The sequence below is a fragment of the Danaus plexippus genome, chromosome 14, assembly GCF_018135715.1.
Source record: "Danaus plexippus chromosome 14, MEX_DaPlex, whole genome shotgun sequence".
In the NCBI taxonomy this organism is placed as follows: Eukaryota; Metazoa; Arthropoda; class Insecta; order Lepidoptera; family Nymphalidae; genus Danaus; species Danaus plexippus.
The window spans coordinates 2,355,564-2,587,071 of NC_083546.1; the positions used below are offsets into that span (position 1 = coordinate 2,355,564).

At 32.1% G+C, this 231,508-nt stretch overlaps 15 protein-coding genes and 1 long non-coding RNA gene across 23 annotated transcripts; 6 read left to right on the plus strand and 10 right to left on the minus strand.

Moving 5' to 3' along the window:
- Window positions 1-450: 450 nt before the first annotated feature.
- On the minus strand, window positions 451-29,509 carry LOC116769387 (monocarboxylate transporter 3). 4 transcript variants are annotated; one of them, XM_061522668.1, is made up of 14 exons: window positions 29,354-29,509; window positions 18,862-19,141; window positions 14,645-14,788; window positions 8,879-9,126; window positions 8,063-8,191; window positions 7,795-7,953; window positions 7,302-7,474; window positions 6,757-6,823; window positions 6,445-6,661; window positions 5,740-5,918; window positions 5,193-5,336; window positions 4,827-4,905; window positions 4,078-4,309; window positions 451-3,856 (listed from the first exon to the last, which is right to left on the minus strand). In XM_061522668.1, the coding sequence occupies exons 1-14, from the start codon at window positions 29,435-29,437 to the stop codon at window positions 3,640-3,642; spliced, it is 2,352 nt and encodes a 783-aa protein (XP_061378652.1). In that variant the 5' UTR covers window positions 29,438-29,509; the 3' UTR covers window positions 451-3,639. The 4 variants fall into 4 exon arrangements, with proteins under 4 accessions (XP_061378652.1, XP_061378653.1, XP_061378654.1 ...); XM_061522669.1 differs by having other exon boundaries at window positions 7,317-7,474; window positions 29,354-29,508; XM_061522670.1 differs by lacking the exon at window positions 29,354-29,509 and adding an exon at window positions 28,043-28,520.
- Window positions 29,510-31,190: 1,681 nt separating this feature from the next.
- Window positions 31,191-32,715, plus strand: LOC116769811 (uncharacterized). The gene has a single exon (XM_061522581.1). It carries the CDS (start codon window positions 31,232-31,234, stop codon window positions 32,435-32,437), a length of 1,206 nt encoding a protein of 401 aa, XP_061378565.1. The 5' UTR covers window positions 31,191-31,231; the 3' UTR covers window positions 32,438-32,715.
- A 2,679-nt stretch (window positions 32,716-35,394) lies between these two features.
- On the plus strand, window positions 35,395-36,600 carry LOC116769675 (uncharacterized). The gene is made up of 2 exons (XM_061522645.1): window positions 35,395-35,725; window positions 35,933-36,600. The coding sequence occupies exons 1-2, from the start codon at window positions 35,395-35,397 to the stop codon at window positions 36,598-36,600; spliced, it is 999 nt and encodes a 332-aa protein (XP_061378629.1).
- A 1,724-nt stretch (window positions 36,601-38,324) lies between these two features.
- Window positions 38,325-39,839, minus strand: LOC116769752 (protein takeout-like). The gene is made up of 5 exons (XM_032660945.2): window positions 39,705-39,839; window positions 39,399-39,621; window positions 39,177-39,301; window positions 38,818-38,970; window positions 38,325-38,605 (listed from the first exon to the last, which is right to left on the minus strand). Exons 1-5 carry the CDS (start codon window positions 39,775-39,777, stop codon window positions 38,454-38,456), a joined length of 726 nt encoding a protein of 241 aa, XP_032516836.2. The 5' UTR covers window positions 39,778-39,839; the 3' UTR covers window positions 38,325-38,453.
- A 77-nt stretch (window positions 39,840-39,916) lies between these two features.
- Window positions 39,917-47,154, minus strand: LOC116769751 (serine protease inhibitor dipetalogastin-like). The gene is made up of 6 exons (XM_032660944.2): window positions 47,006-47,154; window positions 46,416-46,647; window positions 45,922-46,076; window positions 42,935-43,135; window positions 40,737-40,961; window positions 39,917-40,201 (listed from the first exon to the last, which is right to left on the minus strand). The coding sequence occupies exons 1-6, from the start codon at window positions 47,028-47,030 to the stop codon at window positions 40,023-40,025; spliced, it is 1,017 nt and encodes a 338-aa protein (XP_032516835.2). The 5' UTR covers window positions 47,031-47,154; the 3' UTR covers window positions 39,917-40,022.
- A 3,912-nt stretch (window positions 47,155-51,066) lies between these two features.
- LOC116769650 (circumsporozoite protein-like) lies at window positions 51,067-52,623 on the minus strand. The gene is made up of 4 exons (XM_032660797.2): window positions 52,468-52,623; window positions 51,755-52,037; window positions 51,360-51,499; window positions 51,067-51,190 (listed from the first exon to the last, which is right to left on the minus strand). Exons 1-4 carry the CDS (start codon window positions 52,496-52,498, stop codon window positions 51,132-51,134), a joined length of 513 nt encoding a protein of 170 aa, XP_032516688.2. The 5' UTR covers window positions 52,499-52,623; the 3' UTR covers window positions 51,067-51,131.
- Window positions 52,624-54,199: 1,576 nt separating this feature from the next.
- Window positions 54,200-56,134, minus strand: LOC116769651 (uncharacterized). Of its 2 annotated transcripts, XR_009752869.1 has the most exons (4): window positions 55,907-56,134; window positions 54,987-55,089; window positions 54,695-54,755; window positions 54,200-54,406 (listed from the first exon to the last, which is right to left on the minus strand). It is a non-coding gene; the product is annotated as an uncharacterized LOC116769651 (long non-coding RNA). The 2 variants fall into 2 exon arrangements; XR_004353482.2 differs by lacking the exons at window positions 54,695-54,755; window positions 54,987-55,089; window positions 55,907-56,134 and adding an exon at window positions 54,491-54,673.
- A 3,161-nt stretch (window positions 56,135-59,295) lies between these two features.
- LOC116769496 (uncharacterized) lies at window positions 59,296-60,786 on the minus strand. Of its 2 annotated transcripts, none has more exons than XM_061522533.1 (4): window positions 60,650-60,786; window positions 60,457-60,583; window positions 60,146-60,273; window positions 59,296-59,376 (listed from the first exon to the last, which is right to left on the minus strand). In XM_061522533.1, the coding sequence occupies exons 1-4, from the start codon at window positions 60,750-60,752 to the stop codon at window positions 59,321-59,323; spliced, it is 414 nt and encodes a 137-aa protein (XP_061378517.1). In that variant the 5' UTR covers window positions 60,753-60,786; the 3' UTR covers window positions 59,296-59,320. The 2 variants fall into 2 exon arrangements, with proteins under 2 accessions (XP_061378517.1, XP_032516499.2); XM_032660608.2 differs by having other exon boundaries at window positions 60,457-60,505; window positions 60,650-60,766.
- A 1,666-nt stretch (window positions 60,787-62,452) lies between these two features.
- LOC116769668 (uncharacterized) lies at window positions 62,453-67,873 on the plus strand. Its single transcript, XM_032660825.2, has 3 exons — window positions 62,453-62,640; window positions 66,147-66,398; window positions 67,043-67,873. Exons 1-3 carry the CDS (start codon window positions 62,598-62,600, stop codon window positions 67,072-67,074), a joined length of 327 nt encoding a protein of 108 aa, XP_032516716.1. The 5' UTR covers window positions 62,453-62,597; the 3' UTR covers window positions 67,075-67,873.
- Window positions 67,529-70,389, minus strand: LOC116769671 (vasotab-like). The gene is made up of 3 exons (XM_032660829.2): window positions 70,233-70,389; window positions 68,804-69,007; window positions 67,529-67,802 (listed from the first exon to the last, which is right to left on the minus strand). The coding sequence occupies exons 1-3, from the start codon at window positions 70,258-70,260 to the stop codon at window positions 67,744-67,746; spliced, it is 291 nt and encodes a 96-aa protein (XP_032516720.1). The 5' UTR covers window positions 70,261-70,389; the 3' UTR covers window positions 67,529-67,743.
- Window positions 70,390-71,387: 998 nt separating this feature from the next.
- Window positions 71,388-170,569, minus strand: LOC116769810 (lysine-specific demethylase 3A). Its single transcript, XM_032660999.2, is given in 18 exon segments — window positions 71,388-73,057; window positions 73,162-73,686; window positions 73,924-74,134; window positions 74,383-74,474; window positions 74,772-74,902; window positions 75,130-75,277; window positions 75,370-77,538; window positions 77,646-77,725; window positions 77,728-77,828; window positions 82,240-82,696; window positions 101,797-101,838; window positions 125,462-125,573; window positions 136,528-136,595; window positions 137,282-137,366; window positions 139,231-139,452; window positions 144,277-144,387; window positions 146,194-146,343; window positions 170,302-170,569. Coding segments are annotated over 18 exon segments (5,898 nt in total). The 5' UTR covers window positions 170,458-170,569; the 3' UTR covers window positions 71,388-72,019.
- A 610-nt stretch (window positions 170,570-171,179) lies between these two features.
- LOC116769826 (receptor expression-enhancing protein 1) lies at window positions 171,180-186,374 on the plus strand. Of its 3 annotated transcripts, XM_061522629.1 has the most exons (10): window positions 171,181-171,337; window positions 177,085-177,157; window positions 177,551-177,748; window positions 178,575-178,688; window positions 180,255-180,397; window positions 180,772-180,885; window positions 181,773-181,920; window positions 183,135-184,467; window positions 184,797-184,880; window positions 186,144-186,374. In XM_061522629.1, the coding sequence occupies exons 1-8, from the start codon at window positions 171,306-171,308 to the stop codon at window positions 184,422-184,424; spliced, it is 2,112 nt and encodes a 703-aa protein (XP_061378613.1). In that variant the 5' UTR covers window positions 171,181-171,305; the 3' UTR covers window positions 184,425-184,467; window positions 184,797-184,880; window positions 186,144-186,374. The 3 variants fall into 3 exon arrangements, with proteins under 3 accessions (XP_032516912.1, XP_032516910.2, XP_061378613.1); XM_032661021.2 differs by lacking the exon at window positions 183,135-184,467 and having other exon boundaries at window positions 171,180-171,337; XM_032661019.2 differs by lacking the exons at window positions 184,797-184,880; window positions 186,144-186,374 and having other exon boundaries at window positions 171,180-171,337; window positions 183,135-183,263; window positions 183,334-183,496.
- Window positions 186,371-188,596, minus strand: LOC116769827 (testis-expressed protein 10). Its single transcript, XM_032661022.2, has 2 exons — window positions 188,035-188,596; window positions 186,371-187,956 (listed from the first exon to the last, which is right to left on the minus strand). Exons 1-2 carry the CDS (start codon window positions 188,398-188,400, stop codon window positions 186,397-186,399), a joined length of 1,926 nt encoding a protein of 641 aa, XP_032516913.2. The 5' UTR covers window positions 188,401-188,596; the 3' UTR covers window positions 186,371-186,396.
- A 241-nt stretch (window positions 188,597-188,837) lies between these two features.
- LOC116769626 (nucleolar protein 16) lies at window positions 188,838-190,076 on the plus strand. The gene is made up of 3 exons (XM_032660766.2): window positions 188,838-189,060; window positions 189,132-189,386; window positions 189,824-190,076. Exons 1-3 carry the CDS (start codon window positions 188,963-188,965, stop codon window positions 190,074-190,076), a joined length of 606 nt encoding a protein of 201 aa, XP_032516657.2. The 5' UTR covers window positions 188,838-188,962.
- Window positions 190,077-190,086: 10 nt separating this feature from the next.
- On the minus strand, window positions 190,087-191,428 carry LOC116769625 (protein DPCD). Its single transcript, XM_032660765.2, has 3 exons — window positions 191,000-191,428; window positions 190,566-190,802; window positions 190,087-190,476 (listed from the first exon to the last, which is right to left on the minus strand). The coding sequence occupies exons 1-3, from the start codon at window positions 191,270-191,272 to the stop codon at window positions 190,372-190,374; spliced, it is 615 nt and encodes a 204-aa protein (XP_032516656.1). The 5' UTR covers window positions 191,273-191,428; the 3' UTR covers window positions 190,087-190,371.
- A 302-nt stretch (window positions 191,429-191,730) lies between these two features.
- On the plus strand, window positions 191,731-222,746 carry LOC116769518 (RNA/RNP complex-1-interacting phosphatase). The gene is made up of 8 exons (XM_032660640.2): window positions 191,731-191,864; window positions 191,936-192,011; window positions 211,140-211,168; window positions 211,257-211,344; window positions 211,604-211,683; window positions 218,555-218,595; window positions 221,998-222,105; window positions 222,175-222,746. The coding sequence occupies exons 1-8, from the start codon at window positions 191,842-191,844 to the stop codon at window positions 222,456-222,458; spliced, it is 729 nt and encodes a 242-aa protein (XP_032516531.2). The 5' UTR covers window positions 191,731-191,841; the 3' UTR covers window positions 222,459-222,746.
- Window positions 222,747-231,508: the final 8,762 nt, after the last annotated feature.

A 231,508-nucleotide genomic window follows, 5' to 3' on the forward strand; every position in this document is an offset into this window, starting at 1 on the left:
AATGGAAAATCCGTTGGCGTAAGCAGTGCGTCAGGTGGGGATTACTTTGAAGGGGATGAAAATAATTTCAAAGAATAAATTAAGAATTTTCAAAATATATAAAATGTGAATTTATTTTTTGGACACGGCATTACAAGAACAAGATTTAAACCTGCCATCTCCAGTTGTTTTATAGAATGTTCCAGAAGTTGCAGATTCGAATTCAGCTCGTGACGATGATTCTTTTCAATATTCAATATTTTCATTAAATAATAATTAAAATATAAACACAACACTATTTTACTATAATTAACATAAATATAAACAAATAAAAAAATCTTTCTACCTTACGAAATTGTCAATAATTTAAAAAATTCACAATATTGCTTCGAAACAATTCATCTCTTATTTGAATTATTGCTCTATGTTCGGTTATACATAGGGTGTTGAGATAAATGAAACAACAAGGGCTCGTCATTATAATTTAATCAATCCGTTATTTACAACTGCGGTGGTTATAACAACGGCTTCCTCTCGAAAACCGGTTGTTACGTTAATAAATAAAAGCTGCGAGAATATTTGAATGAAACACAAAAAAATATAACAAAAAAATTTTACATTCATCATTGATTCTAATCTTAATTATTTTTCCTTCCGGTAGCTTCTGTATCTAAAAGTCGATCGCCTTAGTCCTAATAGAAAATTTACAGCGTGATATATCCCTGCCCCGCGGTTCTGCCTATTATTATTATTTTTTTAAACACGTCACAAAATAAAACTTCCGAACTCCCAAAACAAACAATACTTTGAGCCAATACTGAGTCTAACAGTGAACTGTCCAATAACCAGCTTCTGCTATTACAAAACCTTTCATTTCTAACAATATCAATAGAACCTATCTAATTCTCCGGCTAATAGCTTCTTACTTAAAACATAATAACACGTTTGGTTCACATAAAGCTATAACAACAGTTAACTTTAAGAATATTTAATTCTTTACTTAGTTAAATTTACACGAATATAAGTTTTTTTTTTTTCGTTTAAAATAAGCATTTTATCACATAATTTGTCTTCTAGAGCCTAATTTTCGTTTAACAAGCTAGTACTTAATATTAAATTATGCAATTTATTAACGAAAGTATTTTTTAAATCGTTAAAACTATCTATTGAAATCTCTATCACCCTTACCACTAGTCTGTCCGGACTTAACACGTGACGTATTCAGTTTGACAAGACAAACTCAATAGTTATTGTATTTTGTAAATAATAATAAAAATGTCACTTACATATGACGTTTGTTTTGGTTTTGATTAAATACTTGTGTTTTTAAGTATTTTTATTCAACAAAAAATATTTCTCAAAGTATGTAGACGCTTTAAAGATTTTAAATTAATAAAAATGTACGAATAAAAGTTCTAAACTGATGAGTGATGATTCAACTGAAAGAAATATATTGTTAATTTTATATGAATTAAAAAAACGCTCATGTCATTAAATTATTTAAAGGCAAAATTAATTTTGCTTTACAGAATCCCAAACTGAAGAATAATTTGACGGAAAAAAATAAATTATTTTTTTTCTAAGGACAACACTGCCATAGACACATTGTAATTTTTTCTTCTTCTATTTTCTTGCTTGTTTAAATTAAAAAAAAACAGAGGTGTTTTTGCAACATTCTGTATGCATGATACTCAGATGTTCTTAAAACATACTTATGATATGAAATGTATGTCCATATGTTCCAGCATATACGCTGAATCCGTATTTTAATCTATGTAACAAAAGTATCCAAAATTGAAAATATCAATTGACCGAATATCTATAGCTATTTATTTACATTGTACATATAAATGGCACGTGTATTAAGAATTGAGTTAGGACGAATTCTTAGAATAAACTACTCTATGGCGTTACAATAAGAGCTAGTTTAGTTATTGGCCAAGCTCGACAAGTCAGCGTTGAGAAGCAAGAAAAGTTAGAAGCTTCAGTGTGTATATAAGAGACTCTATTTATTCACAAAAGTGCGATTGAATATTTGTTCATAATATATATATAGATACACATACATACATACATACATACATGTATATATATATACATATTTAATTAAAAAATATATTTTATTGTCCATTTAACAAAATGGGGGTGTAATATCATTTCTCTAAGTACATTCTATATACGATAGATATTCGTATATGTATATATTTTTTTATTATTTTAATATTTTTTTTATACAAATTCCGAGTTGATCTTAACACTAGTATATTACAGGTCTGTATTTACATTTCTTTTGGTACTATTAACATTTTGAACTTCATAATAACATGGCACACTTAACATATAAGCAATGTCCACATAGGCAATACATTACTGATCACAAACTTATATATAACATTGTAATATATACCAAAATATATAATAAATTATAACCAGTACATAACAGTCATTATTATAGATACTGTTTTGATTATCCCATTTAATATATTTGTATGACTTTATCAATGTAAATGTGATTTTCTATACAGCCTATATATTACCACACAAACATATCTATCACATCTCACTATTTATAAATATTACTTGAATTTTATTGGTAAAATATAAAAGACGTACAAACATACAACGAACCGGCCTGTTTTAATATATAATTAATTTAAAATCTAACTTACAAATGTTCAAAACATTACTTTCATATATAATATTTACAAAATATAAGAATATTTTTTTTTTGTTAATTTCATTCATAAATAGCTTGTAATTAATAATTATTTTTTTTTTAACAAAATTTTGTTGTTATCATTAAAAAAAAATTGCATGGAATTTAATTTATAATGTCAGCTTGAGATCTGATTACATTTAGAACAGAATACTTGTTTGTTATAAATTATATATATATATATTTTTAAACATAATTCTCGGCTTTTTTCTTTTTTTTTTCTTCCTAATATTAATTATTATTTTATTTAAAAACAATTAAATAATGGATATTTCGATAAACCGCGATACAAATTCCCTGTTAATGGATTATCAACCTTCAATGGTAACAATAAAGCACATTATTAATTGAGAGATGTTCTGCACCATTGGATCTTTGTTAGAGCGTGCGTATAGACGCGTGTTTGTAAAGAAATTAACTAAATCCACAATAAATTAGTATTTCATAGATATTCCAAGTCAACCAAAATACTTAATCGCAAAACGGAGATGACATCAAGAAATCTAGAACAGATTATGCAAACTGAATATAAATAAAAAAAATGATTTTTTTTAAATTTAAATATGATGTAAAGGATAGTTATATAAATAAACAAGATTTTATCAAAATCATCAAGTGAAATTATTCAAGAGTTAACATACAGAAAAATCCTCACTAACAAACTATGTGATTCAGTATATAGAGGTTATGAGCATGTACATAAGAACTTTGGTAGTTTCTATGTATCCGTCCCAAAAATAGTCCCTCATATGGTACATAAGTATTTTCAGCTAAATATGCTGAGTACGGATTGAGCGGTAATGATATATTTCACACGACTGTTGGAAATACTTTGAATATGACTTGAGGATTCTGAACGACGGGTCTCGTTCTAAATTTAAAATGTTGGAGTGGGGAGCGTTGAGGGGTGTATAATCCCTCACATCAGAAAGGACGTGTCAGTCTCACAGGACGCTCTCCCTCTGAGGGCGCTCCTCTGGCGGACTAGGGGAGGGAGGGTCGGAAGGCGAGGCGGCTGTTCTCGTGATGGCAGGAGGCCTCGACGCTAAATGAGCGCCCATAGTTATGGGGGTGTCTTCAGGATCGTCTTCCTCACCTTCTTCCAAATCCTCATCTATTGGAGTCAGCACGTCCATCGGTTGTTGGACCTCCTCTTGTTTTCTGTAATAGTATGGATCATATTAATCTTAAGAGAATATTTTGCAATACACCTAAGAAAGATTAAGTGCTTATGAATTGTAAAACCGTTATTAGTCCAAGTATTTAATGATTAAATATGTTCTGAAAAATAATGAGATAATTGCGGCAGAACCTAATTAATGACCATTTACCTTTTTAGATAAACGGGTCGGATAAATAGAAAAACCATAATCAATACATGCCTTCGGAACATGGGTGCGGCGAATGACGTCAGCGTAGCGGCCAGGAAGAAAGCTGCGGCCATGTAGAAGGAGGCGTCGTAGTTCCTCGTAGCGTCGTAGACGGCACCGGCCAGGGGCGAGCCTATGATGGCAGCGGCTCCACGGAACAGGATCAGGAGACCGAAGGCGTTCGTCAGCTTGTCAAGACCCAGCAGGTCGACCAGGATGATGGACGTCAGAGATATATAGCCAGCTGGTGATTAGAGATCATGTTATAATGGCGATCTAAATCGACGAATAATGTTTCCGTTTATATTCGATAGATGGCACTTTTACCAAATTATAAACCGAATAGTATTTCAAATTTCTGTAAAAACTCGTATTGAGTGACGTGTGAATTAAAGTAAGTATATAATATTATATATTTCGCTGTTGTATGGGTTATGTACGCAATGCTTATTTGAGTCTAGGGAGTGCGCGGACTGTGCCACGTTGACTGAAGCTTCTATAAATATCTTATTATAGTACTTTTGTGTTAATTACTTTTGATATAAAGTGAAATCTGAATAAAGTAAATATTTGACTGTATATAATTAGTTTGGTTCATAATTTTCCTTCCACCACACAACTAACAAAATGGCAACATTATTATATGTAATATTATAGTACTTACTACCACCATTTTATTATAACAAATGCATGTATTTCAGTGAAAATTGACCTTCATTGTTTGCGGTACAATTTTTTTTGTCATTTTTAATTATACTTACAAATAGCAATTCCAAAAGCGATCGCAACAGCTACGTACGCCGCGTAGGTGGTGCAGAACGGAGTAACGCCGACAGAGATCTGTGGTTATAATAATTTTAACTATTCAGAGGTCAAGTATAAAAATGTTTTTTTAAGTAATTTCAAACAACTGTTTATAGCTAAACAAAATTTTTTCAAGTATTCTAAAAAAGTACTAAATATATCATTGAGTTAGTAAGATATATACAGTAGATTTTTCAAATGTCCAGTACGTACAATGTTAAAAACCCGATCAAATTTTTTAATTAATATAAAGAAAATCTCGTTCATTGGTCTCTCTTATTATATATGTTTGTTACTGAGTATTGTTTATTCAAATAACTCACAGTAGCAATAACAAGACATATGTTGTTCAGTAACAGTGAGTCCATCCAAGGAAAGTCAGCGACCCAGCCGCAAGCGATACGACCGATAGTGTTCGTTATACCGATGATTGATAACAGGAACGAAGCTTGGGACTGCTCTACACCCTGTATATAACAACAAGATATTAATTGTCACCCTGTAAAGGATTAGCTATTATTAAGTTTGGGCTTATTGGATATTAAATTCGCTTGAACTGTTGAAAGAGGATTTTTAAATTTCTACCTCTATATGAATTCATGTTACATCCTGTATATGGCTTCACATAATTTATTGTAATTTCGTTGCATTTCCATAATGTGACCAGCCCAATCCGTCCAACAAATATTTTTTTTCTACTTAATTAAAATTTCAATTGATTAACAATTTTATTTGCCTCAAACATTTAATTCAAATCTCTTGTAGTTTCATTAGATGTTACAAAAATTTATATTACTAGATTACCAACATGTGTATATGATTTGTTTCTACACGCTGAGTACATTTGTTCAGAATAGTATAAATACTCACAGTCATCTGAGCGGCGTCCACTATGTACACGAAGGGTACATACAGCCCGGCCATACCGAACACGTTGGACACTCCTATCAACATGAAGGCGGGGTCTCGCAGCAGGCTCACGTCGAGCATTGAGGATAAGGCCGCTTTGAAGGATTCGGGCAGCGACAGGCATGGGCATAAATCGTATTCTGTCAAAGAAACATGTGTAAGTCTTACCAGAGCTAACTTAAATTTGCCAGAATTTTTTTTTAGAAATTAGATTGAGAAAAAAGTATATTATGCCAGCGACATCTATCGCCTGTGTCACGGACTTCATACAAATACAATTTCCAGATTTCTATTACCGTATAGATATATTTATTTTATAATATTCATTAAAATCCCTTCAGCGGCGTTTGCTAGAAAAGATTATCGAATACTCACAAACATTGCCTTTTACTATTATTAATAGTAGGACTACTAAGTGTCTTGTGTCCCTAATACGTGTTGCAATTATTTACTAAAACATAAACACTGTTCGTTGCTTATGTCAAGTTGATAATGGAAACTATTACTTAAGATATTTCTAACGCAATTAAAGCTCTTATTATGTAACATAGCACTCGTGTTATCTCAACGTGCCTATAACAAGAACTACTTCCATCATCTTCCTAAAGAGGTATCCTGATACTTCATTTATGAACCGATTCCCCTACCAATGGTTCTCGTACTCACGTTCTTGTCGTTCGAGATCCCCAGCCTGCCTGCTCTGCGGTAGACTCAGCACCGAGTTTCTGTAGCCCTGGAGCGACTTCTGGCTCTGATACTGCGGCAGGTTGATGACGGACCCGGAGTAGAAGATGTCCTTACGGGACAGCGGACGAACCATGCGGGACGGCTCCTTGGCGGATACTGATAATTTTGATGTATACATGTTGCTCTCCGCATCACCCTGTGTATACCAATATTATAATATGAAAAATGACACGTTCCAGCAAATTAAGCTATATGACAATCATTGTGTTATATGTATATGTATGTGCTCACGTCGCCGCGGTGGCTGCTCATTGAAGTTTTGGACGTGGCTTTTATAGCAGCTAGGGACGGTTTAAATCTGTAATAAAAATAAAAGGTCTATAAGTAAAAAAGTATTCCCATACTATTAAAAATTATACACACATGAAATTATTAGAATTATGTAAGAAAGATAAATGTGTGAAGAGTTACAAAGCTGAGCAAGTACGATCTACATACAAGTACCACGAGTGAAGTTACTTCAATCCCGTAAAGTGTAACTGTTGTCAAGCTATAAAGCCGGTTTGATAGACTTATATATTACTTGACTAGATAATGAACAGCGAGTGGCATGCTATGTAAAAAAGCAGGAGGCATAAAATTCAAGTAGCAAATATGCAATAACAAATCGCCAGAACGATTTTGAACCTGCCGGGTGGGATATCATAGCATCACAATACACATCTTCTATTCACAATTGTAAAGTCTAGTATAAGATTCCCCTCATCCCCCCACTTCCATTCTCCAATCGCCCCGCCCTCTCCCCTCCATCACCGTACTATATAAATGCTGGCTACCTATCATTTGCTGACCTGTCGGCGGAGCTGTGTTTCCGCTGACGGTCGAAGAACGGCACGGAACCGTTTTTAGGTATTCCCGGAGCCGTGGCGCTGAAGGCTGGAGACGAAACATTCCTGGACATAGCTTGCTGCTCCTGCTGGCTAGGACTTAGTGCGCTGCCGTTTTCGTTCTGAAATATTTACGATTTTTATAGAATGTAACACATATTTATTTGAATTGTTTTCTATGCTTAATATGTTATATTAGTGACAATGTCAAATTCTGATAGTTTGAAAATTGAGCTCTATGTTAATGGAGTACATCCTAGAATATGTCCAAGGGTCAAAATATAAGAAATCAAAGTGATTTGATATTTCATATACCTGTTTAATATATAGTCTTAAAAATAGTTGCAAATTTTAAGCAGATCAGCGATTCTAATGGGAATTATTGGTGGAATAGCAATTAAATTTCTTATTAGTAAAATATACTTATTATAACGTGTTGTACCTTTTTCTTGTCAACGTTTTCATCGACCACTCTTGCCTCGGTGATAGTTGGAAGTGTTGGCACTGTGGGTACACCCGGCATGTTTGGGATGGTGGGTACACGAGCTAATGCTTCCAGATTCAGGGAAGAATGTACACCTGGATCAATATTCAGTGGCGCCTAAAATATAAAATATTGCTTTTAATAATGTTTTTGAGTAAACCTCAACCTTTTTAGTCAAATTTTACCTCACGTATATAATTTGGATGAAAAAACATATATAACCTACTTTTAATCTTTTCTCCATTGTACCATCCGGTAATTGCACAACGAAGTACGAGCCGCCTATAGAGCCTCTTTCCATTTGCAACCTCTTTTCTTCCGCCATTCTTTGGAGGAGAGGCTTTTCGCCTGATGTCTAAAAGTATACGAAATTGTAACAGATGTATTTTTATAAAAAAAAAGTTATATCCGGGTGTTAACATTAGTACAGTCAACGTTTTGAAATGCATTAAATTATAAGTTAAACTATATTTATTGCTGGTAATAAGAAATAGAAGAATCATTAATTAAAACCGAATGATGCTTTGTCTCGAATCATTAAGTTATCTCTAACGAGTGTGTTTATTGCTAAACAGAGGTGTTATTAAGCGAAATGAGACTGACATATATTTTTTTAAATATTGCTTACATAAAATTACTGTAGACGACGTTGGACTAAAAACATAATATACGGAATAATTTTAGATAATCAACACGAAATGAGAATAGCATTGTTTACGTAAACATTTAGGTTCGAAATAGCAATTCTATATATTTTCACCGTCCGGCCTCGAACGAAGGAATCGTTCAATTTCAGGTAATTAAAACGGAACAGCCAATTAGTACGTATGAAACACACGATCACACTGACATCGAATTGTTAATAAGGACAACTATTTTTAGGTGCTGCTAATCATTCCTGACATTGCATCACTGTTGTTCAGTGGAAACTGAATAAATATCAGTTGAGGGTAGTCTATAAACTGATCACATTAGTTATTACGTAATCGCTGATTTATTTATTAAAATGTATTATTTATTTTTTTGTCATTCCAATACTTACTTTGGGATAAACAAGCGGTCTCATCAGGGCCCCGAATACAGCGCAGTTTAATATCAAACCGGCCAGTAGTAAATTAGCATTCTGCCAGGATCCGAAGTAGTTGAGCAAGATTGCAGCTAGAGGGGCGAAGCTGAAGGTACCCACGCCTGAACCACACACAGCTATACCGGTGGCTAGTGACCTTCGGGTTTCGAAATAATAACCCACAGCAACCACAGACGGCAGGTAGATCATACCGAAACCCATGCCTGGAATGATATTCCATTTTGAGAAAAAAAATATATGTAAGGGGATCTTCTTAATTCTTTGTTCTTATTTATTAATACGTTGCTATTGCATTTCTTTAAGAATCCTGGTAGCAACCTATATACGACCAAGCTAATTGCGTAAAACATCAAAATTTCTTATTTAAACTTTTTCCATAAATAAAAATATTATCAGTGATTATAATTTATCAACAAGACATTTAATACATATATCATGTATTTAATAGATATCTTTATCTACTATTACCGAACCGATGTATGGCTGTGGAATCGATGTTGGCAGGCCGTGCAATACGTCAAGGTGATAATTGATTGAACAAATATCATCCAAATAACAGTCTATCGAATGTTCGGTACATTTTTATAATATTCTTCACGTTTGACTTGTGGCGGTTATAGTAATAAGTATTTCAGTTACACGACCTTGACATCAATCATATATGGACGATATAGTAAATTGGGTTCAAACATTCCTCGTGAGTTAAATGATAGCTATGGAACAGCAATTAAGGGCCAGCTTTTTGTTTGGGAGCCGTTTTAGGAGCGTAAACAAATTCCTTTCAGATAACACGAATCTGATGGATATGAAAACGTAATAAATACAAACATTCGCCGCTGATAGTAAATGTTATGTCGTACAGAATGTATAACGTAATCTTAAACAAATTTATCTCAAAAAAAAAACTTTAATTAATTTGAGATTTCCTACTGAATCGCGTAAACATTAAGGCGTATGACATATAAATTTAGTTAGCTTTAGTGCTTAAGAAAAGGTAGACCTTTCCATTGAAGACAGTCGTGGAATTTGGAATTAAAAGCAGAATAAATCATATTTATTTAAAAAATCTACTTGTTTAATACGCCCACAATATACAAGTATAAAAAAATCCATACAAATTTTGACTGTCGAAACAATATTTACATGAAACCAATCGATATAACATGAATTTCAGTGAGTTCTGATACAAAGAGATGTAATTGTACCGTACTGTATCTGGGTTACGATAACGAGTGAATCAGACTCGCAACACCAAACAAAAGTGAGAGGTCATCAGCACGTGCGTCATTTTCCGGGAAACCATTCGAACATACATACCCGGCTTGCTTTGTTTGAAGCGATCGTGACTTTGAATTTTTCGTACCCTTAAAGAATTTTTAAATTTAGATAAAAGAAAAATCTCTTGAGAATAATACTCATTACATGTGTAATCGGTTTCTATATGGGGAAGCAAATTGTTATTGGGCACTTATGTGTATATGGTAAGTAAGTAAAACACATAGAAAAAATATAATGTTATTTTTAAAATTTAAGCAATGTACAGTATATTATATAGAAGGAGGGGTGCTATGGAAATATACTGATTACGTATAGACTGAGAGTATGTATTCTATTGTGTTATCGAACACGACAGTAGGTCTTTTTATACTTCCTGAGTAGACAGATCTATTGAAATTAAATTAATATAATGTGAATTAATAACTAACAATTATGAATATAATATCAAAAAATATTTTGTACAAAAGCAGACAATGCACTATTGGAAGTAACATTGTAAACAATGAAACGCTTTGTTTGAAACGCAACGAATTTACCAAAAGTTAAATAAAACTTGGTACATACAAAAGTTTTTTGTATCAAACAGAATAAATAGGAATGAAGAGTATATGAATAATAGCAATAATTTTAAAGAGAATTGTGTACATTTTAAAATACCCATTTGATCGCAATGACCATCGCAAATAACTCCGATTTCTAGTAAAGATAATAATTAGTAGTTCTGGTGAATATAAATTTTATAATTCCGAAGAAAATCTTTATTGATTTTTATTTCATAATATAAATACATATCTCTATGTATGTATGTACTATGTATGTGTATGAATTGAACTAATACAGATTTTCAGGTGGTAATCAAACAAGGTGAAGTTGTTTTCCCTTTGTCCTTCATTTCGGGTTTCAGGGGACTAAATCCACAAACAGGAATTGGGTCAAATCAGACGTTTGTTAATACTTTCGTAGGGGCTTAGATTGGACTGGATAAAACGTTCGTTTTATTATGCCAGAGATACCAACAATTTTCAATTTTATATAAAAATCTTACTTTATATAAGACCTTATTATTTTAAACCTTTGTCAAACGAAAGCGATTTGTCATTTATTGACACAATAAATCCTGGTGTATCAAGTTCAAAGCTGTCAATATAATCAAGTGTTAAGCGATAAGACAAGTGATACATTTTTCAATATTATTATTCGGTTGTTAAGTGATAAATGCTAAAATCTATTGCAACCCAACTAAAGAACTATTAATTACAAAAAATACTCTTACGTTTTTTAGTTTTCCATTCATAAATCTTTGTATGTGATACGGTCAATGTAGGTTTATAAGTAAAAATTTGTGGCAACATTATGGCGAGATTATTTACATTATCATATAGTTTATATTCTTTAGAATTTCTCTCGATGAATTGTTATCATGACAAAATTTTAAGGATTATCAAATGATAAGATTTTTTATCTAAAACTGTAACCCCATAGCCGGTGGGCGCCGTGTTGTCTACGACATCTGGCACTTTGCCCAACTTGATACGACCTTCAAAATGTTGAGATAAAACTAATAAGGGTGGTATTAAGTTTTTCTATGAGGAACTTGAATTTAATTGTGAGACGATAAATTTCAGATGTTAAATAAAAATAGCTACGGCATAAGCTTTTCTTCGTAACGTCTGGAAGCTTTTCCTCGAACTGCACTCCGCCACCGAAATAATGTGTAAAATGAGTTAAATATTTCGGAAACTTACATATTCATTTTGGGTTCCATTTAAGACAATTTTTATAAATAAACTTTACCTGTATTCGATACATTAATTTATATGTTTTATTCCTTAAGTTTACAAGATATATGTATAACAATGCTGTATTCCTTTAAAGGCTTGGTTTTGCTCGAGGCTTTATTCGCTTAGACTTTGTGTTTTTAGATCTATATTGTGTTTATTAAAATATTTCTTTTATTGGTTGTACATTGATGTTATTGCGCTGCATAGAATTTAAAAAAAGCTACGTCTCGTATCTCATGTCATAAGTGCTAAGATTAAACAATAAGATTTATAACACGGGCATTAATATTTAAATAATATATGGATGTTATTGTACTTCATAATTTATTTGCTTCTTTTAAAAATTTTCGCGTATTTTTTAAAAATAAATGGGAAGTTATACCTACCTGCGAACTAATGAGTTATTCGTACGCTGCAGCGCAATTTAATAGCGGAAAACCCTAAATACAAGATCGCATGCCATCGTTTATATTAAAAATTCAAACGGCTGAGTTGTTTGAGGAAATTCCGTTTATTTCCAATATTCAAAGGGTTTAACATTCACGAGCAGTGTTCATGATATTCACCCGGTTAGTTGGCATGTGGCCAATTTCACACACGGTCCGTTGCCACCCAACAAAACAAAGAACTCTAAAACGTTTTAATCAACGAGCCACTTCTTATTCATCATTGGAAAAGCAAAATATTTCTCTGCCAGTCGTGGGTCTTGGTTAACTGGTTTTTCATACTCACATTGTTTGTGAAAACTTAACGTTACTCATTGTCTATGATTTCTTGGCAATACACCAGTTTTAAAAGTTCGATTGTGAAGCACATTAGCAGGATGTGACCAACGAAGCGACTCAAAGCACATTCATGCCAATGTGCCAAGGTCACCTGACATTCACACAAGACATCACGTTCGCTCTTAACGAGCCCTCCGTCTATTCCTGGCTTAGATTTAAATCTCTTTTGGTTTCATTTCTTTTAATAAAATTATATCCGAATTCTATTTTCTCTTTTCAAAATAAATATCGAGCTGTAAAATGGTTTTAAATTGATTTTATTTGAATACGTCACAGAGAGTTTTAAATTATACGGTTCATGTATTATAGGTATAGCGATAATTTATTTAACAAAACAATACCACGTAAACTATTTATGTGACACATAATATGAATAAAAGTATGGTACTTTGGTTTATTTGACTAAATACTTATTGAACTACATTATAGTGGCTTCATTTGGGGATATTCATTTGGTTGGTACATCGCATTTGTTTATACGGTAGAACTATCATTACCCCCCGGCTTTGCTCGCTAAAGAGATTCGTTTATTATAATCCTTAATATAACAACGTACATTATTTTTTTCTAAATAATAGTATAAATTCAAAATTTATCAGCACGCTGGTATTTGTAACTTAAATTTTTAGCTTAATTTTAATAAACATATGTTTTTTAAGTAAACACAAAACTGCTGCTACATTTTAAAGATAATGCCACAAAAAAGGTGAAGATCTTATTTACAAACCTTACCACTTGTTTGTAACACTACATACAGAGAGTTTCTATTCTAACATTCGTAAACCTACGTCGATACTATCTTTTACTGTTACTGAATCCAAGTCACGCACTGACACACGAAAGGATTCTCATAATGAAATGTTTCTCGTATAATGTTAACAACATTTCTCATAAACATCTTTACAATCTTTTCAATTTTTCTATCAAACGAAAGACAATAAAATCAAAATAGCTATACCAATAAATAGAAAATTTTGCGAGAGTTATTTTGAAATCCCAAACACTTGCGGAAATATAATTCATATAGATATATAGTTCATTATATATTATGTGAAGATAATCCAGCGACGGAAAATAATTATAAAGCTGACGTCTTATTTTAGATTTCGAAGACAAAATATTTATTATTTACCAAAGAAAATAAACGGTTACAGTTAATTTATATGCGATTAAGAAAATATATTTTGTTATTAATTTTACTGCTATTTAGGTTCGTTTTGCTATTCTTCGTTATTATGTTTTGTTATATATACACACACATATAATACAGTTTTTGTTATGTTTATTTATTACCTAGATAGACACGTGCAAGACGCGGAGCTAATACACATGACGCGATTGCAGTTCGTATTTAGTTATGCATAGCAACTGCATCTTATCGTAAGGCATTCGAGATTAACATATGAGCATATATATGCAATAACCTACAAAATATATTATATTTGGTCTTGTATTATAATGAAGGAAATTGCAAAAGAAATAAATAACTAAAAACGACGCTTTTGAGACAGATGAAATATATAAAAAGTTATTTTTATTGCTTCAATAAAATGCATAAATATTAAAGTCATTTAAAATCAATTTGTTTATTTCATATACTGCATTGCGGTCACTCGTGAATCGTGATGTTCACCGGCAGTGGATTGATGAATAGAATTTAAATTACATATGTAGAAACCATTTGCTAATAGTACGCATTACGGATCAACATCTCAGTGGTTTATTCATCGTTTTTGTTGATTACATTTTAATATATAATATATTATAGAATTACAAACAAGGATTTTATTCACACGTAACCAATTAGTCAGTCGACCGATTGACCGACCGATCGGTCGACTAGTTGGGGCTATCAAGTTGTTTCTGATATCACCTACCTCCAATAAGTCCATATGTGATCATCATCATAGTGACGCTCTTGCTGAAGGTTGACAGAACGAAGGCAACAGAGCCGACCAAACTGCCAGCAACACACACCGCTCGACAGCCATATTTGTTACATAACGCAGATACAATAGGACCTGGACAAAAAATATATGATGATTGTAACATTCTGATAATAAAATTTTATTATCTTCTTGATCTTGCACCACATATATAATTTCCTATTAAGAAAATTGTTATTGTAGCATATTGAATCAAGGATATTTTTGTGCTAAGCCATTAAACATATGTCTCATGATCTTTAAAATGCAAGTCAGTGATTGACATATTTTAAGGTATTGGCTGGTAATAAGGTATAAGTACTTTAAGGTATTTAAAAAGCCATCTCAATGTCAGTTTGCAACCAGGGACACTTTTTTATCTAAACCAATTTGTAGTTCACATTGCAAATATAAAAAAGCAAAACACGCAAGTCTCATATAAACTCACTTAAATAAAAGAAACGCCGATGATTTTAATTAAAAACCTTGGAACTGTCGGGTTAAATTTGTGTCAAACATACGGTATGGTAAACTGTCTGGAGGGGAAATTACAAAACGTTCCCACCGTAATACTTACATGAAATAAAATATAAAATCATATAATATTAATAAAAATCGATAAAAAAAATAATTAAAACAATAATACATATAAAAAATCTACAAATAAAATAATAACATCGTACGCATTTAAGTTTTATTTTAACTCAAAGGCCACGTGAAAACGATTAAGGGATGACAGGCGTTGACCAATAAATTTATCGATATTCGATATTTTTATCTCGACTCTTACTCAATAAGAGGTCATGTAAGTATATGAATAAAGTAATTTAGGTTTTATCGATGTTTCAGACATAACACAAGGCTCGATCGACTTAAATGGTGTGTCGTATTACGTTACGTAATAACCTAATCCTTTATTATTACTGTAAACATGTTTGTTTGGTAAACGTGATGTACCGTAGTGACGTCACGCCCAAACGGTCCATAAACGGATAGGATATTGTATATAAACATACATACCTACACACATACATGTACACGCGTACAAGAAATTATTACTATATATAATACAGGATGTTTGTTTCATTTATAACATTTTCTGTCTTTGATATTAAAAAGGTCCCTAGTTATAGTTTTATATAGGTAATCTTTTTCCGTTCCAACTATTCATATATTTATTATTTTGACACTATTTGAGTTTCCAAATTAAAAACAAAAAAAAAACAAACAGAACCCTCACTCTAGTGTAAAGTATTTAATAATAGAACACAGATACCTGTACGAGATATTTTTGATTGCGTATCAAGTCATATTATAATTGAAAAGTAATTTTTTGAAAATACAAATATAATGGTATGAGTCCGTGACAAAATAATATAAAAACTATTAAATGAGTTCTTATATATGATCATATGATTAGCACAGATATCGAAGGGCTGAATCTAACAGCCAACCTTGTACTCAAACCTAAATATCGTCTAACATCGCATAACATTTGAATACCCGCTATCCAGTTCAAGGAATTGTTTATGTAATTAATTATACGTAGTTGTGCCAAATGTGATTTTAAACACGTCTTTTCGTACATAATATTTTTATTTTTGGTTATATTGAAATAGTTATTGACTATATAGTGTTAAGTTTTTTCTGCGTTTTAAATTCGTTTTTTTTTATTTGCTTGATATGTATTCGAAAATGTTAATGATTGTTACCAAACATAACACAGCGCGGCGTTGTAAACAATATGATGATTAAATAAATGGGTAATTTTAGGTATATTTTTCGATACCTGGCTACCTCGTGTATAGGAAAGGCACGTCTCTATCTAATAATATTCTTCTTCTATGCAAAAATTAATGGATTTTATAACTGCAAAATATTACAATTTACATGTCATAATAACACACAGGCTATAATTTATCAGGGAAATAGGTGCGGTTCCTACGGGATAAAGGCTTATATAGTACATATATAAGGATTGTATAATGTATGATGTCACGTGATAAAGACTATAGGTGTCACTGATTGCTGCCGACGATATCTGTGGCCTGGTATATTTCATCAGACATACATACATACATACATATATACATATATACATACATACATACTTATATACATCTGTCTTGGAGCGCAACTTCGATGGACACTATCTTACGCTAGTAAACATATTAACAATTTTATTATAAATTAAGATAAATAATTTCTTCAAACAAATTTCAGTATAACTTAATGTTCACGAATGAACGAATGAATGATAATATGATGATAGTTTTAAAATTTAATAGATATGTTTTGTAATACTCATTATACGGTTGTTACTGGACATGTCAATAAAATCAAATGCATGTATAAATTACGATGTAATTCGATCCCGCTGACACTATCAAAACAGTCATGCACCTCAATTTAGGTTACACAAGATAGACACATTGCATTCGTATAGGACGGTTATGATATATTATTGTATCATCATTATAATGTACGTACATATGTTTCTTTATTTGTTTGAAATATTACAAGTTATTTTAAAGCGGACATCTTCAAGTGATTGAGTAGAAATTTTATATACGGAATGAGTTCGAAGACTTTTGTGAGTGTTCATTTACATAAAACTAATACGTCTTGCGGATTTGCTACTTAAGTCGTGCTCAACGAATCATCTCGTCCGTTGAAAAGTAACCGAAACGTCGGGAGTATGTAGTTCAAAATAATACGAAATGCGTTGAAAATCCGAGATATTAGTTTAATTTTTTGTTTACAGGTTCAGTTTGTATGATAAATGGGTTCTTAGTTAATTATGACGTCAATACGAATCTAAAGTAGCGGGATATCCAACATGGTATAATAGTTATTGTATACATATATTATATCTTATTATACATTAAAATTCAAATATTTTAACGTTTGTATATCGTATGTGTGCCGAAGATTAAATTGTCACTCAATCGTGTTACTTCTTCATACAATTTATTTAAGACCTAAAGTCTAAACACGATTTGCAGTCGGTTATATAATTAATTATATTAGTTAGCATACCATACAACAAAAAAACATTTAATCTAAATGAAATATACTCTATTTTTAAAGTCGGTAGAAAAATTACCAACATATAAATCGTAATCAGAAGCTTTAAGATATATATTCAGATAACATTGCTATCGACGATAACTTTAAAACCAGGTCAATAACAATTTAAACAGATAATGCTGTAGAGACATCCAGATAAAACACAATACTTTATACAATGGGGTTGATATATAAAAATATTATGCAATGTTATAATCAGGAGACAGGAAATAAAGTAAAGGCCAAGTCACAGAAGACGAGATGGCGATTTAAATATTAATAATCTATTATAGGTTTTGTATTGATGCAAAATAACACTCAATAAAGAGAGAAAATTCTTAGATTAAATACAGGCATGTATTGGTATAGAAATTAAATATAGATTTAATATGTAAGGCTTATAGGATACCATGGTATCAATTCATATAAGATAAGAAAGTGTGAATCAGTTCGAATAAAATAAATTATTAATTATTTTTTGGTTAAAAAAAATATTTCCTACATAAATAAAATCCTAAATGGGTTTGTTTGTGTACGTTTTGAATAACCATAATGTAGCCATGTATATATTTTTTGCATATATATATATATATTAGTAAACAAACAAAGGACAAGCGTAAAGGCAACGTGACCAGAATTAAAAGGAAATAGATTGCCGGAATCAATTGACAGAACATTGGAAGACTTGCACATAGTATTAAATATAGTTATAGTGATGTCAGTTATAAATCGATTTTATACGATAATTATAATTGATCTATATGCCTACTACGAGTTGGCATCGTCTTACTACAAACGGAGCGTTCGCAGTTTTTCATTCATCCCACATTATAGTATTAATGGAAGTAATGCAACTTTTCTTGCATACCGTTTATTTAGAATTGAAGACATTAAGATTCATTTTGAATGTTGTGGGTAAGATATCCATGAAACGTCACTAATTTTAAAACGATGGCTACAAATAATGTATAACTATTACGTCTCAATGAAATTGCAGAATAGTTTAAAGTGGTTAAAACGCTGTTTACAACTAATGAGGTGGTGATTTAGGAGTAGCATCTGATGTAGATAATTTAGTAACAATACAAACAATAACTCACCAGCCGCAAGATACACTCCAGATAGCAGACTTCCAACCCACGCTACGGTTCCTTTACCCTCGCCGTAGTACGTGACCAGTTCGGGGAGGAATATTCCGAAGGTGTATGCGATACCGTCAACCACCAGGTTGCACATGAAGGAGGCGAACACCACCACCCAGCCGTAGCCGCCGTCTGGTGGTGGTGGCAGCTCCCCGTAGTCGTAGGCTTCATCATCATCATCAGCTGCACCTTCCGCTGTCAAACGCGCCGCCTCTTCGCATGATGTCTCGCTTTCAGTCTAAAGAAATAAAAAAACGTAAAATCAGTACATTTTCGTAGTTTTTTTAGAGATTCCTTCAGAGTTCTTTAAGGCCATAACATAATAATAGCGAGCTAATTAATCAAGACGTGTCGGATGAAGGCGATTTCCTCACCTACATCAAACAACATTATCATTGAAGGCTATCCTGACAAATTTTCCTTGATTATTTTACATTCTAAATCTATTTTCCCAAATTCCTTGTTATATAAATGATATTGCTTTTATTGCAAGCCTTCAAATCCAGTTATGTCCATTGCCCGGCTGTAATTTTCCAGTAGTTTATGTTTGTCCATTAAATTAATGCCTCATGAAAAAGCATTAAGGACGTCGAGATATTTCGGCGACTGAATATATCACCAACGAATTAATATGAACCATAAAATTGTTTTATTGAAAATTCGTCTAGATTTTTTGATGGTATTGTCTTGCTTAATATGTTTAATATGATTTTCCATAGAAAATCTTCATGTAAACTTAGTATGTTTTTTTTAGCCTCGTAATCAATCACGGTCACTGTCAAAGGCAGTAGAGATCGCCTGAAGGTCGCATCGAGCACGTGGTGTGTTTGATAATAATTCATTGTGCTTATAAAACACGTATCATAACAAGTTACAAATCATCAAATATTTCACTATAAAAAACTATGCTTGTAAACATAATAATAGATTAATAAAATCTATGGATAGTTCGGTTAACTGGCATTATAGTACTGTACAAAATATACAACTTCAAATGTGTTTGCATATGAATACTATTCAAATTATCATTAAATGCTGGGATTATTTTAGTTACTATACGATATCACGAGCGAATACAAGTACATAACCTTACTATAAGTTTGAAACATCAAACTAATCAGTTTTTAGTATTTCATTAGTAGCCAAACTCAAACTCGTAGTAGAGGTACTGCATATCAATAAAAACCTTTAGTTAAGATAAGTATTATATACGATACGACAAACGTATAATTTCTTTGTCTCCATTCCATGTAAGCGCAAGAATTAACCATACTAGTAGCTATAATGAGATAGCATACTCTCGTAAAACATAATAACTTCATATTATTTATATTAGAAATTTCAATAATATAAAAAATATATAATAAAGAAACATATTTTTTTATATAATTGAAATTTCTATCTATTAAAAAGAAATGTTAATGTAGGCACGTTAAGAACGTGACTAGTTAAATGAGATTACGTCTATGAGTAATACTGAGAGGATTAAATATCGGTACGTGTTGGGTAAACATCATTAAAGCTATAAAAATAAATTAAACTTTGAAAATAATTTTAACAAAGAAAAAGTAACAACAATGTGTTATTTAAGAAAACAGTAATTTTATACATTTTATGATACATAATTATATTGTTTTGTTTGAGATTTAAATACATATGTTGAAAATTTAAACGTACGACATTAATAAAATAAAAATAAAAAAAGATTAAGATTACTAAAATAAAGTTTCCTCTAAATAAAGATTCAGACTTTTGTTTTGTTTTAATTTTTTGTTCATTTTTCTTTTTTTTTAATAATTTTTATCTTTTGAAGATAAAAAGTTTTTGCGTGTATAGGTTTTAATATCACGCAAAAACAATTGCAACTGCAATTTGTATGAATTTTTTTATTTGGAATAATTTTAAACAATGTTTAATTCAGTACAACTGAGGGCAAAATTATGTATATTCAGTCTACACATATGTAAATACACTATACATAAACAAAACTTTGTTTAATGTTTCATTAAAGAAAACTAAACGAAATTTTTCTTAAGCTACTTATTACTACAAATATATACATGTATGTAATCTCTATATAATATATATATTATTAACATTCCTTCATAAATATGTATAAGAGATAATGTAAACAAAAAGATTACAAAATTCTATTCATCGTAAGGAAAACCCAAAAATATGTTATTTAAGAGCTTCTTTAAATGAAAAGTAGATTTCAGATTATCATATGAATTGCAATTGTCTAATTACTGTGCGATAATGATTCATCATCATCATCATCCTATTGGAGCCCACTGCTGAGCCTCTTCTGAGGCCTCTTCTCACATGGAGAAGGTTAGAGCATTAATCACCACGCTTTTAATGATTATCGAGTACAAAAGTCTATTTGCTAGGTATGGACTCTAATTGTTTGAATCTAATGACGGAACTATACTAGTGTGATGTCTTTGCGTCAATTTTAAGGGAAATAGGAAGTGTTTTTCCTGACAGGGAACTATTAATTCATTAATCATAATGCATCCACCATTACATACTAAGCGTTTCCCGTTCCTCATTCAATCACCTTCGTTAATACCATGATGTGTTTACGTTAACGTAAAACTTTTAACGCTCCGTGTCGTGTGACAACTCATAATTGGGGTAAGCGAACCTATTGTGGAAAATTTAAACTGTATAAACAGATACAAGACAATTGTTTTTCTGAACATATTCATTAATATATAGTAACCGTAATTTTTTAATAAAATGTAGGTAAATATCAATCTATAATTGAATTCTTATCGTTGCCTAGTGATGGATTACATAGATTTATATCGTTATAAAATCATCGTAGCAATCATTATAAAATTAGGATAGTGAATTTTTACCCCAAATACGATATATCTTTATTTTTAAATAGAAAAACGATAGAAAAATACATTTATTTTTATACAATACGTTTATTCTAGAATTTTTGTAGACAATTTTTACTATAACACCAATTTCTATAATGAACACAAGCTTATATTTGTATAGTGGGATTATTATTAAGTCTTTGTCTTCGCATTGTTTGCGTCTCAATTCCGACCTTGCAAATGTTTACACTTGCCATACTGATTTATTTTCTTAACATCGTTGGATTATGATATAAATTATACACAAGTATTAAAGCAAACCAAAGCTTTCGTTTACTTATATTGAAACCTAATTTAAAGACAAATTAAATTAATGTAAAATTATTTATACACACTTTCATAGTAAAGTGAATTACCGTGAATTTTATTAAAACAAAATCTTTAAAGAGTACCTTATAAAATTTCCTCTAAAGTTATTAATGTGTACTACACCTTCCTAACATTGATGACATTAATCTATAACGATCAGTTAAACGATACTCGATCGATCGTTTCGAAATCTGATATAGTTATCAGTATTACTAAAGATGCATTCCAGAGACATTAAAAAAACCACAATATAATAGTTTCATATAAAATTATAATCGATAAAACTCTTCCTTCATTCTTTAATACACGGAAAATACACCTTGATAGTTGATACATCAATTATCTAAGTCATAAATCACTTAAACAGAAAGGAATTTCTCAGTGACGTCATTCGTCAGCAGAATTTTCAGTAAATGCAGTCGATAATAATGTTTGTTTTATTAATTATTTAATATGGAATCAGTTCATCGTACTTTATTTTTATAACCAACAAACGCGGTCCACATGACGGAGCAAATCTAAATAAAAGACAAAGGAACGAGTTAAATGAACCTTTGATTTCAACGTACAAATATGAACAGTACACTTGTGTTTTATTGCTTCATATATATAGATAATTTATGATAACACTAGTTTGTGCCAGCGACTTCGTTTCGATATGTACTTCGGAATTGTGCGTATAAAGAATATATAAAATGTATTAAAACAATGACAGCGACACAGGCCTAACTGCATTACTGTAATGGTTCATCAAAATCTGGTAAATATTTTTTGTATGACAGAACAACAAACATTCACAAATCTCTACCTCCTCACAAACTTTCGTATTTATAATATTGATATGTGATCTATTTATATGAGTATTTTATAAGGATATTTGTCTTTTAAATTAACATTAGGTATTGATAAAAGTTACACTACAATACGGGTACGTGAAGCGAAACCTTTGTATCCCTTTTTAAGAGAATTCTGCTTACGAATGGAAATCAAAAACATATTTGGACAGAGTTTATATTGAGTAGAATTGCACAAAAGTATTTTTATACAAAATCCATAAGAACGACACGAAATAATTTTAAATATTACGCACACTACCAAGAGTTTAACACACACACACACACACACACACAGACATACTTAATAGGTCAAACCGTGAAGATATCTCAATGTGTGCATTGTCAGTAAATGTTAAACATAATGACATTTCCATTCTACCATCGAACTTGTAATAATCAATTAATTATGTTCGAGTATCCACTGTTCGGCGATACTTATAAGTAGTAGTGGTTCAAAAAACTATATAAATTAATTAAAATTTTATTCCGTCATATGAAAAGGACCTCATGATTAAACCAATTAATCCCAGCATCCGTTTCTCGTCATCGTCATCTCGGAACGCGCACGCAAATGAATAATGCAAGGAAATCATTCCAATCCACGTGATATATTTCTCTATGAAACCGACTACAGTCATATAGACTACAGAAAAAAAGCTAATAGAATGAAAGAGATGGAGATACGTTACATAATTGATTATGTAATTAATAATTACATGAAGTTTAATAAATAACAAAAAAATATATATAAACATCGGTTTTTGTTTTCAACAGAAAAAATTATTAATTTTTTCAACTCAAAAATTCCTTCACTATTACAGCTTAATTTATATATGACCTCGAAACCTGAGTACATTAAAATAAAAACCTAATTTTTTTGTGAAAACATTTTTGTAAGCATTTCTAGAACGGCTTCAATTCACGCGCTTATCGACACAAAATTTAAGTAATTAATACTTCTTACTTTATACATACCATGGTAGATTGTAACGTTCGCAATGCACTTTGAATTGTCACACTCCACTCACTAGAGCAAATCGACGTGCAATGATAAATTTATCATCTATAAAATAATTTGATAAATTATATCCTAATCTTGATAACGTAACGAGAAATTATCTATATATTATAAATTATAATATGATACATATATAATATTCGTCTTATTCACTGACCGTTGGCGAGGCAAGATCGGTAATGAATAAGTCCGAATAAAGTTGTGTTACAAGCTTGTTGATAATTATAATCAAGTAACCACTCAAAGTAATTTCAAACATTTACACAGCTGTTATTAAATGTCATTAGCTAATAAACGATATAATATCTTTCCTAAAATTATTGACAGAAAATCAAATAATATTAAGTTATATGTAGGTACTAATATAAATTTATATTAAGGTAAATATGTAATATTAAATCGTTTAATATACCCATTCATAGTAGGTAATACCTAGTCAGTTCCTATACCTATCGTGAACAATATAAGACTGACACAATATTTATCACCTCATCCATACACGGATTTAACAGTAAGAAACCTTTTTCATTATAATTCAACCTCTTTCATAAAAAATGCATTAAAAAAATATAATTCAAAAATGGAACTTGCCGTTTTTCGTTCGACAATAAATAACATAATATATGATCGATTGTTTATTTGGAGTGCACAATAAATTTTAATCGCGGCAGATTCATCAGTACAAAATACGCTACAACAATGATCCCTCTATTTATATTAAAACATCTACACTATAGTCCACGTTATATTATATAATAGCCAAATTATAATGCTGTCATAGCGCTTGTTTCATAAATTACATCTTCATGTAATTTTAATAGAATGATGTAAAAGTAATATCTAAATAAAAAAAAAAATAACAGCTGTAATTTTATATATATTTTTTTAAAACGAGTAAGATATATATTTAAGTCGAATCTCATGAGGATTGCATTTGCAATAGTTTTGGCTCTCATCCCAGAATTACACAATTGACTTACGTTACTGTCCGCTATAAAATGTATACGGTTTATTTTGAGAGATTTGACAATTATGCTTGACAATCTGTCAGGTAAAACCAATACAGATGTACAAGATATAATAAGTATAAAATTAGTTATCATATATGCAAATAGATCTAACAAATATTTGCATAATAAAAATCGCATAAACAAAATTTATAAGAAATTTTATATTCAGTCGTAAAACCCGGTTGGTTTAAAACACCGAAATAATAAATAACATGACAAACATAATTATCTCAAAAACAATTGATGCTGATGTTATAAATTGGGAGAACTATGCTTGTTATTGTCATTATACGAAAAATTTACGAAGAAAATTCATAATTACTATTAAACTAGGTAAGAGCTTTTATTTGACAAGGACTTGCCAAAGCAAATATGATAATGTATTAAAATGTTAACGAAAATACTTCTGTATGCTTAGCCCAAGTCTGCATCGTCACGCAAACGGACTGTTCGAAGTTTTTCATTCATAAACATTATAGTATTAACGTGGATTATAAAATTAGAAACGGTAACACTTAATATATAGTTTGACTATGCAAACTTGTACTAAGCAGACATTAACATCTAAGCAATATCATACAATAAACCAAGGTAATACAAAACTGTACCTCTGAAAGATAAAATTTCTTCCTTTCTCTGCAGCAATTCTCGAAATAATACCAGATTGTTGCTAACAGTGAAAATTTCATTTCCTGATATATAAATTCGTATTACTACAAGTCGACTTACAGAGAATATGATAATATTTAGAATTAATATAAATATACCCACATATAGGAACTCACTGCATGCATTTTATAAATGTTAATTATAACCTAAGAATACATTGAGTTTACCCACAAATACTTTGTTTTTTTTTTTTGTTTTAAAGATATTTTCTAAAACATATAATATATTATGCTCAATGTTACAAAAAGGACAAATAGGATGTCATCATTACCATTTATATGTACTTGAATTTCATAATTGCTGTTTGTGTGTTGGATAAAAAAGTATTTATGCATTAATAATACTATATATAAATTCTCTATGTAACTATAACTTTTTAAAAAAAGAACAATTGGTTAATAGAAAAAAAATTCTATAAAGACATTGTACATTCAAATATGAAACTGTTATTAAACTATATTTACTGTTATAATTGGTTAAATATAGTTATCTGTGTCCTGTTTATATTAGTGCAGTTCTGTTTGATTAGGATACAAAACATTTATAATGAATCACTAACATACAAAGCAAAATTGATAATTTTTAGTATTAGCACTACTAATAAAACATTACTATAGTTTCATTGGATAAAAGGCTTGACTTACAAACAAAATGTCTTAAGACATATTCTTAAAATTTAGCTTCTGATTTAAATGTAGTAAGTCATATAATATATGATACTAGTATGAGTAATATGTTTATTTATTAATATTTTAATACTTAGTTTAATATGCATTTTAATTAATTTGTATGACACCACCTCTAAAACAGTTGAGATCACACTACCGAGAAACATTAATTTATGTAATTGTTATCATTATTTTACAAATGTTTCCATTGTACTATCTATTAATGTTTTATTGGTACATTACAGACCAACAAAGAGTCTATAATAAAGATGAACAATTAATACTGGCCGTATTAATTGTTCATCTTTAAAAAAGCTTTCTGACAAAAGCGTGAATATTATTTTATTTTAAAAAAAGGTCAAGGACAAACAAATAAAAAATTTATAAAGTGATCTTGTGCTGTCATTCATAATAATGGTAATTAACAAGCAAACGAACTTAAGAGCAACAATAAAGCAACAGCAACCAATAGAATTAGTTTTAAGTTTAAAAAGTAATTCTAGAGTTTGTGTAGTGTTGTTTTTTTTTTTTGAGATATTTTGTATTTTAATTTCATTTTGGCTTTCAACCTAATAAATGTTAAGAAATTTTATTATTTTAATATTTTACATTTAATTTATTGACATTTTGTTATGCTTTTGTAATTTTTTATTTAACTTGCAGTGTATATAAATATTACTGAAGTAAGTTTATATTATATTGAATAAAAGACAATAATTCCTTTAAAAAATTCATTTGTTCATAGGAGATATTAATGTGTACTTTAATGTAAGATAGATACAGCTGGTCTTAACATTTTGCTCTTAATGTTTGGAAAAAATAATATCAAAAATTGGTATTTTTAAATTTTACAACATGTATTTCCTTTATGTTGTTTCAATATAATTTCTCAAGCAGAAAGGTTGCCTTTAATCAAGATATAATTTATCTTATCAAGTAATTTTATTGATTTCTTTATACAGCAAGTATTGATTGATGTAATCTAAAACAATGGTAAATGTTGTGCTTAACTCTGCATTACAACTATTGAATAATTTTTCTAGTATATTATATTTTACGGAGACAGAAACTGAGCTGTTACTTTTAAGAACAATTCACTGTTAAAAATTAATTAATATTTGTGGCTAATAATATTATTCCTCGTTTAGACTTTGTATCAGCATTTAGAATCAATTTTGTAAAGTTTGTATTTAGAGGTATCGGTTTGTTTCAATTAATATATTTGGGAATATCAAAACTTTAATTTATTTGTAATAATTATGGTATGTTATATGCTTATTCCAAAAAAAAAAAAACAACAGTGTAATTTTATTTATAACTACATATATAAATTTATTTCATATTACAATATTTCATAATGAATATTTCTAATATTTCTTCTCAAAATTTGCCATCATAGAATGTTTTGGTATTTTAAAATGACAGGCTATAAAGGAGTATTCCTAACATCTTTTTTATAGAAGTTTTATATTTAGAAAACAAGGTTAATTAAAAATCAAACACATAGTATTATTTTTTTATACGATCCTGAATGTTACAGACATGCTCAAGAAAAATATTTCTATTAAAATCTTTATAAAATTTCTCAAATAAAAATATAATATATTTTTTATGTTAAAAAAGACACCTGATATTTAAAACATAACCTCAACTGCTACTACTAACGTATTATGGAAAATTCCAATTACTACAATATGTAAACATTAATAAGGAAAACTTATAATGTATGACTTACCCTTGAAAAGGTTCTCAAACGATTTATACGGGGGTTCGATGGTATATTACTAAGAGAAACCTTTGACATCTTCACTTCTCTTTAATTTCTGTCTTAATGCTCCAAGTCAAATACTGCACTGCAGTAAATGGAACAAATCACACAGATTTGAATTCAACACGGCGTTCGATTAAAAACATTTGAATATAAGCACTTGAGTGTTTTAGTATTAATCTGACAGGACAACTCAATTGCACCACCCCATAACGTCAGTCTTATATTGGATAGAACTTGGGGATACGATAAGGAATAATGGTCTTTTTAGAATTATAACTAAACAGTACAATAGTTCATTAAATTAAAATAATAATATTGGGTTTGTTTTACACAAATGACAGATAGATTATAAACAGAGTTAACGTTTCGTTTCACACACGGATGGCACGCATTACGCACACCGGCACACCATTCGTTGCGCCGTCTTACCGACAACTGTCAAATTTGGTGTACAAACGGACGATAATAAAACCCGCGCCAAATGCGTATGAATGAATCAGAATAGAGCAAATATTTAAATAAGTATTTTTTAGCAACATTTATCATTGTATATGTATAGTAATATACATATGTAATTTTTAATAAGAGATATATGAACAAGCTCTTTGTAACATTTAAAATTTTAATTTTTTATTTGATTGTTCCAGCTAAATTACTGTACCTATGTTTAACAAGTATGTTAAATATATATTTTTAGAATGTTGCTTACTTAAAATGTTTTTACTTTTATTTACTTACATTTTGCTTTTTTTTTTTGTTAGGACTAGTTCTTGTTTTAAATGGCATGAATTAAGACGACGTTTATACTTTATAATTGATCTTCTTAAAGCTGTGAATTTTTAAAAGAACAAATCTTAAATATGTCATTACTTATATAAAAAGATTTTTTTAAATATTAAGACACAAGTTTCGTCAATGATAACCAAAGTAAAGAGACAATTGAACTTAAACTTGCCCATACGCTTTACGTAATCACCAGTTTTAGATAAAAGTATTCAATTAATAATTAATCTATATTTTTATATTTTTGAGAAACAATATTTTCAAAAAGTGGGCAAAATCATGAATCTCCGCAACTGCTCTGTTATTTTACCAGGCATTTTTAAGAACATCACACAAATTAATTCAAGGAAATGTTTATTATTAATATTTAAGAAACATGTCTTTTTTAAATATTTGCCTAATAATATAATATTAAAATCTTTTCTAGAAGCCCACGTTATGCGAGTCACATAAAAGCAAAAACATTGTATAGTTTTATAATCAAGAACTTACAAGCGATCTCTCCGTCGGATTCACGTGTATGCGCGGCTCCTCGTCATCATCAGGCGAACATTCGGCGCCAGCAATCTGACCCATGTTTGGTCTGCAGCTGTTAGTTTGTAACTAGGCGATAAAGCGGCGCGTGGCCGCTAGCCGCGCGTCCGTCGCGCGACCCGTGTCGCGCCGTTGTGCTTACACATTCACGAATAGGGATTAACCCTTAACATCGATATAGAGCTTTCTACCCATAATTCCAGTAGGTATTATTATAATTTGGTGTGTTCGTTTTACAAGAAGTATAGAACTTTAAGTAGCATCTATCTCAAATGTCCTTTGTAAATATAAAGTAGTACTTTAATCCTACAAATTATAGAAAAATATGTATTTTTTTTTCTCTCAAATTTGCTTAGGGTGTACATACATAAAAATAATTAAATTAGTATGTCATATCGAAATAATATTCCAATGACAATTCAACTACACTTCACTATCATTCTGCATGCGTAAATGAAATTTTACACCTCATGTTGCAACTTATGATAAATCTCTATGCAAGTAGTTCAAAATTTGAATTGACATCATGTTCATATTTAATTTGATTCAACTTTTAAATTATTTATTAAGTTTACAATGTACATCGATACGTCAAGAGAGCCATGACTAGGACCGGGCGGTCGATACAGCGAGCGCAAGCCCAAAAGGTTCAGTGGGAGCTCTTTGACAGAAGAACTTGAAACATCTACACTTGAACGAAAACAGCTCGTTTAGATATCTTAATTTGGAAAATATTCTCTTACAATGGAAAATATTCTCTTACAATGTGATAATAGGAATGTATTTCGGAAGTTATATTATTGATGAAAAATAAACTCAAGATTTTTCCTAAAACGAGCGAGTTTTATCCATCCTCAAACCCTTGCAGGGTCGAAAATAAAAATGTAGTTTTGTGATGTTAAAAGCGATTGAACCGCCAAATGGCTTAGTTCATGAACTCCTCCTAACTAGTTACTGTTAATTAACGCTGTTTTTACACCTTTTCCCCAACTAGCACAGCATTCAAAAGCCCTTGTGCTGTGTCACGCTTATTTCCCTCTGAAACAATGAAGCACTCTTTCTCAACATTGGTGCAACCTTAGTATTAAGTGGACTATTATTCGTTACTAGTTTTTGGGTATTGAAGAACTATATTTAAAAAATGACGTCAAGGCGCTTTTAAGAAAGAAGATTTTTTATATTAATGCAACAACGTTAGAATTTCCTAAGTACTTAAACTGCATCAAGATGACCACTTATTATCAGCCACAGTGTTTACTCGATAATGTACTGACCTAATTTCCTTCTCGAAATAACAGCAATGGATTTGAAGAGGACCTCTGAGTGTGTGTTTTGTTGTACTTAGAATTTGATTGTACTCAACGCAAAAATGATTAAGTTTTTATGGATGGCTGCCATCTTCGTCTTCGTCTCCATATTCTTTCAAGTGTGGTAATAGTCAAACACTATCACGTAAGTATTTAAAATATTATGTATATATTGTTTCTAGGATATACTTTAAATTATGTCCTGTTTATATATACTCAATTTCCATTCCAATATTCGTTATAAATATTAAATAATAATTTTTTAATATTGATATATATTCTAGAATGAAATTATTTATTGATTTCAAACATGAAATCATTAATCAACAAGTAAAACCATAGTAGCTTTAGCAAATAAACTAATTCTATGCCATAAAAATGTAAACATTCCTTTGTGACACTTTAATTTACTAAAGTGTCCTTTTACTAAGTGATTAAATAAATAATTTATTTGTACATTATGTTAAAAAGTTGGTGTATTGGGAAATTCCCAGTTAAATGTGTGGTATTGCCATCAAAACAATTTAAAATGAGGAATAAAGACCATGAAAAGGCGGTTTCTAATATTGTGCAATGTTTGGGCCTACCTCGAAAAGTTGAAAGTTTCTTTGGAATAATTAAATATCGAATGATCGATGGTCAGTTAGTTGAACCTAATATAGCGATGAAGAGCTATGGGATCTTGATACCAGTTTTCATAGTTTTTGGATGGACTATTATCATTTTGGACACATGGTTTGATATACAACTGAACATTTTTTTTAATTCTCATTTGGACTCTACCGACTACTTAGACAGACTGCCGATGGTAGTTACAGTGGTGCAGAGTTGTTTGTCTCTAGTAGTGTTCCTTCGCAACAGTAAAAATAATATAAAAATAATCAATTCTTTCGCTTACACTGATTGTCTGTTAAAACTTCACAACAACAGGGGCTTTCATGAGAAAATTCAGAAAACAAACCGATTTGCAATTTGTATATTTCTTTTAATATTGATATCATCTATAGTTCAGAATAATATTGAAAACCAATCGGCTATAATATATAACACAATAGAAGCGTTGATAGATTTTAAATTTCACTTCGAAACCCTGTCTTTTTATTTTTATTTAAAAATGGTATCCAGAAGAATTGACGTTCTCAACAAACATTTGGACCATTTTGTAAAGAAGAGAGATAATATCAGACCTATAGTAATCTCCAAAGAAAATCTGGAGGTGAATAAAGTGGGTGATTACATAGGACGTATTAATCATCAAAACACGAAAATTACATCTTTAGCCTTTGCTTATGAAACTTTAGGGGAATCCTTATTATTACTGAATAATATGTGTTCAACCAACATTTTTTTGTACCTCGCCTCGAACTTCATTAATATAATCATATCATTGTGGTCTTTTGTACATTTTATTCGAACTAAAAACCACTTAAGTTCCTTGCCGGGTATAATATTCGAGAGTACAGTTGAAATAAGTGTTGTCATAATTATGTGCTACGTGTGTGAAGAATTGACTATGAAACGACGGTCCACAAGGATTCTAGTCAACGAGATCGTTATGGACTATAAGCTGCCAAATGAGATGAGAATTCAAGCAAAATCATTTTTTGATTTGATAGAAGTTTGGCCATTGCAGGTGTATGCCAGCAGAATGTTTTGTATGAATATACAACTACTGCTTGGCTTTGTTAGCGTGTCGTCAACGTACCTAATTTTTATTATTCAAGCCACCAAGTAGTTATTGCTATGATTCATTAATGTACTTGGCTTGTAAAGAACTAATTTGCATATTAAGCTAAATAGGATTGCTTGATATTTTTTTAATAGAAATGTCCTAAGAAAAAATCAAAGTGAACCTTTTTAATTTGATTTTAAATACACAGGTATATAGGCAGTATGATTCCATATCGTAAATTATTTTCATCAGTTCTTGCCGAAAGCTCTTTGGAGTTTGGAGAAAGATTATGGATTATCAGAAAATGAAAGCTGAAGGCACAGAGTACAGCGGTGTAGGAGATTTCACCGGATCGTTTATCGTTGTTAAAAAGAAAATGTTTTTTTCTCTTCACAATATATTATTGTTCTCGAAATTGCTAACATTTTTGACACCAGCCTGCTGTACCAAATTATTTCAATACGTCTTATAATAATCGGACTTATAATCATTTTCCTATATACATGACAGAATTTTTGAGTGTCCGAAGAACAATAGCCTCCCTTTGGTAGATTTATTTACTTAAAACATATTTGATATAGGCAGAAGGTAGGAGGCAGAAGGCAGAAGGCTAGAGTCCCGTAGTTTTAATATGGCTCATATGACACTAACTACGCTCCTGTCTGGTGCAAAATGTAAGGCGTATATCATTGCACTACTGGCTAGACGTTAGGAGGTCGTTCACATCAACTTGATGAATTTATTGTTAATAGTATAAAGTCACAATCAGTATGGAATGTTTTATGATTACAATTTTCCTTGAAAATTACTATTTATAGTGTTTTAGAAGTTAAGTTTATGGACATTTGCAGTAACTTTTACTATAAGTTGCGGATCCCAGATTAAAAATTAAATTAACATATACGTTGTTTTTTTTTCACCTTTAAAAAAATGTATTAAGTATAATGCATAGTTTTAAGCACGTACTGTATTTAATTTTGATTACTATTAACCTAAAATTTTTGAAATTATTAAGTTGACATAAATCATAATCCTTGGTTAACAAAAAAATATTTCTTTTTTATCTCAAAAATAATTTATTCAGCAATATAATTCACACTAATATTTTAAATGCAAAAGTTTTTCAGGATCTATTTAATGTTTAAAAGGTTGGATTCTTGTTGATTCTTTATGAGAAAACGACTGAACAGATTTTAATAAAACTGTCTATATTTACTGTTTATATTTTTGGTGTCAGAAAATCATCTTTAATTTTTTCGGAAACTGTGGATAGTTCTTCCGAGAAGCCGTAATATAAAATGTTTTTGTATGTAGTGCTATAAGTCAGACTTTATATGGAAGTCCGTCCGTCTGTCTGTCTGTTACGTTTGCACGCCTAAACTGGAGAACCGATTTTAATGAATTTTAATATAGTGATAGATGTAACCCTGAAGAAGGGTATAGACTAACATTTACCACGATCCTGAATCCCGATCAAGAAATTACACCGGTTAAATTTCACCCCACATTATTTTATAGTGATACCTACCCATAATTCAGATTATAATCAGCTTATAAAATATTTCATCCCGTCCACGATCCCTATCCCGATCACGATAGCAAACCGATCCCAAAATTACAAAAGTGGAACCATGAAGTGGCGTTTCGGTTCAGTGGCCGTAGTGTTATTTTGTAAACTTTTGTCCCGATCCCAATCCCGATCCCGAGACCGATCTAGAAACTACACGGGCGCAACCATGAAGTGCAGTGAAGTGCAGTTCGGATTCAGTGGCCGTAGTATTTTTCTTTTTTAACTTTCATCCCGGTCCGGACCCCGATTCCGAAATTGCACTGATGGAACAATGAGGTGCAGTACGGGTTCAGTTGCGCTAGTGGTATAGAACAACTCTGATGTTCACGCGGGCGGAGTCGCGAGCAAAAGCTAGTACGTATATATTTTATTTCATCGGAACCCAGTTCAGAACTCCACTCTAAAGAAATTGTTGGCAGAGCTTAAGATGTAAACGAAATGGGTAAGTGTGTGTGAACTGTGAACGTTAATCTTTATTCTTATTTAAATTCCTCAAATTAAAGTCCATCCTATACTAGAATTTTTTTTTTTCTATACCAAATTAATTGATTAAACCCTTAAATACTTAGCCATGAAACTATTATACCAATAGAATGCCGAATGGTATTTGAATTTTTAGATTTCCGTATTTGAATGAAAATTAGAGTAATTGCTATTACGTTAACAAACTATGCTATTTAAACAAGCGAGGGAAAAAAGCAAGGAAGATTTAAATACATATATATTCTTGGATGTATGTATGCTTTATTATTCGTCGGATATATTGGTCAACCGCCACGACCATAAAATATGTTTAACTTTAATACTACAAGCAAACGTTTATGCTTTAAACAACCGTTAAAACAGTTGTGGGGAAAGAGTATTTAAAATATTTAAAAATTTTCGTATAAGCTACAACGTATTCTTAAGTGGTGAGGAACCTACTTTATACTCAATATAAGCACCTCCACGTCATACGCCCGGCGTTTCAATCGACCACGAGTGACGGTGAAAACTCACCATTAGGCTTACCATAATATTTAAATATTACCAAAATCCCTTTTAATTTACCTTACCGACGGTGACCATGGCTACAGTAAAATTATTATCTAAACATATATAGCTACTTTTAAATAAATATTTTGAAAACTTTTTTTTTAATAAAGAAATTTTATATACGCTCATAAAAATCCCAACCAAATTTTTAATTAAAATTTTTCGGATATCTAAAATAAACAATAGAAAAAGAAAAATATAGTACTCGTAGCAAATAACCTAACTCGAGTCCTTAAGAATATACAATTTCTTTGAAAAGGTTTTAATTTACCTAATTGTCTCCTTAATACACTGAAATAAGTGATTAAATTAATTTTTTATAAGGTCATTATGTTCGAGTTGAAAGACATGAATTTTTATACGGAGAAAATAACAGTTGCCGTTGTATATCCTTGATATCAGTACTATTTCAAGAATGAGTGACAAAGACCATGAAGTGGCGGTTACTAATATTGTGGACTCCTTGGGCCTGTTACGGAAAGTTGAAAGTTTCTATGGAATAATAAAATATCGAATGATAGATGGTCAGTTAGTTGAACCTAATATAGCGATGAAGAGCTATGGGATCTTTATACCAGTTTGCATAGTATTTGTATGGACTATTATCATTTTGGACACATGGTTTGATATACAAGTGAACATTTTTTTTAATTCTCATTTGGACTCTACTGACTACATAGACAGACTGCCGATGGTAGTTACAGTGGTGCAGAGTTCTTTTGCTCTTGTAGTATTCCTTTGCAACGGTAAAAATAATATAAAAATTATCAATTCTTTCGCTTACACTGATTGTCTGTTAAAACTTCACAACAACAGGGGCTTTCATGAGAAAGTTCGAAAAACAAACCGATTTGCAATTTGTATATTTTTTTTAATATTGATATCATCTATAGTTCAGAATTATGTTGAAAGCCCTTCTGCGATAATATATAATGTTATAGAAGCATTGATTGATTTTAAATTTCACTTGGAAACATTGTTCTTGTACCTTTATGTAAAGATGATATCTAAAAGAATTGAGGTTCTAAACAAATATTTAAATCATTTTGTAGAGAAGAAAGCAAAGATCAGACCTATAGTAATCTTCAAAGAAAATCTGGAGGTGAATAAACTGGGTGATTACATAGGACATATTAATCATGAAAATACGAAAATTACATCTTTAGCCTTTGCTTATGAAACTTTAGGGGAATCTTTGTCATTACTGAATAATATGTGTTCAATCAACATTTTCTTGTACCTCGCCTCGAACTTCATTTACATAATCATATCATTATGGTCTTTTGTACATTTTATACGAACTAAAGATCACTTAAGTTCCTTACCGGGAATAATATTCGAGAGTTCAGTTGAAATAAGTGTTGTCATAATTATGTGCTACGTTTGTGAAGAGTTGACTATGAAACGACGGTCCACAAGGATTCTAGTCAACGAGATCGTTATGGACTATAAGCTGCCAAATGAGATGAGAATTCAAGCAAAGTCATTTTTTGATTTGATAGAAGTTTGGCCATTGCAGGTGTATGCCAGCAGAATGTTTTGTATGAATATACAACTACTGCTTGGCTTTGTTAGCGTGTCGTCAACGTACTTGATTTTTATTATTCAAGCAACGAATTAGATAATTACTAAAATGTTTCTGTGGTATTAACACTCGGCTTCCATAAAGTTTTTATGTTTTGCTAATTAATGAAATGTAATGATGGTCTAGTTTGCTTGTAGAAATATCTTTGAAATGTGTTAAAATAGCACGTTTTTTAATAATAATTTTAATGTACCGTCAATAAATTTATTGAAATTGTTTTTTATGGAAATATCCTTTAAATAATCCAATATATATATAAGATTTTTTATCTTGTTTTAAATGCATACCGCTTCGAATCCTTACTATAATGACTTAAAACTGCGCTGTCTGAACAAACGAATATTTAATTTAGATATATTATAAAATTTTACTGCCTTAGTACATGTGATCAAGAATTTGTTTGAATAAATATCAACATCCAAACAGAAGCATAATGATATAACAAAACACTAGGCGAATCATATGTATATGCCTAAAAAAGATTACAAATTCGGGTGGCTTACCAAGAATTATGTACGTACCATAAAAATATCCACTAAATGTGTCATTTCAAATCGGAACAGCTCTAAATTGATTATAAGGGAACATTCAATAGCACTATTTAAGTTTTGTTCTGGGACATTATAATTTTATTTATTTTCTTTGGAAGTTGCAAGGGAAACGTTTTGCTATATATTTTTTCTAAGACTAATTAGAAGTTCTTCTGAATTATTTTTTTCTAATTTATTGTAAAGATAAAATTATTATTTTTCATCAAAAGTCTGACTGGGGAGTATTCGAAAGTACTAGCTCTTAATTTTTCAGTGCTTAAACCTAGGAACTATCTTGAAAGGAAGATACAACTTGAAAAATTCTGACCCTGCGGGTCCGACAAATAAGATTTATTGCATTTGGAGTATTTGAAGATTATGGCTAAGGTCTTTTAGCAAACTTTAAATTAGTATATGTGATCTGTCTCTTGAACAACATTTGTGATTTTTTTGCCACTTTTAAATATATATTCAATATGCTGCTATGTAACAGACGACCACTACACTCCGCGTTGTTAACAATATTTAGCTAAGGCTTAACTTTATATAACACCAATAGGATGTTGTTAGGTTAAAATTTTCACTGATTCATTATAAATTAATAAATACATCAGGTATAGTTTTGGAAATTTCCAATGTACCGCTGTCATTATAAGCAATAACCAATTTATTTTAATATTTTTTAAATTAATGTAGGATTTTAAGGATTTTTAATCATGGGCAAATGTAACTTTTTTTCAAATAAAAATTTTAAATAACCTCTAAACTAATATAATATCCTATTCCAATTTCGACAACTGGACAAGCTGATAATTATTATGCGAAACATTAAAGATTATGAGAAACATTTCAGTCTGGTTTGATAATTGATTATATCAGCATTAGCTCTTCCTGGCTATAAATTTTGGTGCTAACTGTTTAACTCCTAAGGTAGCATAACCTTAGCGGTAAGTCAGATTTACATAAGAAGACGGCACGTTTTATGACAGGGAACGACTGAATCTTGTTCCTTTCTTCCTCTCGAAGACAACATTTTGGCTCTAAAAGCCCCTTGCTCCAACAATCCACTTCAACTACAAGAGAAAAGAGATACCTATATCTTGGTCAATGTTTAGAGACTGAAATATTTTCTTTATATAGCAAGAGTTGTCATATTGTTTGGTATAGAATACTTTTATCTACTACTGCAACACATTTATCTCATGCGGATATGATGAATGGTAAACAAAACTTTTGTAATTTTTTATTATCTTGTAACGATGCATAAGCAGCGGATCAGGATTAATCAAAATATTTTTCTATTTGCTTTAAACTAGATATATTTTCTCACGTAGGGAGTTAAACAAAAAAAAAAAACAACTATTTTTCTAGTAGTTGATTAACTGGAACCTCGTCCAATACTTTCTTGACGTTATTCAGTATAGCGGTCGTTCCATAGTCGATGATAGGACCACCAAACTCCTTGGCAACAAGCTTCCAATTTTGATTCATGAAATCCAACACCATTTTACCTAAAATTCATAAGTTAATGTTTATATCAACCTTTAACGATAGCCGCCTAATTGAAATTGATTATAAACTGAAATTTTTTGTTGGGGTTGCAATTATTAAAAAAAATAATTATTACAATAAAAATAAGATACCAATCGGTTTTCTGAGTTATTGCAGTACAAAATTCCATAATTGCAATTGTTTTAAATCATAATCAACCCTGTTTACGTACTTATTTCAGCATTGCCTTTGAAAAGATCGGTCATGTGGTAAACGATCCGGCCCTCGTAAGTGTGTTGGACATCAATATCTTTCATTTGAACGTATTCCTCATTTCCTTTCTTTATAGTCGTCAGTCTAAACGTGAACCTGGTTTTCAGATTTTCTGTAAAAAAAATACATTTCCACCCTCTGTTTAAGGCTAAATAATAATAAATTGAATATTATGATTGTTAGGGCAGCTTAGTGCTATCAAATTTTGTTATAATCAATATAATTAAAACGTTTGTCTTGTATTTTACATTAGAATTTATGCGAAAGTTCTTATTAAAAAAATTAATCCAAAAACAGACATGTAAAATGTAAACTTACTGCAAATAATTGTCGAATTGCCCTGGCCATCAATAGGAAACATCATTAATTTACCGGAAGAACGGTATTTGCCTTTGACGACTAAATTGCAATGAAATACGACTTCGTATTTGTCCCCAATCGGTCTACAAGAAAAGGAAATTCATAATAAGTTTAAGAAAAACACGTCCTACGAAGACATGGCACTATCTTCTGTGATAATTTTTTGATTTGCATTGTTACCTAACAAAATCAACTGTGCATTTCCGAAGACCTTTGCTGTAACCTTCTTTGAAATCAATTTTTATTCCTCCCGGTAATTCCAATTTAACATCGTCTATTTTATAAGGATCCAGACTACCGATACCCAACTCCGGGACACCATTAACAAATTCAGGAATTAAAGCTTGGAGAGAACTTTTCAAACACTCGGGAGACGTCTCTTTACAGGGGGTTTTAAAACCATCTGTAGAAATTTTTTTTTTATTGGGTTAATAATAAGAAAAATTAAAGGTTTTAATAAATTTACAATATATAAAATATACTTACGAAATTTTGAACACTTTGCAATAGCACAATAGGAAATCAAGAATATAGTTACTGTACTTTTAAACCAATACATGTTTGAAACGAATATAAAATTTATCAATAATATAAAAAGTAACTTTGTTCTGACGACGCTTAAAAAATTGTACTGAAACCTCAAGAATTCTCAAACGATTTATAACTAATGTAAAAACATTAATAAATGAAAATAATAATTTACTAATTAAACATTTAATGACATTCGACCTAATAATAACTTAAGTATAAAAAAATATCACAATTGTTTAATGGTAAGTGAATTTGACATTTATCATTGAAGCATTAGGCGCTCCGGACATCTATAAGTGCATCACTAGGACCTTCCTTAGAGAATATCTGTTCTAATAAGTCCTTATCAATATAGGCTGTACTCGAAATATCCGGAGATGTTGTTGTTGCACTGGGAATCTTATCAGGAACTGACAATTGGTGACAAGCTCCTATGCTTCTAACTGAAATATCTGAAAAAAATACGATTAATCATCAATTATTATATTAATCCCTACTAGTCCCTACTAGCATTATAAATGCAAAAGTAACTTTTTCTGTCTGCCACCTTTTCATGACGAAAGTACTGAACTGATTTTGATGAATTATGGTACGTATAGAAATAGATGTAATTCTGAAAAAGAACATAGGCTACCGTGTATCCCAACCCCGACCCCTAAACTATAAGGGTGGAACCATGAAGTGCAGTTCGAGTTCAGTGGCCTGTGGCCATAATAGCAGAGAACCACTTTGCTGTCCACACGGACAGAGTCGGGGGCAAAAGCTAGTTAGTAATATTATTATAATTATTATCTATTAATTATTAACGGGTTCATTTGAGTTAAAAACATTCTAGACATTTTTTTTTCTTTTGTTTAGATATATTAGATATACCTATTGATACTGGTGTGACATTAAAAAGACTGCAAAGCTGGATTAATATGACAAAATTGTTGTTCGTTTATCTACTGATTTAATTATATTATTATAATGTTTAAGATAACGTACCCAAACCGCAACCTTTAGCGCATTGGTACTTCCCCCTATTGTAATAAGTTTTCCCATTAGAAGCACATATAGGGTTATACTCCGATGTGGTTATGCATGAGTCCAAACACGATCGGAAATAACGACTATCCAATGTCGTGGTTGTGATGGGTGAATCGCTGGTAGAATATCTATCTTCAAGAGGATCTTTCTTTGGACATGGCATATGACGCTGTAACTGGACCTCTGAAATATAATTTAGGGTTAACTGTTTTGTGATTAAGTCGAAGTTCAATTAACTATGCTTTTTATTATAACAATGTTATCAAAAAATGATTAAAAAGAGAATATATGTTTAACAAAGATATTTTTTTTTTATGTAAAAGGCCATATATGTGTGCCAATAAGTATGGAAGACGACATCATTCAAATGATCGCCTCGGTTTCTCACAGTGACACGGATTCGTGTGGCCTAATTTTCAATTACTCGACCAGCTGAATTTGAGTGACGTTTTGTGTTATGTTCGCCTTTAGGGCATCGGTGGATTGTGGTTTATTTGCATAAAAATGCGAGTTCAAGAAACCTCACAAAAAGTCTAGCGTGGTTAGATCGCATGACCTTGGCGGCCAAGTCACATCACCCCTGCGAGAGATATCCTTAGTTTCAAATCCGTCATACAGTTGTCAATCGTGGCGTCAGCTGTGTGGCGCCGTCCTGCTGGAACCACATGTCGTTCAGGTTCATATGGTTTAATTTGGGCCATAAGAAATTCGTTATCATAATTCTGTAGCGCTCATCATGGACGGTGACCGCTTCGCCAACGTCGTTTTTGAAAAAATACGAATCAATGACGCTGGCGGCCCAAAATCCGCATCAAACGGTAAATTTTGAGGATGTATTATCACCTGGTGAACCTCGGGTGTGATTGTTTTGTCCCATAACTAACTTTGTTTGTTAACAATGCGATTCATCCAAAAATGCGCCTCGTCGCTAAAGATTTTTCAGCCAAAATCTGGATCCTCTTCCAAACGTTTTGAAGCCTAGTCAGCGAACAAACGGCCTTATCCGTGGTCTTGAACTTTCAGCTCTTGGGTCGGCTGAATCTTATACGGGTGTAATCCTAAGTCTCGCTGCAAAATTCGCCAAGCTGAAGTTTGCGAAAGACCAAGTTCTTGTGCATGTCGAGGAATCGACTGTCTCGGGTTCTACTGTATACTTTGACGGGCCTCGGCAATGTTCTCAGCTGTTCTTGCGTTTCTTGAACGTACGGGTGTGGGCGGATCGAATAGAGAACCGGGCGTTTGAAATTTGGCCATAAGAAGTTTGAAGAGTCGACTGTGAAGGGCCACCACGTCTACCGTAAAAAGGACGCAATGCACGCAACGTTTTCACTAACAAACACTCAATTGATAATAAAGTTTTATCATGTATACGCGCTATTCAATAGTGTAACCTGCCATGGTGATTTGGTATAAGTAACTGAATAATAAACAGAAGATTTGACAAAATGGCCGCAACGGGCCGCCAAAATCTACCCGCCCTTAATGGAAAACCCTTTACATAGCAGTGTACTGTATAACGACGTTGTAATATACATCCAGACTATTCTAAAGCTTCTAACTTTTTTATTAAACCTTAGTTAACATCGTCACACGATACATAAGAAGTTTACAGTTTTTCAGGTCATAAATCTCCGCACTTTAAAGCATTAATCGTAGGCTATTGAATTAGAAATGGGAAACGATTTGTATATAGAATGACAAATGCAAGCTTGTACTAAGCATACTATGTAGTTAATATATTGAACACAAATTTTATTCAGCTCACGTTAAAAGAATCTAATAAACTAGGGAATGACCTCAATAGCACACTACTTCACACACATTGGCCAAGTCCTTGTAAAGCTTTTATGTAAATTCATTCCGATGCTTTATAGTTAATTGGTGTAAAAGCACCTTCGACGAGCAGATATGGTACTCGCTATCAGAAATTCCACTTGTGGCGAGTTTAATGTTATTCGACTTTAAGGTACCAATGAAAAAGAACTACATTTATAAACCAAGATAAAGATTATCTTTGAATTCATACGGCAGCCTGCTTCGATATGATCAGATAGAAATTGTTTGAGATACTAATACGTGTAAAACTTTAAAGGACATAATAGCTTATCTTAAACATTGTTTAAATATAAATAATAAATGGTATTATATTGACTCACCTACACCACATGCCTGGGCGCAATACAGTTTTCCAATATTATTATATGTGATATTATCTGTTCCACACACTGGGTTATACTCTGATGTAGTGGGACAAAGAGACATACATGTATGCGTGTTGCTCGAAGCAGTGGTAGAAGGTAGCGTGCTACTTGTAGTTCCTTGTTCATTACAGGCAGACAAATATTTTAATGCGACATCTGAAATTAATAAAAAATATCATCAAGCTATGAACTATTGTAATGTACAAACAGATATATCATAAGTTTTAATGTTATTTTAATATCCACAAGTAAGTCTTCAAGAACTTCACAATGTACTTTCTATTTAATATTTATACATTGTCTTGTTTATTCCATTGTAATAGAAATGTTTGTAATAATATAACTTCATCACGACATATTACTAAAGCAGTTCCTATCCAAGAATAATCTCCGACAAAAGAAAGATGTTGTTTAGTGTGTATATACAGGGTGTGACTAATTAAATATTTATTTTTTGAAGACAATTTTATAGTATATAGTATACGGAATATGATTTGTATAAAATTATTCCTGTATGGTATTGTACACTTTTGGTTGCTTTTTCATCGGTTGATTAGAATTTGTTGATAGGAGTATTAAAACGACCTTAAAGTTTTTTTTTTGTAGTGTAAAAATCAACACTGACATAACTCTCGGATTCATAATATTTGTATCTTGCATTAAAAAAACGTTCGTCGCAAAATATTGAATTAGTATATTATAATACGTGTGATACCGAATAGAAAATGCTAGATGAAGATATGTCTTAGTACTTATTTAGAATTAAAAAAAAAATCTGTTTAGAAATGTTTTTTTTTCGAACAGTTTAAAAATTAAATAAAATGTATAAAAACTTTTTCAGTTCACATTTGATAAAGATTTTGATGTCATTCATCCACTATTTGTTTTTTTATAGTGGTATCACGTCAGTTGGTTTAATATAACGTATTTTATGGTTCAGAATATTAGTTTCATGACTTTTAATTCAATGGAAGTTTTTTGCTAGCAAAACTAACAACAAAGAGCACATTGCACAGACCCGCCGCATACGAAATAAGGAAATGGGTTTTGTGTCCTATTGACTTAGTCCCTTAGAAGGATGAAAGACTATCTTCGTGATGATCTGACTACCTCAATTTTAATACAAGAAAATCTTTACTTTAACGTTATATCATGTGAAAATTAATAAGTTTTTCATCTAATATAAAATAAAGTAAAAGAAGACATGACATTTTGCCCTTTTCCTAATTTCCTACTACGTTACTTCGACCTAGAAAACTAGTTTCCTCTTTAATTTTGTTTTTATTATTTCTAAGGACATTTTCATGACGCTTAAAGATATTTTTAATGCTTATTAAATATGTATGTGGTAAAAATATATAAAACCAAAATGTCCTCCTTTTCAATGCATTTACATAAAGAAGGTTTAATAAAATAAATTGTCCAAAAAACAAATAAATTATATCAAAGTCCATTATTAGTTTAAAAAAAAACACGTACATTAATTTTTTTACAATATTATGAATTTAAATAAGAACTAAATAAATTATTTTTCGACGTTTCATTTTGACCTCATTTAAAACGGTGTTTAAGTTAATTATTTTATAATGAATTTGATAAGTACTAGTTATTTCTTACAATCAATCAAATTCAATCAGTCTATCGATGGTTGAACTTTTTTTGTGCATGTTCTTTGTCAAAACCACAAATTAATGCAGTCACAATTATATCCGGCTGTGTGAGTAAGCCGGATTCGACTATAAATATTTAATGTTAATTCATGTTCCAATAGTCCCAACAGTAATAGCCTCCACTTATTGTTATAAATACGGTAATATTTATCGGCGTTCAGTACTCATGAAATTCCAAGTTTTAATCGTTCGCTTCCGCCTCTGTGTCCGCTCTAGATCATTGACGGAAATATAATGTCACATTGACACATGAAATATATAAGTACGTTAATCAATCAATCAATCAATAATGAAGAATAACTAGTAGACGTATAAATATTTCACTGAATTAATCATAAAAAATTATGTCATAGTATCTCTATCTTTATTTCAAAAATAAATTATTTTGTTTTAAAATCTTTACGACATATTTGCATTATCAAGCTAATTACGATGGGTTTCTAGTTATTAATTCATAAACCCATGTTGATACTGCAATGTACGAAGATTTATGAACGAAAAAACTCAAAACTTTCTGTTTATAGTTTAAGATGCAAATTTGTAGTGACTGTTGACGTGTGTGATGTAACAATGGCTGAATGTGATGGACATGACTGCATGCGAATATATTTTTAAAAAATGTATTTAAAACTCCAACCATTTATAAATATTTGAATTCGGGCTTTTCAATGTTGATATGTGACATTTTATTTTTCTAGGTCACTGGACCTTATTATAAAAAGGTTAATTTTAATTGTATCGTTATTCTTATTTTTATACGTACATATATACATGTTTGATATAATAATGAAATCACTTTGAGGTTATATCGCGTTGTAACAATTATAAAATGATTTAAAAATATACACATTTTATATAATTATTGTACAATAGTTTGATTAAGTATCAGAAAAAAATCATAGACGTGAAATGCATATGAAGTAAAATTCAAAAGTTTATTTTTTTTTTAAATCCACCTTTTAGACGAAAATAATACTTTGAGGGTAAATTTTGATATCCACTATCCATTAATTACTTATATTACCTTTCATTGTTTAAATAACTCTCTCAAATATTACCTCCAAAAAAAAAGTTCTCAATTTTTTTTAATTAATCCTTCGTGTGACATATAATTTAAAATCACTCAATATCGCACCTTAACGCATGCACACACATAAATGATACGTATTTGTTTTTACACAAACACTATTGTGTTTATGCAAAACATTCACAAAAAACAAAGAATGTTTTTTTAAATAATATTTAGACTATAGATAAGTTTAACAGACTTACTTTCTCCGCAATCTCTGACACATTTCAGATAATCTAGATTATAATATGTAACATCGTCAGTGCCACAGACAGGGTTATAATTGTTCTTTAAGAGACACAAACGCCTACATTTCCGTATAAAACGCTCAAGCTCTGGATTCCCTTGTTTTCGTTTGCTGAAAAAATTATTTAATTGAAATACATACAATATTATCTCAGAAACATCAAATTACTAACTTACTCAAGGTATAAAGAGTATACAATATAGAAACTCAAAATTGATATTACTAGAGTTATAAGGAAAAATGTTTTTGTGAACTACCATTTAATATATGTTTAAGTGGCAACTAATGGTTTTACGACAGACTCGTTTAATTAAAAACTAATTTAGAGCATTATCTGTTATGTCAAATAATATATATATATATATACATATATATTTATAATACTATACCATAATAATACTTTTTGTTATTAATTTTTTTTTTATATATTAAACTTAAACATGAACTCACTCGAAGTGTTCGTTATCATCGGGAAAAATTATTCTATCATTATAATCGTTCTGCGTGTCGTAGTTAAAATTTGTCTTCTCGTGATTTTTGTATATCCAACTTGGTTGTTCTAGGTTTCTGTCGTTATTGTTTTGCGGCTCATCATATGAATATAATTCTCTGCTAATACTGTTCGGCAATCCACTCGTGTATTTGTTGAAGCAGAATACCGTTTGAGTGTAAACCAAAAGTACTGCAAAAATATTATATGACAAATAAAACTAATATTTTCGGATTACTGCGCTTTTTTATTTTTTCTTTTAACCACATAGTCCCGACTTTTCAGTTACTTGGCAGCAACCGTGATCACGGGCAGACGAGATTTTCCTCATTTCTCGTAAATATTAGTTTTATTTAAATGATTGAACGCGAAAGTCTTGTATCTCATTATTATACGATACTTACGAACTACATTAACTTATAACAAAAAATTTTAGTTATATATATAAAGTTTAAACACATAGCTTTCACTAGGGATTCCATTTGAATACCTGTATTAAATAACATCACTGTAATTGAAAACTGAATTTGTGAGACGACGTAATACTTACATAACACTTGTTTATATTTATACATTATTATTTATTAGCACTATACGGACAAAAAAAATACGAATTTTCCGCTTTTATAAACAGATACCTTATCACAACCACTTTGAAGTTCAAAATGAGTGCTCGTACCGTGTGCAGACTTAATAAAGACCGACTTAAAGAACAAACGTCTTAAAGAAAAACCCGTCATAAGTCACGTATTTTGCTTTCAATGTCTATTGAAGCTCATATAAATATATTAAATAAATTTCAAATAGCATATGCATTGTTTTTGAAAACCTTAATATCATTATAGTCGTATACTAACAGCTAGTTAGTGTTTTAAATTCTGTATTAATCTTAAACGTGCAATTTATAAACAAGGAATAGACAGTTCAAATATGTCCTTTTTAAGTAATTCGTTAGGACGTGTTTACGATTAGGACAGCGAAAATTATTCCGTTAGTAATAATACCTAATAATATATACCTAGTTATAAAAATATATATTTGATTCATAACATAAAGATTCAATGTTAATTTTGTTATATTGTTGTTTGTATATCGCATGAATTCATTCAATACGAGCTTATTGATATTTAACTCAACATTTGTCCTCCACAATCTTTTATCTCAAACAATTTTTTTACCGATTTTTTTTTTTATCCAAAACTCGAAGTTTTCAAATTTAAATGACGTAAAATGAAAAAAACAGTCACACTTGTAGATGCTATATATTCTGTCATGGTGTTTTCGATTAAGATAATAAAATTGTGAACTCAGTTTTATCAATATTCAATGTCTTCATAGATGTTTTAATAACTTATAATTTTGGACGTATCTCATTTCTCAATCTTAGTAAGTTAAGCTTCAAATTCTTGATCTTAGAAAATTCAGTTATATATTTTCTTTGAATACCAATGTACATAAGGACGATTGAAAAAAAATAAAATAAAAAATAGGTGAAACAAAACGTGATCCTATCGCTTAGTGATGAAAAAATTCTAGAGAACAGATTTATAACACATCTTTCAACAAAAATACAATAATATGAGATAATTTTATACAATTAATAAAACGAAACAGTACTACTAATGATTATACAAAGATTTCTTATACTATTTCTTTTTCGTTTACTTACCTATGTTGACGGAGCATCACTAACTAACTAGTTTGTGTTGAAACATCTCGGATATAAGTTCCGTGCACTTACTTCACAAGAGTAAACCTACAGACATTAATGTCTGACACTTGTGTCGCTATTTAAATTGTATCTTAAACTTACTATGGATATTCAAGACTATATACTCTAAACATATCAGATGAAGCCATAAATAAATAAAAAAATGTAAATTAAAAAAAATATTATCAATTAATTATTTATATTTCATAATGTAAGTTTAGAGTGAATTAAAAATTCGTTTTAATAAAATTTACTGCTTAGTTCATTAAAGCGAAATCCATTGCCATATATGAAGATGCCGTTGTTTTACAAACCTATAAAATACTCCGTCATGTTATTTGCTATTAGAAGTGTTTACTTATTAGTTATATGTAAGTGTTAAGACATAGTTATGTTATTCGCACAATTTGTTAAAAGTTTGTTGCTAAAAGCGTAAATAGTTATTTTTACAATCTGGAAATAAAGATAAAACGGTTATTTTAATAATATTTGTAAAAGAAATTTCTACGTTATTAGTTAAAATAATTATGCAGTAGGTATATCTGTTGCGTAACATGCTATTTAAATATCAAAAACCTTGGAATTATGTTCAACTTAGTAGTTAGATCATCAATTGCGTAGAATTCCCCTAACAATTACCATAGCTGCTGATATCGGATGTTTAAAAATTAAAAGACTATTTCCCAGTACTGTTTTATATTAAATTGATATAAGAAAATTACGATTCATTATATTTAACAAGATAGAGTGAGTCTGTTGAATAAAATTGCGTGAATAACATGGTTAGAAATATTTAGCATAAATTTGTAAGTTCAAGCTAAACATTAGGTATGCTATGAGAGCAAGACCTTGAGGTCGTCCGTTACTTATCAGTGCTAATTCAAATCAAGGGCTATTGTTAGTTATAGTGTTTTATAAAAGACCCGCTTGGCAGTATTACGTCATCTTATTTAAACGGATTAGAAAAGCATCCAAGGTCCTGCCCCTTGCGTATTGACTCATATCATTTTATGCAGTTTCATTGAAATATCTCGTTGGAAATGTAACTGGGCCACTTTTTCTCATGATTAATCACAAACAAAGAGTATGGTTGTAAATAAGGTAAATGAACAATACTGAATACATACCGGAAATATCCTATAAATATAATAATACATTAATCATAGGGTAAAGTTACCACAGAAATATCATTTGACTTAATCTTTAATATAGTTGTATAACAAATACAATACTATATAAATACAAACAATATCATTAAATTATTATTTAAGTGTTATTTATTAAATGTGACCATCAATCACCTGGGAGGGAAAAAATACACTGCTTTAATAGCAAAACATTTGTGTATGAAGCGTACTATAGCGAATGTATGAAACACTTGGAAGAATACAAATATTGACATTATTCTTAACTTGTCATTAAATTTTGTTTTAGGATAACGACATCAAATCGTTATTTAAAAGACATAGTGTCAGTATGTTATGTATTAGCATACAGAACAATATAAATTTGTTTTTCTATCAATCAATCTCTGTCGTAATACCATATTTTTAAGTAATTTTGATAAGGTTTAATAAGTTTATTATAACACATAACAGGCAATTTTTGAGAAAATTCCTTCAATTAATATAATCATTCACAATATTTAATAGCAATAACGTAAATTAACATTCTAACTATCAATTTACGACAGGCGTAAATCAAAATTAAACTGTTTAAATCAACCATTTTACAGATAAAGTTCTTCCTTGGCCTCTTGTATCCTTGCATTTATTCAAATATTTAGTTATTGTAAACAATAAAAAGGACATTGACTAGTTCTGTTTACATATTTGACATTGACGCTCCGAAGTGATCGTTAATTTCGGGTAAAAGATTCTAGAATGCAAATAATACGAAGCCATCACAGATTAACATTTTTAATCATTACTCTTAACACTAGTTAAACTAAACGTAAAATATTACGAGTTTATTACTGTTTGATGTATATATGTATCTATGATGTTGTTTGAACTTTTCGTGAATGAAAAACCGGTTTGACGCTTCAAGGCTCAATAGTTTAACTCAAGAACAAAGTTTAAACTAAGTCAAATATGTTTATTTATATTTGCTTAGTAAATAATGTGTGTCATTTAAAATTACTAAGCTAACCATACATAGGTTTTTCCATCATGTACGTCTAAACCAAGCTTTTAGTTAACTCGTCGTATTTAAATTGTGATGCGATCGAAATATTTAGATATGGTAATTACTTGCTGTGCAGAAATAAAAGACATCTGTTTTTTGTGAAGCCGCAAAACTAGTTTTGAAAATATTCACAATGCATTTTGTTTAATAATAATATAAAAATCTCCTATTGTAGCGACAAAGGCTGCAGATTCCAATTTTGTAAAGTTTCAGATTTACCATGTCCATAGTTTATTCAGTTGACTTCTGGCAAATAGGGATAACATTATCGCAAGACTCGTATATTTTAAATTCATTCTATGTATATATATTTGTTGCCTCCTTATTACTGGAACCGATCTAACGTGAGCGAAGATGGTCAAGTTGAATAGTTTTTAAATGTAACATTTATTTGTTGATTAAATATAGCACGGTGCGAAGCTCAATATGAAACCAGCATGGTTTTAAAATTGTTAATCATCTTTATATAGGTACAAATAATTGTATAGAAAATTATTCTCTAGAGTATTTTTTTTTTTGCAATGTCATGTTAATATAACCTAATTAGATTAGCTTACCTACCTAATCAAGATTCGAGCATTTTGATAAAATTTTTGACGGAAGGAATATGTTATTACTTATGACCATTATATAATATTCCCGATAGAAATATGTTAATTTTAGCACATGTTTAGGTAATGTTATCATATAAGGTAATAATAGCTCACACATACTTTAGTTTTAACTAATGTATTATTTATAAAGAGTTTTGTACTACAAAATCTTATGAAACTAATATTTATGAGGTAGGTGCTGGTGTCGGGGCCGGACAACGAGACGACCTAAGCAGGTTTACATCTGAAAAGAAAAAAAACATTCTTATGACATAGAACAATAAATATTAAATTATGTTACGATAAATAAAAGTATCAATACAAAAATGATAGTAACTGTTATTAAATTTAATGAATTTTAGAGCAAAAATCTAAAAACTAGTGTTGAATCTTTTTATATAAAGTATACTCACTGACGCCGCAGGCCTGAGCACACGACAGTCTACTAGGGTTTTCGTATGTGACATTGTCTGAACCACAGACAGGATTATACTCAGCAGTCACAGGACAAGATTGGATGCACTGACGAACGTCACTGGATTGAGTGGATGCTCTACAAAAATATGGAACAAAGAAATGCACAGGTGTATAATAGAAGACAGAGACGAAAGTTCTTAGCATTAAATGGATTCACCGTGCGGGTGCCGGGTCCATCGCGTTGCAGGGAGAGGAGCTTCGACAGTGCCGGGTACTTGCGACCCAGGTGTAGGTTTAAGGGGCCCCTATCTAACGAGCGTTAAACGCTCACTGCCACTGTCTTAGCTCCTCTCCCTACCTAACCAACCAATTATATCTGGTTAAAACTAACGTATTTGGGGGAACCGCTGTTGTTGGTTGTGGCTGTGGTTGTGGTTGCGGTTGTGGTTGTGGTTGCGGTTGTGGTTGTGGTCGTGGCCTTGGTTGTGGTTGTGGTTGAGGATATTGGTCAGGAAATCCGGGAAAAAAGTCTGGAAATCCAGGAAAACGTCCGTTGTCTGGTCTATTCGGCCTAAACCAACCATACCTATCTTCCAAATTGTCATTATTGTCATTATTTTCAGCTTGACGTCTGTTCCTGAAGGCTAAGCCGAGAGCTTCACTGCTCAATAAGGCTGAAATTAAAAGAAATAAATTAAACATCTTTAAACTTAAAAGCATTTTCTAAATTCATTGTCGTAGGAAATTTCACTACTGTTTAAAGGAGTACTTATTCCTATTATTTTTTTTTATTCTAGAATTTTTTACTCATATCCTATAATACTACAGACGATTAATTGTAAATGAACTGAGGAATATAAAAAAGGTATACGAAATGTGAATATTTTGTTGCAAAAATATAATGAACTCTATACATAATTAACGGCCTCAAACCACCATTTCTGAGAATACTTTTTTTGGTCATCCCAAACACAATAAAAATACCTCTTAATAATAGTAATCAAACATGTATCGGAAGGTAGGCGTCTTTTATAAAACAATATTAACAATTGGTCAGATGTATGAACAAAGTAACAGCTTTTATACCGAACGATCTTTACTCACCCAATACAAAGAAAAAACACAACTTCTCCATTTTAAAAACTATATTTTCTTAATATTTGCTCTCGACACGTGCTACTCTTTGCGAGTCTGTCGTAAACACTGCTGATATATTGACATTATCATGTTTTTATAAGCGTCTCAGATTCCTGTTCTGCGGCTTCCTAGTGTTGTCCGACGCTTTTATCGATAGTTTTTTTTTTTTAATTATTATAACCCTAAGTACTTAAGTGTTCTGTGTATAATTTTATTTATATGTTATAAACACATAAAACAATTAAGTTTATATTAAAGTCAATATATATATATTTAGTTGCAACAATTTTTATAGATAAAATCTTTTTGATTAAAAAAAAAAAATAAGTAAAATAAAATGTAATATATTTAATAAATATTATTTATAATATTTAGGTTTTAAGCTGTAGCTTATTATATATTCTTTTATTTAAATAACTTTTATTTATCAAATTATTACTTAACTCTATTTCTTTGTGAAAACTTTCGTATTAATAAATCAAAGACTAATTTATGAACTAAACGTTCTTCTTCATTTCACAAGTTAAATTCGGAAATATAATTTAGGAGATCAAAGTGTAGTTGTTGTCCGCAAAATTTCTTTATATATTTTCCTTAGACCCCTTACAACGTAGAAATCGTAATGAAATTCACAGCTGAAACAAAGTAATTGCAGTAACCATATAAAATAAAAATAAAAATAAATAGTGCAACGGGACTAATTTTTTACTTTGAATTAGGTATTAAGGGACTTTTACTGAATATAATCTTTAAAACATTCAAAGTAAAATCTAAGATGAAAGATCGTTTTAAAATTTACAGTGTTCATTTCCATAAAAAAATATCCAGATCCATAGCGCGGATTAGTCAAGAGGTGTCAATAAGATTCAAACCAACTGAAAAGAAGCATATAAGCGAAGGGTTATATACGCTATTGCGAACAAAGCGGTAAAGAATTCTTCAATGTACCTACAGACTATAAGCCTCATGAAAAGAACTGGAGAGCACAATTATTTTAAATTTAAATTTATCGATACTACTTGCGAGAAGTTAATAAGGAAATGTTTTGGGCTAGATACAGGGAATACTTCATACATGAAGTAAACTGCTTTGTCGACATATTGATGAAAAGGTGTCAGTGCAAAGGGTTACTCGCTCCCTTAAGACTTTGTTATATATCAGTCTCAAAATAAGGTTATATATATATATATAGGTTAAAATAAATTCAGCAAATTCTATAGATATTTCCATTATTTCTTAACATTAAATGTTGTCCAGATTTATTTCCAATAATTCAATCAGCTTAGAAATATTCTTAAGTTTTAAAAACTATTTTCCACTCTTTAGACTGATCGCTTTATAGGGTTATATTATATTTATACTTTAATACTCATTCATAAGAATAACTTTTGAAATTGTTATAAGCTCTTGGTTATCTCTCTTAATGGCTGTACATGTACAAACATGTACACGTAACATAAAGAATTAAACTCTATTATACATTGAAGTGTAAATTTTGTACAAAATTAAAAAATAACACCTTTAAATTAAAATATTTAAATCATTCGAAATACTTTCTCTCTAAACTTATCCCTTTATAAGCTGTTTATTTTATAAAACTTTTGTATTTTTAAGCGATCTTAAAATATTTATAACCTTTTAGATCAAACTATAAAAGGCAGTTTGTTGTAACTTGGGAAAATATTGGATATTTTGAATGCACAAAACAGGAACATTCATTTTATTTATATTGAAATAGAATATCTAACATTTTGTTAAGCCGAGGACCGAAAGAGAAAAGACATGATCAATTCTAATGAAAATATACCTTTATGTAAAGTGTCGACAAATAATTGTACATTGTCGTCATATTAAGAATCACTTGCCAGTGGTATCTAACAGCGACCACGTCTTATAAGGGTTACGTCTGAAAACATAAAGAAGAGACAGTTTAATAATGAATAATCATATGATGAAGATGAAGACACGATCTTCACAAGTGGATATTCACCGACACCACATTCCTGAGCACACAAAAACCTTCCAGGGTTGTCATAAGTAACCCCATTGGAGCCACAGACTGGATTATATTCGGGTGTCACGGGACAGTTTCGGATGCACTCCTCAGTTTTATTGTTGGAATTCCTAAAATAACACGCTGTAATCTAAACTGTACTCTTAAATAGTGATTCAAAAGGTTTTTTATAGAAATTACCCGTTAGGAGTAATCACTGTCATCTCATCCTGACTGACGACGGTTGTTATTGTCGACACTACTGTAAACATGCAGAGGAAATATTGTTTGATACTTTTTCTTTATATAATTACATATATATTATATGGAAACAATATACACGAATTCTCCAACAAGTATTCGTAATAGAAATTTAATTAAAATCATAAAATACTTAGTTTTATAAATGGTACAAAATTTATTAAAAAAAAAACATGAATTAAATATGTACATTTACTTATAAGTGGGAAATTTATCATACAAATGTACTTACCGAATACAAGTATTAAAAAAGAGTTCATTTTAAAAACTGTGTTCAGTAAATTAATTTAAATGTATCTCGTTACTTGTCTCACGTTTCATAGAGAACTGTGTAACTGAAAAAATAACAACACGCTTTTATATACTGCTAAGAACATAACTAATATGGGTGTTACATGTTTAGAACGTCAGCATCAGTTTTCAATTAAATACCAAAAAATTATGGACTTATAATATCGATATATTACATAGGTACATCACTATTTTTATTATCGGCCCGCGTAAATTCCCGAAGCCCGTTTTCTTAGGGTTTGGAATTACCTGGTAATAAAATGACAAATGAAATAAATCCAGAAATCCAGAGGATTAAAATTACTTACAATTTAATTTCCTGTAAAAAGCTTGATATGTTGTTCTGTCTTATAAGTAAAAGACAATTAGTAACATATTATTTGTACGTCATTTATCAATTTGATAAGGCAAACTTTTTTATAACAGCAATAAAACGACAGATATACCTTCAAACTTCTTTATATTTATGTATACAAAAAAAAAAAAAAAAAACAAATGCGTAAATCGTAAATCTTGCCGTAAATAATTTCATATTAAATCAAATTATGTCTCACTGTTACGTTAACTAAATACTTTGATTGATATCAAGAGCTATTTATGAATGTGAGAAGTATTACGTATAAAAATTTTCTTAACTATGATTTATTTGAAAATAATTCTAGGTAAGATAGCCGCAAACAATCATATGTATTCGTTAATTAGATCATGTAAGGTTAAATAATTCTAAAATATCTGTTCTAGAAGAAGAATTTGACAAATTAATTACGTATACACCAAATATCATTTTACTATTTATTTTATTTATAAAGAAAATGTATATGTTAATGAGATTGAACAAAACAACCATAAAATATATTTTACCTCACAGTTACAGTCATCGAAACAATTGGAAAATGACTTCGAATATACATATTCCTTTATGTATTTAACATTTTATACGTATTTCTTTATTAAGGGAATTTAATCAGCTGTAACTCAGTGGATCCTTGAAGCACGCTCCGCTGTCACACTCAATGTACTCCACTATAATACTGGCAATGCTGAAAAGAAGCAAATTGGGTAAAAGAAAAGAATAAAATATTCTCAAGTCATACGTTGAAGTAATTTTGGACATCCTATTCGTACGTATATCACGTTATCACAGTAGCTAAAGACCAAGCATAATTATAATGAGAATTAAAGGATGTTCTTGTGTCAATTTGATATATTCAAATTTCCTATAAACCTGAAGAGATAAAAAACCCACAAAAAAAATATGCTTCATACAATAGATTTTCTGTAATTTCCCTTGATTTATAGCGAAACATTTAACAAAGAATGGAACATTAAAATGTGACTTGTGTATGTGGCATTGTTTATGTTTTAAATAGGAATATAAAAACTTTACTATTATTTTAAATCGTTTTTTTTTTCTTAATAAAAAGGTTAAATTTCTTTGAAAAAATACCATAAAATCTTAAGTTATTTAAACAACATTTATTGATATTGTAATTATGTTAGTTTATTTAATAATTTAAAATCATAGTAATGATGGTTTATTTTATAAAGACCAAGTCACCATACCGTGACCTCTATGAGGGTAACCTCTAAAAGTTAACAACTAATTAAAGGTAATAACCCTGTATTTATTTCATAAATATATATCAATCAGTCAGATTGTGACCGCGGCCAGTGTGATGTGTCCGAAAGGTAAGGGACGGTGTGCATAATATCGTTAATCCAATTTTTTTAAATAATATAATTATAATAAAATTATCCTTTAAAAATTATGTAACACTCAAACTTTGCTGAAAAACTTCCTTAATAAATATTACTTTGTTTTAAGAACAATCGAAAATGATTTTAAATTTACAGACATTTTAAATTCTTGAATAAAAATATATTAAGATCATAAATGAAACAACGACATTTGACAGGTGAATATAATATATAAATATATATATATATATGCAATATGAAAATAACTTGAGGCTGTCATCAGTTATTATAAAAACTTATTGGTATTCATAATTATTGTTAAAAGTAAAACAAAAACAAAGACTGTTTAAAAGGAGAATAGAACTATGTTTGAATTTTGGTATAAATATGACGTCTGGACGTACGACAGCAGAGTTCAGTGAGTGCGGACCGTTGCAGAATACTATAAAGAATCTTCGAGAAATACAAGAAGTTTTAGAAGAACTGAAGTTTCATTTTAATATATCATGGAACGTACTGGAAGAAGTGACATTAGTGACTTCTGGTGTTTGTATAAAATCCGATATATATATATTAGAGTGGATCATAAAAACTTGTACTAAAACCAGATAGAAACTGTATCCATAATCTAAGTTTGCATCGCCACCCCACACACGAAGAGTTTCTCGTCTCCCGTCCAATATTTATGAATGACAAACTGGTAACTATTGTGTAACATGTCGATGCCAACTTAGACTAAGCACATATTTTTCATTATATACAAATACTAAATGTTTTTCAACAGTCGTAACAAAACTATACAAGAGCATAGCTCTCGCATGTTGTGATGTGTTTTCCACATCACTGTAAAATTCTATAAACTTGCCCTAATTATTTTCTTATATTCTGTTTTGAAAAAGTTGTATTTTATAGTTTGATATTTAAATCTAGTTGGAATCGCTGCGTGATGCGAAGAGATTGGATTACACAACAAGGCAAAACCGTACTGCGTATATTGGAAAATTCAGCAAATAATCTGCCTAAGCCTTAATCTACTTAAAATTCCACTACAAGCAAACACCCACTATTAAAACAAAGGAGATGTCTGTAACACCTACTGAGTAAGAGACGAATAAACCCTAAGGCATTTAATATACCAATTAAGGAATAAAGTTACTCAAGATGACATTTTCGCATAACTTTTTAAGCTGTTTTGTTAAAAAATACTTTTATTTCCTTCGATAAAATAACATACAAGTGAAATATTAAGTAAGTAGTAGTGACATCTCAGGAGTCGAACCATTTTTGATATATTTCGTTTAAACGAGTTGCAATTATAAAACAAACTCACCTATAATGTTAGTTTCTAATAATATACGTATTCGATTTTGTTCGCAACTGCATATTAACAATAACAATCCAGCTATAATAAAACGATGCTTTTATAAAAATAGCTTGACCTACATTTTCAGTTATATATGAATAATATTAACATTTTAACCAATCTTTTTTACATTAAAATAACACAAATTCTATAAAGATTTAATTATGCCTTAACTTTAATTTTGAGCTGTATTCGATGAATTTAATTTTACATTTTAAATATTTATGAAAGTGTTTATTGGGGACTTCCCCTATTTGTAGAGTTAGTCTACCAGTAATAAAAGATAGCACTTCCGCAGTAACTTACAAAGTAATGATATGGGAGAAAAACTATAAAGTATATTTTCTTGTATAAAGTAATAACCTTTTTATTGAAGGTTAATCCCCTGTGAGATGTAAAAAAAATCAAAGTAAACTAAAGAGTTTTAAGAATAAATAAACTAATTTTATTTATATTGGTTCGTTTTTTGCAAACTTACCACAAACGTGCAACTCCACACTACTTACGGTACGTGAAAACTAAAAACGCTATGTACGTAGTGTAACGATAAAATGTCGTGAGAATGCTACTGTTTTTAATAAGAAAGAGGATTAAAAAGTATTATTTCAATTTAGATATAACAAGTTATAATATACATACATACATACACACACACACACACACATATATGTATATATATATATATATATATCTCATATTAATATAATTCTGACAGTCTTGTAGTCCAAAAATAGGTCATTGGCATTTTGACAGCATTTATAGTTGAAGATTAGGTGAAAATTGTTTTTTTAAATTTGATATCCATCCTACACAAAAATTATCCACTTTATATCACTTAGGGATGTATGGGATTTAATAATAAATGCCTAAGGTCTATAGAGAATATGTATATTTCTAATTACGTTCAATTTTATTATCGATATCGATAAAATGCCATTGGTCACTCCCTAATACATTAAATGCATACAGATTTAAGATCAGATTTATCTACGGTACAAAAATATATTAGCTATCCTTTTCTTAAACTGACGAATCTTAAAGAGTAAGCAGCGTAAACGGCTGAATTATCTATTTATTTTTATGATTTTAATTTTATTTATAAGGAATGCTGTGTTAAACTATGACGCATGTGTTAACATTTATAAAAAATATTGTTTTATTTGACCATCTTAAATAAAACTCTATAGAATTAAGTTCTTCATAACTTTATTCATTTAATTGGGAGCTGGTGTTGTAACCGTACAGCGATTCGGCCTCGCTAAGGTTACATCTGTGGAAGAAAGAAAATCGATAAAAATAACTAACATAATATTGTCCGTATGTTACCGTTGGCAATGAGATATTTTCAGACATTGAATAGTTGCGTAAAATATTTTTTAAGTAATTAAACATATCTATTTTAAAACAAAATAATGTTTAAAACAAACAAGCGTTAAATGATAATTTAATTCTATGTTATAACTTTTTCTCTTTCTATAGTTGGGATATTCCTTTAAGATTTAAACCGGTAAGCAAACAGGTTCGCAATCACATGACATCTGTATTTAAAGATGTCATTTTCCTCGTTTATAATTAACTTCATATTGTATTATACACGCCAACTCTGATCTGTTGTTTGTGTGCTTGTTAATTAAAACTTAAAGTACCCAATTCATTTTTAATATCCATTGTTAACGTTGAAATTATACGTTAAATTTGGATACAATACTTACAAACGGAATTGTGACTTTAAGCAGTACCTAACTCATGGAAATGTTTGGTTCGACTTTGTAAGAGACAAAACAAGGAGCTGCATAACAATCAACATTTTGTAGTACACAGACGAGAAAGCACATAGTGATTGTAATTTTATTTATTGAAGTTTCTTGTCACAATTTTTTCTACATATTTATATTACGAAATAAATGAATTTTATAATATATTATATAAAAATCCATCTACACAGACAGAAAATTGAACTTGAGACTTCTTCAACGCGATATTGCAGAAGTCACAGGTCAAAGTCAATTCGCAGGGTCTTTATTTATTTATATACTCACTGACTCCACAGGCCTGGGCGCAACTTAGTATGCTAGGATTCGGATAAGTGACGTTGTTAGAACCACAGACAGGATTGTACTCCGCGGTCACGGGACACGAGCGACGACAGTCATTATCACTTCGGCCGCTATAAACAGAAAATAATGAAATAAAAAAGTTACAAATAAAACCGGTTATTAATTGCAATTAAGTGTAGGTTCATTTTCTGTTGCTAAAACTGGTTAGGATTCTGGTTCTGACTTTTTTTATTACTTCAGAGATGTTCATATAAAACAAAGAATTTGAACTTTTAAGTAGAGTTAATACTTACGTATTTTCACCAGGTGTTTCGGTTTGACCTGGCGTTGGACCGATTCCGCCTTCATCAAATAAGATTAAGATATCATTTTGTCTTTTAAATCTCAGGTTTGTACAAAAAACTTCAACGCTTATTGTAGCTAAAATATAAAAGTACAATAAATCCTTTTCCGTATTGATGTATAACAAATTAATAACATACATACCGAAACACATTAAACATAGTATTTTTTTCATCTCAGCTTTTGTAATAATATGTCGACGGAAGGTGATACTGTAATCTGTATAAGAGACGATAATAAAATGCATCTTATTCTAATCTTAATAGTTCTTATATACGTATTGAAGTGATTGCAAAATTTATCGCTATATTTACCGCGCGAATTTAAAATAATATAATACTATAAATTTAAAATAATATAACTATAAAGAACGGAATACATTTGCAGTTATAAAAATAGGGTTTTTTAACGAATTTAACAAAAAAAGGGGTTAGGAATGATTTTTACTAGAAACTTAATAGTATAATAGGAATGAAAATTAAATCCCATTGATCACAGAGCCAGTTATTGACATGAACTGATCGAATATGTGTGAATGTTGGAGTCCAGTAGAACGCCGCGTCTACCAACTGAATTACAATGCTATTAGTCTGGAGAGAAACCGTGTAGTCTGAAAAAAATCTTTGTTCTGTTGTTTAGCTTTAGTTAAATATTAAATTATCTGGCCCAATAACAGCAGCAGCAAAGTACGATATCCTCATAACTATTTACAGTTTAAGAAGTCGGATTGGCCTCCCTGTCTTGGGTCCGTCTTTAATTAGATTTTAGACAGCAAAAATGTACGTATTCCTGCAATGACGGGATCGGAAGTGGGCCTGAGAACTTCAGTAATTAGAGCGCTTTTGTGGTGGGTGAAGGTTTCTCTCTCTCTCTCTTTACCTCTTTCTAGTTCCGAGATGTTACTACTAATTAACCACCAATGGGAATCCCTCAAGAAATTTTGTCAACTAGAAGAAGAAGAAGATGAGCCGTTTATTAGTATTTACGTTGATTTTAAGTCAAAATTATAAAATATACTTCTAAACTTTTACTTGGAATATGAAACCTATATAAAATTTAAAAAGTTATATAAATCTTTGAAAATAAACATTGGTGATATTCGATAGAATTCGATACTGATAAAGGTCATCTCTAAAAGGTCGATATGTTTGTTATTTGTATTTTCCTACAAATTTTCCTTAACATATTGTAAATACATAACCTATTAGTACATTTGTAAGGAAAAAAACATTGCTTATACCTCTTTTTAATTGTGGACTGCTTGAGATAAAGATGATTTTACTAAATTATTTGAAATTTAAATCTCTCTTATACTTTTGTCAGTATGAGATTGCCCTTTTACAAAATTCTTTGGGAGATAAGTTACGAGGCTTTTTGTATTTGTTAGTTCTGCTTTGTGAATACTTTATTTAGGCAGAATTCTTAAAATGGAATGATATTCAATTTACTTTGAACCTTCCGAAGCTTTTAGTAGAATAAGACGAAAATTTAATAACGGATATAAGTTAGCCTTCCAAATAAATTTGAGTTAAATTCTAAAGAATTAAGGATTCTTATGACAAGCTAAAAGTATTATATATAGAGTTGTCCTTATTTCTTTTTCATAAATTATGGCAATGCTTTTTTCCAGTGACGATTACATCTAAACGTTAAAATGTAGATATTTTTTAATAAATGTTCATTTATATGCATACGCTTTGGCAATTAATTTAATATGACAAATATAAAAAATACGGTCTAATATTATTGCTAAAAATTAAAAAAATTGTATGTTAACCCCGACCTCAGTATTAAACATTAATATAACTAATCAGCGCATTGAAAAAGTAAACAACCGCTATACATATATTATCTGTGCGAAAGAATGCTCGTTCTCATTTGAAAGGCGCTGCGTTATCACTCGTCCCCCGGCTGTGTCAGAGGTTATCATAGCCACGCATCCCCCCTTTATTCCATCCTGCATCGATGCAGTGGTCCGATAACTTCGCAGCACGCTAATTGTATACGAATAACACGGTTTTTTTATTTATTAATTGCGAGATACTATCTAGTGAGTGCAAAGTGTACTTCCATCTGATTATTATTGGTGGAAATGTTAAACTGGAGGGTTTCTTTGTGTGTAATTATTATAACAGGTATGTTGCGTCCTGCTTTTTTTTTGTAATTAATGACGTACTTAAACAAAATATTTTTTTGTTATCGATAAGATGTCTGTATCGATATTAAATTTAAGGAAACTATTTATCTTATGTTTTTATATAAATACTAAATTATTGCTTTTGATTATTATGATTATTTTTATAACACGAATTCTGTTATAGATTGTAGCTAATTAATGAATATAATAAAAACAATATATATATATATATATATATATGTATATATTATAATATATTTACTATATTTACGCAGTTTGACCCGTGTCGCATGACGTTATAGCTGATGCGGTATCATTAGCTATTGATAAACAATAACAAAGACGAATAACAGATGCACTGCCTCGGTGGCTTAGACCGGCTGGCGTCTTGATCTTAAGGTTATATAGAAATGATACGCAGCGCTTTGAAGAACGAACAATTTACATAGACAGTACCAAAAAAATATATAACATTTGCTTCACTTGTATGTTGTTTGCATGGAACCAAAGTCTTTAGCTCAGCCTCGCACTACTTCCAGCGAACCTATTTTTTTTTTAATTTTCCACATCTAACATTGACTGGTGACAGTGTAATGATTCGATTGAGTTATTCCGAATGCTCTCTCTTTGTCTTCTATATGGAAATTTAAATTCTTACTTTCTTAGAAATTAATTTCAAGCACTTAAAGTCTTTTGGGTACATTCAGATGATATTAATATTACAATGAAATTTTTATTATTCATTAAAATATACAAGTACATTCATGTTAAAAAGTGCTTATAAATTGATAAACTCCTTTTGAAATCTGTTAAAAATAGACCATAGAGACCTTCATTCACTCTTCATTTAGGAAAGCCATTTGAAATACCTTTATAGGTCATTAACGGTTGCTATCTGGGCCAATCTTTGTTGATACAGTTTGCAAACCTATTGAGACAGCATTCGTTATTACCTATAATTTATTTTAACTTGATAGGTTAAAAGAAGTTTGGAAATCTTTTAGGTAAGAATGAAATATAACATAGATATATTTTTAATATCATTATTAATAATATATGTGGATGTCAGCCATAAACCGTGGGAATCTAACGATACCGATTTCCCGAATTGAGTCAGCGAGGAAGCGATGCTGTTATTCATCATGAATGATTTTATATATTTATCGTAAGTCCATTAAAAAATCTATACAAATAACACAAAACATGCAAATTGATTTAAGGAGATTGTTTTGTATTTTTCCATCTTCTAGACGAGCATAAATATGGACTTGTACATACAATCATAATAACTTTACAATTGTTAATTAAACATTAATGCTATTAACTTGTTTTGTGACTGGAAGAGAGTATTGCAGTATTGCTGATTTCTAAACAATTCTAAGGGTCTAAGGACCCCGATGATAATATATTGATTGACAATACAGACACGCATTTCCTATACAACACACCATACTTTCATACAGTCTTCTCAAGCAAAGGCAAGGTTTCCTTTTTTACACGTAGCTCCAATCTTCAGCTACTGAAGGCTCGTCTATTTGAACCTCTAATCTAATACAATTTTAAGTCTTTCTTAAGCGCCCTTTAATTAAAATGATTCTTGGACGTAACTGAGCCCAATTTTAACGGTAGTTTTATAATGCACAGCAGGACTACCAGCATTAAATAACTTCACATTATAATTTCCTTCTTATTTAATTACACCATTATTTTTGTCTGATCTGTAAGTATAATTTGCCCACAGAGGAATACCTCCGGTCCTACCGTTATAACGTTTAATGAATACAAATTAAGAAGAATAAACAATTAATTAACTTTGTTTGTGAGTTAACAAATTTAGATAGTAATTCGGTGGGTAGTGAACCACAAACGTTATGTTTGCGAGCACTCAAGATTCATTCCATGTTGTTTGGTTAATTCTAAAAGACTTAACGAGTCTCACGAGACAGAGGTAAACCCAAAATGCGACATTAGGCTTGCAGCACTAGAAGAAAAAGTCTATGTTATCTTCATTTTAAACCATCTGCATTTGATCATTTCCTCTTCATTTGTTCCATACCATTCTCCATCCTACAGAGTTATATATATAAGTTTTGCCCATTTTGTTTGTTTTTAAAAACAACTGGATCATGTTCGATAAAGATTACGATTTTGGACGTAACTATGTATGTAATGGTGCCTTTTAGTTGTTGACTGTCAGCCCTTTATAACTCTGACAGCGTCTCCGTATTGTGAACAAGTGTTCAAACTGAGCCTAAAACAAAATGATACGAGATGATAATGACAATAAAAGAGGACATAATTTTTGCGAACGAGTTTCATTCGCATTGGCATCTCGTCTGCCCGTTATCACGGTTGCTGAAAAGTCACCGAAACGTCGTGGGTATGTAGTTTTTTACGAAAATAAAGCACGCATAGTATATCCGAAATGTACTAGTTTCATTTAAATGAATAAAACTCGCGAAAGTCTTCTATCTCATTGAATAAGTTTTATTTTATTGTATGATGTCTTACAGCCTGACCCTATCTTTATTGTTAAATTAAGTTTTCGATGGTCTGTCACTGATAAGGAAATAAAAATTTCATTTCTCTATGTAATATATAAGTTGGAAGTTCGGGACACATATTTTGTGCTAAAATTACATATATATATCTTATGTACGTCCATAGGTTAAAAATATAAATCAATATTAATAGGAAAATTACTTTAATATTATCATAGGCAACGAAAATCACATATAAATGTAGGTATATTCAACTAAAACAACGTTCTTATTTAATGATTGTTACAATTCACTGTCCATTCTTTGATATCCTTAGATAAGAATCCATTGTGATTATGTTCACAAATATTACGAATTGCGTTACAATTAAAAGTCGACCACAATCCACAATGTGTTAATAAGGAGGCGTGGTGTTATCACACTGTTTACAACAATAATTTTACGTTTTAATGAAGTGATGAGATCACAGGAAAACTATGAGAGAACAAACAATACTTGATAAAGCTATTGCGGGCGGATAAAGACGGAATACAGCTATGATTTAATATATTTATATGGAATAAATAAAATGAAGACGATTTTTAAAAGCTTCTAAATTAAATGATCAAATACTTTGGCAATAAGGATTTCTTGTAGGAAGTTACGGTATATAGTTTTTTATCTTTTTTATTTGAACCTGGCTGTAGCTGTTACCCCTCTTGGCTTTGTCATCGTCACCAGGAAGGTATTGTTTTTTTTTACCTCTCTAAAAACACTGACATGTAACACGCTATGAAATCTAAAACCCTTATATTTATACATTTGATATTTATGATTAATAAGCAATCATTGAACTAATAACGAAGATACCAACATCTCTTATATACCTTTAATTAGCAACACAATAGCTTGCATTCAGAAAAATATAAATGCTAAAGCTAAAGGTACAGATTCATAAAAAAAATATTTAGATTGTTTTAAGATTAATTCGATTCAATGATTTGATTGAATTTAATGTCGATAGCATTACACGAATCCCAAACCGCGAAGCTGCCGTTCCTGCGTCCGACACAGCTAGGGTCTGATGATGAGGGGCGAGGGTCGGGAGGTCCGCTGGGGCTGGTGCGAGTACCGGAGGGTCTGCCTCCACCACTGTGCGCTGGCCGCTGTGCCTCTCCACCAGCCGGGCCCGTCTGTGCCTTCGATGCCGCGGGCACAGCTCGAACATTCGCCACACTATGCGAGCTTGAGGCAGTCTCGTGTCACGAAAGTACTTGTATGTATTATAGTAAATTACACATCACCAAAATTCTATAGCACGTAACAAAAAAAAGTCATAACTGAGAAAATACGGGAATATTCTTAGTAATATATGTTTACAACACTTTATTTTACAAAAGATTGAGTTATCATTCTTAAACAACAACATGAACATGTTCACGTGTTCAATTAAAAGTAATACATAGCTTGTTTAATATTATTCTCTAGCACCCAATAAGTCTGAGAGGGACGTGATATTATTAAAGTTTGTCCTCATAAATTGAGAATTCAACTCAATATTACAGAAGCCAAGAAAAATATTGTTTTTAATCCCGCATCAGCTGGTTTATATTTTGGTATATTATTACGTCATTATGTAAAATATTTACATACGCTGAAACGGAATAATTGTAATGAAATTTATTGCTATACAAAACTTATCGATTTTATAAATAGAAATATTCTTGAAATAGCATGTGGCTGTAAATTATAAACAGTAATATATCAACGGTTTTATCAACCTTCCTTAAATCACTACGTATATATGGTAATGTATAATGAGATGTCTATTATTAGTACATGTGCTTAGTTTATTTTAAACTCAAGATAACAGTTAAATGTTAAGAAATTTAATTAATTAAATAATAATTTTTTTTACAGATTACGCGATCACCAGCCTCGGGGAGTGTTGAGAGAATATTATATTATAAAGTATAGTTTTAAAACTTAGCTTCTAATATCGATTTTGAATATGAAGATATTTGAATTTAATCAACCATTAATGTTACCGTTTAGTTAACTAATAAAGTCCGTTAATTAATTCAAAACTAAAGTTTTCTTACGATATTCATACTTTTAACAGAAATGATTCGAGTAATTTTATACGTGTGAAGGAGTTTTAATGGGGTTAAAGAAAATAAAAATGTTTAAAATCTCTTAATTGGTCGGTTCGATGTTTAGCTTTAAGAAAAACGTAGAATAAAATTAAATTAATACCTTTATTTATTGTACAAAGTACAAATTGTCTTTCTATTACACACAGATGTTGGCTTCTTAATAAAACCGAAGTATTTCTTTTTCCAATTATTTTGTTCCCTTCGAACACATAAAGAGGATGTTGTATTGTATACAAGGAAATAACAGTCAGTTCGTTAAAGTATTTATTATATTAGACAATGGAATATTTTGATTTATAATATGTATGAATTAAAATTTATTTAAATCAGTTTAAATTTGTTAAAAACAATTTTTTTATTTGTACAAAAAAATCCACAGTAATTTTAACGTATAAATGTTATAATTAATTATACAATATAATAATGTATGTTAGTATTTTGTGGAATATTTTTTTAAAATACCTATTAAGAGAGACGGATCGAGTCCGATCCGGCACACTGGCCTTTACTCAATTTGTGGAGAGCTGAAAAAGTAAAAATTCGTTGTTAGTATTGGAATAAAAAAACTTAAAAATAAACAAATATGTTAACAAAATTTTCATTTCCTGATATTTCCTAAGTTTCTGTCATTTTAGAAGAGAATCATTTGTTTTTCATTAAGCAAATTTTATCAAAAAAACTATGAGGTACAATGGCAGAGTATTTGTTTGCGTTGGAGGTTGTCTTGTAAAAACTCTTAAACAGAAAGAAACCATAAGAAATATTTGAATATCCAAATTAATGCTAATTAAATGACATTGATGACACTACGAGTGGCAAACTATGAAAAATGTATTCCCCCTCAGTTATTTGACGCGATGTGATCTCATTACTTATTTATTACAATGTAAACTAAATATATAATCCATGTCGGAATAATTAGTGAACTTCCGTTGAGTCACAGCGCTTTATACCTGGTTTTGCAACATGCACCAGTAATAATAAATAATAGTAGAGTAACGAGTGACTCATGCTTCGATCAAACAAAGCAATGTTCTTTTCACGATATTACGTCACGTCACACTCTGGCGGCCTTAAATACATAAACTATTATCCATAGCCCATAGTTACGTAAAAAAATATTGGTGTGCATTTATAAGTTACTTAACATGAAATCATTCAAAATTTGTTTAAATGGAACAAAATAAATGACTTCAATAATATGAGTGTTAACAAATATATCATTGAAATCATTTGTAAATAACGTAAAAATAAGAAATTAGCTTCCATATCAATGGAAGCAAAGAATTGAAATGAAATATTACAGTGAAAAATGTCTCTTAGTTGGTATTTCACAGAAAAGATCTTTCTTTATTGTTATATGTTTATCGAAATTTGTTTTTAGTTATATTTGCAAGTAACCAAAAAAAAAAATGGGATAAATAAATTTTGTGTAGACGAATGTAGTGGAATAATTAATTTAAATAACTATTTTTAAGTCACAAGCGACATTTTGTTGAGTGAACATAACGCGTAGAACACTTACTGTCATTATTCTCGCAGTTGTGATTGTTCATAACACATTCGTTGCCGAATGATTTGGATTTTTCGCCGGGTTTGCCGGCGCACACGGGATCGTACTTGACCGAGGAGCAATCTTGCAAACAGGCCTTCTTTCTAGCCGCTTCCGCCTTCAATTGCTTCAAGTCGGGCTTATCAGGCCGACAAGATACCGCTACCAACATCACAGCTGACAAAATATACAATTCAAAATTATATACACAGTAATCTAATAGCAATAATCAAAATATATTCTGATAGTGTAATACATAAATGTTAAGTTATCATTGAAGGATGTTAATCTATTTTACCCTGAACCTAGAACGTCTTGATTAAGACGTGGCGTAGGCGCGTACTCGTTACGTGCTTGCCTTTGACCTCCATTAAACTATTAGAATCATAAAACGTAAATCAGATAAACGCAGGAAGAAATAGCGTTTGGGTCTGTTGACTACCTTGTTATAGTTGCCTAACTTGTAGTACAGAGTAACTCCATTCTGACATTGAAACTACATACTTACAACATAAAATGTTTTATAATGGAAATGTTTTTTTAATATTGGTAACTAGCTCCTACCGAATGGGTTACTTCCGTACTGAGTCTCCTTTGAGATAATCCGTCATCCTTATAAGATTTTATTCAATTTCTCCGAGTTCCCAGCATCAGATTTTTGGTTGGTGACGATGGGTTTATCTCAGGGCAATGCCCTTTCAAAAAAAAATCTATTATCGTAGAAGTTATAGCGTAACCAACATGGAGTTGAATTGAAAATTTTGTCCTTTTTTTTAAAGTAGAATAAATTAATTCTAATGAGATTAACAACTTGCGAGTGAAGTTACGTCAAAATAGCTCCAGCCGTTCAGATTCAGACTTTAGCCAGAACAAACACACGTACGTGTCGTGTATACTTTCATATGCAATGGTGAAAAGCTGTTAATTTGAAATAACAGAAAGACATTTCAAACTTATTTATAATAATACCTAAGTAGACATGAAAGTGTTTGTACATCGGAAGAAATAAGAATAGTTTTAAAAGTAATTTTCTAAAAAAATCAATATGATTGTATAAAAAAATAAAAATTTCAAACATAAATATATACATTTTTTTCCGAGTTGTCGTTGAAAATTTTATTCAACTAATAGCCTTCTGATCGGAGATATTTATAAATAAAACATTTTATCAATTAGACAATTATTTCCAATACACGCTTCTAAAGCAACATCTTCAACTACCTTCAATACCATCATCAACTGAAACCGCCAAGCAACAACCACACAATTTATAATTCAGTAAAGACTAATATAATTCAGAAAACAACGCGTTTAAAAAAATAAAGTGTATTTTAATTTTCTGTCTTATATTTTTTTTAATTCAAAATCAAACTGCAAAATTTTCGTAAAATAATAAACTTACCAAAAACAATCAAAGTGGCAGCTTTCATCTTGATAACAAACAGGTTTACTTCTCTCGTTGATTGTCCACTCACTACTGGCTATAACCCAAAGGGGACCTGTTACTTTTTATACCTTGAGACTGAGCCACACACACAACCTGCACGAAGTGTGATGAATATACAAGAACGATGTACATTACTGATTTTTTATTTATATTAAAAAAAATGTATCACATCTATCGTAAAAACAGAGCAGTGGTCAGTCAACATATTTCTGTTTCCCGCCCATACCTTGCATTATGTTTCTTTATCTAGAGGTCAGATACCGGGTTGAGCTAGAATATTCTGCGCAGAAGAGCACAGTGATGAGATTAATTTATTTATTGAAGCTAATGACAGAGTGATAATTTGATTTATTTGTTTTGTCTGTTCACTCCCACTTTGAGTTTTTTATTATTTATTTGATGCGATTTCTCAATAAAGGATAAGTCAAGAAAGTCTAGCTGTTTTTGTATTATTAATCCCATTTTTAAGAATTTTCTATGAAAATTTACTTTTAAGTTAAATCAGTTTTTAATAGTTTACATTGGATAGTGCAAAATGTTATACGCTTGCTAAGGATTAATAAAAATACAAAATTGTTAGAATGAGTAAATAATCGTAAAGGACGTGTAATAAGGAAAACATAATATTATTCTAATTTAAAAGGCTTTATATAAAGAAGCTTCCACTCTTGAAACCTGAACTTTTCCCTAGCCAGGGAAGAGCCCGATATTTATTGGATGAATAGATGGCGCTGTCCAAAAATAATGTCAATCTGCGTGTTGCCATCTGTCGCGAAGTAGCAGAATAAAAAGGAGAAACAAACTGAATCAACCAATAGGTGGCGTTATATACAATACAAGAATCTCCCCGAAACACTGTCATATGTAATCAGGTATGGTGACACTTTAATTTTTTATCTAATATAAAAACATATTTTCCAATCGTTAAAACTAAACATACATATTAATCTCAATACATATTTTTTCATCTAATTCTTACCCCTTTAACTATGAATGTTATCTTGGACAAACTTTTTAAGTTTCTTTTCGGTAAAAGATTTAATATTTTATATAAAGTCACTCAAATAAAAAACCTTTAAAATCATGTAAGTTATGAAAAAAAAACAGCGATAATATAAACATCTTTTTTTATTCCAACTTATAACCATACATAATATACACAGTACAAAAAAAAATTTGTTTTCGCCTAGTACAGCAAACGGACAAATTAAAATTGTCACATCTCGTTTAACTATTCACTTTATAACATACCAACTAAATAGAGAAATCTAATATAGGAGAAACTTATCTACACGCCGTGTTTAATGTACAATGCTTCGAGCGAATACGTTTTTAATTCGATACAATAACTTAAAAATACAGACTCCTTAATATGTACTCGATGGAATTCGAATTAAAAAATTTACACGTTACATACACATATCACTATAACTACAAATAAGCTTGTTTATGAAGAGTGAACGTTTATTTGTATTTCGAATAAGGAACATAAAACATATCCACACCTCGACGATATCACCATATTCAGACTAATTTACATTGCACACGGCCCGACGCGACTCGCGCCGGACAAGATCACATAGCGAGTACATTTACACACACAACCGGCCGATCCAATTCACGCGACAACATCTTAAACACGAACAGCGCACAGCGCGTGTCACACTCCGTCCCAAGCTTACGTTAAATGCGAAACTTAGCGATTAATTACGTTCGAAGTTGAGATCAATGCGAGGAGCGTCTCAGTCGGCGTCCGCGAGGGCGTCCTCCAAGCAGCAGAGCGAGTCCTTGACCGCGTGGTACACGATGTTCTTGATCTGCAGCTTGTCTTCCTTGTTGGCGTGCTGGCGGGACAGGCGCCGGAACTGCTGCGCCAGCTCGAAGCAGCGCGACACGTTCTCCGGGGACACGAAGTCCTCGGCCACCTTGATACAGTCCAGCAGGTTGCGGACCTGGTGAGGAGCTCCGGCGGGGACGAACACCGCGTCCCCCGGGCATTGCAGTATCGCGTATCCCTCCACGCCGTACTCGCGGTACAGTCGCTCGCGCAGCGCCGCGTCCAAGTACCACGTCTGGTCGTGTACGGGATCGTGCTGCGCTCGCGGCCGTGCACCTCGTTCCAGCTCCGCCCTCACCAGCAAGTCGCGGATCTTGTCAGCGTCGCGTGCTGCGTATATATGCCACAAGGCGGCCGGCGGTCGCACTCGCGCCCGTCTCCGCGCCAGTACATCGACCCCGGCGTCTTCGGCCGCCCGCGCCGCTTCCCGCGCTCGCTCGGGAGCGTCGGCCGGCGCACTCGCGTGCACCATCACGTTCACCGCGTCACTCACATCCAGATGGAGGTTGGTGGTCCCGCCCGCGCCGCCGTAGGCCGTGTACATCTTAGGTCCGAGGTCTGGTCGAACGAAACACTCGGGCAGTCGGGCCGCCAAGTTCAGTCTTCCGTTGCGCGAGGTGTACTCCGCCAAGGGGAGCGCACGCATGAGATCGTCGAACCTCGCCGGCATCAACTCTGCGAAGTCCTCGCCCGGCGGCCAGTCTTTGAGTTTCAGCACCATGGGCGCGCCTCTCTCGTCTCTTAACCTCTTAGCCGCCAGTTCGAATCCGTCCCAAAACTTCCTCGCCGGTTGGTTGGGCACGACGAGACCGGACGCGCAGTTCACGAGGTCGACCCTGGTGTCGCCGAAGTCCCGCGAGAAACTTTCCGGACTCCAGAGATCTTTATCCAGGATGCTCGATACGTCCGACACTAGAACCGGTTGGCCACGCTTCCACTGATCCTGGAACAAATCAACATGGCCTTTAGTAAAACTATCCAACTAGACTTACATTAATGATTATAATCAAACTTATGGTGTGCTTCTAAATCAAACCTATCATTTACCTGGAAAGGTTTATAGTTCCCGGGATGCATGGGGTCCGTTAAATGCAACAGTTTTCCGTCGCAGAGCCACGCGTGGGGTACATCAGGGTACAGTATTTTCGATTCGGTCAACGTCATAATTCGTATCGGTACTTCTTCTCTCCCGCGGGCGCTTCTGTCGTATCTCTTCACCACGTTGGACAGAGCGAACGGTTTCCCGTCACCTCCGTCATCCTTCTTCTCGTCGACAACACTGGATATCACATCATCTAGCAAGTCGCTCTTGTTTTTCTTCTGTTTCTTCTTTGGTTGGACCTCTCCTTCTGGGGCTGGTCGTATCAGGAGCTCCCGTAGTGTGGAGAAGTTCCCGCCTTCCTCGGAGTCCGAGGAGCTGGTGTCGGACTTCTCGTCTTTAGTTTCATTCTTCATCGGTATGTCTGTGAACCAGCTGACCCCCGAGGAGCTCGTCTTCCCGTTCTCCGACTTCACCGGTGACGAACCGTTCGTTGAAGCGTTTTCTTCCTTGACGTCTTCCTTTTTGACGTTCTGTCGATAGAAGAGAAATGTTAGCAATGTAACATGCTATGAAATTTCTATGAAATAAGTCTAAAATTTTAAAGGGACGTGGAAGTAAAAAGTAGCGTAACATTAAGATTTTTTGGCATAAATACACCAAGTCTCGAAAATCTATCGTATATTAGGTATTGAGATCTCTTAAATAAATTTATTTATGTTCCGTAGCACGTTAACCAGCAGTCTAGTACCTTATATTATATGCCTCACCTTATTCAAAGCGGCTTGTAGCAGCGCGCGGGCTGTGTTTTTGACGGCGGGGTCCACATCGCTGTGGTCCCCACAGGCGCATGGCATCGCGAAGGCTGCTCGAGCACGGTGCGCTCTAGACGCCGCCGCCGCTAACGCCCCGCCCGCGGCGATCTGGGTCAACAGTAACCGCCGCGCTGGGTGAGCTCCACCCGACGTACACGTCAACCATCTGCGGGAAATCATACACGTGATACGTTTGCGATACGCCCTATTCATAAGTCCGACCACCAGCCAGTACACAGAGATCTCGTGTTCATAAAAGCGCTTGATATAAAAATTAAAAAGTATGTGTAATGTAATATTTATGTAAAATCTATTAAGTCTACTTTAGAGTGAGACCAAAAAACCAAACATTGGAAAAGTCTGAGACTTGAGTCCCAATGACATTATACAGATCATCCACAGGCGTCCACTCACCCGAAAGAATCTCTTTCTCCATTGGCGGTGGTGTTTGAGGAACTGTTCGCTGTTTCCGAAGGTGAACTGCCCGCCTCGCCCGATGTCCGCGACTGTGATATAATTAAACAACTATTACTATTAATTCTATTAACGCGGATAAAAACATCTAATAAAAATTTTTTCTTCCTCAACTTCAAGCTATCATTAGAAAACAACGAAAATAAATTCGTACTGAACATTTAAAGCAGACATTATGTTCCTATTATTAACGACGTAACGCTTTACTGATTGACTTCATACACACAGCTGCTACTAATCTTTCCTATGAGTTTGTACACAGAGGAATTAGTATAGTGACTTACAGAGTATATAGGATGAAGATTGTACTTTAATTCGCTAGCCCTCACCTTGTAACAGTCGAGGCAGACGACGAAGCCGCACTTGCCGCAGGTCCAATGGAAATTGAATAGAGTCGTCTCACAAACATCGCACATCTCCCTGACGCCCTGTACTACGCGTTTCCACGCTATCGTCTTGTCTGTAACAAACACGTAATATGTTAACATTATTTGTACATGTTATTTTATTTGATTGTATTCTATGTTCGCGTTATTGCTTCGTTCAGTGCGCTGTCTCCGGGGTGAATGCGTTTGTTCGTATCTTGACTCGAGAACCACTTAGTTACGTTTTGCGATATCCTTATAATAATTGCCTCGTTTAACAAATATTGATTTTTTTTTATTAACCTGTTCATACAAGTCTCACCTTCATTCAAATGATGTGACTCAGCCTCCTTCTCCTGTTGTAATAGTTCACAGAACTGATCACCGATCTCTCGTAACAAGAAGCAGCTCATTTCGATGTCCAAGTGAGCTGCTCCGGCCGACGATGACAACCAGAGCTTTTTGTCCTCCTGTTGACGAATATTGCGGTTAGAACTCGTAATTTTATTTTTACTTTTATTTTAACGTACAAAAAATTTTAGAAAGTATAGTATATATTGACCTCTTCAGCGTCCTTATAAGGATCGGAGAAGCCAGCGATGGCCAGCTGTCTGTTTTTAGCGAACTTGAGTCTCCTGAAAGCGTAGAACCTGCAGAATATATTCGGCATGTCTTTATCCCTCTGCGCCGGGGACCAGCGACATTCGCGACACTTGGCCAGTCGCGGGGCTACCTCGAAGCATGGTCCGTTCTGTAGGAACGAGTCCGGTGACAGCTTGGCCCTGGCGGCGGATGGCGTGCGGCGGGGATGCTCGTCTCTCCTCCTGCCCCCGCCACCCCGCCCGCCCCCGCCACCCCTCGCCCGTCTCCCTCTCGCCCGCCCTCCTCCGCGTTTGCTGGACGTACTGCCGCTGCCACTGCCGCTTCCTCCAGAGTCGGAGTCTTTATCGTCACTCTCCTTATCGCTCTCACTTCCACTCTCCGAGGCCTTCTTCTTCTTGGGTTCGTCGCTGGCTTTCTTCACGGTTCCCTTTTTTCTCTTGGCCTTTGGTGGTTTTCGTTTGGGCGGGGAGGTGGATTCCCTCTCGGAGCTCGAGCTGTCTTCCTCGGCGTCGTCGAGGCGTCCGTTCACTTCCTTGGGTTTCCTCGGCTTCGAAGTTTTCCTCGCTCCCCGTTGGATCGACTTGGCAGCGACCGGTACTACGATGTTCGACCCGGAGTCATCTGGTTCTGACACTCGTGTGATCGTCATGGGTAAGGTAATGCAGGTCCCTCCGCCGCCGGAACAGTCTCCTTCGCCGATGGGCGCCGTCTCGTGCCTCTGAAGCCAGGCCTTCTTACCGAGATGTCTGACGGGCGCAGACCCGTCTCTGGGACTAGGAGAAGCGACCTTAGCGGGCGTGTCTCCGTCAGTGACCGTCGTGGTGGGTGGCGTGGTGGGCGGCGCGGGCAGTGCTGGCGGTGTGGACGTGGTCGGCGGCGGACACCTGGCGGGCGATGACACTAATGGCGGTGATGACGCGGCAGGTACAGGAGTAGCGGGCGCCGGACTCGTCACCGGCGTTATCTGAGGAGCTGGAGACGCGCCGGCGGCTTTCTCGGGCGTCTCCACACTTCCGTCCGCAGACGGCACTCTGACGTCACAAGGTGGCCCCGGTGCCTGTGGGGCTGGTTCAGAGCCTAGAGGCGTTCGTCCCACACTCGCCGCCGCCGCTATCAAAGGTTCCGGCGCTGGGCTATCTAACCGCCGTCTCTTAGCCTCCGTCGCATGTGCCGGATCGAACGGACTTCGTCTTCTCGGAGATAGTCGATCGGGATCCTCTCGCGCTACTCCCAGGTCAAGTGGTTGTGTCTGACATGGAGAGGTCGAGTTCGCATGGTCCCCGGCCGGCCTCAGTGGCGGTCGTGGCTCGGGCGTACGTGAATGAGCAACAGGAGGAGGTCGCGTCCGCAGCGACGGTGAGTACGCTGACGGTGGAGGGTACGGTATTGGGGGAGGATCTACTTTTGATAGCTGCATAGGAGGTTCCACCGCGACCGTGTAATGAGCAGCGGGTCCGGGGGAATTGCTGCTCGGTTTGCCGTAAATGTGAGGTGGAGCGGGACTCGATACTTTCGGTTTGACTGGTGGCGCTTGGTAATACGCGGCGGGTGAACGTTGCGGCGCAGGCTGGTACAGTCTTCTGCTCTTGTCCTGTGCCGGAAGTGCCGCGTGTGGCGTCGTCTGTAACGCGGGATGTGGGTGAGGCGGCGCGTGTGGTGATAGGCCGGTCCTGTACGGCCGCGAGGGCAGGTAGTGCGTCGTCGGCTCGCTTCTCGGCTTGCTCGGATACGGATGCTTCTGTTCCAAATGTATTTGTTTGGCATCGTGTTTGACTATCACAGAATTTTTTTCGGGAACTAAAGGTGGTGGTGCAGGCAGATGCTGTTCTTTGATCTTATCGTATCTATACGGGGGATAGTTGTACGGAGCGAAGTTCGGTTCGCCCTTGGGTAGTACGGGATGGGATGATTTATCGGATTTGGCGAGAGAATGGCGCGGCGCGTGCTGCGAATGCGGCGCGTGCTGTGAGTGCTGCTGGTGCTGGTAGTCCGGCTGCGGCAGTCGGTCAGACGGATGCGTGGGCGGCGAGTAGTACGCGCGCTCGTTCCTTAATCGATCGTGTTCTGCCGCGGCCGCTCGGTTCGGTGCTAAGCTATTCAGTAACGACCAAGACATACTGCGTTCCCGCTGCAATAAAATAACTCATTTAGAAATTTCACTAAAACATTATATACATTGTTAAAAAAAAATAGTTTGTGTCATTGCATCTATAACATTAAGAAATGGTCACATACCTTTTGATTGGCTAGTCTGAGAGATTCTTCAAAATGCCTTGATACCAGTTTTGAAGCAGCATTTTCTTGATCCCTCCTTCCTTCTCTTCCCTCTCTTGCTTTTCTCTCTCTCGCTCTCGTTCCCTTTCTTTTTCTTTCTGTTGCTTTTCCAGCATCTCCCGTTGCTCCTGTTCCCTCCGATCTCTAAAGAGAATATGATCATTTTATGAAAAAGAAAGCAAAAATACAATTACATCATGAGTGAAGCTATAATAAAAGATTTTTTCATAATAGCAGCGAACCACTAATGTAATTTGGATCAAAGGTTTTTCTTTTTTCATTGTTGTAGTAATGACAAATGACGAAAGGACTTAATAGAGAAAACCTTTTTCCTACTTCCCAAAACGACTGTTGTTATTGTAAAGAAAGTGGGTCAAGACGCTTTATATTTAAATACTGATTAAATAAAAGAAATGAACTATGAAACAAATTGAGACAAAATATTTTCCTCTATGAAGTATAAAAGATAATTTACATATAATCCTTTCTTTTAGGTAATAATCTCGATATAAATACCGTTTCTGTAACGAAAGTAAATAAATTTAATGGAAATAGTAATTTTTTTAATCTTGACACTTTCAAACCAAATTGACGTTTACGTCAATTCTGAGTTTGAATTATGGCCTTTTAAGCCGAACGGTATTTCGTATTTATCAAACTTCAAACCGAAACAAATAAAAACTCCATACATTCCTGTCCGCTAATACTTTGTGAAAATGAATGAAAGTAATTAAACAATCTGAAACTACTTTTATATTTTAACATTTAACTTCTACGAAACACACACTTCATTGAAACATATTCTTATAATATAAAATATATAAAATAATATGTTTTCTCCGTCTTAACTGCTTACTTTATTAAAAAAAAAAACTTAATTATTCATGTCGAAGCAATTTGTTGTTAATAATTATGAAAGTAAACTCGTTAGGTATAAACTTATTTGTGGTAAGTGAAAGCACAATAGTCAGTATAGTCAACTGTTTAAATTATTTTTTAGTCGTAGTTTTATGTAAAATTTGTTAATTATAAACTTTTCCTTTTTTATATAATTTAATATCTCGATGAAAAAATATTTTAATAACTAGCCTTTATTACTGTGACACACGCGAACGGAAATAACAAAGAAGGTATTACGACAAACCTCCATGGTTTTATAACCAAAATGATCCCATCCACAATAAATGTCGCTTGTGATTATTGTAGCCATATTTGATATTTTTTTAATGCGAGAATTATAGAACCGGTTTAGTCAAGAGTTAAAAATATACATCATAATATATTTTAATAACCGGTTCTTGTTTGCTATCAACTTTAATATTTCCTTAATGTAATCGGTCTCAATTACAATGCCAGTTCTTTAAGTTCAAATTCTATGATAATATATCCGTTTACGAATATAAATTATTATGGTAATGATGAATTCATTTGCATTTTATTATAACCAGCATTCCACAAGTTTTGATTTGACATCTGATGCAACCTCGACCTGTGCTCGAGTGACAAATTGTTACACAGCGTAATAAATATTTATTTTAATGTAACCATAATTCAACCGTATAAGAATTATAATAAATATCATATTCGTTTATAAATAAATTGCTTATAGGTACGGTACGTTCGGAATCTTAAAGGACCTATGCATTTTAGGTCTTTTTGTATCCTTTATTTGGTATGTATACAGTATTTTAGTTATTATTTGAAGCTAGTTAGTACGGGACGCGTCGACCTTGAACTACAACTTTCTCTGACGTCATCAACCTTGATGAAATTTAACCAACACTATGTTGTCTGAAACCTTCACCTTAAAATTATATTTATGTCCAACGGGACCTTGAAAAAGTTTTGTTTTGAATTTATTTGTAATGGTAATAAATCGATTTATTATTTATTGGGATGACGTCATTCTGCTAAAGAATCTAAAAGCAAACTCAGGGAATTCTATAAAGGTTCAATTCATACATTCCTAAGAATTAGCCGCGGTCGATGGCTATTGTTCATTTAAAAGCTGTTTATTCAAGTAAACATCGTATCTGATACAACGGTAATAAAATGTATTTAGCCTTTTAAGCGTAATCGAGTCGCACACACAAGGTCGACACGAGGTCAAAGGATATATTGTCCTTATATGAAATTTGTATTAATATAAAAATATATCTGTATAATACATTAACACATACCGTTATTATGATAGTAAAGAGGTTTCGTCATAGACTTATTGTATATCAACATGTTATCAATGAGTTTTTTATTACATGGCTAATGACTTCTTATACAAGTTGAAAAAAAATATGTGAATGTTTTCAATATTTAGCATTCACGTCCGTTATAATGTGACCCAAATGTCAATGCTTTTACTCTTATTGAGATAATTTATTTTTTATACACACAGATCTTATTTGAGTATTGAATGTATAAATATTTAATTTCGTTATTGAATACGCTATATAAGTTTTTGAGATTATTTATCTTCTCAGTGAGTTGATAGCAAAGTTATTTATTTTTTAATGTTTGATATGTAAAGACTTCGAAAAGTGGAGCAATTTCTTAGTATTCAGCGATTTTAAACTTTTCCTCTAAAAGGTTATCTCAAAGCGAAAAATATTTTTATCCGAACTTTGACTATTTAGATCGTACAGTAAAAATAGAAAGACCATCAAGTAAATGAAAGTTTATCGTTAATTTTCTGTTAACATTATTTTCTTCGTTGTGGTTCGCCTTCAAGAGACAACGCTTGTACAAACGCTTTCTGATTTAAATTACAGAATTCAATTAGCTTTAACCAAGAGAAGTATTTTACTTAATGTTTAAAGTGAACGGTTCAAATATTTATAATTCTAATACTGTACTCAGTAAAAGAACATGGCTATTTTGCACTTTTTTAGGACACTAGACCCGAGACAAGATTGCAAGAAAAATTTAGCAAAGATCAATTCCTGTATAGTATATTACATTTTTTTTGCGTAATATAAAGTTTTTTGCGTAATATAAAGTATTAAAAGTGACCTACATTTAAATTGATATGTTGGTTTTAATAATTTCTAGTTGATCAAAATTAAGTCACGAAAGAAAAGTACGTTCGAGAGTTATGCCGACAAATAAAGTCTGATAAAAAAAAATGCACGAAAATTATTAAAAATATGCAAAAAAAAGAAATACCGTTAACGAATGTCATTTGTTCAACAATGTTTATGTAAAAGGTAAGTTTACAAATTCCAGTCTAACCTTTAAGAAAGACATTTCAGTATTTCAATAAACCAGTTCTATTTGCAGCTTTATGGAACAACTTTCACCGCGGGCACTGCAATAGCCCGCTGTCAACTGTAATTGGATGTTTCGGGTCGACTATACTAAGTGTTATCTCATTTTGTAACAAAATATGTATAACAAAAATAGCAGCGCATACCAACCAGGTCTCGGGGCTAACGGTGATTTCAGATTGATCAAAAAGTTTTAATAATTGAACAATGTTAAGGCATTATTTTTGTTTGTATTCTCGTCTGTACCATTTTCATATTTGATTACAGCTTTTTAATAATAACAATTGCCTGAGATTTATTTACTTAAGTAAACATTATTTTCGTAGTTATTTTAATATAGTCGAGTAAGTTGAAAGTATAATACAAATAACAATGTTAAGAAAATGAAATAGAAATATCGATAGATTTGGTCACCGTTTGTTATCTGTTTAGAATGGTTTATTGGAATCGTCAGTAATTGAAAAAATCTAATAAATTCGGACTATTAACTATTAATTTACTCTTTATTTTCAAAGAGTGAGAGTGAGGTGATATGTAGGACACATATACGTAAAACTTATGAAAGCGAAAGTGACAAATAAAGAAAGCAGTATAAAAAAGTCTGTCAAAGCTGTTAAAAACACGTGAAAGGTTAGAGCTGGCTGAATCGATTGTAAGTTGGTACGGTCAAGGTCATTGATAAAATGAAATATCTAGGATTTGCCTAAGATAATTGTTTTAAAAATAATTTTAATCATATCACCTTAATTCTTATCCTTATTCTTATCCTAGGTTATTTCATGAACGTATTATAAATGTTGCATTTAAACATAAATAAAATAGTTCACGTAAACTACAACAGCTGTTCGGTTAATATTTTAACCAATTCTATCGATCCTTAGACTTACTTAATGTAACTATTACTGTAGCTTATATCAAACTGATCAACGTTGAAAATTATTTACTCAAGAAATTTAAAAGAAAACAAAATCATTACTATCTAGTAATTATATACGCAAAGAAGTTAAAAATATTTACTCGTAAAAATTGTATATGGCGTACATGAGTTTCATAGAAAATATTGCAGTATAAGAGGAAAAGGCATCTGAACACGGAAAATAAGCCAACAATTCATTTTCATACTCATCATTAGCATGAGCCTTGATCATAAGAATTTGTTTCTGACTACGGCTGAAATACATGTATAATATGCCGCACATTAACTCGACGCATGTCTTTGTATGAACGTCGAACTAAAAAATTAAACTATTACTACTAATGACCTAAACGACTAACGAACTAACTAATGAACTAACCGTAGCAGTCTTTCATGTCTCTCTCTGTCGTAGGTAGCGGCCAGGTAGTCGTCGGCGATGGCGTGGTGCAGCGGCGGATGTATCGGCGGTTGATAACGCTGCTTCCACAACAGCTCGCTGGCGTACAGCGTGGGCGGCGGCGGCGGCAGATGCATCAACGGCGGGGGCGGACCGCCTCCGTACCCGTGAGCCATACCTCGCCAGTCCTCTACCGAGCTGGCAGAGCCGCCAGACCGCACACCGCTCACACCCGAGTCGCTCCGCTCGTCCGCATCGCGAGCACACACTATCACACAGTCGTCCTCCTCGGAGGCCACGGCGATGGCAACACCATCCGCCCCCGCACTCACTTCACTCTTCACTTCACCTACACTCTTTACACTCTTAGCGCACTCTTTTATGCACTTGTTTTCCTCATTGATCTCCACATCACTTGCACTTACACTTTCGATGGCACCTGCAACGAAAGACAAATATATATTAGATAATGTCAACTTAAAGCGATGTAATAATAAAAATTGTTCTAAGATTCGACATCAAAGCTATCTAAAGGTTGACGTAAGCAGTGCTTTATAATGTGGATCAAATCCAAACACGTTTGGAGTGAAGCCAGAATTAGCTCATTCACACTCCGCCTACACATTCGCGAAAATATGTCGCATGCCGACATCAGCGTCCATAACATGTCATAATTCAGAATTATAATCAAGCGGAAAAAACAGCTGATGGATATTTGGAGGCGATTTATTAAAACAATGAAATCAAAACGTCCGTATATTCGTATTAATATCTTTATATTTATCCGCCACATACTGCAGTACACAGGCAGTTTATCTAATTCCCAGAACATTGTGATGAAAAGAGAGAAACATTATGTGAATATGTTGTCAACTGCATATACGCGTGTCACACGTGAACGATTGGACGTGCGCCAGAATATACATAGACATGCTTCTATACAGATCATATTGCCAACATTATACGATTAATGTAACATTTGGCGAAAAACCAGAACTATATACCTAGTACTATTATTTACAAAAGTTATACAGATGTGAAATTTCCTACGTATTTCATTTATTACAATGTTAGGTAACAATCTCGTTATGTATCACACACAACTTATACGTCTCAAATGAATTCTTTCCAACCTTGAGTCTCAAAGAAATATTCAACAATGCTTACATTTTGTTAAAAATTTTATTAATAAAATCAGATTACATCATTAGTGAACCCGAAGTAGTATTCGAAGTTTCTAAAGTATTCTGGGTTACATTTGCATATAAAACGACTAAAATTAACATTTTAAGTATCCCGCATTAAAACAGATATTCGTATCATTACAAGGATTATGAAGCTAACGCGTTGACTGCAGTGATAGTGTTATAATAACAACAGAATAAATTATACGGCCGTCGGTAAAACAAAATGGACACGAAACTTAAAACAGAAAAGGAAGTTCGCGTGTCGAGCGACTAGTGGAATGTTAATTAAGAACAGTTAACGGCTATTATTATTTACATAACAATAATTACTTATCCGTTATGAATAAAAACGGAAAAAAAACACGATAAAACCGGGTGAAGGGTGAAACAATGTCATTCGTCCCGTAAATGGTTTGCGGTGAGAATGCTTCTCTTCAGTTTAATGCCTGCCTTGATTGGCTGCCGAGGAACCGGTTTTACTAACGTCATTGCACCGCATGACATGGCACTGTTTTCCTTCCACACGTGAACAATTACTTATTATATAAATACGCCTTTTCAAGAATTTTCCACTATCCAACTATGTATGTTAAATATATAATTATTATTATTACAAAGATAACAGAAAATTCATCGTGTTTCAGATATATAAAGATAAAGTTATCTAAAAGATAAGATCTCGTGATAATCTCGAGTGTTTTTAACTCAATATTAATATATATCAATATATATGAACAAATTTAAATTATTTAAAAGATTTAATAGCAAGAACAGGCATAAGAGTGTGATTTAACAGAACCACAGAAATTTTGAGATGTTAGGGCAATTGGATAACAATAAGTGATCGATATTAGGAAAAAATAATACAAGATTCGAGATACAAACTGTTTAGCTTCAAAACAAATCACTATTGAGTGGCTGTAAACAAAAGCGTGGAGACAATGGCTCAGTGATCAGAGACAGAGGACAATGGGGTAACAAATAACTCTTGTGGGAAGTGCGACAACGCGCATCGACAACGTCTGATTGACAAGACAAACGCCCAAGCGGAGCGCGCCTTTCATTAGGTAGAAAGGAAACAAAAAGTAGACACTGCAAGCCTCTAGACTGAACATGCGTTCAGGACAGACGGCAACGGATTTAAATCGCCATGAATAATTCATTAGGTAGACATCGTGTAAACGCAACTATTGCACTAATGCACGACAGCTTCGCTAAAATGGCGATGTTAATAAAACACGCTGACTCATTATTTAGGTTACGTTCACTAGAATGGAAGTCTCTAATGGAATAAATAGTTCTAACGTCACATTCCTAGCTAGAAATACTTCCTATGACACGATAAATATTTATCATTGCTTTAAATAAACGTTATTACAGGATACGAGAATAAGACTAACATGTTACCATTTAACTCACTAATAAACTGTTACACTAAATAAACTACTTCTTATGAGAGCGGAAATATCAATGTCAAAAGGTTAAAATCATCAGTCGAATTTATTCAGACAACTATTATTACTCATTGTTAATTTTAATAATTATAATTTGAAGTAGTAAATACCAAATTAATCTTTATTCGTGCCGTGACAGACGCTATAAATAAGCCGCACCTTAACAAACATTAAATACGCAACAAATTTTTTTTTTATAGTGGCAACATTGAAACTTAAAAGGATATGTATAATAAAGTTTGAATTTGTCAAATATTTGTTATAAAACAGTTGGTGCACTGTACTGTATATAAAAGTTTAAATTGTGTTCGTACGACATCGAAACATGTTTGTTGACCAAGCAGATATTTGTTGAGAGCGCTGAAGCGTACAATTTCTCGGAGCGTGTAATGAACACTTCCACTCGAGCAATAACCGCTAGTTAATAGGGGTATTAAATGTGACAAAGCTTTCTATATATGTAATATAACGTGACTATAATAAAACGCTAATAGACCAGGATTTCGAATAATTACGTAATTGGTTAAGTTTATTATCATATAGCAAAGGATACTGTACCTAACCTTGAAATATAAGCGGTCAACATTGCGAATGGGAACAATGTTAAATTAAACAACATATCCAAATGTTCATAGTTAAAGTTACTTACAAAATTTTCGTTTTCGGCCAAAGTTAAAGTGTCGTCTTATTTGTAATGCACTACCTTCAAAGTACTGTCGTTTTTTTTCCGTTGCATCATAAGTAGCGACTTGTCGCGGCTATTGCGTAACTTTTTTTAACTTTATGATACTTTCAAGTATGCAGATAAGTCGTGTGCTACTTATAATAGACACTTTATTAGTAAATTCTTTGTTAATACCCTCTCTAACACTGTAAGTAGTTAAACGATAAGATATTATAATACCATATTCAATAGCTGTAAGTAAATGATTTCTGTTTATTGAGAGCCTTATTAAGATTTTAAGTCTCCTGTATTTCAAGAACTACATGGATTTAGCATGTATGTAGCAATTAGAAAGACATAGAAGTTCTTGATTCATAGAAAGCTCTTTAAAACATTAATATTAAGTCAATAACTTTAATTTTTTGTATAAGACATGACGGTCATGAGTACATAGACTTGGCATCAATACACTCATTGTACAACACTATCAAAAGATGTAACTTACTATATATTAACGGTCTGTATGATATCTACGATCAATTGAAAGAGGTGAGTAAGTCATATTGATTCGTTTAATTATGACAATATTTCAGTTTAAATTCTTTTTTTATAATTAAAAATACTCACTGGTCGGAAGCGATACTCAAAAACAGCTAATTCGTTTGTTATAAAAAAAATTGAGAGCTGCACTAAATCACTTCAATTATCTCTCACAACTTCTTTCAATCAATTGGAAACAAAACACCAAAGTTCAAAGTCACAGCACAAAAATATCCAAACAGCAAAGGTATCCTCGACGGTTTAAATTTAAAGGCAATCCACTGACAGGCGTCCTTGAAAGCGGTCAGAAAATCGAAGCAACCAGGCGTTCACCTGCACACACACTACTCTAGTCGGCCACGCTCAATTATATTGTACGTGTAATACAAAGATCACGACTGCTAAAATGGATCGAAAACGTTCAATAGCACAGCACGGACGTGTTCAAACTTCGATGGCGCACAAAGAACTGAGCTGCGGGGAAGTGGTAGTCGGAGGGGCGCGGGGTGAGGGAGGGGGGAGGGGTTACGCGCTAGTCTCACGACATAGCACAACGTAGCAACAAGTGAACGGCAATGCGGGTGTGAGACGGTGGATTGAGGGTGAGGGGGAGGGCGCCGGGGGTGAGGGGGGACGCTCCCCCGTACTGAACGCGCACCTGACTATACCATGGGTCTTATCCACTATCAAACTACTTGACTACTAACAGGAAGGGCAGATGTCTATAATCATACATCGTGTACACCGCTCCAAACATAAATGTTCAATAATATTACCTATGCTAATATTTTATAGTTAAATTATTGTATTAATATATAATGCTTTTAAGTTAATAGAAGAATGTATTTTTAAATAAAGAATAAAATTACTTCATTGAAATATATGAAACCTTTGTTATGAAAATGAATATATTTTTTCTGTTTGCAATGAAAATATAACTATTAAGTATGCAGTGTTTTTAGGAAAAATTAATGTTTATCCGCTAATATTTTATCGTCCTTATAAATTACTGTGGGAAATGCCGTTGGTATTAGCAATAATTTAATATATAAACAACACATCGATCGTTGACCACGCGCGGTCCGGGGAGCATTTCACATATTTAACGATCAAACCTGGCACACATCCAAATATTCGTTATACGACACTCGTAAATACTTTCAGTTTTGACTAAAAGCTTCATATCCGCCTTTATTTTTGTTACTTTTATATTTATACTTCAATATTCAATATCACGAAGTTCCAATGTATATGAACAAAGTTTTTATTGCGATAAATGAATAAAAATAATCACGATAGTAAACAGTGTTTTTTTTTTAATTCTCAGTTCGGTATGCGGGCGAGTGTTTGTAATGACACGTCCATATTTTTGTAGAAACATCCAAAGAGGTCGTGTATCCGTTTTGGCCTTGTGCTAATCGTGTTAGCGTTAACGTGAGAATAACAAGTGCCAGGTAATTTGCACATACTGCAACTGAAACCAGTTTAGAGTAAATTGACAATTTAATTAATATTGAAATTAACTGAACGATAATTAGGTTTTAAAAGATAGTAATTTTATAGTGATTAACACTAAAAATTGTCATAATGACAATTTATTTGTGTTTAGATGGAATTTAGATAACTCACATAGAGATAGTATAGATTGGTAACACAAACACGACAGCCGATAACCTGGTTGTAGCTGATAAAAGACCCTCTACAGTATACACCACGTTACAAGGTATATAAATAGTGCTAATGTATTGAATCACAAGTGTCAAATACATTAAATATTTAAGTAAATTCCAAGTAACGTGTAAAAATTTTGTGTACAATTTGTTAAATCAAATTAATTTTGACGTTAAACATCGAAACTATATAAACTATATACGTAGAAATTCCTCATTAGGTACTAAAATGCAAACAAAACACAAAACAAAGAACGCGTGTAAAGCTTTAAGCAGACTAGGAACGTGGGATGATATGAAACACAAGTCTAGTACGCAGCTACGGTCTCCAGTACTAACAATGAGTTATTTAATGTTATCTATAGTTTACACAGCTGCGTGTTGAGACAGTGTGATACGATTGAATTAATTCGACGATCCACCGCGTGACGCAATATCAATAAAACATTATATTTATAGACGTTTTGACTTCTATGTGATCATTGTCACTATAGAAAAATCAGTTTTGAAGCTCGCATCATCGAATTGATATAACCATTTGTTTGATGAGTTCTAAAGTGAGATTTGTTAATGTGTAATTTAAAATCTATATGTATAATGTTAGTGTTGATAGCATTTAAAAATGCGTAACAGTTTCTTAAATGAGTCTAACAGTTATCACAAGACGGGGGCGGATGACGATCGAATGTCATAAGCCCCACGACGCAATAAATTGTTGTCTCATGTAGAGTAAACATTGGCGTTCAGCCGCATTCATGCATAATTGATGAGGGTATGAGCAGACTCGTGGATTCCAGGCGGTCACGACTCGGACCGGCCGCCATTTTGTGGCGCCCTCATCGAGTTCGTGAATATTAATACGAAGCATTGCAGTCGATAACTGCAAAAAAGAGGTTATATCTGCATCCGAGTGTTGCCATTCGGACGTGACACGCTCTACGTAATTATTGGAAGCAAAATACTATGCATGACCGCGTGTAAAACCGAATAGTTAACTATTATTACCGGACAAGGAATCAGAGCGTGTAATACTGGGTTATGTTATAATTTAATTAACAATCCAATAGAAGGCTCACACGCATCAACGATTTATGTCATAATAGTAATTCATTATTTTCTTTTGGAATCGATGTTCATTATGTTGGACCACACAATCATTAAAAACCAATGCGAGCTAGAATAATAACACGCGTTTTACAATTATTTCTGGTTCTTTACTACAAGACGTATGAAAGCGTGTAATAAGCTGTGGTAATTTCAGAAAACGAAAAGGGAGAAAAAGTAACAAAGCAATCACGGTTGTGATAACAACAGCGTATCATAGAGGTGTCTGGCTCCGCCATTTTGCTCTGATACGTTGCGGTGAAGGCCTCCGGCGAGGCTCTCATTATGGATGAAAGTCTACCGCCTAGCGTGCCTTCCAGTAATAATATGAAATGAAATACCTCATACCGGCGCTCGTCTGCCAGCGACCGCAAACTAAACGCACACGCTGCGTAACCTACAACTATTATGCTCTTAGGATTTCATATAAAACTTCATAATGAGCACGTTAAAAGAATGCGTTCATCGGTCTTCATTCATTCATTGCAGTTTTTCGTCCGCCAGACAGCTGAGCGATGCAGCCGTGTTTCCTGACGCTCTATTGTTATACTTTGCACTTTTTGTTCTGTTATCAAGAATAGATGCGTTCGCATTTCATAAATACAATCGCGCATTTAGTTTTTTTTTTTGTGTGACAGCGTTATTTACTTACGTGTGGGAATCGAAAGTCAATTGGCAGTCAGCAAACGGCATTATGCTTCTCATTTTACTGTATGTCATCAGTTTTTGTGCGAAACTAGTTGTTTTCTAATTTGAATAACAACTTTTTTTAGTGTTATATTTACAAGCGTGTTCCGGACGTTTTAATCAAAATTTTGTAGCCATGGAAATTTTTGAATTAAAATTTAACTATATTTACAAGAACGAAATTTAAATATCTTTTTGTGTCAGTTATTTATTTGTATAATTTTTACCTATCATATTTATGGTTGTAGCTGCATGTTTCATGTCCGAATGTTCGTTATAATAAATAATTCACGGTGTTGTTTTTTTTAATAATATTTACTAATCAAAATAAATAATAATAGTGAATGAATCAATGTCTTTTAATACATAACATTATTTATGGAAGTCAGTTCAATGACTAAACAATGGCATTTATCCTCATAAAATACATTGTTTCGCGGTCGTAAAAATCCCTTTCCGAGAACAATACGTCAATGCGATCGTACGTACTAGTTATATATAATACAGCCAGTGCCCCCTCCGTGGAGGCACCCCACATCAAGCCTCACCATTAACAGCTAACTGTAGGTTATCGTGGATTTTCTCTAGAAAATGCAGCCATTGCTATAATTTGGACCAACGCCAGGCAATATTTCGACACTTTACCATACCCTTATCGGATATCTAGTTGTAGTCGTTTTAAAATACTGCTACTACCTAAAGTTTTGGCTACCAGAACTGAACAATGGTAATATTTATTGCTGGCGTGGAAGATCTTTTTGCGAACTAGGAACCCATTTGCGAGATATACTTTCGCTTGTCGATGTATAAATGTATTAAGACATTAAGGTCAAACACATCCATGGTATGTAATGTACATATAAAAAAATATTTTGTTACCGCGATCGATTCATTTTATATACTGTCATTACGTCCCAATATTAATGGCCACATAAATCGTGTAGTGTTAAAAAAGCCCCAAAAACAGTAATCCAAAGGACAACAAATATATATATACAATTAAAAACATAATAAAGGACCATAAACTATACAGAAAATACAGCTACAATTAAGTTTTACTGTTATTTATCACGTGTTGTTATAAAAAACATTAACGAAAAGGGGTATTTATTTGCGAATCAATATCTTTAAATGTCAATTGAACTGCGAAAGAAGGGGAAATGTTACAATTTACGTCGTTTTACTGATGGTTTGGGGCGAGAGGGAGGCAGGTAACAAATAGCCCCAGTCTGTTTACATTGTCACCTATGAATCGAGGTAGATCCAAGAACAAACTTTGATTAGTTATTCTTTTATTTATGACGACAGAATCCCATATATTACGTGAGCACGCTGCTGTAATCACGAACGATTTGTTATCGCTTTTAACACTTTATTTATTTTCTCGTTTCTCTTTTTATCTCGGTAAGGAAATATTTGCCGTGGTTTGTCCTACATATAAAAGTGTTAGTGCGATAAGGGAATTGAATTAGATATGTTATCAATATGATACTGCGTGTGATAAATGGGGATTCTTATCTTTGATTAAATAGCTGGGTTTTTGATCTTCGTCTTTCTAATCTTATAACGGTGCTTCCGCTCCAAAGCGTTTCCATGGCAACGGTAACATCCCGGGCCCAAGCTCGACATCCCTTATTTGCTCCTTCAAAGCTGACGACCCTTCAAGCAGCTGATTCCTTTCATAATATTACAAAGAAATAGAAACTCGTATATCCCACTTAGAAAGCAACTATCTATATTTCATGAATATTTATTAGTAATAATAACGTTTCTCATACTTAGAAATAGGAATATTAAATTAATTTTATATAATTAATTAAAATAGAGCAAACATTTTGTCGTTATTCAGATATGAACAAAAAAAAATTATTGCTGAGCGATACTTTGTAGGTTACATGTGACACGAGGCGATGACTAACGTCAAGTAAATTTTATTCATCACGCTATATTGTTCCTTATGTGAAGGTCGATAAGGCATTTTATAGAGTGGTGTTAACAAACAGGTGATAGTACGATTGTATAGAAATGCCACGTCAAGCTTCCTTGCGGCGAGGGGTTCACAAAGCCTGTTCGCCAACCCTTTTCCAGAACCCCGCCATTTTACAAGCACAGAAGAAAACCGTACATTGTTGTGTGTGAGTGATGTGTGAGTTATTGAAATCAATGAAACAAAAGATATATAAATATTCATTTTAAACAACATTCTTGTTAGGATTAAGATAATAGAGTTCTCTTGGAATTTTTGCTACATCGCAAAAACAACACTGGAAGAGGAAATACGAGCGTATATTATTTACTAAACAGAAAATCACGCAATGAATAATATATAAGTTCCAGCGAAATGTTTAATGTAGGAACTTGATTACGTACGTATTAATTGGTATTCAGGACAATATTACTATGACATCACCGAAGGTACAATTAAAACATCTGACACCCATCAACTGACATGAGAAATTGAAAACGATGCGTTGATAAAACACTGGTAATGAGTCATTAAACGTCTCGTCTAGCGACTGTTGGATTAATATGAACCGGTTTCGTAAATTGGACCAGTTAAAATCGAGCGATACATTCGATTTAAATGCCAGTTCTGTTAAAACGGCAAGGCCAACGATATCATGCGAAAATCGACATGTTTAATGTAGGCCAGAGTTGTAGTAGGGTAACATTCCTTTACATTAACAGTAGCGCGATTTACGATCGTGATAGTTTCGTTTTCACGTCCCAATGACTGTGGCAGCATTTCGACCATTTCAGTACTGTAATGGTCATCGGCGACCACTTCAAATAGATCCGGGGCGGTTCGATAGATCATTGCATTATTCCGTTTGCCGCTCCGTGTTAGAAGGGTCATCGATCGTTTGTCGCTTGTTTTTTTTATTCGCCTCGGGTATCAGCGCGTGACGGGCATTCTGTCCGCAATCCACTTATCAATAGATGAGTTGCGCAACTAACGGACACCATCTTCATATTATTCACGAAACGTGACACGCCTTCACTTTCTCAATGCATTACGGCTTATCTGCACATTAAATAAACCGAACTGCCCAATTGGAGAACACACACTGTTTTAATTTACATAAACAGGAGATAGATTTGTGACGGTTATTGTTGGGATATATGTGAGCAAATAAAATGTTTAACAATTAAGTCGAATTAAAATACAATAAAAAATGCTGAAGGTCAACTTATTATGTATATCGAGAACCTTGACACAATGCAAATCGAAGAACCGGTGAATTCAATACACGAATTGTTTAGTCAATAAAACTATAAATGTTTTATAATCATTTTAAATCGACTCTTACATATTTAATTGCATACAAAGTTTAAATCGAAAGAAACTTTACAGTTTACAGTTAGGTTAGGTTAAGGCAATAAAAAAACAAGTATAGCGAATCAAAGAAAGTTTTTGAAAACAATGTCGTTAGATAAATATAATAGTTTAAGGAAAATAATATTTAAATTACGCGGTTACATCTGAATGTAAATAACATAATGCTTGCAAATAAATACGTTTAACGACTGACTCGCTGAATTGAAACGAGATTTAAAATAACTCGTCATTATAATATAAATTTATTTATTGATATGTAAATAAGATGACGAAGTGTATTGGGACTGTTATTAATATTATTACATCATATATTATTAAGTATTATATTAAGTTTAATATTTTTTAAGTCTTATATTTAATCATAAATATAATAAATTTAAAATGAAAACGTCTCACAAAATTTATTTTCCCGTATCATAACAACAAGAACAACATTTATTGTGCTATAATAAAAAAAAATATTCCCATACTAATTGTAAAACAGCCGTTATTTCTCATAAATATATAAAATTAATTATCAAACAGGAAAGCGATCGTAATACATTACGAACCGGAATAAATATTGTGAGAATTGGTAAAATTATTCAGAGGATATCTTCAAGCGTCGACTTTGAGGCGGACTGAATATGAAAATGAACTGTCAATAAACCAAACACATAATGTTCTATATAATTCAGCAAACGACGTCCGACGACCGGTTACACATTTCAATTCGTTTCTACTTATGATGAAACAGATCGTTATTTAAATCAGCGAACTTTTCTATTGATAACTTGTTATAGTTTCTAAAACCGGATGTTTATAGCGAGACTGAATATGTATGATCTTATTATTCAGACTTAACGCCTCTGAGCAAAGTTTAAGTGAGACTCTAGCTAATTAATCAAAAGGCAGAAGTCGTTGCCTTAAGCTGGTGGGCGTTCATAACTCATATTTAATTAAATGCCGAGGTTCTTGACTTGGACGTTGCGCTGAGAACAGATTTTGTGAAGTGTTTTGTATAGGCATTAAGGCATCCCACGTCAATAACTACATACACCGTTCTTTGTCACCGATTCTAGATAAAGCAAAAGTGATTGTTATTTTGTCTATATAATAATTAAATAGCTTTAAATTTATGTTTATGATAGAAAATTATTCATGAAGTCGTATCGAAAGAAAAAATCTTTGGGATTAACATAAAAAATTTAATATCATTATTGAATATTAATCATTGCATCGGCTGTAAAAACTTGGATGATATGCATATTTAAGGCGATTAAAAATACAGTAGAACAAATTTATTTCCGGGATACGTAAACACAACACTGATCTTAACTCTAACATTTATTTGCCAAAAGCTATTAATTACGAGAAGAGAATAGAATATCTCATCTAATCCCCCGGAGACCGTCACGGTTACTGACAACGTTGATTAATGCAAGTGGGAGACCAAACCATTGAACTAATGACCATATATACAGTTATAAAACCATTGTTTTAAGGCTATATAGCTAACGAAAGTGATTGTGTTATACTTCATATAGTGATGGACAGCCAATTAAAATGTTATTTCGTTAACGGTGGTCGATAGTGACTGCGTGTAGCACGCACCCACCATCGTTAGGATGGTATTGAAAGTCCGCGTGATGAGACTGACGATCAAATCAACTGTTCGTTTCCAGGAACGGTCGTGACTGACCGCAGACCGGTTGCTAGCAGAGACAGACACATAAACGACACGATGTTACAAGTTACAACTATAACTATGGTATTGTAGATTTAAATGATAGTTACAACACGTAAGAGATCAAAACAGCTGTGTTTATACAATTGTTATAGATTAAAAATATTCTATTTCCAACGTATGTGGTGCTGAAATGCGGAAATGGTGTTTTATTGATTCTGGTTGCCATGCATCATTAATAGGAGGAGGTGCAACGCAACGTATCAGATTGTCGGATCGAAATAGGTCACCCGGGAGGGCGATAAATAAAGACAATGTGCGAGCGGCGGACGGTTGGATCGCCAGACAAAACGCGAATAACTGAACATTTCAACAGTAAATACGATACTTTTATTATTTATACGTGTATATAACCTTTATAACATATGCAAAAATTTATTTATTTTTTTAAATATATATTCCGAGGACATTTCTATACATCTGAGACGAATATGCTTAAATTTTAAATGAATGTATACAGCGTTTATTGTATATGTAATTTATTTTTTATTGACTTACGTTTTGTTTATATAAAATATTATACAATTAAAGCCAACCTGTTGTATATTCGACGAGTAATAAAATATTTCTGAATAGAATTTTATTTTATGTTATCAACAAACTATTTTCTTACACAATTGTTCAAATAGCGTTGCGTAATTATTATCATAAAATAACGAAAGAAGACTAGTTGAATGCTGAACATTGAATATATTTCCATCTTAATTAAACGTAAAACCCAATTGTAATTCATAAAAAAGTGAAATGGTTACAAAAACATAATTACAAAAGTCGCATTATAAAATATACATTCAATTAATATACGAGAAATGTACGAGAATAAAACGATATAATGTCGTATAGTGAAAAGTTTACGATGGAGCGCGAGCCGCTGTCTACGCAAACCAGTTGGCGTGGGTTCAATTCCTGTTTGATGTATTTTAGGCACCGCACACACTCCCGGCAAGCCTGTTTACAAATACTGGCGCGTTCTCATTGCACAGAATTTTGTAAACACATCGCAAAAACAGCGATAGGTATAAAGCTGCACTATTTTTAATCTTGTTACAATTATTTTTTGTGTGGTTTTGTCTAATTAATTAATAACATGGTTTGATTTTCTACTCCGCTTTTAGAATATAAATGAACAAATTTTTATATATTTTACGATACAATAGTAAAAAATTAAATTATTCCAAAATCACAATTGTTATAAAACTCTTTTACAATTCGTGTGCCTAAAGATAGTAGCTAAATATTGACATTTTCCTGTTATTGGAGGGCCTTTAATCTTTAATTCTTTATCAGAATGTCCCGTCTCGCAATAAAATTCTTTATTCAAACATTTATCTAAGAGATACTTAATAGTATTTAAAATTAACATTTCCAAAACGGACACTTTCAATAAAACTGCAATAATTTATTTCACTTTTTATATCTACAGCGAAATAATTTAACATTTAGCAATACAATAAATTTCATCGATTCCGTATTAATATCGATCAAAGGCGGTTAATTTAAGCAAAAAAGGAAATAAAATCCATAAAACAACTTTTACTAGTTTCTTTATTGCTTTGGCAAACGCGTTGGCTAAGAAACGCACGATTTCATTCGACGAATCTTAACTTCTGCGGACGGAGATTGGGAATAACGACCTATTGAGTGTTAAGACATTCTAAAACGAATTATGTATGTAGGACATAGAGACTAGTTTACATTGACAATGCTCATTCATTGTAAATTCTGCATAAAGAAAGCAAAAAAAAATATATGAATGCGGTAAACATTTTAAAAAAATTCCATTGGTGAATGTTTTATTTGTTTCTTTTAATGCCAAATCTGGTGTTCTAGTCGTAGGATTATTTTGATGATTAAATCTCACATTTTTGAGATCGGAAAATAATAAAAGGAATTTATAAAACTTAGTTTACACTTTTATAAAATAAGATACTAATCTGTTTTTATGCAAACAAAAGTATTGTCTGATAAACATTCATATTTCATTGTATAAATTGATCGCTTCTAATTTACATACAATTAACAATTGTCAAGGTCAATCTATAAAAGCGGACGCCTGTTTTCTATAACGTATCATAACCCTATTATATTATACTCGGAACACGTGTTAACACACGCAAAGCATTATTTATAGACCGAATCCTTCAGCTGTGTGCCCAAACATAACACTAATACAGTCTTAATGAGGCACACAAGTGAACTTCATTTATAAAGTCTCAGGAGCTTAATTTCGTATAAAACCGAACCAGCTATGTAATGAAACAGGTCACACGAGTGATGTGCCCCCCGAATCGGAACGAGGCCACTGACTCCTCAACGGGGTAGCGTCGGAGTGAGGGTTGAGGGGGCGGCACTACGTTGGAAAAAAAAAGCACCCCGAACATCTGCCGCACATGTGCCTTGCTTCCATACACTGGAATAATAATGCACATCGCAAAAGCCGCCAACCAACGTGGCCTACCTTTTTGTGCAGGCCTACCTTTTTTGTCTCTACGCTCGGTGATCGACCATTCGATAATACAATAAGCTTTTTACAGCCAAAGGTAATCAATAGTCGATACATTTGTGATTCTCTAGCTCGGACAATATTGATTGATGATAGCGCTTTAATGAGTTTCTTTGAGATTATCTGATGTAATGGAGGCGGTGAGACAAATGGTTCCGATTATTATAAATAAAGTTCGACTAACAATATTCAATCGGATAATATTTGGATCGTATATTGCAGGATAATGCCTTCTATGCAGTTCCGAGAAGATAATCTCGGAACTGGAATTGAGCCAAACACTTTCTTTACAGAAATGTGTAAGTCGTAGTCATATTGTGACACATGTATTTTAAGAGTATATACATACTCAGTTTTACTTCTTCCATATTTACCATTTCATTAAATTTATCTATTTAAAAAGTTTAAATGATGATTTTGACGTTAATCTTGAAAAATCAAGTCGAAGGTAAAATTAAAGTAGACGGCCAGAATAGTTAATGACAAAAAAAATATCTGAGATAGTTATTTATTACAAGTTTATTGATGTCGACATTAAAGTTAAAGGATTAAAGATCGTGACTCGACCTTTGATTCGTGAGACCCCTGGGGCGTCGTGATCTCGTTGGGGTTCACGACTGCCTCTAAGCCCTTACCCAGGGGCACCGACCATTATACGATGCGCTATGGCAGTCCACATCATATAGACTATAGAGAACCGGTTATTATATTAATGAAGCAACACATTTTCATAAATCTGAATGACATTTGTGTGATATTAAAATATATTTCCCATAGATTGCTACTGCAGCAGCGGTAATAAAACATTGAAATAACTATTACCTCAGAAGATATAATCGCTTAATGACGGTGATTCTGCAGATGTATTAAGCGCGGGTGTCAGGGGCGTAGGTCCCGTTAGGAGAAAGTAGCCGCCTACTACGTCGTGACGGGCGGACGCCATTTTGGAAACATTCTTAGTGTTATTTAATAAGTCGCTGTCAAAAACCAAAACCAGATACCGAAAATTATAATGATTGGCCAATTAACATTTTAACGCTTTTCAAAAGCACTTTGTTATCGCGTTTTCACGATATACATATAATCTTTGCGTCTGAATAGATTTAACAAAAAATGTTGAAATCACTTTCTCTTTTGAGTTGGAAGAGTAAATTTTATTGTATCGAAAAATGCATCAATCATTCTCTCACTGTATCGCACAAGTGTGTATCAGACACATTAAGTGTGTAGCTTTTTGTTAAAAAAATTGTCGCAAAATTAGAGATTTACTATAATGACTGAATCAGTGTTGATGCTGCAACACAAATCATAATTCAAATGATGATCATAATGAGTATTAAAACAAGTTTATTGTGAGAGACTTTGACAGTCGCAGTCGTAAAAAAAAATCATAACTGGACAAAATCTCGTTCGACCGGTCGCCCATTTGATGGCCTGACAGATAAACATCGTAAAGTCTAATAAAATTTCCTTTGTATTAATTAAAAATACATTTGTTCCTTACCCCTATAAAACCTCATTGTTTTTGAAAGCTTTTATATGAATATTCAATAAGTTTTTGTTAATTTTCAACAGTTATTAGAGTGACGATATCTACGACAAATTTAAATAAAAACAGTATAAAAGTTTAAATAACAGTACACATTTAAATCAAAATATGTTTTTTGCATTTACTTCTCAAGTTTATAAAGTAATATAACTGTATACAATCGGAATAACACAAGTCTTAGTTACTGGGATAACGAAATTATCGCGTAACAAAAATCTCGTAAACAAGCTTACCTTACTTGTGTGAGATATTGAAAACATCAATGTACAATTAGAATGAAAGAAAAAAAATTTTTTTTCCTCATAAATTCCATTAGCCCAGATAAATAAGTGCAATCATATTAAAAAGATAAGAGATACTAATGACTTTGATTGTGTTTATAAAGACGACAATAATTTATATGACCGTCTACCTGATGTCCTACACACTTTAAAAGGTTGTCTTTTGTGTCGAATTATACTCGCAGTAGTGACGCGAAGCTGACGTAAGTAGTATGCTACGAGAAGTTCCATTTACTGTTTTCTCCCTTGGGACGATGTTTGTAAAAATGATTTATTTACAACAGATTTTCAGATCCGCCGGGAGGGCGATGACTCTTCGATATGCGGGCTCATTAATGCAATAAAGACAGCCGTCGGTGAAGCGCCGACGGCTGGAGCTTGCCAATTATAACTGTACATTCTCCTTACCTTGGCTTTAACTAGCTTTATAAAAACTTCAATCACTATAGGACATGAGCACATTCTACATCATTCTTTACACACCACAATTTTATGGGATAGCTATAAAAATAATTTATTGGCGCAAAAAGAAACGATTTAGATAGAAATGGCCACAACGGGCGGACAGGTAAATTTAAGGATAACAGTATCCCTTCGAATCCCCGAGTGCTATAATTTCATTTAAACGTAACAGCCGTGAGCGGTCCGACCCTGACCAAAAAACAGATACAAAAGACTCAGGTAAATTTCTCAAATCCCACATACATTACGCTCGGTATTATTATTGGAACTATTTAATTATAACAAAAAAAAGAGGTTGTATAACGCGATGGAAACCGGTTCTCTGGTGTTATGTCATAACAAGTATTTATTGGTCGACTAAATTAGATATGGCGCCGTACTTTCACCGCGACTTTCTTAATCTCGCCGTAACCATGAAATAGTTGTTCGACTCGTCGGGTTGACCTCAGTTATATACCAATTGGTATTGTTCGCTAGCTTTGTGCTATCTAGCGAGCGTGTTGGAAATATAAAATTTATCAATGTCAATGCCATAGAAAGTTTGTACGGAGTTATCATAGTCACAGCGATACAGATCATTATATCGTTATGTTCGTGTTTCAAAGGAAGTATTAATGAGTGAAATCCAATAACTGTTTTAATAATATTGTTTGTGGATTTTATATTGAACATAATTATTATATATTACGTTACTTAAGCGTTAAATTAATTTTTTTTATTTAAAGATATAGAATAAGGAATTCTGCAATTTCTTGAATATCGCGTCCCAGTCACAGATTCGATTCCATCCTTTGCAGGTTCCAATGTAGCTCGTGTAGATGAATTTAGTTCTATACTTTCTAATTTTTATTTTATTTTATGTTCGCTCAAAATTCTATTAATATTAAAAGAGATGATCACACGAGGGTGAATGTTATCGTACCATTCAAAGAACTTATCGGTAATTAATAATTATTAGTGATTTAGTGTACATTACAGTGTATAAGAGTTCACATGTACACGATAGTTGTACATCGATAAAACTATTCAGTCATATTGGCCGAACGTGCCCGAAGTAATAAATACTTGTTTTAGATTAATCATATCCGCCCAGTCTGCGCTCACGCATAAATAAGCAGGTGTTCATAAACATAAATACATTCTATCGTAAAGTTGCGGCCATAACAGGCGTAATTGCTTCGACGCACGATCTCCGCCGAGCTTAAATAACAAAAACAAAAAAAAATTGTGAGACCTGTTCGCCTCGCCATAAAATGGTTAGGGGCGTTCTGTGAATATTCATTTAGTTACCCATACGAAGAACGAACATATGATACGTGATGACGCATCACAAGCAAAACCTGTTAACGTTTTCATGTAGCAAGTCTCTTCCCTTGTTATTTATAGCCTCGATCAATAGCCACTAGTCATGCCGATTCGCGGAATTGTAAGCAAACAACAGGATTCAACGTCTCGGAATTCATAATGAGAGACAAATCACCAAGGCGGCCTTTATTGAGATCGGTATCTAACTTGCTATATTTATATCATACATTTCACATAGTAACGTAAACTGTAAATATCATATACAAAGAGATTCCAAGGATAATATTCTAATATATTTTAAAAACCGCTACGATAACAAGCAGATGGTAAAGATATTCAGTTGATAAATGAAAACGAACAAAGAATTATGTGGAAACACTTATCAAAAAGCATGTGACCCCGTTACTCGGCCGTCTAATTGAATTTTAGATGGCTCAATAATAATATCAAATGTATTTGTCGTCCGCTATGACCTCCGATTTTTAAAACATGTCCAGTATGAAGCATAAGTGGTTTATACATACGTAGATGACGGTTAGACAAACAAAGACTCTCATTTAAAATTTAAATTAGGGACACTGATCTCGTTTTTTAAACATAAATACGTCCAAGATTCTCACCTAAGACTCGTATACAATGTACGCGGCGTGTTGTTAGGTGAAATTTCATATCGCATACGTCATCACAGACGGTTGTGAAACGTTAAAAACTTTATTCACACTAACCATGAGGATGATCACTGAGATTTTGTTGAAATTATAAAATTATCTCTGATCACGATAATTTCGTTACGACAAAGAGGATATATCTAGCATATGTGAGCCACTTTGATGCTTTTTATCTGCATTTTAGTTAAATATACATTATTTTTATTGTATATGTCGAATCAATAGAATGATCCCGTCCTAAGGAACAACGTGACATAAAAAAAATATGTAAAACATTTAGTAACGCTAACGACGAACGTTATTTGGTATTAAAATCATTGGAACATGTAACATTCTCACACATGCTCACTGAATTATATTATTTATTCTTGAATGGCAAAGAGATATGCAAATGTTTACCTTTCTTGTTAGCATCCACGGATTCGCGTTCAGGTGAAGAACCTGTAATAGAGAAAAATAATTAGGTAAGCATTATATTATTATATAAAAAAAATAAACAAAGTAATAGTAACGATTATATTCAGATATTTAATAAGTCGCTGCGTATTACCAAAACCTGTTATTCCAAGGCATTTCACATAAAGAACTATAATATAATATTAAGATTTAAGTCTACATTTTTAAGTTTAATAACAATTAATATGTTTTGTTTTTTGTTGCTACGGTGATGGGACAAGACAGGTGGGCTATTTCATCATCGTGGTGACCATAGCAAGGATCTATTTTTGTTTCCCGCATCACTTGTTTATTATTTTGCAGCTGGCGAAAGGTTCTACACTAGAGGGCATAACTAGGTCGTTGATATTATGTTTTTTTTTAATTTGTAAAGAAAAATTGCAAAAAAATATTATTTTTTATAAGAAATCAGATTATTGATTACATCTATAATACATAGTACATATAATAATTTTTTTGCAACAATATATCGATTCAATCTTTCAATTAACCCCATTTCTGCTTCACCGAATAAACCTTTACTAAATTTATCACTTATTTGACGGACAAGTAATTAATTTAACATAAAAAGATATCCATGTGTGGCGTAAATCGAGAAATAGCTGGTTATTCATGACTCGCATGACTTACTTGACATTTTAGTGTAACCGGTTTTTAAGTTATGCAATGGAAAACTAGATTTATATTTATTATACAGCAACTTCTGCTTTGCAGTCAGATGTCACTGTACATGTCAAATAATATATTGTCCATTAGCATTAATAGGTGGAAGGCATTATCTATAGTTAGGGTATGAAATTTATATTTATCTATAGTTGATCTCGACGATGACGATTACTGGCAATAATTGATTTTTTGCATGACAATTCAACATTAATCATTATTACACAAGTTCGGTATCTTTAAAGTGTTGCGATGAATTAAATACAGATACAAAAAACAAAAATTTAAGAGTTCCAACATATGAGAATATGAAATGTCATTCGTTAAGTGATTCTGATACTGAATGTAAAATATTCCTAAAGATTTTCAGCTCTCCTCCATTTACTGTTTCCTACTAATAACCGTCAGCATACTTAAGGGGGTCTAAAAAAGCTATCTTCCCCTTAAAGGGACCGCGGGCGCCTTTCTTGATCGGTATGCGACCGGCCCACTCGCTGGACCGGTTACAACGTGAGAATTGAACAACAGCGAGCATCAGCCAATAAACCCCCAGCGATGTGGACTGATTTCACGAACGGAATCAACTCGCTGCGTAACACGCTTTGATGATCACAAAAAATACTAACTATTCTCACCCATATCAAGTGACTTATTGATGTAGAATTTCTAATCAATGTCATATAATTACGTTATACTTATCATTTTAACAGAAGCGACGAGAACAAGGTGAAAACTATATACTATATAGCACATCACCCGACCAGAACTGTTTGTAGTAAATGAAGCCGGCGTTGATGAGTACGTATTGAAAACATGCCCGCACTTGGCAAACGTCCGTGTTGTAAACAGACAAATAATAATTCAGTGAGGTCTGCTGCGGCTTCGTACGTTTTAAAATAGCTATGTTTTCATAAACCCGATATGAGTTTACGCAGAGCCATCACGGGAATGAGGTCGAATGAGTTGGCATACGTTCTACAACTCGCCATCAACTATACCTACAATTAGTCACATAAATGGTATGTTAATTATAATAACATTTGATGTCATGTTTATAGTTTCGTCTGTAAACACCTTTATCTGTAGTTAACATACTAAACAGATGTTTGAGGTCTTTCTGTTTTATTTATGCCACAACATTGGGTATTAAGTCCTATTTATACATTAACGGCCCTCGAGCGGATAATGATGATAAATTCTTTTGTTTTTTTTATTTATCTGTCATAAAAAGTAAGAACTGCTTTACTTCTCAATGGTACGATCAATTACATTGAAATTATAGTGATAAAGTATTGGCTAAACAAAAAATACTTTTGATTATTTATTAATATTATATTAATGATTACGTATTATGTATATACAGTTATATAACTAAACACTGACACATTGTTCATTAACGATTGGGAAACAAACGTTGTAAAATTACATCAACGTAAATATCACACATGCATGTAAAAGTCAAGCTCGATAGCTTGCTGACCGTGATACGTAATTAATTCACAATGCTGTATAACTTTGGAAAAAAATGCTCTTATAAACAACCACAGGTAAGTCCGTATATTAAAAGGAAATAAAAAATCGTTCCGATTTGCTAACACTGCGATCGAGAATATACAATTTTTGATGTTTGAAGTAAAAGATTCACAATGTTAGAGGAAAATCAACAATCACCTTGATTAAAGCAAATACCAACAGATCTGGCTTTATTTCGGCCAGATTAAAAAGGTTAGTAATGAAATAGCTTTATAATGTAAACGTATTGTCAGGGAGTAACTTCCATGGAATCGTAGGGAAAAAACAATTTAATAGTACAATCAGATGTAAATAGGATGATATGTAAACAGATCAAGGTGTTAAACGTTCTCAGACTGTCATTGTAATAAGCAACTCTTGTTGACTGAATTTTAAAGTATTTGCGTCAATACGATATTATCATTTCAATGAAGTCGCAAGTGATTTATTTAGTTCCGAAAGTCGTATAAAAATGTTTTATTGATATGTTATAAAATAGATCTTACATCTATTATGTAAGTATGCGTTATAATGAAGTCAACTACGTGAGAATCGTATTTCATATTCCATACACGTTAACATAAATCTAAATCTGTTAATAGAAAAAAATATAAAGAATTGTTAGAAAAATATACGATCGTTCTACGCGAATGTATAAGGTTTCACCCTGAACTTGAATAACAAAATAAGCGACTCAATAAGAATCATAGAAGGAATAAGGTCGTTGTAAATGTAAACCGACTCGAACTCAATTCCCATGGCCGTCGGAAACAATAACAGAGTTGCGGGCCTCGGGCACATAAAGCGAAGAACAATCGAATGGAAACCAGAGTGCGATATAAATCAAACTAAGCATTGCGTGCCCTGCCCGGCCATAGATCCTCGAGTTTCGTTTCTACACGCCTTTCCGAGCGGCTTATAATTACCTAGTACTTTCGCCGAGCGACCGCTCGCCATCTTATTTATATAGCAAAATGGCGGCGCGCAGCACCTGCCTTTTAAATTTTTCATAAAAATAAACCCATTTTATAAACAATGTGATTTTAATACATCTTTCATTATCTGCTTGATTAAAAACATATCGATAAAGTTACTTTTAAAAGGTATTGATTCGCTATTTATGATCAGCAATGAAGATCGCCTTGACCGACCAAGCGAAGCATTTATCTCGACCCCTGAATACGTTAATCGCTCAACAATTAAAAACAGTTTTTATGAATGTAGAAATAATACAACATGATATGTTACAACGACGTTTTAATAATGTTTCTTGTAAAATAACGTCTTATTACATAAATACGGTAAAATTATGACACCTCAAAATATATCAATAATTGTAACACGTGAACATGTTTATTGAAACAAAATCGATATAACGCTTCCAGAAAAAGCAAACATTGGTGATACGATTGTTATCATCAAACAACAGATAGGTGTGTGTCGTTCAACAAATACATGACACTTATGATACAGACATTAATACACAACAACTGGGTCATAGCAATGACATAACAAGTACATTTACTGTAGAATGTATAATGGTTCCACGCGCTTACACGCTGTAATCGACCTAACTAATTATATGGAGGTGATGTAATACTTGGCAGCTCGTCTTATTGAGTGGTCAATGTCTCTTTAGCTTCCTGCGAGGCGAGTAATTCGGTACAGGAAACCGAATTCATATTTCTATGCAGATCTTGCGAGTCTGCTTTGTATTCACTGGCTTTAGCGGGCCAATAGCGAGTGACTAGCAGCGGCCGCGCCTTTTACATATGTATGAGTGAACACTTGAACACAACACACGTTATTCAGCCATGACACACATTCACAATAATGTATCAATTAATTCACTCCTAAAAATTATACCTTTACCACGTCAATAAATAACTGACAGGTATTTTTTAATGTCTTTAAAAAAATGTTGTGTCTGGTACAATAGTTAAATCATTTCCCGGTGACTAATAAAACGTAATTACTTTAATAAGTAGGTACCCTTGTTAGATTACAATTACGTTATGAGAAATTTCATAGAATACACAAACGAAGAACAATGACAATAACAGATTATTATAAGAGCAGAGAACAATGCTCGGCTGTTAGATTGTTTAAAAATAAGTTTCCGAACGGTCGCGACGGCTTTTATATTAATTAACATGTGAATGAAATGTATCATACGTTGAATAATTTAAAAGTACTTGTAAGGAGACTTTAATATAGTCATGAATAAAAACAGAATTTGATTTTAACTGTCACTATTAAAGTGGGAACTTCGGAACACCGACGTACAAACGACCTCAGACAATTTCTTAACAAAAGAACATTTACTTAATAGCGGTAAGAAATTAAGTCGAGATCAATAATGGAGTCGATGTAAAAAAAGCTTAAAATTGCAAATTCACAATAGAAAATAAACGATAATGAAGCATGCAGAGTGGTGGTGCGCGACGTGGGAAAGCGAATGGCGGCATTGTCGGCCATCTTGGATCGGGTTCGTTCGGAAAACATCACGTGCCCGCGAGCCGACGAGTCCGCGCGTCCGCCTGGCAACAGACTACACACTACAAACGATAAACGGAGCGGAACAATTCATGCACGCCACGTGCTTTTTTTGTTTGTGCAACATTCCTACCCGCTTGCATTCTATTGATTGGCGCCCACCCTTTCGGCTATATGTTAATAGATGTTTCTGCTTTCATTTTCTATATTATGTTACAATTTATTATTAATCTGCATAAATATCAATTGAATACAATGGTTTTTTTTAACGAATTGTTTATTTATAATTCTAACGTACGTATTATCGGTTATCATAACATCGGGTACGTATACTGTATATGGCTATCAAAAAATATCAGCAGATAAGAAACGAGGCTACATTAATGATTACGTCATAAATTAAAACACAATATAAATAGAATTTGCTACATAAAAAGTAAATAACAGATAATGCTGTATCCAGGGGAGATAAAGCGATCGATTAATGTATATATTCGATTTTGTATTCATAAATCAACAGCTGTGATCACATATCTTTGTCTAGAGAACGGTTTGTTCGGCACTGTCTTCGTTTTATAGTGTAGGCGTCTTTACAGGCTTTTTTTTAAATAAATGTTGTTCGTCTCTCGTGACAAACGTTTCTCAGCGACCGATCACGCCATGCGTGACTCATAACCATTTTATTATTATTAGCGCTATTACGATTGTTTTGTTTCTTACTTTGTTCCTATTTACTTGCAAAATCTTTACGTATTCAATAAATTCATTTTTAAAATTATTGTTAAATATTAAATATTTTATGGAAAGCATTAATGTAACTTATGACGTTTTAAAAACAAATGTAACGTATTAAAACTACAAAGATAATTCTAATTTAATTTAATTAAAACATTAATAGAAGGACAAAGAAAAGACACCATAGTAATATATGTCTAGAAAGAGTTCCTTTAAAAAAAGAATCATTAACCTTCACGAAATAAATGGCTGTGAAAAACAAAATAGTCTGAGAGCACTTATCGCGGTCGTGCAATTTGTGAAATTTGATGTAAAAAATATGCGAAAAAAATTAGGCAGGTAGTAAAAAATAACGGAAAACGTGGCTGCGGAGAGAGGAATAGACAAAGTTTATCTGTGCGAGGGAGACAACACGACACGCCATCTTGCTTGCAACTGTTTAGTCACGCGCGGTAGGATAGCGTTTCTATTTTTTGCCCGCTCGTTCGTTTATCGTTATCAAACGACTCCAATAATAAATGGATTTCGATGTCGTGAATCGAGCGGCAACAAACTTTGCAACAACACAGATAACCTTCAAGACATAATCATCCGGAATAACGTATCAATGTACTGTTCTGGTTAATGTGATAAGATAAGATTTTAGTTCATATTAAATGCATCCGTTAAATTACATATTCGATTAATAAAAATAATGTCATTAAAGATAAGTCAACAGATGAATAATTTATAGGTGAATTGATTTTCTAGGATCTGCTAGGATCTTTCAAAGTTCTAATTCTCTCACGTCTAAGCCATTGAAAGGCAAAACAACCTAGTTCCAACTTATGTAGTTAAGAACTTATGCTTCCAAACTCCACGGTCCACTTAACCTCGTTAATGGCAAAACTCCTAGTCAATTAGCAAGCCAATAGTTTTGAACTTTTGACAGCCGTAAACGAACACAATTGGCTCCAAACAGTTCAACACAATGAAGTAGCATCTAACTGTAACGAAATATGAGTAAACGAACAATTCTTTCTACAAAGAAAGCGTCTGAATTATATATATTTTTGTGCAAAGATTTTCTGTATTTTCATATTATTTTGATGTAATGTTAAGCTTAAGGTCGCATTTCTAATTAATGTATCTATAAAGAAGTCAAGGTCAAAGCTGGCACGAACAGACAAATAACTGTGATCAGTTAAGTCACTCGTGACTGAGCTGTTTAGTTATTTAAAGATACAATATTATGTGAAGCGACGTACTTATCACTTTATAATATCTTATCGGGTTTTGAGCAATATTTATCTTTTAGATTACAAGAACACTTAATAGTGAGAGATAGTTATAAAATAAGTTTTCCATGTAAATAACTTAATATAGTTAGTACTGCAAGATTATTCTTAATAATTACACTTTCCAAAACTTGCAGTCGTAATAACTAGCGTAGTTAAGAAAACAAAACTTAAAGCAATGAATAAGAAGATACTATAAATTAAGTCGGGTAATGTAATACAAAGTTTATTCTCAGCCAGACAGCAATTACGACGGAAACTTTAAGCGGTATTCAAGAACACCAAAGGGGAATGGAACACCCTCTTTTTACTCCTACCCTTTCAAAACATTTCCAGCTCGCAGCGGGGGTGAAATTGATAAAGTTCCAACGCTCCGAGTTCTATCCGATTATTTTGGCATCCTTAGGTAACTTTACTTTTTTTCACAAAGAAAACTAAGCAACATATTTTTCAGTTCTCAACTAATTGATTGAAATTCTTCCAACTATTTCTTAATTTGAACGTCATGCTGTTATGTTCAAAGAAGTTGGCGAAAATGATATCGCAACTAAATAAAACATCCATCACAATGTTTTTGATATTATCAAAAAATACAATAATTTGAAATCCTACGTAATCACTACGTTAGTTAGTTCATGTTTATAGTTTTAACAACCGTGTGTTAAGAGAGTCAGCTAAACAGTTTAATATACTGACATATTTATAACAAAATATAACAGTGTCATAACAATGGAAAATTTACGTAAGGTTTTATTTAATTTAATCATACGTATAGAAGTTTGCATTTTCAATTCATTGTATCCAAAAACACAAAGAAAGTATGAACTGTTCCTTCGTACTTTGTAAACCTTGAAGCCTTAAAAGCTGTCAGTGGAGTTGCTTAATAAATAGGAGTTTCAAAGGCTAATATATTTATAAGGCTTTATTGTGTAACGGAACTTGATTCTTTCATTTCGGAGTTTAAAATTGTTAGATGTATATTTTTGAATGCTGCAACTTTTAAAGCCTTTATAAATAAACGTCGTATTTCGTACTTTGTTTGTATTTCAAGCTATTGTTATGTTCAACTTTAAATATCCTGCCGTAAATTATTAATAGATCATCAACAAGAAGTTTGAAACAGTTAAATATTACTCAAGAAGAACTTGTGAACTTGGACTTTAAGTTTAATGTGGACAGATTCTAATAATAGTAACTAATTGATAACTTACTTTAGTAAGCCATATCATTTGATTTGGTTCAATTAAATATTATTTTTATGGAAACCTCGAAAATCAAAATACGAAAATTTTAATATAAAGCTAAATTGACGGACGTCTTTTAATATTAAATGTTAGTGCTCACAATTATAACAAAAAAAATAATCTAACGATATTTTTTTTTAAAGAAACAGATATTGTTTTGTTTAAAAAAAAAAAAACAGTTATCAATATACTTTTGCAATCCAGAATGACTTTAATATAATTTTTTGCTACGTTTGTACGAAACAATTGAATATCATGGCGAGGTGCTGCCGAGTCCAGAAATAATTAATTTCCATTGTTAATACCTACCGTACAATATTTCAGACACAATACAGAATTAAAATTTATGAATTGACTGTTCGCTGAATTTTTGTAAGTATTAAGAAATTTACAATACAAAATATTATTAAAGTGTAAATTAATGATTAGCGCTGCAACTTATTATCAATGTGTGTTCAGTCTGTTTTCCGGGATCATTAAAACTCATTGATGTACAAATTACAGAACAATAAGTAAGTGAGTAGGTAAGTACAGTATTTGAGTAGGTAAGTGTAAATTGAATCAGTTTTAACAGTATTTGGTCCCTACTTTATTATGTAAATTGCAAAGCCAAAAGTTATAAAACGAGTGTCATTCAATGGAAATTCTTTTTGAATAGAATATTAATATATAGTCCTTAACGAATATGGCAAAACGTTTTTATCATAGGTGTAAAACTTCTTGTAGTATTATTATTTACACTTTTTCTTTGTTTTCGTTGTATCCAATAATCACAGCAGTACAGTATATAAACTCTCTATACACTTACAAATGTTCATATTATGCATAATCCTACACATTAAAAGTCAAAAAAATTAAATCTTCCTACCATAATTTAGAACGAAAATAAGTAGACACAAAACAATGAAATATCAAGGAAGTGTGTAGACGCAATGATTTTATGTTAAGTAATTATGACATGAGAAAAAGCCATATCATAATCACTAATAGACATTTAAATTTATTATAAAAGTGGAACTGTATTTAAAACAGATAAGAAGTGCCCGCATGGCGAAAGTCAACTTCGCAGATAAATGAGAAATTTATGTCTAATAGTGTAATAGAGTTAATTACACTGCAAATTATTATTGTTTTAAATCTCAATAGCAGTTAACTTTGAACGATTACCGCAAAGGGAAATCATCAATCAACATTCAGTTGATACGACCACTTGCTACACGATTACCGCAAATTGAAGTTGGCGCATATCCAATTCTATTATAAGAATGGTCGGACACCGTCGCGGGGTAAATTAGAATAGATAAAACGAATTATTTGACTAGAAACATACTTCCATCTTAAATTAATTGCTTCCAAAACAATTAACATTATCATCTTGATATCTTATAAAAATAAAATGCTCTATATTAAACACGAAGTCTTGTTTATCGTTACGTTTCGACACAGAAATAGCTGGAATTACACGTCCGTTATAATTATGATAAGCCAATACAAATATTTACATTGTACAATCGTAAATTTTAGTGCCCTTGAGGTTGGGGTATGTATATTATCTCGGTTGGCCTATTGCCAGCTTATTTGCAATAACGCAAATATTTCCTTAAAAGTTATCTCGTTTATCGCGTTCCGTTTTTAAATTATAAAACATAATAAATATGTTTCTTAATATTATTATTGCATATTTAAATGCAAACATGTTATTATAAAAATCTGATCTTTTGTAACATCGCGAGATTCGACCGTGAAATAATAATATGTCTCATCAAATGATCTCCACAAAAACATATTTAATTTAAGACATCGTTCTCAGTAGCGACATCGCTGACGTAATCACGTGCGACATTAATTTTATATCTCAAGTCGTGTAAATATAAGCAAGGCTTATTGTTTGCAATAAAAAATATGACAAATAGCCGGAGCGTCTGGCGGAACGCCACGGTCGAAATCCTCGCCTTGACCAAGTTCGATGTGATGTCCGCCTCATCAGGATGCAAATTGAAAAATTACATGCACGCTATCAAACACATATGACTACGTACGTATGTTTAAACATATTATGTAACAATGCACACACGTGTTGTATTTGTATGAGTATTGTATGTCACATGTCACGATGACTTTGGTAAATAGATTACTTTTATTTGACCCTAATATGTTATTTAAAATTAATCAAAATATTTTTTCTATACTGACTTTGCGTTAAAACCTAATGTTCGTTGATAATATAAGATGTATTATGGTTATAAAATGTTGCGAAAGTTAAAAATCTTTATTCGTAATAAATGCTTCATTGTTTAAACATATTCTAAGCGACCCAATTTCCGTCTTTATAACGTAGACTGATAAGTTTAGAACGCCGAAGAGAATGCACGATAACTTATCTCAAAGTCATAATAAAATTATTTAGGTGAATAAATAATATGATAAATTTATATACAAACAACATAATTGCAGACGTTAATAAAAAAATAACACTCAACAATTTGATTTACGTAAGAAAAAAGAAAAACTGTGTGAGGTCGTCTTTGGCAAGCTCGTCTTGGCATTCATCCCAACAATTTCTGTAAATGTTATATTCTACTTACATACAGTAAATGCATTTAGACAAAGAAGCGTTTGTAAAAATAGTTCCGTCTTTATTATAACTTCTATATTTCAGCTGTGATACGTAGGAAATCAAATTATGTATTTACGAGCACGCATGGAGATAACTTAATTGTAAAAAAATATGCAGAGGTCTTTTATTATTCCTTGAACATTCAGAGCAAAGTAATTATATAGTTACAGATTTTCGAAACCCGGCCAAAGATAACGTACTTTGGAAACATTTTAAATATTGTGGAGAAAGAAACAAACTAAACATTTACGAATAAATTGTTCAATAATATGTAGCAAAATATATTCACAACGGATACGTATTTAAAACCTTTATTTACCTTATAACTTATACCACATACGAACGTCAAAGCAGTACAAATATTGTGCGTCTGTTATTTATTTTCCTATTAAAACACGAACATGACTCTCATTAAACACGACACGGGAGATTTACGTTCGTTATATAAACAATTATAACCATACAAAATTCAAAAGGACGCACATAAGTTAAAAACCTTTTAAGCTATTGTGCTATCATAAACCACCGGATTATGTCACGTAAAGTTGGCTCAGATAATAGAGCAAACGGAATTGAGGTCAGCGACTTGTATGAAATGAGCCGCATGGGAAATTAATTTTCGTCGGTACTGGATATACTTATTACTGGGTGTTGATATAAATCATAGCGATCGAGCGAGCGTCCGTTATTATGATGGAACAGAATTACTCGGAATCAATGATGTTGATTTATTATAGTTGTAAGTGTATGTATAAAGAATCACAGCTGGCAAAATATTAATGGAAAGATATCAAATGAATCAAACGATTGTAACGTGTTTGTTTGTACAACATTGTTGCAGTTGAAAATAAATAATGTAAATTCTTGTCGAACCTATGTATAAAGGCTTTTATTATATTTACTCATATAATCTTTGAAAAATGTTGCATCGAAAAAGGGATAGCCGTGAATTGGAAAGAGGCACTTAAGTTTCAAAACGTATATTTGCACAACTGCAATGCGGTAATGCTTATCGTTTTAAATAAAGCGAGTTTACACATTGCTTATACTATATAAACTTTAAACTGAATACCCCTTATAACACTACACATAACCTTAAATTTTTCTTTCAAGTATATTAAATTAAATGAAATAGAAATTCCAAATATATGTTTGCTATCAGAAACAAAAAGATTATAATAAGAAACTTAACTCCTTATCGTCGTGATAAAGTGTTTTATTAAAGATTAAGAATTTGAACCACTCTTTATCGCGTCGTTAACAGGTTGTTTACATTTTCCAGTCTCACGTGATTCTGATTGTGACACATCAAGATTTGCGATATACATGTAAAAATAATGAAACTATCACTATCAATATGCTGTTATGTTGTATTTGACTTAAATTCTATAAAATTTTTGTCTAAGTAAGTTATCTTTATAAAGTCAAGGTGTGTTTCGTGATAATTTTAAACAAAATGTAGTAACCATACTTAAAATCTTTTCATACAAACTCTATATATCGAATAACCTGGCTCTGAATATCTTAATTATTTTTTTATCATCATACTCAAAGTCAAATAATGTCACAGCTCTCATACAAAGAGACCAATATATATGAATAATGTAAATAAAATTTACGCATAATTTTATTAAATAAATAGCTTGAATTTAATCAATAAACACATAGGAACTAGAGTTTATCGCTCAGGTTATAAGTAAAGGTTACGAAGTTATCGCAGCTGGCATTATGTGTAAAGTACGTAGGTCAATAGTTATTATTTGTTATGAAATAAAGTTAATAAATAAAATTACTTTATTTCTAATCTATTCGGCGAACACCATGACTAGGGGAATAATCAGACATTTTATTTGTCGTAGTAGCTTTATTAAGGTGAAGTTTTCTAAATAACAAAGCAATTAAATACAACTAATAACGCAATAAATATACTAGTAGTGTAATATAATTCTTTTGTGTAATATTTAGATGGTATTACGTCATTCTGTATTATTCTTAACAAAATTATCGTAAACAAAATCTGAATCTAAAACAAACATTGCATTATCAACGATCCATCCTATATTGAGTAACGAGGCCAAAGCAATAAATACATTCATCCTTATTATATCACATGGTATTATCGTTCCCCTGCAATTTGATCTGACGAGCGTTCAGTTCATTGCTACCTTGCCAGTAAAGAAATTAATAATACGTTTAATATAATATATTCAGACGATAAAAAAACCATTACAGTATAAAAACTTGAGCAAATATCATTTCGATATAACATTTAAAGTAATCGGTTCGGAAACATGAATGCAACAATTTATATTTTTAATGCGTTCGAAAATTTGATTAGGATATATTATTATTATCGTTTATTTATTTAATATGACTTGAACATTATTATGATAATTATGGAAAATAAAGAAATTATAATTAACTTAGACTAAATAATAGTGACCGAGGAGGAAATGTACGGGAGCGAACGGTCTCATTAATCGTCGTCACTCAGATACGCTATCGAATATGTAAATTATAGAAAGTTACCATCAAATGTACCGTGATTATTAATATGCATACAAATATATATTGCATAACCATTTTTATGAATTACGTTTAATATATTCAATAAATTAGGGCACATAATTAAATTGATCTTTCAAAAACATATGAACAGCATAGAAACCGGTTCCCGTCCATATAGAGTCAGTAATAACATACGTTTAAAGAAAACGTAAGGACGTATCAAATTTACATAACCTGCTCGCTTAATTGGGAGCGTTAATAAACGGATATTACAACTAAATCATAAAGGCCGTGTGGCGGATCAAAACATGTCTTATCTTTCAACAAGTCTCGAGTAAAAGTCGGTCATTGGACACCGGCATACGAAAACAAGCGTTCACACAATACTTATGGGGGCGTCATGTCATGCCATTTAAGGCATTGTCTTGATACCTTTGAATTTTATCCGTCGGATAATTTATATGTACAATGTTATCGAATAACATTTTCAGAGTATATGTAAAAATACAACGATGACATCATTATGTTTATTATAAATTAATTTTATAATGAGAAAGATCTCTCCACTCAATTAATAAATAATAAATTTGACCAACAAATTAAAATAGAAACCTGGCATGAATCCAATTATGGGACTTGCCAAAACGTGTTTTGTTTTATCTAACTGCACTTGAAAATATTTTTGTATTATAAAGTTTTGGAGACAGAATCAAGTTAAATGATAATTTTTTGATCCAAAATATATACGAATTTATAACTAAGAACTTATTAATACGTTCATTAATAAAATATTCAAATGACATTAGCAACATAGATAAAAATACCTTTTTTCCATTCACAAAAAAAATATAAGCATCATAAAAAGTTATATTTTTATTTTGCATGTTTAATTTAAGTCCATTATATTATTAAAGGCCAAGGAGCGAATACGATTAGTGTTAAAATGCACGAACACTATTATACTAATAATGGATTATGGAACGTTATATTTGAGTAGGAATTCATAAGCAATCTTAAATCCAGTTATACAAGTCACGATCGTTCGCCATTATAGTTAGTACACTATATGCACTACTAGAAAATCTATCCCACGATCTCTCGCAACGTTCAGCTGTATATTATAATATTACGTTTGCTATAAATAAAGCAAAACTTTTATAACAGCCACAATGTTTCACAAAGCAAATAACAGGATAACAGATTTAACAGCAATCTCGAGACGAATCTGAATATTTATTCTCGGTAGAACGAATTGTTTACATTTTTTTGGTGTAACAAAAAGCGGATACCTAGACATACGGATCAGAAGAATGCCCTTTTCTAAAGTAGGGGCAGTTTTTTACAACTTAACACGGAAAAAATAAGCATTATGTTGAAAGAGCTTTGTGAGCCGTAATTATAAGCAAGAATAACTTAGGGGATGTCTTTTGTTGAAGGGGAGTTTTTCAGAGCGGGTAACGACCGCGGCAGGTGGTACATAAGTTGCTGATAAATAAATTCCAACAAAAAATACAACAAAAACTGGTTTAGACGAGGCTGGGCCAATCAATGTCAATGAAAGGTCAACTTGACACAAATAATTCAAAGCAATCGAAATAGTTTATGTATATTTTAAACACGGAATAGTTCGATTTAAATATATGCATAATATTCCAATTATCTTTTATGATATTAAGGAAGTCGCCCTCTCTCGGTATTTATTAAGAAAATATTTAAATAATTAGTGTTTATTTGTTTGTCATTTGATATTTCGGAAGTAAGCCTTATAAGTGAGATATTTTAGAGTGATCTAGGTCTGTGTATGAGTCTGCGCTACGCTATCATATTCATAAATCTAATTTCACGCAGCGGCTGTGGGGAACACGTATTCTACTAGCAATAAAGTTTAAAGGCCCCATCTTTGTATTCATCCGGTCGAGTCCATTAATATAATGAAGCTACACGGCCAGCACGTCACGTTTCTAGACGTGAGCCACGTCCGCATGTGCCACAAAAGGAATGTTCAGTATTATTACTGCGACTAAAAAAAACTGACACTTTTTTGCCCACATCCAGGTAGCGCAACAAAACCACTGAGCGGGAAACCGGTCTGATAAAAAAACACTCTCTGTGAAGCCAGAGACATAAATCATGCGGACTCGAGACTGGAACCGGTTCATAGTGGTCTCGGGTACGCACTGCTAATGACACTTCAATCAAGGTCGAATCACACGTCCCTACACCATCAGCATAAATATTTCTTACACATCTGTTATTTGCAATTTAAATTGTTTTTTAACCTCGCCTGTTTTCCTTCTTCTTTCCAAACAAAAAGTCAAATTAAGCTAGACTAAACAAACGTCTATTTCTTAAAATTGTTTACTTGTAGTTTTGCCAATGCATTAGTTAAGTAATGTTTGACACAATTTTGCATTTACAATGTCTTATCGTGCTAACAAGAAATGATTCAAATCATAAAATCAGCAGACTTTCCGTCTGGCCTTGAATAGAATTTAAAACAATGTGGTTACTTGTCAAGATAATCCATGCTGTCAAAAAAGACAAAGAAAGTTATATACACTTCTTAAGTTTGACATTACAGGAGGCAATAATGAAAGCTGCTATTGTGTAAAGCTGAAAAACAAACAATTCTCATTAGACGAGTACCGAGTACCATGAACCAAGCATTGTTCTCCAAGAGGACATAACGGACCGTGTCGGATTTACGTCAACGCTTCTCGTCCGACGACCTTTTGGAATGTTGGGTACAGCCTTACATATCCGCTTCAAACAATGCGACCTTCTTGTTTGATATCATTAATTCTGCTAGTTGCAATACAAATCCTTTATGATCACAGATAAATCACTGACGCTTTTGTATTACGATCCATAAGCGCTTCACAGCGGTTTGTCGATCGCACGATGCAATGAATAATTACAATAAGTCACAATAAACAGTAATTAACGAGCTATTAGTTTATTGAAGGAACGTAAACGTATGGAATAGTCTATCGGTTCGTTGACCGACGGACCTCGTACTAATTCACGATATAAGATTGAATAATAAGTTGATTGCGAACACGACCCAAGGCCGGCAGCCATTACTGAGCTCGCAACGGCCATTTTGCAAAGCGTGCACTCACTATTCTCACAATAACATTTAGTGCTACATTTGGCTTGCAAATCGTTTTTAGATGTTCCTAATATATATACATATGTGATAATATATCATGCGTAATCGTCTCAAACAAAGAATTATAAATTATACTAATGTTTCGAAAAAAAAACAATAGCAGACTACACAATAATGTCATAAATGAAATAGCTGGTAAAACAATGTAGGTGCTTTCGGAGAAGAACAATTATAATATGCATAACATTAATACCTGTTTATAATTAAAATTAAAATCATTACAAACATGCCGTTAACGTGTTATATAGTTAAAATTTACAACATTTCTAGTTTGTCTAGAAATTTGCATGTTCATTACAATATTCGAGGCCGAGGAGATATGTTGAACTAAGTTACTTAAGTTCGAGCGGATGTTCTGATGTTTATTAATGTGGTTATATTTTTTTTATAGACAAGACATTGTTGCTATTAAGTTTATAATAATCTGATTAATAAATTAATTACTGTTATCCGTAGTCACATCTAAATAGTCGAATTAAAATCATTAATCAACGTAATATGAAGAACGGCTTCATATTACGTTGATTAATAATTTTAAGTTAACCGATTTACACATATGTATTAATTTAATAGTGTAAACGGTATGCAACTTTTGTGTTAACATTTTTTAAGGTACAATTTTAATTGTTTTAGAACGACCGAATTCAATTGCGACATATAAAATCCGGGTACGGTAATGTAACAAATTACGACGTTGTATTTAATTACTGTGTATTGAATTTGTGGACAGATTTTTTTTAAACATCCATAGACTTTACCAATATTAAAGCAACGATATCTTATTCATCGTATCATAATGGAAATATGAAAATTAATTACGACATGTGAATTTAAAAGCAACTGAAATGTTTCTGTCTTAATGACAGCTTCACTTGAAATCATTACAAACAACTAGGTTTATTATAGGATGTCATTGTGGACGCTATTACAATAAACATCAAACAAGATGTTTTTATTGACATTCTCTGAAGCGTATTTTTTGTTCCAATAACCAGTTAAGGAAAACTTAAACATGATATGGCTAAAATAAAATATATTCTTTTTATTTATAGGAATGTTTATAATCTCATGGGAAGAAAAAAATCAACAGCAAAATATCGAAAGAATCCGTATTATAAAAGGGCCAATGCAAAAAGTCGGTCTGCATAGCTGGCAACGATATCCTGCGAATATTTGCTTTCTTTAGCCAGGGTCGGGCCCTATGCCATGAATCATCTGATGAATGGAAGGAAGGAGACGGAATACATAAACCCATAGCAGGTGGTCACCCCACTGATTAATGTGCGTAAATGTATTCAGTGATCGTACCCTGTTTTTTCAATCAAACGAAAACATCTATAAAGTATAATATATAAGCAAAGTAATTTAAAAATAAATATTGTTTTTATAACGCTCTATCAAGTAATACGAAGCCGAGGTCGGACTCGAAGTTAATATATTTTTAGGCAATGTTTTAAAAGGACAGCCGTTCGTTAAACGAAAACATTCAACTTTTAATTACTTCATAGCTTTTTTATAAATCCAATGGGTGCTTTATAAAATTTAATTGCGACATTTCAATAATTAAATTTTTAATTCAACTGAAAACTTGTTCCATTCACTTCGTGTGATATTAATCTGTTTTATCTGTGAAGATGCGTTAGCGAGCGCTCTGATGAAAATCTTGCGTGTTCAAGAAACTCCTTTATTGTGCGGCGCGCTTGAAAATTATAACTTGAAGCCTACTTTACGAGGTTACCGACTACCGCCCTGTTGACGACAACCAATTATTTTATACTTATAAAGATAAGCGTTATCTTTCATAGTGAGTTATTTATAAAAAAATCACAATTATATAGTATTCGATACAGAATTAAATATAAACAAATACAATATTTATATGAACACATGTTTATATAATGTTTGACTAACATTTGTACGTGTTTTCAAACGTGACTTAGCAATAAATACATAATGCACTATACGTAGTTGATTAGTTTTTGATTATGCACTGCAGTCTACAGAAATACGTCTAATGTAGAGGTTAATCAAGTCAACCTACATATAGCTAGTTTGAAGTTTTAGCTCGCGGCTGCGAACGCATGACTATCGGATATTGCCCCCGAAATAAATATCGTTCTTCTATACATTTCATGAAAATCCGTACAGCAATAATACTTTAATAGTTAAGATAAACATAAAGAGGTTCTATTGTGATTTCAATATTCGTGTGGAGAGTATCGGATATTAATATATATATAAATAAAACCAAATAAATTAAAGACCATTAATAAATAATACGTCGGGATCGTTTCGTTAGCTGGTGCACAATAGTCATAAATGTCAATCAACGCCACAATCAATTCAATGGAGCGATCACTGAGAGCGGATCTCTTACGTAAGAGCCGTCATCTCGCTGCTATTATCTTACAAACTCACTTGACCGACACTAAATGACCTTTACTTACATCATTTATACAATCTATAAGATTTATTGTAATTTATATGTAAAACAAACATATTTACAGCCTATTTAAGCGGCTGTCTTCGTTTAACCTTCTAAGTGACTTGATCGACTATTTCGTAATGAATAACATTAGAACGGCATAAAAAAAAAACAAGTTCTGATAAATTATTTTTGGAAACGTTGAGTTTGATAATAAAATGAATGAGATGTGTACGTGAGATTATTTGAATAGCTTTTCATACATCGCCCTTAGTTTGGAGTGTTCGGAACCAGCACGGGCCATGTGCCGCAGAGGACAAATAAATGTCATAACGAAGCGAGAGTAACCAAAGCCATAATTGTGTGAATAATTCATTAGCGTCTCTCCGCGAAAATTCTTTACATTCGTTATTCGTGATTTGAATAAACCAGCGGCCGTTTAACGAATATAATGATCTTAAATCACAAATTCAGCCAAAACAATTCCTTGATTTGATTTCGTATGCCAGCTGTAGTCTTATGATTTTTCATTAGCGGCTGTCTTGTTTATGTAAAATATTACGTTTTATTTGAGAAGATCAAAGCGTCGAATCGTAGTATAATCATTATGAATAATACGTAGTAAATCACAACAAGGTAACTTGATCTTATGATAGTTGAGGTATTGTTTTGAGTTATTCAGATAAAAATATCCTTAACAGAATCGACATATAAATCAGACTGTCAGTGGCCGTTCAATAAATTCAAAAGATTTCGAGATAAGAGTCACCGGAGGCTGAGGTAATAGAGATCGAGTTAGCGTTGCGTGAATGAGACGGAACATATCTAGCCTCTCAAGTAACGGTAAAACGGGGTGAAAGTACACTTAGACAGCTCGGAGAGGACTTTAATGCTAGAGAGAGCATAAATAAGCATAGATATTTCGACTTCAAGCATTGTCATTACAATTATTGTATATTATTTTCAACATTATTGATTTAAACTTTGTAAAGCTGAACATATCAACGGAAATAACTAGTTTCAAGGCTATGCATGGCTATCAATTAGCTTATCGAAGTAATTTGTACGTTAAATTAGAGAACAGTACATAAACGTTTGTGAATAATCATTAGTTATGTAGCAAGTACACGTTGAGTACGGTAAAATATAATTAGTTGATACTATAGACTGATAACATATAAAACTATGAGCATCGTATAAGGAGGTTTAATTCGTTTTCTTTATAAGAAGGCCTGTAAGAGCGGAAACGGTACTATCAAGCGATTGTTATTCAACGATTGTTTAAAAATATAAATAATACAGTGAGTGTATAGATTCGCGACGCGTTCACGGCCGTGTTCCCAGCCGGCCATTGTTCTTTACGTAACGTAGACGTGACGTGAACGACTCTACATATTTATTATTATTATGCTTACGACCGCCTCCTCCACATTTCACGGTGTCGATTTCCCTGACTATTGTTTTTGTAATCTAAGAGCCAATCTATGCATATTTTTTTCCCATTATAATTAGAATTCAGAGTTCAAATTATGCGAACGTTATGTGTTTTTTGCTTTTTACATTATTGTTTAAATGTAAACATCTGTTATGTGCTGATCGTTGAAATTCTATATGTTTTTATTTTTTGTAATGAATTGATGTCACAATTTCCTATAAAACTTACCGGCTCACTTTTATAACCAATGAAATGAAATTTGTTATCACTATTTCACCCACGATTACATATCCATAAAAACGAAACACAAAAATCATATCCTACATCGTAAATTGTTTTAAATTAATTAATTTTATTTTTATGATAGTATATTATTAACATTACCAAGAAAACCGTTAAAATGTTACAGTTACACTTGGAGATCTCGTATTAGTCATCATTCGTAACCTTAAATAATAAACTTTAGTTGGACAAAGAAGTTTGAAATTGCGCTTATAAATCATTCATAATGATCTATTTATCATAACAGACAATTGTTATTATGGCAAAGAAAAATAATAAACGCTACTTTGAAAGTTTTTTTCTATCGTCTTTTCAAGATACGAACTTAAACTTAGCAACAAAACTATGAAGTGATTAAAGAAAATGTATTTTAAAATTTATAACATATGTATATAAAAAATGTTCTCGAATAATATATTTATAACAGATTATGTGAGGTCTGTTATAATAATGTTGTTATTAAAAGTGAATCACAGGTGTCAAGGACCTTGATGAAACACGAACCGGATTAATTTCTGATACCTAGTCAGTCAAGACACGATTCATTTAACACGACGATAAATTTTGTTGACTTTAAGCGTTTTAAAATTCTTTTCACCTTATTGAACTACAGGTGGATTTGAAAGGGGTGAGCGCATTCCTGTATCGTGAGGGATCACCGCTTCCCCCTTCCACCCTCGGGACTGACACACCCCCCGGCGCCGGAATGAAAATTTAATATTTGTTACCCTTATTCAGACTACAAGGGCAGTGGGGCTTGTCGTGAATTCGGTGATTCATGTTTTTAATATATTAAAAAAATAAAAATAACAGACTCTCATTAGTTTTTATTTTCATATAAATAGTAGGTATTATTATATAAAATTGTACACGTAATTAAAATATTTAGACATATTTTAAGATGCCTACGTAATTGTTTATAGTGTTGAAAGAGCTCAATCATCACGATTTCACATAATTAATTAATAGAAAAACATAATATTCATATTAATCGAACAAAACAAAATTTATTAGCATTTAATAACTATCAAAAGGTATAAAGTTACGTAACAGAGTGGGATATCTACATATATTAAAGTAGGTAAAGTTGTTGGAGCGGTGAGCGCATTTAACGGTAAATATGCAAAGTTATGCAAACCGTTCAGAAGCAGGCTTGCACGCAAAATTTGTACTGCGACCAGAATGCAGATTGCTTCGTTAGGGTATTACACAATCATATCTCTATATACACAATCGTTTAATGTGTGCTGCATTGTAAACATTTAGTTTTTATACTACCTAACAAATTATTATACGAATCGTCATTTAGTTTTTGTAAAAATAACATTTTCCCTAAATAATCATGTTTTTGATATAATTTGTTAAACGTTATACGATAAATAATAGTATTATCTATTTAAAATATAGACATTCATCGACAAATTTAATTATGGATTTGGCCTTGAAACAAATATTTGGGACAATCGACAATGAGAAAACACGACCAATATAATATATTTCTTTGGACAGTTCGCAGTAAGTTACTTGTTTTTATTAAACATATAATTAAATGAATATTAATTGACGTCGCAACATATACGAATGAAGTTTCAATTAAAGTCAATGAATTGACGTGGCTATAACAGAACGCTACAGGGAAAGCAATTAAAATCAAATTGTTCGGTAAACAAGTTCAGCCGCGGAAGCAGATCCAATATCCGAATTCCGCTTATCTGGCACAAAGGCCTGTCGCTTGCACGTCGCATTGTACACGTGAAAATTTCGACTGCTACACTGTTCCTGCATATTGTGCGATCACAAAGAAATTCTGTTCATTGTTATATATTAAGCTGTGACGGACCATCGAAAGCACAGGCACAGATTAATGAAGACTACAGAGGCTGTGAAATGGATCTATTACTATGCGGCTTAGAAAATACATATTCAGATAACAGAAAATGGTTAGCGTGTAAAAAAAGATTTGTAATTTTTTATGCCGACGAAATTACGAGAACTATTAAATTTCGAATGGAACAAAAACCGGATTTAAATTTATTGGAATAAATGAAATTATATATATTTTTTATTTTTTTTAAACATATGCTCATTGACAAATACAAAGTTATATTGAAAACAATTTGTTTATCAAAACATTTCTAAGCTTTAGTCGATTCTCATTCAAACTTGTTTCTGAAGAGGCTGGTTGGTCGGTTTCCAACGAAAGTGACTTAACTTAGACGAACAGTTCAAAAGTTGGGGCGATCCGAGCAATATTAATACTAAACTTACTCCTTGTAACTTTCGAGTTTAGTTTAGCAAGTTTGCTGTCGCTGAATGCATTGTAATAGAATTCGTTGTACGTATACTTTTACGATACTTTAAAATACGTTTTTATACTTAAAGTTTTTTATGGCTATAAATATTATTCAATATAAAAGAAAAAATGATTAAAAGCTATGTCTAAAAGCCATATACATTACGTAAATGACTGTTAAATCTCTACGTTTTCCTTCAGCAGTATAGATTATCGTGTGTGAATTGCGAAGATATTTATCATTGCAGCATCATTGATCGGAGCCGAAACATAAAAGGGATCAGATTTATGTGAGAGCCGAGACCCAGCGATCATTGTCCTTGTAGAAAATTTATTAACATTACAATGTAATATTATAGGAAAGTAAAATTTATTGTCACAATGATATTACCAAATCAACTACTTATATATTAAGAAACATAAATAGTTTTATGTTCACAGTAAATTCAACAATAATTTGTAGTCGCGTCTAAATGAAGCACATGTCTAATCTAGTATTTGAGACGGCTCTGGAAGCTTGCCTTAAATCCTTGCCACTTATCCCCAGAGAGTCCTTTTACCGTCGTAACACGCCCCAAGCCAATACACCGTCTTTGGAACTACCTACACTCGAATCCTTACAATTTTGTATAAAACTGTTAAGTGATTTTATTTGAGTCGATCCATTTATACAAATTAAATGTTTTCATCAGGATTTATCGTTAGTTGGAGACTATTTTTTCGAATAATGAATGTATACATTTATTCATATTCAAGAACATAGTTCACAGGGAAGGTGATCGTATTAAAGTAAATTAAACAGTCATTTGTAGTGATATTAAATTAAGAATTCTACACTTTAACAAGTATAGCATGAAATAAAATGTTCTATAGATATGTGTATATTGGTTCTGTTATATATACGGTGGATAGTGTTTACTATCCCGTCATTTTAATTGTTCATACATACCTGTGGGTTGTGGTGTGGGTTCAACGGATGTGAGCTGGCCGTTGCTTCTAACACTTGTCTTCTTTCTTCCGCCTGTGGTCGCCGGACTTTTAGTTGCTTCACGATCCACTCTCTGTAACATATAAGAAACATAATTAATTTATTACATATCCATTTTAATATCTCCATAAATGTTAATAGGTATAGTGAAAATTACTATCAGTCCAACTTGTTTACTTTTATTAACGATGTAAGAGAGAGTATGTGTTAAGTTCAGACTTATATAAATGGTTCAGAAATTACACGTATTGTTATAACATTTTGCATGTTGTTTGGTTTCCCGAAATTACTGGTGTGTAATGAATGCAGCGGGAGGTAGATTATGTTGGTACAACTGCAAATTATTAACGTGCAGGTGATGACCGAAGCGTTTTGTGGTCTCGTTAAAAAGTAATTTAGGCCAGCGTCTAATCAGCTCGGCGTAAAAACAGTTTCGTGAGATCGATCGCATGCATTAGAAATAACAAAAGAAAATGCATTTGATAATGAAATCCACTGAGCCGTGAAATGCGTGAAGGCGTAATTTAGTTATAGCGTTTGACAGACAAATCCTGCGGCCGAATACAGACGAGTCATTCTCGTTTTTGCTGAATAATGACTCCGAAGTCTCCTGGCCGGGACACACCTCGCTTATTACTCTGACTCAGCGGAATTGTATTTCACTGTACTGCACTAATACTGATTGATACTCGATAAGCCCTCGTAATTGATTGGGGCCCTCGGTTTAATATCGTTCCGAAAGATTCGTTCGTTTATTAAAAATATATCCGATGGAAGTTCTATAACAAAAAAGTAGGTATAGTATCGTTTAATTAATAAATATGTATAATAACCGTTCGTAATACACCGTTCATTTGTAATAAGAGAAACTGAACATTAATTGAAATTGATACTTTTAATAATTCTCTATGGAAATTTCAATTGCGAATTTTGTACACGTTTATTGCCGTATTCCTAATTAAAGAACTTAAAAATCGATCAATTTATATTATGTTAGTAAGATTTGCTTTTTAGAAATGTATAATAAATTCGTATAAATAAAGTATATACATCAATCAATTCTTTTAAGAAAAGTAATGGAACTTGGTATGATTTATAAGTGTGACATAAAATAATAATATGAGATAGCAAAGTGAAAGTAAGTGCGGAGAAAGTGCACGTGGTATGACTGACCTACGCAATGTTACCAAGTAGGTCAGAATTACCTGCTTTAGTGGGAAATTCTTTGACAATTCACAGCTATTGGTATTTAATTGAACCATCATTTAAAAAATATATACGTAGTACTCGTATACCTTCATCCGTATTATAAGTTTACCATACATTAATCTTCATTGAGCTAATATATTATAAGGCCAAAACTGAACACAAAACAATTGTACATTCTAAACATGTAACAAAATAGAAATAAGGTCGACCTCGTACAGATAAAACAACATTTTCATAAACAAGAAATCCAAACAAAGAGTTGTATATTTTTGATAAAATTCAATAAAACGAAAATATTAAACCTTAGTTTCCACGTAACCAATAAAAGGGTACACAAGGCTGTCGGGGTCGACGAACGGAGCGCAGACGGCAAACTAAATACTCCATACTAACAACCTTTTTCCTCTCACAAGGGATCCCCTCGCATGAAATAATAATGTAGCTTTTCCCTTCCTCAATACTCGCTGGAACTTTTTTTTCTATGAAAGAGTACGGACCCATTATATTTTGTAATTTGACTTAACTTGGGTAAAATTATAAATCAAATTGAAAATGTAAACATACAAAATCATATAATATATTTTTATTCTTAGTTATTTTAATAGTAAAAATATTGTATGATCATTTATTCAAAGTATTATTGATATTGATTTTAATGAACTTGTACCAACACATGTAAAGTTTTTATGCCTACACAAAGGAAATTGTAAGGTAAAATATCAGCGAGGGATCCATTTCATGCCGCCCTTCTATAACCCTTCCACGTCAACCAGCTTTATAAGGAAACCGCTTGGATCTTTAGTCACAAAGGAAGAATAAAATTGAATGAAAAAATAACATAACTTTTTATATATATAGTGGAAATTTTAAACAAAATGTGGTAGCCATTATAAACAGTGTAACATAAAATGCGGTCCAAGCGAGGAAGCAATTAGAGTTCTGCGGCCCGTTACTAATTTGAATTCGAGAGGGACCAGCATTGACACAAATTCAACGTTTTCCGTGCAATAATTCTCATTCAGTGAAAATTAACATCTCTTAATTATTCTCCATTATAGCAGAGCTCGAAACACGGACTATCGACGAGATTAAATGTCACTTATAAAAATACAGGTAACCCAAATAATATTAAATACTTTGTTACATATCCGTATATCGTGTAGGTTGTAATCTCTTTAGAGGATTATTTTGTCGAACCCCAATAAAGCAAGGATCTTAATGTCAATACGGCAGTAGATTAAAAAACCCTGTCTATACATGAAGTTACTTTTACACCGGTAATATAATTGATTTAATAACTTAATATATTTTTTATTAGTTTTACACTTATTATATTTCAAACTATAATCTCTACATACAATCATTATCGTCAACAATGGGTCGTTATTGATTTGCTCGCCTATCAAAACTAATTGAAGCAGACAATAAAATCTACACACAAAACTATAGACTGTAGAGGCTCGGGAAGGTCTGTGTAATGCACAATGAACAAGGCAGGCATTGTAGGAGAGAGGAGTGTAGCTGTGGATACAAATACATACATAATATATAGAACAGGTACTTTCATTAAGCGCTAACGATGCTTAGACTGTACCCGGATTGTGCTTCATACATGTTGCATTTAGTTTTGTGTGCCCTTTATTTATGATGAATATAATACTTTTAGCTGTTGTGAATACATGCTATATCTAATGAATATTTAATATAACCCTTTAGGAACTGGTATGGGAAGCTTATGAATGAATTTAAAACCTATTTAATTGTGTTATAAATATTCGATGACTGTAATATCATTTTTCATAGTCATATGAACTTTCTAACAGTATTTAGACACCACTGACAAACGGTGAAGGAAAACATCGTGAGGAAACCTGGACTTATAATTTCAAATTATAAGTTTGAAATCGCCAACCCGTCTTGAGCAAACGTGGTGATTAATGCTCAAACCTTCTCCATGCGAGAAGAGGTCTTTGCTCAGCAGTGGGCTCCGATAGGCTGATGATGATGATGATAATGATGCATGAAATATCTATAAGAGCTATTCTTATATCTATTATAATGTATAATAAAACTATATTTATGAATAGAGTAAAACTTTCTTAATAAAAATAAAGACATAAAATACGTTTACATAAAATAGAAAACGAGATACGAAAACAAAAATTTTGATGAAAGCCAACCTCGTTATGTTACAAGTTGGACGAATAATTCAGATGACGTCATCTTTTGAAAGTATTTTATCATAAATGTAATATTAACAGGATGTCTGTAAGGGTGAACGACTCTTGGAATTTCTTGAGGGGATTTGTTTTAGTTATACGAAATAAACCCGCCACCCTTATACGAGTTATATTGTTAATTGTATCAATAAAATGTTTCAAACGATACAACAAATTGATAATCGAGATGATTAATCGAAAATAAATAGAAAGTTTGTTTGATCTATTAAAAAGCATTGATCATTAAAAAATGTTAGGAAAATTTAAACATGAATATGGTTATAATCAGACAAAAACTAATAAAGTGAATGACGGTGAGCAGATATCTATATAATGACGTTGATTGATGCGTACGTTGAATACAGCTCTTTATAAATATATAATGATGATAGTTATAATAGTTCACATTAGTGACCAGCGAAGCAGGTCTGTAAATATTACGCAATAAGACAGTCATTATGTTACAAGTAGAGGCATTATGTTACGATACACGCGCACAGCTTGACCCCGCAAATAACAGTACTTAGACAAACACACGACACTTTTACCATAATCCTTTATCAAGTTTTCACAAGTATTGATTTTAACTTAATTATACATAATATTAACATAATTATACATAATAACTTAATTATACATAATTATCATTTCTAGATGTCGAATTATAAGAAGCGATGGTACAACATTCTGTCTCTAATCTTTATTTTTAATAAGATTAATGGTTCAAGTTATAAAAGTCGTAATTCAATGACCCAAGTCTACTTACGGAACACGGCACGGTATTCAAAGAAATGATCCCGTACATTTCCAACTCGATCGTTAGCACAATATCACAAAAAACTTTCTCAGCGTGTAAAAAGTAAATACCACCGCGTCTCGGATTGTAACATACTAAGTTCTTACGTTTATAGTCCCTGTAAACTGAATCTCGGAAGAGCGCTGGAGGGCAAGAGTGCATCACGACTCGTTCGACAGCTACCTCCCCTCCCGAGCCTCGCGTTTTATAACCGCTTTACCTAGCTCCATACTAAACGTGCCCCTTCTAAATGGATAACAGAGACTATGGCTATTGACTGCCGATCTCCACAACCGGTCCAAAACATTACAATATTGACATTTCATCCAATCGCAACTGCGAAATATCGTACAAAATCATAAATACTTTCCATTGATTATATATTTGCGCAATTAATCTGTACCGATATAACATTATATGGAACGCAAGACTTTAATAACGTTTTATCGAGACGATTATAAGAGGAAACGGGTAATTAATCTTCGTGAACATTGATCTAAAAGTAGGTCGACTCAATAACAGCGAAATTGATCTATTGTATGCGAAGTTTGCGAGCCATGTACGTGAAGATTTTCATTTCGATATAAATACGCTTCAAAAAAGTCGCGAGAAATGAACTTATTCTCTATCAATGACTTATTGTTCTCTTCAAATTTTTTTTTGGTACTAGTATCGTATTGTAAGATGATATTTATTCTCGCATCCGCATCTAAGGGTGGGCGGATGTGGGAGGCAGACGACACGATGACCGCCTCTGCATCTGTCTAGAGTATTTAACCCCGTATATGGATATTTAAGTACGATTCTTTGAATTATATTTATAGGACAATAAAATTCCGAGTTCATTTCGTTTTATATTTCTAGGTAATTCGGTTTAATTTCTTCATGTCAAATAAACATACAAAGGATTCCAATCAACGGGTTAATGTTTATAAATAGCGTCTCCCAGACCGCGGTCGCTTTATATCACGAACAAAGGAACAATAACTACTAACAAAGAAGTTAGAAAAGAACAAAGCAAACATCGAACCTACTCAAACAATCTGTTTCCTTCCAAGGCGTCGTAATAACAATAACAATATGACCTGTGCGTGCGTCTATTAATATAACCTTAGTTGATCTTAATAACTTTAAATGGCTTCTTGAATTAAAACATCACCGAATTAACGGTTCGGTGATCTGAATACGGAAAGAGATAGTAAAAGATTTTGGACACGAGTGTGAGAGAGATAGTGCTGTTATCGGGGTGTGGCTACCAGTAGCTACTTTGTATTCGTTGCAAGCACTTACATAGAAACACGCGAGCGCATAATGTTATGTATATGTGAATATGTTTATGTATGTACGCTTATTAAGCGGTAGTGCTCCTGCTATTATATGTTAATTAGTTTTCCGATACGTATGCAAAGAGATAGAGTTAACAGCATCGTTAAAGAGTAATATGCAAGATTTTGATACTGACAACAGAATACGAATATACAAAGAAGATTGTACTAGGAAGTTCGAATATTAAAAGTGCATTAGATGCAAATACAAATATGAATATAAATATGCTCTAATATAACGAGGACATAATATAAAGATTATAATCGTCAGTGATCAATGCTAACCGGTGTTCAAGAGTTATTCATGCGAGAGCAGCCCGTCAGATCTTCGGTTCACAATCGTCACAAAACACCAAAATTACACTTCACAACGTCATTTGTAACATACGTTATTTGTAACATGTGACGCTAGTGCGGTGAAAGGTAAGGTGCGTTCCGTAAAACGTTACTAGTAACGAGTAACCGAGCGTAGTGGTGACGGCGCGGTAGAATGGCGCAAACTGGGAGCGGGGGAGGCAGGGAGGAAAGAGAGGAGACGGGGGAGAGAAGAGAGGAGACAGGGGAGGGAGGGAGAGAGAGGAGACGAGAGGGAGGGGAGGACGAGCTCGGGCCCGGTCAGACACAGACTTGCATAATTAATTAAACTTCACACTTCCCAGTTCCCAGTCGTATATTTGCACCTTACATGCAAGGTCAAACTTTCTGCCACTAACACACTACTGATAGAAATCGATAATAAACTATAATGACACAGATTTTATAGAAATTAGACGTATTTCATTGATATGTCAAGGGAGATAATCCTCACGTTATATAAGAGATTTCATTATTATTAATAGTCAAAATATTATAATGATATGATAATAAATTATGAGCAAAATGATTCATCTCTTATGAGTTCGAGATAATATGTATGTTAATAATGTGATTCCTTTGAATAACGCTACCGCAGACGAAACGTTTAAATTCATAGTAATATTACCGAAACGTTGAACAGTCAGAGTAACCCACAGCGATACGTGCTTGTCAAAAACATAATACAAACTGTCAGACAGGTCAAAACTAATATTAACCTTCAAACATAACAAGAACAAAGTAGTGAGTGGCACGTTGAGGCATACACTTGACGTTCGGTGGGATGGGTCGGGGGATTGCTAGCCAGACGAATCCCGGCAACCCATCCCATCCCGTGCTATCCCATCCCATCCCAACCCGTCGTCGCGATCGATATCTGTGTCCGCTGCACGGGAACTCGCATTAACTAACTCCGATAAAGGCGGAAAGTCGGCCGATGTTGTTACAAACTTTACCTATTACCCTAACGGCTCTGTCCTATTTATTGCTAATTAATCAAATCTAAGACATTGTTATTTTACATAGAATATAATGATGTTTTTTCTTTCTTATTAAATATGCTATATGAATTTGTGTAATGATATTTAAACAATTAAATTTAAAATGAAGTATCCGTAATCAGACTTTTAATATGCAATACGAGGAACAAAATACGATAAAATTAAAATAAATTTTATATAAAACATATACGGAATCGTTTTAATCTGTGTTAAAAACCACAGGTAAATGGAGATCTTAATTAATTAAATGTCTCTGGTTTTAATATATTCTCTTATTAATACGGATGTGGTATAGTATTATGCAAAAATATGTATGAACATAGTATTTATATAGATTGTAGTGTGGGCGTTTATTGATGCTCACGAATTTGGAATATTCAAGTATGTATATCCTAAATCATATATCTCGTCTCCCCGTGATCGCGGTTGCCGCAAAGTAACGGAAACGTCGGGATTATGTAGTTTTTAAAATAATAAAATACGAAATATATTAGTTTAATTTAAAATAATACTCGCGAAAGTCTTTTATTTCATTATATTCTCAACCAATTATAAGACATGAATAATTCATAGACGACAAAAGATCCTGTTATCAAGTAAACGGACAAAATTAAAGCGGAGTTTTAAATAAAATAAAACTTATTGATACTTAAAGAGTTTAAGAACAATAGCATGAATAGTAACAAAAGCTAATAGCGCGAAGACACAATCAAAAGTATACACAATGCATCAGAGCAAACAAGTACCAGCGAAGCCAATTCCGCAGTAATAGGAAAAGTTTGAATCGATTCCAACGACTGCGACTCTCACGCTTCGAGACCCGCTGTGAGAAACTCGCTGCATTCTAATGTATAGAGATATCGTTGCGCAATTTAAACACTTAACCATTTAGGCGACATTGAATAAACTGGTTTTTGTTATTAAGTTACATATCGATCAAATTGTCGGAAAGTTTTTTAACGGAATTATGATATAAACATACCTACTTTTGACTGTAAAAGGCTCTGCAGAAATAGCTATAGTGCCATACTAAATCGGTCAATTTACGAATGTGCCGAATAAGACTTTAATAATATTATAAGCCGGTATCACACGTGATATGTACTTTGGCAGAGCTCCAATAACAGTTTCTTTGAAAGCAATGCAAATGCAAGCGGAGATGTGACTTCATGTAGGTAGGTATATAATCTACATAATGTTACGTACATTGATTCAGATTTAACACTTCATTACAATGTTAAGTATCTGAACGTAATATAACTAAAATATTCATCTATTTGAATGAGAAATTGTACATTAATAAAAACGTTATACATAAATTGAAATAAATCAACAGTTTTGTCGAGGAGTTCTTATATATTCCAACGTCATCCGTTTGGAAACTGCAACATCGGCAGTTAAAATGTGAAAAGCGCCAAGTGTTGATGGAATCGATCTTTATAACGTCTGAAATATCAAAAGGAACGTGATTTTCCTCTCGGGTTTTATGCATAACTTAGCAGTTTCAATGAATGCAACACCTGCTTCTGAGATATCGGTTATGCAATCTAAAAAAACATTTAAAACTGCAATTAACAAAGTAACATTTACTATTACGTTTGACAGAAGAAGATTGTTTTTGAAATTTAAATTTAGAATTCGACTTTTTCTATCAAGCCACTGAAAGGTCTGTCAAGGAATGAGTATCATTTTGAGTTTTGACTCATATTTCTTGATTTTTATTAATTGATTTATCGAACACATAACTTGTAATATCTCCGTTGCGTGGATTACGTAAGATGAATGGTTTATGCAGTCACTGTTGGGGATTCTTTAGTACAAAAAGGGTCGCTGAACCAGACAAATTGCTAACGACGCTTCCCCTCTTGTCAAACGAGCACAATGTTTGGCTTAAACGCATTAATGTGGGAGATTTGGATAGGGTCAAACATGCAAATAAATTAAATATCTTAAGATAAATTTCAAATGAATACTCGCCAAAGTGTAAGATCTCTTTATCTTAATATATCATTATTTCAAAGATGCTGTATGAATATTTTCGTCCGTCATTTCATTTTTATTTTCTATTTAGCTTTATTCAGAACGTAAATCACATATGTTCGAATATAAAATTAAAATAGTTATACGTAGCAACATTACCACATCTCGCCTGTCCGTGATCACGGTTGCTGCAAAGTAACCGAAACGTCGGGAGTATGTGATTAAAATAATTAAAACGCGTACTAAATCCGAAAATATTAGTTTTATATCAATGAATAGTCGCGAAAGTCTTAGATATCATTACATTGATTATATTATCAGTTACAATGAATGAAGTCATTGCGCGGTAAAAGTTTTCAAGTACATGTAATGTGTATAAATATTTTTATCACCCACGAAGAACAATAGTGTACGTGGTTATCATTCAACGTGACGTATGTAGGTTATCCCATTTGTTATATTCACCTTTGTTCGCATTTCATCTAAAACTAATTTGAATACACAATATTGCAAATAAATATAAAAAATATATATATATAATGTTAACAATGGATTCGTGTTTTACAATGGAATGAGAATGTATGTGGGTGTCATGGAGCCGGTGAAGGTCGATTCAATAACTTTCCACCCTCGAGACTGGAGTTAAGGCACAAATGTTACGTAAGGATGTAACAGCTATTTTGTTGATTATTACATTGTCATAAAGTCCATATTGGCTTGTATATAACCGGGGTAATTTACGATCAGGTCTTAGTATGTAGCATGTTACCCTACAGCTGTTACAGTCCGCTGCCTGGTAACCGTCACTTCTTTGTCTCCATTTTAATTTAATACTTGAAATTCGCTTTAGAATTTAAATGTCGATGCAAATTTTAATAAAACTGTTTTTATTAGAAAGCGAGGAAGTGTCTGCTCCGATTTTATGATCTCTATATTTGATTTTAGAGAATGTTCGAAATCTTTTATAACGTTCTTAACATTTGAGGAACTCTTTTAAGACTATCTTATAAAACTAAAAATAATCAACATTAACTTTATATCATTTAAAGCATTCTTTCAACTGAATATCGGCTTTTTTTGTGAAACATCCGTCATTATACATGCAAGACGTTTGTGATAACAAAAAAGTGCAAAACGATTTAATTATGCGATTTGTGTGACTCATACAAACATCGCTGAACTAACAAAACATACCGCAGAGATCGCTTCATTCAAAAATAGCGAGCCTAGACATGTTTATGAGCTAATACTGGCAGTTAATTAATTATGTAGTACTCGCACTCTCCACGATCCAAATTAGATTTCCAGAGAAGTTTAGAAGCCAAGTATTCGTCGTAGTATTCCGCTTGCGTCCGACTCAAACAGTCTCAACATTAGTTTAGAACAATGTGGAGCAAAAGTTAGTTTTCACTGTTCTAGTACAATATTCAAATGAGTTCACTGGCGCAGAAACTCAATCGCTTTGGAATTACACATGCGACTGTTAATCGAACCGTTCAATTAGGTTAGTTTAATCTAATTTTTGATAAAATACAAAAATAATTATAATAAAACGTGAATAATAATAAGACACAAAAAACATATATTTTATTATAACGTTTAAGATTGGTTCATTTATAAGGGTCCAAGCTGAATAGTCTGCTATTAGTCATTTACTCCATATTTAGCTTAAAGCAAGACGGTGTTCACTTTAAAATTGGCAAATGCGTCACAGCTCACAGGGCGCCGCTAAACAACGAGTAAAATCAAAATAGACAGAGAACAAGACGCTCGTAAATCATTCCGCGCTGTTTCTTGAGGCTTAATTAGTTCCATACAACATTAACTTATTGAAATCAACTTCCCGTGTCGAATACAAAGAAATTACTTATTCGTGATGGAAAAAAAAAACAATTCGAGATATAAATAAAATAGAGGCGGGTTAAATTATTTAGTTATACGTTCCAAATACTACCAAGGCTGTTTACTTTTTAAAGTCTGTACTGAACCGGATCGTAAGCGATGTACAGACAAATGCTGTTTAAAATAAAATGAACATTGATATTGTTAAGGAAAATATCACGAAGAAGCTATGAAAATTTACATAGAAGACAAATCAGAGGTTATTACTTATAAATAACTTAATGTTATTAGAAATACTCACTTGTAAGTTAGAACGAGATCTTCTAGGCATCACGCCGACCACCTCGCCTCTCATGATGGACTCAATAACTACAATCAAAACATTACATGAGTATGTACGTACGTATTGTTCTATCAACACAAATCAACCTTCAGCGTTAATATTGTCAGTGAGTCAAATATATTCAAATATTTTGATATCAGGGTCAATAAAATTATTTCAAGGTCTTTTAAATGTTTAATAACAGAATAAAAATAATTCACAGGTAATAAATATTTATTGGTTATTATTTATAAAGGTTTTGACAAACATCTAGAATGTATTGCGAGCGTATTTACGTTTACGTTTACGTTTGCGTACTCGACATTCGATAAGCTATACATACAAGTGTCACATGATATAATTGAATTTAATAGAACGGTAAAGTTAAAAGAATGGGAGTTAATAATAATGTTATATAACAAAGGATTTGTCTGCGTCGCAAAGTGCGTTAGGGCGTGGGGCTTCGTGCATCCAATTACATACTAATGACACGGACACGACTCATACGATGAGATGTCCACGGTATCATATAAAGGCCACTGTGTCACTTTGGAAAGCAAAATTTGACATGTTCATGTCGTTGTTAGATACTGTACGGTACAAGGTCAATTATTACATTACAAAATATGTTTTTTTTTAAACAAATATTTATTTTAAAAGAAAATATTTTTTTTTTACTTGATGTATGAAGATAAAAAAGATATATTGTATAACAATTACGTTTCTTTCGTACCTCCATCTCCCAATAACCTCATCTGTACCAACGAGGGATCCTCGCTGTGTTCCTCAAGGACCGTGTCGTCGGTTACAGTCAATTCCTGTCAACAATTTGCAACACATCAATAACAACAGACACAAAAATCGAAAGTAGTAAGGCAGCAACAGATACACAAACAACGTTTTATCAACGACCACTACAAATGAAAGCAATTGCTATATAATTAAACCGACGCTGGCAGGTGTTTTGTAAACATGTAAACAATAACGAAATTCCTATTAAAACTTTCTCACGCCCGGTCCGCACCAGAACAAATATAGAACAGCCTCTGTTTTATGTTATCGCACAGACTAAAACTCCATTACAGACAAATCCGAAGCAATCTATGATCGATGCAGAGTTTAGTTACATCGCATAATAAATAACTTTCAAGGCAGCGTTATTATGTTTCAAATAGAACGAATTAAAATCAAAACTTTCAGTTTTTATAAACATTTATATACATGTGTTAACGTTAAGTAGATAACTGCTAAGTCACGGGTCGTAATTGCATTTCCACGTTTAGTGTTACATAGATATATAAACAAACTCCATTAAACGGTCGTATGTCAATCAAATCGAGAACGTAGTACGTGGTTAAAACTGTATAACAAGTTTTGGCGATCAAACAATAATGTTATGAGTGTAGACGATTGAACGTAAATATGTCTACAGGAAGACAAAGTTTAACAGAGCCATGTTGGATACAAAGAGAAGTTTAAGAAAGTTAGTTGAACGTGTGGGGGGTGGTGGAGGTAACAGGGAACTTTGACGGCCCGCGAACAAACTTCCCCACTCGCTAATTCACAGTATAAATTTGTTTAACGTCTAAACTTTTTAACTGTAATTACATACCAGACTTCGGGATTTTGAGTACTTAGCCATTCTGACAGTTTAAAATAGTTCGCTCGCAAGTAATAACATTATAATCATAAATTGCCAGCGAGAGAAGATTCAAATTTAATATATCAAAATAATAAAGATGATACATATTAGCTTTCGATATAATATGACATTGAGGATTCCAAGAAAAATAACAAATGTTGCTATGAAAATGAAACGCGATGATGTAATCTTTGTTGTCTCTTTATTTGTTAACAGTTATAATACAAAAAAAAACTTGAGACGAAGATCACAAGGGAGCTGATGAAAGAAAAACAATAAAGTGTTTCAATATCGTGGGACAACAAAGTTTGTTTTGCGAACTCGGGAGGCAGGGGGAGGGGGAGGGGGAGAGGTCGGAGGTCACGGGGAGTTAACGTTGTTGAGAGAAACGTGTTTTTCATTAATACACAGTTAGGAATTTCCAAATTAATGAATCTGTAGATTGCCTGTCAGAGATTCATAATTTCGTTATGAATATATTTCTGTTGGGTTCTCTTAAGCTTTAATGTTTAAGACATTTAATAAATATTCCAATGATGTTTAAAACAAAAATATAAATGTTAATAAACATTTTTTTGCGTAATCGTTTAAAATAGCGTCGTGTTAGCTTTAAACAAGACGAGAAATAAGCTGTGTACACTCAAAGAACCGGTTACAATTACAAATATATGTATTTCATAAAACGTTCCATTAAGGCGACATCGGGTATTAATAAAAAAAATACAGTCAAGTGGAAAGCGGGATTCTTGTCCGTTCGCGGGCAGTCGTTGTTAACAACTTTCTTATGGCATATAAAGGTGGTAAAACGTGCCCTTATAAATCTAGCATCGTTACTGGATGCCAGAGCGTTCGATAAACCAAACAGGTTCCCCTCAGAACTTCCCGCTTCGGTATTATGTTGTAGAATGCCTTTACAGTTACAACCAGTCAAGTAATGTGCCTCTGCTAGTAATAACGAGAGGTCTTCCTTAATTACGAGATAATTTATAATGAAAATTTATTGGGAATGTTATTCAAATGCAATATAAAGCTGTACTTACACCAGTGTGCTCATTGACGCCGACAATGACAGCTGTATACCACTGAGTGGCGCCGGCGACTCTGTACACTTGTGCCCTACAGCCTCCCAATACAGATGGAGTGGTAGTGAGTATTCTCTGACCATCTTGTACGGTTCTCCACTCAGCTGCCTCTGATGCCAACGATGACAGTGTACTTGAATCAACTCCACTTTCAGAACCAGCGAGGACGGCGTCCCATTCCTTCAAGAAATATTAAGAAAAAAACAATTTTTAGTCTCTCATTAAAAATAGAAACGATTAAATCAATAATGAATTTTACAAATTCATCTAAAATAAAAAAAATATAGCATCAAATAGGACTATCTCAAATAGTATGAAAGAGTTGATATATTTATATAATATAGGATTATTACAACAACAGATTCATCTCGAATGCGCAGAACATTACCATTATGATAAATGTACGCTCAGATTTATCGCTCCTCGCAGTTCGCACATGTAACGTAATTCCTTTGTACAAGAATGCAGTGGCCATAAACAGTTCAATTACTTCGCTGTATTGTTAGTTATGTCGAATATAACCTCGAGCGACTTGTAGACATTATAACCCACATTATCTTGCACCTTCTTTGTTTTAATTATATCTCGGTAAACGAACACGTTACGATACTATGGTAAGTATAATTAATTATAAGCACGAGTGCAAGATACATAATAATAATTAATATTAATATGTATAAAATAGAAACAAAAAAACTCTAACTAATACGTATTATAATAGCCGGCTATGTATTTATGTCAATGTTACAGCAGGCCGACACCTGTGTGCGTTGGCAGGCATCCGGTGCATTGAACTCGTCTCCCTTGATATAACTATGTATGTTTATTCGTTGTGGCCGGACGGGAAACAGATTTGCGTTAAGAGGATTAAACTTAAACATATATTTATCATAGCAAAACGTATCACGAGAAGTGAGAAACATAAATAAAAACAACAATCGTGAACTTAAAAGCGATTTTTCACGGCCGCTGTTTTCACCGCATCGTGTTTACGCCGTCGCAATCTGTATTATTTGTAACGTCTCGGTCTGATGGCTGGCTCAGTGACTCAGAAGTTACGCAACACGAGACTGTTACTGTTTATTTTTCTCTGTTACTCTATTCGGTGAGATTACCTCGTGATTAATATGAGGTCGTCACGATCACTACTTCAACTGACTGGTTCTAGTTGCCTGGGAATGTTTATTTCCAAATCTATTATATTTGTTGGCGACGCTGTGAATGTTATTTTTGTGTATTGTTCACTGCAGTATTACTCCAACTTTATTTATTCACGATGCCTGCCAATTATCCAGCGACGTTTCCTTTACAATACACAATCGGACGTACAACATATATATTTATATAGATATATCTGCGAGAGGCAAGTCTGGCACACATTCTCATTGTATCATTCGTTCAATTTCCTGTCACGACTCCCCTCGAGATAGGATTATTGATAACAATCCCGAAGGTAGGTATTACATGTGTTTGATCTTGTTACGTAATATATCCAACGGATTTGTGGTCGAGCCTTTTAAAATATTTATACATTGAAAATCGTTTTATATAACAAATATACGAAGATATGTATTATTAATGATTAATGCCAATTACTGCTTATACTATCGGTAGATTACGATTGTTCGTGAAACTTCTATTGTGTTGATAAACCCCTGGGGTCCTGTGTATAAAACAATACGTATCAGGTACTAGAGTGCCCCCAAAGTATTGTTCGCCTGAAAACATGCTTACCCAATACTGGCCTTTTGTTGAAAATCAACTCTGAATAGCCATTATTATTGGAGTGCATCAAAATTTATATTTGTAAATTGTAACTGTATATCACATGCCCACTTGAATTTAATAATACATTTTTAAGTCTAAATAAAGAGTACTTGTAAATTCACATTCTTTGTCAATAGAATTTAAACAAAGCCCGGAGAATTAAAATGAAGACGTAAAACTTTCGCGGTTCATACAGACTTAGATGGCGAGTAATACAAAGAGGTTTTAGCGAGACAATGCACTCAGACCCTATCCATCACAGATAAAACATGTCTGGAAACGGAACGCAAACACGTACAGCGACACAGGAAAGCATAAATTGAGCTTTTGTACTCTCTGCGGAACTAGAATCGTTCGGAGAATGTAAAATATTATGCTGCTTCCGTAATATTGGCAGACCTAATTTCATTATAACTATGGCCAACATAGCAAAAACATATTTCATGTCTAACTAGCTCAGAACTGATTATTACAAAATTTACGCAAATCCGATATTGAACTCAGCTGTGGTATATAGTGATCCTAGGTATTCTGTTGGAGAGAAATGAAACCTATTTTGAAGGAACGTTTACTTTGAACCTGGTACTAATGCTCGCGAGTAAAATATTTACTTAACAAGATTGTATTTCCTCTGAACTTTCATGTTACCAAAAAGCAATACCAAATATCGTTTCCATCAACTTAAGTGGTAATAGATCTCTTAAAAGGTCGAAGAGCTTCTTTATCACTATTTGTATACAATTAAATTAATTGTAATGTGACTTTAATTATACACGATTTAACTTACTTATAATATATATATATATAATTTTGATTAAAAGAGGCTATTCAAAGTTCATACATAGAAAAAACGAGTTTCGCATTTTCCTGGTATGCTTTAAAATAGTTAAACGTGCAGTGCAACTAAAAATATATCAAAAATATTTTAATCAAAACAAACATCTTATCTAGAGATAAGATATGAAAGTGTTTGATGCTAACGTGGAATTCCAAGTATTTAATGTACATACTACTATTGAATAAACTCGGCAAATGTACATAGATAATATTGATAACGTTATCAAGACGAGATATGTTACAAATAGGTATTGTCATTGTATGAAAACATCTAAATCACGTTGAAATAATTGTATCATAAGGATAAAAAAAAATATTTCTATCATTGCAATAAATCGGAAACATTACGTAATAATACCGTTTACAGTTAACGGAAACAGAACGAGGTAATAAAGATAAATAAAGAAAAAAAAATTCGAATTGTTAAATATTAAAATAAGTTACAATGCATCAGCGATTTCATAATTCAACAAGCGTGAAAGATTAATCAAAACGATAATTTAACATTGAGAATACTTTATGATGAAAAAAATATATAATGATTAACTCTTAAATTTTATTATTAAAGTAATCCACTCGTGAAGAATATTTCAGACATCTTTTTCCATACTTCATACTCCATATATGTCCGATACCCCTCTCATACCCGGCCAACTTTACTCATTTAAATTTTGCGGCACACCTCTCGCACGAAGTTCACAACTATCTAAAGTTTCATAATACTTGATCTTGTTATAAACATTCTTGGAATTACATCAGCGATATAGTTTAAATAAGCAATCAATTAAACGAAGTTATTCCCTCATTGCGATCGACAAGCGTAATGTTTGAACGTGGATTGAAAAAATGTTTTTGTTTTGTATCTTTCGTTTACCGACGTATCGTTTATTAAAATTTTCCATTCGAAGAACAAACAATACGAAACCAAATATTTTATTTATGTTTTTTTTGACAAAAATTCAAATACACATATTTTAGCAGGCAAACATTAATTTGTAAGATTATTGCTCTTAACTCAGACATCGAAACGTATTTCTATATAGCTAACTTGTTTAACAACTGCCAAATTACCATAACTATAACAAAGCATTATGCATACAGAATTATGAAGATGTCCATAAATTATAATAGTTAATTAATTTAATGTTGTACAGGTTACTAGTAAATCGTTGTTCAAATTAAAGGTTTTACGGAAAAACGATCGAAAGTCGCAACACAAAACTATATTTTACAGGAGACAGCCAATCAATCACAGTTTTGCCGGGAGGCGGACGGGCTAACCGAAAATAGCGACACCGGCATATCCAGCACCTGGCTCGAATATGTATATAATAAAAGGGGAGGCGGGGGCGGAACGGGCGCGGAAAATCAATATAGCCGGCGAGCATCAAAACATAACCATTCCATTTACCCTCCCAACCCTCCCACGCTACCCACAGCTCAGGAAACACCAGGGGGTGTTTGGCAGACACCGTCCTTGATCTCCCATTTCGCCCGGGCTAGCAACTTCGGATAAACACTCGTAACGTGTCACAAAAATTAGGTCGTATATGCGTCCTTCGTGTATTGCTTTATACCTATAGATATTTTTTTGCAGACATTTGTTCTTAGATGTTTATATTAAAGTAACTTTACATGAAAAACATACGTCCAATATAACATATAGCAAGCAGCTGGTCCATTAACGGTGTCAAATAATTGACCCCGAGTAGTTTCTATAAGGACGTTCATCAATCAAATCTCATCTTGTGTAGGTTAATATAACTTTAGCTAAACATAAATGGTATTCATCAAATTAAGACCTAATAACATCGACGAGGCTTTATACATTATAACGATAACCTATTAAAGTTGGCACGTGTAATAAGAACTAAAATAATTGGTTATATGCAAAGTATTATAAATGCCTAGCGTTGGCAGCGTCATAATTTACATTGATTCATTTCTCCGCATAAAATCGACCTCATAAAAGTTAGCAATGACTCAATCATTAAAGAGCAAAAATACGGCGGATTTGAGTGTGATTCACTCAACTCACGTTGTATGCGGTAATCGCAATACTGTACAGATGTAACGTTCTGTAATAAAGCACCTAACAACGCCATCTATCGTTATTTTGATAAACAAATCGATTGAAACTTTACGAATTCATCACAAAGTAAATATAACCATCAATATTTTTGAAATAATACTGTTTAAAATATAAAATTACTCAATAGAATATTGTATTTTGTTATTGGGAATATTTAAATTGAAACGCGTTGAATAGAGATTGACGTTTTAATTCGAATAACCGGTGACTTTGAACAATCCGAATATTTCTCAATGCTTAATATAAACAGGTAATATTAATTTTGTTTTCGAATTTGTTATGCTATTACTTTCATGTAGTTGTAATACCTGATATGGTTTTAAATTGTTGTAATCAAGGAAGCCAAGTTGTCTATCGTGAAGAAACTCGACTGGCTGCAAGTCCTCCAGCGTCACGTCCGACGACAGAGGGCTGAACGTCTGGAACATATAAAAAAGTCAGCACTTCATACAATAAACAGGTTTTATCACATTACTAGTGTCAACCGCTACGTCTAGACATCAGTTGATATAAAAAACAAAACGACGGTTTCTAATAATATAAGCAACATTATTCATGAATTCATTCTTCATAAATAATAAACATTTTTATTAATACAATATTAAATCAGAAACTATACAGCAGTGATTATATAAATAATTACAAAACCACAGTAAATAATCACATAATATTTGGTTTATATTAAAATTAGTTTATTCCGTATGTTAATTCAATTGAATCGAAAATACTCTCAGCTAATGAGTGTTATAGCAATATTAATATAGCGACCTTTCAAAATGTTATACATGTGTAATATTAAAGTGATTAATTTGTATTGTAAATACTGACAAAGACTCGGCTAACATAGTGATGTGCGTTGCATTGAGTTCTATAATATACAGCCACGGTTCACGGTTTCACGGTTATATTAATAACTTGTTTAGATTTTATAAAAGAGAATTGTCAAAAGATATTACATAATTCGTAATGAATGGACAGTAATACGTATTATAATATATTCACAGATTATTTGACAATTACATAAATAAATGCATTTAAAATAATTCAATGAATGTTATTTTCAAAATAAACGTTCGAAATTTAAAAACAAAAAAACATATTCTTATCTAATAAACAACTTAAAGACAATGACCGCCAACCTGCAGTAATTTAAAGATTAAACAGTCTTTTGTTTTTTTTTTCTCTACAAAAACCTTTTAACACTCACGTACTGTTAAATAATTCAGCGATGATATGACATTGCACGTCTGGATCTTCGATCAGTATTCGGTGCGTCTTGCGTTAACAATAAAGTCACCTTCAAATAAAAAACCATCTATTCACAGCACTTTCAAACTAAACATATCTATATGTGATCATAATGAATTAAAAAATTAGTTTATTTATATAATACATTTCTATAATATTATACAATAATTAATCCAGAATTTGAAATACCGTACTTGAATATAATAACGACATCTAGCGAAAATTTCGATTAATATTTTAAATATTTATATCAATTAATTTTTTTAGTTCAGAAATATAATTAATTGCGACTAAACTATCGTTAAGAAAGTTAAATCAAGTACGATTGAAGTATAAATATATTTAATGATAACATATTTTTTTAAACCCTCATAATATATTTGTATACTGCCATTGTATATCACTCTTTATGGTAAAATAGACATTGAGCTAAAAAAAAGCATGGTTCCTATGAAGTGTAAACATAAGGTTATCATAAGCGTAGGCCGAGCGAACACGTGACAACTGAATATTATTAACACCATTCTAGTTCGTTCCAATTACAAAATATTTACACACATTAGTAACTATTTCAAAGTAATATTGAACGCAAGGGGAATACGGGTAACCGTTTATTTGTTTTAAATAAGTCAATTGTATGTTGTAAAAATGTTCACTAATATTTTAATAATTTTTGTTTTATTTTAACGTTATATGAACAACGCATGTTTTTATATAGAATATTAATTATGAAACAACGAACGTAACAAAGAGTTCAGCTGTTGCTAAATATAAATTATTTGGAAAAGAAAATCATTCAAATTAAAAGATAATTTTTATAAGTATTTCACAATGTCAGTAAAATAAGGTACCATTTTATTAGAGCTTTTTTTCATAATAACACTACTAGCGCCATCTATATTAAATAGGAAGAATCAAAATAATGTTAGCAAAATTTTGATAAAAATAACAATAATTTTAATTAGAAAAAATCTTACCAAAGCAGGCCATTTCACTTCGTCTTTTTCTGACTTTCTGTGTGCCCAAACTAAAGTTCTTTCAACTAAAAACACACGAAACGTTCTACGCGAATACACTGCCACCCACTCACGACGTTGCCAATCTACACCATCATATTCCACCAACACCTGTAAAAAAAAAGAAAATTTTATAGTAATAACAATATTCGTAACATAAAATATGTTATGTATTTATTCAATTTATACGTATTGTTATGGTTAAAAATTTGCAAAAGGCGCCACCTATTGAGGAGTAGTAGTACCACAACAATATAAAGTTAGCCGCAATGGTTTATGAGATTCATGCCTTCATTTTGCAGCAAGATAGCGCCACCAGTCACAAACAAAAGAAAAAACCCCGCCCGATTTTTAAACTTTTGAATAGACAGCTGTTGAAAACAAACTTTTTAAACAGTCACAACGAATCTTATTAAAACAACTGCTTATACTTTCTATACGATATAATAAACACTTGATTAACTATCGAATTAGGATTGTCGATGTACGAAAAACTATATATAATTACAGACAATGAAACATCACATGGAACATTTTAATAAGTGTGCAAGTGACCTTAAACCGGATTTAAAGAATAAAACAAAAATGTAAATAATAAATCGTTTCATGTGTGACATAAAAGCAATAAAATTAATATCAATCATGTGCAACTAGTGTGTTCTGGGTAGGTTCGGTGTTATCACTGAGGGCGAAGTTAATTGCATAAATTATATTTATGTCGAAATAAACGCATAAACACATGTACCTGTACAGAAACCTAGTACATTGTTGAATCAGCCCTTTTGAAAAACGGTGATTCTGTTATAAGATTAATTGCATAGAAGAAATAGTAAAAATACAATTCGCGGCACAACGTATGCATTCTTGAAGATAACAAATAGTGTTGTCTTTTTCATGTTAAGTTAACTAAAATTTTGGTCTCACATTTTCATTAAACATATTAAAGAATATTTATGATATACTTTATATATAATAAATTTCAAACTCTTTTCATTCTTTAAGTCTTATAATATTCCAAATATGAGATTAATATTTGAATGACGTAAATGTTATTAAAATCTCGGTAAATATCAAACAAACATGCAAGTATTGTCGTATATATACATACATCTAGCGAATAGAATAAATGATCTTTATATATTACTGCAAAACAATATAAAATATCTTGATTCTAGATTACTCGTTTTGCTTGAAGTAAATTATAAGTTACATATAAATTAAATATAAATGTCTGTGAGATAAAAATATTATTTTATTATTTTTTACTTTAAGTTACTTGTTGTAGGACTTAATTTTGTATATACATAGATGTAACTAGGTTTTGTTTGGAATTTTGTCTGCAGTCTTCGGGTTCAGAGACAAATGTATGGAGGTATTGTGTTTCAAAACGACATATAAAAAAGCGACATCTAGTTCACGTCACGTGACTTCATGAAAAATACAACCTTCACCCAACGAGAAGGACATGGAATTCCGGGATAAAATACCACCCTTGTCTTATTCTGATGATTAAGCTATATTGATGCAAAGTGTCCTCAAAAGATAAGTAGTCTATGGGTAAAACAAACAAACATCCGTACACCCTTACATATGTACATCTAGCGTACATACATTGAAACAAATTCATATATAATATCAATTAGAAGTAGTATTAAATCAGATTAAAACTTCCGGGTAATTATGATTAAAAAGCGTGTACAAAAATTCTTAAGACAGAATAAATAAATAATAATATAAATTTTATAATGATTTATTGATTTACTGAATACATTATTTAGAGTTGATCATGCAATGATATCTTGATATAATTGATTATATTTTAAGTTTCAACCTAATTTGTTTAAAGTGTCATCTCGCTCCAGTTTAGTGGAAGCCGTACTCGCTCGTGACCTTGTCGTATCGTACACGTTACGTGGCCAACTGATTGTTCACCTCCATACTATGATACATGGCATTGATAGCTTACACGAACGCTATGGTATTTAAACATGCATTTAATACATGATTTGTATACAAACGGACGTTAATCTTATCATATCTTCCATTGTTACGTCCTAATAATATTGTAAAACGGGAAAGTTTTTATTTTTAGATGTATGCTTTATATCTTACTCTATTGGTCATAAACTTATACATCAATGTATACCATGCTTATATAATATATAGCACAGTATATACACGTATACACCTAAGTAAAAAGCTATATTTTATTTAAAAATCTATGTAGCTCGGTTCCCTATGAAACTATGTAACTACAGTCGAAAAATAGTGCTTATTAATGAGATCTAAGATTTTCGCGAGTTTTATTCATTTCAATGAAACTAATATATTTCGTCTATACTAATATAAAACGTCGGGATTATGTAGTTTTTTAAAGTAATAAACTCCGCGTAGTATATCCGAAATATGTTTCATTTAAATGAATAGTGCTTATTGATTGCAATGTAGATATGTCTTTTGGTAGACTTTTTTCGTTTCTAAATGAATTCGATCTTAAATCCACGCAAGCGAAGTACCGTGAAAAACATAATTATAAAAATTAATTAATTATAAAAACATATTGTTTTATAAAATATTGTAGCTTCTGCATCACATTGACACGTAGAATATAATTTATAAGAATTTTATCTTATTAAGACCAAATCCTGATCTATTAAAGAAGAAAGGAGGTAATTCTGACATATATTTTTAAGACAAACAGTTATGATTTGTTTATAAACTTACTTTCTTCTGTTACGAAATTGTTCTCAAGCCATCAACATTAACTTTACATAAATATTACCAAGGTCACGTAAAAAGACACGAAGGTCGTGAAACAAAAAGTTTTAAGACGCTTTTTGAGTAGATTAAAACTGAAGACATATATTGTTTTAAATCGATATATATATTACATTTATTAATTTTATATATTTAATAAGAATATTAAAATTAAAAAAAATGGAAATACTGGGTAATTAATAAAGTTAATTAGAGGATGGATTCATTTTATAAAAAAAAAAACTTAAAAGAGCTTCATGCAATTCACATAGCTCCAAATATTTATCCATATAACATGCATCAGATCAGATCAGAAAAAAACGAAAAAGTTGTAAGTATGGGATAGTTTAAGAACAACATCGTCTTGTTAAAGAATCGGTTTTAAATGCAAGTTACAAGAAAAGAGATGAATTCATAGCCCGCGTGGCGACTGTAAACAAATTGTGTGTAAGCTGTTTATTATAGGTTTGCGTTATGCTTGCTGCATGAAGCCCACGCCGCCAGTGTTGCCAAACCTTCCGATAGTCGAAGTTTATAAACAGAAATCATTTTCAAACATCTGGAAATAGCGAAGAAATGCAAATAGTTTAATATTAATGATTCTATACACTTATGGGGTTGAACTAAAATGTTTCTTTCGTAGCATAATACGTAATACATTATGCGCTTAATTATGTTTTGCTAATTTATAGTTAAGTCTTTTTGATCTTATAGATTTATTTTATATCAGCTTATTTTTTTTTTCAGTGGCCTTGTCTGAAGTATAGATTGAGGCAGTCCACAGACAATACTAGATACTTTCAAACTATTTACTCCGATGTCTTTTTTGTTTCGATTCGTTGATATCTGTTATATTAATCCAAGGCCGATATTACAATTATTTGACATACAAGAAAGTTTTGAAGTAATAACAATATCAAAATAAAATCCATATATTTTATTCATATTTAATATATATAATAACAAATTATTTTTCTAATTTGAATACTAAATTTTTAAATGGTGTTGTAAACCTTTATTATAGTAATGTTTAGCTTTTTATGAGATCGCCTGTTGAAATAACTCCTGGTTATTAAATCTTATCCAGTTTCATAGAACAAAAACAGTAGTATTTATTATTTTTCAAGTAATATCTCTTATATAAAGGTCGCTAAGCTGAGAGATGACGTCATAATATTAGCGTTCATATCAAAACATAAGATAACTTGTCAGCTGTTAGAGGAAGCTTATCTTGGGGTCCATGAGTAAACTTAACTCGCATTTTTCAATCTATATATAATAAGACTTCAATGACAAAAAGGTCGTTTAAGTATCATCTGAGATTAAAAATAATATATTAAGAAAGGTGTTTTCTGTTAGGTACTACTAAAAATATCCGAACAGAAATATAATATTTCCTTGCCAGAATGTCTTTTAAGCGTCAGTTTTTGACTGACTTAATTTAATTCTTCTATTTAGTTACAAACAAAAAAAATAACCTTCATTTTAAACGTCAATTTCACTCCGTTATGTAATAAATAATAATATTAATGAATAAAACTATTATTAAAAGAGAAATATCTTAATAAAATCGATAATTTTTGGTTGTTAATTTCTACGATCAGCTGATAAGTGCAGAAACGTCGTTATAAATGAATAAATTTTGTGCACTGGCAACATCTTTACCTACGCGCGTGAAACTAGTTCTAATAATAAAAACGGTAAGTACTTAGTCAAGGTTGCGAAACTAGGTCGTGGTAGATTATAAGACTACCAAGCAAGTTCTACCTTATTCTAGATACAGTGAATGAATTTTTTTTCTTTACTGAGAAATGATTCCACAACTGTCTAAGACAGATGATATTCAGCCAATTTGCAGTCGCAATGTAGACTAATATTATAGATACAAAACATTGTCTGCCGTTCTGTCTACAAAAACTGTCAGTCTGTTAAGTTTTTATAACAGAGCTAATGGGTAATTAGGGCGCTTAGTAATTAAAAAAGGTGTATACATGAGAAATGTTTGAAAAATAACAGTTTTATATGTGATTATTACAAATTCAATATAAAAATAGCAAAGGGACATTTCACATTTGTAAGTGGCTGTAGACCACGACAGAAATAATTTTGAATTGTTTATTTTCGATAGCATATAATAAACCTCTTTGCTTAGTTTTTTTTATTGATTTCCATATTTAAGTCACATGAAAATGGAATTTAATAACCATAGGTATAAAGTAAAAACTATTAAATTTAAAATTACTTTGAACTATAAATTTTTTCAATCCTCTATCTATACAAATTACGTAAAAATATGTCGCTTAGTTCGGACGATCTGATCTTGGAATTTAAATTTTATTTTTGTGGTCGATACTCGAAAAGAAAGCTGTAGATTATAGGCCATAAAAACATGATCAGTCTTAGATAGCAGTGGTTATTGATATTTGTAAATCAAGTCGGAAGAAACGGTGTTGTTGGAATGAGAAATCGTAAGGTAGGTACGGCTAGCACAAAAATAAAACGTCTCGTTTAAAGAGACTGCTAGTGAAGGAAGCAAATTATAGACGAATAACGAAATGATTAATATTTAAAGTATTTTAAAATAATTCACTTCTAAGTTAAACGTAACCGTTTCTGTACTATTATTAAGAGCGTTTTAATTTAAGTTTACGTAATACTTAAATCAAAACAAAACTAGATTGTGTTGCGTTTAATTAATAAGAGAAAGTGGAAAGCGTCTCGGCCGATGCGATGGGATCATGGTTGTGGGGAAGGCTGAACAAAAGCTAGGAAACATTTATACATACCAGAATCAAAACGCAACATAAGATATACTATATACGTTTTTATATAGACGGTTCAAAATGATTTCTGTCTCAAAGAGTCTCGTTCTTGATGAGATCTAAGACCTTCGCGACTATTCATTTAAAGGAAACTAATTTTTTCGGATTAGTTTTTGGGATTTTTAAAAAAACTACATACTCCCGACATTTCGGTTACTTTGCAGCAACTGTGATCACTGGCAGACTCTTTTCTTATGATATGAAAATTAAAAGAAATACCATTATAAAAATAAAGAAAAAAAAAACAAAGAAATTGGTTTAGTTAAAAGCATACTCCCGCGCAAAAGAAATCGTTTGACAGCTCGCGCCTCACACATCCAGAGTTCAGTGGGTCATTGAACGCTGTCGGACCTGTCTCGGTCGGTTGCACAACTCATCAGCCTCGCAAACGGACACTTTTACTTAAATTGTTTTTGATTATTACTATACAAACTCTGTTATAGGAACTTTTTACTAAATTAGATGAATTAATTTAAAAAAGGAAACGTTACATTTATAACGTTAACATTGTAATAAGTTTTTTAAATGTTTTATCGTGATTTAAGAATTCAATGTCGTTTATTGTTATTAACTCTGACTTGTAAAAATCTGATATGAAAAACTATTTTTATTTAATGTAAACCATGACCAAATACGTTATTTTTTTATTTATACTATATAATAAAAATATTAGCTCGTATTTAAATTTTTCCTATTACGTTGGCACTTCTATAAATATGAAAAAATAATCCAGTCATACCAGACGTAATGAAATAGAAGAAAGTGTTAATAACACAATGAAAAGAAACTATTGCTAGTTTATGGTTCAATTGGACAACCAGTTTAAGTATGACGCTTAAAATAAAGTAAGACATTTTCACTGTTTTCTGAAATCATTACAGTATCTAGAAATAAAGTTTTAATACGGTTTAAAATTTAAAAAATGTACAAAAAATTCTGCTGGTTGTTGAATACAGAACGTGTTGCAATAATTAAAAATGTATACAACGGCGCCGTACATAAGCAAGCGAAAGGGTAGATACGGGAAGCTCTCATATCTAAAATTCTGTGTCCCCTACATCCTAACCTAACGAGTCAGTAGTACCTACACCCACGTCTTAACGATACGTTCCGCAAAAATCTATTAAAACCTAATCCCGACGTTTCGGTTACTTTGCAGCAACCGTGATCACGGGCAGACGAGGTGTGAATGTCTGTCAGTTGGTCCTTGTTATTTATCATCTACCGCCATCGATTTCTTAATTTTCTGGCGTACCGCTCTGGATGCCGGCAGAATGCGCTCACGGTGTCTTGAGGTCCTGCGGTGTGGTTTCGGACATGGGATTTTATATTTTTAAGAACGGGGTCCCAGGTGTTTGATAAATTCCAGCCATCTTCTCTATTGAAATTGGGATGTTTTTTAATTTCAATAGCCTCGCGAATTAATCTCGGTATATACTTGTCTTCCCGAGCGAGGATTTGAGGTTTATCAAAACGAATGTAGTGGCCTGGTTTGTCCATTGTGTGTTCACACACTGCTGACTTCGACGCGCGCCTGTTTTTGATGTCTGAGATGTGTTCCTTAACTCTTGTACCGATGCTCCTCTTCGTCTGTCCAATGTATGACAAGCCACAGTCACAGTCGAGTTTGTATACACCCGCTTGTTGTAAAGGAATGTTACTCTTGATTGGTCTCAAGAATTGGCTCACTTTCTTATGTGGTTTGTAAATAGTTTTAATGGAAACCTTCTTCAAGATGTTGCCTATTCTGTCAGTAACTCCCTTCACATATGGTAGTATCGCAGGTTGTCGTTCAACTGTGGGTGGCTTCAGGTGGTTCTTGCGATGCTGGCGAGGCACGGGCAGGTTGTTGATGGTGAGAGCATGTTTTACATGCTGCAGCTCGGCCTCTAGGTGGTCAGCATCACAAAGGTGTTGGGCTCTCTGTAACAAAGATTTGCCAACGGTAGCTAACTGTATAGGGTGGTGGTGCGAGTTACCGTTGAGGTACCTGTCCGTGTGTGTGGGTTTCCTATAAACAGTATGTCCCAAAGTATTGTCAGGATTCCTAATGACAAGTATATCAAGGAAAGCTAAAGAATTATTTGCCTCCAATTCTATAGTAAACTGAATCTTACTATTGATAGAATTAAGATGGTTCAGAAAAGCAGATGTTTTATTTTTATTTAATATTGTGAAGGTGTCATCTACATACCGTTTATATATTAAAGGTCTTATAGGAGGAGAGCAAAGGGCTCGCACCTCGAAGTCTTCCATGAATATGTCAGCGACAACGGGGGAAACCGGCGAACCCATTGCAACTCCATCTACTTGTATGTAGAATTCATCCTTCCACATGAGGTAGCCAGATGTTAGGCAATGCTTTAATAGTTCTGCATATTCTATAGGCATATTGTTATCCTTTAACTTACCTCTTACAATCTCAATGCAGTCAAGAACAGGTATACTAGTGAATAATGACTGTACATCGAAACTCACCATACTGTCATTGTCGCTTAATTTTAGGTGTTTTAAATCTTTGACAAATTGGTAGGAATCCTTAACAAATGACTTTGTGTGGCCCCGGAGTGGTGATAATATCTTTGAAAGAAATTTAGCCAGTTTATAAGTTGGTGAGTCAATCTGGCTTACTATTGGGCGTAATGGAACATCTTGTTTATGGATTTTAGGCAACCCATACAATTGTGGAGGTTTTGCACACGATGGTACGAGTGATTTGATATCAAGATTAAGTTTTGAACTGTATTTGTTTATTAAAAATTTTGTTTCTGTTAAAACTTTAGTTGTCGGGTCTTTGTTAACTTTTTTATAAATAGAATTATCTGAAAGTATTTCGATTATTTTATTATCATAATCACTCGTATCCATTATTACGGTCGCGTTCCCTTTATCTGCACGGAGGACAGTCAGGTCTTCATTGTTGCGAAGTTGTTTGAGTGCAACCGATTCCTGACGAGAGATATTTTGTCGAGGCAATTTACTCCGGCGCAGAACATACGAAACATCCTGCCGGATTGCTTCAGACTCTTCTCTCGTGACATGATTTTTATGAAGACATTCCTCAACGTTACAGATAATGTCTTCGAACGGTAATTTTGATGGCACTGGTGCAAAATTCAATCCTTTTTAAGGATCTCAACGGTTTCTTTATCTAAAGTTTGTTTTGACAGATTGACAACAGTTACCGATGTTTGTGTTGCCCGACTTAAATTAATATTATAATTATTGCCATTACTATAACAACTTTTAATTTTTTCCGTTAATTTTTTAAATTTATTAATTTTATTATTTTTCAAATGATTATACGTGAATTGTTCACGTTTATTAATAATATCAAAACATTTTTGCCAATCTGTCTTTGACAAACATTTTTCGATTTCGTAACTCAGAACATCAATTTCAAAATCTAACTGCCGTGCATCCGACCGATGTTGTCTAATAAGATGACAAAGTAACCGTTTACTTGCCTGATGGAGTATCCTGCCGCTATGTTTGATGTCTTTTTTTGGTGATATTTTGACACATGTTGGTATGATGTCGTGATCCCGGCATCTCTTGAGGAAATTCAAGGATGGTAATAGTTTGGCTTTCTTCGTCTTGAGGTACTCCAACCGGCGTATTCTATTTGCGATATCCAGTCCGTACTGGTTCACATAATGAGATCTAAGATTTTCGCGAGTATTCATTTAAATGAAACTAGTATTTTTCGGATTTACTACGCGGATTTTATTATTTAAAAACTACATAATCCCGACGTTTCGGTTACTTTGCAGCAACCGTGATCACGGGCAGACGAGGTGTGAATGTCTGTCAGTTGGTCCTTGTTATTTATCATATCATAAAAATCATGTCACGAGAGAAGAGTCTGAAGCAATCCGGCAGGATGTTTCGTATGTTCTGCGCCGGAGTAAATTGCCTCGACAAAATATCTCTCGTCAGGAATCGGTTGCACTCAAACAACTTCGCAACAATGAAGACCTGACTGTCCTCCGTGCAGATAAAGGGAACGCGACCGTAATAATGGATACGAGTGATTATGATAATAAAATAATCGAAATACTTTCAGATAATTCTATTTATAAAAAAGTTAACAAAGACCCGACAACTAAAGTTTTAACAGAAACAAAATTTTTAATAAACAAATACAGTTCAAAACTTAATCTTGATATCAAATCACTCGTACCATCGTGTGCAAAACCTCCACAATTGTATGGGTTGCCTAAAATCCATAAACAAGATGTTCCATTACGCCCAATAGTAAGCCAGATTGACTCACCAACTTATAAACTGGCTAAATTTCTTTCAAAGATATTATCACCACTCCGGGGCCACACAAAGTCATTTGTTAAGGATTCCTACCAATTTGTCAAAGATTTAAAACACCTAAAATTAAGCGACAATGACAGTATGGTGAGTTTCGATGTACAGTCATTATTCACTAGTATACCTGTTCTTGACTGCATTGAGATTGTAAGAGGTAAGTTAAAGGATAACAATATGCCTATAGAATATACAGAACTATTAAAGCATTGCCTAACATCTGGCTACCTCATGTGGAAGGATGAATTCTACATACAAGTAGATGGAGTTGCAATGGGTTCGCCGGTTTCCCCCGTTGTCGCTGACATATTCATGGAAGACTTCGAGGTGCGAGCCCTTTGCTCTCCTCCTATAAGACCTTTAATATATAAACGGTATGTAGATGACACCTTCACAATATTAAATAAAAATAAAACATCTGCTTTTCTGAACCATCTTAATTCTATCAATAGTAAGATTCAGTTTACTATAGAATTGGAGGCAAATAATTCTTTAGCTTTCCTTGATATACTTGTCATTAGGAATCCTGACAATACTTTGGGACATACTGTTTATAGGAAACCCACACACACGGACAGGTACCTCAACGGTAACTCGCACCACCACCCTATACAGTTAGCTACCGTTGGCAAATCTTTGTTACAGAGAGCCCAACACCTTTGTGATGCTGACCACCTAGAGGCCGAGCTGCAGCATGTAAAACATGCTCTCACCATCAACAACCTGCCCGTGCCTCGCCAGCATCGCAAGAACCACCTGAAGCCACCCACAGTTGAACGACAACCTGCGATACTACCATATGTGAAGGGAGTTACTGACAGAATAGGCAACATCTTGAAGAAGGTTTCCATTAAAACTATTTACAAACCACATAAGAAAGTGAGCCAATTCTTGAGACCAATCAAGAGTAACATTCCTTTACAACAAGCGGGTGTATACAAACTCGACTGTGACTGTGGCTTGTCATACATTGGACAGACGAAGAGGAGCATCGGTACAAGAGTTAAGGAACACATCTCAGACATCAAAAACAGGCGCGCGTCGAAGTCAGCAGTGTGTGAACACACAATGGACAAACCAGGCCACTACATTCGTTTTGATAAACCTCAAATCCTCGCTCGGGAAGACAAGTATATACCGAGATTAATTCGCGAGGCTATTGAAATTAAAAAACATCCCAATTTCAATAGAGAAGATGGCTGGAATTTATCAAACACCTGGGACCCCGTTCTTAAAAATATAAAATCCCATGTCCGAAACCACACCGCAGGACCTCAAGACACCGTGAGCGCATTCTGCCGGCATCCAGAGCGGTACGCCAGAAAATTAAGAAATCGATGGCGGTAGATGATAAATAACAAGGACCAACTGACAGACATTCACACCTCGTCTGCCCGTGATCACGGTTGCTGCAAAGTAACCGAAACGTCGGGATTATGTAGTTTTTAAATAATAAAATCCGCGTAGTAAATCCGAAAAATACTAGTTTCATTTAAATGAATACTCGCGAAAATCTTAGATCTCATTCTATTAAAACCTATTAACAGTCTCATTATAAATTAAAGAAGGTTTTATATATTTCATTACAAATCTTTCATACATTCATATTCCGATAGATCATGTTGAAAGCGAAAATACAGTATAAATAAGTAAGAGTCATTAATTTAAATTACGCCCTGGTATTCTATTAAATACTTTTTTGTACTTAATAATTGAGACTAAATGTTTGAGATTTTCCCTTGCTTTTCAAAATATTCAAATCTATTCAGCCAATTAAAATAAAAAATGTTAATGAAATTGTACATAATAATTTAAGGAGAAGAATTAAGGCATAAGAAATCACCACTTTGATTTCGGATATCAGTCATAATTTCACATTTTTACGATTCACAGTAGTTTATTTATAATAAATAAACAAACGTAAATAAAAAATATATATTCGGTTACGGCATCGTAAAACTCGCTTCCGTACTAAGATACGTTTCAACAACAGTGCATGAATGTGTTTTATGTAACATATAATCTAATGTAACCTATAAATAATTAAACCTATTACAAAACTTCAACAACCAAGCTATATATATCATGTTTACGTGTTTTCTTCGCGTATTATAATTACAAATTATTGCTCAGTCAAATTTCACCCTACATACATAACTTAACCTCTGTTAATACATTTGAAATTTAATTACAATATAACAACACTTCGATTGAAGTGTAAAAAATTATTATCGATATAAGTAGTACTAGTAGCTACTATTTATTATCTTTCTACTTTAAGGAACAGGAATAAACAGCTTGAAAAAGAACTGTTTTACTTGATAAACTATATATTTTAATTATATATCTATAATATATAAGGACATCATTCTATTAGACGTCTATGAAGCATACATATTATATTAAAACCGGTATAAGTATGTCTTAGGTCCCCACGAGTCCACACAACCGGTATATAACTTTTTAATATGAATAGTTTTTTATAACTTACAATTCTATTAATCTATATAAGCTGTTTTTCGAGCTTACTTCTACATCTTGTACATTAAATATTTAAATATTATTATATTAAATTTTTCATTTATTCTCATATACAAACTTCGAGGTCACGAAACCATATTTTAAACCAAAACAACATGAAAACGTGGCTGCAGTAACAGATATAAGATTATTTTATTTTTACGTTTTTGAAATGAATAGATTACAAATAAACAACATGAAGGAAATACAAATAAAATATACTTATATCTATCACTTTTTTAATGTATAATTTAGTGACGAAAAAACACCAATCAAAAATCTAGTGGAATAAATTACAGGAAAGATAACAGATTTATATTTTATTCAGTAATAATAAATTTAGGTTATAGATAATTTAAAGAACTTGTCTTCCGTTTACAAATTTGAGCACGCATTAAATAGGTCGACTATTTATATGAAAATAGTGAGATAAATGAACTTTTATAATAAAAACATCAACCATTGTTTGTCTATGGTATTTGCTTGCTATGTAGAATTAGAAATACTTGTCTATGATATTACTATACCTTTTTAGTTGAGTTTTAAATTAAGTTTAAGACTGTATAATTTAATTTTTGCTCAATGCTTGCAATTAACTAAGAGTCATAAACTAATGAGATAAATCAATGATGCTTTTAAATCAATCTACACAAATAGTAAACGAAATTCACAATTTTACAAAATTATTTAAGAATATTTTATTTGTATTATATTAATATATAATAATCTTTTTACAAATAAAGCGAACAAAGCAAGTTACCATTAGAGACTTTCTGTTTTTGATTTCGTTGACAAAGCGAAGTTTTTCGATGATGCATTGTTCTCCGGAGTAAGGATTTGGAATTTAAAAAGCTTTTTTATAATTTCGTGTTCTTTGCCCTTTTAAGGACATATATATGATTTATATTGAAGGCTCCATATCAAAATGTATATATACATTTTTTTTTTTATCTATATATTGGCATAATGAGTAATGCGTATGCACCCAAGCTTAAATTATTTTCAATCTGGTCAGATGAACAGAAACAGCTGTTTGTATGATCGGACGCCATGTTGAATGTATAAATTCTCTGCGGTCGACGCACGCGCATGCGCACGGGTCCCGGTTCCGCTCCACAACATACATAGCTATATAAATTATAAGTTATAAATATGCTGCGGGCATCAATATCAGTGCTTGGATTCCACCAGCCATTATAAGGAATACTTTAAAACGTGATTGAAAACAATAAGTTTAAATGTCAGCTGTAATAAAACAAAATTATTACGTAAGTAAGTACATATGTGAATGGAATTTTTATTTGAAAATTTCTTTGAGTCTTTTTTTTTTATTTCATGCTCTATAAATAAAGCTTTATCGAGATGCAAAGAGATATAGTAGATGAGAAACTTAAATAGAAAAAAAAATTAACAATTTAAGTCTTAATTTAAACTGAATATGTATTTGTACGGGCAATGGTCAGGAAAGACAATGTAATCCGCATACACCGACTATTACATCAAGTGGAACAATCTCTATGAATTATTCAAAACCGAATACTCAGAATAACAAAACAAAATATAATGAGTTCTTAGTATTAAGGACCTGTTTTTGTATTCAATTTACATTTTGAACTTTTTCAATTTTTTGAATCAGATACCTAATTCGACGTTTCCTACGTATATAAGGTCAAGTCAAAACCCGTAGTTCACAGTAGAGCGTAGTTTGTATTCAACAAGCCCTAGAAATTATTTTATGATTTGTAAAACGAGGTTAGTAATTAAGATTAAATAAAAAATCGTATGTCAGTATGTGAGCATAGATAATATAAGGCCAATGATGAAATTAAAAAAAAGTCCAGTTTCGAAATATCTTTATATACGTAGGGACCGTCGCTATATAAAGTTTTTATTATAAATGCTATCATCCGCGTGAAAAAAAATACACCAGTTTTTACGTTACATGAGAAATAACAATGAAAGTATTCACAGGATTAGTTTAAATAATTAAATTCTTTATACAAAATAACTTTCACGGAGACTCATTTGAAAATAAATATAGAACACAAATAACTTATAATTTATACTAATACAGTGTTGTTAACTGTATGCAAATATTAAGAGGTAAGTTAGTTTAAGGTATTCCAAAAAAAAGTTCACGATAAGAAATTGTACTGGATATTTAAATAATCCAATGCTGCTATTGAAATTGCATAATGTCAAGGTAAAGTATTGGCTGTGATATACGCTTACAGTTCGTTGGTAAACAAATAGTTTCAAGGACATTCAGATGCAACGAATATATTACGCGATTTACAAACGTTTGATTTATATGTATCATCAATATTTTATATATTTCTTATACACTAATTTAGTATTTATATAAATTGATTGATCGTTTTTTAATATCGAACGGTTGTATCGATTTGAAATTTTAGACAAATAAAAAAATGAATATTGTATTTCGTTGAAACGCTTTCTATAAATCTTCGATTGCAAAAATGTCTAGATAAATATTTTTTTTGCTTAATTAATATAAATTTTTGAATCTCAATAACAGACTAACAGTATCGTATTTGTGTTAACGTTGTACTGATCCGTTATTTGTGTCAATATCAACGTACACAAGGCGACTTCGAGAATACATTTTCACGACGAATCGATTATAATACTTAAACAATGCAGCCCCGATCGTAGACACGCAAGCAATTTTATAAATAAAACATGTTTCCTTTTTTGGATATTAACATGTTTATATTAACTCACACAATATTTTAACCCAATTAGATACAGTGAAAGACATTGAACAGCTAGAATTATAGAAATTGTTATAGAAATATTATTAAATATATATATACATATATATATGTACATTAAGAATATTTACAAAAACACAAATAAATCTTTTTATTAACATCATGTTCTACATATACTTTATTCAGCTTTATATCATATGTGGCAATCGACTGCTTTTGGTTAACCAAAAAGTTTTAAATTCGATTAAAAATCTAACATAATAATACAATGGTCTACGCATCTCACAAACACAATATCAAAAATTTTCCTGTAAGCAATTCATATCTAAAATGAACCCTTTATCCGACATCCGCAGCCTCCCTCGGGTGCGACCCAATTTTAGCCCTCAGCGGTCTGACCCAGTTTTAAGAAGTCATTTAGTACAGTGAGTTAAAATTGGGGTTGCATATTAACGTGCTTGCCCTCAAATACTTCGGATTTCAACGTGCCCCATGAATTCCGTATATTATTTATTGACACTCTATATACCATATAAGGTGATATTATATATATTATTTTACATCATAGAAATTTTATCAAATCACTTTGGAATTATCTGTGTGTTTTTTTAATAAACACAATGACAGAAAAACAGGTAAAATTTGCATATTAATAATATTTCAATTATAATTTTTTTTGTTAGATTATTAACTTTTTATTTATTTTATGTTCCTTCACTACCTGATTTGATTCTGTGTGTTAAAATCAAAAAATTGACGCTTCATAGACAAATAAAACCTCAACTTTTGTAACACCCTGTATTAGAAATATAAAGAAGAAGTTGAATAATCATTTAATATCTTGCACGTGTGTGAAGAAAAAACACAAAGTCCATAAACAAATCCGTAAACACCCAAGGTCAATTAAACAATTTCGACATTCCATATATTATTTTTATATTCTACAAAGGATATATGTATTCCAATTCCGGTCAATGACCCACTCCTCCATTAGAGTTATATGCTGATGTCGTAATGAGAGTCTACAAGGCCATCGTTGTTTTGCCAATGTTTTCGACATTGCATTTTTTATTCAATTATCTTGAATACTTAAATTCTTCAGCAACATATATTTTAATTTATTGAAACATTTACGAAAACTTTTTTTTAATATATGACGTGTATACAAGATACGGTTTTAAATTTAACGGTACGGTACAAAGAAATTTACCACAAGAACGTCTGATTATTATTATATGTTAGAAATGGTGGTAGTATGGTCATTAATATTAAAATAATATCAGCTGAGTTGTTCTGTAAATTTTCTGTGTTACACGAATAACCAGTCAGTAAAAATTTCCCTTAGTTGTGTAACTAACTGTCGACATTACATAAAAGGGACAACTGACTTAGATTTGAGATCTCGTTCTGTATATATATATATATATATATATATATATATATATGTATATATATATACAGAACGAGATCTCAATATATATATATATATATTATGTTATTTATTTTTATTATAATTTTTCCTCTCGTATTTTATTGTTTCATGGCTTTCACTAATCACGATAATTGCCAATAAAAGTCTAAAATGCGTCATAAAATTGACATTTCATTGTTCAATAATATTTTAAGTATAATTATATTAAACGTAAATATGAAAATATACTCTTTTTTCTGCTTCTTTTGAGTGCAATATTAAAAAGTTAAAATCATCATGACGGATATAAAATTGCAAAATTTCGTTGTCGCCCTACTTCATAATATTAGTTTTCCTGACACTTTAAATTATTCAGCACATTTCTTATCATAGCTATTGAAACTGAATAAGTACTAGAAATATTTTTTATATTAAATCTCAAAGTACTTAATTAACTTTGACAACATAGTCCAAAATATCAAAGTAAAAGTTTTTTAGCAAGTTATTATAATAATATAAAGAATTTGAAGGGAATTCTTATTATAATCGACCAATTTATGACATTAATAGTTATGTACACAGAGGAACATATGTGATAGAAGCAACAATTGACGAGACGGCAACTTAAGTCCTCGCGATAACTATAAATAGTTAGTTTAGTGATAAGAACCGCTGTTATCACTAAAAACAATAAGACGTAAACAATAGAACCGGCGATGAAACATTATCTTAAAATTGTTGATGATATTTGTCTGACTGTACACTGAAGCTCTAACTTATGTACATACTAAATGATTTTATATATTACACAAATTTCGAAATACGAAAAATCATCAGACGTTTTAATTAACAGCTATTATGTCTTGGTAATAATAATAATTAATATGAGATGTCGAAATACGACCTTCAAAGACAATCGAGCGTCCGAGGCCGACAGTCATGGCTGGTTGAAATAAAATATAATTTCTATATAAATTAAATAATATAGTTTGCATTGTATTATAAATGTAATAAAATCGTCCTATGATTGCAACTTGCAAGTAATCATTGAATGTCAAAGTATATAAATTATTTCTGTATTTATATTGTATGAACATCTGTATGTAGTTTTCCTTCACCCAGATAAAAAAAAAGATACAATATGTGTTACATAATTATACAAATCGTCGACAGTCGGAGTCTTTGGAAGTATGAAAGTGTAAAGAGACGTATGGAATTTATTTATAGGTATATGTTGTAAGTAATTTTGAGAATTCTTATAACAAAGAATATAATGTTAATTATATGTTTCTGTGCGACATGTGTTATCTGCATATGGCATATAGTACATATATGTAATGCACCGCGTTACTCAAACAAGCCATAGTGCGTATAAATTACCGTTAATTTCTCGTGTCACGCTCCGCTACTTGGCGTCGCGTGCCCAGAGCTTCCTGCTTCAATGCAACGGAATTATACGAAGGATTGCTCACAACAGAGCATTCCTGGTTGTTCATCCGATAAATTAATTATTCTAATACATTGTTACATATCGTATAAGCTCATCCGCATCTATATGTGAAATGTATTCCGTGCCAACTAATCAACTAAGTATAATTCATACTGGCAGAAACCTGGCGATGATATCCTATAAATCTTGTGACATTATTAAGAATGTTAGCCTGAGACATCAACCGTCATATAAATAAATGGAATGAAGTGAAAAATTCATATATCGCATAGAATATTTCAAAGCAATAAAGTCGGCGGGGTCGTCCATATTGAGGAATGTTGAGAATTTTGTACGATTAATAGAAGAAGAATGAATGAAGGAATCGTTGAGCGTGACCGACACCGCGTCCCTTACTCCTGAACACAAGGACCACGATCGATAATTACAGAAGGACATTTGTTTTATAACGGTATAAATATATAATACATTGTACACGACTTTATTTTTACATGAAATCACATGTCAGAATTGATAATGATAGATCAAATAAATATATTAAATTTGATATTATAACTTAACATCAGGATTAGTTTTATACAGAATTTCATGTCAGTATTAGTTTTCGATCTAAAAGTCTAAAACGTCTTTATTAAATTATTTATTATAGAAAAAAAATAGTAAAATGATTAATACTATTGCGCCTTTGTTAAATTTTAAGCATTATAGTATATAAATATAAGGTATGTACCTCACGTGTAGACGGGGGTATTTGGGTCGATCTCAATTCTCTCTCCGTGTGCTACAGAGCTATTTTCAATCTCCTCAGTGAAACCGATTTCGAAAGTTCTGTTTCATTTAAAGGATACTTTATATGTACATGTCTCGCGTACCGTTTTATAAAAGTAATGGTAACAAAGAAAATATGTCAATAGATGACTCGACTTAACAAGGTTCTGTGACATCAAAACTGGTATATAATGACAAAGAAAAGGTAATTGCATGTCTTTCTTTGTTTCACTATATCAATTTGTTACATAATAAACAAGTTTTGTGTAAACAATGATATCGAAAGGTTTATGAAACGTGGAGATCAAACAGATTACTCTTTTATTTTATTCACACAGGTTTTATAATATTATATTAAGGCCAAGGTCAGCATCCACTTCCAATATGGAATCAGAAGATACGCAGTTTACTCTGAGTTTCATATAGCGAACATTTCGTGCGAAGGCATCATAACGCCGGTAAGTCATGGAAACGTGTTCGTATTATTTCAATCGATGAGGCCGCGGAGGTAGCGAAGGGCTCTGGCGAGGTCGCTACTACTCAGATGTGTCATTCTGTCAATATTGCCATTTGACATTGTGTACTGGTGATTCGATTAATTAGAACAGTAATCACATACATTAATATTAATACACAGTATCAAATTAAATTGGTAATGCAATTATAATTACATATAAGATTACATGGACTTACAACCGCTAGCAGATGAATGCGTAAACTAAGAGCTTATTGAATTTTATAGTTTAAAATGAGTAACATGAATGTTTTCACACTCATTTTGTCTTCCTACGCACAGGCTACGAAGTAATCAAACAGATTGAATATAATGCTGTTATAAAAAATACGATATTACAACAATATTCACATAGTAAAATTCAAGAATACTCCTATTTTAATATGTTTATAATAATGAGCGAATACAATAAAATGTTACATCGCATACTTGAAACAGTGTAAATACTATCGTGTTTATAATTTAATGTCGTCAAAAGATTAAAATGATGCAGAATAAAAACATGTTCCTGTTTACATACAATTATTTAAATTTCGTCTCATATTAGTAACTGATAAATAGTCAAGTATCTACAAGGAATACATTAGATACTGGCTTTAACTGATTACCTGGTGATAATTTCGTCTTTAATTAATACAACAGTATGTATTGTATGAAAACCAATCACATGATTGCCCTTAGAATAAACCTATTGTGTGACAGTTGAAAGGAAAACCAGATTTATGTTGGATCCATTTAGCCGATCCGAACGCGTACTTGACCTAACGACGCAATTAAAAATAATGAAATCGTTTTGAAAAAAAAAGCACCCAAGAATTCTTTGATCAGCTTGACATACTTCGGAGTCATCTAAATATAAATCCGGCGAATAAACTTAAACATCATCTGCCAGCGAAACGTCGAGTTGGCGCTTCATTCTGATAACTCTCAGAGTAGTCAAACAAACAGTCAGTATCTACGGAAACTTCAAAGACACGCTTTCCCTAGCCACGGCCCCGCTTGATAAGTGGTCTAAAGGGCTCCCCCTCCGCCCCGAGCCCCCCACCGAGCCGACCTACTTACAGCCCTCGCCACCGCCACTTGCACAATTCGTATCAGCTGGATTGTCGAATCAAATATACTAATACATATCACTTTCAATATCTGTATGTTTAGTTCATGACTATATTTAAAACATATGATGCTACAATAGGAACATACTTATTATAGTACATATTACTTGGCAGTGCAGACATGTTCTGGTTGCCAAACGTGCAAGTATTTGGACTTTACCTAGCCTCATATCTATCACAGACGCAACTTCAGTACTTTCACTGGTACACAAAACAGATGTAGATATTATCCGTGTGTACGGCATTACGCAACAAAGCTGAGATCACAGATAATGACGCTAACCTACATTTTATATAATGATAAAAACATTTCTTCGATGGAAATCCATTATGGAAATATCTGTGAAGTACGTGTTTTACTTTATGTTTATATCAACTGAAATAACGTAAGGTTTAATTAGATTTATATAGGATTTGTTTGTGTACAAAGTATCCTTCGGAATTGTAATTTATTCTGATAGTTTCCTGTTGATGCTGATTCCAAAGGTCTTGTGATCAATGTTTTATAACTTCATACAATTCTTGTCTATCACCAAGTTTATTATACTTTAACAAAGTCTCATTGGCTATTCTGAGTAGAAAGTCTTAAAAGATTACCTACTAATCTTATGAGGATTGTTAGTTTAGGTGTACATCGTCCAAATGTAAAGCATCTATGTTATTAGATAGAATAATTTTAATTATAGATAATTAAATTGGAAATTTAAGGTCAGGTGTAGTTTAAAAGTAAAATAATAAAGAATTTTTCGTAATTTTATTTTACGAAAATTAGTGAATTTCGACGATCCTCATATTTTTAGACGTTGTTGGTGTAGTTGTGACTTAATATACATATACATATGTACATTAATGATAAGGTATACATGTTATTTAAATATATAAGGATGGATTCTTTTAAAAATATCCGAAGTAACTCATTTCTAAAGGATTTTGAATGACAATGTAAAACTTAGTATCAATATTGTTATGTTTTAGAATCATTACGTTCCTTTGAAATAGATACAATGATACACATTTCTTTACAAATATCTGAGGAGAAAAAACTCAAACTTCCTCGAGATAACCTGGTCGAAGAAACCGGATAAAATAATTTCAGAGAACTATTCTGACTGCTATTTAGTACATAGCATTCGTACTATCATTTTTCATTTCAGTTGATTTTATATAACTAGTTCCGCCTGTACAAGCGTTTTTTATTTATGCGACAGGTGAGCAATAAATGACTGTATTATCACAGACATATATCAAGATCGCATTCCGTTAATAATATGAATTAAAACACGTGCGAAACTAACGACAACGATCGTTAATACGTAATGATATCGTTGATGTCGGCAGATTCGTTATTTATCAACATTTAATTGACTCTCGATATTTGCTCTTGCAAGGTTGTTCCTCAAGCATTCCGTTAATTACAGTTAGTGAATAGATCGTATCGCTATAAACTATAAGGTATCTTCTGTATAAATAAATATAATGAGACTGTCTGTCTGTTTATATTATAAATAAAAACTGCTTTATTAAATATTAATATTTTTATATACATGGCACGTATTACCTGTCTGTTTGTTCCGATTTATGTCTGAAATTGCTCTTCCAATTTTGGTGATATTTTCACTAGCAGAAAGCCAATGTAACAAGTACTAACTAAGCTCCGTAGATAATAAGTTCGTTTATTTTTTATTAAAATAAAAACTTTAAATAAGCATTATTCCCGTATTCCGCTCGGACACAGTCGCGGCAATATGTGATTTTATATAAAAAGAGACCTTTGAAACATATAAATCACGGAGTGTGCTCACAGGCATTCAGTAAGAACATTCGTAACCGCCAACAAATTATCTAGATACATTTCTAACGCAAGTCTCACATACACAGAGTGGGCAATCTAAACAAATATTCCTATATTAGTGTTATAGTTATCTTGTAACGATGTTCTGTTTTCCACTCGGCGGGAGAGCGATGCAATGGTAGAAAGACATCTATTTATAAATTGAGAAGCTGGCGACCGCGTCGTTGGAGCATTCAGCCGCGTCTTCGATTTTTAACAATATATAATTACCCGCCAATAACAAGTTGACGAAATACATTCATTATTACATAGCTTTCATGTTTTTATTTAAAATCCACTGTTTACAAAGGGGTAAGGAATTGAATGTTATTTGAGGAGGTATTAACGTAAGTGTGAAATTGACTTTAAAATAAACAGTCTATAAATTTATTAAGTGTATGTATAATATGTTGAGGGTTAACTCGTTTTTTGTGAGGACTTTGATCGGGTCCGGTGAACCTCAAACGGTGTAGTGCATCGAACGGTGAGAGCGAGGTCGCTGAACCCAGTCATGTGCATTTGTACGCTTATACCTAATTTTGGTATAATCGATAGAATTTTGTTTTTTTTTTGTCTTCCATACACTAAATAAGTTCTTAAATACGCTTTATTTCTATTAATTTTATTGTAAATGTGTACTCTTATTTATTTATTATTAGTTTATTCATTCAAAGTGAAAGTGATAATTAAAAATATTCATATCTAATGGATTTTAATTATGATACTATTCATCAACTAAGGCGTTTTAATAATTCTAATAACAACATAGTATATTTGAATTGCTTCTTTTATAATATATTTATTTATCGCAGCCGTAAATAATTACAAAAAAGTCATTATTTTGATTATTTTCTGTGATTCTACATGGGACGAATGCGATCTTGCGCGGTTTCGATTCACTCGTAAGATATTGCTTAAACAATTGAAGTATTACGAATGTTACTTTTTCAATTATCGTGTATTTATATTATATTCAGTGTATTCATCCAACCCATAAAAGAGATTTCAAATAAATCGTCAATCAGGCTCTAAATTTAATACAAATGACAGGAAGTGTTTGCTTACTTGACGCTTCAACGACGCGCTAAAACATGACTTGCGGAAGATCCGGCTAGTACAAACCAGTGCCATAATTATTTTTTTATATTACATAATACTGTATACTCTACAATACAAATGCATATACAAAAATAATCTAACCCCTAAGATTTCTTGATTTAAAATAGTATTTTCTAAACTAAAAGTCAAACTCAGGAATGTTGTGTTTCTAATTAACCTTAAAAATGTAGTATAATGCTTTCATTTAAACTCAAAATCTAAAATTAAAACACAGTATAATTTAATTACATTTTATATGATTTATTGCCCATAGTACGTGATACGTATTTAAAAAATAATAATTAATACAAAGCACATGATAAGCTATTCAGGTATTTTAATTAGTAAAACAAGATTTCTTAAGACAAACCTTTTTGTATATGTACATAGAACCTAGTTTGTAGCTAATATAGACCTGATGTTGAAGATAAACGCATTACATTGTTTGTTTTTATTGAAATGTAAAAACAAACTTGTATATAACGAAAGGATGTCACTACTCACAACCGTTGTATCTGTTGTACTTCAATAGTGCATTGAATCTGTTATTACAATAATATCACTTACGTGTTTCTTTAAAAAAAGAACGTATCTGGCTTAGAAAGCGTCATGAGGTTTTGATATTTTTTTAACGTATTATAAACTCGGTTACGAAGACCGTTTAATAGGATATTGTGAATTAAACTTAAATTAACTCTTTAAATGAGATACAAAATTCCAATATAAAGTACCTGGAGTTCCTTATTCTTGTTATCTTTATGAGAAGCTGCTCTGATAACACCAGCTTTCCATCCCCATTCAGAAACTTTATTCACATTAATTTTTGAAACACCACTCACAGAAAGAAATCGTTTGCCGACTAAATCTTCACGGTATCTAAATGCCATAACGAACTACACAATCACATTATTCACTTTATAAAAACTACACAAACGTCAAGAAACACAACGCTCAAACGCATTACACACTACACTGTACGTCGAGCGAGGAGAAACTACGTACGAATCTTAAAAACTTAATAGCAACCAAGCGAAATAAAAGTTGACTTATTTAGGTAGTATATACAAGAAGAACGTTAAGGAAGTTAGAAAAGAACCTTTTTAATTTTACTGGGTATGATTTAAGCCGACTAAATTATGATGTACACGCTGGCAAAGATGTTAATGCATCTTTAAGTACTTCTGATTTTATTAGCATTACATGACTGAACAAGCGAGGTTTTGTCTTAATTCATCTATTGCATGACAGATGGCACAACCATAATTGTACTTCATATTTATCATAGATGGCAGTTCTATGAAATAATCGAAAAACATTTTGAAAACTAAGGAAGTCAATATTTTGCAAATGTTTAAGTATTTCAATTTATTTATATATATGTTAATATAATTATATAGAGATAAAAAAAATAATAAATTCAATATAATTAAATATTTAAAGTAATTTCTTATTCTAATTAAAAAAATCTAAAAGATTATAATAAAAATTATTATATTTTAATATTATATGAATCTATAATTTTAACTGTAATAATTTTTGTCCACAAAAACTTCTTTTTGATACGATAACACTTACTAAATATTTTTAAACGTCATTTCATATTGATTGTTGAGATCACGTGATCATAACAGTTCGCTTCAACATGGCGGATTAGTAATTTTACCGAGAACTTGTGTTTTGTCATGTTTACATTCGTAATTAATTTTAAAGAGGTTTTGCTTATGTGATTATTAATATGATATCGTCTATTATTTCCCGACTGGTGATGTAAGTATTTTAAATTTAACATATATATTATAATTTTTGATTTTGAAGTTTTGACAAGACCAGCTGTATTTTTAGCCTAGTTTCCTTTGTTTGAAATTTAAATTTCTTAGCAGTAAATACGAAGAGCATCTGTATATATTATTTTATTTTAAAATATTGAATTTCTTACTACGCATAAAATGTTCATTGCTTTCCTACATCAATTATAATTATTAATAAAAAATGCTTTCATAACATTTTGTTTCATAACATCGTAGCAATTTTGAATGATTTAAAAATATAATACTGTATTATCACGTAGGATAGTGACAAAACCAAAAATCTATGTTTAATTTAACGGCAATGATTGATTAATCGTGTTAGTACGACACATACAATTTAGCAAATTTTCGGTAAATATTAGGAAAATTAACACTTGTAAAGGCATAACCATAAAATAAGTAGAAATAAGTCTTTTGTAGCCTAATTTATAGAAAAATTAAAATGAATCTTAATTTAAAATATTAAGGAGAAAATATTTACACATATTTGGAAACTATTTGTGTTTTACTTAAATTCAAGTACATATGTATAATATATTACTTGCTATATTATGTATTTTATTAAATTTATTGATCCTGGTTTATCAGTTATTATTTATTAAAGCACTGAAATTTTGATAGGAATATAATAATGATTAATATTCAATCAAGTTCTGGATTGTCTGGAATATCAGAACCAACTATGGTTGAAATGTAATTTTATAATTTGCCCTAATGAGTATTATATAATACAAATAATTGCCATTATTTAAATAAACATAAGCTATTCAATGATCTTCTATTTAAAACACGAGACATTAGGTTAAATTTATCTAATATGCTTAAAAATCTAATTAACTTTTTTTCATATATATGTTTTTAGGGGGGTAATATTGTTAATTGTCTAAATAAATGTTATTGTCCTTAAATAAAAAAAATACCCCCATAAGAACCTAAATAAGACCTGTTGTTGAGCTCTCGTCTCGTCTCGTCTGAGACTAGAATGAGGAAAAATGATTTTTTAAGTGAATTCCTTTAAATAATAATTTTTGTTATTTAATGAAATCATACAACATGAGGTCTCTGGTTATATTTATAACAAGAAATTAAAGAAATACATATTTGTTTATATTTATAGGAATATAATATTATTTTACTTCTTTTTCTTCCCGCAATATGTTATATTTAATGTAGACATCTCACAAGTGATGAGATCTAAGATTTTCGCGAGTTTTATTCATTTAAATGAAACTAGTATTATTCGGATATACTATGCGGATTTTATTATTTAAAAAACTACATAATCCCAAAATCGAGAAGCGTTCCACATTTTTGGGATTATGTAGTTTTTTAAATAATAAAATCCAGGTAGTATATCCAAATAATACTAGTTTCATCTCACAAGTGTTTCCATATTCACTACCAAAAATACCAATAGGTGATATTTAGAGAGATTCTACTAATAAGTAACTTTTCAACTTCTACACATATTCATCTTTTTTTATTAAATATATTAAATGATCACCACAATTACATGCACATGATACATAGAATGGCAAAGATTTACAGCATCACACATGTTACCAAGTACCATAGTTTAGACCGCTTCACTGGCGAGCTGCCAAGTATGCCTGCCTCTGACGACTAGCCAGCACAAATTTTGGCAGCACTATAGTATGCTTTTACTTATTACTCTTATTTTTATTTCAACATCACCGCTTGTGTTATTTAGTTGTGTTTGAACCGTCAAAATTATATTTATTGTACTTTACAATATACATAGTTATATTTCATTGGATATTTAGTTATGAAATTGAGTCATTGTTTGAGTTAAATTCATTATTGAAGAAAGACAAAGAAATCTATTGGCGTTCAAGATTTCGGTATTAGGGTGGGCCAGTGTTGCACTGCCGGGTGCTATTTTTGGTGAAGCATCACGCTGGGCGTTCGCCTCTGGGGTGCAGTTAACCATTAGTCCGTGACAAACATTGCTAGCGCCCGCTCCGATGTTCAAGAAGTGAAGTGCGTTGACACCTAACTGTAGTGTGATTCATTTATTGTAAATCTATATTCACTGTAATTACTGTCTGTTATGAGTGCGCTTGATTTATTTGCGCCGCCATTAGGTCGTGTACCTTGACTTGAACATAATGTGCTCTTATTGAGACCTGTCTTACCTTTTTAGATTCAACCTCGCCTAATTTAGCCCGTACCTTTACCTAGTTTTGCGTGTGACGTGTACGTCATAAATGTCTTCGCGTACTAAAATTGACATTAGAATAACTATTTATTACGAAGATCATGTTGTTGTTATTTATATATGATTATGTATCTTATATATATGTAATATAATTATTTTTTAATACAAAATTGATATGTACATTGTTTTCTTTATTTGAAATCTAAAAATTAAAAAAAAATTATTTATAATATAAATACTTAATTTTTATCTGTATAACAACGACGTATATTTTTTTGCACGTAAACAATTTATTATTTATCTCGTATCTTGAATCCCCATAATAATTGTTTAATAAAAAATATGTCCTATATAGAAGTTCATCTTATTGCAAAAATGTTGGGAATTAATATAGGGTATGTAAAGGATATTTTATCTATTTCAAAGTCGCATGTATACCTGTCAACGGTTACCTCAAGTTCGTTTCTGACTAATTCAAGTTTAATACGAGTTTCTGCTATATAATATATACATATAATCAACTGTAAAATAAATAAACTTGGTGTTAATTATACCGTTCATTGTTCTTTACATCACGCTCCAGCGATCGTTGCGTACCCGTGAGGTTAGGAACTAAGCTTGCGTGATTATTATTGGAATCGTATTAATTACAAGTTCTTGCATTCTAAAAGGATAACGGGATTTGAAACACAATCCGTTTAATTTAAAAAGGATGAGTTATATTCTATTAATGGAGAGCAGCATTAACTGTTACAAAGATTAATGATTCGTTTACAATTACAACCTTTTGAAATATATATGATATTAAATATAGATTATACTCAAAACAAATAATTATAATTATTGATACTGGTATTCTCAATACATGTTGGTACTATTCAGCCAACTAAGATTATAAATTCGTACTAAAAGTTTAACTGGAAAAATGTAATAAACATCCTAACCTCGAAACCAGCAATCTAGTAGATCAGTACACATGTCCTACTAAATATGGCTAAAGCTATAAAAACTTGAAACGATTTTTGGTTGCCCAATAACCGGTTCGGGGGTTCTTGACCTATATGCTATGCGCAGCGGGGAAGAATATATCTAATAATATAAGGAAGAAATCTATTTCATCCAAAACAAGACAGCTTTACGATCGTCGGTTTAACGACGTCTTGCATTGATACACAATTTTTATTTGTACGCGTGGTAATAACGTGTTTAGTTGAAATTTTCTATTTATGTTGCTTATTAAAATTCTTCGTCAATATATAATTATTTACCAGCGATTTTCTCTCGCAAAAAAATATTTTAATGACTTAACTGGCAACATTTATTTTTATTGTTCGTTCGAGTGAAAGGATTCCTTGAATTATGTTTGTTATTTTTTTTTTATAAAACGGAAATTGCGAAACTCGGTCGGATCATGCTTGAATGGCTCGCCGTGTTCCTTGTTGATGAAAATTATTCGTGATCTAGTTTTGGATTTGATTAAAGATTTGTAACCTATACTATTTCCTTTTGTATTAAGGAAAACATACTGTATTATGACATTTTATTTGACCTTTTGACATTAAGAAATCGTAATAATGTGTGTGTGCTCATATTATTAGAGCGTTCTCGTTAATACGTATTCGTTAGTATCGTTTATATTATCTGCTAATACAATGATACAAAAACAAAGAAATCTTAGCTACATACAAAACAATACTTTATTGTCAGTATATACTGATACATATATACGTGTAATTGTATGCAATTGTCCTGTCTATTTATAAGACCGACGGAGACAGCTGTTTTATTGGAACACGAATCCAATTATGTCCAGTTAAAATTAATAATGATTAAGGTTAATTGAAATCATTATGACTTAAAGGAAAACGTTCATGTGTTTTATGGAATTCACATTTGGCGAACAGTAACCATGAGTTTAATGAGTGGACACTTGGAAACTGTCCGTGTTCAGTTTACCGATAAAGACCTGTTCTTGTAGCAGAGGTAGAGTTGTGATCGACTAGAATTTAAATTTCTTGTTTAATTTAAATATGCAAGGTATAATACGTATCGCCAAACAGGCAACGGGTTATTTGAATCAAAGGAGATAAATCCTAAACGGTCATAGCTATCATACGTCCCGCGTATGTTGAATTATTCGCCTTCGCGTTGAGAGTTTCCGTCGTATTGCATACCGTATGCTTGATCCAATTTGGCATCTTCACACTGCATCCGGACTGTTGATAGTTTTTCACAAATAAATCTTCGCATATCGCAATGTATTTAGGTTATTAAAAGAGAAACTAGCAACCGTATTTTGTGTGAAGATACAAACTTGGACTAAGCATACAAATGTGATTTCTATATAATTATTCCTCATAGAATGTGCTTTATCGTAAAAAATTAATTTCAATTAACTAACAAACGAATTTACGAGCTTTATTTGTTATAAAGGTAGTAAATTATTCATTTTTTTTAATTATTGGTCATACTAATTGAAATAATCACAAATGATTACTTTTTTTACTATTGAATCAAATATAGATACCTACTTATACTGCATTTAATATGGTGTATGATAGAATGTGTTCACTTCACGCACTCTAGTTTTTAATGTATGGTGAATAATGACGTGGAATTAAATAAAAAATGTTCCAACCGGACGTAATACTGGAACACATTTGACGTGTTTAATACAAAATTACAGGACAATACAATGCGACACTCTAATTTGGTCTTTTTATATAATGAACGGTCCTGTTATTTCAAATTCTTTGAGTATTTGTCATATTTTGATTCGCCCACAATCACTTGCACGATCCGCCTTGTACCGGCTCTTTAAATCCAAATCAGTAAATTTAATGTTACAAAAAAATTAAATCCATACATTTATGTCTGAACTTTATTTATTTAAGGTCGTGTAATTTAATACGTCATGAGGAAATCGTCCACATAATATTAAAACTGTTTTAATAGCGAATATAAAGAAGATATTATTGCAATCATATATTAACTATCACCTACAGATATTCCTAACGTGCACATCTTATATTTAACCTAAATATTGATTTGAAGCAACACGCAATTACACTGAGAGCAATCCTCATATAGCAGTCTTAATGAAACGTTCAGACGGCGAGCATATGGATCATACCGCACTTGTTCAGACATTGTTATAAGATCAGTGTAAATAAACAATAACTAGATGTGTCGCCCGTGTCCATGGAGGCAGGGCGTGTTCGTTGCCGTGACAACACCGGTCTACCGATTCTGTCTCTCGGCCTCACAAGCGTGAAGCATATTGTCACAAAACTCGAAACGGAGTACGCTCGTGGCGATCCCAGAGATGCTGTTGTATATCGGCGTGATCTAAGCACTTCTTTCTATCAGAGAGAGAAGCTGTTGAATAGATTCGTCTTCAATCTGGGAGTGGCTATCAGCAAATGTATACCTAGTGTGACGTGCGCCAACTTCGGCTTCCTCGCCGTCACGACGGGATTCTTTGCACCAAGGATGATATCTTATTTTCTCTTATATCCGTTTTGCAGATTGGTATTTGGGACACTCTATCCGGCGTATGCATCATACAAAGCTGTGAGGACTAAGAATTTAAAAGAATACGTAAGTCATCAAACGTTTTGTTTACATTAAATTCAAACAATTTCTAATTGTATATTGTATCTCATTATGGAGTTATTTATTTATTAGTACGCTTTATTGAACACCGCAGTTTACAGAAGTGAGTACAAGACGATATCATTTCCAATGGCCGTTCTCTTCTGAACAGTCTAAGTGTTTTTATATAATTTTAACCTATAGTCAACATACTATAAAACAAATGTCTGACTAAACGGCCTTGCTAAGGTATACGTGCGCGTTACTTGTTCGAAACGCTTCAATTCCTTCTGTGTCCTTTACATGATCTATTGCTTTGTTAATAGACTTAAACCTTATTCTTATATACTAGCCTTTAATACTTTATATATGAATGTCTGATACTAGTATGTGTTACAGGTAAAATGGATGATGTATTGGATAGTATTCGCGTTGTTCACATGCACGGAGACCTTCACTGACGTGTTCCTATCATGGTTCCCGTTCTACTACGAGGTGAAGATCGTCATAGTGTTGTGGCTGCTGTCACCAGCTACCAAGGGATCATCAATACTGTACAGGAAGTTTGTACATCCGGCGCTATGCAGGCGGGAACAGGTGATTAATATTTTTATATTCTTAAGTCAACTATGTAATCCTGTGTTGGTCTTAATGTTGGTTTACCGAAAAAAAAATGTCAGTATTCATAAAAAAAATAACATTCAGAATTTATAGAAAAAGAAAATTGGATTAACGAATGTCAAACACAATTAACGTAACCTTTAAGTTGATAATGTTATTAATAGTATGACCACTTTTTCTTAACCCCTATATAAAGTCGTATGACAAGTTTAATAGGGACCTGTAAATAACGGACAATAAAACGACTGGCTTCCTGTACTCTTACGTGACTAGAAACGATCTGTAGTCTTAGATTGTCAACATTTGAGATATGTTAACTTCTTAAAATAAAAATTCTCCTGATTACTATGTTTTTTTTAAACGTTCTTGTCTCAGTTTAAATCGAATTTTGTTACTATATAAATTGATATTCCTACTGATTGATAAGATTTGATCTAGATCTAGATCTAAAAAATCGAGATCTAAAAAAATCGTCGGTACTCAAAATTCAAATGCTAGTGGCCATTATCAACTCAAAAAAATATTTCTGTTTCTTCCTTAGTAATATTAATGAGATCCCTTTAAATATCTATCGTGACATTGACTTTCGACTAAACCGTCACTTTCTAAACCGTTTCGTCATAACAGAAGGTTAATATTGATTTCTAATTTCCTAACTGCTAATAACCGTTAAATGTCGCAGTTTGTTTATATAAGCCGTCAAAATATATAAATTTTTCCGAACATAGTCTGTGACAACCTATGAAGATATTGACAACCCTAAAATATATGTATGTTTGATATATTTGTTTATTAATTTCAGGAGATCGATGAATACATAGCTAAAGCCAAAGACCAGGGTTACCACACTGTACTCAATCTGGGTACCAAGGGAGTCAACTATGCCACCACTGTTATCATGCAAACTGCAATCAAAGTAAGCCTTATATTATTATAATAGCATGCTTGTCATAACTTATACGCTCACATAAGATCTCCCTTTGAATTTTTGAGCGATTGCATTGAAAAATCGCTCAAATATCTCTACATAGGAATGATCTTTGTGATACCACGAAGGATTTCGGTGTAACCCGTAACAAAGACAAAGTAATTTAGACATTAGTTATTCACAATATCACACATCGTTATATTATCTCCGGCATGCTTGATCACGAAGATTCCTCAGCACCGCTTTTAACTCAGCGATGTTTCGTCATCAAACACGCCGCCGAGCCTTAATACAAAGCTTGATTTAATTCATTTGTTTTTTTTTTATTTTATTAACACGCTTTTTCAATCCCCCCCTCCCCCACCTCTTCTATTCCGTTTTCCCCGTCCGTGTATCAGAACTTGAACCTACCGACCGCGGGGCCGGAAATGGCCCGGATCCACGGTCGTGACGTCATCGATTACCCGACTCACGAGGATATGGAACTGCAGCGTTCAGATATGCCGGGTATTGTTGAAATTGTGGAATTGGATCAGAACGACGGTAACGGCGACGGCGATTGCAACGATCCCGATTATGAACCGTCGTCGGCCAGGAGCCGCGGCAACGTACTGAGGAAACGCAAGAATGTGGAGAAGAAACCCAGAAGCCGTTCAAGGGGACGCCGCACGAGAAGCCAAGCCGCCATGGACGATAAACCCGTCGAAGTGGACTGATCTCTAGCTAAACTGTGATTTAGGTTCTAGATTCTTAGGGGAAATATCTTTTTAAATAATAAATTACTGTACATTACGTTCCTAGTTATTTTATCTTTAGTTTACACTCAGCTTTTTTTTATCTTTTTTATTGTCTATGGTATCCAAATTTCTTTATTGATTCCCTGACTGAGTCAACAGTCGTTGCATGCCATCGGCTTTGTATGTTGTGTTCTTAGTGTTATGAAGTATGACTGATTTAGAGTAAACCATATATTTTTTTGTATCTTTTAAATAAAATATAGTGTGTTGAGTTTTTTTTTATTTTCTTTTTCAAACATTCGAATTCATAGCTAGAGCATGCTACACAAACATCACGATCAAGTAAGTACAATTTTGTTGTTTTTTTTTGTGTAATAAACTATTTAATTCCGCTTGCTCACGTCGCTAAAACGTTTACTTTGTACATATTCACATCGTTTCCTTCACATGTAGGTGTAGTAAATAATGCAAAAATAGTTTTGATTGTAGTCTATAAAATCAATAGAGAGACTTAATCTTATTTTAATATACAGGACCATCTAAATAATCAAAAAACTTATGTTAACATTTTTAAAACTATTCTGTTACAAATGTTATTGGGGATTTTGTGATTAAAATCTGCAAATACATATAAGTTCATTAATTACGTAAAGAAAAGAAAGTAAAACTTGTTCTTAATTTTACAACAATCCGAACGACGCTTAAACCTATTTAATACAATTTTCTTATTGAAACTTTTTATGTTAAACCGTTTTGAATTCATATAAACCTGTGACATAAAAACGTTCCAAATTCAAAAACAAAGCAAACCCTCCAGGGAGGCGGTGGTTTAGTACAACAGCTTCGTAAGAGCTACAGTCTGTCGGACCTGAGCGAGTGCGAGCCGCGAGAGGAACGAGCGCCCGATGAAGCGGACGACGTGCTCGCCGAGCCAAGGCTCATACGACGAGCTATTAAGAGGTATATTACAAAGAATAAACACTAATAGACATACACCTACAACATCAAATTCATTGCACAGTTGTGCAGTGGTTGATAACACCTATTAAAAATCATTTTTTTCCTGGCATCTACTAAGTATCGCTAATATAATATTAGCAATAAGGACTTAGATTGGACATAAAAACTTTTAAGATAATTTCAGTTAGCCACATCCATCAATCAATAAAATGTTCAATTTTTAATTTAAAATACTTGTCTCTTATTGGTCCGCTAGTTAAGGTCATAGAGTTTCTTTAATATTGACAACCCTAAGATATATTGGTTAGGGTTTTAGGGATATAGGGCTGTCAATCCATTTCGATATATTGTTTCTTTAATATTATTTTGTTCAGTGGTTTCGCGACTCGTCGCAGCGCGTCAGAATCAAACAGTCGTACTCCGATATATTTCCCCGAAGTAGACGTCGACGTGCGTGGACCCAGGCGTGTTGATGAACCTGATTTCAGGTATAACATTATAAACATAAAAGCTAATTCACAGACAGTCGAACAAAAGGTTTAAAAATTACAGTTTTTATGTAGATATCTTTCAATTCGGTCTAGTTAAAGGCGAAAAAATCAAAAACACATTATTTTATTTAGCTAGTCTATATACAGTAAAGTTTATAAATAGAAGAATTATCTTTTAAATACAAACTGATTTAGCCTTGGGTTATTTTTTTAATTAATAGTAGATTTAAAATGGCTATGTAACTACGTAATAAAAATGTATATTCGTTGGCGTGTAGTAATTGCAAACAAGTGTTAAAAAAATTCTTTCACTTACCCCTACTTATTCAGCACCCGGGAAAACGTTTTGGAGCCTTATACTTACGTACTAACTTTATATATATTTTTTTATTGTTATTGAGTTTCTTAGATCAGCTATTTACCGTTATACTTAATTTACTGATTTCGTTTGTTACATAGACAATTCATCCATCAAAGATGGCGGTGTCTAATGTTTTCTTTAAGAATTATGACTTATGCCGGACACTGAACAATAATAAACTATTATATTAATATAGATATTATAATATTAGATGTTATATATTTTTCCGTCTTGTTTTAGCCCCAAAAAATTATTTTTTTCAAACTAACACAAACTGATTCATTTTTATACGATTTCAATCCTTATAGAATTAAAGTTAACTAGAATCAGAACCAGATATTCTAGAAGACACAGTTTCCAATTTAAACCCTGTATTTCTAAATTTAAATCCTGTATTTCCAAATTTAAATCCTGTGTTTCTTAATCTTCTTTACACCCCCATTGTAATAAAAATTGGTGGTTTTAATGTCAAAAAGAAATCTTATAGTATAAATTTTATTGATCTCTTGTATTATATTTCCAGTCACATAAAATCCAGCGAGGACATTAGTTCCGGCTACTCATCAGCGGAGAACTCGTCTTGTTTAAGTCGCACGTCGTCCGCTGGGGCCCGTTCTCGTCGCGTCACACGGACTACGATCACGTCCATCAAGAGACCGCAGGCCGCTGAGGTCTGGTAACAAAAATATAACACACGAAGATCGGATCTCACGGATTCATAGCATCTAGCATCAATCATTAAATATTATGATTTATAACACTGTCATCATTATCTGTCTTTCGGATGACAGATTCTAACTGTCATTCAGTCGGACATAAAAACACTCACGACATTAAGTCGATAACAATACATTCTTACGGTGAACATTAATATTGTTTGCATTTATTAAATTGCTTTTAAACCTAGTGGTATAAAATTAAGTAGTAATATTAAATACGTATAGACAAAAAAAAAAAACGAAAGATCGTAAATTAAAAAGTTATGTAGTGAAGCGCTATTTTTTTTTCAAGTGAGTAACGATCATCATCATCAATTGCAAAACTAATGTTTTTAACGGCATACGTTAGAAGGTTTGGAGCCAAAGAGTACTTACTACTCATCTATATTTTGTATCTGTGGCTTTTATCAGTTGTAATGAAGTATTTGGTAATGTGTTGGATATTACCATAACAGCACTGTCACTATGTGTGTGATCGTTACGAACACCAGAAACATCTTCACGTTTAAGCTGAAAATTTTAAGACAAAGTATTATCAGGCTACTATTAGTTAGAATTATGTCGCGTCAGAGCTAGTGTTATCATAATCTTGTTCTTTGAAATATTCTTTTTATGTTTGCTGTCTTCAAACAACTGAAATTACGTATGTACTATTATCAGTAATGAATGATTTTCAAAATTTGGTAAATGTAGGTATATTTTTATTTAATTTGACATATTCTTGTGACTTGTATTTAAATTAATTTGTATATGATAATAATTTATAAATTATATTTATAATAAATGGTCATATGTGGAGTAGTTTTAGAATGGTCAGGGTAGGTTTGGTGCTGGCTGAGGATGCAAGGGATAATGAATTGGAAGACTTGACATAGTATTCTTAAGACAATATATATCATGACATTTAGTTCCTATATATAATATTAACTTTATCATAACATAGTGATTATATTAATTACATTAAAATATATTAAAAAGTTTAAATGATTTGGCATATTACGTTGGAACTAATCATACAATTAAATAATTATATATAAATATATTACTCTATAGAACATTACTCTGTCGTTAACAAGTAAACTGATATTTATCACATTTATAATACACTGTTTTGCTTTTAGTTTCATTGTTTTGAATTCAAACTTAAGTTAATATTTATTTTAAAGGACAATGAAGTCATCGAGGAGCTTCCCTACGACGATATATGTGACAATTCCAATAATCACCGTATCTCTTCCCCCCTTTATTTATCCCACACAAATCCTCCTTTCATATACCAGTACGCAGGAGATCAGGTTAATATTATACAAGTATTAGGTAATTATCCACTGAGCAATGAATTTGATAAAAAAATTAATAATCTAGATTCACGGGACCAAAAAGAAACTGTTCACAAAACGTCACAAAAATTAGACGCCCAATTTAAGAGTGATAATGAAAATGTTATAAAAGATTTAAACGTGACAAACATTCCTGTACAAGAAGAAATCAAAGACAATAAAAATAATATGATTAGCCAAAATAATGAGAGTGTAAATATTGTTAATACTGAAAACGTTAATGCAGAAAATGACTTCATTGAAAATACGGGCGAGTTTAAAACTATGGACGAAATTACTGATCTTAATGATGAGGGTGAACCTGAAATTAAAATTCATAACACACTTGAAAGTGACGAAAGTTCGTTTGAAACCCCGACTTCTGTTGAGAGTGACGAAGGATCGTTTGGAACGCCGGCATCCACGCCTAAAACTGTCCGTAAAATGTCAAAAGGCAAATATGGCAAAGACAAAGCACCTATGCCACCTAGCAATAAAGTTTTAGACGATAAACAAGAAATCCAAGAAGATTCTGAAAATTTATCAATTCGTACTGAAGTCATTGAATCTATTGAAACCAAGGAAAAGAAAAGTGATGACGTCGTAGTTATGCCTATAATAGAAGACATTGAAAAAGCGACTACAGATTTTAATTTAAATGAATCAGAAATAGCAATTGATGCTGGTGATTTAAAGTTGGAAATTAATAATACTTCAAATTCTTCGTTATATTTAGACGACAAACATGACAAGAAAAGTCATAAATCAAAATCGCCCGGTCCAAAAGCAATGTCAACTCTCGGTAAAATGCTACAACTACCAAACAAATTAGTATTTTGGCATAAAGCAACAGGTAATGTATCCGACGCATCGGATTCAAGCAGGAAATCTTCTATTGAGAGTTTAAAAGACGAGTCTCGAGGTTGCAGTTATATAAATACCGTTCATAAAAGCGATTATGAAAACGACAAAAATAAATCAGACGAAAAATTAAGCACAGATAACATATCGCAAGAAATTTCAGAGAAAAGTGATGAATTACAAAAAGTTATAGAAGCGAAACTTGAAAGTAATCCTGAATATAAATTCATACCTTTATGCGAGGACATACAGATATCCAAAAGCACTGATGTATAGCTAATCCTTTTCCAAGTCCATTTCAAACGAGGCAGAGCAAACAGTATGTTTAATTTTAGTTGCTGTTGTGTTTATTTTGCATGTTATGTAATATAAATTATATTTACTTGTAGATTTATTTTTTTTATGTTTAATGTTATTGTTATATGCTTTCTTTAACTATTTATATATTTTAATTTTCTAACTGATTATGAAGTGTGGTTTTCCTATATAATATAATTTTGATATTAAAAATACTAATAATTTACTAGATGACATCTAAATATGGGTGATATATGATATGTATTGTATTTAAAAGTAACTTAATATTTGAATTGATAAAAGGCTGCTTCTTGAATCATGTAGTTTTGAATTTATTTGTTTTATTTTCAGGCTATGCTGTCGGCCTCTGCTACAATACCTCGTGCTAAAAAGTCTAATAAAAGGAAACCACAGTAGGCAAATATAACAAAATAGGTATTCTATTTACATGTAAATATTATATGTTGCAAATTTTGTTTGAAAAGCTAATTATTATTTATATATCTATATATATATATATTATTTTTTTGCTTGAATATTTCCCTAATTATTTTATTTTCATTAAAGTGTTTAGTTTAATATATATTATGTAATACAAACTAGTAGTTTGCACATTTTAAACACTAAACAAGCATCACACTAGCACATATAATTTATTTTTAACGCCAAAATAAGAATTATTTCACAAACAACACTAGTCCAGGTTGCTTATAGACTTATTTAAATATTTTGAAGGATAAAATAATTTTGTTTACTTGGAAAATACCAACTGATGGTCTTGTGCAATGGTATCTATAGCTATAGCTATATAAAACACTTTAGTTACCAATGAGTTTATTTAATAACTTCTAGCATGAAATGCACAAATATTATGAGATCATTCGAACAGTTTATGAGGACGAAATTCTCAATAATGTGTGTGAAATATCTGTTTTTTATTTATAAAATATTAAAATAAAACTATGTAACAATGAACACTGCAGAATCACGAATATATAGTAATATTGTAATTGGCTCTTTATAATTTTAGCCAAAAAATGCCAAATTGATGACTCAAAATGTAGTTATATCGTATATTTAGATTAATCATGTGTATTATATTAGTATCCATAAGTATATTGGCTAGTTCCAGTTTTAAATTATAAAACAAATTGTTTAGAAATATATCAAGATTGTAATACAGATAAGAACATTTTATACCCAAATACTGAACATAATAACGTGATGGGAGGTATACAGCATATTTTAATTTATCTAGATATATAAGATATGTAGCATTGAAATGAATCAGTCACTTATTATATTGAAAACAAGTTACTGCGTTCTCAAATATTAGTAAAACATTTAATTGAGTATTATTTTTATGTGAGAGCAGATGTTTGTAGTGAAATTAATATTTCTATCAACTGATGCTCATAATTTTGTTATATTTATATATTATATTGAAATTTGAATATCACAGGAGTGTTTTAAATATTGTTCTGTTTCCTAATGTATATGTTTAGCTGAAACAGTTCCTTGTTTATATTAAGTTAGTAATTAAATATGAGTGATTTTGATTTGACTGCTAAGCTATATTTATTATCTGTATTAAGGTTTATATTTTTTATGTAAGCAACACATTTGAATAGATGTCATTCTTGAGGCCCCAGAGTATGACAATAATATTTGCTTTTTAATTTTTCTTTTTGTTTTCAGTATTGTTTCTGAAATTATATGTAACTAAATTTAATCATCATACAAGAAAACAACACAATTATTCAGTCACGCATATATTGTTTTCTATGGCGAGCCTACTTCATGAACAGAAGAAAAAAATCCTTAATAATAATTAATTTGCTATATCTGGAGCTTAGTGCTATGAGGGTTGATAATATAAATATTCCATGACCTTTGAGATGGTTGGTTTAAATAAAATAAATATGGACACCAATTGTTTTATTTACTTATATTACAAAAGTCCGCCACTCCTTAATCTAAGAGTATCGAATATGTATTTAACATGATCTGGTTTGTATACATTTTCCATTAACTGCATCTCTAAATGATTCAATGATTCCGTATCCCACACCCTCACCCAATAAAAGATTGACAACAATTTGTGGTAACCATTGCTATCAACAGATGAATCTGTGATTTCAATATGTGGAAGATTTTTTATTATTGCCAGGAGTCTGGATTTTATAACCGCATTAAAGATTTTGTTGTTGGTGACCGCAAACTTATGTAATATATCAATAGTTTGAATTGATAGTTGTTTACTTAGTAAGATATCTGGTAAACTCTGAAGCCACACTTTGAAATTCTCATTGGAATGAAAATGACGTAATTTTTCATTTAGAGCTATTTTACATAATAAGGTAAATATTTTTTGTTTACCAATATCCTCATTAGTTTTGTTAGAATAAGCAACTAGAATATTATCAAACAAATTGTCCAATACCGAAGTATCTTTGGTCCAACCGGTGATTTCATTGGAAAATAATAAATCCAATAATTTTATTACAGTGTCATTGATATTGCCTTCATTATATTTATTGAATATTTTTTCAATGTAATTAATAACAGCTTTTATTTCTTTCTCCTGGTGTTTCATACTAACTTTAGGATTAAACATAATGAAGAGCTTGCAAATTTCCAGATTTTCTGTAATTAATTTTGGGTCTGATATTGATTCTACGGAAGCTGTTTGCTTTGATCTTACGTTTGTAACATACGGGAATGAACTTACAAAATGCTGACTGTATGGCCCACTGGTTTTATGGAAGTAGATATTTTTTATATTGGAACTTGGACATTTCTTGTTTAAATATTCAAGTAAACTTCCAAGCACATTAAATGTTCCAAGAATATATTTCAAAAGTAAAGCTGTTTCTACATTAATAACAGTTTCAAAGTTTGAATGTGACTTTGCACTTGGGGCAGCCTCAAGCCATGTATCATAAAGTAATGGAGTCAATGTTCCAACATACTCTTTAAACTTCTCTACTTCATCTATCTCTTGTTCATTTTCAGCTTTTGCTGAATAACAGGACACATAACAGTTTGAAGTATAAATTGGATCAAACAATGTGTAATAATTTTTTTTACTACAGTCAACCTTGTGTGTCTTGTTACTTGAAATTTGTGCTTCCTTATGGTTAAAACATTCAAGTTCATACTTTTGTAAGAATTCTTGTAAACGCTGGAAAACTTTGACCCTCCATTTCACGGTTGTTATTTGACTATTTAAATTGACAGTCAATGTCCTTCCAGGCTTGGAATCTACTCTTAATTTTGAAATCATGTCTAGGAAGTTTGGGATAATTTTGTGAAAATCTTGAGCTACTTTTGATGGAGTACATAATAAAAGTATATCCAAGAAAAATAGTGAGTCTTCTTGGATTCTACTATCAATATGTGTCATGGCGCTTCTCAAGTATGTGGACATGATGTCAAAGAAAGGTTCTATCTTCTCCGAGGATACATTTGATAGTATTAAATGAAGAACTTTCAAAGAACCCTGTCGTACCTAAAGATATTGAAATAATTAGTTATATTATACTAAGAATAGTTATAATTTATAATTATACTAATATATTATACATACCAGTTTCTCAATGTTAAGAACTAATGGAGTAACATTAAGAAGCAGTTGTCCTAAGTTTCTCTCTAAAACTTCCGGAAATAAAGTAATGATTTCTTTTAAGCCATCAAGAGCATCCGTCCTGGATTTAGTATTAAAATGATTGAGTCGAGACAACAATTCTTTAACATTCAGTTTCCTGCTTGTCAAAGCTTCTGATTGAAGATGTTTTTTAAATTGCTCTTTAATAACGATTTTTTTAACTTTAAAGTTTGTCTTCGTAACATTTGTACCTTTAGGAAGCTCTTTGTCCTTTTTTCCTTTTAGTTTTGTTTTAGCTTTTTCGGCTTTTAAAAATTTTTGGTAACGAGTAGCACCAGTTTTGTGCATGTTTACAGTTTACTTATTAAAATTTTCTCGATATAAAATAAACATTTGAAGTAGGTAGTTTCTTAATTTTACAGTCGTCCACACTATAGTGTTTCAGCTATACTATTTAGTGATTAATTTATTTATATTTTAATATATTTATTCGACACCACACGTTTCTTTTGACGTTCGATTCAGGTTACAACTTACAAGTGACAACTGATCAGTGATTACTGAATAGATACTGTTTATACTCTATACAGTGCTACAATTAAAAGACTTTTGGCACTTTCCAAAAATTGCTTAATGTACGCCTATAAATGAGGTATTGTTTTGTTAAAGAGTTTAAAACAATATATTTACAATTAACCTGTACTAATATTAATTAAATAAGGTTTTAACATTATTATATATTTAGTCTGTGTGGTCTGTCTAACTCGATTGTCAGGTGTGATGAATGACAATGTCAGAATGCCTTAATAACATGTGCACTTGACAAAACTTAAATAAGTAGTTGTTGAATGTTTATTATTACACGAATTAATATTTTGACCAAAACTATTAATTACAATTAAATTTTAAAATGAAAATAAAGAAGCAACATCGTAAGAAGAAGTATCACCACACATTTAATAGAAAGCGCATGCATAATAAGCTACGCAGTACTGGTCAAGTAAAATGGTATGGTATTTAAAAAAATGTGATATGGTGAAGTTTGTATATATTAAGTTACAAATTACTTTCCTTTCCAGTAAAGTTATCAAAGAAGCATGGAACCACAAGAAATCGTCCCATCTAAACCTACGTGAAATGGGTCTTGCAAATGATCCAAATAAGGTTATAGCAATTCCAAATTTTAAACAGGAACAACTAAAGATAGCAAGAAAGATAGTGAATAATGGAGAATCTGAAGATGAAGTAGAAGTAGTAAAGAGGCCTCCTCGAAAAGTTAAAGTTGCTGAACAATTAGAAGCAGAAGCAAAAGCACCAAGAGAAAGGAAATTTATGTAAGCATCATTTATACTCCTTAACATTAACAAACAGTATTTTGCATACTTTCGTCATAAATTTACCTTTTTATATGTATATATTTTTATTCAATATTTAATTTGTACAGAAAAACAGTAAAATCCATATTGTAATTTCACTTTAAAGAAATAATGTGGGAAAAATATATTAAAAAGCACATATAATTCTTAGGATAAGTATTTGTTTTTAGCAACAGTTATCTCCTAGTAAAAAGAGTATCCTAGTTTACTAAATACTTTAAATACCTATTTAACATGTTTGCTTTATAATATTTGTAAAAGCTTTCAACAAACTTGTTAGTTTATAATTTTCTTTAGGTATTTTATTTAGCAAGTTGAAGAGATATAACATCAAACACATATACGTGATGGTTAAAATAATTTATTACAATAATAAACATATTGTTATCTTTTAGGCTGCCCAAGGGACAAGTTGAATTTATCATATACCTGTTAGATAAATATGGACATGACTATAAAGCTATGGCTAGAGACAAAAAGAATTATTATCAAGAAACTTGGAAACAATTGAGGGCTAAAGTTAAAACATTCATGGGAATCCCGAAACAATATGGTGAATACCTCAAGGCTAGAGGTTTACTGGAAAGAGAATTGGACGAGGAGGAATTAAAGGAACAGGCAAAAGCACTTGTTATGGACGATGATTAAAAATATAATAAAAAATCTAGTATTTTTATTTTCTCAAATATTCCTGGGTCATTGACACTTCAATATTACAGAAAAGTTTTGGAAATTTTAGTTTTTCATTTATTGGACATTGTATGTATCTTTGGTTAATTTGGAAAATATTGTAACTGACTGAATGCAGTCACATATGGTGTATGTTTCTTCACTTCAAACAATTTTTTTTTAATATGATATAAGGCTAAAATACTTTTAGATTAGGGTTACATATTTTATTGACAAATCTTATACAATATTGTCATTAAACTGCAATGAGCATCTACTGTGCTTTACACTCATTAGGAATATCCGTCATTGGTTTCACTTTACTTATCTCTTCATACAAATCTTTATCCATGTCTAGTAGTGGTTGCGGTTTTTTATACTGAAAATTTTAAATTATGTACTATTAAAGCTTTCTTTGAGCATAAAATACTTGATTTAAATTATATTTATTTAAATTTTTATACTTACTGTTATAATGAGAGTATTATATTTGTGAGTGGCATCAATATTTTTCTGTTCAATTGGTAAGCCAAGTCGATACAGCTCTGGTACTTCAAGTTTCTTGTAGTACTTTTTATTTGATGTACTTATAATAATGTACTTATCTTCATTGTTGGCTTTTATTGAGTATGTTTCTATGGGATATGGTAAGTTTCTTATTCTCCACTCTATGTTAACACGTGTGTTACGTTTTAATAAACTTGGCTGTAAAATAAATTGGAAAAATTGTGGAAATTATAAACTTTGAAGGTTTATTCAAAAGTGTATAGCAGTTTTCATATAGAGTTTGCAATATATGACAATATAACTTTACTTTTAAATTATTAGATCTAAATTTGCATGTGCATCACATAAAAAATTACATTACATAAAATAAAATATACTTGGTTTTCTCTATTTACCTGATCTTTACTCTCAGATATATCTAAGCCATCGATTATAGGGGTAGCATCTGGGATAGGATCACCTACTTCAACTGCCCATTTTCCTTCTCCTCCCAACTTTCCTTTCATTTTCCAGGCCCTTCGCAATAACACATGAGTATCTACATTGTACTCTTCGACCATTTCTTTACCATCGTCAAACTTATAATGGATCTTTTTTATTTTATCTTCTTTCAAACAAGTCTTTTCTGCATTTAGCAGGGATTTATACCATATAGTATTTTTGTGCATCTTGATACTAGCAACAGTTAATATAATGATCAAGAGTCTAATCAACTAGCTTAAAATTAATAGACCAAAATTGATTTTCATTTCATTGTTTCTATGGAAACAAAATCAAGATCCCCGCTCCTCATACAATATCATGAACCAACTTGAAAATACGAATGACATTTGACAATTGATTACTTTGGTTATTTACGCAATGTATATTCCTTTTATGTCCAAAATATAGGTATACTTTGAATTATTATTAAATTAATATAATTAATAAATACAACTTTGTGGTATATTATATATAAATAAGACAAAATTATTGAATCCTTGGAGATAATTTCTTTTATTCTCAATAAAATGTGAAAATAAGTATAAAAATTATTAATATATATATAAATATATATTTTTAAACAAATATTGTAAAGTTTCTATTAGGATGTAAATAGATGAAACGAAATGTATTAACGTCTGCATCTTGACATTTCCAATTATTATCTATACAAAATGTGATTTGTTAAATTGTCAATGGTTTTAACATTACGAAAACAAACCTTTTAAAATATTTATCAATTGTGATATATAATATGAGTCCAGACATTCCAGATAGGTAATAAAAATATATACGTTTTAAACATTTTAAGTTAACATGGTATTTATTCAATATATTTCACTTTTTAGGTGGTTAGCCTATAAGGCTTGTGGAAAAGTTATAGATGGTACAAGAATTATCTGTTTTAAAGTTCCTTTGAGCAAGGTGAGAGCATTTTTGGAATACATATTTGCAGACTTTTAAAAACAAATAACAAAAACAACATAATCAGAGTATACAAATTAGAAACACATGGTGGTGTATAATACTTTTGGGGTTTGGACATATTGGAGTTCCTATCTATGAGCCAGAGCAGTACCTTACCGATATAGATTTGTTCCAGGTTAATTACAAGTTCCTTGAAACTTTGTCTAAATTGTATTTATCTTAATTTATTAGTTGCATGCATCATCAAAGTTATGAAGCCATTTAGTTGTTGTTTGTTCAATATCCTGTACCTTTTTAGATTTATAATCTAGACTGTATCATGCAATACAAAGTTCTTGTTGGTACATACAAAATAAAAATAAAACAAGGAAACCACGTAATGATATAACTTAATATTCTTCTAATAAACATTATAGCTTGGTACATATAAAAAAATATTAAATGAGATCGAGCTAAGATATGATAACGTCATGTAACCTGCAATAAAATACATGTTTTAAAACCGACATAAAAGTAAAAAACTTCCCTGTATCTTTAATGCTGCTGTTTTATTAAATATCCATATATATTAAATTGTATATTTTAATTCATTGCTATATAATTGTTGATGTTAAAAATGGTTATTTGAGAACGTTATATTTCTATTAAGATTTTCATAAAACTACCATCTGTTGTAAATTCGTGGTACTATCGTAACAAATTCCTTTTTATTTTTTAGAAACATTCGTCTCTAGATGGCGCTGTCGGTCAGTGTAGTTATCAATTTTCAAATAAATCAGCCGTTTCACTTTCTTCAGTTATTTAATATAACCCCATGAATATGAACACTATCGAGTTTACCGGTTATTATTAGTTTAAATTTCAACCTTTGTCATTTAAAAAGCGTGCAATTAAATCGCTTACAAATTATTAATGCTGGCTGACGCGAATCATCCAAATTTATACCATTTCTTTTTTGTTACGAAAAAAAATCATCAATTCAAACATGGTTGCGTAAATAAGAAATCAATGATTTCACATACATTTATATCTATTCAAAAAATCCTAAAGTTACGTACTTATAGAAACTATTAAAAATCTTGCATTATAAATTTCGTTTGGTCTTCGATATATTCAAAACCAATTTTATTTCAAGTGCATTTATGACTTCAGAATATATATTTTATTCGTTTTATATGTTGTAGCTAATTGCTTATTCTAAAAAATATTCGACTGAGATTCGATTCATCTAATTCCTGTAGTCAAACAATTGGAAAATACAGTTCAGGTGTAAGTGAAAACATTGAAAATCTATAAGCAACCACTTAAAATCGTAAGTCTAATAGGCTGCGTCGGAATTAGATGCATTTGCACCTGTATTAGCAAATGCGCTCCGACAATGAAATGCACTATTGTCGTGCAAGTATGAAGTGCGTCGCGTCCCCGCTCACAATACGTGTTTGCTTAACTGTAAAGCTCGCTCTTGACCGTACCACAGTTAGATGACAAACAGCATCTCTTATCTGTGTTAATTTGTTTTCGTTGCATTTTCATCGTCGTGATATCACTGCACTCTCGATTACTTGAGATAGAGGATATTTATTGTAGTGTTAGGATTATTATGAATGTTTAATTAAAATTCAAATACCACAGAATTTATTGATAAATTCGTCGATAGTGCGATAAAACATGTCGAAGATAGTTAGTGTTAGTTTTAACTTTATATGTATTCAGTTTTTAAAATAAATTTCGCATGCAAAATGCCTCGTTCGGACGTTTTTGTATAGAGCTAGGCATTCTTGTACGGTCATAAAGGATTCTTATGTGAGTTTCTCAATGCCGGTTTAACAATATAAACCCCCACAATTCAGCTCGGATTGCGGGCAAATTTTGCAATACAAATTGCGTACGTGACTTTGCCTTCTGTTATAATCGTTGTAAACGCATATTTTTAATCTTCCCAAACTACAGTTTAAGCAACGTTAATGCGAAATAATTTCCTTGAATTTACATTCATTATTAAAAATATGTGCAACGGGGTCTGTTTCTTTTCTGGGAAAGTGATAATGTCTTTATTCTCATAATAAATCTGTACTATCTATTTGCATATTATGCGGCTTGCTTTTCATGTCATCCCTGTTTACGGGATGCGTCGCCTTAAAAGGCTTTAAACAGAGATTTCAGTGTTACTGCCTCTGGTAAATTAAGATACTGATAACGTTGGCTCTACGTTGCCCTCAAACATAAGATTTCCACGGATTATTTTCGAGATAAGCCAGACTTTAGTCTCTATTACACTTCAAAAAGATGATTTTAATCCCTTTACTCATCTTTTCTGTATTTGCTTTCTTCGTGTCAAAATATTTGTGCTTATAAAATTGAAATCCCGACTCCAAAAGGACTAATTCCATATTTGATAAAGAGAATGCCTCATACTGTGCTTTATGAATAGTAGTTTCTTTATCTATACATCTTTTGAATTTTTTTCTATAAAGGAATAGCCCTTTATTTGGTATCCGTGGCGCTTTGATTCCCGTCCTTTATTCAACGGGTACTGATCATAAATTTTGATGTTTTGTTTAGTTTGAGTTATAAAGGGATATTACCGTAATGGCAATCGGTAGGTGTAATTTGATAGTTTGGCTAAGCAAGTGTTTTTTATTATTATTTACTACCGAGATTAAGATCGGTTATTGTTTTTATCAATTCATATGTTCATGATGTAGGAAATGTATTTTTTAGAATGATTACATCAGCGTCATATGATTCAGTTTAAGATAATAATGTCGATCACTTCACAACAGAATGATGTAATAAGCGATAATTTTTAACGTTATTACATTCTCATTAAATTTATGTTCGAGATAATGTGCATTTTTCGCTGTCAAAGTACTGCATACTATAAATAATTTTTACGAGTGTTTATACTTTCATCGGCTCAAGCGATTGAACAGGCACAGTCGAGACCAAACACTTTGTGTCAATCAGTTAAATACGTCCGACGACAATAACAATATTTCCTTTTTCAATGTACTTTTACAATATCACCTCTTGCCACAATTGGCACAATGACATTGATCAGATCTCATTATTCACTCACACGAACACCCTTTATAAAGTTATAAACGTTTCACGTTTCTTATTGGACTGTTTGGTCCTATTTGAGTTGTTAAACGCAGAGCCTGTTTATCTGATGTTTATGTGAAGCCAATTTGTGCTGAAGTATTCCAGTTACTGTGGTCGCCACAAGCACGGTGCCTTTGTAGAAAATCGATGAATATAAATCAAATATTATTATTTAGTCTATAATGCTGTAATGCAAATATATATTGTAATGTTACACCTTCGATATTCTTGGATATAAATGAAACTAATAGGATATCAATATCGTCCTCCTTTTATGATATACCTAGTGTGGTCCTTTAGCTAGTTTCAAGCAACAAATATTCAATTCTCATAACTTTATGCGTTTATAAATATAACTATGGAACGATTTTAAGGATATTTTATTATATTATATATTTATATATACTGTAGGTAATAAGTACTGTAATGTATAAATACTGTAAGCATATATAATGAAATGCGCGTGTAATTGAATGTTAATTATAACAAATGAATTAGTAAGTTATATAATTATTAAGATGTTCAAGAATGCATAAGCAGACAATAAAATTGTTTTACGAAGCTTATTGACTTGTAGATAAATAATTTACATATTTTATAGCAGCAATATGTATCAATATGGGGATCTTAACAGGATAGTGGTATTGCATTTCTCCGACCATCAAACCAAATAAAAAAGTCATAAAATTGGATGACAAGCTTGGGAACATCGAATGGTAAGTAATGCTTGGCCGATATCAGAACATTCTATTAGGTCAACGGGAAATATCGAACACCTACTTACAATATCGATATGTAACGATATAATGTTACATGATCGTAAAAATGAAAATTAAAAACAACTTTCCTACAGAATGTCTGCAGTCGACCGGGTTAAATCGGTTTCTATAAGGTCACGTTGAATATTCATCAGAGTGTAAGGAGAGCCGTCATTAATAAATTTACCGACCGTTACTTACCGTCCTCAGTTTCAATGCTCGCTGGAACTGCTCTTTTAAGATTTAAGTTCAATGAAGTTTTTCATAATAATCATTCATAATTTAACCTATTTTTGTTCAGTTATCGCTCCCCGCTGTCTAGACTTATTGATTCAAATAAAGACTGTCGAAAACCGTCTCAGTTATTCGCATAGACTTTCTAATTCAGTAAGTTTCCTTTTCTATGTAACAGCAGGCGGTCGCATCTGAACCGTTCAATTGTTGGATTGAATGCGAAATTACACCTCAATTATACTAAAATGATCTAGAGTCCCCTGACTACTATTGTCACGAGAAAGGGCAGTTATTTATCTCCTGCTAAGCTTCTGTGTGGGTGCATTTGGGGTTTCTTAGCTCGGGGTGTAACAGAGTAACTGCCGAAATACAGCAAAAAAAAATACAATTATCTGGGTTCAAAGACTAATAGTAGAACAATAAAAATTAGTATGAAATTTGCATCATATTAGTAGTACTCAAAGTAGTGGGCAGTGTTAACTAAACATTCGTTTACATAGCGGACAGTTTTATCTAGTAATGGTCATAGACACCTTATTGTTTTCAAACATTTTTGGTGTGATAATGTGTTATTTAAACACAGAGTAATCAAGTCCAAAGTCAAAGATTGCATCAAACCTCGTACAAGTCTTCATATATAAAATCCACATTACCATCAGGCGTGTAGTAAATTTCTTTTAAAAACCATAATTATAAACATCAATTTTAATTTCAAATGTCGTATTTCGCATGCAACGCATATTTTAGTACAATTTCATTGCTAACTTTAAATTTTAGCTTTCATTACTGATTGCCGGGCTTTAAAAAGTCAATGCATAATTAAAATATGATTATAAAAAGTGGCGATTAATTAAAGCGTATTGGCGCCTGTGTCTGCGACCACACAGGAAATTTATCGGATGAGCTCCGACAGACACCGACCGTGACGATTGCACGCTGGCTCGATTTGCTAATCAATGCAGCCTGATTGCCAATTTGCCTCGTGATATACTGTTTGCACGTTTAAATTGTTTAGTTTATGTGTAACCCGTTTTGCTAACAACATATATTTTTTTACAATAGACAGCGCTACCGTTACTACATACAAAATAACTGTCCAAATAAATTATTATTGTTATTGAGATCGTTAGAACATTCCGTCGTCATCCAATTATTCTTATTAAAATTTATTGAGCTTAACTATTGAATTACGGTCCGAGATGACCGCATGTTCTCTATTATTATTGACATAGTTTTACATAGTGATTTATTTAACAACCAATCAACGCAATAATTGTGACATTATTATTTTGGATAGTTGAATAAAAACACAATTGTCAAATGTTCTAATCTAATTTTTATCACGTTTGTAATGTAACGGTACTTACGGGAATATTTTTAATGTATGGTACAGATGAAGGGTGCCGAACGTGGGTGGTTTTATGTTTCAATTAGTGATGGTCGTTGGTTCCATGCGCTAACCGATTACTATTTGAAATATTGTTGGCACTATTCTATACAATATTAACGATAGCACGCTCACATATTGTCGACACAACAGCTGTTGGTTTAAGGACCCATCAGAACTTTGAATTTCGGTAGCTTAAAGCGATATTCAGAATTTAGTTTGAATTTAACGGACGAATGAAAAATAAAAAGAAATAGCCTTCGAACGATTGAAAGATACAGTATCAATATTTTTCAATTGCCAGTGTTGATTGGAATTACTCAGTGTGATACCACGTATAGAATTATTTTTGCCAAGCAAAACGAATTCTCGGTGAACACGAATTATAAAATAAAATATAACCTTAGGCTTACTTTGCACATTTTGAAATAAAAATAAAAGAATATATATATTAGTCGCAAAAAATGTATATATACAAACTCTGTACAAAAATTTGTCAAACAAACAGGCCACCCCTTAAAAATATGTCAAATAACAGCTTCAAATAATTCTTATATAATCATGATCATCAACCTGCAGGACTGGTATCCGGAGCACGTGGTCGATTGAATAGTTCTTATTTGTTTATAGAGGCGCTCTAGACCACACAGTAAGCAGGCAATCATGTGCCCATCTCACCCCGCCCAATCTGTAATCACACCATCATTACCTCTAATGACGTGTTAACGTTGCTTTATGGGAATGCCAAACATGACGTTCGTATTTCGGTCATTTAAATTTGTTTGTCCACTAACTTCGTGTTGTTTGCTTTAGTCTTCTAAAACAGAGGGCGGCTAACCACCGGTTATTCTTAAGAGCGATCTCGTTTTGTTTGGATCATTTCTTTTACTTGTTTTCTAACGACAGTACCTAAAAGCAGTTACAGGTGTTCAATATTAACAACTTTAGTTACAAGTTCCGCTAAGCAGATACAAGAATAGTTAACTGTAATAAAATCTTAATTATATCAAACATTAACTGCGCATATAAAGAAAATGTAAAAGTAATATATTACACATTGTTGCCATATGCTATGTTATTCACTTTTTCTAGATTATGTTGATATTCTTAAAAGTTTCTTAAGAATTCTGCTCATAAACCGATTCTTCTTTGATAAAATTGCACAAAAGTATAATCCAGTCGCGAGCTTTTCGTGGGATGAATAAACACTTTGAACAAACAGCCACTCATCACGTAGGCGCGAAAAATGAGCTCCACAGACATGTTTCGCTACAGTGACATAGACGGAGAAGAGAGATTTTATTTACATACGGTTCTTTCAACAATATTTTTGTTTTCACCCACATTGAGATATTTTTATATTTCCGCATAAAAACATATATTTCCATTAAGATCTTTGTAGTTCTTTTGGGATCCAAATAAATGTTTCTATAATTCAATTGAACATCAATATAAAGCTATATTTTTAGGAGCTCAATAAATACTGTAGAAATCTTGAATATTTTTTATTATTTGTTACGATAAGAATTTCATTTTAAATGCTATTTTTTCGCTTATGTAATAAAAAATACTTACGAGCGATTGATAATATATCTTGATGATAAATAATAAACGAAAATTGAGAAATTTCTTACTTTTCCTATACCATTAATTATCAACGATGATGGCAATTGCTAGGGCATAGAAAAACTGGTTAAGAACACCCACGTATGTCTATCTTCCGGTCACGGTTAATACGTCCCTGTTTATTTTGTGTTTTTCGACAATTTTATTTTACCGCTGCTAGAATCTATAATAATCCCTATTGTCATTGTAATAATAGTCACAATCGATTCACAGCTTACCTACAAAGGAGGCCGTATCTAATTTACACCAAGCATTTAGCTTAACATTGTGAAACATTACCAAGAGGTAATGATGATCATGGTAATGCATTCTTACTTGTATTTAAAGACGATCGCCGATACGCCGTTGCTAATTAAATTATCAATTCAGACTTCCTTATAATTATAATAGCAGCTATATTTCAAATATAACTGTTTGACGGAGGCTCTTTATCATGTGTGGAAGAATAAATTGCTAAAATATTCATAACTCCTTATTGAGATGTCTGAGTATTCGTAAAACGTGAAGCAACAGCTGTAACCAAAAAGATGTATAAAAGTATTTGGTGATAATAGGACTTGCTCACGCAGGTTTACTCAGGCAGTCATTTGAGGCGCCGACGGTGGACGTTACCCGCTGTGACTTGTCAGGTCAGAAGATACAACTATCATTGGCTTCTTCCGAACTAGTTCATTTTTGACTATGTGTTTACGATAGCACTTTAAATTTGTTATACGCTTCAGGCTTAGGGATTGACAAATATATTAACAGCAGTTGTTTTTGTCCCCTCATCATTATAAATCAAAAGCAGGTATGACTCCGTCTGATACAGTCGCGTGTTAATGTTGTAATGTTGTGAAAAATTGCTAGGGGCGGTTTGCATAAGAATGACACTGCCCTTTTTGTTATTATTTATTAAGCTTGCATTCCTCATTCTTAATATTATACTTTAGGTGTACATCTAAAATTTAACCCTGATTCATGATTTATTATTTAAGTTTTTTTTTTGTAAATTGTTATGTTTTACGTTATATATTATATTTATATCAAGTATCTGTCCTTCCACGTCATTGTTAAACTTGTAATAAATTATCTACTTACCAAATACCAATGTGACAATGTTACGTTTATTTTACTACCCACAACGGACATGAATATTGTAATAAATAATATACAAAATATCTGTTAGTTTTAGATGGCGAGATTAATGATATTATAATTGCATAGATTGTTAACTAAATAAACAACCTCGCTTCTATTTAGTATACTCTATTGATTTTTAAAATCATTGTTCAACGTACTTATCTGTGTCTATTACGAGAAATGCAATAACATTCAGGGCTGGCGTCACAGCCATTTTGCTCGTAATACATTTAAAGGTTTCCGTACCGATTGAACGTGTCACAAGGGTTTATATGACAGTGTTATCACCAAAATCGCTAATTGAAAGCACTAAGATATCATTTCATGTAGCAGTCTAGGATTGTGTGTCTACAATAAAGTTGCTAGTCAGCCCTGCTCCGTTGAACCCTCCTCACGTGTGACGGCTATGCATTTGTTTGTCCGCAGCTGCGGTGCCGACAACATATTTATAGTGCTCATTAACCTTCAAGAACGCTATTTAATTGTCGGCCGTTTTTTATTCACTTCACCTTTGACCCGTCCACGACTTATTGCTCCTCGGCCGTTCTTTGAAAGGGAACTGTATGGTTATTTATTATGTGATGTAGTTTCTATGTGGCGCTTGTGAGATCGTCTCTATGATTTATGTTGTTATAAGGACATGATTACTGTCACACGTCTCAGCGCCGTGTTTCTTTGAAATATATCAATGTAGCCTTACAAACGGCTTTGGAATTAAATGAATGTGAATGTATTCCTTTACATCTCGTTGATGTTTGTGTAACATGTCCTGAAATTTGTATCTATTAGTACGGAAAATTATTATTATTAACTAAATATTTCGTTTTTTTTTTATTAAGTTTAATATTCTTGCTTACTGTTTGTTGTATTTGTAAGACATTACCTTTGAGCTCTGTTAATTTATTTTGTAATACATATTGAATGTGCTTCGTTTTTAAACGAACGCTATTTATTTTCACCGTGTAAGCACTATTTTGTTTCTTTTAAATTCTTTTGTTAAAAAAAATAAAAAAAAAATGTTATTACTTGATATTATGTACACAATTATAATGCGAGTTAAACGTTCGTAGTAATTACAGTGATGCTCTTTTATTGATACTTCATAAAATGTAAAGTGTACTGATCAGGTAAATAGATAGCACATAACGTAACTTACAATGGAAACGGCTACCATTGTTCCATGTCTTTATATTATCAAAATGAATACGCTTTGGTCATGACGTCTTCATGCGCTATCATCAATGAATTGTATAACGTCTGTAATGTAGTCTGTATTTGAACAGTTTATTGATTGGTATCATGCTTTGCTTCGCTGTTCACTTTGAATAAAAATCGAATTATGATTAATCACGATTCCGCGTGGGTGACGGTCCACCGAGCCGATCTATCATTCCCTGATAAGGCCACTGGGGATTCACTGATAACACATTGGTAACCGAACTTCGGATCCGTCTGTGACTTCACTTCAATACTCATCGCAATCCGTTAGCATTTTGTAAAGCAAACGCGATCGTTTATACACTCGTGGGAAGACTATTTGTTACTGCGTATTAGTTGTCGAGTGCCTTTTACACAGATAATCTGTGTAAGACATTGTGGCATGTGTAAATACTATTGTATTAGTGAAGCATGGAAATAGATAAGCGTGTTATAAATTGTCGCTTGAAATTTTCGTGAAATAGTCTTTTTAATGGAGAGTAAACTGTGATGGAAGATGCCGACAATTGAATTTGTCTGCATGCGATCCTCCGTAATGGCATTTTAAAGTTATTTAAAATCTTCATAAAATGTTATAGGCGTCGAATAATTTAACTACAGTTTACTAAGAAATTGTATCCTCGTTGTAATGGAAATTCCAGAAGAGAATAAGAGAAGAAATTTAAAAAATATTATAGATTTCGATAAGTAAATCGGATAAGGTAATTTATATATCACTATAAGTATGTATAAATTTCAATTTCTATCGATGTATGTTTATATGATGTTTGTCCGTCCAATGTTCCCACGTTTGTGTCTCTTAATCACTTTCGCGTCGGCTCTGCGCTCGCGTCTAATAACGCTCTGTAATGTGTTTATTAAGCGTCGTTGCTTTAATTGCGTACCATTTAACATACAGTGTTCAGTGGAGTCTTGCACGGATTACATACAATGCTAACATACGATAGCTGTTACAACTGACTGAGCAAATTATCATGCTTAAATTTGTTTAGATATAAAGAGCAATATTCAATACACACGATAAAATTTTGTATTGAATATTATAATTATACATATATATATTTTTTTTAGTTTTGACGATATTAATTTTTATAATTTCATTGATTACGGAAGTTCCAAACCAAGTAGGTTAGTTTATAAAAATATTGTGTGGTTTCAAATTCATGGTAAAATGACAAAAATGTGAAATACCGAACTCATTTAGTGTGTAAACTCCTTTTATGAGTTTGAATTAAACGAGTGAATAATGGTAACGTTTAAGTTTGTTTGCCTGGTCATTATGTCAACACGAGTATCTTAATAGTGGGACATAAGTTGTGGATCGAATATGTTGATATATAACCCAACGTCCGCATTACCTCAGCTGATCTACGGTGGCCATTAGCTTGTTTAAAATAAGATGTTAGTTTCTTATTAAATGCCAGAACGCTAATTATTTTATTGCCTACCAACCTCTAACTGGCGACTGGTTTGGAAGTTATATTTATTCGTAGTTTGAGATCTGTAATGACATTGGACTTAACGTTATATTGAATAGCAATATGATGATTTAAATCTTTTGTTATCGTTTTAACTTGCTTTTAAATAGAAAGTTTTTATGACATTCTGAAATTATTGGATAAAAATATCTTTGAATTACGTAACATACAGTCCGAAGTTTTTTTTAAACTGAAATATATCAAAAATTAATGCAGATATGGCATGGCCTAGGTTTTTAGTACTTAATGTTCTTAAGGAGAAATCTTAGTTTACTAATAGTAATTTAATATTCTGCTTAAATTGAATTTATATCTTACTACTTGAGATTATCGGTTAAACTGTTCGTTAAAGTTAGTGCTTACGTTAAAAATAAATATATGGTCCCTAATAATCATTAGCGAAGTTTTATCTTGAACCTGTTTAAATATTTTCAAACTAACGAACCTAAGAATTTCTTATAATATATTCTATAAAGAACTTTGTCTTGTATTGAGACATAAAAAAAATAAATTTATTAATTTTCCTATTAACAGTCATAAGTTTTGTTGATTAATAGTATCGTAAACTATTCTGTTTCCGCGGACACAGCATTAGTTGCGATAGCGGTATCCCGGTCAATAAATTAAAAAATGTTAAGATTGAATATTAATGGGCCAAACTTGATATAAATGTCATTAATAACTTTGTTATATGATTTTAAAATGACGCTTTCGGGGACTTATAGTATTTATAGTTTAATTTTGTTGTTTTTCATTTAACAGTCGCCGAGTCGGACGGCTGTCGGTGATGCAAATTAAGATATTCATTTAAATTTTTTTGATATATATATATGTATTTTTTAAATGACAATAAGGAAATAGAAATTTTGAATTCTTTTATATTGTTTAGTATTTATGTGATAAGTTCTTAAAAATAATATTATTATAGGAAAAACTATCGAGCTCTCAATATTATTTAAGTCTTTGTTGTCCGAGTTGTTTGATATTAAAATTAATGTCATTCGAGGTGTGTCTATTATTTAATGTTGGTTTACGACCTAAAGAAGGTTAAAGTTTGCGATCATTAAAACAGATTACTCCTTAATATTTTATGATTATAATAATTTATAGACTACATAGTGTCGTAAAAATATTTAACATTTAATACGAGTATAAATAAGATGTCCATATGTAAATATTTAGCTTTTTATTAAAAACCGACGCAGCTTTCAAAGACATCGATTTACTGGCGAAGTAAGACAGGCCTTTAAGTAGAGTGAAAACTTTATATTGAGTTTTTAATTTGGATCATGATTTCAATACTCTTATATGACTTTCGCAGTCCTGGGTGAAGTTGGGATATGAAATATATAAAAAAAAAATTATAACATTATCAGACCTAAAAATTTAATTTGGCTAGCCCTTAATGTTTATACCCAACACTTCACAAATATACCGTATTGAAGTTACCATTAAAATTTCAAAATAACGTATATAGAATTATAAGTAACAATTTTTAAGATCGTTGATTAACTAAAGCGTCTGTACAAGACTAACTGTTTTAACTTATATAAGTCCAATTGTCATATGCTACGGATATGGAATACCAAAGGGTTGTTGTGCTTTTTATTATTATTAAAAAGACGAGCGCAAAATAAAAGAGAGCGTCTATTGTGAGATAAGTATGAATTTAAAACAACACTTGTAGGTGGAGAATCTCTGCTTCTTTTACAATTTTTATCTTCGCTTTAACACAACTGGTGTGAAATAATTTAATTATTCTTTTGGCGAAACGTATTCCATGGATAAACTTTTCAAATCCTCATACCCTCATGTAGAGCAATTACTATATATAATCTGTAAAAATGCATTTTATTTATTAACGTAAATTCTATGCTGGTGATTGACTAACTAATTTGATTGCGGTATAAGTAAGTCGAGGGAAACGTTAAAGTTTCAATGTCCATATTCTTTTCTATGACAATTTATGTTTATAGAATGTCAATTGAGAACTATGAACAGTTTGTCATTAGAGTCTCCGCGTTACAGCTACCACTAAAACTAACACAATGCGCTGTTATTACTTTACAACTAAAATAATTTACTGAATGTTGCATCTTTTATCGCACATATTATAACTCACAATACACAGAGTTATAAAGATTTCCCCGGTAACTGTTTAAGTCATATTAACATAGCATTTTATATTTTTATGTTGTGTTTTCATGTATGTTGCGCGTCAGTGTCTTAGACATAACTTTATCTTTATCACCGGATTCTCCTATCGAATAAAGGCAGAGGTCAAACGTACGCATTAATCGTACCGTTGAAGGCTTTTGCTTCAATTCTTATCTTGTAATTTAATTTACACACGTAGAAGGGTTGTTGATATGTAAATTTGTCGTCTATAATTCATGTTAAATCTATCTATAATCTTAATATCTCTATTATATGTTGTCTCTTGAAGTTACGTTTTGAATGGAATTTCGTGTGTATGAAATGTCTAATTAATCGTTTGTGGTATAACGACATTGTTAAAATGTTATATGATCAGATAAGAATCTGATGGAACTTGCCATTAATTATACTTTGATATCTTAATGTTATATTCTTTATGTTTGATGGCCGGAAAACTTGAAGGCGTTTGTAATTAATTCTAGTTTAATCTCGTTTGTTTGTGTGATCTTTAAGAAGCTTTTTTTATAAGGCCTCTGTTTCTATGAAGGTTACACCTGCAAGGGCTGAACATAGCATTAATAGAGAGGTGTGTCGACACGCCCTAAATGTCGACCGCATGTTTTGCAACTTGCTTCATGTTGATTTTATGTTATACGAACCAGTCGCTGAGAAATTGCTTTTATTAAAACCACCTCAAATATATTATCATGTTTTAGAATTAGAGAATGGGAAGCACATGTGAGTGAAAATAAATTTGTCCTGTTTAAAAAAATGGTTTCTAAAATTGTGTTGGCTATTTGAAGAACTTTAATTGTTTGTTTGTTTCGCTTGAAGTAAGATATTTCAATAAAGAACATCATTAAACAAAATGATTCTTAGTTTTTTCGTCTTAAAAGTAGTGGATAGTATTGCCAATTTATTACTTTATTTTACAATGTGCTAGGTCGCTAACTACTGAGTTGACGATTTTGTTGTCACTTCATTTATTTTTATTATGTGTAATCTAACTTGTGGTATTTTTCAAATACAAAATATGGGAGTGTAAAAGTGATAATTTTGTTAGCGTGTCATTATAATAATGTCAAAAAAAAAATACAGTCTAAAAATAATGTTGCTAAAAGATGTAATTTTGTTTTAAATAATTCCTTTACTTAATTGTCAATTTCATATAATCGGTTGGAGGGGCAATAATGTATCTGTAAGAGATATACAGTTCATTAAGTTGGTTGCGGCGCCGGATCATTTCTTCTCACGAATTTCGCGGCGCCTGCGCGTAGGTGGCCTATCATATGCCGTCATCGAATACACTTGCACACTTCCTAAAGAATACACTAGCATACTTCTCTACGAATACATTTGAACAAAATATTCTTATTGCAATGCACATAAGGTGTATATTATATAAGCTTTGTATATTCTTTAAATCACACGACGGCTCTCAGTTGCCTAGCGTCTAATTAGTCTGAATGCTTAGTACTGCACTCGCCTCGGGCTCACTTTGAGTGCGGTGTACAATATGAAATGCGATTTGTCGAGACATCCCAGGCGACCAAAATGAAAAATTATTTTTTTGAGTTTCTATTTTTAATATTCATTTTTATCGTTTTAATAATATATGTCAAACGTGTACCGCCTCGGGTCATCACATAAAATATTTATTTTTCATACACACTGGGATTTATATCGCGGTTTGAGGGCGCCATCTGTACGCCTACAAGGACGTCATATTTTCACATTATATCGAAGGTCCGTACGAAGAAAGCATTGTATTTCAAAAGTCGTGTTGAGATTCATCTGTCTGGGAATATGCATATGAGTATTTTAATATTTGCTGTTGCCATTAAATCTTATTGTCTGATGGCTTTAAGTATGTAGTCATTGACAACGAGATATATCAGGCCATTTAGTGGAATTTATCGCTCACGCTACGAGATTCAACTATTATTAAGTGGATTGGAAGATTTTCCTTAAGATTATGTTTTCTTATTATTTTCAAAATGTTTTGTTTTTGTACTGAATACTTATTAGTTGATACAAAACAAAAATCTGACTCAGATACAAAAGAAAATAAACAATATCGTATCATAAATCTTATTAGCATAACAACATTTATTAATAATACCAATTAAGCCAATCTCTTTAATGGTATCATCAATAAAGGCAATTAATAAGTGCATGCAATGAATGTAATAGTCCCTTATTCTTTCCGCTCCGGTATTAAAACCGTATCAGCTACTGATTTGTCGCGATAAGGAGATTTATCTTCAATAAATTTATCGCTCAATCAACGTCGACGGCCGGCCGGTGCCCGCTGATTGGATTTCTTCATAATTACATCTTTTGACACGTACGCGCTAAGTTTCGTACTTGGAGCCAGTCTGGCCACGAGATCGTGGGATAATCAGCTCTTCACAGTTTTGTTTTGATTCCGAACCTTGGAATAATAATAGATGAACTTTATAGTACATCAATGAATGATTTAAATCATTTTATTTAAATAACCTTTCATTTATTACTATGAAGATAAATTGTTTCAAAATTCACTCAAAATTATTATATGCGATGAAAGGTAGGTGTTGCGCACATTTCAACTTGTCTGTCATATAACGCCTTTCGTTGTCAGTATTGTTTGGTAGTTATTACTTATTAACTGTAAATGTTGGCTGCTGTCAAGAAAATGAATACTTTGCTAATCAGCCTTGCTAAGGATATGGGTTCGTATTGTAAAAAATGAATACCATAATGTCTTATGAAAAGGTCAATTTAAAAGTAACTTTATCTAGAGCCGACTTAAAGAATATATTTTTTTACTTTGCAACGACCGAATATTATACGAGCGATGTTCATGATTTATGACATATTGAGGTATGGTTGAGGGGAAATTATAATAAATTATTTTATACAATACCTTTGAGTTACCTCTGTACTAAGTACTAATACTCACTACTGTTTTGGCCAAATATTATTCATAATGATAGAATGGATGTTAAATATGAGTTTTTATAAATCTACGGAACCAATTTTATGAAGCGTTTTAGTTTAACAAGGGGGTATCACGGGACGAATCACACCACCCAACTCGTTTGGAAGTCAAATCTGCGGTGGTCGCAATTAGGCGCGATAAATGCACCCGACATCGGATCCAATAGCTTTTTATTGGATTAATCGCTTGAAACCAAAACGGAATCCGATTTTAACGGATCGTTTCTTTTAGTTCTTTATGGGCAATACCTTCACGTGTATGATATGTGATAGTGTATATAAAATTTGTGATGTATTGATGCTTTCCATGTAGAAGTTAAAGGATATTTTTTATGTACCCATATTAAAACAGAACGACAATATATTTTAATAAATACGGTCTCTAACTTTCTGCTCAACTGTGAACTCATTTAAATAATATTGATAATGAGTTTTGATACCTAGAGATTGAATTATATATATATATATATATGTATATGTATATATTTTATGATATAATATTTTCTGTATGTCAATTATTTGTGAGAATCAACGAAAAGCTTTACTGATGGACTGTAATTTATATTTTACATAAAATTTATTGTAAATTATTTTCATGGCTCGGTTATAATAATTGTAACCCGTATGTCTTAAATAATAATTGATTCAAGATTAGTAAAATATGATTTAAGAGTTTCTATCGTTGACAAGGCCCGCATACATGAAATGCTAGCCACATATCAATTATGGTGACACAAATTATTACGTAACTCATTATATGGTGTGTTAAATTTTGTCACATAATATAAGGTCACGACCCCAAAGCTATTTTGAATGACTTATTCATTATTCCATGCATTCTATAATAAAACAACATCATATCCGTAATATTTTACATACAAAAAAATAATATATTATTATTATTAATGTATGTTTCTCGTCACTTGAGTGATATTGCTCCACCCTTTTTAAATCTACCGCATTAAATACTCGGTTGTCAAAAGGGGATCTTGTATTATTTAAAATAATAACAAAAGTTCCATTACAGGGCGACAAAACTATATCAATAGAAGACAATGGGAACAATAGGTGCCCTCTGTCAATTATACTATCATTACCATTCGAATAAAAGATGTAACGGTTCAGATGCTTCTCAAAACGCAACGCAACGCAACAAAACCTTCCAGGATCCAGATGTTGTATACAAAAATGACTCTTATTGACATACAAATAGATATTATTGGGCTTTTACTTGATTGATATTTTCATAGAAAAGTAATGAATCATTTATAAACTGCGGATTCTTGTATTCGAAATAATAACATTGTATTGTGGGATTTTCAGTTTTATTTTCTGGCATCTGGTTTTTAGGGACATAGATTGAATTAAAATATATAGTTTGCATTTTATGTACAATGTACATGTCATGAAAGTAATAGTTGCAACAATTGACATCAGAGTATTGATAAAGGAACTAACAGCACAAGCCTCGATAATGTTGTAAATTCGATTCTCTACTGACTCAGTTTGATTTCTGAGCATTTTGTAATTTAATACACGCTGACTCACCAAAACTATAGAATACCTATTGCAATAAATATACCATGTAAAACAAAATATTGTAACTTTGCAAGATGTATATCTTTATTATATTTCAACTTGATTGGCAAATAATTCTAAATTCGCAACTACCCGAATAAATATCTGAATTCCAACTTTTATATCTGTCAGAGCTTATAGCACTGCATTCTGTCATTGCCTAATTAATTTATCCGAACCAAGCTGTGATTATCTCTGCAGGTGGGATTTTTTATATTTGCGATTGTGAAGTGTTGTGTCGTAAAAATGACAAATTTACATTTATCGCCGTTCGCGACACATGCAAGTAATGCTTTCCATGCCATACGTTCACGTCAGCGGGTAATCAGCAATTTATTAAGGTGCATTGTTGATAATTTTATTATCGTCTCTCATCCCCCTGATTTGTCTCACGTCTTGTACGTGTCTGTTTTTAATCTCTGCACTTAATATAACTTGAGCGTTGATAGATATTTTTGTACTGTCAAGATTCTTTGGTCTTATTTTTATGCTAAAACACCTAAACAGAATACCTTTTATTGTTTGTTTAATCCCCTCTTTTTCTGTTTGTTTATTTGTTTGGAGAGTATTTATTTCATTTAACAGTATTATAATTATTTTATAAAGATAAATCATATAAAGGGCATACTTTTTGATTTCATAATTCCAAGTAATGAATTCGTTTAATAAATAATTAATTGATGTTGGTATGTATCATAATGTATTCAAGACAACCAACTACCAAAACTTTCTTATGATACCGCTACATATTAATTGATCGCTTGAAACGTTAATCGAACTCTGGATTAAAAAATCAATATTTAATATTTATTGTGCAATTTAAAAAAACGAATCTTAAAATTTAGGACCGCAACTGAAACACCGATCGATGCATATTGAAAATTAACCCCCTTTGTAAACACCTCCTGGCGGGTTATTTTATTATATTTTTCAATCATGTCAACACTGGAGGTGAGTTATAGCCGCCATGAACACCTATTATTTTGGTACCTGATGTATTATTTAAGTTGGTTTTTGAGCGAAATTGAAAATTTCCAAAAAACTTCTGCTTCCGGTGCAACAGAAATGGGTTTTTGGGGATTTATGTTCAACGTTTTTTAAAAATTATAATCGCATCTAATATTTATTTTATTATAGTAAAAAAATATTCGGTTTCTGAGAAGGTTTGCGGGCTTGCGTATTCTGTCTGGAGATCGGGAGAGATTTTTACGGGTCGACTAATTTAGAAATTTGGATGTCCAGTCCAAAACTCGATCCCATCAGGTGGGCATACCGTCTGAGGTCATTGACACCGGTGAGGTAGGGCCAGTCGATGATTGATCAGGTCCCTTATCAGTGCACTGTCGCCTACGTGCGGCGTTTTCAAAGCACTATTGTGTATAGCTACAATAATATATGATAATCATACATAATACTCCTAGTTTACAATGTAATTATAACAAAGTCGTGTTCTTTTCTTTAAAAAAATACTTTGTTTCAGACTATCAAAAGGAAGAAAGGTAAAGAACCGTAAGTATGTTTATAAAAAGACGTACGTTAGTTAAATATATTTTTTGCATCTTATAGCACATTATGTTTTTTTTTTATATTTTTCCAGATGGAATATCAATACGCTTCTGAAGTCTATCCCGAAACTCGGCGCTGTGATTGATTTAACTAACACGAATAAATACTACTCTCCAATGGTACACAGCGTCTATATACATTTTTAAATGATAAAAAATTTTCTCTTTGATATAGTTTTGCCTATGATGATGACAGATCTTAAATTTTATATTCAGATGACTATGTAATTTTTAATATTAAATATTAATACAATTTCTTATGCTTATGTAATTCTGGTTCGTGGTCAGAAAATTTTATAACGCTCATGACAACTTGACACATTCAGTTACACTATAGTTTTAAAGAGAAATCAGATCTAATATGCTCAATCCTTTTTAGGAACTACAGAGGAAAGGTATCCTCTATAAGAAGATTTTTATGCCCGGCCGATTTATACCTCCTCAGAACAAAGTAACAGAGTGAGTACATTTTTATTATGAATAAAATTTCGCAAAATACATATACAATACAAATATATTATATAATATAATATATTCAATATAAATATAACGCTCGGATGTTCATTGTTTAACACAAACAACAAAAACAGCAAAGCAATCTATCAACCGACTCTTATTATCTTTTTGCTTTAAACGCGATTTTAATTTGAAGCGTCGAATTGGCGCCATTCGTAGACCGAATATGGGTAATGTTATAAATCTCTTGACTGCGTAGGTGTCGGCGGCGCTTGAGAGCCGTCTAAGCTAGTCTTGATGCGACTGCTTCATTCTACCTACCTACTTGACTAACCTACCTTCTAACCTACCTACTTCTTTCACTACTTATCTCTCAACCTCTGCCTCGAAGCCTCCCCCCTAACTATTCAATTAAAGCCGGTCACATCTAGCGTTTATGTTCATCTCACGGCGTCTGCCTCCCACGCGAGATCTCTTGGAATTTGAAAGGCATTTGTCGCTGCTTCAGTGCGTGTTGCCGGACTACAAACAGATGTCTCACCTATAAAACAGATTAATTATAAAGTATTTATATATGAGCTTTATAACCTTAATTATTTCGACTGTAACAGTTTGTTTTATTGCTTCAATTATACGAGGATATTAATAAGATCGTTATCTTATTCCTATATAAAAGGTTATAACTTAAACATTATCTTGGACATTTGTTTAGTCTTTTGTTCTTGGATGTGACTTGGTTCGACGTCTTCGCCATAAATAACCATCGGCATTTCTAAGATACTTCGTCCCTGTTATCGCGCCCGAAGGCCTCGCATCTGTTTGTCAGTAAGGGATAGACAAATGCGCCACCCGTAAAGCTACTTATAACTGTGTTCTATTGACTATATTGATTAGGATTGTGTCTAAAAACAAACTTAATATTGGCTGAGTGCATAGAACGTAAAAAAAAACTATAAATTTGCAAATGATACTGTGATTATATGAAACAACAATAATTGCCGTTAAGAAACCCGATTAGGAGGTAAATGGAGCCGCAGCGGGCCTTCGTTCTGACCTTTCGCTTTGATACGATGATGATCGGCGCGCGCTCGTAATGATGCTCGCGTGCCTCTTGCGTCTGTACATTTATCACGGCTATATTTTTACTTGTTCCCGATGTCGACTGTCCACAATCATGTCGTCATTACAAACCAGCCCGTGTATCAACAGTCGTACCGCATATAAATCGTGACCACCGTTGTGGTATATTGTCAGATTAACAGGTTCTTATGTCTGGAGATTTAAAGGATTCCCTTTGGTTTTGATGTGCTCGCTGCTAATGAATACTTATTACATCTGATTATTTATGCAGTTTCTTTTCACATAGCTCCGCGATGCCGGATACATACCTATATAGTATCATCGATATTTATGTGATGTGATCCAAGTCATAGGTTAATGTTATCGATTGGATCAATGTTGATACACCAGAATCCCAGTGCTAAATCCGCATCTTAGCTTTTTTCGTCATTATTTTCTGTTTGTGATTCTATTAGCGCGTGATTGAGAATTGGCTCGAGACAATTTGACATGGTATTAAGTCACAACCTATTTTTGGGTTCTTCACTCACATTTCTGATGGGAATACCGAAACAGAAAAATTATAACGCAATTAAGTGGGATATGAAACTTTTACTGATTAATTTATTTAAAATTGAAATATTTTTACAGCTTAGCCTTAGCTTTCGTAACTATTGTTACATGTTTAAGCTACATCCTAATTAAAATTAAACTTAAAAAGTACTTTATTAAAAAAAAAATCTACAATATTTTTTTATGTCTATGAATTTAATTCAATACAATTCCCATTTCATAAACAATAGCAACATAAAAATTTAACGGGCTCTCGTAATTAATAATGTTATAGATAGTCGGTTTCTTCTCCAATATTATCAAAGCTAACGTGTCCATTATCGGTGGTAACAGAGTTTCATTGGAAGTAATAACCGATTTAAATAACGACAATTTCATAGTTTTCCTCCATTATGCCGCTGCCATATAATCATTAGTAGACCACACAAGAAATAATAGAGACATAGTACAAATATGTATTATTATATACACCGCTCATTATTGTGTAGTTTCTTGTCAGCCTTACGAAATTGCTGTCGAAGACTTAATTAAATTTTGGTTATGAAACATGTCCAAATACACGTATTCGTTATGATTAGGGCACAATCCTGTTTATTTTACGTAATTATTATTACGTTCTTGTAATGCCAGACCTGTTAAGAGAAGCGTTACAAATTTTACATGAGAATTAGTAATGCGGTAATGATTTCATAGTATTTTACAGTTTATATGTGGGTCATTCATGGATTGATATACCGTTTATGTATTCCAATCATCTATTTATAGTGCGGCTGGATTAATTAAGATGATTCAGTGTGTTTAAGCAATGTGTAGTTATTTTTGTTATGTGTTCGGTGCTAATTGATGGTTATTAATTAGCACATCCTACGCCTTCATCAGCTGACGTATATAATTTTATTAGTCAGTTCGATGTCGCGACTTTCGTATGACCTTTGATTAAATTTATTTTGGTTGAATCATATGGGTTTTGCTTCAGGATTAACGTACTACGAAAAAAATACAAATATATTTTATAAATTATTGAATTATAGAAAATTTTACGTATTTAATGACACTAAAGGTTTTATACAATATATGCTTTAAATGTATGTTAGCATAATCATTATTTGCTTAAATTCACTTTTTGTAATAAGTTGTAGTTTCTTTTTAATATGAAAAATAAAATCGTTAGCAGTTCCTGGTTTCGTTACAAAATATTTGGATTTAATTTTAAGTTACGATTTCAAAAATTTTTTTGGATCCGATTTTATTAATATGAATGAATATACAAAACTAGGTTAACATTAAATAATGCTCTTAATTACTATAAATATATACGTATACATATTCGATTACTATGTCTAGTTGAGGTTTTGAGCGGTACATTTTGAGCTCCTTTTATGGCTTTATAAGAAACCGCAGCACATATTCTTGGAAACAGCAATTGTCAAGTGTCACTGATTCATGCATCCGAGATGAGCCTGCTATGTTATGGCAGAGTACTCGCAATAAGACGTGTGACTCATGATATGTGGGAATATTGTTTTTTATGTCAGGAAATTAATCAACGAGATATTGGGTGGTCTGTGTTTATTGAGATTTTTTAAATCAAAATTACTATATGTTAATGGCAGGATTATTGTTGTCAATTACGTACAGCGCTGTTTAATTTTAGCAATGATAAATTAAAAATAATATTGTGACTTTCTGGTATTCAAAAAAAATATCTTAATATTGTAACACGATTAGTTTAATCAGTATTTTTACTTAAAAAACAACTTAGCAGAATTTTCTCTAAACTTACTGTAATTGTGTTTATCATTTAAGAATATATATAGTATATGCAAAATTTTAATAAAGCGAAAACATTTGGTTCCGCGAGCGCAGCTTCAAGCAAAATTTTTTTTATCTATTATAAAGTATCAAACGTGCGAAATATATATGAAAACAAATAAAATAACGTCGCATTATTGATGCAATGGAAATAAGAAAAATGCTCTCGAACATAATCATCCATACATAAATATGAGCATCAGTTTACATAAACAATTCACCGACGGACCTCTGTAATTCATATCGGCATCGACATAGGCCTCGGGATATTACGAGCCACCTACCAGTTGGTAGCGATAACTTGTGAACATTCAACATACACACATACATCCTTGCAATATAAAACGGATATATTTCATAGGTTTTTTAATATTTATATTGAAACTATAGAAGTTTTGTTATTTAACATCGAGGAAAACATAATTATAATCGTTAAAAAGATTATAACATTAAACCGAAGTAGTAGTGTGTACAAACAATGTATGCGGAGTCACGTCGTCGGTGTATGTATGTTTGTTTAGTTAGTATTGACGAACAAATAAACATTTTATAATATTAATAAGCACCGTCTGTTATGGCCACTGTAACAAACAACACGTTATTATCTTAATTATTTGTAAACAGAACATGATGTTTATAGCAAATCGTTAAACATTGTTTTCATGAAGTACAATCGCGATAAAATCTTCATTTCACAAGTTTAATGACTTATTTTATAGTCTAAATGTCCTTTATCGTGTTCGTACTGAATGTTTAGAACGCTTTTGACACATTTGTTCTAGATTGACATTTTTATATCTTTTGTTTGTTTGTCCAATTGTTTTCTGTGACGGCGATACATACTTTAACCTTTGGCCCGTTTACCGCGACACGGTTCGAATTTTAAGGACGCCACAGAATCCATGGGAACCCTCTTTATCTGTCCTTGTATCGAGATGTCTTCTATTATCTCCGTTTCAAGCACTTTCCGTGTAGCCCGAGTTGTACGTTGTACGCTTCTACCATGATGGATGCACCTAGATCACGTATTCTGTTATGTTGTGAACTTGATGGACTGTATTATATAACCTGGGATTTGATACGTTTCTCATATGATCTAATTAAATAATACTTAAAATTCTTATAAAAAATAATGTTTATTTTTCGGTTTGAAAAACGATATGATCAACAGATAAATTTTTCATTGTAGAGATTTATTTTATCATAAGTTAAATGTTAACTTTGCAGTTTTAATTTATTTATAAATAACCACACACACATATACATAAGATATTTACTAATTATAATAAAAGTAATGTAAATAGGATATTACAAAACTAAAACTTTATATGCGAACATGTACGTTTTAAATTACATAGTTTTTAATATATTTTGTGAAATTGGAGAGCTATTTATTTCGCATTCTTATTTAATTTTCAAACGGGTTGGAGCTTGAAGAGTGATTGGATATCTGATATTAACTATTGGAGATATCGCACCGATAATGATCTTGCATTGAATACTGCTATATGATACTCATATAACGTTTTTGACACGCAATCGAATCCCGAAGGTAGCTGGCTGTTGTAATTGTTAAAGCCTATAATAATTGCGGAGACGTTTCAAGCGCTTAAATAATATTTCTACTAGGGTCACAGTCACGGCGGTATGGTTGTATGAAAAATACTCGGATTATAACAGGGAGCGATCCTACGTTGAGATAACGATGTGGATATAAATTATCTCACAAACGTAAGACGCAACTAATATTAAATAAGAAAGCATGTAATTCACGTTGCTTCGATCTACCCGTTCCAGCAATAAAATATATAATTCTGACAGTTTTTAAATAATGACGTCCGTGCTGCTTGACCAGGAAATGCTTAGAAAGTTTAATCCAAAGTTCTAAAGTCGTCCAATCTCATTGTAGATCTCGTCGTACGTAATAATTTTTAAAGATATACTTCTCATTCGGCAAAATATTTCATCTTTTAATTCGTTTATTATTGACTTTGTTGCCTACTTTATGTTCGTGACAAAATGTAATTTTATTTAAAGAGCCTTGAATAGCTTTTGTTATTATAAATGACTCGGAATGGTTTTTTGGTGTGCGTTGATATTTGTTATTTATACTTGTTTTAAGAATCGAACATTCTACCGATAAATAATTCATTTTCAAGGAATTTAAGTGTTGATTTTCGAGTTTTTAAAGAACCTAAGCGTTTAAGTCTATAAAAAAAATCCTTCACCTCAGTGATTTGTTTTATATAGATTTCAAAGTTCGTTTCTCAAAATCAATTAGCAGCTTCTACGGAAAATTAAACAATTGATCAGAAACTCGATTCGGTAATAAAAGTTGGACTTGCGTAAGACAAAACTTGTTTCTATGATTTTGTTGAGTCGTGACTTTATGCATAATTAAACTGTTTATTCTCTGGCGCCACACGTCGTGGATGGCTTCGTTTTGTACTTATTGGGGTAAAGATTACATTTCTATAGAAATATTTGTCTATCAGTCTCGTTTGGACTATTAAATGCTTTTGACTATTTTAATTTATAGTTTCACGGTATTTATGAATTTGATTTGTCGATTTAATTAATAAAAGTTTTCTGTATGAATATTTATTAATGAACATGTTAATTTTTGACGTCTATTATAATTTTAAGGTTACCTTGTTCTGGAGGGGATTATGATAGAATTATTCGACAATTGAACTGGCTGAACGACAGGGTTACGATTTTACATGACAAGGCTCAATCATCGCGATGTCTTTACCAACTTACCAAACACGTCGTTAACAACCCAAAGCTTCGTTGAACCTCTATTGAAATTTAAATAGATTTTTATCAAGCCATCCCTCTTCATTTTTATAAAAAGCATTCCAAATATTTTGGCGCCTCCATTTCAACATTAAAAGACATTTGTTATGACGCAAACAAACATAATTCACGAAACAGTCAGATATGCAATCCGTCGGTCGGCAGAAACGCCTTGTAATTCTAGGACGCCCACTGATCGTGCGGTTTTAGGTGTAAAAAAATCGATTAAACTATGGCGACACGCTGCGATCGATACATGATAATATTTCATATCGGACAGGCGTTAGTAGTTTTAACATTTTTGTGAAATTCAATTAAATTATATTCGTATGGCATGTAACATATCGTTTTACATCTTCGCCAATGTTCTATCGATATTTTGATATTAGGAACAAGGTATTATATTGTGATGTAATGCAGTAAAGTATTTTGATGACGAGCTTTGTCATTTAATTATTCGTTTCCAATGATTGCTATTCGTTCGTGTTTACATATTATATTAATTTCATTGCCGTCAAATAAATTATGTTATTGTTACATCGTGAACTCAATTATCTTAAATATTTTCGATTACTTGTTTGTGTTTTATCATTTAATATTATTTTAATATTTTGGTTTTATTACTTTTTAGATTTATGGACACCGTTGATGGATTTCTTCAAGGGGATGACGGTAAGTGAACATTAAAGTAAATTTTGGTGTTATGGGACTTTATTAAATTAAGCTTTTCAAAAGGTTTGCGACATTGAAAGGGTCTCTTGTGGTTTTCAAAAGGTTTATATAATAAAGTTGGATGTAATGAATCCGTTTGTCCGGTATGACACTCTCACGGCTGGCAATTTCAAGTAGGTTTTGTAAACTTTGATGTAGGTACAATAATAAGTAGAAATGTTGTGTGGGAGAATCGTCTCGGTGAGGTGTTAATGTATGCCCATTGCCTAATTGTATTACTTTATGTGTGATCATAAAGTTTTGTTGTGCCTTTATAAAACTCGCTATAAAACTTACTAATTCTCATTCTATTGTATTCAAAGTCTCGAGTAAATACGACGTCAATCATGATCTGTCGTAAAGTTTTCTTATTTTCAATTGAACTTTTACATATAATAATTGACTCTATATAGAGACAATAAAAATTATCACTTTCTATTCTATTCGCAGTACTCTTACGTAACTGACCCATCAAGCATCAACATTATTTGAACGCTTATCACAAGCTGGACACAACATACGATTTCAATTAAAGTTCGCTTTGATTTCAACTCTCTATGTGTAACATGTTTATTGAACGATGCTCTCCATTGACACCTCATTAGCATACACTTGTGGCGGTGATGGGGCTCTAGTTGCGCTGGTTCGTCAATAGCAATCAAAACTAGTAGATTCGATCCACACGTCTCAGATTATCGGCAGCTACACTTTTAATTACATTGACACAATTCGTGGTTATCATCGGACTTCTCACGGTGACGGACATAATATTCTGAATGTTCATTAAGTTCTTAATACGAATGAACGAACGACGAACGATCGCCCTTGTTTGTCTCTAACATCAAAACTAGCTCTTATTAGATTACGTGGGTAGTTTCAATTAATTGTGAGCATGCTAGTATCTGTCGGCGTGTTCATTTGTAATGGCCAGTTATCGGTGTCTGTGTAGATTGAGTGAGATGCGCGTTTTAAGCGACTGGTTTTTCCGTGGTTAGCGCCGCGTTTACAAACATAACTAATGCTTTATCTATTTAATTAATTATGCAATTGTTGTTATTGCCCTTAATTTAAATATGTATATATTTAGTTGTGTTATTTTAATTTTCTGTTTCTTATATAAATGAAGTAATTTATGACATAGTTTTCCTGTTTAAGATTATACGCGTCTAAACTTTAATAAGTTTCATATATACTGGTAAACCGCAGAGATGGTCTTACAAATACGCTAATATTATACAAGATGCACAATAAATGCGATCCGAGTTTCAAGGGAGGTGTCATATATATTTACATTGAAATAGGAGGTGGCGCTCGGCTGGTAATGCGAAGATATTTATATTTCAGACGTTATCGCACGCGGCACGACCTCGTGCTCCGATTCACGAGATACCGCCGCGAGCACTTGCTACCGTTGCAAGGGTGGTCCGCTACCACGCGTCTCCGTAACGAATATAATATTACCGATTCATTTAGGATATAAAAAAATATATACAACACCAATAATAAAACAAAATGATACATTGAACGTTTCAAAATATTTGACGCGTGTGGCAGGAGTTGTCACATCTCTCAACATTGCAAGAGTGATAAATGAACTGTGGTACCGTTAAAGACATGACTTGCCACTTGCACGCTCGTAATATAAAATTAAATAATATGTTTGTGTTTTTGTTTTCCTGTTTTACCAACAATATACAACAAATTTTGCTTTATCTGATTTAATGTTTGTGTGGTTTGTTAGAATGAATTTGCTGAGTTAACAAAAGATCTCTTGAAATAAACTTTCTAAGTTTGTTAGCATGAGAACTGGAAATATAGCTGCATTTGAAATAGTTCACTTTGTTCGAACATAAAATAGACAAAGTTGGACTGTGGCGAGTGAGACATAGTAACAAATGTCCCAGAGATAAAAGTATTGGAAATAAATATCATAGTTTTCATATTAAATTATTGACACAAATTAACACGAAAGTATGTTACATTTATAAATATGTACAGTTTTATATAGCCAATGGAATTTTGATAATAATAATTATGTAAAACAAATAAGCCCATCCGTTGTATAATAAAAATACCAAACTACAAAACATGTACTGCAACAGTTATATTTTAAATACGTAATCAGTCAACTTCTCATCTCGACCCACGCGTGGCGCCAAGGAGTACAAGGCGATGAAGCAATTCAAAAAGCTATTAGACGAGGTCTTTTATAGTCTGAACGAATTATACTAACAGAATTTCAATTTTCGCAACTAAATAAATAGTTAAACGACAAGATTCTCACTGTAAATGCCAGACATCATAATCACATATGCGTGTGGTAAAATCCTAATAAGCCGATTACGTTGTAAGGGGGTCGTCGCGTGGGCGATGTATCCAGTGCCTATCGATATCGGCTCGTCTCACAATGCTGAAGGCATTCGATGTCAGTAATAATCGATGCTCATCTTTTTATGTCACAAAATGATATGACAATTGTATCGATTTCATAACGTTATTAATAATAGTATCGATTAGCATTCCACATTATAGTAACGAATGTGTTTACAGGGAAATGGTTTAATTGATTTCTCAACTCGCAATGTCTGAATGTCTTGTTCCTTTGCAATTATCATATATATTGTTTGTTTCTGTAATTGAAAAACGAGTTAGCCGTTAATTAAGTCGCTGGCGAATGCTTCTCTTGATGAATTGTTGTAAATGGAATGTTGTTTTTTTGCTTACATCTTGTGGAATGAATTTGCACGGGGAATTTTTTTTTCATTTCATACTCATCGTGGGATTTTACATTTTTTGCAGATGTTTATTTTCACCCTGGATGTTCTGAAAGTCGTTAATTTTAACTGTTCTATGTTTTTCCTTACTTTTATAATGAAGTATTATTTTCCTAGTCATTTCGTTCGAAATTTGAGTTGCAGACAGTTGTTAATCTTTTCGTCCTACTCCAAAGGTCTTCCTCAGGATGTGTCAAACCACGGCCACGGTTTCCGTTTTACCCCCTTCCTTAAATGCGCTCCTCACGGAGGGGTGTAGGGGTGTAGAGGGCGCGAGTCAACGACCCCTGTCCGATGTTTGCGGTGCGATTTTGAAGACGCAAACATGCTCGCCATTTATTTTCCTGCGACGATTTTAGTTATTGATCGCGTTTTTAAGTAATTTCGTTTGTTTGTTCGGATTTTCCCTTTGGAGTGATTATTTTGTTTTAGACCAGCTATGACGATCGTTTTGACTGTTTTTTTTTTTACTTTAAACTCTTGTTATTTATGTTTTGGGGTTAACGATGAACATTATTTTGAAAGACATTATTTTCAAAACATATTATGGTTTTTCGTGTACTATTTCAGATATTTGTTTTTGTTTCAGATTCTTTGGTTGGTGTACATTGCACTCATGGCTTAAACAGAACCGGGTATATGGTTTGCAGGTACATGCGTGATCGTCTCGGAATATCACCACACGATGCTATAAAGGGTAAGCAGTTGTTCAGGTCATAAAGGTTGAATATATATTGGTAAAATTAAAAACAAATTACTTTTACAGAATTCCAAAGGGCCCGAGGATATGCCATAGAAAGGCAAAACTACGTCGCTGATATTTTAGGAGAAATACCACCACCTCCCGATGTTGGTCCTGATTGTTCCACAATTGTGAGACGTATCGATGATACAATTGATGAATCACCAGTAAAACACAATAAAACTAAAAAATCAAAGAAAAATTTTAATTGTAATATAACCACTGACAAAAATTATAAGAATAAAAAGTCTAATCCATCAGACTACGGTCGATCTTCAAATAAGTATAATTTTAAATACGATTACTGACATTGGTTAAAGCTAATTTAAAATACAACAAATTAGTACAATACTTAATACAGATAAAGTTACTTAAATTGTAAGTAATTGATATAATATAAATCAATGTCCCTATTCTGTTGGTCTCATGCTGTCTTATCCATTGCCAAGACCTTCTCCTTTCTGTTAGTTTTGATGAACCATTATTGATTTTTATCACTAAAGGTTGTTGATGTTGTATTATAAATAATTATGCTTAATTTAAATGTACCTTTAAAAAAACTTTTGACTCCAATAAATTTTCATTTTTCTTATGTAGTTGTTGTTTTTTTTATCCCCTGAATTAATCATCGCTATGAAAATATTTTTTTTTTTGTTTCTAGACTTTATTGATAACTATATGTTAGTAAAAATGATAACCCATGTGAACGCGTCTAATTATGAACGAATTGAAAGAATCACGTAAAATGACGTGACAACGTAAGCGTGCTTCAGATTTTAGAGACAACTCGAAATGCCTTAAATTTACGTGAGCCATTGATATTAATAGTTATGACTTTAAAAATGATTCACTTTTTATTACACCAAAAAAAAAAAATGCAATTGCTGATTAGTTATCGAAGTTGATTTCTTTAAAAATATATTTCCTATAAATATTTTCTGCAAACATTAATTCACTTCGATTTTATTTCAATCTTTATATAATTGCATGGCATTAAAATTATACCTTAAATTATTCAAATGGGAAGTAAGATTCGCCTATCTCATTACTTTTATTTCTGCTTAATGGACTTTTCTTTCGAAATACTGAAAGTGATAAAATCTTTAGGAGCTCATTTATTAAAAAATCTTCCGTTAATGTGCTCAATGAAGGCAATTCTTTCTTTGCTCTGCTTGCCACGATGCCCTTAAGATTGTGTTTACGAAATACGTCGTGAAAGAATTCGGGTGCAACAATTTTTAACGATTACATTTACTGCACAGATAATTCGAGCTTCTTAAACGGCGTCTTATCATTTTTACAATATAACGAAGTGGGGTATTTTTTTAATAAATTGCCTCGAAAGAAAATTAATATTTATTTGTTAAAATTATAGCATATTCTGTGGTATTTTTTTTTTTACCATGATCTGTGCAAACATATAATTCGTAATAAAATCACGCATTTGTTTTTCTGGTATATAGAAGTAGCAGACGTTCTAAGCAGATGATTATTGAGTGCTATTGATCATTTTAAAATTCATATACCTACGTATATTCTATAACGGAAGTATATTTTTTAGCAATTCAATTCTGTAAATAACATTCGAAAACATGAAACACAATTGGACTTGCAGTGTCTACAAATATAAGAAGTTACGAATGTTGTTGACTCTAACGATGTCCCACTTCCAGGGTAACTTGTGGTATGTTTTATATTACAGAAGTGACTTACGACTAACGTTTGTTTGTTCAGTATACAGGTAACGTTCTAGGTTGTGTCTGATTTATTTGTTTTCGATAGTGGTAGCTTTCACAAGTCGATGCGTCTACAGTTATTGCTCTATTGTTTGCTTCTGAGCTGATTAAAAACTCAATCTGCTTGAGAATTGAAGAGTTGTTGTTAAGTTCTATGTAATGTAGATACATATTTCCTTACAATTTAATTTCTCTCCGAGACGATATCTATCATTACAGGCACTATCTGTCAGACGTTAAAACGTAAATTAGCTCCACTTTGTTATTTCCTAATAAAATGTAACATCTTAACATTGTTATCTATATTTTTGTTTCCAATCTTAACTACCTGGCTTCCGTCAAAGCGCATTTCTTAGATCCTTCGTTTTGAGTGACATGAATGACCGTTTAATTTATGTCCATTACCTTTGCGCCGTTTCATTTTAATGCGCTCGTTTACATCGGTGACAGTTGATGACGCCTCGGGCGCCATTTTGATTGTTATCGTATTATAGGAAAACAATAGTCAGATGTTTTGAACTTAAACATAATGTAAGGTTGATATAATACAAATTATTGTTAATATAAAAGTATGTTAAGGTAAATGTTTGAATATATGCATTCATTCTATTTGTCTAATAAACATAGATTAAAACTTGGCCGTATCTTTTATAACAAATAGTGGAAGGGTTTGAATCAAGGAAAGTATGTTTGGAAGACCGTAATTTTGGAAGATATGATTATAGAATTTTTATATTTAGGCCCTTGATAATCACTTTCGTCAACATAAAGAAGTCAACTGATGGACATAAGAAAACGGAACTGTCAAAACCTGCAAAAATATAGAAGTTCAAAAGAAACTTCAATTACGCGAAAGAAGTCTCGGACGGATAGAAGTCTCTAATATGTTAATATAGTAAACTCTTAAACTCTTGAAAGACGTACGAATTAGCAGTGAATATTTTTTCACAAATTTTCCTTAATAAACCGGTTATATAGAACTGCCATATATTTTTAACTACACACGACTATTTGAATTAATATATTGATATATGTAAAATAACTGTTCTATATAGTTATCTCAAGCCGCCTTCGGTGGTACTTTATTCAATTTACACAAAAATATAATATAATATTTGACTTTAAATAATAAAATTATTCTGCATCTTTGAAATTGTAAACCGTTTAAATCAAAGTTTTTGTAATGTTCTACGGTCTTATTGAACATTAGTTATTATTATCTATCAATGCTAGAAATATGGAAAATCTGACTCCTCGTATGTGTTTAAAGAGTATATACTCTTACCATGTGTTTGTATTGTCACACTTCACAGTTTCCAGTTTTTCATTCATATATCTTCACTTATAATTGTATCAACGGAAGTATATCAAAATATATTTCAAACTATGTTTATTTTGCGATGCATTTTCCTAGTAAGCGGACTGTAATACTTATGCGGCTCGATGGGAATTTGGTTGTACTGGATTTTGGTTTTATTTCACCCAATTATATAACACGTATATATAATATGGTATGTGTTATAATCCTAGAAGTCGGTCGTTATCAAAGCCAATCATAAATTTTATGATTCAATAAAATAGTTTTCAACCATTAGTCATTTAACGAAGTAGTAGCTCATCGTATTGATTATTTTATCAATTAATTAAGACAGTTTTATGAGACTTATCTTCACATTCAATCTGAGCTTGGTCACTTTGTTATAGTGTTTTGTTGGCAATAAAATGTTACCGGTCGGAACAACTGTCGTATACTTGATATGGTCACGTTTGTTTTGAAAACTGGTCATTAATTATGGTGGTACATAAGAAAAAATATGTATCATTGATAAAACAGAAGAAATTTATAAGTACATGTATGTACTGATTATAAAACGGTATTAATTTTTATAATATTTCAATATTTCTTAGTGTAGTATTATATTTTGGAATAAAATCCTACAATTTATGTTGCTTTTTTCAATTGCTCCTTCTCATGATACTGTCGAGTCATTTTACAGTATCTATTATAAATACACTTTTCTTTACTAAGCTGTACTTTTATTTGCGGCGTCAATGGCCTGAATATAACATACTTACTTCGATATTCATAATAGAAATATACAAATGTATTTATTATTAAAAATAGACTTTTTCGGGTATCTGCTTTGTAGTTAATTTTAACGTCAAAGTTAATTGTTTAAATTTTATTATGAGCTACGTACTAAAATAATTTCAATAACTGATTGAAGTGAATTATTTTATTATTTATTTACTGTATTGTCATTTATAAAGTGCGTGTTCAGTTTGTATAGTTTCAAATTTCAATAGAGAAAATGTAGTGTAATGATCATGTGACATTGCCATCGCTATTAAGGATGACGCAAGATACTTAGAGTTTAAAGCAGTCTTAGAACATTGACTCAAAGATATATTGATATCAAAAAAAAAAACTTTCATACATAATAATAGTTAAAAGTAACAGATAACGAAAAAATAGTAAATAATATTAGTCATATTTTTAAAAATATCCTTACATCCACCCCTCGAATAAATTCTCATCTTAATCTTTTAATAAATAAAACATATTAAACATGTAGTTAATAAAAAGCGGCGCTCGCCTAAGGATATACAAATTCAATACAATAAAAAATAACAAGGATAAGTCAACAAAGACCTGTTATTTTTTTACACGCTCCCTATGATCAAGCGATCAATTTTTAATATATCACTTCCTGTATCCCAATCTATATTATTTCATATAGAGATAAAGTTCTCAGTATAAAAATAGAACAAGTGATGGAATGGTATCATACAATCTTATAAAACTATCGATTCAAATTACTGTTTACCGTATTATGGTAATTCTTTTGATATAATATTATTTTCAAAAGAGCAATTTACATATCGATCTACCCACGCTTTATCATATCATATATATTTGTCAAATAAATTAGACGGAGATCTATCATTGCATATCAAGTTTACATGAATTCACTTTAAAATACAAATGTCAATACTTATACGTGAATGGATATGAAAATACCTTCTCTCTTAGGCCTTTATGTTGAAAATCCTGTATACATTATGGGACCGTTCAGAAATGAGAATACTATTGAGCTGGTTAAGAATAAACAATATTTATAACGTTGTCTCCATAATCTTCTTAATAGATATGTAAGAGGTGGAAACATATCATCAGGTCAAATAAAACATTTTTCTATCCCCGTATATCTCTGATAGGAATAATCTATTGGTAATTAGGCTGTAATATATTGAACAGCCATGTTTTTTTGGGCTCATTAATGGGACATTATTCACGCTTTACGGAACTAGGCAGCACCGTTTTATTTATCCCCAATTTATCATACAGCATTGAGTGGGACCAATATATTCGAAAAACCCAGTATAGCTATCACGTATTTCTTTACGAATAAACCATACAGTGATAATTACTTTGTCGCGTTCTTGTGGTTGAACAATTAAACAATAATATAGAAAGATTAAACAATAAAAAATATGTGTTTTTTTTCCGTTGAAATCCACAAGTTCATATGATTAATGACAAAAAAGATACAAAAACAGTGCAGAAAGTTGGCAATAGGGAGAAAATGAGTGTAAGATAAAATAGTTTAGGGAAAGCTTAAACTACTTTGTTTTCATTCAGATCTCCCACGCTGTCTTTTACGAAGTGTCTGATGCCATCTTATTTAGTTCTTTGTCGCCTTATACTTTGAACCATAGAGTGTATTTTGTGATCGATTTCCTTTCAGTAAGTGCGATGAGGCTTTAGCTGTAAAGAGCTTGCGGTGTTTTCAAATCGAAATACTCGATTGGCGATGTACAAGTCACAAAAAAATATAAGACTTCCCCTTAGTTTTATTTTATGTAATAAAACTCTGGCAACCATTTTTTTATTACATAACGGATTAGGAGAAAGATTTTTAAACATTGCTATTTCTGTAAATGTACAATATAAAATGTATTGCGCTAAATGAAACTTAACTCAACATATAAAAACATATACTGTCTAAAACAGATATACCCCAATACATTTTTCTACTATATTAAACTTTCGGTACCAAGTATAGTAACCGCAGGTTTACGAGGTAAGTGCGTATTGACGGCGGAACCTACAAACAGACAAGCTTAAATGCCAGCCAATGCAAGTGTGAAATGATTTTCCCACAAACCAAGCATATTCCTACCTATTTAGCATAATATAGCATAAAATATGCTTGTGAATAATGCCGAGTCATTTCAATCTTGAGTTAGTCATGGGTGCTATTCCCACCTTAGTTATACGACCGACTTAGGATATGCTAAATATTTCGTAACGGTTGTTAAGTTTTCAACTTTTATATAATTCAATTACTACTATGTACTGAGTTTCATAATATAGACATTATCATTAAATCAGCAGTTACTGCTTTCCTTATAACCTTTATAAAATTCTATTTAAATTGGTTTTCCATTAACGTAGAATGTACCTATTGTGGTTCATTCTCCCGTATTGAGACTAAAATTTAATAGTCTATTGGATTTCCACAGAGTGGCAAACGACTGTTTAGCCAGAGTATGTTACATCACTTTTGGATCCAAGCCATAGAATGGATAAAGATCCAAATGGTTATTTAGCATTTGCGTTTTCAATAATAATTAAGCTGCTGTTCTAGAGACTATTAGTTAGTATAGTTATAATTGAATAAAGGTAGACACCAAAAATTACATTAAATTATAAATACCCAGTTGAATTAAGAATTACTGTAAAGAAAGATTAAGTAAAAGCTATCGCTTCACATCAGTATGTCTCTTATTAATTCGTCTCCATATCTAAAAACCTTAATCCTAGATTATTTGGCTGAACAGCGACGACTCATTTCATCAGCGGTCGGAAGATGGCAATTTTGGCACGGAATCGAACTGAAAGTACATCTCAAATTCTCCTACAGAACCTCAAATTGCTTACCGAAACGATGTCCATATTTCATGCGCCTTTTCTGCTTTTCGGTAACTGTTTTATGTGCTGCTGTTTTATAGGTTGAGTGGGCATTTTTAAATGTATCCATATTTAATACTACTCTGACATGAAAAAATATATATTTTTTGCAGTCAAAATAAGACTGTATAATTAAAAAAATGCATATTTACTATATTGTTCATAGATATGACTTGGTTTTTGATACTTATAAGTAATTAAATTCCATTATATTCAGACACTTCATGTGGCAGTAAATAGTGTATAGGATTTTTGTAAATTACCCAAACTTGTTATGAAGCCGTAACCATTATACGCTCATTGTATTTGATATGTAATTGTGTTCGTCTGTTGTATTCGCGGCTTTATTGCCCATATCAACTTTGGTTTGCGCTGATGCGGTTATAAAATTATTATTTGCTAGTGCATTAACTGTCAACTTTATTTTTATGACGCATACGTCTAGTTTTCAGTATGCATTAAAAGCCAATTTAAAGTTTCGCATGAGATTTTGCTATAATAATTTTACACTCCATAGCAATTCGCAGACTAATAATAAGTTATGTTAATTTTGGTAGGATTGATATAACCAGACGTAAATTAAATTATCTCAGTTTTATGTTAATGTTGTAAGCCTTCAACATTTAATAATTTCTAATCTTATTTCAAGGTGATAACGGTGTTGCCATCAATTATGAAAATTCCCTTTTTTACCGCCTTATTTTCATCATACATTATACCGAGTATTAAGCTCGTCTTTACAGTTATCAATATCGTTGACGTTAGACGACGAGTTAACGCTTTGAGTTTTTTCTCCGTGCTGGTGCATACGATTAGCAACATGCTTTAAATTTATTCGTCTTCAAGAATGTGGTCACATTGTTTTCTACTTTAAAGTTTAAAGCGAAAACGCTTTGTTTGGTGCTTTAATGATGAGAAACGTAAATATTGATGGCTCTGCGAATAGCAACGCTACTTCATTGTCAGGAGGTTCTTGTACTTTCATAGGAATTTTATTTTCAGTGTAATATATTTTTATTTAGACTTACTCATAGAAAAAATGTTATTGATTTAAAATATTCAAGGATCTCTATATGTTTGAATTTAATTATAGTAAAAAGGTTCATCTGGTAATCCGTTGCTGCTTTTAAATTTGATTTCCAGAACTTACATACACATAAGTCCGAAACAAAAAACTTGCTTTTTCTATAAAGAAAGATCTATTTGCACTAATGTGTACGATATTTGTTATAACATTATGTTATAATAAGTTCTTATTATGTCGATTCTTTATCGTTTTTACTTTACATTTATATTTGAATGAAAAATCTTCACGTGTCAAATAAAATACTATATTTACGAGATTGACACGTCGGCTCGGCTCTTGGTCTGTCTGCTGTCGGCTGTCAATAACTGTCAGTTTAAATCAATCACTTTGATATGTTCGATCTACTTTTATGTTAAGAATTTACATCTGTGTACGTAAGGGAAGGGCTTAAGGTTGAAATTAAAGCTTAATTTTTTGAGAATTATCCGTTTAAATAGTGAAGTGCCTCTGTAGATCAACCGATTGTTGTTATCGGTATTAATAACAGAAGTTACAGATTGCTTCTAAGCCTTTACTTAAGATTTCATTGTTGTTTATTTTTAAATTAAGTTGCCTTAGTCGTTTGTATGTTACTTCTATTCATATGAAGAGTCAGTTAGTATCAGAATAATATTAAAGAGATGGTAATTAATCAAACATTAAATCAACATTTAACTGACGCTTTATTTTATTTCGTAACTACGTAAAAACTTTGAAGTAGATAATTTTTCGTATCTATATATTTTTGTATTATAAGGACTTTTGTTTGTAGTTCAGTATTTAAAAGTATTTATGCTATTTCAGAAAGTAAGACTTCCGTCTTAACTTTCATAAAATAAAAATACACTTTTCCTTATTGACTTCATTTTGCAAAGTAAATACATTAGAGTCCTTTGAAAACGTCTCAAATGAGCTCTGATTCATGAATATTCTTCATTAGTCTGATCACATATACCTTATATAATATAGCCGTAAAAACGACTTTCATAATTTAAATAATAATACTTTTTTTTTCATTAATTTTTGTCATATTTCTAGAAAAAACTCACGAAGAGAAGAATTATATTTTCAAGTATTTAACATTAGTAATTTTTTGTTACTATCTAGCCATTTTTACAAAAATTTCATGAGGAGATAATATCAATTATGACACAAAATTTAAGTGGACTTAAAACAGAATATTTTTGCAAGGCATAGGTGTGTGTTATTTCGTGATATTTGACGAATTACAATAATACTTGTTTAACGCGTAGACTTTCTCAGAACAATTGCATACATTTGTAAGCGGATCCCCAAGCAAAGGCTGGGTTAACAAAAGGAAATAGTTGCGTAAATTTTTAATGTACAATTTCAGAATTTTGTTAATAATAGTATTTGAGACATTAGAATATTCATTCGAGTAGCGAGAATTTAAGATCCATTACGTATTTATCACTACTTCTCACCTCCACCGGCCACAGGTTGAGGCGGCGTTGTATAAAAAAGCACCTACCTGTCGAATAATGTCTTCCGAGAATGTGAAATTGTAAAGACAAACAAGGCAATAGTTTGTTCTAGTGACCGCTCAGACGCTCATGCGGT

What these genes read in the sequence shown, in the direction of transcription:
- LOC116769387 (XM_061522668.1), bottom strand. Translation starts at nt 29,437, where the DNA reads ATGGGTCAGATTGCTGGCGCCGAATGTTCGCCTGATGATGACGAGGAG. An exon ending in CGCTTTTGGAATTGCTATTT is followed by an intron (nt 4,310 to 4,826) that starts GTAAGTATAATT and finishes TCTAATCACCAG; the next exon opens with CTGGCTATATATCTCTGACG. An exon ending in GCCGCACCCATGTTCCGAAG is followed by an intron (nt 3,857 to 4,077) that starts GCATGTATTGAT and finishes ATACTATTACAG; the next exon opens with AAAACAAGAGGAGGTCCAAC.
- LOC116769811 (XM_061522581.1), top strand. Translation starts at nt 31,232, where the DNA reads ATGAGGAATAAAGACCATGAAAAGGCGGTTTCTAATATTGTGCAATGT.
- LOC116769675 (XM_061522645.1), top strand. Translation starts at nt 35,395, where the DNA reads ATGAGTGACAAAGACCATGAAGTGGCGGTTACTAATATTGTGGACTCC. An exon ending in TGTAGTATTCCTTTGCAACG is followed by an intron (nt 35,726 to 35,932) that starts GTAAAAATAATA and finishes AAGCATTGATTG; the next exon opens with ATTTTAAATTTCACTTGGAA.
- LOC116769752 (XM_032660945.2), bottom strand. Translation starts at nt 39,777, where the DNA reads ATGTATTGGTTTAAAAGTACAGTAACTATATTCTTGATTTCCTATTGT. An exon ending in TGCACAGTTGATTTTGTTAG is followed by an intron (nt 39,302 to 39,398) that starts GTAACAATGCAA and finishes CTTTTCTTGTAG; the next exon opens with ACCGATTGGGGACAAATACG. An exon ending in CAATTCGACAATTATTTGCA is followed by an intron (nt 38,971 to 39,176) that starts GTAAGTTTACAT and finishes TTTTTTTTACAG; the next exon opens with AAAATCTGAAAACCAGGTTC.
- LOC116769751 (XM_032660944.2), bottom strand. Translation starts at nt 47,030, where the DNA reads ATGTATAAATATAAACAAGTGTTAT. An exon ending in TAAATATAAACAAGTGTTAT is followed by an intron (nt 46,648 to 47,005) that starts GTAAGTATTACG and finishes ATATTTTTGCAG; the next exon opens with TACTTTTGGTTTACACTCAA. An exon ending in GATGATAACGAACACTTCGA is followed by an intron (nt 46,077 to 46,415) that starts GTGAGTTCATGT and finishes TAATTTTTTCAG; the next exon opens with CAAACGAAAACAAGGGAATC.
- LOC116769650 (XM_032660797.2), bottom strand. Translation starts at nt 52,498, where the DNA reads ATGGAGAAGTTGTGTTTTTTCTTTGTATTGG. An exon ending in ACAGCGGTTCCCCCAAATAC is followed by an intron (nt 51,500 to 51,754) that starts GTTAGTTTTAAC and finishes ATATTTTTGTAG; the next exon opens with AGCATCCACTCAATCCAGTG. An exon ending in TGCTCAGGCCTGCGGCGTCA is followed by an intron (nt 51,191 to 51,359) that starts GTGAGTATACTT and finishes TTTTCTTTTCAG; the next exon opens with ATGTAAACCTGCTTAGGTCG.
- LOC116769496 (XM_061522533.1), bottom strand. Translation starts at nt 60,752, where the DNA reads ATGCATTTTATTATCGTCTCTTATACAGATTACAGTATCACCTTCCGT. An exon ending in ACTATGTTTAATGTGTTTCG is followed by an intron (nt 60,584 to 60,649) that starts GTATGTATGTTA and finishes TTTATATTTTAG; the next exon opens with CTACAATAAGCGTTGAAGTT. An exon ending in CGCCCAGGCCTGTGGAGTCA is followed by an intron (nt 59,377 to 60,145) that starts GTGAGTATATAA and finishes TTTCTTCCACAG; the next exon opens with ATGTAACCTTAGCGAGGCCG.
- LOC116769668 (XM_032660825.2), top strand. Translation starts at nt 62,598, where the DNA reads ATGTTAAACTGGAGGGTTTCTTTGTGTGTAATTATTATAACAG. An exon ending in GTGTGTAATTATTATAACAG is followed by an intron (nt 62,641 to 66,146) that starts GTATGTTGCGTC and finishes TAATGTCGATAG; the next exon opens with CATTACACGAATCCCAAACC. An exon ending in CTCGTGTCACGAAAGTACTT is followed by an intron (nt 66,399 to 67,042) that starts GTATGTATTATA and finishes TTTTTTTTACAG; the next exon opens with ATTACGCGATCACCAGCCTC.
- LOC116769671 (XM_032660829.2), bottom strand. Translation starts at nt 70,260, where the DNA reads ATGAAAGCTGCCACTTTGATTGTTTTTG. An exon ending in TGCCACTTTGATTGTTTTTG is followed by an intron (nt 69,008 to 70,232) that starts GTAAGTTTATTA and finishes ATATTTTGTCAG; the next exon opens with CTGTGATGTTGGTAGCGGTA. An exon ending in CAACTGCGAGAATAATGACA is followed by an intron (nt 67,803 to 68,803) that starts GTAAGTGTTCTA and finishes TTACTTTTTCAG; the next exon opens with CTCTCCACAAATTGAGTAAA.
- LOC116769826 (XM_061522629.1), top strand. Translation starts at nt 171,306, where the DNA reads ATGATATCGTCTATTATTTCCCGACTGGTGAT. An exon ending in ATTATTTCCCGACTGGTGAT is followed by an intron (nt 171,338 to 177,084) that starts GTAAGTATTTTA and finishes TCCGTTTTGCAG; the next exon opens with ATTGGTATTTGGGACACTCT. An exon ending in GTTGATGAACCTGATTTCAG is followed by an intron (nt 180,886 to 181,772) that starts GTATAACATTAT and finishes TTATATTTCCAG; the next exon opens with TCACATAAAATCCAGCGAGG.
- LOC116769827 (XM_032661022.2), bottom strand. Translation starts at nt 188,400, where the DNA reads ATGCACAAAACTGGTGCTACTCGTTACCAAAAATTTTTAAAAGCCGAA. An exon ending in TTCTTAACATTGAGAAACTG is followed by an intron (nt 187,957 to 188,034) that starts GTATGTATAATA and finishes CAATATCTTTAG; the next exon opens with GTACGACAGGGTTCTTTGAA.
- LOC116769626 (XM_032660766.2), top strand. Translation starts at nt 188,963, where the DNA reads ATGAAAATAAAGAAGCAACATCGTAAGAAGAAGTATCACCACACATTT. An exon ending in AGTACTGGTCAAGTAAAATG is followed by an intron (nt 189,061 to 189,131) that starts GTATGGTATTTA and finishes TTTCCTTTCCAG; the next exon opens with TAAAGTTATCAAAGAAGCAT. An exon ending in CCAAGAGAAAGGAAATTTAT is followed by an intron (nt 189,387 to 189,823) that starts GTAAGCATCATT and finishes GTTATCTTTTAG; the next exon opens with GCTGCCCAAGGGACAAGTTG.
- LOC116769625 (XM_032660765.2), bottom strand. Translation starts at nt 191,272, where the DNA reads ATGCACAAAAATACTATATGGTATAAATCCCTGCTAAATGCAGAAAAG. An exon ending in TATCTGAGAGTAAAGATCAG is followed by an intron (nt 190,803 to 190,999) that starts GTAAATAGAGAA and finishes TTTATTTTACAG; the next exon opens with CCAAGTTTATTAAAACGTAA. An exon ending in ATAATACTCTCATTATAACA is followed by an intron (nt 190,477 to 190,565) that starts GTAAGTATAAAA and finishes TAAAATTTTCAG; the next exon opens with TATAAAAAACCGCAACCACT.
- LOC116769518 (XM_032660640.2), top strand. Translation starts at nt 191,842, where the DNA reads ATGAGTCCAGACATTCCAGATAG. An exon ending in ATTTCTTCAAGGGGATGACG is followed by an intron (nt 218,596 to 221,997) that starts GTAAGTGAACAT and finishes TTTTTGTTTCAG; the next exon opens with ATTCTTTGGTTGGTGTACAT. An exon ending in ACCACACGATGCTATAAAGG is followed by an intron (nt 222,106 to 222,174) that starts GTAAGCAGTTGT and finishes TTACTTTTACAG; the next exon opens with AATTCCAAAGGGCCCGAGGA.